This window comes from Rhineura floridana, chromosome 2, assembly GCF_030035675.1.
Source record: "Rhineura floridana isolate rRhiFlo1 chromosome 2, rRhiFlo1.hap2, whole genome shotgun sequence".
Lineage (NCBI taxonomy): Eukaryota > Metazoa > Chordata > Lepidosauria > Squamata > Rhineuridae > Rhineura > Rhineura floridana.
This window is the reverse complement of record NC_084481.1, coordinates 202,374,111-202,662,468: the sequence shown is the minus strand read 5'-3', so window position 1 is coordinate 202,662,468 and position 288,358 is coordinate 202,374,111. Positions and strand designations below refer to the sequence as shown.

The 288,358-nt window shown below is 43.1% G+C and overlaps 1 protein-coding gene and 1 long non-coding RNA gene across 17 annotated transcripts; one reads left to right on the top strand and one right to left on the bottom strand.

Annotated features, from left to right (window-relative positions):
- Positions 1–75,276: 75,276 nt before the first annotated feature.
- On the bottom strand, positions 75,277–118,562 carry LOC133377581 (uncharacterized). 5 transcript variants are annotated; one of them, XR_009760751.1, is made up of 7 exons: positions 118,519–118,562; positions 112,471–112,572; positions 97,592–97,721; positions 96,996–97,096; positions 92,926–93,090; positions 90,743–90,874; positions 75,277–75,925 (listed from the first exon to the last, which is right to left on the bottom strand). It is a non-coding gene; the product is annotated as an uncharacterized LOC133377581 (long non-coding RNA). The 5 variants fall into 5 exon arrangements; XR_009760749.1 differs by lacking the exon at positions 75,277–75,925 and adding an exon at positions 88,185–88,899; XR_009760752.1 differs by lacking the exon at positions 75,277–75,925 and adding an exon at positions 88,185–88,896.
- LOC133377580 (uncharacterized) lies at positions 117,170–204,905 on the top strand. 12 transcript variants are annotated; one of them, XR_009760740.1, is made up of 5 exons: positions 117,170–117,414; positions 123,080–123,242; positions 124,811–125,008; positions 152,520–152,634; positions 153,478–153,598. XR_009760740.1 is itself a non-coding variant. In XM_061611899.1 (3 exons), the coding sequence occupies exon 3, from the start codon at positions 159,355–159,357 to the stop codon at positions 159,979–159,981; it is 627 nt and encodes a 208-aa protein (XP_061467883.1). In that variant the 5' UTR covers positions 117,170–117,414; positions 124,811–125,008; positions 159,040–159,354; the 3' UTR covers positions 159,982–160,311. The 12 variants fall into 12 exon arrangements, 3 of the variants coding, with proteins under 3 accessions (XP_061467883.1, XP_061467884.1, XP_061467885.1); XR_009760747.1 differs by lacking the exon at positions 117,170–117,414 and adding an exon at positions 122,043–122,118; XR_009760741.1 differs by lacking the exons at positions 152,520–152,634; positions 153,478–153,598 and adding an exon at positions 202,373–204,905.
- Positions 204,906–288,358: the final 83,453 nt, after the last annotated feature.

The following is a 288,358-nucleotide window of genomic DNA, read 5'->3' as shown; positions in this document are numbered from 1 at the left end:
CGTCAGGTCTTGCTGAAGGGCTTTAGTAAATTCACTTGGCGAGCTGATGAATCCTTGGGGCAACACGGACCACGTCAGCTGATTTGCCCTGGGTACTTCTGGATCATCCCATTGAAAGGCAAAGAGATCTTGGCTATCTTCATGTAGAGGAATGGAAAAGAAAGCATCCTTCAGATCCAACACCGTAAAGACTACGGCAACAGCTGGCACATGGGTTAAGAGGGTATGAGGATTGGGTACTACAGGCACATCTTCCAATACCTTTTCATTGATTATTCGCAAGTCCTGCACAAGTCTGTACTGACCTGGACGTCCTTCCTTTGGTACCCCAAACACTGGAGTATTATGGGGACTCGTGGTCTGGTGTAGCCATCCATATTTGAGAAATAACATGATCATTTGATCAAGACTCTGCCGAACCTCCATCCGAAGGGGAAATTGTCTCACTGGAGTGGGTGCCATCCCTGGTTTCAATTTCACTTGTACTGGGGTAGCATTCTTGGCCCTTGCAGGATTGTCCTTGCGGGCCCATACATCCGGATGCACTGAGGACAAATGAGGAAGTTCCAGTCTTGTCACTACTTCAGGAATATTGGCTAGGAGCATTTGAAAGGCACATTCATTTCGCTTGGGTACAGAAACATGTAGCTGATCCCCATGAAATTCAATCCGGACCTGTAATTTACTTAGAAGGTCTCGGCCAAAAATAGGAAGAGGACAATGATCGGATATCAAAAACTGGTGCTTCAAATATTTAATGCCATTTTCTCCTTGAATTCCAATCGTCGTAGGGGCTGAAAGGGGTAAAACTTGCTTCTTGCCTTCGATTCCCATAACAGTTGCAGTATGAGAACTGAGGAGTAGGTTTTGACAGGAACTGGCCCGAGGTAACATAGAGAAAGAGGCTCCGGTGTCTACCAGTCCAACTAAAGTTTGTCCATTCATCTCCAATTTCAATTTTGGTTCCTCTTTTGGGCCCCCCTCATATCCTGTCCACCTTCATTCCGAATCCTCTTCTTGTTCCATTCTGGCAATTCTGACATATGGGGGGCTTGGATCAGAGGGGTGGACGGTCCGGGGTTCTTTTTTTTTTTTTTCAATAATTTTTATTCAGATTTTCATAAAACATACAAGACAAAATCATAAAACATTCAAAGACAAAAAACAAAATCAAAAATAGTTAAACAAAAAGAAAAAAAGAAAAGAAGAAAAATAAAAAAATAAAAAATAAAGAGTAAAATATTGACTTCCCATTTGTCAAAGATCAAATCAGTTATAAGTCTATAATATATAGCAATCCTGTCTCTTAAGTCATATTATAAAATCACTTTCCTCCAGTAGTTATCTTACTTAATCATCAAATCTCATAAACATTACTTTATTCTTTCCACAAAAAGTCAAAGAGAGGTTTCAATTCTTTAAGAAATATATCTATCAATTTTTTTTTTCCAGATAAGCATATCGATTAATCCATCTCATTACTAATTATGATAATCTTATTGTCATAACCATAGTCAAAATAAACATTTCAATTAATCCATCACATCAGAATCTGTTAGGTTCAGTAATTTCAGTAGCCATTGTTCTATTATCTCTATTAGTTCCATTTTCCATCTTCCATCTTCAGTAGTCTTGTTAAGTCCAGTAATTTCAATATCCAATCTTCCATTATCAGTATTCCATAATAATCTTGCTGTCAAAGCCATAGTCATATAATAAGAGTCTGATGGGAATTACCTCTATCCCAAATATTTTCTTGCCATCCATTCTGAATAAGTTGCTGAAATACTGCTGTAAAATCATATCTCTGTTCTTTTTTTCAAAATACACTGGGTCATCTCTTAAAAGTTTTTCCATTGTCACATGGCTGCAGTTAATTCCATAGATTTTCTCTATATTGGGCTCCATCACATCATTCCAGTCCAGAAGATAATCCATGCCATTGATAACTTTATCTCTAGAATCTTCATTAATTTCTTCAGAGATAACATTGAGTTCCAAACAATAGATTTTATTTCTAAAGTCCATAGACTCCAAATCTTGTTCCTGTTCCACGTTTGTTCCAATCTCCGGGATCTCCTCTCTCACAGGGACCCCTATTCCAGTCTCCAGGGTCTCCTCTCTCACAGGGGACGGTCCGGGGTTCTTGACCTTCCTTCCCTCTTGATCGACAGTCCCTAGCCCAATGGCCTCTCTTTAAACATTTGGCACACTGATCTTGCGCTAGGCGGGGTGGGCGACGTTGCTGCGGAGGCCGATCTGGAGTTGGCTTCCGGGGCGGGCCCCTTTGGTACTCCCCCCTCTGTGGCCCTATGCCTTCAGCTATCGCTGCTGCCATCATACTATACTGCTTCTTCATCATTTTACTCTCCTCTCGTTTCCCCGCTTCATCTCTATTCACGTACACCTTGTACGCAATTTCCACAATCTGTCCTAGTCCCATGCCCATCACTCCTTCCACCTTCTGCAGTTTCTTTCTTATATCATTACAACTTTGACCTATAAACAGAGTAATTAAAAGCCTTTGATTGTCCGGTGCCTCAGGATCCAGAGATGTAAATCGCCTCATTGTAGTTGTTAGGCGATCCAAAAATGTCGACGGGGCCTCATCTTTTTCCTGTTGTACCTGATATAATTTTGCCATGTTCATTGGCTTCGGTATGGCGTGGCGGATGCCATAAAGTATTAATCTCTTATAATTAGTTAATTCAGGGTGGGCCACACCAGGAGTCTGAGCCCATCTCGGGGCTACTGAGGGCAAAACAACATCCGGGGCTAGATTAGCTGCATTTGCCCCTGCTCGCTGGTCCCTCAGAGCCTCTGCTCTTGCTTGGGAAAGAACTAAATTTTTCTCTTCCTGGGTTAAAAGTGTATTTAATAGTGTCTGTATATCTGCCCAGGTCGGATGATGATTAGCGATAATCGAATCCCAAAGCTGGTAATGTTTGTCGGGATCTTCCCTTAAGCCCGGTAACTGATTCTTCCAATTAAACAGATCGGAGGTGGAAAATGGGCTATGGACAAATGCAATCTGTCCTTGTGCACTCAAAACTTCCCTCATTGGCCCCATAAAAGAAATATCGGGCAGGGAATTTGATCGGGCTCCCAAACTCTGTCCCATATCTCCTGCTGGTGAAGGGGTGGAAGTAAGTTGTTTTCCATTACGTAATGTCATCGTTCCCTCTCGTGAGAGGTCCTGTTGGCGAATCTCCTCTAACATGTCCCAGCGGGCTCGGGCCGTGGCCTCAGGGAGGGCATTACTTGAATGTCCTATCATTTTGGCATATGTTTCAATGAGAGCCTGGGTCGCCAGGTCTTTCTGTTGTTGTGCCTTTGCAAGTTCCTCTAGAGTCTGATTCAAATCATGATAGGATGGTGCCGGTCCGGACCCCCCTCCACTTCCCTGGGGAGGTGGCTGTGCATATGGTGGAGGCGCTGGAGGTGCAGTAGGGGGCACCGCAACAACTTGAGCCATGGGTAAAGGAGGGTCTGGAGGCACCGCCGGAGGAACTATCATAACTGCCGAAGGTTCCTCGTTTTCTGACTGGGGTAGGACAGAGGGCTTTCCATCCCATTTCTCATTTTTAATTTGACATTGAGCCAGAGCCATTTCCAGCGCACATTCTTCGGGAGGGTCCCTACTAACAGCCTGCCAGCCTTCAGCATACCACCACGAGTCTGCAGTCTCGGGCAGTGTGTCATAAGGTCTGGAGACTAAGATATTAATTTTCCCTTGGTTGAACGTCCCCGCAGGAGGCCATCCAATGCCTAATTCCACCCACTCTATCATACAAAATTGCTTTAACTGGTCTTTGGTTGGGCTGGGCCCTCCCACAGATGCTACTGAAATTTCAAACCGTAGGAAGTTTCCCAGTACACATTCCAAAGGAGTGGACTTCAGACTTCCTTTCATGCTTCCCAATTTCTTCTTTCCCGCCCCTTTTCCTGCCTGTTTCGAAGCACCCTGTCCCATCTTTAGTAATCCCTTTGGTTATCTGGGTGTGTGTGTCTGAGACAAACACAAGGTGAACAGGTGGCGTCCTATCGTCCCTTCTCCTGTCTTGTTTCGAACCCCAGACCTACAGGTGACACACAACAGTAGTCCCTTTCCTATCTGAGACGAACAGAAGACGTACAGGTGACGCACAACAATCGCTTCCCTTGTTTCGCTGCCCTTCTCCTCGCGGAGGTAGGGAAACGCGCTACTCGAGGTCCGCACTCGCTTTGAGGCCAGGCCTCGTCTCAAACTCACACCACACACGCACTTTCACTCCATTTTCTTCAGCCCTCTGGGCAACTTACCCATGAAATCTCAGTGGCACAAGAATTCTTGTTTTCTTGTCTGTATCTTGTTTCGTTTTCTAGGGAGAGGTCGTGGTGACACCTAGGCACGCCGCACAGTGTGGCGCAACCCCAGGACGGACAAACAGGGTCCGGAGCGCGCTCTTCCCAATGGTACGCCTCACAGGCGGAGTGCCCAGGGCACGAAAAGACCTGTCCTGCCGCGGTCGCCAGAAATTGTTACAAGTGCCCCAATATATTGATATATTGATAGGCTCAGATCCGCTCCCAAGTGCCAGATCCCAATTCACTTGAAAACGACGAAACAAGCAAGTTGGAACAAAGCCAAATTTATTTGTACATTTGCACAAATGGAGAAGCGACAACAAGGCCGGTTCTGCCCAAACTGGATGCAGCCAGCCTCTTTATAGACTCTGATATGATAATCACATATGCATCATCAAGCATCATTCTAATACATGCCCATTTCCCCGAAATCAGCCCATTTACAAGAAATCCTGCCCCTTAAGTTTCATTTCTCTTACTTCCTCTGCTCAGCACATTCCTGCTTTCCATATATGGTGTTGTTTTTCTCTTTCAAGACTTCCTGTTCAGGGTGTTGTCAGTAAAGGCCAGCGCCATCTTATTCTCTTTAAGCCATTTAAGCATGCTTACAAAAGCCAAAAGCATATATTATTCTTTCTAATATATTTTATTTTGACTATTTCCCACAAACTCAGAGACTGTTTTCCAAACATTTTCGTAGCTCTATGGATTCTTTTAACTTAGCCAGTTTCCATAGCTAGTGGGGAACGTAGTTTCTCAAAGTTAAGATTGATATAAAAAAAGTCAGCATTCAACAATGGTGCAAGAGAGACTGCTTGGACTTGCCACAATGTCAACAGTATATGAAATTGCTGGAAAAGTGGATCTAAAATAACTAGTGACTGAATTTTCAAAATTTAAAGCAAGGAATGTAATGTTTTAAGAGCACAGAGCATTTTTGCTTCAGAGTATTTTGTAATTACAGGTTAAAGCTCATTGAACAGGTTTCTTCGTTCTTTAAAAATTGGATGTGATGGTAATGGCAGTTAAAGCAGGATAGCATAATGGATGCTTTTGGATTTGTAATAATAAAATTATAATTAACATTTTAATGCATTTTTATTTGAAATCTGACTGATCATCTAGCTGTTGTGTACAAATCTATTCTGAAAATTTCATGTCTATTTTATCTTATCTCAGAAACATTGGTTGAACAGACAGATGGACAGACAAACTGAATAAGCCTCTGTTTAAATAAATATGCTAAAACAAATTAAATGAAATATAGGGGCAAAAAGGATCCCAGATTACCAAAACCCTCAGCCTAGATCTGTCCTTGGGATTTGGGGGTAGGGGGTGCTGATTTCATGATTCGCTTAGGGCCCCAGTTGCTGGCAGCTAGTCTAAGACCACCCCTGATTATGTCATGGATCACCAACCTTTCTAGGCCAGTGGGTAAATTTGAAATTTTGAGAAAGTGCTATCGGCACCAGACACAAAATGGGTGCCATGGAAGCATGGTGTAGCATAAAATGGCTGCTGTTGGGGCATGGAATAAAACAAAGTGGCTGACACATCTCAAACAGAAGAAAAAGAGACAGGACCACAAAATGGTGTGGACATTCTCCACTCCCCAAGGCAGCCCTACACCAGCAACTTCATCAGCAACTGCTGCAATTGCACCCAGAGAGAAGCTCTTTGCCCCTCTCCTCTGTTTAGAACAGAAAGGGCGATGGTGCCCAATCCTGGCATCCAATGAAATGCAGGCAAGTTTAAGGGAGGGGGTGTTCAATGTAGGAAAGGCCAAGCCCGCGTAAACAAGAACTGAACAGGAAGAGCAAACAGTGTGCCGTGAATTTTTGAGGAAATATTTACTGAGATCTTTCGCGGGCACCATAGGAGGTACCGGCAGGCACACTGATGCCTGTGGTGGCCATGGTTAACAACGCCTCCTGCATTATGTCATGATGTAGCACCATTGTAGGACATTACAGATAATTAAACATGGTAGCCAGCCACAGCAAGTAGTGGAGGTGGGGGAGTGCTAGTGAATTTTATGTCTACCCTGAATGTTCACCATCCTCCTGAAAGGCACTGGAGGTTTCAAAAACACACAACATTCCTTTTTTTCTGCAGACCACTGCCAATTAGCCCAGCACTAGTGCATACTGCACTGGGTGATGTTACGATCCATTCAACCATTGCTGTGCTATCATTGGTAGGGTTGCCAGGTTCAGGGCCTGAGACTGATCCTGTATCTTTAGGAGAAGAGCAAGTCAGCCAAGTGCAGGTGTTCTTGCAACCCTATAATGGGGAAAACCACAAGGTGGAATTCTCCCTTCCCCCTGAACAACTTTTAAAGATACAGAAGACCTCTTGGTTGCTAGGCCCGGCCTCCAAGAGGTCTTCTGTATCTTTAAAAGTTGTGCAGGGGGAAGGGAAAATTCCACCTTGTGGTTTTTCTCATTACAGTGTTGCAAGAACACCTGCACTTAGCTGACTTGCTCTTCTCCTAAAGATACAGGATCAGTCTCAGGCCCTGAACCTGGCAACTCTAGGTGTCGTCTAACCTACAATGTCATGATTGGGGGGTTGTGCCAGACTTGGCCAGGATACTCTGGAAGTGTCTATTAGTGGCAATATGTTAGCTTATGTTTCTGAAACAATTATGCTGTTGACTCTGCTGCTGGGTGTTAATACGACTGTGATGATGTTACCCTGCCATTAGCCTGGCATTAGCCATGGTGTCAGACCTGCTGCTGTAGCAGGACTACAGCATCAGCCTTCACCATTTTGTCCCTTTATTTTGGATCCCTAAATATAAACTCCTTTTGTTTCTCCATTTTTCCCCATGCAATATTATTTTCTGTACATATGCATTAGATTAATGTATATCATCCTTTTTAGAATTTTTGCTGGATAAAATAGTTCATATGGGCATCCCCCCCCTTTTCCTTTAAGAAAACTAAAAAATACTCCATAGGAGATTATAACCATGTGAAGTGATACCTGCCTGATTACATTCTCAAAAGCAGGGGAAACTCTCCTGTCATCAGGTACAAGGAAGGCCAAAGCCTTTTCTTGATTATATTATTTGCCTTTCAAGCCTTTTCCAATTTTGTATATGCCAACAGTAACTTAATCTTTGCAAACAATCAATAAAATCGATTTGGTTAATGGTCTCCATGAACAATGGCGTCAGCTAGTTGATAAGTAATCTTTGTCTAGGAGGCTGAGGGCAACTCGTGACCTGTAACGCTGAACATGCTGAAACACCAGCCAGAAGGACTATAAGTGGAGATATCTATTAGAATATATATATAGAGAGAGAGAGGGAGAGAGAGAGAAATTGCACATTTCAGCAAGGAAATATCAACAAGAGAAGAGCATTTACATGAACAGGAATCACTCTGTGGAAAAAGTAGTTTTAAATGCCATCAGCAATGGAAATGCATACTATACCTAGCTTATTATACAGTTATTCCTGGATTTATACTTTAGAGCCTGTGTCTCTCCAGATGCTGTTGGACTCCAACTCCCATCAGCCCCCAGCAAGCCAATGGCCAGGGTCAACAGGAATCCAGCAAAATCTGGAGGGCTACAGGTATATTTTCTGTCTTGCTTGTGGACTTCCCATAGACATCTGTTTGGCCACTATGAGAACAGAATGCTAGTTTAGATTGCCCTTTGGTCTGATCCAGTTCTTAAGCTACATCCAAACATGTGGGAAACCAGCAAAGATGAGGATGAGGCTAAAGGCATGGTTGCGCAGCCCCTTTGTATTTGGATTGCTCCTTCATGTGAGTAATGCCTGAATAAGGCTTGGGGATGTGCTCTACCTAAAGGTAGGTGGGCAATCTGCATTGGGCAAGGTTGTACTCCTTCTGAAGACTCAGGCTCACATGAGCTTAGAGGGTGCTCATCCTAATAGCATTGCACCTGGTTGTGCAGGTGGTCAGGGCTGGCTCCAGGAATGCGGGGGCTCTTGGGCATTAGCCTGCCCCGGGCCCCTCTGCTTCCCTTCCACGATCCCGCAGATCACGAGCTTCCGAGCCGCCCGCCATCCCCAGCTCTTCACCTACCTTTCTCTGCTGTTCGCGCAGGGTTGCCATCAATAAAGATGGCGGCTGAGGTTTCCATAAGGGACTGAAGCCTTTGTTGCCATCTTGGTTGATGGGGCTCCTAGAGCTGCAGGGCCCTCGGGCCAGTGCCCAACCTGGCTGCCCTTTGGAACCGGCCCTGCAGGTGGTACATTTTTACCAGTTATGTTGGTTTTCTGGCTCTGCTTTTTGCTTGAGAGAAATGACCTAGCCACAATGATTCATGCGGCAAATGTGGCTGTTAGGATGCTATCTGGAGCAGCCAATTAGGAACCTGTGGATGCCAAACTGATAACCTCAAGAAATGTAGTTGTTTCCAAGGCCCATTTTACATTACAAAATCTTGACCTTTAAAGCCCTAAATCATAAATGGCTAACCTTTTGTGGACAAAGAGCTGCATTCATCTTTGGCCAACCCTCTAAGGGTCTCATGTGCCTATTTCAGGTATGGCAAAAAGTGGGTATAACTCCAACACACACACACACACATGATGCACTCACATACATGACCCACATCCCCTTTCGTCAAGTGATCAGTGGTGAAGGAGCAGTTTGCAGGGGAGGCGGGCAGTGTTCATCCCCATCAAGGCACTCAATCGATGCCCATTGCCATATCTACTTATTTTTTTATTTTTGCTGCCAGTGCCAAAGTTGATTTTCTCTTGAGGGGGTGGGATTTGCTTGAGGGCCTAGTTCAGGCTATTAGGCTAGAGGCTAGTCTTCCCTGCTCTAAATGGCCTGGGATCAAAATATTATCTTGACGAGGGTTGCGCCCTGGCTTTGGCTGAAGCCCAAATCTTGAACCAAATCGGAGCAATTTTGGGGGATTCAGGCTTTAACCCAGTCAGGTGCAGACAGACCCAAATTGCCTCAGGTTGAGTGGGCCTCTCAGAGTGATCCGGGATTGTCAGGGGTCAGGGCATCAGGTGGGAAGAAAGAGCTTAGGCTGTGCATGCCTGTTCCCAGCAGGTGGATATACACACACATAGTCATGCTGTGCAGGATTCAGGGGGAGCTGTGCACAACCTTAATGATAACCATCTGGTCCCATATCTGGATGTTAAATTCTTCAGAGGTTCTACCATCTGAAGTATAGAAATGAGTATATAAACGATAAGCTGCTGCTTAGTTTTTGAAATTATAGTTAGGCTGCTTTTATGAAATTGTTGTTTGGTTATTGTTTTAAATGATATTTGTATTGCTTACATTCTTGGAAGCCATTTTGTGAAGGCTCGCCCTGAGAAGCAGGAAATAAATATGTAAACAAACACACAGTGAGTGTACCAACTGAGGTAAATAAATAGACACTTATGTGGCAGGTTGATTCCTCTGTGCAGCTTCTCAGATGAGCAAAGGAACCAGACCTCAGACACAATGTACAAGATACAGTTTTTTTGAAAGCTTGTGTATATAGAAAATTAATTTGCAGGGCCCCTAAAAGTTGTGGTGATTAAAGATTCATCATTATATAGTACACATCTAGTAACACCCACAATGCGGTTATCAATACCGAAATGCTAATCCCTTTCAGACTTGGATATAATTATGAAGTATACTGCTATTCCAATATGGATCATGGGACTGCCTAGGGTCCCATAACAGTAGAGCAATGCCAAACCTGCACTCAAGCTCCACTTGATGGGTTGCTTCTATTATGAGTCTGTACTTTCTACAGTTATTTTGTTTTACGATAACATTACTTTCAAGGCAGAATGTGTTTTTGTTAAGTCAACACTCCCTATAACAGTAAAGTGTGAGTGTCCCTAATGGGCCCAGGAGGAAGGAAGAAAGGTTCCCTGCACACTAGGGTTGCCAGGTCTCTGGTTTTCACCTGGAGACTCCGGAGTTTTGAGGTCCTCTCCAGGTCTCTGGAGGAGTCACTTTAATCTCTGGACTCTCAGCTTTTATTTTTAACCCCCCCTAAGTTTCAAAGTCGTCTTCTTCAAGAGATATACATCAAACTTTTGGTCACCCCCACAACTTCTGTTAAATGAGCTTGTAGCTGGCTGCTCTAACCCCGCCCTTTCAGGCTTATAGCCAATAAGTGAAGTCAGGGTTGTGATTGACAAGGCAGGAGCTAGACCCCCCACTGCAAAGCCAGAAAATTGTTGTTTTTTCTTGCTTATCTGAAAATCTCACATATTGAGTAAGTATATAGCTTTCAGTCTTTTTCTGTCTTGTGTGCAGGAGTCAAACAAGTTTAAATTTTCCTGGGCTGTTGGACAATCATGCTTGTATAAGTATTTCTTCATACTATGCCCTGATAAGTATCTGATTTCACAAGATGGTTCTACAGTATTACTTCCTCTACATTTTAAGTGTGCCCTTCTTCCTTGGGGTGGTCATGGTTCCCCTCTGTTGTTTTCATCCTGAGGGGCAGATTAGGCTGAGAGATGGTGAGTAGCCCATGGTCACCCAGTAAACTTTATAGCTCATATCCATTTAAAAAAATTAACTAAAATGATTTACATGCAGCCAACATTTATGAAGTAGGTTCACACGATACATTTAAAGCACATCCAACTGCATTTAAAGTGCATTACTTTCCCTAAAGAATCCTGAGAGGTGAAGTTTCCCTCTCACAGTTATGGGTCCCACCACCCTTCACGAACTACAGTTCCCATGATTCTGTGGTGGGATTCATGTGCTTCAGTTGTGTGTTGAATGTGCTTTAAATGAATGATGTGGATCTGCCTTAGGTATGCTGTGCATTCATTAGTGAATTGAAAAGAACAATTTCAAGAGATGCTTTTTTTAAACAGGAAGGGTTGTAGCTCAGTGGTAGGACATATGTTTTGCATGCAAAAGTCCAAAATTCAATTTCCAGAAAAGACTATTTGTATTTAAAACAATACAAAACAATCACTGAAATAATTGGCTACTCAAAAACATTTTTAAACAGTTGCACAGGCCTGTTGGCACCAAAAAGTCTTCAAGAGATTCCTAAAAGTCAAAAGCAAGGGTGCCCACCAAACCTCTGTGTGGAAGAGTGTTCCACAGCATGGGACCAGCAACAATAAATGCCCAACTTCTAGTTGAGGCCAGTTGGGTCTCGGTAATATGTGGGACAACTGTGCTCCTCTGGATGATCTTGGTGACTGGGCTGGGGTATAAGGGCTCAGGCAGTCTTTATATGTTGTTCAGGGCTTTGTATATCAACACAAGAACCTTGAACCTGGCCCAATAGCATATGGGCAGCCAGAGAGGTGTCACATGCTGCTGGCTGTCTGCCCCCATCTGCAGTATAGCCAACGCATTCTGCACCAGCTGGAGCTTCTGGACCAGTCCCAAAGGCAACCCCACATATAGTGCATGGTAGTAGGCCAGTCTCAAGATTACCAATGCACGGACTACAGTGACCAAGTTAACCTGATCCAGATAAGGCGGTAGCTGATGTACTAGATGCTGCTGATAAATGGCACTCCTAGCTACCGAGGTCACTTGGGCCTCTAATGACAAAGATGCATTCAGGAGTACCTCCAAACTGCATACCTACTGCTTTAGAGGGAGTGCAATCCCATCCAGAACAACTAGCCTATTTTCCAGATATGGGAACCACCTACCTATACAGCCTCTGTCTTCCTAGGATTCATGCTCAGTTTTGTGGCCTTCATCTAGTCCACCACTGCATTAATACACTGGCCCACAGTTTGCACAGCCTCCCCTGATTCAAAAAAGGCACAGTGGTGACAGGTTAATAATTGGAATAAACTTACGGATCCAATGAAGGTTTTTTTAAAAACTGATCACACTACCACCCTCCTTTAAGGTGGTCAGGACCACACCTTCACATAGCAACCTTGGATTCATTCATCCTGTCAAACTAACCCCTGGATTCATTAACCCATATCTAACCCCCAAAGCAAGCTTTAAGTACTCACAGTGGGCAAGGGTCAAGAGAGCATGTTGTCAGTAGGGATGTAAGGAGCCAGTGATACCCATCCTGTTGTTTATCACAGTCATCACTACTTCTGTTCTGCTACAGTTCAGCTTTCATGAAAATCTACATTATTCATCTCGCTATCTGCAAACAGAATATTTTAAGATTCTCAGAGCATATCCAAAAATTCAGCAGAAGATGTGGTATAGTGCTCCAGATTGTGCACTGTGCACAATGCACCATTATATATAACAGGGATGTCAAAGCTGTGGCCCTCTGGATGTTGTTCGACTCCAACTCTCATTAGCCTCAGTCAACATGGTCAATGGTCAGGGATGATGGGAGCTGTAGTCCAGCAACATCTAGAAACTTCCTTTTTCTGTTGTTGCTTTTTTTGAAATAGAAGTGAAAACAGCAGTGTCAGAACACCTGATAAATACATTAGATGCCATGCTTGAGGCCAAAATCACCAATCTGTGCAACAGTTACAACCATGAAATAAAGCAGCATCCCAACCCACAAGTCAACCTCTGCCTTAGTATCAATCTGAAGGTGTTGCTGTTTGTCTGTCTATCAAAAACTTTTTAGCATGTTTATTTGTGATGACAACAGAGGCCTCAAGTGCTCATTTCTCTCTCCCCTACCCCAGACCCCCAGTATATTTTGTACAAATCATTTCAGGAAATCTCTGGGGGTGATTTCATCCTTCAAGGCTTCAGGTTCATAGAATCATAGAGTTGGAAGGGGCCTTGTAGGCCATCGAGTCCAACCCCCAGCACACAGCAGGAAATCCACAGCTAGAGCATCGACCGCAGATAGCTGTCCAGCCTCTGCTTGAAGACATCCAGCGAAGGGGATCCCACCACCTCCCTAGGCAGTCGATTCCATTGCTAACTGCCCTTACTGTCAAGAAGTTCCTTCTAATGTCCAATCTGAATCTACGCTCCTGCAACTTAAAACCATTAGACCTAGTCCTACCCTCTGGGGCAGCAGTGAACAGGCTAGAAGATAGGAGTGGATGCACTCTAGATTAGCAGCTACCCTTTGAATCTTTATCTGGGTCTTTTGAGTTTGACTCATCATCACTTTCCTAAAGGTTTTTGAGTGGCATCCATTGCATCAACTCCCAGTCCCAAATCAATCAATGTCACCTGCCAAGTCTCATTTTATATTCAGTAAATGGGAGAATCTTTTGATTGCTGGCATCGTGTTTGCAATTTTTGATACACATTCAGTTCAAAATCTGTTTTTCTTTAAATTCTACCAGCAATGTGACTAAAATCAGAGGTGGGTGATTTGTAAGTGATGGATAGATTAAGGAAATTTCTTTTATATAATAAAATATAATATGGAATTATTCTGCAAATTCTCTTGCTCACTTATCTTTATCATGATAAATTATTTCATACCTAATTACAAACAGACAGACTGAATCATTTTGTTCATCGAGAGTTGCTTGACATGGTGGATATACTGCCTTGTTTTATAAACCTTTTAACATTCAGCCCATAAATATGCCACAGCTAAGGAGTACTGCATCTTTAAGTATATTAAATGCAGTCTTGTGTAACCAAACATAATAGGATTTTTAAATGAATTATAATTGAAGTACTTAACAAACAACTTTTAAAACTTTCAACATGTGTAAAAGCCCTTTGAAACTGACCAATTCAAATTAAATCTAGATATATAAACTTCTTATTCGGCAGCATGGTCACAAAATTATATTATCAGATGCTTTTAAATTCATGGGGAAAGGAGTGGTGATGGTTTAATTGCTTTTTATTTTTTAAAATCACCTGTACAGTGGATTTCAAAGTGCAGAGAGAGAGAGAGATGAGACAACCATGGATAACCACATTCTGCTTAAATAAATGTCACAGTGACATTGCTTCAACAGCTTTAGAGCTTAATATACGTATGCTTACATTTCACATACAACAGAGAATCTTGGATCCAGAGAAATTATAACCAGGATCTTGTGGCTTGTTATTCTCAAACAGCAACCCCTTATGGCAGACCACTGTGAACCAGATGGGAGTTTGTAAAAGTTTTAATTTTCTGGCAGAGGCTGCTTGTTGTTCAAAGAAGAACAGTTAAGTAATCCCACAAGCTCTTGGACCCACCTAAAGTAGTTTGTTGGATTATGGCCCATCATTTTTGTTCCATGCTGCATTATAATGTTGTATATTTAAGACCAAAATAAGTACATGTTTGTTTGCTGGCCCTTGGAGTTTTTAAAGAGAAAATAAATCTGCTTATAAAAATGGCACAGTCAATGTGGGAGAATTTACTGTGGAGCAGTGGTGGACTTTTATAGCTCCAAGTTGTGGAACAACATCCATGAGCAGACCATCTCAGGACTGTTACTGAACTGTAAAGGATGGGTGACAACAGTGATAATAACAAATCCTTCCTCAATATCTTCATTAGTCAGGTGCTGTAAGAAAGGCTAGCAGGTAGTGTTTGTACTGCAGTCACGACCATGGGGCTGCCCATTAGCTACTGGTCTAAGTTCAAAGTTGTGGTTTTGGTGTACAAAGCCCTAAACAGTTTGGGACCAGGATACCTGAAAGATCATCTTACCCAGCCCATCACTGTACACTGAACTGAGGCGGAAGATGGCTACGGGCGAGGGAGCTATGGTCGACGGAGCTCTTCTACTGATGGCTTTTACGGAGTAATTCTTCCCCCCACTGGAAGCTGCAATGTTTGGGAGTGTATGGGAAAGATGGGGGAGCCCCCCTCCCTTCTTTCCATACTTTCTATACTGCCTCCCTTGTTATTTGACCTGAATTGGACACTAGCTACCGGCATGTCCCAGAGTCTTTACCTACATCAGCCGCTGCCGCCTCTCACGGTGGAGAGCGCCGAGGCGGGCTGGATGCAGAGGCAGGAGGGAGCCGGAGACTGGCGGGTTGGGTGTTGCGGCCTGACCTTGGAAGACGCCGTTGCGGTGATAATCTTTCGGCTTCTGAGGAGTGGGAGGCGCCCCTGCGGCGGCTGTCGTTTTGCCATGTGGCCTCTGTTTGTTTTGCCTGTTATCAGTCGCGTTTACACCCCGGCTCCTCTACCTTGGCTTCCTTGAGAACTGCCCTGTTGGTTTGATTTCGAGGGGCCTGTTGTCCCGCCCCTCTCTTTCTTGGAGTTGCTGGATGTTAAGATCAGGGGAGGATGTTGCTTTACATCTTGCAAATGAACTATTGCCACACTGGTTCGATGCTTACACCAGGAACCTCCATCGGTAGTTACACCTCTGGACTATACAGGAGAGAAGCCCTATTATTATTGGAATTTGTTGCTTTTACGTTATTGTTAGTTTTTATTGTTAGTCTCTTAATGTTTTAATGTTTACATGTTCTGCTTTGTACATCGCTTAGAGTGGCTGACAATTCAGCCAGATAAGCGACTGATAAGTCGAATAAATAAATAAATAAATACTCTACAGGTAAGAGCTCCCTGCAGATACCATATTATCAGGAGGTCTCTTCTGCACAACATAGGAAGTGGACCTTTATTGTTGTGGCACCTACCCTTTGGAATCCCCTCCCCTTAAATATTAGACAGGCTGTTATCTTGTTATCTTGTATCTGTTATCTTTTTGGTGCCTGCTGAAGACCTTCCTCTTTCAACAAGCCTTTTACACAGAAACCTTATCCCAGTCTGTGTCTGTGTTGGAACTTTTGTTTAAGATGTTTTTAAAGCTTTTTTATGTTTTGTTTTAATATATTTTAAAGTCTGATTTTATTATATTTTAGAGTGTTTTCAGTGTTGCTGTTTGCCATCCTGGGCTCCTACTGGGAGGATGGGTGGGATATAAATTTAAAAATAATTAAATTTCTAGTTAATTTTGGAGTAGCAGCAATCAACACAGAAATTATGATAGGGTTCATGGTGCTCATGTGTGGGTATCCTATCCTTAGCTGCACTGAATCAATCTGGATGACACTAGGCTTGCAACTTATATATGCTCTGACTGAACACAATATTAAACTAATGAGCAGAGGGCAGGATTGGAGATGGTCAGTATCCCCTACCCCCCACACACACATGCACAATGTAGGGTTGCCAGGTTTCTGGCCTGAGACTGATCCTGTATCTTTAGGAGAAGAGAAAGTCAGCTAAGTGCAGGTGTTCTTGCAACTCTGTAATGGGAAAAACCGCAAGGAGAAATTCTCCTTTCACCCTGCACAACTTTTAAAGATACAGAAGACCTCTTGGTTGCCAGGCCCGGCCTCCAAGAGGTCTTCTGTATGTTTTAAAACCTTGTGGTTTTTCCCATTACAGAGTTGCAAGAACACCTGCACTTAGCTGACTTTCTCTTCTCCTAAAGATACAGGATCAGTCTCAGGCCATGAACCTGGCAACCCTAGCCCAATGGGTATGAGTTCACAGGTAATCTGAAAAAAACTAATAGGAAAAACACTAGGGAAGTTATCATGGGTGAAACCTCTCTGAGTAGCTGGCATTCTGAGGAGTTTGGTCTTGAGCTAGGTGGAAGGTTAAAACTCACTTTGGTTAATTGGTCTAACCTGATAAGTGGTTGAGAAGATGTCAGTGTCAGACATTGCCTCTCATCAGATGAGCCTTTTGGGCAGCTGCCGTGGCCAAAGACAATGATGTAGTTAGGATTGGGCCTCAGGGCTAAAGTCCAGGGGTCCACACAGACCCCTCCCCCAATTAACACGCAGAGAGTAGCTGATGATGGTGGCAGCAGCAAACAGGCCCTGAATTAACACCTGACTTGTTTGTTTGTTTTTTTACTTTTCATTTTATAGTCAAGGGGTAGCCACCTGGGCGTATACATGGTTACAGATGCTCATTTTATTTATTTTTACTTTTAAAATATATTCTTCAAAATTTTGAATTTTCATCAAAAAAGAAAAGGAGAAATAAGAGACAGATGAAATTCTCATGTGTTTCACCGTTGTTTTAAGCTGTTACTGCAGCCAGTACTGTTATCCTGGTGATACAACTGATCCTCATTTTTATTTAGTGGTAAAAAGTCTACTCACTTGCAATAATACAGTCACAAAAACAGAACAGCTGCAGAATATTTGCAGTGGGAATTTAAAGAGTCACCCTCTTGGGGAATCTGTTCTGTGAAGCACCACAGCATGTTAATCCAATTAATGGTCTCTTTGCATCACCTTGGCCTAGTTATAGCCTGAGAATAGGGAAGGAATATATTCTGCCCAAGTGCAATTTGGTTTTGCTCTTTATGAGCTTCTTAGAAGGTTTCTGGAATATGTACAACCTGATTAAAATGATGTATCTATGGATGTGCGATTCAGGTTGGGCTGCCATGAGAAAATCCAGGCCTGCTTTTGTCTTTATGATGTTGATGTGATGCTAAATTCTTTCGTTCTGGGCAAGGCATAAAGAAAACTTGAGCTGCCTAGTACTTGGTGCCTATTGGCCATTTGCCTGGCTCTTTCCATTGCAGACACAGAAGAAAGATCACACACTAGACTGAAGCGTTGGGTTTCATCTGCCTGGCCTCATGCAGATTTGATAGATTTCATGATTAACCATTGTCCATTGGTGTCTTTTTCTCAACCAACCTGAGCCCTCTTTTGGTGTTCCGCTCACCATATCTGCCCGAGCAGGATAACAGGGGTGGACACACTAAGCTCCAACTCCCATTGGCTTCCAAATCATGGAGGGCAAAGGTCTGAAGCTTGTAACCTCCTTTTCTCATTGAGGTTCTCTGTGCAATTCAGAACCCCAATTATGTAGGGTTCCAAACCACTTGAGAGCCTCCTCACTTCTCATCTTTGCCCTCCATGCATTGGAGGGTGATGGGGATGGTGACAGGGAGACAGAGTTTAGTATGCTTATCCCTACTCTTTCTGCTCATTTGTAGGCTTTACATCTGAGCAGAATACCCACAAAGGGCTTTGATGATTACTTTCTTTGCGTTATGTTTGTATTTATTTTTTAAAACATATGCCCCACTTTTCACCTGTATCTCAAAGTGGCTTACAAAGAAAAATAAACAAAACATGCAATATTCAAAATGTAAAGCGTTGATGGAAATGGAAGCATCAGAAAACAAGAACATTGGAACAGTGTTCATGGTGCAAAAACCTCCTGAGATAAAACCATTTTGATCCGATGTCTGAAACTTTGCAGGGATGGTGCAGCATTGCACACTGTTTGATGCTGAAAATGACTTCTACTGAGGAGGAGGAGAAACTCTTCAGTATTCCCCAATGAAACTCAATCTCATGAGTTTCTATATTCTCTAATACACTGATCAGGGAGGTGCTTTGATCAAATCATGATCCTACAGTTCTGTCTGCAGCAGGTTCATGTAGGGTATTGTTAGAACTGCAGCTGGGAACTGCATCTTGCAACAATGTATCATCAGTTTCTGGACTGTCCCACCTATGTTGGCCATTGGGCCCTGGCCAGGAATTTTCTTGGCTGGGCTGGGCCTTTGCATGAGCAACATGCCTTCTTGGTAGTGATCAGCAGTGTAGTGGCAAATTCAGAAGAATTCCTTCATGTTAGTCACAGCTACACCCCCTCCCCCTTTTTTTTGCTGCTGAGTCGAGAACAAGATCCTTGTTAATGCCTTCTCCTACAACAACAGACATCCCTAGGAGCTAATAAGCATGAAAGGGGAGAGTGTTAGGTACGGAGAAGCTTTTTCTCAATGGCTGACTCACCTTCTGTCACTCTGATTGTCTCCAATCAGCAAGCAAGGACAAAGAAGCATGGTAGAAGACTAATACACTCCCCTTTCATGTTGATTGGCTCACAGGATGGTGGAGACATAGAGACCCTGCTGGGACTCTGCTCCCAAAAAAGTAAAGGGTCTAAGACCGCAGATGACTACACCCCTGGTGGTGATGCATTTCTGTATCCTTTTCATGGATGTTCATCCTTCCACTCCTGGCTCACTTCTGAAACTTATGGCTTAGCCTTGACATGGTGAAACCATAGTATGGCTAATTGTGAATACCCCCATATGCTGTACTTCTTACCCTGGTCTGAGGATACCACAGTTTGCTGTGACACCTGAATCAAGGAAAACTATAGTTTGTGCAAGCCATTGTTTACATCCAAACTAGAATTGGAAAATGAATTCAAAACCTTGGTTTTTGGTACTGGTTTGGAGGAAAAATATAGTTTGTACAAGCCATTATTTGCTTGATATTGGTATCACAACAAAACTGTGGTTTGCGCAGATTAGGAAAGAAGGGGATTTGGGCATGCAATGACAAGAAAGAGGGGGAAAGAAACAACACGAGCCTGGCTTTGTTCACAATAACCAAACCACGGCTTGGGTGTTATAGTACAGCAGGGTCCTGCTTTTCGGTGGCCTGCTTTTCGGCGTTACACTAATACATAGGCTTCCAATTAGAGTAAGACCCCACTCATACGGTGCTTGTTCCACTTTTACAGTGTTTTTCGGGTGTTGGGTGCCATTTTATTGACGGAGTTCTGCTTTTCGACGGATTTCGCTTTTAGGCAGGGGTCTGGAACGTAACCCACCGTATGAGTGGGGCCCTACTGTACATCTTTATCAGGCTGCTATCTGGGAATTAATTTAAATAAATGCTATGAGTATTCCATAAATTTGTGATCTATGCACAACAAATCTGAGAATTCCAAGAATTACAGCTTTCTATCTCTCTTTAAAGCACGTTTCTAGTCTTGTAGTTATGCATGGGCAAAGTTTTGGGAATTTCAAAAAAGTTGGGTGGGGAGCGTAGATGCATGAATATATTTTCCAGCGGTCACATATTGGGACATCAGTGTTCATCTCTCATGATTAGCAGAAATTTAATAAATTGTGTAATAAGCAATACAGGTTACTGAACTGGACTTGAAGATTTTTGGTCAACTTGGTACAGAATTCTGATTCTTGTTGACATAGATGACACAGCCCTGATTATTATGACCTACTTTAAACAGTTGTTACAAGCGTGAATACATGTGGCCCTTAGTGCTGGATATAGAAGGAAAAGACCAATGTACATCTGCATCCCCTTTCCCCACAAGAGCGTATCGCAACAAAAATAAATGTGCTAGCACATTTTAGGTGCAATATTCAAAAAGAAAGAAAAACCCTGCTGTGTGTATAAATCAGCTCTACTGAGTCATGGCTGTAAACACTGCAAACAGTTTAGCTGTTTGTAGCCCACCCTACAAGAACCCCCCCCAACCAGCTTACACGATACAAGTTAAAAATGCTATATAATATATGAGAAGAAAAATAATAAAAATGTATACAATAAAACAGAGCAACAGAATCTAACAATAGCAGATAAGGAAGGAGCACAAAAACTCTCAGCTGACAAAATAACTTGGGAGTGTAAAACATGTAGGCTACATAAAGATAGAGAACTTGCCAACTCAACTGCTTTCCTAGGGTGTAAATTATGGGGCTATGCAGGATAAGGCTATATATAGCTACCAGCCATGGCAGCTATGTACTACTTCCACTGTCGGAGGCAGTATGGCTCTGAATATCAGTTGCTGGGAAGCAGAAGTGAGGAAAGTGTTGTTGCCCTCGGATCCGGCTTGTGGGCTTCCCATAAGCATCTGGTTGGCCACCATGAAAACAGGAAACTGGATGGGCCTTTGGCCTGATCCAGCAGAGGTCTTTTTTTAAATGTTCTTATCCCATGTAAAATAAAAGATGAGACTGGTAGGAATGTCTGCATCCCTAGACCTTTGACCTGCCAAGGAAATATTAGATTTGGAAAAAAGGAGGCCAACACCTCTTTTTCCCTCTAAGCTTGACCCATTCCCATCCAAAGAACTAGCCTGAAAGTGAATTCTAAGAGCCTTTGGCAAGTTTAATGTGGCCTGTGACCCTTGTATTGCAAACTGGTACTGTAACAAAGTTTGCTTATTCAACAGTGCCATAGAAATGATTCAGTAACAGAGTATTATCATTTGTGTCGGAAGACTGGAAATAAACAGGCAAGACACCAAGGTGTGGATTTAAACTAGGGCCAGTTTTTTTAAAATACAAAAGATCTTATAAGCTGCATATGGGAAAACCAAAGTGCAGGAAATACAGACTATTAGGCTCCTATGCCTGTCATCATCGGGTAAGCTTTCCCTGCAGGGAGGAAAGGTGGCTTTAATTCCATGCCTCCCCCCATGCCACACCCCATCAGGCAAGAAGGGAGGCCTTACTGGATCATTCTCCCTTGTAGACCCACAACTCCAAGTGAATGACGCAGGCTAGCCTCAAAAGTGATTCATACCCTGCATGACAGCCCTGTGTTCAAGTCCATAGAAATGCTTCAGTGACAAAGTATTATCACTTGTTATAAAAGGCAAGCTGGAAAAGGCTTGAGGGGATTCTGCTGATCTTGCCATTCTAAATTCAATAGTGCCAACTTCAGGAAGTAGTTTCTTTGTTAATCATTGACCTGGAAGTGATTAACAGATTGGTCACACTAATTGAGAGTAATGAGGCATATGCCCTCAGATTCCTTGCTCCATTGAAGGCATCTGGCGCTCTGCTGACCTCTCTCCCAAGAGTGCCCCCCCACACCTTCTGCCTCATCTATGCATGCATTATGCCTTTATGGCAAGGAGAATGAAGGCTATGTTCTCACTAGAAGGTCCTCAGAAAATCGGAAATAGGAACCTGTCTTGTACCAAGCCATACCAGTAATCAATTAGCTCAGTGTTGTCTATACTGATTGGCAGTGGTTCTTTTGAAACAGAGGAAACAGCCCTACCTGGAGATAGTGGGGACTGAACATGGTCCGTGGACGGATCCGGGCGGATCCAGAACTGAGCGACTTATCTACAAGCCCCGGGCAGAGCCTTTTCCTGGCCTTCCTGGCCTGCACCTTGGCGTCCACCGCTACCGGCTTTAGCTGTGTGTCCCCGGCCCGAGTAGAGCCAGCGCGCTCCTCCTGGGATTTAGGGAGACCTGGCGCACCACGATACTTCCACAGCTCCGTTTCGTCCGAAGGCTCCTCAGTGGGTTCCGACCTATTGCACAGCAAATTTCTCTCCTCTCTGCACTTGGACACCAGCTCAACGGTGGGTGGGCACTCCGGAAAAACGCAATGGTATAACTACACGACCCAGAACCAGTTTCCACCCATCTTTCTGGAGGAGCTGAAGTCTGACACCGAGAGCTCGCTGGAGGATCATTCCTTATTGCGAAGGCAGCAGCAGCAACAATCAGAGAACAGGCACAGTTTAGGGGAGCAGCAGCAGAACTCTCAACAGGAAACGCCCTTTTCAGGGGCACGAGATTCCCCACTGGAGGTACACACGGAGTCAGAAGTGTGGAGTTCAGACAGCCTATTTTTGGGGCAAAGCACCTCAACAGTCTGAAACCATAACCACCACACTACATACAGCCACAAAGGGAGAATGAAGGACAGGGGAAAACCCTAAAAGTCAACAAACCCAACTACCAAACTGTCCATGTCTTGGTTTACTGACAGTTCTTATTGTATTCTTCTTGTTCACCGCCCAGAGAGCTAATGCTAGTGGGGCGGTATAAAAATTTAACAAAATAAAATAAATAAATAAATAAACATGGGACCTTCTGCATGCCAGACAGATTCTCTCCCACTGAGCTATGGCCCTTCTTGAACTGTTTGGGTCTGCTTGATTGCCCCATGCTAAGCCTGCACAATTTGTGGCCCATCAATCCAAATGCAGCCCATGACCAAATGAGGGACGGATGGATCAGTCTATTGTCAGTCCACATCAGTTTCATATGTGGCAATTCATAAGTCTATTCTGTTCCTTTCTGCATCATTCTGCGATTTGTAACTGCATAAAAGTTCACATTTTGATAGGCAACAATAAAATATGCATTTTGTACACCTTTTATGCTAAAATATGCATTTTGTATATATTTTGAAACAATGTTTGATCAGAAACAGGTATCATAACATTCAGAGAAGTGTGAAAACCAAAGGACAACTGCATTCCAATCCTTCTATTAGTCTCTGAAGTACAAATCAGGCCAGTTCACTTAAAAATGCAGAGCGAACAAAAATCTTAAGCATCCTTGCCAAAAGCCGCATATTTCAGCCTTCCAGATACGTGGCAAAGCCTCTGGTTTTGCAGTCCCAGAAAGGGAGCCTCACAAAAAGGCGATTTACTGAGTCCTGAGTGGGCCATCATACATGGCTATGAGACTAGGTTCAGTCTAGCAGATCAGAAGTGGTGCAGGTCTCCCTTGTGCTGTTTCTGTAGCCACTACATGAAGTGGCAGATTTTATAGTCTGCGGAGGCCTTGTATACCAACTCCTTTGGACCCCTATTTGTTCACTTTAATGGGGGGGGAGGAGAAATAAAGGGTAGAAGCAATGCAACAAACTAAAAGACTAGAATTCAACAATGGGAATTCATGTGGTCACATTTCAAAGATATCCCCTCAGTCAACAATGTATTCTAATAACACAGGGGGCCGTCAGCTGTATGGATCCTACCTGATTTTAATATTTTTAGAGCTTGTGTTTAATTTTGTTTTTATCTTATACACCACTCTGGTGGCTTTATGCTGTGAAGCAGTATATAAATTTGTTTATTAATAATAACAATACTTCTGTGCATGCTGCACATGCTATAAATTTGCCTCTGACTACATGCCAAGGCAAGGGTTTTCACTTCTTTTCATCATTGATTTATGACTCACCTTTCCTTCTAAAAGGAAGCCTAAAAAGCAGCTAACACGATCATCCCCAAACAAATACAATAATATGGAAAGATAATGATAATGCTACAATAACATATAAAGAGATGTTCAGATCCATCCCTAAGAAGAAATCCTCAATTAACAAATAATGCAAAATTCATAACAGTAAATCAATTCACTAATAGGCAAAAAACCCTTGAGGTTTAAGAACTTACCTATAGCCCACAAATATTTCTATCAAACTTTAAAAAGCAGGGAAATTGGGCAGCTATAGTGAATGCACCACGGGAGCAGGAGACTTGGCCTGCTCTCTGAGATACTGTACTGCTCTACAAATTTGTAAAAATGTGAACACAATTTGGGTTGTCCAATCCACTTCCTGTGTAACTTGGAAGAATTTGGTAATATGTGCCTCTGAGCATATGATGAGTGGTGGCAACACCTGCCATCAGCCCAAATAACAGAAACAAGATGTGTGCTGTGCTGATCTTGTTTTAGCAGGGAGGAAGCAACAATATTAAGACAGTTGATATAGTTCAGATAGTCACTTTAAATATGTTTGATTTACTTTGCAATTTTAATGAAGTTTCCTATGGTAAATTATTTTCTTTTCCTTCTGTTTCTGTGAATATGTGAAGTACAGCAACACTTTGCATAATTTACACTTTAAAAACTCCAAAAACAATTGTGGAATAGTGCCACTGACTATTCTTGTAATATTGTTTATGGCAACTATGGTTCTGGAATTCCATTTCCAAGTTAAAATTTACCTTTTTTCCCAGGACCTTTGGGGGAAATTAATTGAGTGGTTCAAGCTGTAGATTTTATTCTGTGCGGCTGTTGCTTTTACTGTTTGATGATAAATTGTTTTTATTATTGTGTGTTCTAAGATGAAGGGCAAGCACTACAGCCTCATTGACTCACCAGGCTTGATGGTCCAGACAGGTCTGCTTAAAAGTCAGGTGATTCCTACAGGTGTACTGAGAGGAAAGCAGGTAGGGGTGGGGGGTGAGAAGAGATGACACAAGTTGCTCATCCATTTCTATTGCCAAACTGATTGAACTGTGATGACCCTGTCCAACACCCCCCCTATCCCAGCTGGACACAGAAGGTGAAATAATTCAGCCAGTTTACTGGCAAGTAAATCTCCTCAATGCATTACCAGATTCAGTTCAGCTCATTGTGTATATTTTAGTTGGGTCACCAGCTCTTTTCTGAAACAGAAGCGCCTATGCACTGAACAGACATGACATACAGATGTTGAACTGGTACATCTTGCATGATTGTGGCACCTTCATGCTGGAGAAAGTTGGGCCTGTTGAATTTATCCATGATAGGCAGCTGTTCACAGCACATGAGCCAGTTTCAGAAAAAAAGAAAGCCGACAACCCTTGCTCTTATGCTTGGGGAAGTAGAGTATGAAGAGGTAAGGAGGATGGCAAGACAGCCAGCCTCTTGGGTGGATCGCTTCCTGCCTGCTTCTCACCCAGAGGCTCAACTATTTCTGCCCATTTCCAGATTTACTGCTTTGCAGATCAGGCTGTTCTTGTGTTTCCTGGTCTAATCCAAAACTCTGTCTGATCACATGATGATTTCAGACAGTCACAAAGAATAAATGGAGGAGAAAAAACTCAGAATGTACCGATTACTTCTTAGCCTCAGGAAAGAAACATTTCTCTGTGCTAATTTCTTTTTTAATGGATTAGATATAAAACCGTAACCTGGTAGGCTACCAGGAAAATGTTTACACGTTTGGAATCTTTATTTCAGATTCCCCAAATTTTGGGCTTATGCTGAGAACTCCAGTGGAGGGAGGAGGAGGCCACTCAGGGGCCCTTCTTGTGCTCTCTTAGCAGCCTGACAACTAGGGATAATTTGCACATTCTCTCAGTTTCTTGTTTTTCTAATCCTCAATTCAGTCCTCCACATTTCTGCGGCAATTTGTGATTTTTTTTTTAATCCTCATGAAAATTTGTCAGCATTTTAGCCAGAGCTTGGAAAAGTTACTGTTTTGAACTACAACTCCCATCAGCCCAATCCAGTGGCCATGCTGGCTGGGGCTGATGGGAGTTGTAGTTTAAAAAAGTAACTTTTCCAAGCTCTGATTTTAGTGCAAATTTCTCCTAGTATAACAGTTTTTGTAGCAAGTTTAAACTAATAAAACACATTTTGCAAGCAGTTATCTGGAATGTAAGGATTTCCCCAAAAAACATTTTCCTCCACAGACCACTTGAAAATTGTTGAGGGTCATTGTATTACAATTTGAATTCCGTTGTGTGACAATTTGAATTCTATGGACTACAGTTTGGGAACCCCTGCTCTAGAAACATAATAATGTCATTCATCACATATTCTCCAAAATTCACAACTGATGTGAAAGCTGCCAACTTACCCAAGATTTTATTTTATTTATTTATTTATTTATTTATTATTTGATTTATAGCCCGCCCTTCTTCCCAGAAGGAGCCCAGGGCGGCATCCAAGATGCAGACTGGATTTTTTTTTTGACACAAATTGGTCATTCACTCTTTCATTCCAGGAAAGAACACAGCTTCCATAGTTCTTAATTTATGCTTGCTATGATTGTACTATGGCTGTGCACCAGATTCAGCTGAGTTTCCCCACTACTTGAAGAGACTTGGGCATCAGATGAGTTGGGTTCAGCCAACTACGGGTAGGGTTAGATGTCCCAGAACAATCTGTGGCTGTCAGGGGGTGGGGCATCAGGCAAGAAGGAGAGCCGGGCAGGGCAGGGAAACCCCAGAAAAAGGCCAGGACTTCCAGGAGAAGCTTCCTGCCTGTCTGACGCCTCCCCCTCTTGGCGACTGAGCAAGCTGCGGGTGATCCTCTGAGAGTGGCTTTCCTAAAGGAAAACATCTCCCATGGAGGATCAATTCCTTCATTCAACAACTGTTCAAGGTGCTGGTAATGCTCTGCTGTTTGCAGAGCATCACCAGTGCAGGATCGACCCCTGTTCCACAGCTGTTCAGTAGAGGGGTCGATTCTGCAGGGTGCTGTGATGCCTCTGGTGAGGCATTGATGCTGGGGGGGGGTATTGCAGCACCCTGCAGAACTGACCCCATCTCAGTTGGGAGGTGTCCCCTTCCTCTAAGCAAATTAAGGGTTTAGAATCCTAATTAAACATTAGCCCTGCCCTGGAACTTATTTGAGACCAGATCTGGGGTGGGGCTGAGGGTGGTACCCTGGTCAACCCAGGGTGGCTCCCTGATCAGAGCCATAGATGGATGGGGGGGCTGTGTACAATCCTAGATTGTACCCCTTTGTACTGTTGCCCTTTTAAATATGTTTGTTCATTGCTGTTTGTTTGATATATAGGGACCCTTATTGCATATTGTACTGTATATGTAGAGAAATATTGTCAGACTGGACCTCAGTATGAACATACCAGTTCATGCTTTACTTCTCCCACACAGCTGCAACATTGAGGGCCACTTTGTGGGTGGGTTTTTTTTAACATGAGAACAGCACATAATTTGATTGATTGATTGAGTTTATTTGTTGTTCCATATGTCAGTCAAAGGAGGGACTTCTGCTTTCAAGCTGAACCTGCTCAGTATTCTTGAAGATTGCTATGACTTTAGTGAGGGTTTGTTTACTTGGCAGCCAGGTGTGTACTAAAATAGTGAGCAAAACAAACAAAAAGCAAGTGCATTCAAACATAAAACCAGAATAATAAAAAAATGTGGCAGTCACTCAACTGACTGATAAAATCCAACAGAAATTGTAAAGCAAATGTTGGGAACATTTGGATCTCTAGATGTTGCTGAACTGCAACCCCCATGAGCCATGGCAAGTGTGGCCAATGGCCAGGGATGATGGGAGTTGTCTTCCAACAACATCTGGAGAACCGAAGGTTCCTCACACCTGTTGTAAATGGCAAGGTGTTTTCTGGAATCCTAGCATGCTTATCTGGCTGCCATCTGCCTATATTATTATTATTATTACTTCCCATGAAATGTCTCAAAGTGTTTTCACAATACAATAAAAACACTTTTTAAAAATAATGATCAGAAGATGCACCTCTTTACTTTGGCCTTTGAAACCTGAGATACGTGTTTTCAGGACCCACCCTATTCCAGTGACTGTAATTTGTTTTTAACATTGAATCTAAATTGTTCTAATCAACCCTGGGATATGCTAGTGAAGGGTGGGTAATAAATAAATTTAATCATCATCATCATGTAAAAGCACCTTAAACATTACATAAATAAAAAGAATGTCAAATCCAATACAGATACATTGCCCACAGTGCCCCAGAACAATATTAGAATGAGGGTATTGTGTGAAATGAAAAGGGTGTCTAGATCCAACTGCTCAGCACTGACCAGAGTCCTGGGGCAGAAAAAAAAACATGAGGGGGTTGAGCAGGGGGTGGGCTCTGGCAGCAGTGGGCTCTGAAGAATGAGTAGACAAGGTGACCAAGAAACACCACCGCTCTACAAACTGGTTGGCTGGGAAGATTAACTCATCATACTTGGAGTTTTTTTTATAATAATAATAATAAAATTTTATTTATGAGTCACCTATCTGGCCGAATGAATGGCCACTCTAAGCGACGTACATAACACAGTAAAATACAATATAAAAACAATGAGAACCACAATCAATAATTAATCTAAACACCACCCTTCCAGTTAATAACAGCATTAAAAGCTAATCTACCCCGAAGATCCCGTAGGCCTGCCTGAACAGCCAGGTCTTCAAGGCCCGGCGGAAACCTATCAGGGAGGGGGCATGGCGAAGATCGAAAGGAAGGGAATTCCAGAGGGTGGGGGCCACAATCGAAAATGCCCTCTCTCTGGTCCGCACCAGCCTAGCTATTTTAACTGGTGGGACTGAGAGGAGGTCTTGTATGGCTGATCTCGTCAGGCGGCATAATTGGTGACGCTGGAGGCGCTCCTTCAGATAAACTGGACCAAAACCATATAGGGCTTTAAAGGTCAACACCAACACCTTGAATTGGGCCCGGTAAACAACTGGCAGCCAGTGTAGATCTACCAACACTGGAGTAATATGATCACGGCGATGGCTGTTCTTAATCAAACGCGCCGCTGCATTCTGTATCAGCTGTAATTTCCGGACCGTTTTCAAGGGTAACCCCACATAGAGCGCATTACAGTAGTCTAAGCGGGAGGAGACCAGGGCATGTATCACCCGTGGGATCAGATGGATAGGAAGGTAGGGTTGCAGCCTCCGTATTAGATGTAATTGATACCAAGCTGCCTGGCTCACTGCCGAAATCTGAGCCTCCATGGACAGCTGGGAGTCAAGAATGACCCCAAGGCTGCGGACCTGGTCTTTCAGGGGTAATCTCACCCCATTGAACACCAGGTCTATATCTCCTAACCTTCTTTTGTCTCCCACGAGTAACTCCTCGGTCTTATCGGGGTTTAATTTCAGCCTATTCCCTCCCATCCATCCACTTACGGCTTCCAGGCACTTGGACACGGTGTTCACAGCCAACTCTGGTGAGGATTTAAACGAGAGATAGAGCTGGGTGTCATCCGCATATTGATGACACTGCAGCCCAAATCTCCTGATGATGGCCCCCAGTGGCTTTACATAGATGTTGAATAGCATGGGGGAGAGGATAGAACCCTGTGGGACTTCACAATTAAGAGGCCAAGGGTCTGAAACCTCATCCCCCAATGCCACCCGTTGATGCCTGTCTGAGAGATAGGAACGGAGCCAGCATAAAACAGTGCCCCCTATTCCTAATCCCTCCAGGCGATCTAAAAGGATACCATGGTCAACGGTATCGAAAGCCGCTGAGAGGTCCAGGAGGACGAGGAAGGTATATTCTCCCCTATCCAACGCCCTCCTCATATCATCCACCAGAGCGACCAAGGCTGTTTCAGTTCCATGTCCAGTCCTGAAGCCCGATTGGAATGGATCGAGATAATCTGCTTCATCCAAGTGTGTCTGTAACTGTTTGGCCACCACTCGCTCAATCACCTTGCCCAAGAATGGTAAGTTAGAGACTGGACAGAAGTTATTCAACTCTTGGGGATCCAAGGATGACTTTTTCAAGATAGGCTTTATTACTGCCACCTTGAGGGCTGCTGGCATTGCACCCTCTTCCAAGGATGCATTTACTACTGCCTGGATCCCTTCGCTCAGCTTCTCTTTGCAGCTCATAATGAGCCACGAAGGGCAAGGGTCAAACAGACAGGTGGTTGGCTTCACAGAAGAGAGCACCTTGTCCACTTCCTCAGAGGGAAGAGGCTGAAACCGATCCCACCGTTTAACCGGACTGCAACTGGCCGACTCTGGCTCACTTCCTGTATCCACGGCGTACGGAGTCATGCTCTTCAGGTGCTCGATTTTATCGGCAAAGTGTTTAGCAAATGTGTCACAGGAGGCTTTAGAATGTTCCATGGGTTCCTGAGCAACTGGACCGACCAGGCTTCGGACCACGTGGAACAACCTCCTGGGGCAGCACTCTGCGGACGCAATAGAGGCAGCAAAGAATTCCCTCTTTGTTGCCTTTGTTGCCACCTGGTAGGCAGCTATTGCTGCTCTAACCAGTGTCCGATCGTCTTCAGAGAGAGATTTCCGCCACCGGCGCTCTAGTCGTCTCACCTCCTGTCTCAGACCCCGCAGCCGTGGTGTATACCAGGGTGCTATCTGAGTTCTATTCAGGGGGAGAGGACGTTTCAGAGCCACCTGGTCTACTGCCCTAGTGATCTTCCTATTCCACTCCATCACCAGGGTTTCGACTGGGCGTCCTTCAGCAAGCTCCAAATCTCCCAGCGCATTCAGGAATCCTTTAGGATCCATCAGGCGTCTGGGACGGACCATCCGAATAGGTCCTTGTCCCCTGCGGAGGGTGTGTGGCATTACGGGGTCCATAGTCACCAGGTAGTGATCTGACCATGACACGGGGTTGGAAACGACAGTCCCCATTTCCAGATCATTTCCCTCCCCTCCCGAGACAAACACAAGGTCTCCAATCTCCGCTACAAATCACTCCTCTTCAGCTGGTAGGTCGGAGCAGTAGATGGAAATTCCTGTGTAGCGGGGGCGATGTTTTTGTTTCTGCTTCCAAGAACTTTACTGAAGCTGCCAGGAACAGCTGTATGAGTCACTGACATTATCAATGTCTCGAAGACATCTATATGCCCACACTACTGTTCGAAAGCCATCAGTTCAGCAACTACTTAGAGGGATGTTTTCAAAGAAGGAAACAACTGGGGAAAATTGCTGGTAGCAATTTGATCACTAGGGACATAGATAGCTGGGTTTGAGATGGACATGCATACTACATGGTAACTTGCCTGCCTGGTGTGAAGGTTGTAAATGTCACACACATGTAGATAACCTAGTAGATAATGCTAGGGTGGAGTCAGTGGTCAATGGAGAAATGTATTTGTACAGTCCTGGAAGCAAGCTTTAGGTTGCTAGGTAGGAGATTCAAGGCAGCTTTCTCTGAGATGCTATCTAGTCCACACTCAGGGCCAGCTACACAAGTTGAACTGAGGAACTCTCAATGCATGGATGAGATGGTGGTCTCTGAAGGAGGAATTTGGATTTGTTAGACACTGGGGAACATTTTGGGACAAGCTAAGACTGTACAAAACAGGCGGACTTCAAGTGAACCAGGGTGGACCAGACTGTTGGTGCTTACAGTCAAAAAGCTGAAGCAGCTTTTAAACTTATGACTGGAGGAAAGCTGGCAAGTGCTGAGGAGCATCTGGTTTGGGGAAGATCATCCCTAACCTTGGTCTGCCCTTTGCTAGCTCCCACCTGCCTGCCTGCCTCCTTACAACCAGTCCCAGGGGATGACACTGCCCATCAGCTTCCTCCTCCTTCCTTAGTCTCTGTGTTGCGCTTGTAGAACTCAACAGGGAAGAGGATGGGGACAAAATTAAAATTAGTTGTCTCTGCCTGTCATTGGCTTTGGCTCCACCTACAGTTTGGGATTCCCTGCCTTCCCCCCACCAGTCCCAATGGACATCAGCCACCACTGCAGGCAGTCTGGAGTGCTTGGTTTTAAAGGAGAGCATATAATGGGCATGTTGAAAACCTGGTGGAATGGAGGGAACTAGTGGGAAACAGTTATCTGTCAATACAAACTTTGCAGCTGTGATAGGGAACCTGTGGCCTTCCATATATTTCTAGACTAAATTCCAGAAAGATCATTTGTGACGATTGGCTGTGTTGGCTGGGGTTGATGGAAGCTGAAATCTGATGGCATCTGGAGAACCACAGGTTCCCTATCCAACTGTAGAGGTCCCAAATCATGGAAGATATTGGAGACAAGATGCCATGAATACCAGGTTTAGATATCACTATACAAATTTTCCTTTAAGGCAGTTCATAACTTTTTATTATTTTTTCTGCATGGTATGACCTCATTATCTTATGCTAAATAGTGTAGGACTGATTCCTAATTTTGAAAATGCATTTGCTTTTTACTGCTGTAGGCCTCAGGCAAAATAATATTTCATAAGAGGGAGAAAAATATTTAATAATGATACTCAAGATTACTAACAAATAATGCTAGCCATGTAAAAATGTGCCTTAAGCAATTCTGTTTTTTTTTTAAATAATGAATTGTTCAACTTTCTAATTTAAACTCACTCCCCCCACTCGATCAATCATCTGTGGCATTGTATGGGAAGGAAGTGTTAGGGCCCTGGAGGAAGGCAGCAGTCTCCAAATCCCACTGACAGTGAAATAGTTATTGACATTTTGTCCCTGTCTAGCAATAAAATCTAAACCAAGGAAGCAGTTACAATCTTGTTTGCAAACTAGCCCTTGTGAAAAGAGCTATCAGTTCTATAAAACCAAAGTCTCATGAACAACTGTCAGTCAAACACAAAACACAGCAGTTCAGCTGAGTGTAAATCATCGAGAGATCAATGACAAGTACAGTTTCCATTGATCACTCCTGGGAGTCGATGGCATTCATGTGGAAGAGACTAGTAAAGCCTCCTTCTTTGCAGGCAGGGAACCAATTTATTGGCATTTAACTATCCACCAGGAGAAGTGGCTATTTTAATAGTGGTTTTATTTTGTTGACGGAACTTTCCCTTGGCTGTTCGAAGTTAACCATGCTTTGATTAGAGATCGTAAAGGTTTAAACTGACTTTAAAACTTTGACATTTCTTCAGGGTAGCCATTACAAATAAATTGGAGATGCAACTATCTTTCTCCCTTTGCGCTTTTGGGAGGTAAACACAGGTAATGCATGGAGCATGGTGTGTACAGTATAATATCCACGAACAACAGCTGTGCTTATCACTAGGGGTACAGGTTAATGTTACTGATTTTTAACATACCTGAGACTTTTCCTGTTGTATTATCTAAGAACAAGAGGAAGCTATACCTGCTTCTTAATTTCTGTGTAGTCCTTTTTAGGCGTCCATTTCCAAACAAGTGCAGGGCCAGAAGGAACAAGAGAAGGAGATAGATCCACCCCTTCAATGCTGCTGTTGTCTGGAGGAATGTAAAGCTGTGTGTTCCTGCTCAACAACATGCTAGTAGCCATGTTGTTTAGATTCTAACTCAACTGTTGGAGGTAGTATGCCTCTGAATGCTAGTTGTTGACAATCGCAAGTGGGGAAAGTGCTGCTGTGCTCAGGTCCTGACTTCCCATAGACACCTGGTTGGCCACTGTGAAACAGGATGCTGGACTAGATGGGCCATTGGCCTTATCCAACAGGGTTCTTTGGGAGGCTGTACACAGCCCTCCCTATCCACCCCATGGCCCCAGTCTGCCCTGTCCTGAAGATGGGACCACCCACCCTGCCCCGGATCATCATCATAATCAATCATCATCATCGTTTTTGGTTTGTTTGTAAGCTGCCTTTCCATAATAACCTATGACATTCCCCATTACAAAACAAAATTCAAATAGGCAAACAATAAGTTAAAGAAAACATCTTATTAAGAAATATTAAGAAACTTATTAAGAAATAAATTGAAACAATACCCTTATAATTCATAATTTTAATTCGTAATGGCCCAAACAAAAGCCCCTAAGCAACACCTCACAGTCAAGATAGCCTCTGACATCTCCACGAAGTAGCAGCTGCAGTCAGTCAGGGTCTTGCCTTCCCAGGCCAGGTGGAACGAGGCCAGCAAGCAGGGAGGGGGTCTTTCAGGACTTACACTTGAGGTGATCTCTGGCAAGGTCAAGTCTCTCGCCGAACGCATCCTCAAACTTATTTGAAGGGCAGGGCTAAGGGTTTTTTAACATTAAAAAAATAAGGTCTGGGTGGGGAGACACTCTGTCTTGTTCTCCCTCCCCCTGCCCCACTGAGAGCAGGCAGTACAACCAGCACTTTACAGGATGTAATCGTTCGGTTTACCAGTGAGTAGGAAGATTCCATCTTGCACGTTGCCAGTTGCTGGTCCTTCATGAGCAGCTTCTTTGCATGCAGGGGAGCCACACACACACAAGCAGTGACTGGCACCACACAGAATGAATCCTCCTGCTTATCAGCTGATCAGCAAGAGGATTCCTACTGCGGGGTGCTGCTCCAAATCACTAAGAGGATTTGGTGCACAGAGCTTGGGGAGGCCTGGTGAGGAGGAGAGGTTGGACGAGAAAGGCACCTACCTTCTCCCATGAAGAGGTGCCTCCTTTTCCAAGTTTCTCTTCCTTCCTGAGCACGCCTGCCTGTTATTTCTGTCCTACACTTAGGGTTGCCATATTCCAATTCCAGAAATGTGGGCAGGTTAATTTGTACGTTATGCAAATTATGCAGATTAAGCGTATTAATGGTTTCATTGTCCAGTTGTTTTGTTTGTGTGCCTAATAATTACCATCCAAAACTGGGGGGAGGATGTGAAGAATCTTTTTTTTTTTTAACTTACATTTTCAGCCTTAAATGCCTACTCTAGTTTCCAACACTTTAGAATATGTATCTATTTATTTATTTAGAGGATTGATATCCTGCCCTTAGGGCAGCTTTGTTATTGTTGTTATGTGCCTTCAAGTCGATTACGACTTATGGCGACCCTATGAATCAGTGACCTCCAACAGCATCTGTCATGAACCACCCTGCTCAGATCTTGTAAGTTCAGGTCGGTGGCTTCTAGTGATAGTTCTGGTTTAATTTGTTCCAACACCCAATTATTTGTCTTTTTCGCAGTCCATGGTATGCACAAAGCTCTCCTCCAATACCACACTTCAAATGAGTTGATTTTTCTCTTATCCGCTTTTTTCGCTGTCCAACTTTCACATCCATACATAGAGATGGGAAATACCATGGTCTGAATGATCCTGACTTTAGTGTTCAGTGATATATCTTTGCATTTGAGAACCTTTTCTAGTTCTCTCATAGTTGCCCTCCCCAGTCCTAGCCTTCTTCTGATTTCTTGACTATTGTCTCCATTTTGGTTAATGACTGTGCCAAAGTATTGATAATCCTTGACAAGTTCAATGTCCTCATTGTCAACTTTAAAGTTACATAAATCTTCTGTTGTCATTACTTTAGTCTTCTTGATGTTCACCTGTAGTCCTGCTTTTGTGCTTTCCTCTTTAACTTTCATCAGCATTCTTTTCAAATCATTACTGGTTTCTGCTAGTAGTATGGTATCGTCTGCATATCTTAAATTATTGATATTTCTCCCTCCAATTTTCAAACCTCCTTCATCTTGGTCCAATCCCACTTTAAAAGAAAAGCTTACAAAAACAATAAAAATACACAATCAATCAATTAAAAGCAATACTGTGACTGAGCGATTGTCTTAGCAATAATTAGGAAATGTGAAATGAATGCTACAACTTGAAATACAGATAGAAATCAGGATTTTAATATTATCAGTTCAGTCAATAATCTTAGCTAATTAGCTTCAAAGCAAGCAGTGCTGTCAGAATCCTTTCTAACACCAGACTGTACTTCTGCACAAGTTTGAAGGACCTGAAGACACCCAAGCTTATGTTGGGCAGTTAACCGAAGATCAGCAAGTAAATAGGAACGATGTGTTTATCTTTAGAGTATTTAATATGCCACTAGAAAGAACAGAATCTTGTTGTGCAGCAAGGTTTGCCTGAACTTCAGAGTATTTTGAGCATACAATGTGTATGGAGTCCTGCCAAAATCAGTAGTAGTAATAAAAATATTTATATATTGCTATTCAACAAAAAGTTCCTAGAGTGCTTTACATAGCAAAATATATAATGTTTGAAATTTGGCTGTATAAAAAAAGATAGCTATGAACCAATCATTTTCATTTCAAATTTTAAATTAAGGAAATTCTATCCAGTCCTTGCAAAAACAAGAATTGGGCTTTGAATATGTGAAATAGTAATAAAGAAAATGGATCTTCTAAATACGTGTTGAGTGCATTCTACAACACTAAATTCTAAGCTTGCCTTTATTAATTTGGCATTAGGGATAAGGGATTTCAGCCACTGCCAGGGGGCAGACATGTAGCACCAAGAGCAAAACATGCCGCATACTAAGCAAATAACTTTTCCCAAGCTGGTGAGCGTGGGGTGGATTGTTCCACTCCTATTGGTCCTAAGGGGGGGGGAGGAAGGTTGCATCCCCCACTACACTGAATATATGTAGAGTATGTGTGTGTGTGTATACATACTGTACATACACATACACACACATATCCATCCATCCCTGGGGAGGAAATGAAGTAGGGTGATCTTTGGTGGGGAGATGCCTGCCAGTCATTTTGAAGAAGGATATGTATATATATAAAAAATACTTTTTAACCTTTTCTGAATTGTTGAACAGAGGTTCTTCCAGAAAACAGGATGAGAAAGGCTGCATTCCAACACAACTCTACTTGGAAGTAAGCAGCAATTAACAGGGTGGGGGCAAGGCTGAAAAATGCAAATACTAATACCTCAGCCTTTTCTACAGAGAGGTTTGCTTTTGTATCTTGTATTTGTTCAGGGGGCATTTGGTGGATTCGAACCCCTTTATTTCATCCTCCATGATGGCAGGCAGACCCTCCCATTGCATTCACCACTTAAGACACATATCCTGAGACATAGAGGCAATTGAGATGAAGGCTGCTTCTCCTTGCTGACACAACCAGAAAGTCTATGGATAAGGGGTGGAGCTGCATGTGTTGGTCAAATGAACATGTGGAGTTTTATAAACTGCTAGATTCTGCATATGCAGCAGTCAGGCAAACTAAAATTCTTGATTTTCCCAGGACAGCTGTGGTATCCCTCATTGGCTAAGAACAATGGAAGGTGGGAATAAGCTGATTTCTCACAAAATGGGCAAAAAAGTGCCTCCACATTTTGCCTTGTATCTCTGGATCTACAAGGCCTAGGGCCTCACTTTTTTAAAAAAAATGAAAGGTGGGAATTTGGGCCATCTAATGGGCTAAGCGGGTACTGGGTAGCATGGCTAGAATCCAAGTAAATCCCAGTTAACTGGGTAATATGGCAACCCTACCTACACCCTGCTCCAGATAGACCCGAATCACTTGGGCCACCTTACTCGACCCATAGAGATCTGGGGCTCTCTCAGCCTGACTCAGCCAAAGCCCAAATGCCTCTGAAGAGGCCCAATTTGGCTCAACCAAGTATGGAGCACAGTCCTAGTTCTTTTATGTTCTTGTGTATGATTGAACTCAAATATTACAGACACTCCTTATGTTTCTAAGCATGACTCCCTGCAAAGAAAACCAAGGCAATGCAAGGAGCTTCTCATTCCTCAAGGAACTGGGAAGCACATAAGAAATAGAGATTTATCAAGTCTGAATCCCTATTCTGCCATAAAGCTCACTGGTGACTCTGGGCCAGTCAATCTCTCCCAGCCTAACCTACTTCGCAGCTGTGATGATTTTTTTGGAAGTTAAGATCTGGAAGAACTGTATTCTCCCTTGAATTCCTTGGAGGAAAAGTGGGGTATAAATGTAATAATAAACCACTACATATTTCTCTATATAGCGTGTGCATGTCCATGCCCACTCATGAGTTTGTATTGATCTGAGGGACATTGTTTGTTACTTGGGCTATGTAAGGCATTCTCGAATTGGTTCAGGGCTTGATTTGATTATCCTGATCATACCCTGATCCAACCTGGGCCAGTTGTGGCCTGACCAAACCTGAGTCTGATCCTGGCCCGGAACTGAAATGGGTGCCCTGCACAATCCTAAATTGTTTATTTGACATTTTAAACCCTCATTAAAATGTGGCTGGTGGCAAGGAGGGTGGGGAGAAGGAAACATACAGGCAGAGACCCTCGCCTGACTCCTCTCCTTTCCCTCTTCCTTGCTGTTCAACTGCATGCCCCAGATTATTTTAGGTGGACTTGACCCAGGCTAATCCAGGGCTGCCTTGACCCAGTCCAGACAAATCCCAGATTGGCCCAAATTAGCCCAGTTCGGTTCAGGATCTGGGATTAATGCAGACTGGATGCACAGCTGTACTTATTGCATGAGCGGATGAGCAGGGTGGCACTCAGTGGTTCATTCAGGGCAGGACTTTAAGATGGAGGTCCTGGGCCCCCACTCAGCAGAATGGACAAGAGGGCCCCCACACTCAGCATCCCTGACAGCACATTTTGATGTAAGTCAAGTGATACATGTCAGCATCTAAAGAGTGGTGGAGGAACATAAGACTATTACATGCAGAGTCTTAAATTATCTTAACTCTGCCTTTGTTTGCATTTATTAAACCTTGCTACCAAACCATGGCAGAAGAAGCTGAAAATAAACATTCTAAGCTAGAGAGGATTTTGACATTCTTTTCAGTGCACAGAGACCATATACACCAGATAAATGTAACATGAATGACTTTTAATGGGATTACCCTCCCAGTGCCTCTACTGAGATTCTGACTCACCCGTTCCAGAAGTAGAGGTCTGATGGAGTCCCAGTTTTCTATTAGAAAAAGGGTTTATGCAGATATTTTCACACACTATTCGGCACCCCTTATCTCTCTGTGGCTGCTTCACGCAAGACAACTTACAGAAACACAACTCAGCTTTCATTTCCCACTACATCCCTTAATCCTGCTGAATTCTATTGTGCTTATCACTTCATCAGAAAACCTGAGAGGCTGATTGGGCTGGCAAAATTGTATTTACGATCTTCTCAAGGAAGCATCTCTCCATATATGAATAATAAATCAGCAGGCAAACCTTGTCAGTTTTTACGAAAATGAGAAATTTGTGAGGCATTTAATGTGATCTTAATAGACCAGGCTTTGCTTTTTGTGAAGTGCACTCACTGTGACTCTTCCCAAAAGGCTAGACCTGAATCTTTATTTTATTTTATTTTCATTTTTGTCCTGGTTCATCGAAATCGATTGTGACTCTCAAAGAGCATAAATACTGGAACATACCAGTTTTCACTGCACTATGACAGTGGTTTAAGCTGTCTTTGCTTTGTGGCTGCCTTCACTCCACCTGTAGGTCACCTCAGTGGTGGTGGGGAATGCCCATGCCCAGCTATGGCCATTCCTGGACTGGGATAGCTTAGCCTCAGTTAACCACATTCTAATAACCTCACACTTGGGTTACTCCAGCCTTTCTCAACTAGTGGGCCACTAGATGTTGTTGGACCACAACTCCCATCAGCCTCAGCCAGCATTGCCAATGGCCAGGAAAGATGGGGATTGTGGTCCAACAAGATCTGGTGGTCCACTAGTTGGGAAAGGCTGGGTTACTCCATTGCATTCTAGGTGAGGCTGCCCTTGAAGATGGTCCTTAAGCAGCAGCTGGTTTACTGATCCTTAAAATGCTCCACTGGTTGCCTATAAGCTACGAGGGTGAATATGTCAATTTTGGTTTCTCAAAGCTTATCATTTTTCCAACCTTAAGTTCAGTTCTCCACATTTCTACATCAGTTTACAAGGTTTATTGTTTTTAAGTCTTCATGATAATTTGGCAGCAGTGCAAAGTTGTCCTAATATACACATTTTTGTACACCACTTTGCCTAATACACACATATTTGTATGCAATTTCCGCTAATATACACATTTTTTGCAAAGCAAGTTTCCCTAGAATCATGGGCAGAGTCCATTGGTAGCAGAAAAGATTGTGATAGTGGAATGAAACTTTCCTCTCCACTGCAGCCTCCGGAGTGCCCTCAAAACTGAGTTGAGGGTTGAGGGACCCTCCAGAGAAGATTTAGGGAACACACGGGGGGAGGAAGGAGAGGAAGCAGAAGGGATTGTCGCCCCAGCAGAACTCTGCTTTGGATACAACCCAATGCATTTTTGTATGTTAGTTTCACTAATATATGAATTTATATGCACATTTCCCCCTAGTATAAGCATTTTGGCACACATCTCTTGCCTGGAGAACTGCATTGCAAAATTCAGATAATTGTGAGCTTTGAGGGATGTCTGTGTTTTGATTCACATATGGTTTCGAAAGTGCAAATTTAGATACATTTGCTTTTAAATGTGAACTGAAATGAATTTCTCTCCCCCCCCCATCCCTACCTTCAGCTCCTTGCAGGAAAGGTGAAATAGAAATGTAATGATAAATAGAGAAGGAAGGAAGCCAGCAAGCGGATGGACAGGGCATCAGGAAGAGGGGAAGTGGGGGGAGAGACCACAGCAGCAGGAGAGGAAAATGGTTGGTGTGATGTGCTCCCTCCTCCAGAGGGCACCTTGACCAGAGCCCCCTTCAACCTGGCAGTACTCCCTTGATCACCTCTGCTTTAAGATACATCCAGGAATTAAATGTAAAGTCTACATTTAACAAAAGAAGACATTTCATATATTTTATTCCTTCTTGATCCACTGGGAACAGGCATAATACTGTTGGCACTTAAAGCTGCAAGGAAAGGCCATTGCCTTGTAAATGTTTTTTAAACGTTACTTTCTGATTTTGATTGACTTTTACTTTTCACACAATCATTTTCATCTTTCCGGTGACAATTTAAAAAAAAACCAAAAACTTTTCACTGCTCAATTCATTTCCAGAAAAGTAGGCATAACACTTGCAATTTGCATTGTAATTACTTATGAAAAAAAATCTAATTCATTTTGTTACCATAACTCATTTGTCAGACATAATTAAAATGACCTCAGGTAGGAGGTTAAAGCAGCTCAGTCAGTTTGAATAGAATGAAATCAAAACTTTTCAAGATAGAAACTACTTAATAAATTATTGTTCACGGGCAATACATGTCCATTATTGCTGTTTTCCCATAAATAAGAAAGGAGAGAATGATGCAGAATATTTCTTACCTGAATGATGGTAGTGATGATGATAAGGATGATGATACTGATGATGAAAGAGATTCAGTGAACTGTTGTCTTGGCTGCAAACACATCCTGGGTGTAATTGCATTAGAACTGCACAAGGGGTGCAATGGCACAATTGCATTAGAATTGCACTGAATTTGATTCAGTGGCTGTAGTTCTGGGAAGGGAGAGTAGGAAAAATGATTGCACATTTTTGTTCCCATTTTCCTGAATGGTGTGACCTCTCTTCCCTCACATTGCTTTTAAAGTTTTTAAAAACTTCCCTAAACATTAAGTGATGTGCAGAACACATCCAATCTGCAAGAGTGAGCTCACACTTCACAACCAAGTTGGGTCTTTATGCATTCAAGAGGGTGGTTGGCAAGTTTAAATACACAAATGGCTCAATAGGTAAAGCAGAGCCACTATGCTAATTTCCTGGCAGGTGGGTCATTGTTGGTTACTGGGGGGGGGTGAGGCAGCAGGGAGACTGACATGGTGTAAATGCACTGGCAGGAGTGCTGCTTGCACCAAGCTGACCTCCCTGTTGCCTTGCCCCTAGCCCTCTCCTTCCTGGTAATCAACAGTGTTCTACCTGCTGGGAACCTAGCTTAGTTGCTCCACCCCACACAGCAAGCTGCTTTTGCCTCTCTCCCATTGGTGAAAGGTGACTGCATTGAAATCTATGTGCCTCCTCACATGCATGAGTATGGGTGTGGCCTGCTGTTGTGGTTAAGAATCACAGTAATACATTTAAGAAGAAGGTATTCATTTATGACAAGCAAAATGGCCTTCATAATGATGGGTGGAAAGTGTGCACAGGGAAGGTTTTCATTTCACAGGTACTGCTGATGTGTCACAATGTATATCCTGTGCAATCTGCACACTAAGATCTGGCACAACTCCAGCGGGTGGCCAGGTCGGGCCCTGGCTGAGGGCCCCTGATGCCCAGAAGGGCCCCCCAAAGGGCCCCTCCTTAGGCTGGGAGGCTGGAGCTTCTGCTCCATGATCTGCACCAGTGTGGGGTTGCAGGACCTAGCACTCCAATGCTGCCGTGGATCGCAGAGCAGGAGCTCCCAGGCAACACCCCCATAAGGCAGTGTGGGCTTAAATAAGCCCACCCACCTCACCTACCTCCTGCACTGCTATGTCACCACATTAGTACACTGCATGCACATGTCTGCCATCACCCATGATGGCTGCAGGGGCATCCCTAAGGATTGATACCCTCTCACCAACTTGGGTGATGGCAGCCGGGCATGCACGCGCAGTGTGCTGATGTGGGAGGTAGGTAGGGTGGGCGGGCCTATTGAAGTCCCATGCCACCTGCATTGGGAGGGGGTGTTGGGATCATGCTGGCCCTGACAAAGATATATTGTTATGGTCACCCCACTTCTGCTCACCACACTTTGCAGAGTGGTGCAGTGCTTGCCTGGGCCTTTGGAAAGAGGTTATTGGAGGCTTATGATGTTTTATAATATTTGAGTTTCTTTACAAATATACAGGTTGTGCATAGAAGACAAGGCTTAATATTCCAACAGACAGCTAAAGACCATTGGTCCCACATCAGATCTCCAGAGTGAGAGGCAGCCAGCAACCTCAAAGTGCTAGAAGTTGGCAAAGCCTAAACTGAGCTCTCTGTCTCTGGGTTTCACTTTGTCTCTGGCTCATGCTTCACAACTACAGTCTACAGTATTGTTTTTCCTCATACACAAAACACCTAGGTTACATCGAGAGCTTGGAAAAGTTACTTTTTTGAACTACAACTCCCATCAGCCCAATCCAGTGGCCATGCTGGCTGGGGCTGATGGGAGTTGTAGTTCAAAAAAGTAACTTTTCCAAGCTCTGGACATCTTCCATTTGCCCTGTTTAGAGCACTTAAGGCCACTCTAATAACAAATAATCAGCTAGCAACCTCCCTAAGAAGAGGAAGGTGTGACCAGAACTGATTGGTAGGTTTTACCAACCTTAAGCAGTTCTTCTGGCCCCAGTTCGCCTATTCTGTGAAAACCAGTGAGATATAGTGGCTTGAATGTTAGGGTAGATAGGTCTCAGGAAATGCAGGTTCAAATCCTCACTCAGCCATCAAGCCTACTAGGTAAACTTTGGCCAGTCATGATTAACTTATATCCCTTTGGTTTCAATGGGCCTTCTCCAAGTGTGCCTACATCTGGGTCCAACTCATTATTATTATTAGTTGGATCCAGATGTAGGCATACTTAGCCCCATTGAAATAATTCTTGTTTGATTTAGTATAACTAATTTGAGCCATATAAAAACAGCCTTTTGGATCAGGTCAATGGCTCACCTTGTCCAGCATCCTGTTGTCACAGTGGCCAATCAGATAAATATAGGAAACCCGAAAGGAAGATCTGAGTGCAACAGCAATCTCCCCTCTTGTGATTCCCAGCAAGTGGCATTCAGAGGCATATTGCTTTTGCCATCACTGTGGAGCAATCAGTGACCTGCATACAAGGAAACAAGAGAGCTTTTCCAAGTGGTGAATGGGCTATTGTCATCTGGCCAAGAGCGTTGCTTTGACAAAGCTCTGACAACTTTGCAAGGCACGTTAGGGACAAAAAAATCTCAGATTTGGACAGATTTGGATGCCACAGTTAGAGCAAGGCCAAAGGAGGCATCCAGAGCACTGTCTGTTCCATCTGTGCTGGATCAGTTTAAATTAGTGCAGCCTGCGGATGTGGACAAAAGGCTTGAAGAAGTGCAGGAGACCACCTGCCCCTTTGACCCTTGCCCATCTTGGCTTCTTAGAGCTAGCTGTAGGGTGTTGACTGGGTGGGTCCAGAGAGTGATTAATGCTTCATTGGAGGTGGGAAGAGATACCATCTCCCTTAAAGGATGTGGTGGGGTGGCCCCTCATTAAGATGACCTCCCTGGACCCAGAAGTGTTAAACAACTATCGCCCAGTGGCAAATATCCCCTTTTTGGGCAAGGTGCTCAAGAAGGTGGTGGTGATCCACCTTTAAGCATGCTTACAGGAACCTGATTACTCAGATCCATTCCAGTTGGGCTCAGCCCTGGCCATGGCACTGAAACCCCCTTGGTCACCCTGGTTGATGACATCTGGCGGGAGAAAGATAGGGGGAGTGTGACCCTACTCATTCTACTTATTCTCTTGGCAACTTTTGATACAGTTGACTACAGTATCCTTCTGGAACTTCTCAGGGAGGTGGGAGGTAGGGGCACTGCGTTTCAGTGGTTCAGCTCATATCTTTTTGAGAGCTAGAAAAAGGCACTCCTAGCCACTGATGTCACCTGAGCATCCAGTGACAATGGAGTTCCCATTTGAAAAAAAGGAGTTGCAGTAAGTTATTGTCTGCACCATAGGAGCTGTCCTGTGGTGCTCCACAAGGTTCTATCTTGTCCCCCATGTTATTTAACATCTATATGAAGCCACTGGGAGCTGTCATCAGGAGATTTAGAGGGAGGTGTCATTAATGTGCAGGTGACACCCAAGTCTATCCCTCTGTTCCATCTGAGTCAGGAGAGGTGGTTGAGGTGATGGACCAGTGCTTGGAGGCAGTGATGGGCTGGATGTGGGCCAATAAACTTGAAGATGAATCCTGAAAAAACAGAGGTGTTATGTGGCCAGAGGTCTCATGTCTGGAAGTTGGGGAAACAGCCTGTTCTGGATGGGGTGGCACTCTCCTGGAAGGAGCATGTCCACAGCTTTGGGGTGCTCCTCAATCCAACATTGTCACTGGAGGCTCAGGTGGCCTCAGTGGCTAGGAGTGCCTTTTCCTAGCTCTGTCTATGTTGAGCCGCAACTCCCCCAGGAGCAGCAGGGAGAGGAGTCGGTCGAGCCCCAGCCTCCCCAGATATATCTGGGAGAGGAGCCAGAGGTGGATGAGGTTTTCGAGGGCATTGAGGCAGGGGATGAAGTTGACAGGCCGCCAGTTCCCACAGACAGTCCTCCCGACAATGCAGAACTTGTTCCACCTACAAGCACCCCAACTGAGCTGTTGGGGAACGACCTCGAGGGTGCGCCACCTCCACCTCCCCAGGACTCCCCACCTGGCACTTCAAATGCTTCCCCACCAGTGGGTTCCCCACCCCCTGAAGTCGAGCTGGCACCTAGCGAACCTGCCCTGTCAGATGAGCAGGCGGAGGCTCGCCCCCCCTTGCCCTGTGCGAGACTCCGTGAGAAGCAGGTCAGTCAGAAGGTGAAACTTCGAAGGAGTCAGAGATTATGGGTAAAGACCTTTCCTATTTAAGGTGGTGCCCCCCTGATTTGGGTGCTGAGTCAACTTACTCCACACACTGCAGAGCATGCTTAGGTAGGGACAGTAGTGAGTAGACAGGTCTATGAAGCGCACTGCTTTTGATGTAACCGTTACTCTAATAAAACAAGAATTAATTTCAGTGTCGTCTCCATCTCTCTCTCGGACTCTGGGCAGGACAGTCTAGTTTGCCAGCTTTGGCCCCATTTGGACAGGGATGACTTGGTCATAGTACTCTGGTAACGTCCATATTGAATTATTGCAATATGCTGTGTGTGGGCTGCCTTCACAGACAACTCAAAAACTTCAACTGGTTCCAAATGCCGTGGCCAGATTACTGGCTGGGGTTCCCTTTAGAACTCGTATAACCCCGGTTCTAAAACATCTGCATTGGTTGCCATTTCATTTCTGGTTCTAAATCAAGGTGCTCACACTTGTTTAAAGCCCTGAATGAGCAGAGGGGGCCCTTTTGGTAGTTCCATCACCCTCAGAAGCTCAGGTGGTGGTGGCCTGGGAGAGGGCATTCTCTGTGACAGCCCCAAAGTTGTAGAATTTCCTCCCCACAGAAGTGCGTCTGGCAATTTCACTGTACAGTTTTAGGTGAATGCTGGAGACACACCTCTTTACCCTGGTCTTTGTCACCTGAGACAAATATTTTTAGGACCCACCCCATATGAAGTTGAGATTTTACGTTGTTTTAATTGTTTTTAATGATGTTGTTTAAAACTCTTGTAACCCACCCTAAGACCTCTAGGTGAAGGGAGGGTAACAACAACAACAACAATTTGTGCCTGCAAAAGCTTTAGGGTGGACATGCTGCTTCATTTCCCATTGCTGCTTGTCCTGTAGATTTCTGCTGAAATCCTGTAACTTTTCATACCACAGGCCAATTTTGTTGCAAGAGTGGCCCTCCAGACAGCAATAATTTGGTAACATTGGGAAAGCATAGCAGAACAATTAATAAGAGTGCAAGAATGTGTGGGCGGTCCAGTATAAATTCACCACTAGTGCATTATTCTTTTGACAACATGTTGCAGAATATACCTGCATCATCATCATCATCATTATCATCATCATCATCATCATCATCATCATCATCAATTTAAAAAACCAGACTGGAAGGAGGGCTAGAGATGCATAAATCTGTCTCACCATTGTTTCTGAACATAAGAAGAGCCCTGCCGGATCAGAATAAAGACCATATAGTCCAGCTCACAGGTGGAATCCAATGTAGTGCTAAGTCTCTCGTGTTGTTGGCGCAAGGATTTCTGCTTGCCCAGTGGAATGTTCTTCCTTTCACTTCCCTCCGCAGCCCCCTAACTCTGTTCCAACCCTCTGGAGCAGATTTGGGGAGGACGAGGGATGAGCAAAGAGGGCAGAGAAGTCCCCTTGCACAAGCAGAAATCTTTGCACTGATAGGATGCTGTAGTTGAATACTCCCACAGTGGCCAACCAGATGCCTCTGGGAAGCCCCAAAGCAGGACATGAGCATGATGAAAGAAAGTACTTCTTCGCACAGCACATACTTACACTATGGATTTGGCTCCTGCAGAGGCAGCAATGGCCCCCAATTTGGATGGTTCTAAAAGAGGATTAGGCAGATTCATGGAGGATAAGGCCATCAATGGCTACTAGGGCGTATGGCTATGCTCTCAATACCAGATGCTGGAAACAGCAGGAGGAGAGAGTGCTGCTGTGCTCAGGTTGTGCTTGCAGGCTTCCCATAAGCATCTGGTTGGCCACTGTGAGCACGGGATGCTGGACTAGATGGGCCATTGTCCTGATCCATCAGGTTCTCCTTTTGTTCTTATGCTCCTATAGTACTCCCTGCTCATCAACTGGTATTCAGAGGCATCTCGCTTTTGATACTGGAGGGCGATCATTTCAGAGTACAGGATTTGGAATAATGGGCTCAAGTTACAGGAAGGCAGATTTCGACTGTACATCAGGAAAAACTTCCTAACTGTTACAGTGGTACGACAATGGAACCAATTCCCTAGGGAGGCGGTGGGCTGTCTAAGACTGGAGGCATTCAAGAGGCATCTGGACAGCCACCTGTCAGGTATGCTTTAAGTTGGATTCCTGCATTGAGCAGGGGTTGGACACAATGGCCTTATATGCCCCTTCCAACTCTACTATTAGATGATTCTACCATAGCCACCACAAGTACTAGCCGTTGATCATCATATCCTCCATGAATTTGGCTAAACCAATATCCGTGATGGCTCTCTCCTACCACCTTCAACTCTTGAATCATAAACTATTGTGTCTCTAATGAGAGAGTATGTCTGGAAACCAGCAGGGGATCTTTAGCAAGAGAGCTAATAAAACAGCTATTAAACTTTTCCCAGTGCTGCACTGAGAAATCATTTGTCCTAATTTCCAAGTTCACGTGTGAAGACACCATTTTCAAATATTGATTCTAATCTCCTGGAATGTGGAAACAATTCCTCATTTTTGTATGCATTTGCATGGTAGGTTTGGGGGACGTGGGAGAGGGGGAATAAATGCTCCGAGTATGCTGAGTTAGCATTGAGTGCATTGCAAAAATAAAAGGGGATCAATAAACATAAGCACCCAAAGGAAAGAGATTCCCTCCCCACCTCTCTGTGCCTCTCCAAAGTGATTTGTTCGGAAGCTGCCTGCTCCCTGGCAGCTTTCCTTCAAGCTCACAGTGGGTGTTTCGTCTTAGCAGCTCCACCAGCCCTTTCATTTTCCTCCCCTTGCTGTACTTGCGTTTTGCTTTGTCATCACTTCAGTGTCACTCATTAGCATGGGCATTCTCTCAACTGGCACATTAGTGCCTGAAAAAGAAATGCCATCCTGAATGCAGATAACTCTCTGACAGGACAGGGAGGGGGTAACTAAAAAAAAGGGGGGAGGGATTCTTCTTCTTTCTGTCTCCCTCAATCCTTCCTTCTCAGCGGGTGAGAGAAATTGCACCATCACTCCATTTCATTGCTTATTAGATTGTCGGAGCTTCTGTGCATTATTTATATGTCCCTTTTTTGCCAGCAGGTAAAGACCATCCAGGTTTCTTCAGCTCCTTGACATGAATTCTATGTAGAAGCCGAATTTCATGGAACCATTTTTATGGTCATTTTGCAAGGTCTGTGTTCAGGAATGCCATCTTGCTTTTTTGCATGCTTTCTTTTGGTGTCGGCTAGGGATGGAGAGAGCCAGTGTGGTGTAGTGGTTAAGGTGTTGGACTGTGACCTGGGAGACCAGGATTCAAATCCCCACACAGCCATGAAGCTCACTGGTGTGACCTTGGGCCAGTCACTGCCTCTCAGCCTCAGAGGGAGGCAATGGCACAAACCCCTCTGAATACCGCTTACCATGAGAACCCTACTCATAGGGTCACCAATAGGCAGAATTGACTTGAAGGCAGTCCGTATCCACAGGGATGGAAAGATCTGTCTGTTTTGGTTCTCTCAGTTTCTCACTTTTCCAATGTGAAATTCTGTTCTCTACATTTCTAGTGATCTCCAAGTTTTTTTAAAAAAAGAATCTTCATGAAAATTCTCAACCATTTTAGTGCAATTTTCTCCAAACAAACACATTTTTGTAGGCAGTTTTGACAAAGGCACACATTTTTGCAAGCCATTTAATGCCTTTTTGCATGTTATTTTCACTCATGTATTCATTTTTATGCACACTCCCCTAATATATGCATTTTTTGTGAATGTTGTTTAGTTGGCGAACTGCATCCCAAAATTCTAATAAATGCGAATTTCAAAGGATGGCTGTGTTTCAGTTCTCATATTGTTTTGGAGATTGTGAATTTGATAAATTCTGCTTGAAATGTGAACTGAATCAAAATTCTCACCCATATCTAGTGTCAGCCCTATTAAGAGTGTAATGCGAGGGGCACTGAATGTGTGCCATGAGCTGATCCTTTTTCCTGAAACTATTGAATGTAGCACTGAGTAAGTCATTCTGTTGGGTCAAGGATTTCTGCTTGTGCAACAGAACCTCCCCCCTCTCCTACCCCTGCACCCTCTAAATCTGTTCTAGGGGTTCCCCCAATCCTCTGGAGCAGATGTGGGGAGGGTGCTGGGGAGGAGGGGGGAAATGTCATTGTACTACTAGTAATCCTTGTGCTGACAGAATGGGTTAATTGAATACTATCCTAAATCTTTCTTTGTTTGGCTGGTTCAGCTTAGGCTGCAATATTAACATCACATACCTGGGAGTAAGCACCTTTGAATTCAGTAGGACTTACTAATGAGTAGACGTGGTTGCAGTTAGAGTGGCAGCCTGTCATTTTTCTGTAAGCCATCAAGTAACTACTGGAGAGAGGGTCTTTTCTGTAGTGGCACCCAGCCTTTACATGGAGGCTCACCTGACACCATCTTTGTAGTCTTTTCGGCACAGATGGAGAGCTTTCTGTTCACCCAGGCCTTACCATACATAGTCTGGGCCTCTCCGTTTTAAAATCTGTGTTTTAACTTTGTGGGATACAGTGAGTTTTGTTTATGTTGTATTTGTTGCATGCCTAAGAGAAAGACACGTTGGCACCAGGGGTGTCTTCCAATGGATGGTACAGATGTATATATGCAAGCTATATCTGCTTCCCCATTGGAATGAGTAGTTTCAACAAGAAGGTATGAGGTACAGTGAAAATGATGAAGATGGAAAGATGTTAGTGAAGGTACCAGATGAGCCTCACTAGGGACAATGTTTTGTAAATGGGGAGCCACATCTGAAAAGGGCCTCTCCCTTGTCATCATCTTTCGAGCCTTCCTCAAAGAAGGAATCTAGATAAGTGCTTCAGATGAAGGTCTAAGTAGGAATGAGTGAGAAATGTCATTCCATAAACATTTAAAGACAAACCTACCTAATTCACACTATGCAAACTGATACAGAGTCATCCTTCAAAATTTGCACATTTTAAAGTTTTGCAATGTAGTTCTCTAGTCAAGTTATTTGTACAAAACTGCACATATTAGGGTTAAATGTGCATATAAATGCATATTACTGAAAATAACATACAAAATGCATTGTATTAGGCAAAGTTGATTTGCAAAACATGGTATATTAGGAAAAACCACATACAAATATGTATATATTAGAAGAAATACATGCTAAAATGCTAATTAATTTACAAACCGATGTAGACATGTGGAGAATTAAACTTAAGCTTTGAAAAACAAGAAAATGAGATAAACCAGAACGGACAGATTTGCCCATCCCTAGTTGTTAATAAATTATCTGACCCCATGATCCCACACATGCCTACTCTGATGTAAAATCCATGCCTAGCTGATGGGGAGGTTTGATTATGGTGTGAGCATTGGTAGTGGTACAGCTGATTATCTGATATTTTACATTTTTTATATGTAACTTATTGAAGTTTTTTGCCTGTCTTTATTCTAAGTCAACTTGAGGCTCTGGTATGAGGCAATGAATAAATCAAACTGGTGGTGGTGGTGGTGGTGGTGATGATATGATTTATATGAAGCAGAAATTTTAAATACAGCCATTTGGTGCCTTCTTGCTGCTGAGATATTTATACAGGCACCTTCCAGCATCAGTATTGCTGTCACATACTGGCAGGTTTAAGGCAGCAGCGAGATCAGAGCTTCGCAGAACACTGGTGGAGCCAATCGGGTGTTCTCACCAGAGTGTCTGCACAGCCCTGACCTCACTGCCACCTGGCCCCTCCCCTTCTTTTTCCAGTATGCAGCAGTGACATTGCTGCCAAGAGGCTATCATTGCAGCTCCACCCCACAGGGCAAACTGCTTTGTAGTAACGGATGTATGTGTAAATATAGATATTTATTTATTTATTTATTTATTTATGTAAATAAATTATATATCTATAATCTATATCTATATATATCTATATATACACACACATATGATACACATAAATATATACAGTATATACATATGATAGGATAATACTATAAATTGTGATATCCCAACGTATAAAATACGTATTTTGTACGTCGCCCAGAGTGGCTGGATAGCCAGCCAGATGGGCGACTAAGAAATTCAATAAATAAATAAACAAACTGTGGTGTCTTTTCTGATGTGCGAATTTATGTGTGTATTTACAGTACTGTTTATTTGTATGTTTGTAAAAGATGATGATGATGTTCAGTGGGACTTACTCTCAGTTACAGAATCGCAGCCAAACAGTGCAATATGGTGCATGCTTACTGAGAAGTAACTCTTACTGAGTTCAACGGGGCTTACTCCTAGCTGAGTACATATAGGAGTCTACGCTAAATCTACTCACAGTTTAGCAAGTGGCAGAGAAATAAATTCCTCTCAAGAGAGCCCTGAAAATGGGAGCAGCCAAGAATAAAATGGCACACTCAAAAGACATGGAAACAAGTCTATGAAGTAAATTATATTGGAGCACTTGTGTAAAATAGGTCTCTTGAAAGTTCTATTAAGTGTTTTATCTGCTTCTTTCTGTACTGTTGATGATAACTCACTGCCAGAATTTATTTTTCTAGCATACACAGACTCTGAATTATAATATCAGAAATATCCTCAGTCCAAAGTTTCCATTTGCATTTTCCAACAGGGGATGGACAGGCGGATAATGTTTTTTGCAATAGCAAGTGCCATAAATGGAGTGAAATAAGGAAACACCGGCACCTTGCAAATGCAAGATTGAATATTGTTCCCACAGGTGTTTTTTTGTAGCCTGCTGCAATGTCTCAATAAAAAAGATGTAGAAGAAGAAGAGCATAGGACACCATTTTAAATCGAGCCAGCATCCGAGGTAACCAGCAGCCAGGTCCATCTAGTTCAGCAGCCCTATGCTTTGGGGGAGTTCAAAGCAGGGGATGCACTGCAGGCAACCACCTGTCTTGCTATTCGCCTCCTCACTCCAAGCAAAAAGATATTCAGAGACATCCAGACTCTCAATCCAGAAATGTTACTTTAGAGAATCACTGTTGATTAGGGATGGATGAATTTGTTAGTGTAGGTTCTTCTCAGGGTATCATTTTTATAATCTTTATGTTCAGTTTGCCACATTTTGGCACCAGTTTGCTTTAAAAAAAAAATCCTTGTGAAAATTCATCAGCATTTTGAGTGTGTATTTTTCCTAATATGCACATTTTGGTATGCAATCCCCTATAATGTAACTCATTTATTTTTCCCTTAATACAGTGCCATTTTTTTAAAAAAATATGTACATGAACGTATGGCTTTTTATGCAGTTTTCCCTAATATATGCCTATTTGTACACATTTTGGGGGGTTGGAGAATGGCATAGTGAAATTTAAAAGTATATCTGCATTTTGGTTCACTTCTTGTTTCAGGAAATGCAAATTAGATAGGTTCACAATGTGAATCAAATCAGATTTATTCTCCATCCCCACTATTGATAGGATTAACCTCTGTACATGTGTCTAATCTCTTTTTAAAGCCATCTAAGCTAGTGGCCATTAGTACATCTACTACCATGTTAATTATGTGAAGAACTATCATTTGTCTGTTTAGCCACATTGCCTTTTAGCTTGCATGAATTGATCACTATTTACACTTGCCTGTGTATCTTGCCTGTCTTGCTAAGGCCTGTGACAACGTTTTACTCTTCAGTAGCCTTAACATTCAGCTTTCATGTCTTGGATGACATACAGAAACACAAACTGACATTTGCTTGCCAAGTTCTAAACCCAGCACCGAATCCATTAATGTCTCTTCTGCCATTTTCCTCTATGACTTCAGCCCGTAATGTCAAAGAAAGTATCGGCTAGAGTTCCATTGCTTCTTGTGAATGTAATACTTTACGGGTCATTTGAAAAAGTATCTGTGCAAAGCAAAGTTTTACAGCAGAGGCTGACTGTAGCATCCTTGGATGGCATCTGGCAGATTGTGATACAGAGCAAATCAGGCTGGAGACAGAGATTCCCCAGAGTGTTTATGCAAAGGAGCTCAGCATAAGCAATAGCAACTTGAAGTGCTAGAAGGGCCTGACTTTTAAGTTGTGTTCCTGGAAGGGAGTTTGGAAAGTAGATACTGATGTTTTCAATCAGCGTTTTTTCTGACTCCATTTACTATCAAAAGTTTATGTATTAGAGACTCCAGCAAGGATAATGAGTGGTTTGCATTTGAAGAATGACTGGTGTAGTGAAAGGAGGGGAAAGACGCTGGGCATTGCAAAGGTGGTGATTCATCCTGTGAGCTTAAAGATCACTTCAGTCAGTCAGGAAGAGCCTTGAGTTTCACCATTTTAAATGGGCAAACTATGCATTAATGGAGAGTTGTATCCCACTAAGTTCTATTCAGAGTAGATTCATTTGGGGGGTATTCAACTAAAGAATAGCCCTAGTGCAAGGATTAGTGCTATCCCAACAGGATTCCCCCACCTCCCCCATGCATGTCCTACACTGTTCCCAAATGTGCTACAGAGGGTTGGGGGCACCCTCAAAACAGTTTTAGGGGGTTGCGGGGGAGGAGAAGGAGAAAAGGTCTGCTGCACAAGCAGAAATCCTTGAGCTGATGGAGCGAGTGACTTAGCTCTCTGTTGAATACAGCCCATTGAAATTAATGGACACGACAAACTTAGGCCCATTAATTGCAATGGTTTTGCTCTGAGTAGAATTTAGCTGGATTCAATTGCTATTAGGGATGGGGGCAAAAAGCGGTTGGCAAGGTGGCACTTACCTAGGGTTGCCATATTCCAGTTCCACAAATCCGGGCAGGTTAATTTGCTTATTATGCAAATTATTTGCATATTATTTGCATATTATGCAAATATTTGCATATTAATATTTGGATTGTCCAGTTGTTTTGTTTTTGTGCCTAGGAATTACCACCAAAAACTGGGGAAAGATGTGAGAAATCTTTTTTTTTAAGCAACATTTTCAGCCTTAAATGCCTAGACTCTAGTTTCCAACACTATGGAATATTTATTGATTGATTAAGAGAATTTATATCCTGCCCTTTTGCTGTTAAAAACAGAGCTCAGCACAGCTTACAAATATAATAAAAACAATAAAAATACACAATCAATATAAAAACATAATAAAAACACAAAATAGCAACAAACATAAAGTAAGTCAGGGCAGCAGCACGGTTAACCATAACATATACAATATATTTCAGAGATGTGGTGAGTGGAGAAAAACAAGCCAAAATGTTAGGAAAAGGAATCTTTCACACCACATGCTCAGTTCTAAATACTGTTGCAGCTAGTTTTACAAGTTCCTCCAGTATTCCACTGGTGCAGGCACTCAGACATTCAAAGTATCTGTATGTTTCTTAGGTTTTATAAAAGCAGAGCTTTGCTTAACTCAAAATTTCTCAACCACATCTACACAAGTTCCACCTCCATACTCAAAATGAAACTGGGCCTGGAAGTGTGCAACAACCCCACACATACCTTGCTAATTAGATTATCAATGCCAGGATGTCTGTCTTATCGACTACTCTCCTGCTCCTCATGAAAGACCCAGTCCTGGGCTCAGAAAGAAAATAAATATCTGGTCCTCTTCAAAGTATTGATAAGCCTCTTGTTTTAATTGAAATAATAATTATAAATTCTTGTTCTTATCACTAATGGGAGTTAATTATCTTGCATATGCTGCTGTTGCTTCTATGGCTGTAACGGAGTGAGGTTAAAGATAAGTGAAATGCAAACAGGAAAAAAAAACACAGAAGGCAGTAACACTTTCCTAAATGTAATACCATACCAACCACAACAAGATTCCTATGAGTAAGGCAAAAAACTAAGCATCTCACAACCAGTCAGGATTCCTAACCAAAAACCAAAAATATGATAAATGAAGAAATATGTATAAAAGCATGACTATCAAATATATTTATTATTTACACAAACTGTAAAGATATTTATAGTGCAATCCTAAGTTTATTTATTCAGAAGCAAGTCCCAGCGTATTCAGTGGGGCTTACTCAAACAGGGACAGAACTGCAACCTCAAGTGATAAGCAACTTCATTCACACAACCCAAAATTCCGAATCATGCCACTTTACGCTGTTTTGCAACTGTTTATACTTGTTTTATGGTCATTGGGTTTTAAATGGCTTTATTTCTTGTTGGGAGCTGCATTGGTTTCCAACCCTACCTCACAGGGGTGTTGGAAAGACTCCATACACGCTCACGCACACACAGATGTATAAATACATACAGCCCATATAATAGTTTATTGTCAAACCAGTTGGTCATTGCAGAAAAATCAGTATTAGTTTTAAAAAAATCAGTATTACTTTCCTACAGAATAAAAACTGTAATACCTAAGTAAGCCCTGCGTACTTGCTTTAAAATTGGACTGGAAACAGAAAGAGTTAGAACACAAACATAATTCTTTTTTACATTCACTCCAAAGTCCCATTGATTTTCAGCACATTCATAACATGTCTACTCAAAGTAAGTCCTATTGAATTAAATGGGATTTACTTTGGGCATATGGGATTAGCATTGCTTTTACAAAAAGCAAGTATTGGGAAGGTTTTCAAAACACTGCCCAAGCTCTGACTCCTGCACACAAGAGGGAAAAAAACTGAAATGTATATACTTACCCAATTTATGAGATTTTCAGATAAACGGTGTGTGTGTGTGAAACCACCATTTTGTTTTCTAGACACTGCCTGAGGTCAATGAAACTGAAACACAATCCCTGATTGGCTGCAATGCTGAACGGGCGGGGTTAAAGCTACAAAGTGCTATAGTACACTACTGTTTAAAGAAAGATTTAACAGTTGAGGGGGGTGGCTGACATTTTTATGTATATCTCGAGAACCGGACCACCTAGAAACTTTTTTTTTTAAAATTAAAGCTGAGAATCCGGGCCACGTAAGGAGCTAGCCGGGCGCTGGGTGGCATGCATAGAATCCGGGTAAAACCCGGCTATCTGGGCAATATGGCAACCCTACACTTACCTGACTTCCCAGAGTAGCTTATCAACAGGGGTAAGGTGGTGGCAAGGTTGGCAGAATGCAAAAACACCAGTGGATCCAATCTGGTCCTCTCACTGGTAGTTTGCACCAGTGGATTGAATCCGGGACCTTCTGAATGCGAAGCATGTGGTCTACCACTTCATTAGACTGAAAGTAGAGGGGAAAGGGGATTTTCAGTGAGTTTCTTTTTTTAATATCACCATTTATGCAGATACATAATGAAACAGACTGAAGGAGGAACAAATATGGAAGGAAAATGGAATGGAATTGCACTAAACTCTCCATCTCTGCTTTCAATAAACCCTTTTTATCTCCTAGGAGGCCATTTTGAGCAGCGAAGTGGGAGAGGCAAGGGGATGTTTTACCCTTTTGTAGCTGGGTGATTTTGAACTACAAATTGATTCCCCTTCCTCACACAGGGTTCTAAATGTGCATTCTCAAGTTTTAACATATGTCTGGAACACCATATGCGGAGAAACATATATGTGGGCAGGGTGATTTGGAATGGGCAAATGGGTAGTGGGGACTGGAGAAATGAGTAAACATCCCCTCACCCTGCCACATTTGATTTTGGATGAGATTTTGGAAACAAATATGCTGCATAGATAGAATATGAACCCTACATTTAAGATCTGAACTGGAGGTGAGTTTTGGGGGCTCACCTCAGTTTTAATGAGCTTTAATGAGTTCCCAAGCCTAATTTGGGTGAAATTCACTGATACCCCAAGCTGAAATGGCCCATTCAGGGTCCATAGATCAGTGGCAGAACACATGTTCTGCATTCAGAAGGTGCCAAATTCCATTCCTTCCATCTCCAGTTAAAAGTTGCAGGTAGCACCTCTGCCTAAAACCCTGGAGAACTGCTGCCAGACAATGCCTGGAGATGCCATGGTTTGAACTTGGGACCTTCTGCATGCAAAGCAGATGCTCCACTACTCAGCTGCACCTGCTTCCCTAAAGAAAGGTTATCTCAATCAATGTCTCTCTGTCTGAGGATTCTATGTCAAGGGTGCACTGCCAACAACATAAGGAGAGCTCTGCTGGGTCAAACCAAAGGCCTACTTACTCCAGCATCCTGTTTCCAGCAGCGGCCAACCAGATGCCAATGGGAAGCCAACAAGCAAGATGTGATTGCAATAGCAGTCTCCTGCACATGTTCTCTAGGAGTAATAGCGAGTGACTGCCTTATCCTCCATGAAGTTGTCTGATATTCTTTTAAAGCTGTCCAAATTTGTGGCCATGACTACATCTTTTGGTAGTGAATCCCACAGTTTAACTATGTACTAAGGGGAGATGTATCTCCTTTGGTTTGTCCTAAACCTTTCAGCATCCATCTCCATTGGATGATGCTGGGCTTCTAGTCAGAGCATTCAAACAGGAACTAGTTTTAGCTCAAGTTCAACATGTCCCAAAAGGAACTAATTCCAGGTCATGTTCATCCTTTTACAAAAACTAAGTAGTTTGGTTCACATTCAGTTCACAGTTCAATTAAAGTTCATCCAAATGATCCTGTACAGTTTTAGTCGAATGCTGAAGATGCCCCTCTTTACTCTGGCCTTTGACACCTGAGACATGTATTTTTAGGACCCATCCTATTTTCTAATTTTAGTTTTTTTAAAAATTGTTTTTAATGTCATATTTTTAAGTTGTTGTGGGCCTTTGCGTGAAGGGTGGATAATAAATGATGACGATGATAGTAATAAGTACATGTAAGAGAATGAACTTCAAAGTTAAAAGTTCTACCCCTAAATAAACTTAATTCAAATTCACTTCACACAATTATGGAAACTACTTTCAGTTGTAAATCAGAGATTCTTAAACTAATACAGTGAACTTTGTTAAACTGAACTAGTTCATTCCAAGCACTGGTTCTACTGTTGTGAGAAACAAAGAAAATCCACACTGCGCATAATATAAAGGCTCTCTTATATTGGCGGGGTTTTTTAAATCCCTTTCCTTGTGATTTCTAACACAGAGTTTGCCTTTTTCACAATAAAGGAAAGCCCAACATTATGACTGGGTTGCAAGGAACAAGAGTTGGGAGGAAGGGAGCCCAAGCTAAAAGGTATCATTTTCCTCTATGTAACAGTAATTCCTAATGCTCATTGGGACATTACCTAAGTGGAGTGTGAGCTGAAATGTGTGTGTGTGTGTTGAAACCTTTCTACGATGTGCAGAGCACTGTCCTTTGAGTAAGTTATTAGGACTGGGACTGTGAAAAGCAGTGAAAGTATTTGCCTGCCAGAGTCAGCCCAGAGAGTACTGCCCTCATTCTGAATTTGCTTCCTGACATTGTCATGTAGCCAGATCTGATTGGGTATGTGGAGGGATAATGGCACCGCATTTTCTGTATGATCCCCAATTGGCTATGAATTTGATCCTACCCCATTAGGGAAAATGCAGCTTGAAAAATGGCATCAGCTAGCTGCTGACTGGGCAACAAACAGCCCTCAAATATTTCTTGAGTAAAGGGACCAAGGCAATTTTTTGAGGAAACATCCCTCGCCCCCCAAAACACAAGGTTAAATTCAATGTAGTGCTAAGGTGAACATTCCATCAGCCCAAGAATTTCTCGTTGCGCAATGGAACATTCTCCCCCTCTCCCCTTACGCACAGGGCCGGCTCTAAAGGGCGGCAAGGTTGGGCCCTGGCTGAGGGCCCAATGGCCCAGAGGGGCACCTGAAGGGCCCCACTTTAGGGTGGGGGAGTAGCGCTGCCCTTCCACGATCCACGGCAGAATTGCTGCCGCAGATAGCATCGCCCATCCGTTCTCTCGCTCCGCCTACCTTTCCTGTGTTTTGTGGCTGTGTGTGCAGCGCTGCCCTTAACCAAGATGGCACCCGAGGTTTCCCTAAGAGGCTGAAGCATCCACCACCATCTTGGTTGATGGCAGCCCTCCATGTGCATAGCATGCATGCATGCCATCAACCAAAATGTCAGTAGAGGCTTCAGCCCCTTAGGGAAACCTTGGCCGCCATCTTAGTTAAGAGCAGCATTGTGCGCTCAGCCACAAAACACAAGATAGAAAGATAGGCTGAGCAAGGAACAGGCGGGCAGCCATCCACGGCAGCATGGCTGCCCCGGCATGCCTGGAGCTGCCTGGAGCTGGCCCTGCTTACGCACCTCCTAGATCTGTTCTTGTGGTTCCCCCAGCCCTCTGAAGTTGATTTGGGGATGGTGCAAAGCATGCATAGGGGGGAGAAGAGGGGAAAGTCCCATTGCACTAGTGGTAATTCTTGTGCTCGCACAATTATTTAGTTGAATACCATACACACTGTTCACCCTGACAGTGTTTGATAGCTGCATGTCTTACTGTATTGTCTCTGATAACTCCTTTGGATTATTTGCATACATTTGCTGATATTTGAACATGCAAATTCTGCCCTGGACCATAAAAATGTGTTGACTCTGACAGGGCTGGTTCTAAAGGGCGGTCAGGTGGGGCACTGGCCCGACGGCCCCTGGCGCTACAGGGAGCCCCTCAGCCGCCCCTCTGCTCCCCTTCCGCAATCCACGCTCCCCCACGCCCCCCACCTACCTGTCTGCCGTCTTTTACCATTTCCCTTAATGAAGATGGCGGCCGCGGTTTCCCTAAGGTACTGAAGCGCATGCTGCCATCTTAGTTGATGTCAGAGATGCGCATGCATAGCACGCACGTGTGCCATCAGCAAAGATGGCGGTGGAGGCGTCATCCCCTTAGGGAAACTACGGCCGCCATCTTCGGTAAGGGCAATGGTAAAAGACAGCAGACAGGTAGGTGGGGGGCCATGTGTGCGTGCATGCGTGCACATGTGCGCACGCACGCACACACACTGGGGCCCAGGGCAAGCTGATGCCCAAGGGCCCCGGCATTCCTGGAGCTGGCCCTGGACTCTGAATAGAATCACAAGACAGGATTGCATATAAAGAATGTGTGGAAAGCAGTTCTAAAACTGTTTGCAAAAATGAGCAAGTATATTAAATTGTTCCTTCATTCATCTCACTTGTTCTCTTCCCTGAACCTTGTCTAGGTTACATGACCGTGAGAACGGGAGTGGTGGAGGAGGGGGGGGCTGTTTCTAAATATTACTGTTTAAAGCTGCTTCAGAGCCAGAAGCATAGGCGACTTTGTATGTTACAGTGTGCATATGTGTCCACTTATGTGTGAACCAGCCTTGCTCAACCTAGTGTCCCGCAGATGTTTCAGACAACAGTTCCCATCAGTTCCAGCCAGCATGGCCAATGGTCAGGGACGGTGGGAGTCACAGTCCAAAACATGGAGGAATGCCAGGTTGGAGAAGCCTAGGTATATTTGCACCCAGGAGCCTTGATGAGCTGTGGCTTCCTGTTGTGGTTACACTCATCTTCATCCACTGAAATAGATATATATTATTCCCACTTGGAATGTGATTGAATATACTCAGTTCATAATGTATAGTGCAGAACATAGATCCTGAGGGTCGGGGAGGAGGATAGAATGTGGAAAATGGGGAAAGAGGGAGGGAGAACAAGCACGGCAACATTGGCAGCTGCTTATGTTAAACTTAGAAATGAGTAATAACTAACTGTCACAGCAGAAAGTTAAGGAAAGCTTACTTTATTGTACAACAATGGACTACTTTGCATAAGAAAACATTTTAGTGTGGGTGTACATGAAAAATGAATTGATAAGAGAGCCAACTCCTTTAGGGAAAAAAAGTCCCCCTTTTTTTTTTTCCAAAGAAGCACATCAGCCATCTGTCTATTTATGCTTTGACATCAAGGGGATCATTTCACCTAATTTTTGGAAGGCTGTAGAACTGGAATCTGTCATGCCTATGCTCTATGCTGTCCTTGTCAACTCTTAGGGGTCACTGCATGTTATATGCAAACATGTGCAGCTATAGGGCAGTGGGCTTCTTTTGAAAGCAAACACAATTGAAAGTCAGTTGGGGTGGATGGGTTTGGAAACAGCAGGTGCAGAAAAGATTTGGTACCTGCATGCTTTCTTCTCTGTAGCTCATAGCAGCTCTGAGGGGGTTGTACTGGGACTGTGGTGTGCAACAGAAAGGGTTAAACCCCCTTTTGGCTCCAGGACAAACTGAGTGATCCTGCAGATGCTTTTTGTAGCAGGAGCATGGCTGTAAACCACCCAGAGAGCTTCAGCTATGGGGCGGTATATAAATGTAATAAATAAATAAATAAAAAGATGTTGGAACTGAAGATAAATTCACACATCTCCATCCTCACATCTAGTTTTGTTCCTAGATTATCAGGAAGCTAATCTCTGTGCCTGATGCTACATCCCAAGGTTGTGCAGAATATACAAATGCCCTGGTTTGGCATTGCCATATATAGAGATACATTTACTAGCATGAAGGCAACACACTCTCGCATTTTGCTATATTCCTATCTTGAACACCTTGACAGAAAAAAATAAAAAGATTTTATCTTTAACCCATGTGCCTCCACCCTGATATTGTAAAAATGAAAAGAGCAGCCCATCCTTTTTTCATTTTGAGTAAGAATAATTTGCTTAAAGAATAAATTCCTTGAAGCCCATGGACAAATGGATAATTAGAGCTTTTGCAACCAATTGGATTAAATGCAGATTTGGAAGGCTTGTGGGAAATTTAAATCAAGTTACCTTTATCTTTTAAAATCCATCCAATCTCTAATTAGATACAGGGTATAGAACCTCAAACAATAACTTTTTGTGTGCAGAAATGATTGCTTCAATGCCATTTTTGTGGAGTTGCTGTGTTTCTCCACAGTTATGAGACTAACAGGGCAACTCTGTGCATGTTTCCTCAGAAACCCACACTGTGACTGCATTCAGACATGAGATTTTTTGTGTTACTTTTACTGATTGGACTGGTAGTTTTTCTGTCCCAATTTCTAACATTCCTTTCACACTGCACTACCTATTGCCATGTGGAACTGTGGCTTTTTGACCAATATACTGTCATGTCACACTAAATTTTGTTCACACCAGTGGGTGTGGTGTGACACAACAATAAATGTCACTGGACATGTTGCTACTCCCCCACCCTTTCCACACACATGAACTTCTGTTCCTCCGGGATTCCCCATGAAAACGGCAGGAAAGAACTGTATGTCACTTTATTCCCTCAATTTTCTAATTAATGGGGTTGCAAAAGGATTTCTGGAAGCAACACAGAAATGAGTGCTTAACTTCCACTATATTCCCCTAGATTTCCAGAAGTAGCTTTTTCGTCATGTGAAAGAATGACTAAAATGAGGAAATTATCAGGTAAGGAAGAATAAACTGTTGTCTGAATGCTGTCTGTGTTCAGTGGGGTTTAGATGTGGCCACAGAATGACACTGTTAGGTTACAATGCACTAACTAGGGAATAAGTCCTATAGAAAACAGTGGGACTTACTTTTGAGTTAATATCCGTATGTTTGTACTATTCACCAGCAAGTCTATGCACACTTACTTTGAAATGATAACTCAGGGATAGGAACATCTGAGTCTAAGGATTGCTCTGCACTGGTAACACTGTATAGACACCAAATGCACATCAAATACTTTCCTTAAGAGCTTATGAAATTCTAATATTAAAATCTCATTATCGGTCTGATATGAGATTTTGCTAGTCTTAATGGACTTTACTTTGTTTCACCACAACCCTGAACTTGTAAGAAGATTTTTTTAAAGCTTCCAGAATGTGCCAGACTGCTCCCAATAAGTCAAGTAGACCAACTCAGTATTTGTGTGTGTGTGTGTGTGTGTTTGGCCAATGGAAAGGATGCAATTTCTTGGACTGGCTGTTTTATACGCTGTCGATATTTTAGGAAGTCTTCTGGGGAAGGACTGCAGCTGAGTGGCTGAGTATTTGCTTTGCATGCAAATGGCCTGTTTTACTCCTCAGCATCTCCAGGTCAGCATGGAAAAACCCTCTCTCAGAAACCCTGGAGAACTTCTGCCAGTCAATACTGATCAGGAATGGGAATCTGTGGCCCTCCAGATATTGTTGGCAATAGTGTACAGTAGTGGCAAATCCAGAAGTGCAGGGCCCCTTCATGATAGTCACAGCCACGCTCTCTCCCATCCTTCTTTATTTTTATTTTTTTTGCTGCGGGGTTGAGGTTAATACCTTCTCCAACAACACCACACATCCCTAGGAGCCAATTATCATGAGATGGGAGTGTGTTAGGTATTCAGGAGAGTCTTCTCAGTGGCTGACATCTCCTTTCACTCTGCTTGGCTCCAATCAGCAGGAAAGGACAAGGAAGCATGTTAGAAAACTCTTCTCAGTGGCCAACACACTCCCCTTTCATGCTCATTGGAAGCCGGAGACATAGCGACCCTGCTAAGACCCTGCTCTTAAAAAAGTAACGGGTCTAGGACCCCTGAGACCCGAGGTGACTACACCCCTGATTGGTGGATTCCAAATCTCAGCATGGGCGTTGGCTAGGAATGATGGGAACTGTAGTCCAACAACTCTTGAGGGTTACAGGTTCTAGTGTAGATAATACTGAGCAAGATGAACCAATGGGATGACTTTGCCTAAGGCAATTCCCATGTTCCTGACCCACTGAGTTCCACAAGGGCCTTTACCTAATCTGAACAATTATGATTTTTTTTAAAAAAGATTGAATAAACTGTGATCAGTTCATGCAGTTCTGGCAGGTTCAAGGTTTGAAAATTTTCAGATATGTAAGAAGATTTGTTCCCCACACAGCCATGAAGCTCGCTGGGTGACCTTGGGCCAGTCATTGCCTCTCAGCCTCAGAGGAAGGCAATGGTAAACCACCTCTGAATACTGCTTACCATGAAAACCATATTCATAGGGTTGCCATAAGTCGGAATCGACTTGAAGGCAGTCCATTTAGATTTTAGAAGAAGATTTGTAGTAAGCATATTTAGTGGCAATATTTTTTGAGACTACCCTCCAATTAGAAGGCTGGTACTGTCGGACCTGGGAACCAAACATTCAGTCCTTGTTGCTTGGATGAGGTGTGTGTGTGAATTACATGCCATCTTTTTAAAAAAAGAAAAGCATCCCCGCACACAGAGAACTAGCTTTTCAGGGAAATTCTAGGCATACAGAAAGCTAGCATGTCAGGAAAATGCTAGGACAATTTCCCTAATGTGGACAACTTTTGTATGTGTGAAGGGAGCATTCAAAACTGTGACTCCCCATCTGCACTCTGAACTGCTATAGTCTAGCAAGAGCCACAATACTCCTTATCTTGCAGCTCAGCTTTAGAAATCACAATCCTGAGATAATCTCTGTGTGATGACAATGTAAACCAGTCCTCACTGCTCCTGCTGCTATTTAGTATAGCCATGGGGGGATGGTGAATTACCATAGAAGACTAGGGCAATGCTATCTATGCCTTGTTCCTCCCTCCCACTCCTCTCATGGATGGGTTCCTCGTTGTGCATCTGCTGTGCCCACTGGCCTGTGTGTGTTCTTAATGCCAGATCAGTACACAATAAGACCGTACTCATCCATGATTTGATCGTGGATGAAGGTGCCGATTTGGTGTGCATTACCGAGGCCTGGGTGGGTGAGCTGGGAGGACTTGATATGACCCAGCTTTGCCCAACTGGATACTGGGTACCACACCAGCACAGGCTGCAGGGACAGTGTGGGGAGGAGTTGCTGTGGTCTACAGAACTTCCATCTCTGTTACAAGGAAACCACTCTTTCTTAGAACTGGCTGTGAGGGCCTGCACCTGGTGTCAGGCCAAGGAGACAGTAAACTAGGGTTGCTGCTGGTGCACCATCCACCCTACTGCCCAGCAGCTTCTCTGACTGAGCTAGTGGAGGCCAATTTGACTGTGGTATTGGAGGAGCCTAAAACGATAGTCCTAGGTGATTTCAATGTCCATGCTGAGGCTGCCTCTAGTGTTCTGGCTCGGGACTGTGGAGCCCAGTTTTCACCTTGGTACACCAGTGATCTAAGGACAATGAAACAGGCTTGATGACAGCTACAGCGCAAGTGGCAAAAGACGTGCTGTGAGGCTGATTGGGCATGGGTGAAACAGCATAACCATGCCTGCTATGTAGCAGTGAGGGCGGTGAACAAGACCCACTTCTCTGCCTCCATCGCATCCTCAAGTAGCTGTCCAGTGGAGTTTTTGCATATTGTCAAGGGTCCGTTGACATCAACTCCAGGAAATGGTGACTTAGACCCTTCGGAGGCCAACTGTGAATTGTCTGCAAGGCACTTTGAGGGTAAAGTTGCTCACCTCTGCTCACCTTGATGCCCCATCTACATCTACTGTAGTCTCCAATGAGGTGTCCAGTGCAACGTCTGCTGCAACTTCTTGGGAATGGTTTCAGTTGATGCGCCTCATGACGTAGACAAGGTGCTTGCAATGATGCACCAGCAACGTGTCCTCTCGACCCTTGCCCTTCTTGGCTTATTAAAGCTTGCTGAGGGGGTTTGACAGAGTGGATCCAGGGTGTGGTCAATGCATCATTGTGGGAGGGAGTGGTTCCAGCTGCCTTGAAAGAGGTGGTGATCCGACCGCTCCTGAAAAAGCCCACCCTGGACCCATTGGTCTGCGACAATTATCGACCGGTTGCAAATACCCCCTTTTTAGGGAAGGTGATTGAGAGGGTTGTGGCGCAGCAATTGCAAGTACTCTTGGATGAACTGATTATCTTGATCCATTCCAGTCTGGGTTCAGGCCTGGTTATGGGAATGAATTGGCCTTAGTCACCTTTATCAGGAGAAGGACAGGGGGAGTGCGACCCTGTTACTCTTACTTGATCTCTCATTGGCTTTTCATACCATTGACCATGGTATCCTTCTGGGCTGACTTGGTGAGATGGGTATTGGAGGCACTGTTTTACAGTGGTTCTGATCCTAGCTCCAAGGTCATTTTCAGAGAATAGCATTCGGTGATTGTCTTTTGGCTCCCTGGCAGTTGGGTGCCGCAGGGTACCATCTTGTCCCCCATGCTGTTTAACATTTATATGAAGCCCTTGGGAGCAGTCATCAGGACATTTGGGGCGACCTGACAGCAGTATGCTGATGATACCCAGCTCTTTTTCTCTGTAACATCTGAATCGGGAGAGGCTGTGTAAGCCCTGGACTGTTGCCTGGACTCTGTGATGGGCTGGATGAGGGCCAATAAACTAAATCTGAATCCTAGCAAGACGGAGCCACTGTGAGTTGGTGGTTCCCGAGTTCGGATAATTGGTCAGTTGCGTGCTTTGGATGGGGTCGTACTCCCTCTGAAAGAGCAGGTTCGTAGTCTGGGGGTGCTCCTGGAGCCATCTTTGTTGCTAGAGGCCCAGGTGACCTCAGTGGCTAGGAGTGCCTTTTACCAGCTTCAGCTGGTAAGACAGCTGCGACTGTTTCTGGACCGGGATGGCCTGTCCACGCACTGGTAGCCTCCAGGCTGGATTACTGTAATGCACACTATGTGAGGCTGCCCTTGAAGTTAGTCCGGAAGCTGCAGCTGGTGCAAAATGCGGCGGCGACACTACTCACTGGGGCAGAGTATTGCCAACATATCACCCCACTGCTGAAAGAATTGCACTGGCTGCCCATTTGCTACCGGGGCAAGCCCTATACAACCCTATACAGCTTGGGACCAGGATACCTGAAAGACCGTCTTATTTATTTATTTATTTGTTTATTGCACTTGTATACCGCCCCATATCCGAAGCTCTCTGGGCGGTTTACAGCAGTCTTACCCCTTATATACCCAGTCGATCACTGCACTCTGCAGGTGAGGGCCTCTTGCAGATACCATCTTATCAGGAGGTCCATTCTGCACAACATAGGAAACAGACCTTTAGTGTGGAGGCACCTACCCTGTGGAATTCCCTCCCCTTAGATATTAGGCAGGCACCATCTCTGTTATCTTTTCGGCACCTATTGAAGACCTTCCTCTTTCAACAAGACTTTTAAGGTGAGACCTTATCCCAGTCTGTGTTTGTGTTGGAATTGCTTTTTAATATGTGTTTAAACTTTTTTTAAGAAACAATATATTTTAAAACTTTTTTTAGAAAAAAGGTCTTCAAAGCTTTTAAAAAATGTTTTGAAAGTTGTTTTGTTTTAATGTATTTTAATGTCTGTTTTTATGATGTTTTAAAGTGTTTTTAGTGCTTTTGTTTGCCGCCCTGGGCTCCTGCTGGGAGGAAGCGCAAGATATAAATCAAATAAATAAATAAATAGATTTATTCATTTGTGTGTTCCTTTAAAATGTTTATAACCTGCTTTTTTATGTGCCTAACTCTGCTCACAGGCATGAAAAAGCAATCACTTATTTTTTCAGTCGTAACCATTTCAAACACTAAATCAGACTAAACAAGCAGACAAACACCCCAGCCTAGCAATGCCATTAAGGGCCAAACTAGGGGGATTTCCTCCCAAAGCAAACACCAGCTTCAGAAGAGGGATTTTCCTATGATTCCATTATTATCAGCAAACCTCTCCCCCCCTTTTAAAAAAATCTGCATGCTAAATGCAAAGACACATTTAATCTCTTGCCTAGTTTGGCTCTAAACGGCATCTGTAAGTTAACGACTCAGACCACTCTCGCCACAAAGCCTTGGAGAAAGAATATTGGAAGTCGTCTTGTACTGATTCAGACCCTTGGTCCCTCTAGCCCAGTATTATCTACACTGACTGGCAGCAGTGCTGCCAGGTTTCAGACAGGGATCTCTCCCTGCTCTACCTGGAGATGCTAGGGATGGAACCTGAGACCCTTCTGCATGCAAAGCAGATGTTCTACCATTGAGCTATGCCCCTTCTATTAAGTGAGCCTTACATTCCCAGTCCTCCTAAAAGCCGGGGCAAGGAGAACCTTAAAAAGATGAACGTGCCCTAGGAGATCTTTTGGGAACCTTTCATGTATCAGAATTGCTCCACAATTTCACCTGCCATGAATTTCAAGATAAATGTGCAGGCTTCCACCTACACGAGACATTTGTAGAAATTTTGAGGGGTATTAAAAGAATTTGGGTATGATGAGTAAAATTTCCCATGGGAGTCAGGCTGCGAGGTTGCACATCTCAGTGACAAAGTGCTTTTAATAACTGTTTTTGTAATGCTGCTACAGGCCAACATCAGGGATATGTAAATTTTATATTGGTACAATGACAGCAATCAGGAAGCCACTCAAACCACTTTTTTGTTTGTTTGCCTCCACTACCTGCATTACGTTGGAGCTCGATGAACTGCTGTTAGTGTTTATGTAACCATATGTCTTGTTCATCGTTTTAAATTAATGCTGGTTCATGCTGAAAATTCATAATGCATTGCTCTCCTCAACATAGGGAAAAATCTGGAGCAGAAATTTAATTTGTGTCAAATATAAAATGGATTTGCTAACTTCTGCTGCTTTAAACTCCCGAGACACTGAATCACATGCTCTGATCAGAAATGAACATTTCTGCTGTAAAAAGGTCTTGATGTGCAGGGAAGGAAGCTTTGCTGCACACAGAACTGTCCTCCTTGGCAGCCAGAACACAGCAGTTTGTGTGAGTTATTAAAGCCGTTCATCAAAACGTTGTGCCTCACGCTACAGAGTCGAGCATGTGCAATGTTCCTCCTATGGAAGAACTAAATTTAGATTCATGAGCTAGAGCTATAATAAGTCCATTCCAAAGTCTCAAGGACAAAAGAGGGGCTTGCAGGGGTTTTGTTGAAGGATGAGAATGAATAAACTGTGCCTGAACCTTGGAAAGTCAGAGGCTTTTTGGGTAGGTGATTCCATGTCTAGAAGATAGGCAGGTTACCTGCTCTGGATAGGGTCATGCTCCCTTTGGTTCATGGCTTAGGGAGTTCTCCTGGATTCATCTTTGTCACGAGCACCAAATATTCTCTGTGGCTAGGAGTGCCTTTTACCACCTTTGTCTGGTTCATCAGCTATGGCTGTTGCTGCACAGGGATAGCCTGACTACTGTCAGTCCATGTGTTGGTAATCTCGAGGCGTGTTGGTAATCTCGAGGCTGGATTGCTGCAATGTGCTCTATGTGGGCCTGCCGTTGGCCCTGGTTCTGAAGCTTCAGATGGTGCAAAATGTGGTGGCCAGACTACTGATGGGGGCACATGGCTGACAACATGTGACACCACTCTTAAAACATCTGTACTGGCTGCCCATCCACAATGAGTCAGGTTCAAGGTCCTTGTATTAATTTACAAAGCTATCAACAACTTAGGTCCAGAGTATCCTAAGGACCACCTGAACGATTATATACCAGCTTAATTACTGCAGGAACAGCTTTCGTCATCTCTCAAGTTAGCGAGGTTCATTTAACATCTACATGAAATCGAGCCCTCAGTGTCATTGGCCCAGTTCTCTGGAATGCTCTGCCAACAGAGATTCAGCAAGTGCCTTCTGTTTTAACTGTTGAACTCCTGCAGAAACCCTTTCTGTTCTGCCAGGCTTATGTAGGCAATTAAGAAGATGTCTTTTTGCAATAGTTGACCTTTGTTTTTACTGTATATTTAATGGATTTATTGTACAGGTTGTTTTACTTGTTGTAAATCACTTTGATGTTTCTAAATGAAACAGCGGTATACAAATACATTTATAAATAAAAATAAAATAAATTAATTAATAGGTTTACATTTTCTTATCAAAAGCTGACCTTATGATGTGATGGGACCTTACATCAAAACAGTAGGCAAACTATAGTCATCTCCACTCATTCAAAAGAGTGCATGAGGACCTAACATGGGTAGGGGATGTGCCCACTGCCCCCCACCGCTAAGGTCAACATGCATACCAGCTCCACCTCTCCTGTGTTGACTTTTGTGTGTTGAGTGCAAAGGTCTGAAGGGAGATTCTAACACTGTTCAAATGAACCTGTTCAGAATCCTCTCAACAACTGGAAACCCTAGTAGTCAGGGCTCCCAGTTGAACATAAGAACATAAGAAGAGCCTGCTGGATCAGGCCAGTGGCCCATCTAGTCCAGCATCCTGTTCTCACAGTGGCCAACCAGGTGCCTGGGGGAAGCCCGCAAGCAGGACCCGAGTGCAAGAACACTCTCCCCTCCTGAGGCTTCTGGCAACTGGTTTTCAGAAGCATGCTGCCTCTGACTAGGGTGGCAGAGCACAGCCATCATGGCTAGTAGCCATTGATAGCCCTGTCCTCCATGAATTTGTCTAATCTTCTTTTAAAGCCATCCAAGCTGGTGGCCATTACTGCATCTTGTGGGAGCAAATTCCATAGTTTAACTATGCGCTGAGTAAAGAAGTACTTCCTTTTGTCTGTCCTGAATCTTCCAACATTCAGCTTCTTTGAATGTCCACAAGTTCTAGTATTATGAGAGAGGGAGAAGAACTTTTCTCTATCCACTTTCTCAATGCCATGCATAATTTTATACACTTCTATCATGTCTCCTCTGACCCGCCTTTTCTCTAAACTAAAAAGCCCCAAATGCTGCAACCTTTCCTCGTAAGGGAGTCGCTCCATCCCCTTGATCATTCTGGTTGCCCTCTTCTGAACCTTTTCCAACTCTAGAATATCCTTTTTGAGAGGAGGCGACCAGAACTGTACACAGTATTCCAAATGCGGCCGCATCATAGATTTATACAACGGCATTATGATATCGGCTGTTTTATTTTCAATACCTTTCCTAATTATTGCTAGCATGGAATTTGCCTTTTTCACAGCTGCCGCACACTGGGTCGACATTTTCATCGTGCTGTCCACTACAACCCCGAGGTCTCTCTCCTGGTCGGTCACCGCCAGTTCAGACCCCATGAGCGTATATGTGAAATTCAGATTTTTTGCTCCAATATGCATAATTTTACACTTGTTTATATTGAATTGCATTTGCCATTTTTCCGCCCATTCACTCAGTTTGGAGAGGTCTTTTTGGAGCTCTTCGCAATCCCTTTTTGTTTTAACAACCCTGAACAATTTAGTGTCGTCAGCAAACTTGGCCACTTCACTGCTCACTCCTAATTCTAGGTCATTAATGAACAAGTTGAAAAGTACAGGTCCCAATACCGATCCTTGAGGGACTCCACTTTCTACAGCCCTCCATTGGGAGAACTGTCCGTTTATTCCTACTCTCTGCTTTCTGCTTCTTAACCAATTCCTTATCCACAAGAGGATCTCTCCTCTTATTCCATGACTGCTAAGCTTCCTCAGAAGCCTTTGGTGAGGTACCTTGTCAAGGTGAAGGGAAGATTTTAACCGCATTCTGCAGAATGCGGTTAGAATCCCTGGCAGAGTCAAGAAAGAACTGGATAGGCCCAGCTTGCATACAGATGTTGAAAGGTGCATGGCACTCCCTCAGTACCTAACTGATTTGAGCCGTGGTGCACTCTTTGAGTGCCTGAAGAGAGCTTATGTTTGAAATCTATGCTCTTGGAGTTCTGAGAGGGACAGAGTTCCAGGTCACATCCACACCATTCATTTAAAGCACTATCATACCACTTTATCAGTCATGGAGGATCCTGGGAACTGTAGTTTATTAAGGGTGCTTATAATTCTCCATGACTGTTAAAGTTAATTATGCTTTAAATTATGTTGTAAATGTATGTTGTGGATGTCAGCCCAGCCTTGGATGTAAGCAGTTCTTGGACACTGGGTGAAAGGGAAATATTTAACAGCACAATCCAATGCATGCCCACTATATCTCTTATTTGCACTAAGACCAGGGCCTTTAATGTTGTGGCACCTGCTCTTTGGAATGCACTCCCATTGAACACCAAGCAGGCACCTACAGAATTAACATTTAGATGCCTGCTTAAAACTCACCTGTTCATCAAGGCTTTCCCTGAGTGGTGGTCCAACTGTGCTGATGCATTAGTTTGACCTACTGATTTGTCATTTATTTTGTAATTATCGTACTGAAGTATTATTTCTGTTATTATTTACATTTCTTTCCTGCCCTTCTTCCCAAAGTTGCCCAGGGTAGCAAACCAGCAGTAAAATACTATTACTACTACTATTACTACTACTACTACTAAATTTTAAATTAAAATATGAACACATTTTTTTAAAAAAAACAAAAAAACAAAAAGATCTAAACACAGTTTTTAAAATGGTCACATAACCTCACAGGTAATAATTTTTAAGGTTGCCAAGAACAGTTAGGTGAACAGGAATCTTTTAAACTTCTTTCTGAATGTTAATAATGAAGGAGAAACATGCACCTCAGCAGGAAGGGCGCTCCACAGATGGGAAACTGTTACTGAGAAGACCCTGCCATACAATTATTGAACAGGAGAGTTGGAAGGGATCAATAAGGCCATCAAGTCCAATCCCCTGATCAGTGAGAAATCCAAGTTAAAGTTACTTGACAGATGGCTGTCCAGCTGCATTTTGAATACCTCTAGTGTTGGAGAGCCCACCATGAGTCAATGCCAACTGGGCAGCATTCAGCAGCAGCACCGCTAACAGGGCATGTCTTGCCAAATGTAGGGTTGATCCTGGTGGAGGCATTATCTTAGGTGCTTGTGTTCCAAGATGTTTAGGACTTCATACACTAATACTAGCGTCTTGAATTGGACTCACTGGCAGCACTTTCAGAACCGATGCACACGCTCCCTTGGACTGCCTTAGGCACCAACATACCCACTGTATTCTGCACTAGCTGCAGCTTCTGGACCACCTTCAAGTCCAGATCATCTTCAAGGCCAAAGCTGGTGAACCATCTTAAGATGTGCATATGCACCCTTGGCCAGAGAAGCCACTTGGGACTAGTGACAGATGGGGTGCAGGAGTACTCCCAGACTATATACCCATTTCTTCAGGGGGAGTGCAACCCCTCTCAGAACACATCATCCACCTAATTCCATGAGAGCCACCCAACCACAGCAACTCCATCCCATCAGTATTCAGCCTCAGTTTATTGGCCCCCATCCAGCCCATCACTGCTTGCATCCACTGACCTACCACCTGTACAGCCTCTCTAGATTCAGGTGGAATATAGAGAGAATTGAGTGTCATCAGCATACTGATGACACTGTGCTCCAAATCCCTGAATGATAGTTCCCAATGGTTTCATATAAATGCTGAATAGCATAGTAGGCAGAATGGACCCTTCTGGGACCCAAAAGCCATGAGGCCAAGCATCAGTCCTCTAGTACTGCATTCTGGTAATGCTCTACAGATAGGAGTGGAACCACCACAATAAAGTGTCTCCAACTCCCACCCCCATGAGTTGCTCCAGGAGGCCATAATGGTCAATGGTGTCAAAAGCCACTGAGAGATCAAGCAGAACCAACAGGGCTACACTCTCTCTCAATAGATGTCAACAATCAGAGGGACCAAAGCTGTTTTGCAGCTAAAACTGAGCCTGAAACCAGACTGAACTGGCTCCGTTATTGTTGATTTCATGTTATTCACTGCCATTAGATTTTTCTTAGTGTTCTTGGTGTGGAATTTTTTTGTCAATTAATAAAATATAATCAGTGTCTCCTCAGATGTAAGCTACATGTGAGTGTATACAGAGGCCACATCCACACCAGACATTTATTCCACATTAAACAGTTATGGCTTTCCCCAAAGAATCCTGGGAAGCGTTGTTTGTGAAGGGTTCTGAGAGTTGTTAGGAGACTGTTATTCTCCTTACAGAACTCCAGTTACCAAAATTCTCTGGAAGGAGGAGCTAACTGTTAAACCACTCTGGCTATTAGAGCTTTGTCAGGGGAATAGGTGTCTCCTAATAACACACAGCACCTTTCCCAAACTACATTTCCTAGGATTTGATGGGGGAAGCCATAACTGTTTAAAGTGGAATAAATGTCTGGTGTGGATGCAGCCAGAGTTGCAGCCCAAAGAACAGAATAATTTTATTTATTTATTTATAACATTTGTATGCCTCTCCATAAAATAAAGTTCTCTGGACAGCTTACAATATAGCTGAAAGACTTGTTCAGTCCCCGTGTGTGAGTAATGAACTTAAGCACCACAGAGCCAACTAGAAAAAACTGCATAGCCCCTCCCCCTGCCTGTCCAATCTATAGAAGTATACTAAAAATGTTGCCAAGAAAAATCTATGTAGTTGCTGGGATAACCCATAGAAACCAAGCTTGATGCTTGAAGCTTGATGCTGCCTACACCAAAAAAGGGCAAAAAAATTTGGCATCACTATGAAAAAGTCATATCCACCGCATCCTGTAAATGAAGCTTCTGTTCATAACCCTGCTGCTCAGGTCATCTCTGAGGGAATCTGAGGGCATGGCAAAGGTGACAGAGCAAGACAGCCCTGGAGTGGAGTGGAAGCAAACTTTGGGCAAGAAACTCTGACTTTAAAGCAGGCCTGAATGTTTCTGTTAAGGACAGAAATTCTCTCTCCTTCTCTGCCTGTACTCTCAAATGTGGGAAAGGATGACAAAGTTGGGAATGTAGCATCTCTGTGTTAGAGGGCTGGTAGAGTTCATGTGGGCCAGTCTTGGGTTCAGCAATGGTTAAGTTGTTATTAATTTCAATGGTGGCCCCATATCAATCGGGCAGTGGAATCCACTCTGTATTTTAGCCTGAACTTCCAGGGAGGTTCTTTTCTTCCTTCCTTTGCAGCCTGGCTTTGTTCCAAAGCAAAAAAAGTTCTTTTGTAGCCTGGTTTGAACTCAAGTGTGGCTGGAAAGGAAGATCTGTGCAGCTGATCCCAGGGTCAGTTGGCATATATTGCAACCTCGTTTTCTGCAGGGATCAGTTGCAGACGGGGCTCCCACTTGGAAACTCCAGAGTGTAGCCCATCCCAGCTGGGGTTGCAGGCAATGCCAATCAGTTGATCAGCACTAATTGTAACCCATGGTTTAGACTGGGATTGGTTGCGCTCAGAAGCTCCATTCGGGAATTCCTGAGTGGAACCAGTCCCAGCAGGGCTTGCACTTGCCGTCAGATTTAAAAGGCACTGAATACAAGGACAAGGAACAATCAGGAGCACAATTTAAGGTTCCCGATTGTTCCATTTCAACTGCATCTTTACCTGCCCCACATCTGATGCCACTTGTGAGTCAGATGTGGGGCAGGTGGCCATGGTCTGGGGAAAACAGAACCTCTGCTGGTCTAATTTGACTCACTGCATGGAGGTTCCCCTTGACTACTATAATCCTTGCATGTAATAGCAATGTAATAACAAGATGTCTGAATACAGATTGTTTCACATTTTATTTCCTAGGTAAACACTGTATCCTAATCCCTCCCAAATACATTGTTCTTTATATTTTCCTTCCCCCAAGATATTTATGCACCATGTGCCTTTGATCTTCTTTGTGGATTATGCTCACATTTTCCATAAACTGAAATGCATCCTTCGAACCAATTTCAGTCTTTGGTCATTGCAAATTAAGGACCTCAGTTTCAAACCCTAAAATGTCATTTGCCTTTTTTTTGCTTTTGGGCTTTCCATAGGCATCTGGTTGGCCACTGTGAGAACAGGATGCTGGACTAGATGGGTCACTGGCCTGAACCAGCAGGCTCTTCTTATGTTCTTACATTCTTAACAAGTGCTGTCCTCAGATTTACATAATGATTCATTATAACCTCCATATTAGGTTTTTCTCACTGGTGCTGGTGTTATGCCAGTATCGCCTACCAGGTCAATATCTCCAACAAGATGGCACCAGCTGTGAGATCTTGGCATGGAAAGCCTTGAACCTGGTGCTATATAATTGCCAGTCACAGCCAGAACTGGAGCTCATTGGATGCGATTGTTAGTTTCCGTAACTTTTTTTTCCTAATCAGTAAATACTGTAAGGTTGAAGATTGGCCGCCTTTTGCCTATCTCTGGGCTGTAAAATTTAATTCATTGCTGTTTGTAAATCTTCAGATAGATGACACTATAGAAGGAAGGATATTAATTACTTCAATTAATAAAACAAGAATTAAATGCAGGCTTGCATTTTTAATTACATTGTTTCCTGTTGCCTGAACTCAGTCATCTTAAACTTGTGAAAGCACCTATTTCTTTCAATAGGTGCATGTCTTTCGTTGCTCACTTTCTCATTTTTCATGCAGCGCTATTTATTTTCATATTGAAATCTAAGTTTTCTTTCATTTTGATGGTGCTGAAAACAGCCATATTGCTGTGTGCATAAATTAAGGTAGATGAACATTAATGATGTCAACCCACAGCTGTTCCTAACTTAAATAATTATCACTCCCTCATTATGATCAAGATTCTAAATGGCCAAACTATTCAATTAGGAATTCACAATACTTCCTCTGGTTATATCTATTATCATTGAAATTAGTTGTTATCTGATAAAATACCTGGATAAATCGTAATCTGCAAAACTGCAATGGAGCTGGATGATTTATGAGATGCAGCCATGTTTGAAAGCACTTGGGGAGCTCTGTAACTTTGCAAACTTATTATGTTTTAAAGTCCTGAAATTAATGCTACATTAATTACTGATGCTCTGAATTCAACCACATATGTTGCTATTAACGTTACCAATTATCACAAAATAAACATCTCTTTATAAAAACACATGATGCTTCATCTTAATATTCTTGATTGTGATCTTCCTCCTTCACAGCTGTTGCTTGTTCTGTTTTGGTGCTCTCTTTTTTGTTATAAAGAGCCACCTGTTACAATCAACATTTGGATTGCTTGTATTTTGCACGCAAAATTATCTAAAGCTATATAAATGAGTAAGCAAATAATCTAAACAATTTGCTTAATTTTCATTGTGGGACTTTTTTCATGGATTTAGCTTCATTACATGACCTTTAGTGTTGTGGCACCTATGCTTTGGAATTCCCAACCCTTAAAATTAGACAGGTGCCACCTTTGTTGTCTTTTCGGCACCTACTGAAGACTTTCCTCTTTCAATAAGCCTTTTAAGTAGATACCTTTATCCCATTCTGCATCTGTAATGGAATTGTTTTTAAGATGGTTTGTTTTTAAGATGATTCAGTAGAAAAGACAATAATGGTGGGAAAAACAGAAGGGAGTAGAAAAAGAGGAAGACCAAACAAAAGATGGATTGCCTCCATAAAGGAAGCCACACACCTGAACTTATAAAATCTGAACACAGGGTGGTTTATAACAGATGCTATTGGAGGTTGCTGACTCATAGGTCAACATAAGTCATAATAGACTTGAAGGCACATAACAACAAGATGTTTTGATCATTTGTTGTTTCCTGCCCTGGCCTCCTCCTGGGAGGAAGGGTGGGATAGACATGTAACATATAAATAAATAAATATAACTTTTGCTTTTAAAGACTGTCCCATTTTTCACTGATGTGGGAAACCCGTTTCTGAGATATAACATTGAAGACTTCAGGTGTGGGCTCTCGCCCTTGCACATAGAAGATAATGTCTCCCTAGATTCTGATGCATAGTGCCTTCTCCCTAATATCTATTTTCATAGTGACTGCCTCACTGAGAATTGGGCCACAGTCTTTCTTATCTGCAATGTAGCAAGAATGTTGTAGCCAAACTTAGCAGCAATGCTAAAATGTGCATCCTTGATTTTCACACTAGTCACTAGCCATTGGTTTAGATAAATTGTCAAACTAACTGGCAATCAATTTGAAGAATCTGTTTTGAATATTTTGTGCAGTGAATGATCACCTAGAATCAAACAATGGTCTAAGCTATTATTAAAGGCACTAGTTGTTCTTTCCAGGAATAATGGCTGAGATAGAGACGTGTTCGTCTGACACAGCTTTCAACAAATTCCATCCTGTCTAGAAGAAGATAATTTTTAGCTAGTTCTAGCTTTAATATTTGGCATCATCTGTATAGTAAAGAGTTGACAGATATTGCTGACATGTAGTGGAAAAAAGCACACTCCCTAACCATGGCTACTCAGAAGTAAATTCTATTGAATTCAATGGGACTTCTCTTAGGTAACTGGAGTTAGATTACAGCCAAAATTGCTAGCAAACATTATTATTATTATTATTAATAATAATAATAATAATAATAATAATAATAAATTTTAACAAAAATGTTATATATACATGTTACATAAAGAAGTCTCAAAGCGACTTAACAAGATAAAATACAAACAGATAAAAACAATTAAATCAAACATTGATACCAGTCTGTCCATTCCCTTAAATAGTTAATATTAAATAATTCCAGAATCAAACCAATAATTTTATATGAAGGGTAATAAAGCTACTGAAATTCATAATTATTTCTTCTATATTTCAAATCTGGTCTGTATGTAATCCCTGTAAGTATAATTAGCCCTCATTCACTGACATTGTAATATGTTACATGCACATAATTCAATCTAAAATGTATTACATCTCTTTCTTTCTTTTTTGTACCTCAACAGCCATCCTCCAATGAACAGGTGTTGCTGCTTCTGCTTCTGCTGCTTATTCCTTCCCAGCCACCTGCTTCCACCTGTGGCTCCATTTTGATTCATTCAGGTTGGAAACAAAAGCAGTATGACAAAGGGCAATCAAGTTGCATTTATTTATTTGTTTATTAAATTTATATCCCACCCTTCCTCCCACAGGGAACCCAGGGCGGCAAACAAAAACACTAAAAGCACTCTAAAACATCTTAAAAACAAAAGACTTTAAAATATATTAAAATAAAACAGATTTAAAAACAGATTAAAATAAAACATCTTTAAAAACATCTTGAGAAAAACATCTTTAAAAACAACTTAAAAAGCAATTCCAACACAGATGCAGACTGGGATAAGGTCTCTACTTAAAAGGCTTGTTGAAAGAGGAAGGTCTTCAGTAGGTGCCAAAAAAATACAGATGGTGCCTGTCTAATATTTAAAGGTAGGGAATTCCAAAGTGTTGGTGCTACAACATTAAAGGTCTGCTTCCTATGTTGTGCGGAATGGAAGTCTGGGTAAGAATCATAGAATCATAGAGTTGGAAGGGGCCTTGTAGGCCATCGAGTCCAACCCCCTGCTCACAGCAGGAAATCCACAGCTAGAGCATCTCCTGCAGATAGCTGTCCAGCCTCTGCTTGAAGACATCCAGTGAAGGGGATCCCACCACCTCCCTAGGCAGTCGGTTCCATTGCCGAACTGCCCTTACTGTCAAGAAGTTCCTTCTAATGTCCAATCTGAATCTACGCTCCTGCAACTTAAAACCATTAGACCTAGTCCTACCCTCTGGGGCAGCAGTGAACAAATCTGTACCCTCCTCTATGTGACAGCCCTTCAGGTACTTAAAGAGTGCAATCATGTCACCCCTCAGCCTTCTCTTCACCAGACTGAACATGCCAAGTTCCTTCAACCTTTCCTCATAAGACTTATTCTCCATACCGGCTATCATCCTCGTCGCCCTCGTAAGATGGTGTCTGTAGGAGGCCTTCACCTGCAGAGTGCAGTGATCAGCTGTGTTTATAAGAGGTAAGACAATCTTTCAGGTATCCTGGTCCCAAGTTGCATAGGGCTTTGTACAACCAAACCAGAACCTTGAACTTGTCCTGGTAGCTAATGGGCAGCTAATGGACACATGTAATATATATCGGGGTGGAAAAAGGATGTCACACTAAGGATGCCACATTTCCAAAATGCACTTTGGTGATGTGCATGCACTAACTTTCAGACTTTTTTTTGGAAAACTCTGAATATGGGCCAGCTTTCATCCAGGTTTGTAATGCTTCCCAGTTCTGAATTGCAATGGGGTCAGATCACTGGTCTAGGCATTCTATTCAGCATCCTCTATCAGTCCCCATGGACTCATTGCTTTGCCTTAAAACTATTGTACTGAAAGTTGCCTTTCACTGTGATTTTCTCTATATACCAGTATCACATAGAGAGGACAACTGCTTCCTGTCTAGATAGCAGAGCAGAAGAGACCTCTAGGATGTCATATTTTAACATTTTTATTAAATACGATTTCTCTTGGTTGGAATGCATATATTGGGAAATGTATATATTGGGAAATTTGCATATATTGGGAAATGTACTCTTGTACATATATGCCACAATCCAACACAGAGTAAGGTGTGTTTAAATCCAGTGAAATCAATGGGCTGAAGTATATCCTATGTTACTTTTGTAAGTAATCATTGTAAGCCATCATTAAGTATACCCTATGTCACATTGTAAGTGGTGGGGAACCTCCAGCTAACATGCTCAATTAGGCCTGCCAGGGTTCTGAGTTTGGTCCACAAAGCTATTTTAGGCACACCACACCCACCTGTCAGTCAGAGTCACTTGCTGTCATATGATGTCAGATACAGGGATTTGTTATCCCTTATCTAAGCAGTGAGATCAGCCTCTGCCTGTTCTTCGATGACTGTCATAGATAGCGTTGCCAGGTCAGAAGCATCCCAAAACCTGAGATTTCAGGGGTGGGACCTAGAGAGGTCACAGAGTAGGCCCCGAAGCCAGCTACATCCCATGGGGGGTGGTGAGGAGGAACTTTCTCATCCTTGCCCCCCACCCGATCACATGCTCTGAAGCCGGGGGTGCATCAACAGGCCTAAATCTCTCTGGAGAAGAAGGATTTGTGCCCATTGTCACACGCTCAGCTCAGAACTGGCTGAATTTGATGGGGAGGGCAAGGAGGAAGTTCCTCTTCTTCCCCCACACATCAAAAGCAGTTGGCTCTGAAGCCAGGGGGCATGTCAACAGGCCTAAATCTCCCCAGGGAAGAGAGATTTGGGCCTGTTGTTGAGCCCCTGGCCTACAATCTGGCAGCATTCGATGGCGGGAAGTGAGAAGGAAGTTCCTTTTCACCACCACCCACATCGAAAGCATTTGGCTCCGAAACCAGGGAGTGCTTCAATGTCCAAAATCTCCCTGGGGAAGGAAGATTTGGGCCTGCTGTTGTGCCCTCACTGACTAGAAACTGGAGATTGGAGTGCCTTCCTCGGAGATCTGGAGAGGACCCCAAAAGCCCAGAGTCTCTTCTGGCAATGCTAGTAGAGCAGGTAGCATTTCTCTTGGCTCTAGTCAGTGCTGTGGTATCCCAGCACTAAAATTGGAGATGAGCCTCTCCCTGTTCCCATGGCTCAAATGTTGAATCACTCGATATCATATGACATCAGGTGATTGACAGATGGGCAGCCCTTCCCACCTGTCAAAATGAGCCATGGAAGGTGGGCCAGATCTGAAATCAGATCCTATTCCTCACTACAGCAATAGATTATATATACAATACAGAAGTATGGCACAGCCTCCTGAATACGCCTTAAAGAATTATCTGTGGTTGGGCTATCAGCCTTTCTTCTTGTCAATTGTATCAAGATCTATAGAATTACTAGAGACATTTAAAATTAGTCTCAATAAAGAATTATAAGTTATGATAGTATCTACCTAGGACAAATCATAGATCTAACAGAAACTGGGCCAACTGAATTAAATATGTCTTTCCGCCTCATCTTTCAGTGGATGAGATTCTCTGATTCAATCCCTTTTACACCAACGAATTTAATAAGGAATTGTTATTATATGCTATTGCAAGTATCAAGTCTGGTCTTTTAATTTGGGCCTAATAAGTCACTTCTGTTACATTATTAAATACAAATTGGTTGCTAGGAGAGTTCACAGTAGGATGCATGGAAAACCTGGTTGTTATGTGATTAGCTCCAAAATTACAGCCCAGCAAAATGTATAGGTAATAGTGTTACTCTGCATGCTTAACTGTAATCATTAACCACAGCAAATTAATCAGGTATTAATTAGCTAAGATAATATGTTACTCTAATCTAAGTACATTAATTGACATCTGATTCCAGCCTGTTAGATGTCAATTAAATTGCCCCACATAGCTGGCACAACAAGAATCAATTAATACACAAGTGGGCTCTGAATTAATGTGCTGGTGGCAGATGGTATCTCTCTACATCACCTGTGCAGTTATCACCTTTAAAAATAGTGATTTTCAAAATGATGCCTCTCTGGCATATTATAATCTGGATAATGTAGGACAAGCTTTTAGGTACTGGATAGGAATAAACTGGTCTTCATTAGCTGAGGGTCAGCTGAACTGGATGAAATTCTGTTCTCCATTGGGTCAGTGCAGTTTTCCATTATTTTCTATGGGTTCCATCTATGGATGGAAGGATCTGTCAATATTGATAATCTCAGTTTCCCCGTTTTAAATACAGATCTCCACATTTCTGAAGCAATTTTCAATTTTAAAAAAAATCTCAGGAAAATTCTTCAGCATTTTAGTGTGAATTTATCTTAATGAACACATTTTTGTATGCAGTTTTGACTAATAAACACATTTTGGCTAGCAATTTCTCTTAATATAATACATTTTGTATGTTATTTTTCACTAGTATATTCATTTTAATGTATATGCATTTTTGTAAACATTGTTTGGTTGATGAACGGCATCACAAAACTGGATACTTAGAAATTTTGAAGGATGGCTGAATTTTAGTTCTCGTATTGTTTCAGAAAGTGCAAATGTGATAGATTTGGCTTTCAATGCAAACTGAATCAAATTTCTCCCCCATTCCTAGTTGCATCCAATGGTGGTACTAAATAAGCAGAAGCACTAAAATGCCAATAAATGTTCATGAGTACTTTAAAAAAAAATCAGTGATGCAGAAATATGAAGAACTGAATTTAAGATTGGAAAGAATGAGAAATTAAAAGAAACCAAAACTAACAGATTTTTCCATTCCTACGCCTTAGCCCTTGACTGCAAAACAGAGAAGATAGGCTAACTAGAACCAGAGTGATGTAGTTGATAAGAGTGCTGGACTAAGACTAGGGAGATCTAGGTTCAAATCCATGTCTTAGCCATACAGCTCAGTAGGAAGATTTGGGCATGCCACTCTTTCTCAATCAGTTGTTTAGTTCCCCCATTCACTCTAGAACATATCTAATTCTCCCTCTCTGTAATGTGTAGTACAATTTACCCATGTCATAACATTGTGCATTTCCCTATTCAATAGCATAGTCTAGGGGAATGTCATAATACCTGGACATGGGGAAGTTGTATACATTATGGAGTGGATATAACTAGACATATAGCAGCATTGTGCATAATCAGACCTGTCTCTCAGAGTTATAGATAAAGCCATATCTTTAGAGGAAAACTGTGATACATATGAATGAATGGAGAAATGCAATCTTTTGACTTGAACATTTTTGAGAGCACCAGAAAACTCTGAGGTGAGGATCAGCAATTTTAAACTCTATCATTTGAAATGTGTTGCTGGAGGAGAGCTTTGTGCATACCATGGACTGCGAAAAAGACAAATAATTGGGTGTTAGAACAAATTAAACCAGAACTGTCACTAGAAGCTAAACTGATGAAACTGAGGTTATCATACTTTGGACACATCATGAGAAGACAGGATTCACTAGAAAATACAATAATGCTGGGAAAAACAGGAGAGAGTAGAAAAAGAGGAAGGCCAAACAAGAGATGGATTGATTCCACAAAGGAAGCCACAGACCTGAACTTACAAAATCTGAACAGGGTGGTTCATGACAGATGCTCTTGGAGGTCGTTGATTCATAGGGTTGCCATAAGTCGTAATTGACTTGAAGGCACATAACAACAACAAAATCCTGAAATTATAGAAGGAAGGGTGCCCCTATTTTTGTGATGTCCTCCTTAGATACTGTTATGGGGGGGATGATTTTCCTATAATTGGAGGAGTCCAGATGTGGGCATGAGGATTTCATTCAAGGCTTCCTCACCTCCCCCACTCTCATAATTTGTGCCCTGTTTTAGCATTTCTTGAGGTTACACTCGTGCAGGAGGTTATAAATGATTTAGACAGCTTGATCTAACCAGAGCAATTGTGGCTGCAGGAATAGGAGCTATGCAAGTGTTGGCTTGTGATATCGTAACTCTCACAGCACCCTAAGAGTTCCAAGCAAAGTAGAGCCTTCCAAGATTGCTTCTAGTTACTAAAACCTTTTGTTCACCTCCTTACCATGATGACAGCTGGTTTGCTGCTTTATTTTTCATTCATAGGTGGGTATGTCCTTTGGTAAATGCTGCCTCAACCAAACTGACCCCATGCAAGGGGCTGCAATCTGCATCACTGGCAGACATAGCACCTTGAATTGTGGTATTGTGCCAGTGTACGAACCTTTGTGCTTAAAAGCAGCTCATGTGTGCCACAGACACACAAGAAAGTTATGCCAGTTTTTCATGCAGCAAATGCGTGAAACCTAAGAACATAAGAACATAAGAAGAGCCTGCTGGATCAGGCCAGTGGCCCATCTAGTCCAGCATCCTGTTCTCACAGTGGCCAACCAGGTGCCTGGGGGAAGCCCGCAAGCAGGACCCGAGTGCAAGAACACTCTCCCCTCCTGAGGCTTCCGGCAACTGGTTTTCAGCAGCATGCTGCCTCTGACTAGGGTGGCAGAGCACAGCCATCATGGCTAGTAGCCATTGATAGCCCTGTCCTCCATGAATTTGTCTAATCTTCTTTTAAAGCCATCCAAGCTGGTGGCCATTACTGCATCTTGTGGGAGCAAATTCCATCGTTTAACTGTGCGCTGAGTAAAGAAGTACTTCCTTTTGTCTGTCCTGAATCTTCCAACATTCAGCTTCTTTGAATGTCCACGAGTTCTAGTATTATGAGAGAGGGAGAAGAACTTTTCTCTATCCACTTTCTCAATGCCATGCATAATTTTATACACTTCTATCATGTCTCCTCTGACCCGCCTTTTCTCTAAACTAAAAAGCCCCAAATGCTGCAACCTTTCCTCGTAAGGGAGTCGCTCCATCCCCTTGATCATTCTGGTTGCCCTCTTCTGAACCTTTTCCAACTCTATAATATCCTTTTTGAGAGGAGGCGACCAGAACTGTACACAGTATTCCAAATGCGGCCGCACCATAGATTTATACAACGGCATGATGATATCGGCTGTTTTATTTTCAATACCTTTCCTAATTATCGCTAGCATGGAATTTGCCTTTTTCACAGCTGCCGCACACTGGGTCGACATTTTCATCGTGCTGTCCACTACAACCCCGAGGTCTCTCTCCTGGTCGGTCACCGCCAGTTCAGACCCCATGAGCATATATGTGAAATTCAGATTTTTTGCTCCAATATGCATAATTTTACACTTGTTTATATTGAATTGCATTTGCCATTTTTCCGCCCATTCACTCAGTTTGGAGAGGTCTTTTTGGAGCTCTTCACAATCCCTTTTTGTTTTAACAACCCTGAACAATTTAGTGTCGTCAGCAAACTTGGCCACTTCACTGCTCACTCCTAATTCTAGGTCATTAATGAACAAGTTGAAAAGTACAGGTCCCAATACCGATCCTTGAGGGACTCCACTTTCTACAGCCCTCCATTGGGAGAACTGTCAATTTATTCCTACTCTCTGCTTTCTGCTTCTTAACCAATTCCTTATCCACAAGAGGACCTCTCCTCTTATTCCATGACTGCTAAGCTTCCTCAGAAGCCTTTGGTGAGGTACCTTGTCAAACGCTTTTTGAAAGTCTAAGTACACTATGTCCACTGGATCACCTCTATCTATATGCTTGTTGACACTCTCAAAGAATTCTAATAGGTTACTGATACAGGACTTTCCCTTGCAGAAGCCATGCTGGCTCTGCTTCAGCAAGGCTTGCTCTTCTATGTGCTTAGTTAATCTAGCTTTAATAATACTTTCTACCAGTTTTCCAGGGACAGAAGTTAAGCTAACTGGCCTGTAATTTCCGGGATCCCCTCTGGATCCCTTTTTGAAGATTGGCGTTACATTTGCCACTTTCCAGTCCTCAGGCACGGAGGAGGACCCGAGGGACAAGTTACATATTTTAGTTAGCAGATCAGCAATTTCACATTTGAGTTCTTTGAGAACTCTCGGTTGGATGCCATCTGGGCCCGGTGATTTGTCAGTTTTTATATTGTCCATTAAGCTTAAAACTTCCTCTCTCGTTACCACTATTTGTCTCAGTTCCTCAGAATCCCTTCCTGCAAATGTTAGTTCAGGTTCAGGGATCTGCCCTATATCTTCCACTGTGAAGACAGATGCAAAGAATTCATTTAGCTTCTCTGCAATCTCCTTATCGTTCTTTAGTACACCTTTGACTCCCTTATCATCCAAGGGTCCAATTGTCTCCCTAGATGGTCTCCTGCTTTGAATGTATTGATAGAATTTTTTGTTGTTGGTTTTTATGTTCTTAGCAATGTGCTCCTCAAAATCTTTTTTAGCATCCGTTATTGTCTTCTTGCATTTCTTTTGCCAGAGTTTATGTTCTTTTTTATTTTCTTCATTCGGACAAGACTTCCATTTTCTGAAGGAAGACTTTTTGCCTCTAAGAGCTTCCTTGACTTTGCTCGTTAACCATGCTGGCATCTTCTTGGCCCTGGCGGTACCTTTTCTGATCTGCGGTATGCACTCCAGTTGAGCTTCTAATAGAGTGTTTTTAAACAACTTCCAAGCATTTTCGAGTGATGTGACCCTCTGGACTTTGTTTTTCAGCTTTCTTTTTACCAATCCCCTCATTTTTGTGAAGTTTCCTCTTTTGAAGTCAAATGTGACCGTGTTGGATTTTCTTGGCAATTGGCCAGTTACATGTATGTTTAATTTAATAGCACTGTGGTCACTGCTCCCAATCGGTTCAACAACACTTACATCTCGCACCAGGTCCCGGTCCCCACTGAGGATTAAGTCCAGGGTTGCCGTCCCTCTGGTCGGTTCCATGACCAACTGATCTAGGGAATAGTCATTTAGAATATCTAGAAACTTTGCTTCTTTGTCATGACTGGAACACATATGCAGCCAGTCTATGTCCGGGTAGTTGAAGTCACCCATTACTACCACATTACCTAGTTTGGATGCTTCCTCAATTTCATATCTCATCTCAAGGTCTCCCTGAGCATTTTAATCAGGGGGACGATAGATCGTTCCCAGTATTAAGTCCCTCCTGGGGCACGGTATCACCACCCACAACGATTCTGTGGAGGAGTCTGCCTCTTTTGGGGTTTCGAGCTTGCTGGATTTAATGCCTTCTTTCACGTATAGAGCGACTCCGCCACCAATACGTCCTTCCCTGTCCTTCTGATATAGTTTATATCCAGGGATAACCGTATCCCACTGGTTTTCTCCATTCCACCAGGTCTCGGTTATGCTCACTGTATCAATGCTCTTCTCTAAGACCAAGCACTCCAGTTCTCCCATCTTGGTTCGGAGGCTCCTAGCATTAGCGTACAGGCACTTGTAAGCAGTGTCTCTCTTCAAGTGTCTTTGGCACTTGTGGTTAGGCCTGTGGTAATTTTGCTCTTCTGAATTTATATCCTGTGCCCCTGCTCTCACAATGCCTACTTCTAGGCCTACCCCTTTTAAAATGTCATCATTTCTTTGGTTTTTATCCCAGGGGGGAGGTTTATTCCGAACCGGACCTTTCTCAGCTCCTGTCGGGTTTCCCCCCTCAGTCAGTTTAAAAGCTGCTCTGCTACCTTTTTAATTTTAAGTGCCAGCAGTCTGGTTCCATTCTGGTTCAAGTGGAGCCCGTCCCTTTTGTACAGGCCCGGCTTGTCCCAAAATGTTCCCCAGTGCCTGAACAACTGCTGCACGTCTCTCCACATCTGCATGCATGTTTCAGTTAGTTGCAAACCAGCCACAGATGTGTGGACAGATGTGTGTAAGCACATATCATTTCTATTCAATTGTGGAGCTATTCCAACTATGCACTTTTGGGGATATAGCAGTGCATAGGATCAGGCCATTAGTCCGACTGAAATCAAAGGAAAAAGTCAGCATCGGCAATAATGCTCCAGCTGAACTAGTTTGTGCTGCACAACTAGAAGAATATAAAGTCTGTGTTTTTTTAATGAAACAGCACAAGAGAAATGAAGGATTGCATCTTTCTGACTGCGCCTGCATATTGCACATTATAAGAGAAATGAAGGTTTCATAAAATGTAATGAACTCAACATTGATTTTTTTTGTTTAAATGAAAAATTGTAACTTGTCATCTGAATGAATTTTTTTAAACACTGGCTTTCTGCTTTCATACCTATTCTAAATCTCCATTAATGTCATTGGCAGCACTTTCAGAGCTCCTAAATGAAGTCAAGCATACCCAATCCACTTTACGACTGACCTTTCAATTTTTTGCCATGGAAACAAGAATCCTCCTTTGATAAAAGGGCATCAAACTTCAAAGAACATGTGCAGGTTTAGATTTTCATGATGAAATGAAAGCATTCAAGCTCTTAATTTCTTTTTCCAATACGGAAAAATATTGTCCAAGTCAAATGCAAAAATTAAGAACATCTTGCTTTGAAAGGGGCCATTTTTATTTATTCTTTAGAAGAATGAGAGTTGTTTCATCATAACAAGCCAAAACATTACATGTAAAAGTGATGGAAGGCTTTCCCTTGAATAACACATCTACCACACTTTCACACATCAGACCTTTGAGGTCGTATCCCACACTGCATGAGCAGAGTTCCTCTCATGCCACAGGACTTCCATTTCCTCTCCTCCCTCTGCATGCCCCCCAAATCTGCTCTAGTGGGTCCTCCAAGCCTCCAGAGCTGATTTTAAGGGCATGGGGGCCTGTAGGGGACAAGAAAGCGAAAGGAAGTTCAATTTGTGCATGGAAGTCTGTTGCATGAGTGAAGCTGCAACTCTGGATTCAGCCCTTGGTCTTAAGCTGATCCAGTTTACAGAATTCTGTAAAGAGTAAAATGATTTTTAAAAATAAAAATTGGGAGAAAAGAGCTGAAACCAAGGTCAGTGGAATTCATTTTTGGCATGGTTGAAGCATTGGATTTGGCCAATAGCATCTCCAGTTCTGGAACTGCAGATATCGGGATGGGAAGACATCTTCAGAAGGTTATGGCGAACTTGGTTTGTTAAAATGGACAGCACAAATATTCATGGACCATTGGGTTGGGCTGAGTATAAAGTGGTTCTTCATCAAGTCTGCTGTAGCAAAATCCAAAGCAAATAAAGTCAGTGTATCTAACCTTCCAGTTAGCTTCCTGCAGGTGCTTGTTATTCCAGATTCAAGAAAATCCCTGGTGCGTCATCCTCTTGGATTACCACACTTTTAATCCATGCTTATTAAATTAAACAATTTTCCATGTATTGTACTAGTGTTTTTATAATGACTGCACAATATGATTTACATCAGCTAATCAAGGAGATTATATTTCATTTAATCACATTAAAACTGAAAAGCAGACTAGATAAAAATTTGGATAGTTCACAAGTCCTAGGATCATAAAGTGTTATTCAAGGAAATGCAATCATGCCTGCATCTCTTTGAAGTCAATGAGATTTAAGCAAACAATTAGACACTATTCAGCTTAAAGTTAGTGGTGGCTGGGTCAGATTAAAGCATTAGAACAGGGATGGGGAACCAGTTGTCCTCCAGATATTGCTGGACTACAGCTACCATAATCCTTGGCCATTGGCCAAGCTGGCTGGAGTTCATGGGAGTTGGAGTCCAATAATAGCTGGAGGGCTAGAGGTTCCCCATCCCTGTGTTACAACAATGTATCTTGAACTGTGTTTCTCTCAAACAGTGGGTTATATGCAGTTTTAAGGAGGTCTCCTAAGACTTGGCTATCCAGGGTTAATAAGAAAAAAAAGGGGGGGGGAGAACCCCAGAATGTCAAAAGAGGGAAATTCCAAATTATGTAGATTTTTTTGATTTCTATAAAAGAGAATAAATTTCTTTCAAATCAAATACCCAACGCGTTTCAGCCCTACACAAGGGCTTTCATCAGGGGATTTAAGTTGTTAAAGTGCTTTATTCAATAGAGTTTTCTGTCTCACTTTTGCTATGAATGGCATCAATGTCTTTATGATTATTTTCAATTTATCCAGGGTTAAGCCATTTTAAATATATGTGTGTTACCTTCAAGTTCAGAATAACTTATGCCAAGGATAGCCAATTTAGTGCCCTCCCAGATTTTGTCAGATTTCAACTTCCATAAGACACAGCAGACATAACTAATAGGCAGGGAAGAAGTTGTTGTTCAACATGTGGAGGGCACTACATTGGCTATTCCTGGTTTATACAAAGTTCCCAGTTAGTCTTCCATTTAGGTATACTTAGCTTAGCAATGGCTCAGGGTTGTATTCAGCTAAGTCATACTAAGTGTAGACCCAATGAAATGAGTGAACCTAAATTAGTTACATCTATTAACTTCAGTGGGTCTATTCTGAGTAGGGTTAGCATCAAATACCACCCTCAAAGATTACCATGACAGGTGAAACAGCAGCTCCTTTCCCTAGCAACTTCTGATAACCAAAATCTTCCATCTACAGATCTTAGGCTTCTATCCTAACTTCGTTCCCATAGACACACATGCACACATGCTGCCAGGGCTTTACAGAACATCAGGGCCACTGACACATCTGTAGCCCTGACAATCATGGCAGCTAGAATGGAAGGTGGGAGGGGCAGTAAGATCAGTGGAGACTGGTAGCTCAGATGTCAGTGGTGCAGTGAATCCATTTTCAACATCTTGGAAGTTCCCTGAAAGTTCAGACTAAAACCCAGACCACATTCACTGTCCCACTGACATTGGAGCCACCAGTCTCCACCGAGTAAGATTGCTACAGCTGCCTGGAGCTGGTGCAGCAACAGGGAGCAGATCAGACTCATGCCGTCACACCATGGTAGTGACACTGGCTTGGGATCCATGGGATCCATGGCCAGCTTGGTCCCACCCCCTCTCTGTTCTTGACACACCCCATTTCATGGTTTTTTTTAGTGGCTCTGGCCAAAAGGAATTCTTCTAACAGGCTGCCTGCTTACCTGCCCATTAGGTGGCTGGCAGGAGGCCAGTTTAGCTGGAAGAGCTGAGCGGAGGGATATCTGCCCTCATTCCATCATCACCACTAGCACAACATGGTGGTGGTTTTGGGGGTTCGATTGCTCTGCCAGAATCTGAGTTGAAAAATAAATAAATAAATAAATAAATGACACCAACTGTGAATGAAATATTCATCATAAGTCAAGTATATGTAGAGTTAGGATATTCAGATAACAGAGAGAGCTGGCAACAAGCTAGTTACTTTGTGTGACTTTCATTTGCAAAACTTTATGTTTCTAGGCCATCATCTATATTTATATCAAGCCTCATCCCCCTCTGGCAATGCAAACTTCATTGAGGCTCAGTGCAAGTCGAAGAGAAAGGTACAGAGGTGCTTCACATAACAGCAGCTGTCAGATTTACTGAGGAGTTTCCTAATAAAATTAAACCTGCCAGTTTTTCTTGTTGTCTCCTTTGGGTGTCTGAATGAAAAGATTTTATTGCTGCTGAAAAGAAGATTCATGTTTTTTTTCCCCCTTCAACAATGAGTTCATGATCCCTCAAGAGAGTTTGCTGAGTCAGTCTCTCTTTAGAGCCCTTTGTGGTATCCACTTGTTACAAAAATCATTTGGTGTTCAAGATGAAGACATGAGATAGTGATTGGAACTGAATGAAATGGCCTGATGCTTTACCAAATATTCTAAAAACACAATTATGCTTTAGTTAATTTTCTGTTGACATCTATAATTAATAACAATAGTTGTGATTTAGCAAGCACCTAAAAAGAAATTAGGCTCTGGAAAAATATAAAAACAACTGGATCCCACTCACAGATTTACAACTGAAAACTTAAGAAAACAGGGTAGGGAAGTGTGGAGATGGTTGATCTGCCATGAGAACATGGTCATCCTGTTAGCTTAGATTGCATTATGGTTTTTTATATACTGCTTTTTGGTCCCAAGGCCCCCAGAGTGGAAAACAGCATATTAATACAATAAATCAACAGGTTCAGAGGAGGGCAATGAGGATGATTAAGGGACTGGAAACAAAGCCCTATGAGGAGAGACTGAAAGAACTGGGCAACTCTTTACCCTGACCTTTGATACCTCAGACATGTATTTTTTTAGGATCCACCCTATTTTGGGATTATAAATTGTTTTTAAATTGTTTTTAATGTCATATTTTAAAATAGTTGTAGTCCGCCCTGGGACCTTTGGATGAAGGGCAGGTAATAAATGATGATGATGATGATATGTTGTTTAGCCTTGACAAGAGAAGACTAAAGGGATATAGTACTCTTGAACTACAAGGTTGCCACACAGAGGAGGACCAGGATCTCTTCTCAATCATCCCAGAGTGCAGGACATGGAATAATGGGTTCAAGTTACAGGAAGCCAGATTTTGGCTGAACATCAGGAAAAACTTCCCAACTATTAGAGCAGTACGACAATGGAACCAATGACCTAGGGAGATGGTGGGCTCTCCAACACTGGAGGCATTCAGGAGGAGCTGGTCAGCCACCTATTGGGTATGCTTTAAGCTGGATTCCTGCATCAAGCAGGGGGTTGGGCTTGATGGCCTTATAGGCCCCTTCCAGCTCCAAGATTCTATGATTCTATGAAGCGCATTTAGGAGGAGCTGGGCAGCTATCTGTTGGGTATACTTTAAGTCGGATTCCTGCATTGAGCAGGGGATTGGACTCGATGGCCTTAAAATCTGAATAAAATAAAACAGAAACATTAGCAAATATCCACCAATCACTAGCCAAGATGGCAATATTCTACCTCCATTGTCACAGGCAGTATGCATCTGAATACCAGTTGCTGGGAATCACAAGTAGGAAGAGTACTGCTGCACTGAGGTTCTGCTTGTCATGTTCTGATGGGCACCTGGTTGGCTACTGTGAGAACAGGATGCTGAACTAGATGGGCCTTTGGCCTAATCCAACAGGCTCTTCTTATGTTCACACATCAGAGCTGCATTCGTGCTCTCATCACAGATGCAGTTCTCCAGCATTCCACCTCTCACTTGGAAATCAGGTAATTTGCATTGCCATCCCCTGGCTGCTCCAGTCTCTCAACTAGAAAGAAACCCATCCATACCCAATCACCCATGGGTGATTGCCCTCATCACACCCCAAAGAGGTGACACCCCAACTTAAGTTTGCCATTACTTCTCAGTTTACCTTAGCTCCAGGCAGCAGTAATGTATACAGAGATGTCTACTGTAATACACAAACAGGCACTGGCATGAGCAAATTTATTGGGGGAGGGAGAGTTTTGAGAGATGGGTCATGACACATCCAACGCATACAAAGACAGAGATGGCCCACTGGCATCTTTCATAAAACCTAAAGGTGGAAATAAAAGATGAAAAGTATATCTAGTCTGCTTCTGTGAGGACCATCAGAGACAGGAGTGGCTTGCTATGTGGGGCAGAGCCACAGCAATAGCCTCCTGGCAGAGGCATAGCTGTTACTTATGAGAAGGGGCAAGGCAGTGGTGTGGTTGGTGGCTGTCCTGCTAGTGTACCCACATAGCCTTGACCTCACTGTTGTCTTGCCTCTTCCCCTCACAGTGAGAGGCAGCAATGTCATTGCTGGAAGGCAATTTCTGTGGCTCTGCCACACTGGGTAAGCCTCGCTAGAGAATTCATGTCTGTGTGCATGGAGAAGCTTGTAATATAAGGTAGTTTGCTGTGTAATGGGGAAGGTAGAATATTGTGCCAGGTACATTGGATTTTTAAAAAGGATAGACATTTTGTCTTTAGGCCTTCCTCCACAGGAAGTTACAGAAGCCTGTCTGTCACCTGGTAGCAGGCTCCACCCCACCATAGAGGCAAAATATGCAACCACCAGGGCTGCTAAAATTCCAGAGACATCTGCTTTACATATGCAAAACTCTTGGAGAGTTTTCTAGTGCATGCTCGTGAATAAAAGAGGGATTATATTCTATTTTGGGGCCCAGGAAACCAGGTATGGTATTTAGTTCTTGTTAACTAACGTGGATCACTAATGTGGAACACAATCATATGAAAGTTATGCTTCTAAAATGGAAAATAAGAAAATAGCATCCAGATCAGCTCCTGATCACTGAATGTGTCATTATGCTTTTCAGCATACAATAGGACACGGGGGAAGAAGTGCTTTTAATTTGCCAAGGACAGTTAGAAAAAAACAACAGACCTTTGGCCACCTCTATTTTAGGTTTCACTTCAGATATATATATCTGTATATATGGTGAGGGGGTTTGGGAATGTTGAAGAAGCTGAGAGTAATGCCATCAGGAGTCTAGACCAAGAGGCTAGACTCCTAGTAGGGGCACCCAAGGCGAATAGGCAAAAATCCTTATGGTTTAAGAATGTACCTGTAGCCAACAGATATTTCTATCAAACTTAAAAAGCAGGGAAATTGGGCAGCTATAGTGAATGCACCAGGGAAGCAGGAGACCCGGCTTCCTCTCTGAGATATTGTATTGCCTTACAAATTTGTCAAAATGCAAACACAATTTGGGTTGGTCTTTCACAGTCCAATCCACTTCCTGTGTAGCTTGGAAGAATTTGGTAACATGAAGAAGATGAAGGTCAGAGTATGGGACAAGGTCAGTAATAGGATTACAAGTACTCTGTGAACATAGATGATTTTTAATTAATTTCAACAAATTATGAGAATTCTGACAGAAAAAAAGTCCAAAAGGAGTCTGGTTTTTCTCTCTCTCTTTTTACAGTTCACACTCTTGATTCTCTCTGTTTTGTGTACTGCCATTGAAATTTAAAAGGTTGTTAAAAAAGTGTGTCTGAGTTCAGGACTATATGTTTTGTAATGTTTTGTTTTAAAATGAGCTTATGGGAAGCATCAGAATGGCATGAGGGGGATTTTTCAATTTAATATTCCAGAATGCAAAAAATCCATGCGGGCTGTAGTATACAGCCACTCTTGTGGCTGTATAATAAAAAGACTGAGAAAGCTTGGCATTCCATAAACCAACCTTAATTTGGGCCTACCCATAATGTTAAAGTGATAGAAAATGCAAATAGGGGGACTTCCGGGAAGGGTGACTTAGCCTGTGCCTGCTTTTGAGATGGGCTCCTGCCTCAAAAGAAGCTTATTCAGATATATCAGTCAGTTTTTTTTTTTTTTTTGACTGATTAAACTTCTCCCGGGTAGGGAGAAACGAAGAGATTAACCTCAAAGCCTATTTTTGTTGGGACGACCAGATCTCATTAATTTATGGGACGAGGTCCAGCCGACGAAGGTGGGACGGATTTTCAACAACAAGCTCTATCTGATAAAGCGAACGTTCATCTTATCTTCTAAGAGAGAACGCACTAACAGGCAAGCACCCTTCTTTCTATATTTTTCTTTTACTTGACTTAAATTGTTGCTGTTTAAAAGAGATTTGCCAGATTGATCGGTTTTTGACATCTCACTGGGGAGCCATAACTTCTCTCTGCTACTCACTAATTAATAGCTTATCTCTGTTTTTGTTGCAAAAAGCTGTCCTGGATTTGCATTCTAAAGATATACACAGAAGAGGGATTTCTATTCCAGATTTTTATTTTGAAGAATATTATATTGTCTGAGACTACTCTCTTTTTGGTCTATTTTATTTTGACGAATCTGTTTCCTGACGACCGCCATTAATTGTTTCGATCCTGGGAACTGCATTTTGTTTACTTAAGCATGGAGAGATAAGGCTGTCTGCTCTGTTTATACTGTGATGTCACCAAGTTTGGAGTATTAACCCAATTGTTGCTGAAATAAGAAGTGGTTTTCCTATATTTTTCTTTTAAAATGGCAATTAAGAAAGTGGCTGAGAATCTGGAAATAACTATGTTTCAGAAAATAATGGATGAGATTGAGATAACGAAACAAAACCTGCGACAGGGTTGTAAGGAGCTGAAAATTGAATTGAGTAAAATGAAGCAGGAGATTAAAGATATAGGGGTCCCTGTGAGAGAGGTGACCCTGGAAGGGGTCCCTGTGAGAGAGGAGACCCCGGAGATTGGAACAAACGTGGAACAGGAAAAAGATTTGGAGTCTATGGACTTTAGAAACAAAATCTATTGTTTGGAGACACAGGAGATTAAAGACATAGGGGTCCTTGTGAGAGAGGAGACCCTGGAGACTGGAACAGGGGTCCCTGTGAGAGAGGAGACCCTGGAGACTGGAACAGGGGTCCCTGTGAGAGAGGAGATCCCGGAGATTGGAACAAACGTGGAACAGGAACAAGATTTGGAGTCTATGGACTTTAGAAATAAAATCTATTGTTTGGAACTCAATGTTATCTCTGAAGAAATTAATGAAGATTCTAGAGATAAAGTTATCAATGGCATGGATAATCTTCTGGACTGGAATGATGTGATGGAGCCCAATATAGAGAAAATCTATGGAATTAATTGCAGCCATGTGACAATGGAAAAACTTTCAAGAGATGACCCAGTGTATTTTGAAAAAAAGAACAGAGATATGATTTTACAGCAGTATTTCAGCAACCTATTCAGAATGGATGGCAAGAAAATATTTGGGATAGAGGTAATTCCCATCAGACTCTTACTATATGACTATGGCTTTGACAGCATGATTATTATGGAATACTGATAATGGAAGATTGGATACTGAAATTACTGGACTTAACAAGACTACTGAAGATGGAAGATGGAAAATGGAACTAATAGGGATAATAGAACAATGGCTACTGAAATTACTGAACCTAACAGATTCTGATGTGATGGATTAATTGAAATGTTTATTTTGACTATGGTTATGACAATAAGATTATCATAATTAGTAATGAGATGGATTAATCGATATGCTTATCTGGAAAAAAAAATTGATAGATATATTTCTTAAAGAATTGAAACCTCTCTTTGACTTTTTGTGGAAAGAATAAAGTAATGTTTATGAGATTTGATGATTAAGTAAGATAACTACTGGAGGAAAGTGATTTTATAATATGACTTAAGAGACAGGATTGTTATATATTATAGACTTATAACTGATTTGATCTTTGACAAATGGGAAGTCAATATTTTACTCTTTATTTTTTATTTTTGTTTTTTTTTTCTTTTTTTCTTTTTGTTTAACTATTTTTGATTTTGTTTTTTGTCTTTGAATGTTTTATGATTTCGTCTTGTATGTTTTATGAAAATCTGAATAAAAATTATTGAAAAAAAAAAAAAAGAAAATGCAAATAGGTAGGCATTCTCCTCATACAAGGCTTCTACTGAAATAGTCCATCCCAAGGGTTCTCAAACCTTTTCTCCTCATGGACTACTTGAAAATTGCTGAGGATCTTGGTGGGCCACTTAATGATTTTTCTGCCTGTTGTAGCAGGTGTAATTCCATAGAATTCAAACTGTAATATATTAAAATACAATATACAAAATAAAAGATGTAATAAAACTACAATTCAAAATCAATATAAATATTCAATGTGATAGATATGCCATCTCCCATCTTCAACCACAAATACACAGCCATGCTGCAGACCACTTCAATGACACTTGTGGAGCACTGGATTGGGATGGCTGGTCTACCTGAAGAATACAGAAACCCGTATATTCCTTAGCAAATGTATTGGACTAATATTACTGCATCTTTCCATGAGCCCCCATTTAATGTTTTGTATGTATCTTTTAAGCCTGGAGAAGTCTTCAGGCTGAAACAGACAGGCTCTGATTTGTAACTAGATAACTGGGAAAGGCCAATTATTTTTCCAGAGTACAAAGTGACAAAAGTCACAATTTTATACAGTAGCAAATCAATTATGTTCTCAGTGCTCTTGAAGATACCATAGGTTCCAGACAAACTCCTCTTTGTGTTCTTAAAAATATATATTTTTGCTCCTGACCTTTTGCTTGCCAAATGCGCGCTGCACATGAGAGGGAAAAAAGTGGTCATGGCACGTTCCCTAGTCACAGCCATCTTCCTGCTTACATTTTTCAGTGTATTTACTTCATGCCTCCTTTCAGGAACCGTATCTGTGGATGGTACAGTAAACAATACATTATAAAGTGAATGCCTACAAGAGATTTTGGATGGCAATGAAGAAATGGCACCAGTTGGTGATAGGGATGGAAAAATCTGTCAATTTTGTTTCTCTCAGTTTCTCATTTTTTGAATCTTAAATTCAGTTCACATTTCTGCAGCAATTTCCTTTTTTTAAAAAAAATCCTGAAAATTCTCCAGGATTTTAGTGCTAATTTCTCATAATAAACATTTTTAGAGGCAGTTTTGACTAATGTATATATTTTGCATGTTGTTTTCACTCATATATTCATGGTTATGCTCACTTTCCCCTAATATATGCATTTTTGTAAACATTGGTTGGTGAACTGCATTGCAAAATTCAAATAAGTGTGAATTTCGAAGGATGGCATTGTTTCGGTTCTCACATTATTTCAGAAAGTGCAAATTGAGAGATACAGCTTGAAATGTGAACTGAATTGACATTCTGACCCTAGTCAATGATGTGCAGTCATGTCTACACCTGGCTGGTGGAGCTTCTTGTAACATAAGAAAGGGAACTTGCATGTGGGTTGGTGGTGCCCTCCAAGTATTGTGGAAGTACAACTCCCAACACCCCTGGCCACTGACCATGCTGGCTGGGACTGTTGGGAGTTGGAATTCAGCAACACCTGGAGGACGCCACGTTGATTACTCCTGAATAAAATTATCAGGACTTTGGAGCATCTTTCCTAGGAGGAAACACTAAAGTGTTTTGGCGGGTTTGAAGAGTAAGGAGGACATGGCAGAAGTTTATAAATATTAATAATGTGGTGGACAAAGTGGGCAGAGAGAAGTTTTTCTCTTTCTCTCATAATTTGCCGTCCTGGGCTCCTGCTGAGAGGAAGGGCGGGATATAAATCAAATAACAACAAACAAACAAATAAATAATGGTAGAACTTAGGATCTTTCAATGGAACTGATTGCCAACTGATTCAGGGCAGACAAAAGGAAATACTACTTTGCACAACGCATAATTTGTGGAATTTCCTGCTAGCAGCTGTGGTAATGGCTACTACGTGGTTGGTTTTGAAAAGGAATGCACAGAGAATGAGTCTTTCAATGCCTATTAATTATGATGATGGAGATATGAAACCTCCAAGTTCAGAGGCAACTACCAGTTGCAGGGGAGCAAAAACTGGAGAGTGTTATTGTCTTCATGTTCAGCTTGTGGGTTTCCTAGAGACATCTGCTTGTCAATTGTGGGAAGCTGGATGCTGGACTAGATCAACCTTGGGTAGCCAGATGTCGGTGAACTGCAACTTCCATTATCTCTGACCATTGGCTAAGATGGCTGGGAATGATGGCAGTTGTAGTCCAACAACATCTGGGGACTCAAGATTGAAGAGCTCTGAACTGGAAGGAACTTTGATCTGATATAGCAAGGCTTTTCTTATATTCTTGTGGCTGAGTCTGCACCTACAGTCAGCTGAAAGTGGAATTCAGGTAAGATGTTGGGTAAACAATAGAGTAGCAAATCATATTATCAGTGAAAATAAATCATTTTTGCCACTTCACATAAACTCTCAGACAGCGCAATCTTATACTCTAATTCAGGGGCTGTCAATGTGGTGCACTCCAGATGTTGGTGGACTCAAATTCCCATAATTCCTGATCACGGAACATGCTGCCTGGGGCCAATGGGAGCTAGAGTCCAGCAACATCTAGAGTAGGAATGGAATGATCTGTCAATTTTGGTTATCTTAGTTTCTCAATTTTCTCATCTTAAATTAGGTTCTCCACATTTCTGCAGTTATTTGTGATTTAAAAAAAAATAAAATTCCTTCAGCATTTTGCATGCATTTTTGTGTGTAATTTTTCACCAGTATATTCACTTTGTGCACACTTTCCCCCAATATATGCATTTTTGTAAACATTGGTTGGAGAACTGTAAACATTCTTTGGTTGAATCACAAAATTCAGATCAGTGCAAATTTTGAAGGAAGGCTGTTTTGCTTTGCATATTGTTTTGGAAAGTGCAAATTTGATAAATTAACTTTAAATGCTTGTTGTTATTATGTGCCTTCAAGTCAACTACAACTCATGGCGACTGTACGAATCAGCGACCTCCAAATGCATCTGTCGCGAACCAGCCCATTCAGATCTTGTAAATTCATGACTGTGGCTTCCTTTATGGAATTAATCCATCTCTTGTTTGGTCTTCCTCTTTTTATACTCCAGTTTTCCCCAGCATTATTGTATTTTCTAGTGAATCCTGTCTTCTCATGATGTGTCCAAAGTATGATAACCTCAGTTTCATCATTTTAGCTTCTAGTGACAGTTCTGGTTTAATTTGTTCTAACACCCAACTATTTGTCTTTTTCACAGTCCATGGTATGCGCAAAGCTCTCCTCCAATACCACATTTCAAGAGTTGATTTTTCTCCTATCCGTTTTTTTTCACTGTCCAACTTTCACATCCATACATAGAGATCGGAAATACCATGGTCTGAATGATCCTGACTTTAGTGTTCAGTGATACGTCTTTGCATTTGAGTACCTTATCTAGTTCTCTCATAGCTGCCCTCTCCAGTCGTAGCGTTCTTCTGATTTCTTGACTATTGTCTTTAAATGCTAACTGAATCTAATTTCTCCCCCATCCCTCATCTGGAGGGCACCACATTGACTACCCCTGCTTTAATTATACTGGCCCTGAAGACTGCATCTTCAAAGAGACATGCCCCGAACTAAGGTTTGATTATATAGGCTACTTGTCATCATTAATCAGTGCTAAGAGAAAGGCTGCTGTTATTGTTATGTGCATAATAGAGGGATCTCTCCCAGGCACAAAATCCCCCTGAGAAGGAAGGGTCATGACTCAGTGGTAAAGCATCTGCTTTGCATGCAAAAGGTCCCAGGTTCAATCCCCGGCATGGGACAGCCCCAATCTGAAATCCTGGAGCCCCACTGCCAATCAATGTAGACAATAGTGTGCTAGGTGGATCAATGGCTTGATTCAGTATAAGGCAGCATCTTATGTTTCTATGTTCTACTGAAAATGTTATGTGTGTGTATACACACGCACACATCGGGTATAGTGGAGGATAAAGTCAGTGAACAAGCTGAGATATGAAGCTAATGAAAATACAGCTTGTGTCCAAATGGGAAAGTATCTATGGGTGGATTGACAACCATTTACTATGGTTACTTAAAACAGTATGCATGTAAACCATTTGGTAAACTGCTGGTCTTTTAATAACCTGCCAAGTGATGAGGAGACTCACCACGCATCAAGTGCAGACGTGCTGTGAAAAAATCATCCGTACCTCTTGAACAAGTCTGTGTTGCCTTGTTTTGATGAGGAGCAATAGATCTTTGTTTGAGCCCAAATACTGTTTGCAAAACGCCTGCCTACACCAGGCAGTGCTGATTCTGTAGTCCTCAAGTTGTTATTAGATTCCCAACTTCTCATCGGCCCCAAGAGCTAATGGTCAGGGATAACGACACCTGCAGACCAGCAACATCTGGAGGGCCACAGGTAATCCACACTGTATCTACATTAAGAAATAATGCCACTCTGTTTCACCTTAAATCCTACCTTTGTAGGAAGAAAAAAGAATACTTGAAATGGACCCTATGACTACATCAGGTGATTTGAAGAATAGTCTGCCTTGTTGTTCTTAGCTGGGTGCCCTTAGCTCATGTCAAGCCCAATGCTAGTGGGTGGCCTGGTCAGGCACTGGCTGAGAGCCCCTGGGGCCCCTCCATAGGCTGGGAAGTTAGAGCTCCTGCTCTGTGATCCATGCCAGGGTGGGGTCAGGGCCCAGCGACCTGATGCTGCAGTGGATCATGGAGTGAGAGGTCTACCTTCCCAGGAAACATACCCCAAACAGATGGCATGGGCTTAAATAGGCCCACCTGCCCCACCTACCTCCCACATCACCAAGTGAGTGTGTTAGTACACTGTGCACACATGCCTGCCATCATTCAAGATGGCATCAGGGGTGTTGCTAAGGAGTTGATGCCCCTGCCACCATCTTGGGTGATGGCAGGTGTATGCACGAAGTGCATTAGCTCACAGATGCAGTGATGCAGGAGGTATGTGGGGCAGGTGGGCCTATTTAAGCTCACACTGCCTGCATTGTGAGGGAGTGTTGGGGAGCATGGCAATGTGGGTCCAAGCAATCTGGTGCCCAAGGGCCCAGTCATGTCTGGTATCTGCCCTGCCTCACATTATCAGGGCTGGTGACAGTCATGACTGGGTCCACGGGCACCAGTCTGCCCTGGGCCTGTGGTGCCATAGCACAACAGCCCCCTACAGGTGGTATGGGGCTAATAAGCCCACCCATGTGCCTCACCTACCTCTCATGTGTGAATGACCTGCACATATAGCACACATGCCTATCATCAACCAAGATGGCAGCAGGGGTGGCACCCCCTAAGGGAAGCCCCCACTACCATCTTGGGTGATGGGAAGCATGCACGCACAGCACCCATGACATTTACACTGTTGGGAGAGGTAAGTGGGGCATGTGGGTGGGCTTATTGAAGCCCACACAGTCTATATTGGGAAGATGCCTGGGAGCTCCCTCTCTGCAATCCACGGCAGGGTTGGGTTACAGGAATGGGAGTGCCACCCTCCCACCCTAAAGAGGGCCCCTTCAGGGGCCCCTCTGGGCTGCAGGGGCCCTCAGCCAGGGCCCAATCTGGCCACCCTCTAGCGCCGGCCCTACCCTTTATCTTTCCATGCATAACTAGAAAAAAAATGCAATCCAAATTTTTTTTCTTTCTCCCTGCTTAGGGCAACAGCATTTAGATCCTTTTCTTTATTTCACCATTTACTATAGACTGACAGAGCACATAGAAGATCTAAATTCAGAAACTAAACAAAAGCATGTGGATCCCACTCCCCAGTGTGTTTCTAACTAAACATCAGCAAATGGTTATTAGTTAATAAGAATGTATTTTCAACTGTTTTATGATCTTCTAAGCATTTTTCCTGTTACATATTTATTTGCTTGATGCATTTCAACAGTATTTCCTAAATCAGAGACCCTTCTCACAGCACGTTTTAATGGTCTAGATAATTTTCAGAGGAAAGTTAATTAAAGACCACATTTTCTGGTTGCTATCCATCAAGTACAGGAGCCGACAGCTTATTTAGCAATGATGGCTACATCAGAAATATTTCATGAGCCTGAGGACTGCAGAAAATTTGCATATTTACATGCATGTAATTAATGCAATTTGCATAACATTCAGCTGTAGCAAAAAAAATTGATTATCACAAGATATTTTATATTAAAAAGTCTAATGCAGGGATGGCAAACCTCAGACTTGGGGATCAAATGCAGCTCCTCTGTCTGGCCCTTGCAACTATTCCTAGGCTATGCCCCCTCACTGTCCCTGCTTTGCACCCCAAGTGTTTTTGCCTGGCTGGAATGCGTCCTTGAATTCTGACAATGTCTCTTTCCTGTATGAACTGAGGCTACAGAAGGCTATGCAAGTGTGTAGAAATTAGCTTGCTGCACAAAAGTAATTTACATTCATTGCTCCACCCACTTCTGGCATGTGGCCCTCAGAAGATTGCCCAGAAGAGCATGCAGCTCTCAAGCTGAAAAAGGTTCCCTGCTTCTTGGGAACTCTTAAACGCTTACATGTTTTGAATGATCACTTCCTTGGGTGGAATGATGCATGGAATTGCCATTGCTCTGTGTCTTTCCCACCTCTTCCTGGGTATAAGATGTGTGTTTCTCTACTGCCAACTGCCAACACCAACAGCCACTGAAGTGAGAAGGTTAGGAAACGGCATGGTGTCCCCTCATACATGTGTATTACACAACACATTGGGTTGAGTCTCTAGACCACATGAGTTGCACCAAGATCTTGATAAAATCAGGATAATTTAAGGTAGTCACTTCGAGCTTTCTTTGAATCTAGGAAAAATGGACAAAAACACATGGAACTACAGTTTCTGTAGGGTGCTGGGGTTTGTTAGGAGGCCTCTTTTTCCCTCACAGACCTACAATTCCCAGAGTTCCCTTGGCATAGGAATTAGGGTTGCCAGGTCCATGGCATGAGACTGATCCTGTATCTTTAGGACAGCGTTTCCCAACTAGTGGGCCACCAGATGTTGTTGGACCACAATTCCCATCTTTCCTGACCATTGGCAATGCTGGCTGAGGCTTATGGGAGTTGTGGTACAACAACATCTGGTGGCCCACTAGTTGGGAAAGGCTGCTTTAGGAGAAGAGAAGGTCAGCCAAGTGCAGGTGCTCTTGCAACTCTGTAATGGGAAAAACCACAAGGTGGAATTCCCCCCTCCACAACTTTTAAAGATACAGAAGACCTCTTGGAGGCCGGGCCTGGCAACCAAGAGGTCTTCTGTATCTTTAAAAGTTGTGGAGGGAGGAGGGAGAATTCCACCTTGTGGTTTTTCCCATTACAGAGTTGCAAGAACACCTGCACTTGGCTGACTTTCTCTTTTCCTAAGGATACAGAATCAGTCTCAGGCCAAGAACCTGGCAACCCTAAATTTGTCAATCCACTCTTAGCATTGTAGCTCTATGAGGGGAAGAAGGGTCTTCTAGCAGCTCTCAGCAACCTTAACAAACTATATTTCCCATCATTCTTTGAGGGAAGCCATGACGGTTAAAGTGATATCAGGGTGCTTTAAATATATAGTGCAGATGTGGTCTAAAAGTACTCCTCCAATCAATCCTAGTGATTGAGCTGCTATATAAGGGCTCAGGAGGTGCTTAAGGTAGCATGCCCCTGTCAGCTGTTCATTGGTTTCCTTAAAGTGGTCTTACTATGTTTGAATAAATCACTGTGGATTTTTTTTAAAGGAAAAAGGGTCACACCCACCCTATATATTTAAAGGATTCTTATGCCACTTTACAGTTATGGCTTCACTCCCCGTCAAAAAAAGCCTGGGAACCGTGGTTTGTCAACAGTGTTGTTAGGAGACCCCTCACAGAACCACAATTCCCAGTATCCTGAACAAACTACAGTTCCCAGGATTCTTTTTTGGGTGGGGAAGCTATCACTGTTAAAATAAGAGCACTTGAAATGTATAATGTGGATGTGACCAAGGAAGGACTTCCCTTTAAAAACAAAAGCTGGAGGCACACCAATTCCAGGCATTCACCCAGCCAGCCTCCTTAGCTTGCCATGATTCAAGTACAGCTCAGGTAAAGCATCATGAAGTAAGTTCACCTACGGGGCTTTTACAGATCAAGAAACACAACCAGCGAGTGAGGCTGCAGGGAGTAGAGAAATGTCTAATGGAACATACAGACCTTGCAGCAATAAAGTAAGCTCAATCCTTCACTCACTGACATTCTAAGGTGCCCTTAGAAACAGGCAGAAAAAATGTATTCTAACTACAGTTGTGACTTTGGGTGCTTCCAGACTGTTGCTATTTTGCAGGATGAAGTACTCATCTTGAGTACTACGTCCAATTCTGGACACCAAACTTTCAGAAGGATGCAGACAAACTGGAACGGGTTCAGAGGAGGGCAACAACAATGATCAAGGGACTGGAAAAAAAGCCCTATGAGGAGAGACTGAGCATGTTTAGCCTTGAGAAGAGAAGTCTATGGGAGATACGATCGCATCCTTCAAGTACTTGAAAGGTTGTCACACAGAGGAGGGCCAGGATCTCTTCTCAATCATCCCAGAGTGCAGGACATGGAATAATGGGCTCAAGTTGCAGGAAGCCAAATTTCAGCTGAACATCAGAAAAAACTTCCTATCTGTTAGAGCAGTACGACAATGGAACCAATTACCTAGTGATGGGTGGGCTCTCCAGTGCAGGAGTCATTCAGGAGTTGGACAGCCACCTATCGGGTATGCTTTAAGTTGGATTCCTGCATCAAGCAGGGGGTTGGACTTGATGGTCTTATAGGCCTCTTCCAGCTCCAAGATTCTATGAAGCACATACTGGAAATTTAGGTTGCACATTAAAGTGGATTAAATGGCTCTGTCACCCCAGTGCAACAAATCCACTTTTTAAAAAAATTGTCTTGTCCAGTTAAGAAAGTGGCAAGGAAATGCACTGAAAAGTGTGGGGTGAATTAATGATGAAAGGGAAGTAGGAATGGGGGAAAGTTCAATTCAATTCACATTTAAAGCTGAACCTATCAAATCTGCACTTTCTGAAACAAGTGAACTGAAACACAACTGTCAAAATTCACACTTATCTGAATTTTGCAATGCAGTCCTCCAATCAAACAATGTTTACAAAAACATATAGATTGGGAGAAAGTGTGCATAAAAATTAAGCATGAGTGAAAATAACATACAAAAATGTATTAGGAAAAATTGCTTGAAAAAATGTGTAGATGAGTCAGAACTCCATACAAAAATGGCTTTTAGGAAAAACTTGCACTAAAGTGCTGAAGAATTTTCATGAGGATTTTTATTTCAATTGCAAATTGCTGGATGTAAGAGTGCAAAAATGAGAAACCAAGAGAACCAAAATTTCCAGATCCTTCCAACTCCAAATTGGAAAGTCATTTAAACACCCCACAAGCAAATCAGGATGCTATATAAGCACCCTGCCAACAGATCAGAATGAATGCAGATCAGAAGATCAGATATGGTCTAACCTCCACTTAAGCTTTTTACAAGCAAATTAGGTTGGATGCCCAACAAACAAATTATCTGGAGGCATCCTTCATCACTCTTCCAGTTTTTGAATTGTGCTTTTCCTACATTAGGACTCTATAATCAGAATATTAAATTGTTCCAGGAAATGTATCGGAAGCCAATGTATTCCTTGCCACCTTCAGGGAATGGGGGAGGGGGAAAATAGGGCAAAAATCAGAATCCTCTCAAGAAATCTATTAACCAAAGCTAGGAATGTAACAATTCTAGGTGCTGCTGTTGCATTTTCAAGATGCCTCGGCTTTAATTAAATATGAAGTAGCATTTTACTTCTGCCAGCAAAAACATGCAATGTACTTTACAGCAAATTTTAACGTAATGTTAATGCTGTCCCGGTTGCTTGCTGACTTTGGAGCTGCCTAATGATATATGATGGCTTGCCACACAGTAGCTCCATTGACTGCACCAAGTACAACAGAATTATTGCTTTGCAAATCATCAAATAGATCTTGCGGCTGCATGGACGTTTATTCTGCTTGCTATGGTACAATGCATTTGAAGCTGAAATCCTGTAATATGCGATCACTCTGTAGCTACATGATAGACTGCCACTGAGCCTAACCATGACTATGTGAGGCCCTGGGATATGCATGAAAAGAAAAATCCCACTGGAAAATTTTGCTAGCATTATCATAATTCTTTAAGTTTCCGTTAGATTTCCTCAGATGGTTTGCCTGAGAAAGATTAACCAAATTAACAGTTTTATGTCATTTTGTTCTAGGTGAAATCTGGTGAACATCTGGAAATGTGCAGAATCACTTCCCCCCGCACCCCTACCCAATTTTATAAAAACACTTCAGACACTTTATAAAAACATATTTTTTTAATAAAAACACTGTAATTGAAATGCTGCAGAGGAGCCGGCAAAGTCACTTCAAACTGCATTTTAGGCAAAATGTCACTGGCAACATATCCCTCAAACTGGCACAGAGCTTGGGACTTTGTTGCCTCTACATGTTACTACTGGGATATTGGGAAAGGGATGTTTTAAAATGGAGATCATATAATTTCCTGCTCTGGGTCCTGGTTATTTTAAAACTCCTTGTTCTATGATAGGGATGGGGGAGAAATTTGATTCAGTTTGCGTTTAAAGATGAACGTACGTAAGTCACACTTTCTGAAACAATATACAAACTGAAACACTGCCATCCTTTGAAATTTGCACTTCCCCAAATTTTGCAGTGCAGTTCTCCAGCCAAGGAATGTGAACGTAAAAGTGCATATACTAGGGTAAAGTGTGCACAAAAATGCATATATTAAGTAAAAATAATACACAAAAATGCATCATGTTAGGGAAAATTGCTTTTCCAAAATGTGTATTAGGCAAAATTGCATACTAAAATCGTATGTTAGGAGAAATTTGCACTAAAAATTGCAAACTGCTGTGGAAATGTAGAAAACTGAACTTAAGAAAAATGAGAAATGGGGAGAAACCAAAACTGACAAATTTGCCAATCCCTACTCTAAGACAGCCATTGTTAACCGGATGCCCTAGATCAGCCTTTCCCAAGCAGTGTGCCTCCAGATGTTGTTGGACCACAATTCCCATCTTTCCTGACCATTGGCAATGCTAGCTGAGGCTGATGGGAGTTGTGGTCCAGCAACATCTGGAGGCACACTGGTTGGGAAAGGCTGACCTAGATGCTTCAGACTACAACTCCCACTAGCCCCAGGCCGTGCTCAGGGAAAGAAGATGAGAGTTGTAGTCCAAAACATCTGGAGGGCAGCAGATTGGTGAAGGCTCATCCAAATCAAATCTTTTTTCTTCTCAGTCAATGGTTTGTCACACATTCTGAGGACAGGATACTGGAGTATGTGAAGCACAGAGGTGAACTGTTGCATGTTGTTTTTGAGTATATTCCTATGTGATAAAACACAGGAAGTTGCTATGCTTAGGGAATAAGTAGGGAAGTGCTCAGTGGTCTTTCACCCTTTTTACTAGATCTGAGAACAAATATTCACAAGTAAATGTTTAGCTGAAACCCTGAATACTTTACATGCATCAGCAGCTCTTGATCATTTTGATTCTGGCAAGCTTTATATATCAGCTCTCATGACAGCTGTCAAATACCATTGCATATTATTTATAAAATACTGTCAGATTGTTTTTTTAAAAAAGATACTATTACATGCCAACTATCAACATCACTCAAATATACCAAAGGGATAGCCACCTTCATCTGTTGTGGAAGAAACTACAAACAGCCTGGTAGCATTTGAAAGGCTTATAAATTTATCGTGCCACACAAGCTTTTGGGGGCAGAAAGCCACTCTGCCTGGTGTGTTAAATGTTTAATATTGTAGGCCAACCTTCAAAAACAAATAAATAGGAAAGTTTCAGAGTAGACAATGGATTGAAAAATATAAGAAATTGCCACTCTGGGCTCCTACTGGGAGGAAGGGAGGGATATAAACAAATTAATAAATCAAAATGGAAAACCAATGATAGGTGAAGGGATGGAGGCTTCAGGAAAAATACAAAGCAAAGAGAGAACAAAAGCAAGATGGAATTAAGGAGAGATAGGGGCTGAATCTCATATATTAATTTGAACTAACAGCTAGTTCTTTAGCTGCAACACTATCAAATACGAAATATTACTGTATGTAAACTATCAAATAGGGTCAAATATTACTGTCAAATATCTAAAGTTGAACTCCAGTATTATTAGGTGTCCAGAATAGCTCTCAAACATTTGTGGAGAATATCAAGCAAGTATGTGAGAACTTGAGGAATACCTGGTTAATATTCAGCTTTACAAACTTGAAAAGATAATTTTGAGGATATTTGGGAACAATATACTCAATATTCAGCCTGAGCTTTTACAGTAATCCATGCTAAAAGAAAAAGCCAGCAGCTTTCATTCCATTATTCCTGATGGTATTGACTGTCCTAATTTCTGAAGGTCAGTTAATATTGGATTCCTCTGCCACATTGCTTGACTGAGTTGTACAATATCAGATGCAGAAAAACTAGTTTTTTAAAAATAATAATGGCATTGGTTTGATTCAATAAGTTGGCCTAACTGTTTTCCTTCCCCTCCCATGTTTTCAAATGACATGGGGAAAGAAAAGTAATGCCCCATAGTTCTCCTTTAGTATAGCAGAAGTAGTAAGAGGCTTACATGGCAGCCCAGCTAGCTCTGCAAGCAGAAGGGGAACCCCAGGTAACGAAGCATCAAGGTGAACAGGCAGGCAGCTGAGCCAAGCCCTTATTATTATTAAGTTAATTTAGATACTGATTCATACTTCAAAGAAGTATCTAAGCAGTTTGCAACAATGTAAAACATACCACCAGCAGCGGATAGTGTGGTGGAGATGGTGAGCTGACCTTACCTCCATTCAGCTGAGTAGCTACAACATACTGGGATGGAGAGGAGGAGGGTGTGGCGGCAGCACCAGAGGTGCGGTTGGCAGAGTGCAAATGCATCACTGGATTGGCTCCACTGGCACATTTGCAATGCACCAACCTCGCTGCCCCTTGCCCTTTCCATCTTAGTATGCTACAGCGACTCAGCTGGATGGAGGTCAGGGAAGCGATGCAGCCCCATCACACTGGCTGCAGCATTGATGGGGAATTTTGTAGTTCGTTGGACTAGGGGTCTTTGAGTAAAATTGAAGAACACAGGCTTGCAGCAGAAAGGTAGCCTTTACTGGATGACAAGCGTACTCTTGGCTAGTCTTCCTCTGAGTGAGTGGAGAACTGCCACATGGCACTTGTTACCAGGGGTTTTTATACATTTCAGGACAAAGACTTCAGCATCTACCAATCAGGAGGTTATACATCAGTATGACATAGGCATTACAGTATTGCATAGGCATTGCATAGGTACTGTACTTTCTGCATCATGTTCTGGTGAATTTGGCAATGTTCAGTACTTCACATAAAAGTACATTTTCACTGTGAGCTAAGCATTCCAGCTAATACAATCCTTCCTACGTCTTGGAGAGCACAAGGATGTTCAGTGTTATTTAACAGTGTTCAAGCTGTTCCAACAAACCAGCACTGTCAGGGAAGACAGCTCCAAGAAGAAAAGGGTTCTGGCTGGCTACTAAACTTATTAAATGTTAAACTAAACTATTAAAATGTTATAAACCTTTATAAGCCTTTATAGCTTTATAAAAGAATATATTTTGCTTATTGTTTGTATATAAAGAATTTCCCCAACAGCAGCACAGAACAATTAGATAAGATCTTCTTAAACATCAATGAAAACTTAAAACGACTAACATTAATTACTACTGGCAGACCAAAAGGTAGCAGAGACAACCCATCTCACCTGCAGAATATACAGCTATGCATTTATGGGTAGCAGCAGCCATCTCACCTCTGCCACTATCTCCACAACTTAAGCTAGGGCAAAATTACATACAGCGCTCCTTGCTTTCTCAAAGGAGCACCTACAATCATTCCACATTCATAATACCTTAAAAACAGAAAACCTGTGTGACACTAAGGTAGATGCCTACTATTTACTTAATTGTTTAAATCCTCAACTGAAACAAGGGCAGAACAAAGGCATTACAAGCTAGGATCTAAATCTCAGGGGGCTAATCCAGAAGACATTTACAGCTCAGGATCTGCATGCTAAAAGAGATAATTTGTAAAAACTTACCGTTCTTGCAGTTCTGCTTTAGCAAGGAAGCCCGATTGGGTGTATTAAACCTGAACCAGGAACATAAAGCTGCAATCCAATACACACTTACCTGGGAGTAAGTCCCATTGAATCCAATGGAACTTACTTCTGAGTAGACATATATTATGTATTGGATTGCAGCCTTACCTGGTTTACCTGGGCAGAAGCCCCATTGAATTAAATAGAACTTATTTCTGAGTAGACATGGTTAGAATGGCACTGGAAATCCTTTTTAGGAAAGGTGGTAAAATTAATCTACATTGATAAAGGCCACAGCATACTAACTAGAGTGAAAAAAGAAGCTTATAAAAAGTGTAGACTTTCCATTCAAGGCATCAAGCTCAGTTTAGATTTTAAGTGCAATGTATAATCTAAAGTGTAAGTGTAGGGTTGGCAGGCTCAGGGCCTGAGAATGATTCTGTATCTTTAAGAGAAGAGAAAATTCAGCCAAGTGCAGGTTTTCTTGCAACACTGTAATGGGGAAAACCACAAGGTGAAATTCTCCCTTCCCCCTGCACAACTTTTAAAGATATCTACGCATTTTTAATAGTGTGTGAGAAGGCTAAGGCTAGTCCTTCTCACTCTCTTGATCTTTCCCACAACTTTTCAAGTAAACAGTTCCAATAAATGCAATAAAATAAATATAGTTATGGATGTAGAAACCAGCCAGGGAGTTATTATATTCATATGCAGTGCCAGCAACATGGCTTCTGTTGTTATGGGTAGGTGGATAGAGATAATCTTTCCAAGTTATCTTCTTTCAAGAAATATTATCTAGTTCAGAGTTCAAAACCACCCACTCATTACACCATCATCTCATCCATTCCTTATTGCTGTAAGAGGACTTTGCCAGAGGTTTTTATTCATAAAGATGCCAAATCTTTTATGGAATTGTAGAATGAAAATCTGCTAAGTTTCCAGAAATATTTTTTTGTTTGAAGTATCACCTTTAAAGGTAGACTTCAACTTGGTGAAAAGTTTAGCCTTGGAGCTAAGTTTTTCTGCAAAGTTTATAGACTTCTTTTTTAGCATTTGCTTTGGAACCGTACTTTTCTAAACAGTTTAAGCCAGAGCACAAGTCCTACATATTCAATATTGCTAGTTCCAAAGGCTTGAACAATTTGACCTGTGAGAGGAAGGAAAGAGAAAGATTATATGAAAGTATTTTAAAAGTCTCACAACATTCCAGAAACTTTTGGAACTACCATAAACTGGTTCATTATTATTATTCTTCATTTATATCCTGCCTTTCCCCCAGAACTGGGACATAAAGCAGCTTACAAAAACTAAAAAATATAGTTAAAAACATATAAATAAAACATACAGAAGTTATAATGAAGATGTAATTAAAATAACTATAAAATTAAAACTGTTTAAAACATAGCAAGAAAAAACAAAATACAAATCAGTAAAAACAGCACCCTATTTAATAGCCCTTGCAGTCAGTTCCCAAAAGCCTGTTGGAACAGAAAAGTCTTCACCTGGGGATGGAAGGACAGCAAGGAAGAAGCCAGTCTAACCTCCCTGGGAAGGGAGTTCCAGAGTTGTTGAGCTTTTCCAGTTTCTGTCTTGCTCCTTGATCTCTGTAACAAGAAAGTTATTTTTTTCCAGTTCCACAAACAACTCTTGCATATCGTACATTTTATATTGTGCACATAGACATGTCCAGTTCCCTAAAGTAAGCAGCACATAAACAGATGCATATAACACACATAACTGTCTAAAAATAGTTTTAGCTGCAGAAATGTAATACCACACAGGGCTTGACTCTTTTATAGGTCCAACACATGTATTTAATATATAATTTTGCATATAGTTAGTCAGCTTTTTTTAAAAAAAGAAAAAACAACCTGACAGTGCAAGAGCAGCTCTGATATAAGTAGGCACTCAATGCAAGAGGTGGTCAGAACCACCAAATTCCATGTATTAATCCATTTAAAATCCATTCATCTTCCATTCCTAGCCCTGAGTGTGACCTGGCAGAGCATCCGTTTGCACAATGGCTGTAGAGCAACAGGCAAGAACACCACAGATGCTTTTCTGAGAATGAGTGTTCATTGGTCTGGTCAGGTCTCAGTACAATTTTGTAATCACAAGACAGTCAGAGTCTATTTCTTGGCCCTGTGGCTATTTTATTCCAAGAATAGCCACTGACCCTGGCACAAATATTCCCTACATTCATGGCCAAATTACAGGCAGCTGTCAATGGTATCCCAGGACTTGGGAGCCATGATGCTCCCAGGTTAGAACAGGAAAAAGCAGGAGTCAAGAGGCAAGGAACATGAAGAACCACCCCCAAATGGCATGAAATATTTTGCTGCCTGAAGAGGAGCCCAAACAGAACTGACAGTTTCGCTACATCATTGAGACTCCAATCCCTGTCTTCCTGAATCTACCTGAGCGTGCTTGTCTGATGAGGCTATCAACAGCAGTCATCAAACGTAGGCAGAGGATAGAGGAGACCCAACTCAAGAATTCTTGACTCTTGGGAGGTATCAGAAATTTGGGAGTCAGACTTCAGACAGCAGAATAATCTTTATAATATATGCTATTTATTCATATCTTGCACACTACAACTAATAAAATGCATTCTATGTGGCCTTAGCCTGCAGAAACAGAAAATAGGAATACATATCAGCAAGAAAGAAGTTACTGGAAATTAATTTCACATCAAAATGTCAGACTCTGAAGTAGGGTTGCCAGATCTCTGGTTTTTGCCCAGAGACTCTGGATTTTGGAGGTGCTCTCTGGGTCTCCAGGTAAGTCACCTTAATCTCCAGACTCTCAGCATTCTTTTTTTTTTTAAATAGTTTTTAGGTGATCTGGGTCATGAGATATACACCAAAATGTCAGCCCCCCCACTTCAGTTAAATGAGCTCGTAGCTGGCTGCTCTAATCCCGCCCTTTCAGGTTTGTAGCCAATAAGTAAAGTTAGGATTGTGACTGACAAGGCAGTAACTACAGCCCTTTGCAAGTCAGAAAACGTTTTTGTTTCTGCTTTTCTGAAACTCATAAATTGAGTAAGTATATAGGTTTCTGTCTTTTTCTCTCTTGTGTGCAGGAGTCAAACAAGTTTAAATTTTCCTGGGATGTTGAAGAGGGCACTGTTTTGAAAACCTTCCCAATATGAAGCTTTAATCCAGTAGTTACTTTTCTGGGAGTAAAGCTGCAATACTAATCCCACATACCCAGAGTAAACCCCATTGAATTCAACAGGACTTACTTTTGAGTAGACATGGTTAGGATTGTGCTGTAAATTGATGGGTGAACATAGTAAAGAACTTGATGGGTGAACATGAGTGAACATAGTAAAGAATTGTGTATGTGTTGTAAATCTTTCTTCTACTCCTCCCCAATCCTATTTTTAAAGCAATTAGGCAGAGCTTACTTAGGTATCACTGCTTTTATTTTGTAGGAAACATACTGATTTTATTATTAAATGTTCTGCAGTTACCAACTGGTTTTGACAATAAACTAATATATGGTTTGTATGTAGTTTTACATCCCCAGTGTGTGCATGTATATGGAATCTTTCCAACAACCCTGAGAGGTAGGGTTGCAGTCTGGAAACCAAGGCAGCTCACAATAAGAAATAGATCCCTTTAAAATCCAATGAGTATAAACAGTTGCAAAAGAGCTTAAAGTGACATGATTCTGAATTTTGGGTTGTGTGAGTGAAGTTCCGCAGCACTTGAAGTTGCAGTTTTGTGCATGCTTCCCTGTCTGAGTAAGCCCCACTGAATACATTGGGACTTGCTTCTGAACAAACAAACATAGGATTGCACAGTGAATATCTTTACAGGTTGCATGAATAATAAACATATTTGATGGTCATGCTTATATGAATATTTCTTCATACTATGTCCTGATAAGTATCTGATTTCACAAGATGGTTCTACAGTATTACTTCCTCTACATTTTAAGTGTGCCCTTCTTCCTTGGGGTGGTCATGGTTCTCCTCTGTTGTTTTCCTCCTGAGAGGCTGAGAGATGGTGAGTAGCCCATGGTCACCCAGTAAACTTTATAGCTCATTTCCATTTTAAAAAATTAATTAAAATGATTTACATGCAGGCAAAGTTTATTAAGTAGATCCACACAATAAGTTTAAAGCACATCCAACTTGTATTTAAAGCACATGACTTCCCCTAAAGAATCCTGGGAAATGTAGTTTCCCCCTCACAGCTATTGTTCCCACCACCATTAACAAACTACAGTTCCCAGGATCCTGTAGTGTGATTCATGTGCTTCAAATGGGTGTTGAATGTGCTTTAAATAAATGGTGTGATTCTGTCCTAGGTATGACATGCATTCAAGAGTGAATTGAAAAGAACAATTTTAAAAGATACTTTTTTAAAACAGGGGAAGGGTTGTAGCTCATTGGTAGGGCATATGCTTTGCTTGCAAAGGCCCATAATTCAATTTCTGGAAAAGACTATTGCATGGAATCCTGGAGAGCCAATGCTAGTCCATGTCATCAGTACTGAGCTAGATGGTACCAAATGGCCTGAATAGGTATAAGGCAGGTTCCTTTGTTCCGAAAAATGGAAAGAGACCGAAGGGCCACATTGACTCCAAAATTTATTCATGTATTCTAATTACAAAATTTATATACCACTTTATTGTAAAAAATCTGAAAGCAGTTTACAGAAAGAATTAAAACAATAAAATTATTGGCAAAAACAGTTAAAGACAGGTAAAACCAACAATGAGTTAAAAATAGATAAAACATAATAGCTTCTACATGCCTGGATAGGCTTCCCTAAACAAAAATGTTTTTAACAATTGTCAAAAAGAATATAATGAAGGCACCTATTAATGTCAATAGGCAGGGAGTTCCAAAGTGTTGGTGCTGCCACACTAAAGGACTGATTTGTTACAAGAGCAGAATATGTACTATGTGGCACCAGTAACATGGAAAGCACACCTTGAACTTGCCCTTGTAGCAAATCAGCAACCAGTGCAGATTTCAGAGCAGAGGTATTATGTGCTGATAGGGTCTCACTCATGTCAGTGATTGTGCCATAGCATTCTTCACAAACTGCAGCCCCCAGGTCATGTTGTGCTGCATGAGAGTTTCTGTGACCTTGCCTGACCTAGCTGCCAGGATATTTTTAGTTTTGGTTTTTGGTGAGAAATCCTAACTGGTTGTGGGATGCTGAGTTTTCTGCCTTACTCATTAGAACCTTGTTATCATAGAGTCATAGAATAGTAGAGTTGGAAGGGGCCTGCAAGGCCATCGAGTCCAACCCCCTGCTCAATGCAGGAATCCAAATCAAAGCATTCCCGACAGATGGCTGTCCAGCTGCCTCTTGAATGCCTCCAGTGTCGGAGAGCCCACTACCTGTCTAGGTAATTGGTTCCATTGTCGTATGGCTCTAACAGTTAGGAAGGTTTTCCTGCTGCCCAGTCGAAATCTGTCTTCCTGCAACTTGAGCCCATTATTCCGTGTCCTGCACTCTGGGACGATTGAGAAGAGATCCCGGCCCTCCTCTATGTGACAACCTTTCATGTACTTGAAGAGTGCTATCATATCTCCCCTCAGTCTTCTCTTCTCTAGGCTAAACATGCCCAGTTCTTTCAGTCTCTCCTCATAGGGCTTTGTTTCCAGTCCCCTGATCATCTTTGTTGCCCTCCTCTGAACCTGTTCCAGTTTGTCTGCATCCTTCTTGAAGTGCAGAGACCAGAACTGGACGCAGTATTCAAGATGAGGCCTAACCAGTGCTGAATAGAGGGGAACTAGTACTTCACGCGATTTGGAAACTATACTTCTGTTAATGCAGCCTAATATAGCATTTGCCTTTTTTGCAGCCACATCACAAAAAAGGTTGGTATGATATTGCATTTAGGAAATCATCACTGTCTTTTGTTTTATTTTTTCTATTTGCATTTAATTTTTATCCTCACTCCCTTTCATCCATAGAAGCAACAAAAGTGGTTCAATGTGCTCAGCTCAACTCCCTTAAACCCACTGATGATGCACCTTGTTGTTTCCATGATTGTTTGTTTCTTGCCCAATAGTGGTAAAAGAGAATTCACATGCTGGGAAGTGTGGCTGCAATAGTTGTTGTTCCCAAGCTGCTGTCTGTGAAGGTAGACCAAACCATGTGTGTTTTCACTCTGTCAATTATTATTCACTGGAATTGGGTTGGCTGTCACAGTGAGTTTATAGCAGCCCACAGGGGAGACAGAAACGCGTAGGGAATCTTCTTACTCATTTCTCACATCTCCTTCTAAAGTGAAGGGTCAAATCTGTAAAGAAGTTTGGAGCAGCCATGTTGAAAGATAGGGGCAGGGCACTGCAGCCAGGGGGTTGCCTACCCTGCTTGGATATGGATATTGTTGCAGAGGATCCCTAGTCCAGCTTTACCAACAGCACAATCCAAACCATGTCTACTCAGAAGTCCTATTGAGTTCTATGGGGCTTGGTAAGTGTGTTTAGAATTGCTGCCTTCAGAGGCATTCATCTTTACTTCTGAGTGCTCCTATCTAACATCTCCACAACATTAGGCCCCTTTCTTCCTATGGTGGCCTTCTGGTGACTGGGCTGGTGTGAGGACACTTAAACCCAGTGGTTCTCAACCTTTTTTGCTCCATTCCCCCCTTTCACCATTGTTCACAATATAATTCCCCCCTTCCCAAGGTAGTCTCTCATAGCGTGTTGACGTTTCGCGAGTGACGGTGGTGTTTCTCGTGAGAGAAAAATTTCTTAGTTTATATTATAACAGAATTTCTTGGAGCACTTTCTGGTCTTTAAATAATAATTTAATTTTGCAAATGAAAATAATGCTGCATGTTCAAGAATCGATTTTAATCTGTGACTTTCAATAAACTTTATTGAATGTCGCAGATTAAATTAAAAACAAACTACAATTTTACAGATTGTACATAATCTACAGTACATCACACTTTGCTGAATAGTGGTCCCAATTCCCCCCCTGGAACCCTAAAATTCCCCCCCAGGGGGGAATTCCCCCCTTGTTGAGAACCCATGCTTAAACCCTTCTTGCGAGAAGCAAGTAGGCTAGATTAAATGTTCCCTACCCAGACTATCTTTTAACTAAGATTTATATCTTAATTTCCAATCAGAGAAATGTTTTTGTTTGAATTGTATGCTCCAAACAACTATGGTTGACCCCCTGTGAAATCACTTGGGCATGCCCCATGACATCACTCAGGCACACCCGTATGACATCACTAGGGGCCACCCCCAAAATCTCAGGGCTTGGGATGCTTCTGACCTGGCAACCCTACTTTGAAGGCACATCTTAGTTAAAATAGGTTACAACAGATGAAAGACTTAGTTAAACTCCAAATCAAATTACAGAGCCCAAGAGCCCAAGTTACTAAGTACATGGAAATACATGTCATAATACATCACCCATCAGATGTCATGGATGGAATAGATGGAATGGTTCTCCTGAATTCTCTTTGACCCTCATTCCAGTTGGAATGGAGGGTAATGAGTGCTGTAAAAGCTTAGCTTTTATGTACTTTTGTATCAAAGAAGGAGTGTATTTCGATGGTCTTACCAGCTACTGTCTGTCTGTTGCTCTTCACCATGCCTTCTCTATGACTAGTATCAACAACTAGTTGACCTTACTGTCTGCAAGTGTTAGCCACACCGTATAAGGAGCTTCCTTGTTGATATAGTCAGAGTGTTGACTGACTGCCCAGATTTCCTTATCGCTTCGTACTATGCCTCAGAACAAAACATTGCTTTATTCAGCAGGGGCAGCAAGAAGCTCATTTTTAAAAGGAGAACTTTTTGCTCTTTGCAACTTATGCATCAATAAGCTAAGCAAATATAAGCAAATGGAAGCTATTTCAGCAATATTTTATACATATTTTAAGCCAACATTTGGGCTGGACCATGACAGTCCCAAATAATGGGCTGTTTATAGCCCTCCTTGCAGTAGCAGTTTGGTGGGGCTGCACCGCTCACAGGACCTCTTGTCCAGCTGCATGACTGCAGCTGGGACAGAGAAAGGCACAGTGGGGCAAGGTGCAAATGCACTATCAGGAACACTGGATTGGCTTCACTGGCACATTTGCACCGTGTTAGCCTTGCTGCCACTGTGCCCCTCCCCCTCACAGAGTCAGCAGGCTGCAGTGACTCAGCTGGACAGAGGCCAGGTAGGTGGCACAGCCCCACCATGCTGTCCGCTGCTGCCTCCCTGTCCAGCAATTCAGAGCCTGAGAATACTTCACTGCCAGGAAGATGTTCCAGGCTGTCTTATTATAACTCTTCACCAACGGCAGCCCCATATAGAACGGAAATGTCCTAGTTCTAGCCCTGGAAGATCCCGGCGACCACTCCTAATTAATATATAACCAATGGGGAGGAGTTTCTAGCAGTAATCAGTTTGGATTTTCAGTTGCTTTTTTTTTGCCTTGGTGAATCTTGCACTCCACTTGTATACATCAGTTTAAGAGGTTGCGCAGCAAATAACAAGGATCACATATGAACTGGCAAGCATGATCTATCTCTGTCCCAGGAGAGAGATGGGGGGCTGTTAGAGATCTGGAGAGAGTGCTAGTTCATTCTGTCCTCACAGATATTATGGCCAGCAATTTAAAAAATGCAAATCCATGCACAAATACATATTCAGCTGAGAATATCATTGTGCCTGTTCTAAGAAGCACAGGCAAAATCAGCGATCCATTAATGAGAAAGTTTCATCCTCTCTGCATTTAGTTCAACCCAGAGCATAATGGCAACCTGGTTGACCGATATGGACAATTGTTCATTTTCATCTTGCAGGGGAAGCTTATTCCCATACTGTATTCCACATGGTTGTCCATTGGCTTTATTATGGAAATAATATTGGACCAGTCCCATCCAATTGTTTACACTGTCTAGAACAGGAAAAACGAGGGTGTGCCAGGAACCTAGCAAGCCACCATTCACAACTTGTAGGCTGCACTTAGCTTGTTGGTTCACCAATTGTGCGGACCAGATGTATACTGGCTCCTGATCCAGAATGGTATATAGCATGCAAAGAGCTTCTCCTGTTCAGCTGGAATAGGAAATGCTCTTCTCCTGGTGTTTCCTTTCAGATATGAGAATGGGAAGCCCCACATTTGTTGAGGATGGGGTGGCCAAGGACTACAAGTATTGTCAAGCTTGAAGATGTTAGTTTTGCTGCAATTCACAACCATGTCTCCAAAAATGAGGATAATGCTACTTGTAAAACCCTACTCTGAGGTATTGGCAGCCTGTAATAATAATGGCTGCAAAGTGCTGAGAGGGTGAGGGAAGCCACACTATAAATCATTACAAGAAACTGAGATTATTGGCAGACCCTCCCTATGCAGAGCTCACTCTGTTGCCTCAGCTTTTAGAGTGAAATTGCATTTGCAGAGCTGATGTGCCAGTCTGTTTGGTATTTTGTGACAAAGAAAGCATTTATGAAGCTTTTTATTAAATCTATAATAAATTGACTTTCCATACATATACAATATTTCTTGGGGAATTAGTATCATTTAAGAGCTAATTATAGAAAGTGGAGACTGCACATTTCTCAGCCCACTGCCTTTCATTTGCTGAACAACACGAACCAGTATTTGTATAATCAGCACGCCAAAAAGATTATGAATAGCATTGGTGGAAAAGGCATGAAATGTCAAAGTGTTTCAATATGAGACTTGCAAATCCAGCCTGATTGCTATGTGGGCAGTTTCTTTGAATATTGACATTCCAAGGTCAAGTTCAGTGGATCTCAGTCTCCTTCTGAGAACCTACATTATCACTATGGGATGAGGCTGCAGTTCAGTGGTGGAAGATTTGAAGGGGGCCCACAGTAATGTGGCCACTTCCTCCAGTTGTGGGCCCTGGTGGGTTTGCCTGCTGGCAGGAAACAGCAGCTGTGCTCTGAACTGCACTTGGTGGCTGGGTTTAGCCACCATTTCAATTTCCCACAATGCCTCAGAGTGATGATTTGTCAGAGGCATTGTGGGAAATTAAAATGGCAGCTAACTGAGCTACCTGAGGCCAGTGGTATCACTAGTAGGGAGACTAACAGTAGGTGGAGCTGATGACAGAGGTAGAGTCAACTAATTCTAGTTTTGCCCATATCTTCCTCCCTGCTGAGTTCTACGAGGGCAGCTATACTGAGACTAAAAAGGAGAAAATTGACAGTTAATGCCACCCATTGAACCAGTTGCAAGTAAGAAGGCAGGCGGGGGGGGGTGGAGTCCCAGGGCAGACTGAGGTTGGTGGGGCAGCACCCCTTTCACCCTAATGGACTAGCCACCATAGTCTGGGGCTGCTCAGAGTAACAGACTAGGAAAAAAACTGCAAAGGGCATGCATGGCAGACCTCCTAGAGTTGATGAGGCCCTGACAACTGCCCAAGGTTGCTGGGAACTGATGTTAGTCCTGAGTATTAGAAGTTGCACTCTCTTTGGTCCCAGGTTTACTTCCTACCATTTCCTAGCAAAGCAGAACTTGGCAGTATATTGGAAAGAAAGGCACAGCACATTCTTAAGTCACACTTTTCTGACTTAGAGGGCTGGTTCATACAGAGTTTTAGCACACGTCTGGTGCTACTCACAGCCCCTTTTAATTTGCATGGTTCACATGACGTGACTGGCAATCAGCAGCTAAAATGCAGTTTTCCCCTTTAAATCCATAGTAAAAATATGCTGTTTTAATCCAAAAAGGGAAGGTAAATACATCTCCAGTTTGTATCTCTAGGGGCTTGTAGACGCTTTACTCCGATGCTTCCCTCTCCATGCCCACTCCCTCCTCCTCCCTTTGTTCATGTCATTTCCTGTTTGGCTGCTGGCTCCAGTTCTGCAAGTCTGCTGCAAACAGTGCTTTATTTTTCTTTCCCCCCGATCTGTGCACAAAGGCATAACTGTTCAAGCAAATATTTGCATTCCAGCTGGATTGTAGCAGTGAAAACACAAATAATTGCACTTCGGTGGGGGGGGAGAGTATGAAACTCTGGAACAAACTGAGCATGCTTGGTTGCCAAGGTAACCAGAGGTAGTGAATTCTTGACCTTAAGAGGGCGTGGTCATTATGAAGCTGTGTGATTAATCCTTTCCCTTCAATGTGAATGAAAAGCCCCGGGTTTGCAGCTGGCTTTGAGCCCTCTTTGTGGACTGTGCAAACAGAAAATGGAGGTAAAAGCAGCTTTTTTAATACAATGTTTTGTTCCCATGTGGATAAGCCCATAGTCAGAGAGTTCCCTTATTATTGAAGCACTTGCACTCCTGATAGAAGCATACAGGCAGGGACACTTGGCAGTTCAAATAAAGCTCAGGAGGCTTTATTCAACACAGTTCATCACAGGGGAATACAGTTCACACTGTTAAACTTTCTGAATCTGTGACCATTTTTATTGGGTTGGTTGGAAATTTGGCATTTTTGTAGACCTCATCAGGTAGATCATGTATGCCAAGTTTCAAGTTATTAGCTCAACATATGCCATTTCTATAAGCTATAAAAATGGGAGGTGGATCCTTGTTTTTTTAATCACATTCACAGTAAGAGCACTCCTGTGCTCCTATAATATACTAAAATGATAAAAATCCAAGTCAAAGCTCAGTTTGGGACCCTGGAGAAATTTTTGCTGCTCAGAGTAAATGGCAACAGGTTAGATGGAAAAGAGAGAAAGCATAAATGCAGGAACAAGAGGAGAGGAAAACTCTAGCCTCTGATCAGTACTTTATTCTATGCAAAGGTGTCCTGAGACCTCTTGCTCCAACAGTATGGCTCCGTACCTGTCTCTTATGCAGTTTCCCTTGTTCCAGAGGGCAGGTCTAGAATTTATGGTGGAAACTGCAAGGAAGCAGATTTGGGCTAAACATTAGGAGAAGAATCCCTAATGGTAAGACCTGTTCAGGAGTGGCACAGATGGCCTTGTGGACTCTCTTTTGCTTGATTATGTAAATAGAAGCTGCCTTCAACCACATCAGAGAACTGGTCCATCTCACTCAGTAGTGTCTCGCTAACTGACAATGGGACTCCAGGGTTTCAGACAATGGTCTTTCCCATCCCAATCTGGGGGTGCCAAGGATTAAACGAGGACCTTCTGCATACAAAGCATGTGTGCTACTTCTGACCTATGGTCTGTCCCCACAGCAGTCTTCTTTGGATCAATCTGAGCAGTGGTACACAAAGCTTAGATCCTGCCTGATATCCCCTGGTTCAGTAGTTCAAGACCTTCCATCACGGCAACTCCTTATAAGATGACAAGCAGCAAAATGACATTAACATTTTGAGGAGCTTCTAGAGATGGCCACAGGTATTGCAGAACTCATGGTGTTATGCCATATCAGTCAATGTTTTTTGTGTGTGCATGAAGTCTTGATTCATTATTCCAAAAATAAATTGATAGCAGGATCTTTAACTTGTAATAGGGTTGATTTGTGGTCTGCAGGCCACATTTACAGTTACCTATCCCTTCCCTCTAAGTCCACAAAACTTTGGAATGAAATTTTGATTTACAATTTATTTTCCAGACTCCACTTTATAGCATGAAATGATAAATCCACTGCAAGCTTGTATGTGTGTGTGTGTGTGGTGGGCTGCTGACAATGGTATTTTAAAGAAGGTTTTAACTAGAGCACCGAACACTTTTATGTGTTACAACATACGGCATCTTTCTCCTTTGCTGCTACAAGATGTTTCATTGATCCGTAAAGATATTTCTTTTGCTGCATTCTTAACTGTCTACTTTTATGCAAAGACTTCATTGTTGGGCATCCTCTTTATTGATGCTAAGAAGACTTGCAAGCAATTTGCGCTCCCTTAATGGCTCTGCTGGGGACAATTTGCATGCTTGCAGAGGTATGTATCAAGGCAGTAATACTGAATATAGATATAAGATATCATCCAATGCTTACAGCTGAGCATTCTTTTGGAAAATGGATGCTCTTGTCTCTATCATGCTATGTACTTGAACTAGGTGAGTCATGATTACAGCTGATCTTATACTGAATACCACATATGTTGCCTGTAGTCTATACAAACTAGGCCAAATTAATGAATGAATTATCTGAAAAGTGTAAGGGAGAGCTATACCTGAATAGCAGGAAGGACATATTTTAATGTTTCCTTTTGCAAATAGATACAGGGCTCTTGATCTGGATCAGGATCCAGGTGTGGAGGTATGGGGCTTTAACACTTTGCCCCCTGGTCCCAATCCAAGTTCTGTTTGCACAGGGGAAAGCTCAAGCTTACTTCAGTGGGAGATTCCCTCTATGCAAATAAAAGGTATGAGGAGGCCCTGGAAGAAAAATCCTGAGCAACCATGTGATTAATATTAACATGCCATTTTTGGCCCTTAGAGAGATACTTCCATTGACCCCAAAGCTACTGTTTAAATGCATGAGATGGCTGATCTGACTTCAAATAAGAAGTATCGTTGTATGTAGATCTTATATTGCAAGCCACAACACAACTCTAATCCTATATGATTGGGAGCCATCCTATGCAATAGCCATTAAAAACCTCACATTGTTGAGAGACTTTGGTCTGTAACCTCTGTAGGCACATCATTAAGCCTAGTCAAACTGTCCCGGTGTAGTTGCTGAAAAATGTGAGAAAGCAGAAGGATAGGATCATGCATTGGTAGCCAATGTGGTGCTCTCTGGTTTTGTTGGACTTCCTCCCAGTTTCTCTTTCGTTGGCCATGGCACTGATGGGGGCTGTAGTTCAACGACATCTGGAGAGCACCATGCTGTCTACCCCTGTGTAGTCAAAGGCAACAAGTGGCCACCTCTCTATGCAATACAGGTGCCATACAGTGAACGTTTAAGAGAATTCCATGTTCTGGGTTCCTGAATCCACTCTAATGCTCTCTTTTCAAAGGAAAGAACATTGGGTCATCCCTTGTAATCTTTATACTGCCTAGAAATTCCTATTCGGAGTCTCTGTCATTCTTCAAGTGAAGGTGAAAGCTTGTGAGAGGATGAGAGCAAATAGCAGAATCACATGGTACAACTTAACATCTGCACATGGAACACTACTTGGAGAGAAAGGAGGCTATATAAGAATCTTCTTAATATGGTAAGTAATCATTGGGCAAAGAGATTTGGGGACAATACCACTCTGAAGTGGGACAGTACATCTGCAGCTACGCTGTGTGTGATTTACTGATCATATAGCTTGGCTCTTAGAAAAGGAAACACCATTAAGAGAGACAAGTATGATTGTATAAGACCTGTTCCTATTCATGTGAAAGCACACAGTGCCAATTATGGAAAAATCTGGAGGACATATGCACAGAATTCTGTCTTGGGAAAAGGTTGTAAACTTGAAGATCTTTTGGTCCTTTCAGACTTACAATTTTATGAATAGCTAGCACCCAGAACAAATGAATTCTAGTTCACCCAGCTAAATTAATTATTACTTTTATTATCACCACACATATGGTATATATGGGGCCTTATTATACAGCCACGAGAGTGGCTGTATACTATAGCCAGCATGGATTTTTTGCATTCAGCAATGTTAAATTGAAAATACCGCCACATGCCATTCTGATGCTTCCCATAAGCTCATTTCAAAACAAAACCTTACAAAACCTATAGTCCTGAACTCAGAATCACTTGCTTAACAACCCTCTAAATTTTTATGGCAATACACAAAGCAGTCAGAGAGAATCGAGAGTTAGTGTACAGAGTTAGGTATAGCTGTCAGAGTGTTGGACTAGGACCTGGGAGACCAGGGTTCAAATCCCACTCTGCCATGAAGCTTGCTGGGTGACCTTGGGCCAGTCACAGTCTCTCAGCCTAACGTACCTCACAGGGCTGTTGTGAGGATAAAATGGAGAGGGAGGAGAACCATATGCACCACCCTGAACTCCTTTGATAAAGGGTGGGATATAAATGTAATTAATTAATTAATTGAGACAGACAGAGAGACCCAGGCCCCTGCTGGACTTTTTTCTCTCAGTGGTCTCATAATTTGTTGAAATTGATTAAACATCAGCCATGTTCACAGAGTACCTGTAATCCCATTACTGACTTTGCCTCATACTCCGACCTTCATCTTCTGCAGTTTAAAAGTTAAAAACAATGCCTGGCTGTTTTTTAATAAATTTAAGAAATTTTGCATTGGACTCAATGATAAGGCCGAGCATGCTCAGTAAGAACCAACTGTCAGTGTTCTAAAAGCCAGACTCACAGCTGCTGGGCTTGCCTAATCAGGCGGGCACACCCACACCAAATTTTTGTTTCACTTTAGACAGTCATGGCTTTCCCCAAAGAATCCTGGGAAGTGTAGTTTGTGAAGGGTGCTGAGAGGAGACTCCTATTTCCCTGACAGAGCTCCAGTGGCCAGAGTGGTTTAACAATCAGCTGCTCTGATTGAAGCTGAGTGAGGGGAACAGGACATCAACTAACAACTCTCGGTGCCCTTCACTAACTACACTTCCCAGGATTCTTTGGGAGGAGTCATGACTGTCTAAAGTGAAATAAAGGTCTGGTGTGGATGTGGCCAGGGATAGCTTTGGTTTAAATTTGGGTGGGAGGCTACATGTGCCTGCTGTAGAATAAAAAGGTGGGGGAAACCCTGAAAAAGAATGATGCTGTTCACAATGTTTTCCTTTTGGAAAGGAAAGGGGCTTCCCCTCTGCCCAATGCCCACCCACCCAATCTCCTCCCCCCTTCCTCTCTCCCTTTCCTGTCTTCCTCCTCCCATCCCTCCTTCCCTCTTCCCCTCTCCCTGTATTTCCCCCAGGTCAGTTTCACCTATCCTAAGCACGATTGCACAGGAGTAAATTCTACTGACCTCAAAAAGCATGCAGATTATCAAACCTGCCCTCCTCCCTCCCTCCCATCACCTCCCTTTTGCCCTTTCCCTCCCCCTCCCCTTCCAATCCCTTCCCTCCCCCTCCTCCTTCCACTCCCCTCTCCCCTCCCTCCTTCCCTCTCCCCTGCCCTCCCCCTCCCCTCCCCCTCCCCCCATGGTCAGTTTTACCTATCCTAACCATAATTGCATGGGAGTAAATCCCATTGAACTCAATATGCATGCAAATGATCAGAACTGCCTTTCCCCTCCTTCCCCTCTCCTCTCCCTTTCTCCTCTCTTCTTTCTCCCCTCTGCTCTTCCTTCTTCCTCCTCCCCTGCCCACTCCAGCCCTCCCTACCTCCTCCTTCTCCTTCCCCCCCATGGTCAGTTTTACATGTGCTAAGCATGCCTGCACTGGAGTAAATCCCACTGAACTCAATAAACATGCAAATGATCAAACCTGCCCTTCTCCCTGCTGCCCTTCTTCCCCTCCCCCTCTGCCCTTTCTCCCCTCCCTACTCCTCCCCTACCCCTGCCCTTCCTCCTCCTCCCCTCACCATCCCCTGTGGTTAGTTTCACCTACCCTAAACATAATTGCAGGGGAGTAAATCCCATTGAACTCAGTAAGCATGCAAATGATTAATCCATTCTCAGCAAACTTGCACAGGATCCCATTTCTTATCTCCCGGATTAAAAAGCAGAGACATTTACTAATAGGCAAAAAACCATTGCAGTTTAAGAACGTACCTGAGACAAACCCAAATTGTGTTTGCATATTTGCACATTTGTTGGGCAGTGCGATATCTCAGAGAGGAGGTCAGGTCTCCTGCTCCCCTGGTGCATTCACTATAGCTGCCCAATTTCCCTGCATTTTAAAGTTTGATAGAAATATCTGTTGGGTATAGATACGTTCTTAAACCGCAACTTTTTTTTCTATTAGTGAATAGAGTTACATAGCCAGCTCTTTGTCCAAAGCAGTTTAAAATTTAGTGGGGAAATTACACACAGAGAGATCAAGGCAGTGAGAGAAGAATATAAGTACATAAGTAATGGTGCCTCTAAGTGGGGATTTAGTATTGCAAATGTGTAATTCAGATATGGCAAATTTGGCATTATCAACTTTTTTTTAAAAAAATGTTGGATTTTCCTTCGAAAGGTTAAATCCAGATCAAATGGGGGAAAAATACAGTCTGGCATTTTGGTGCTAATGATGTCATGCACAAGAAGCACTAATCCCCACAATACACAGTCATCTGGAAGCACCCTAAGCACACTGAAAGCTTTGTTACAACTGGAAGTACAGATTAAGCCAGAGGCCATGTAGCAAAATAATTGTTTTTGAGGAGGGAACTGAAGAAAGTGTGTGGGCACCATGTACAAGTTCAATAAGGGAGCTACACACACAGGTGAAACGGGAGAATAGACAAGAAATCTTTTGATGGGTGAGTTTGTTGGAGCTGGAGGACTGCTCCACGAGCTAGAGGGAGCCCCAGCTGACGAAGCGTCAAGGCCCTAGCTGACAAAGCGTCAAGGCGAGTTAAGCAGCAGAGCGAAAAGAGGGTAAGTAGCTCCCATTTATTCCATTATTTAATTGAAGTAAAACAGCTCAGAGCAATAACTCATAAGGGCAGCCCAAGGTCACCCTGAGCTAGGAGCCAAATCCTGAAAGAACCTATATCTTAGGAGACAGATCCTAGGAGAAGGAAGCGTATAGAAAGCTAGTTTTCAACACCACCCTAGCAGGAAAGCTGCAGGGGACACTGTAAACAAGGCTAAATTCCAGTCGGAGAGAAGGGGGAAAAGGAAACTCCACCAATACATACAGGGAGAGAGTCAGCTCAGTCCTTGCTAAAAAGGGCAGCTTCAGCCTTCCTGAAACACAACCACAAGCTCTGTTTCCCTAGGTTAAAGAAAGGTCAGGCTGTTCTAGGTGGGAAAACAACAAACACAAAAGACTTGCCTGGAAGGCGCAGCCCCTTGCTGAGATTAAAAGCAGCCAAAAGCTTAAACAGCCCCGCCCCTCGCTCAGGAAGGAAGGAAGCCTGAGAGAATACTAAAGAGTTAAGGCCCAGCTGATAGCCATCAGCCTCAAGTAACACATCATTGGCTGGCAGCAGTAGCTGGGATGACCAGCCACACATATAAAGTCAGAGCACCCTAGCGAGGGAGCCTGCTCCATGAGCTAGAGGGAGACCTAGCTGACGAAGCAGCAGAGCGAGTTAAGCAGCAGAGCGAGTTAAGCAGCAGAGCGAGTTAAGCAGCAGGGCGAGTTAAGCAGCAGGGCGAGTTAAGCAGCAGGGCGAGTTAAGCAGCAGGGCGAGTTAAGCAGCAGGGCGAGTTAGGCAGCAGGGCGAGTTAGGCAGCAGGGCGAGTTAGGCAGCAGGGCGAGTTAGGCAGCAGGGCGAGTTAGGCAGCAGGGCGAGTTAGGCAGCAGGGCGAGTTAGGCAGCAGGGCGAGTTAGGCAGCAGGGCGAGTTAGGCAGCAGGGCGAGTTAGGCAGCAGGGCGAGTTAGGCAGCAGGGCGAGTTAGGCAGCAGGGCGAGTTAGGCAGCAGGGCGAGTTAGGCAGCAGGGCGAGTTAGGCAGCAGGGCGAGTTAGGCAGCAGGGCGAGTTCGGCAGCAGGGCGAGGAGGCCAGGGCCCCCCACTCTGCCCGTCTCTTCCCTGACCTCAAGTAAACCGCAGTCTCCAACCCATTGACGTAATAAACCTTAAACAAAACTATGCAGGTAAGAAGCCAGCAGGGGTGTGGGGGCTTTCCAGTGTTTTGCACCGCCTGCAGCATGTACGACTATCTGCCTGTTGGGCAGAAGTCGTGGGTGTGCTCTCGGTGCAATGAGCTCCTGGCTCTCCGGGAACGACTTCATTTCCTTGAGGCCAAGGTGGCGGACCTGGAAAAGCTGAGAGAGGCAGAGAGGTGTGTGGAGGAGGCCTTCAGGGACGTTATAGCTGTGTCCCACTCCAACGATGATAGCTCTCCTGCTATCATGGACAACGATGGTCTCGGGGAAGGAGAGCATCCAGCTGAGGAAGAGGGAAATGATCCCTTAGAAGGGACCCATTCCTTGGGGGATGAGCAGCTATCCTCTCGTGCCGAGGATATATCTCCAGGGGCTGGAGGGATCCTTGTAGTGGGTGATTCGATCATTAGGAACATAGACAGTGGGGTGTGTGATGGGCGTGTAGACCGCAAGGCGTTTTGCCTGCCTGGTGCGAAGGTTGCGGATATCGCCCGTCGTTTAGACAGTTTGGTAGACAGTGCTGGGAAGGAGTCAGTGGTCGTGGTGCACGTTGGCACCAACGACATGGGGAAATGCAGCCGTGAGGTCCTGGAAGCAAAATTTAGGTTGCTAGGTAGGATGCTGACAGCCAGGACCTCCAAGGTGGCTTTCTCTGAAATGCTACCGGTTCCACGCGCAGGACCAGCCAGACAGGCCCAGCTTCGCAGTCTCAATGCGTGGATGAGATGATGGTGTCGGATGGAAGGGTTTGGATTTGTTAGGCACTGGGGAACATTTTGGGACAAGCCGGGCCTGTACCAAAGGGACGGGCTCCCCTTGAACCAGAATGGAACCAGACTGCTGGCACTTAAAATTAAAAAGGTGGCAGAGCAGCTTTTAAACTGACTGAGGGGGAAAACCCGACAGGAGCTGAGAAAGGTCCGGTTCGGAATAAACCTCCCCCCTGGGATAAAAACCAAAGAAATGATGAAATTTTAAAAGGGGTAGGCCTAGAAGTAGGCATTGTGAGAGCAGGGGCACAGGATATAAATTCAGAAGAGCAAAATTACCACAGGCCTAACCACAAGTGCCAAAGACACTTGAAGAGAGACACTGCTTACAAGTGCCTGTACGCTAATGCTAGGAGCCTGCGAACCAAGATGGGAGAACTGGAGTGCTTGGTCTTAGAGGAGAGCATTGATATAGTGAGCATAACGGAGACCTGGTGGAATGGAGAAAACCAGTGGCATACAGTTATCCCTGGATATAAACTATATCGGAAGGACAGGGAAGGACGTATTGGTGGCGGAGTCGCTCTATACGTGAAAGAAGGCATTGAATCCAGCAAGCTCAAAACCCCCAAAGAGGCAGACTCCTCCACAGAATCGTTGTGGGTGGTGATACCATGCCCCAGGAGGGACTTAATACTGGGAACGATCTATCGTCCCCCTGATTAAAATGCTCAGGGAGACCTTGAGATGAGATATGAAATTGAGGAAGCATCCAAACTAGGAAATGTGGTAGTAATGGGTGACTTCAACTACCCGGACATAGACTGGCTGCATATGTGTTCCAGTCATGACAAAGAAGCAAAGTTTCTAGATATTCTAAATGACTATTCCCTAGACCAGTTGGTCATGGAACCGACCAGAGGGACGGCAACCCTGGACTTAATCCTCAGTGGGGACCGGACCTGGTGCGAGATGTAAGTGTTGTTGAACCGATTGGGAGCAGTGACCACAGTGCTATTAAATTAAACATACATGTAACTGGCCAATTGCCAAGAAAATCCAACACGGTCACATTTGACTTCAAAAGAGGAAACTTCACAAAAATGAGGGGATTGGTAAAAAGAAAGCTGAAAAACAAAGTCCAGAGGGTCACATCACTCGAAAATGCTTGGAAGTTGTTTAAAAACACTATATTAGAATCTCAACTGGAGTGCATACCGCAGATCAGAAAAGGTACCGCCAGGGCCAAGAAGATGCCAGCATGGTTAACGAGCAAAGTCAAGGAAGCTCTTAGAGGCAAAAAGTCTTCCTTCAAAAAATGGAAGTCTTGTCCAAATGAAGAAAATAAAAAAGAACACAAACTCTGGCAAAAGAAATGCAAGAAGACAATAAGGGATGCTAAAAAAGACTTTGAGGAGCACATTGCTAAGAACATAAAAACCAACAACAAAAAATTCTATAAATACATTCAAAGCAGGAGACCATCTAGGGAGACAATTGGACCCTTGGATGAGAAGGGAGTCAAAGGTGTACTAAAGAACGATAAGGAGATTGCAGAGAAGCTAAATGAATTCTTTGCATCTGTCTTCACAGTGGAAGATATAGGGCAGATCCCTGAACCTGAACTAACATTTGCAGGAAGGGATTCTGAGGAACTGAGACAAATAGTGGTAACGAGAGAGGAAGTTCTAAGCTTAATGGACAATATAAAAACTGACAAATCACCGGGCCCGGATGGCATCCACCCGAGAGTTCTCAAAGAACTCAAATGTGAAATTGCTGATCTGCTAACTAAAATATGTAACTTGTCCCTTGGGTCCTCCTCCGTGCCTGAGGACTGGAAAGTGGCAAATGTAACGCCAATCTTCAAAAAGGGATCCAGAGGGGATCCCGGAAATTACAGGCCAGTTAGCTTAACTTCTGCCCCTGGAAAACTGGTAGAAAGTATGATTAAAGCTAGATTAACTAAGCACATAGAAGAACAAGCCTTGCTGAAGCAGAGCCAGCATGGCTTCTGCAAGGGAGTCCTGTCTCAGTAACCTATTAGAATTCTTTGAGAGTGTCAACAAGCATATAGATAGAGGTGATCCAGTGGACATAGTGTACTTAGACTTTCAAAAAGCGTTTGACAAGGTACCTCACCAAAGGCTTCTGAGGAAGCTTAGCAGTCATGGAATAAGAGAAGAGGTCCTGTTGTGGATAAGAAATTGGTTAAGAAGCAGCAAGCAGAGAGTAGGAATAAACGGACAGTTCTCCCAATGGAGGGCTGTAGAAAGTGGAGTCCCTCAAGGATCGGTATTGGGACCTGTACTTTTCAACTTGTTCATTAATGACCTAGAATTAGGAGTGAGCAGTGAAGTGGCCAAGTTTGCCGACAACACTAAATTGTTCAGGGTTGTTAAAACAAAAAGGGATTGCGAAGAGCTCCAAAAAGACCTCTCCAAACTGAGTGAATGGGCAGAAAAATGGCAAATGCAATTCAATATAAACAAGTGTAAAATTATGCATATTGGCGCAAAAAATCTGAATTTCACATATACGCTCATGGGGTCTGAACTGGAGGTGACCGACCAGGAGAGAGACCTCGGGGTTGTAGTGGACAGCCCGATGAAAATGTCGACCCAGTGTGCGGCAGCTGTGAAAAAGGCAAATTCCATGCTAGCGATAATTAGGAAAGGTATTGAAAATAAAACAGCCGATATCATAATGCCATTGTATAAATCTATGGTGCGGCCGCATTTGGAATACTGTGTACAGTTCTGGTCGCCTCATCTCAAAAAGGATATTATAGAGTTGGAAAAGGTTCAGAAGAGGGCAACCAGAATGATCAAGGGGATGGAGTGACTCCCTTACGAGGAAAGGTTGCAGCATTTGGGGCTTTTTAGTTTAGAGAAAAGGCGGGTCAGAGGTGACATGATAGAAGTGTATAAAATTATGCATGGCATTGAGAAAGTGGATAGAGAAAAGTTCTTCTCCCTCTCTCATAATACTAGAACTCGTGGACATTCAAAGAAGCTGAATGTTGGAAGATTCAGGACAGACAAAAGGAAGTACTTCTTTACTCAGCGCATAGTTAAACTATGGAATTTGCTCCCACAAGATGCAGTAATGGCCACCCGCTTGGACGGCTTTAAAAGAAGATTAGACAAATTCATGGAGGACAGGGCTATCAATGGCTACTAGCCATGATGGCTGTGGTCTGCCACCCTAGTCAGAGGCAGCATGCTTCTGAAAACCAGTTGCCGGAAGCCTCAGGAGGGGAGAGTGCTCTTGCACTCGGGTCCTGCTTGCGGGCTTCCCCCAGGCACCTGGTTGGCCACTGTGAGAACAGGATGCTGGACTAGATGGGCCACTGGCCTGATCCATCAGGCTCTTCTTATGTTCTTATGACTGGAGGAGACGGGTAGGAATATAACAAGAAGCAAGGTGTGAAAGCCACGGAGGGGCAAGGCCATGGACAGGATGGGGCATGACTATATATGGTCACTCTTGACTAGGGATGGGTGAACCTGTTAATTTTGGATTCCCTAAATTTCTCATTTTTCCAGTTGTAAGTTCAGTTCACATTTCCACATTGGTTTGTGATTATTTAAATAACAAAAAATCCTCATGAAAATTCATCAGTATTTTAGTGCTAATTTTCCTAATATACAAAGGTTTTCCGTAACATACACTGTTTTGCAGAACAATTTCCCCTAACATGCTTTTTTGTATGTTATTTTCACTTATGTATGCATTCTAATGCATATTATGGCTGTAGAACTCCACCGCAAAATTTGGAGAATTTGCACCTTTTGATAGATGGCTGCATTTTGGTCCTTGTATTGTTTTGGAAAGTGTGAATTAGGTAGGTTCATGTTTCAATGCCAACTGAATCAAATCCCCTCCCCCCCACTCTTGACTGAACCAAGTACATGGCTTCCATGGAACAGCAATGTGAACCAGAGTGCTGTGTATCCATGCAGTTCCTATGTATAGTGCATTGATCTAGACATTCTCTTTAGTCCAGGATAGTTGGGGAGGTCATCCACCAATCTACAGTTGTCACCTTTAATAAGCAGAAGTTATTGTGAATCCATTATGCAGTGGAGGCTGGTCCATTGGGATCTAGTGGGGCACTTCCCCACCAATCTCAGTCTGCCCTTAGCCAATCCCTGACTCCCTGCCTTCTTACCTACAAGCAGTCTAGCGGGTGGTACAGCCTGTGAGCTTCCTCCTTCTTGGTTTCAGTGTTGTCCTTGTAAATCTCAGCAGGGAGGAGAATGGAGACAAACCTAGAATGAGTTGGCTCTGCCTCTCATTGGCTCTGGCACCAGCTACTGTTGGCCTCTCTGCCTTCTGCTCCACCAATGGACATCAGCCACCACTGCATTTATGAAAACCTACATTCTGGCTATTTATGACCCCCCCCCCGGGTCTTTCTAGGCATATTCTTGATCTGAGAGATAATTTAGCTACACTATCCTTTAATTCAGCCTTTCCCAACCTTTAGGTCCCCAGATGTTGTTGGACTACAGTTCCCATCATTCTTGACCTTTTGCCATGGTGGCTGGGGCTGATGGGAGTTGTAGTCCAACAACATGTGGAGACCCAAAGGTTGGGAAAGGCTGTTCTAATGGAGAGCAGCAGAGGTTTCTGCTACTGAAGAATCCGCAGATGTAGCCTGTAATAAGTATAGCACACAATACAGTTCTATTTATGTTCTTTTCTTACAAATGTCCTTGTCTACTATTGCTGACTAGGAAGACTGCTAGCTCACATTCAGCACCCCCCTCATGTGCATGACAATTGTGCCTCTAGGAACAAGGATATTTAAGGTTGTGTAATGTCTGAGAAGCATTTTGCTCATCTCACAAACCCATCAGGCCTGTAGGAGCATGTCCTTTAAGAGGTTCTGTGGGTATCCAACGGGTATGCTTGCAAACCAATTGGGTTTTTCATCCTTTTCTTCTGCAGCACACATTAAAGGAGAATAACTGACGGAAGGGAGTGAATCCCCATACCTTGCTTCTCCTCTCTCTCAGCAAATGACCACATTTACAGAACTTGGGGAAAGGGAGGGGAGTTCAGTGGTTGGCTGCCCAGAGGCTGATTAATACTTCAAAGAGCGTCTTTTTCCTGCTAAGGAAAAATAGGCTGGATTACAAGTAGGGATGGATTTATCCATTAAAGTCTGGTCCATCCTAGTTCTGTGTGGTGATGAGTCCATCCCAACCTATTTCCAGGTGGAACACCACTAATGGGACACTCCCTCTTCCTCTGTACCCCTGCAGCTCCCTGTAATTTCTAGAAATCTGCTCTGAAGGGTTGAGGAATGCCTCTGGGACAGTGTGGTGGTAGTGTATGAGTTTACAAGAAGAGGGAAATGTCAGAAATTACTTCCCCCAAGTGATGTACATCAGGTGTAGGGAACCTTTGGCCCTCCAGATGTTGCTGAACTACAATTCCCACCATCCCTAACCAATGACCATGTTTGCTAGGGCTGATGGGAGTTGTAGGTCAGCAACATCTAGAGGGCCAAAGGTTCCCCACATGTTATATACATATGTGTAAACCAGATCTCTGTGCCCTGACCTGTTCAGTTCCAGATGTGCAAGTGAACTCCTGGACTAACACAATTGCTTTTTGCAGTTCTACCACTCTCATTTCTCAGTCTCCAATTACTTCCAGTTATGAAACCAAAATAACAATTGCTCTCTTCATAATGTTTAACTTCATCCAAAAACTTTTCCTGAAGCTAAATGCAGAATTTAATCAACAGTGTGTGGGGGGGGATTAATTTTTCCACCTTCAGTAACTGGCACTAAAAACATGTACCTTTTATTGGAGGCAATCAGAGCAAATATCTATCTATATATTTAAAAAATAAAAGTGGCCAGACTCCTTTTACAATGCCATCTGTCATGATAATTTGCTTGCTATCTCATTAATTTTGTTCTCAGCTTATGCTCCCTGCATTTCGTGGATGCAAATGGTAGGTGAAACATATGGTGGCCTTTCATTTTCCTCCTCCTGGTGATGGGTGTTCTGAACTCCTGACTAATTAATCAACATAAACAATCATCTCTTTCTTAAACTATAGGCAAAAATGTATGCCTGCTATGGATTTGTGCCTGCTTGATGTCTCGTCATCTAACCTGATTTTGATAACCATACAAGAAATTTTCCAGGTTCGATCCCTGGCATCTCCAGGTAATCTGAAATCTGGAGAGCTACCTCCAGTCAGTGTAGACAATACTGAGATAGCTGGACCAATGGTCTGATTCGGTATAAAGCTACTTGCCATAACTAACTGTGATACCCAACCCAAAGCAATCAGGAAACAAGGAGCTACAGTATCTTTTACCACACTGATCTCTCCTAGAAATGAAAGACAAATTATCGCTGTGTATGATGCACTTCTGTTGAAAACAGAGAACAGCCTACCAGCACTGGATAGATGGGGAAGTGTGTCTTGTGAACAGACTATTTTTGAAACAATGTTTGTCTTTTCTTAATTATTTAAAGCAGGGGTAGCCAACATGGTGCCCTCCTGATGTTGTTGGACACAAATTCTCATCCCCCTCCCCAGCATGACCAAGGATGATGGGAGCCGTAGACCAACATCTGGAAGACAACATGTTGGCTAACCCTTATTGAAAGGATTGGCAGGTGGCCCTTTTCGTAATGCTGTAGAGAGCCAAAACCCCATTATATATTCCAGTGTTCTTGAATTTGAATTGGCTTCTTCCTGGGCTCTAATTATCCATGAAATTCTGTCCTTTCTTCCTATCTCCTAATCAAGTAGACCCAGTCTAAACAGAGTACTTTTGTCTATGTGAAATCCAAACATTGGATGACACCTAGAACCTTGTAGGTGTCCTGCTGTGCCATGAGGCAAGGCTCAACCAGGGTATACGGCAAGGTGAAATTCAGGCTGGACACAGGACTCTGGCATTGCTCCAGCAGGGATCAAGCTGAACCTGAACCCTTATATAGGAATAATAGCAGGTGCAACCTTATTGTTAGCACTACCTATGCTGCTTGATGCTGCTTGATGTAAAGTTGCCCACTGCCCACCTTTCTCCAGTGATTACTATTTTTTAAATTATTTATTAGATTTATATCCCATCCTTCTTCCCAGTAGGAGCCCAGGGCAGCAAACAAAAGCACTGAAAAAACTCTAAAACATCTAAAACTTTAAAAGCTCTAAAACATCAGAACAACAAACTTTAAAATATATTAAAAACAAAACTTCCTTAAAAACATATTTAAACAAAATGTCTTTAAAAAAATCTTTCTTTTTTTTTTAAAAAAAAGCTTTAAAAACATATTAAAAAGCAATTCCAACAAAGATGCACACTGGGATAAGATCTCTGCTTAAAAGGCTTGTTGAAAGAGGAAGGTCTTCAGTAGGTGCCGAAAAGATAACAGAGATGGTGCCTGTCTAATATTTAAGGGGAGGGAATTCCAAGGGGTAGGTAGGTAGTGACCTATGTTGTACAGAACGGACCTCCTGATGAGATGGTACCTGAAGGAGTGCCCTCACCTGCAGAGAACAGTGATCAACTGGGTATATAAGGGATAAGATGGTTTTTCAGGTATCCTGATCCCAAGGTGCATAGGGCTTTGTACACCAAAACCAGAACCTTGAACTTAGCCGGGTAGCTAATAGGTAGCCAGTGCAATTCTTTCAGCAGCGGGGTGACATGTTGGTGATACATTGCCCCAGTGAGCATTCACGCCACTGCATTTTGCACCAGCTGCAGCTTCCAGACCGACCTCAAGGGCAGCCCCACATAGAGCACATTACAGTAAAACAGCCTGGAGGTTACCAGTGTGTGGACAACAGTGGTCAGCCTATTCCGGTCCAGAAACAGCCACAGCTGTCTTATCAGCTGAAGCTGGTAAAAGGCACTCCTAGCCACTGAGGTCACCTGGGCCTCTAGTGACAAAGATGGATTGAGGAGCATCCCCAGACTACAGACCTGCTCTTTCAGAGGGAGTGTCTCTTTCTTGCTAGGATTCAGACTCAGTTTGTTGGCCTTAATCCAGCCCACAACCAATTTCAGGCAAAGGTCCAGGGCTTGCATGGCCTCCCCCAATTCAGATGTTACAGAGAAATAGAGCTGGGTATCATTAGCATACTGCTGACATCTCACCCCAAATCTCCTGATGACTGCTCCCAAGGGCTTCATATAGATGCTAAACAGCATGGAGGACAATATGGTATCCTGCAGCACCCCACAGCACAAATGCTGGGGGCTGAAAGACAATCATCCAATGCTATTCTTTGAAAATGACCCTGGAGATAGGATCAGAACTGTAAAATAGTGCCTCCGATATCCACCTCACCAAGTCAGCTCAGGAGGATTCATGTTATGTTACTGCTGGTTGTTTATGATTTTGTCTTATTCCTCTCCCCCCTAGGCATCAGTACTGATGAAGGGCAGAATCTATATCTATATCTGGTTGTGCACCACCCAAAGTGTGAGACTTCCAGGGGTTCCTGCACTTGCCCAGGGTTTGGTTTCCTTGCAAAGAAGGTCAGCAGAGACTATGGCGTCTTATAGGATATATGGTTTTTATTTACACACGTTCCAAACTGAGCTTAAGATGGAGGGGTTCTCAGCATTAGCAATCCATCAGATCTTGCTCCCCATTGCCCATAGCTTTGGGGGTACAGAGAGCAAGCCAGCCTCTCAGTCTGTCTCCAGTTCCCATCCTTTCCTCAGTCAAGAAAAATAAGCAAAGCCTCTTCTTGGCTCCAGGAAGGGGGGGGGGCTTCAGCCAGGTGATGGGGGGAGGAGGCCTCTCCCACAAAAAGTTCCAGTAGCTCTCTTTGGATATGCAGATTGACTGTTCAATAAGTCCATTAACTCACAGGCTAGGTTAACAAAGGAAACTAGCCTGACCAGAAGAGCAGATTTCTTGCTTGCATATCCGAACTTCAGATACAACTTTGGAGGGGACACAAAGAAATCCGTCTCATCCTTCAATCCCATAACAATAAAATAGATTATACAGTAGGGCCCCGCTTTACAGCGCTTTGTTTTACAGCGTTCTGCTAATACAGCAGTTGTGAATTGTAGAAAGGCCCCGCTTTACAGCGCTTGTTCCGCTTTTACGGCGGTTTTTTGCCACCGGGCACCATTTTGGTCAATGTAAGTCAATGGGATCCGCTTTACAGTGGTTTTCGCTTTACAGCGGGGGTCCAGAACGTAACCCGCTGTATGAGCGGGGCCCTACTGTAGATAGATAGATATGCTTATGTATATAGCACAATAAATAAAGTACCTAGGCAGAGAACATAACACATCCATAAAAACAGCAAAAAAACCTTAATAAACATCTGGACAGTGATATGCAATAGCTGATAGCTGAACTATACATCAGAAAAGACATGTGTATGCAGAAAGGTGTAAGTCAGCCTTTCCCAACTAGTGGGCCACCAGATGTTGTTTGACCAAAATTCCCATCTTTCCTGACCATTGGCAATGCTGGCTGAGGCTGACGGGAGTTGTGATCCAACAACATCTGGTGGCCCAGTAGTTGGAAAAGGCTGGTCTAAGTAGTCTTTTGAAGCAAAGTACCTTTGGTGCTTGCTTAATATTAGTGGGTAAGGAGTTCCACTCTAAATGCACTATTTCTTTATGGGGCACCCTTAAAAGTGTCTCTCCAGCTGAACATAAAGACTGGGCAGGTATATATGGGGCAAGGTAAGTTAAGTAAGTTGGTGATAAGCTATTCAGGATTTAATATACTAGCAAAGCCTGAACTGAATTGGGCCAATTCGGCAGGTGGGGGGATCACGAGTTGGGTTGCGACAGCCCCAGATTGCATCTGGTTGAGTGGCCCAGAGCAATCTGGGATTGTCAGAGGGAAGGGCATCAAGGAGGACGGAGGGGTAGGCATAGGGCAGGGAAAAGGAGAAAAACTGCAAAAAGATAAGAGAGTAAGAGGGACCTACCTGACTGACTGTGTCTTCCTTGGAGAAGGTAGGAATTCTCACCTGGCCTGCTTCCGATCCAGCCTCTCCTCCTTCCCACGTGATGCCCCATCCCCTGAAGCAGCACCGCACAGGATAGGATCTGCTAAGCAGAGGATTCAGTTTTGCGGGGTGCCCAGGTGCTAATTATTCATGAGAGGCTTCCCTGCAGAAAAGGCACTTGCAAATGAGCAGCCCGGTGCAGAATGGAATCTTCCAATTTCCAGCTGGGAAACAATCCTGTGTGGTACAGTTTGCTGCTCATTTGCAAAGAGTTTCCCTGCAGGGAAGGCACTCATGAATGAGCAGCACCTCACAGAATTGAAGCCTCCTATTCTTGGTTGGTAGAGAGGGGAAAGGCGATGCAGCATTCCCTCCCCCAACCATATGTTTAATTAGGGTTTTAAAACCCTAATTAAACGTTAGTCCCCTCCCTGAATTTATCTGGGGCGGGTGGCACCTGGTCATTATGGGGTGGGTCTGCCTGAATCTGGGGCCTGGATTGGAGTCCCGGGGAGAATCGAGGAATCTGCACTCATCCCTAATGTATATATCATAGATAAATAAAATTAAAATAACAATAGTATATTCTTATTCTTTACACAATCATTATTGTAGTCCCAAAAGGTTCCAATTATCCTAAAAGTTCAGATAAGAGGAAATAACTAAGTACCTTAGAATGACAGCCTGATAAAAGCGCATTTCATTCCACTAAATCAACGAGGCCAAGTTGGCCTTTGTCTGAATATATTAAAACAAAGAGTAATAAAGCAAGCAACACATCTGAAGTAGAAGATTAGCTTTGTGGCTTGCGTTAATCTGTCTATATATGTGTGTGTGTGTGTGTGTCCATTGTCTAACACTGAACTAATTTTGATAGCAGAGTAATGAGTTTCACATATATTTATATATACATACATACACCCACACAGTTCTCTCCCTTTCAACATTTCAGCAACTCACATCAGCCATTCAGTCCCCAGATGAAAGGCTAAGATACCAAATTCAAATAAAGGCCGGGAAGGAGAACTAAGGAGAATAATGATGTGTTAGATACTGTACATGGTATATCTAGGCCATTAACAACTAAATAGTACGTAAACAAATCAATAACAGAAGCCTATATAAAGCATTAAAAAGGCAAAACATTATTTTTAAAAGAAAGCTCTTTCATTGTGTAACAGGAATGGTGGTCCATTATTAGCTCCGGGGAGCTGTCAATGGGCTTTTATTACCTTTTGTTTAAGTTGTCTTCCTTGTGCTAATGATACAAGCCAGTCTCGTGGTCTTTCGCCTCCATTATTTATTTCTTTATTATTTGATTTATATCCCGCCCTTCCTCAGGAGTCCAGGGCAGGAAACAAAAGCACTAAAAACACTTTAAAACATCATAAAAACATTAAAAAAAAAAAAGCTTTCAAAACATTTTTTAAGAAAAAAGGTTAAAAACGTTTTTTTTTTTTTTTAGATTATGCAGCCAAGGGTCTTTTTAGTCAAGGGGCTGGATAAGCATCTGTATGTGTGCAGTGGTGTCTGGTGTCCATTGGGACTGGTGGGGTGGAAGGCAGGCGGTGGAGCAAGAACCAATGATGGGCTGAACCGACTGATTCTAGCTATTTCTCCCTCCTCTCCCTGCTAAACACTGAGACTGAGGAGAAGGAAGCTGACAGCCAGGGCCACCCCCTGAACTGGTTATAAGTAAGAAGGCAGGCAGGTGTGGACTGGCTGAGGGCAGACTGAGGTTGGTGGAGCAGCGCCCCAGTATCCCCAATGGACCACTCTCCACTGTACTGTATGTGCTGACATCGTGTCACTTCATAATTGTCTGTACCCACTACGTTTTGCTGCTGCTGCTGCATTCGTGAACATTAGGGATGCTTCAGGAATCTGATCTTTCTGAATTATTATTGTTGTTGTTGTTGTTGTTGTTTATTTCTACCCCGCCTTTTGGCCAAAAGGCCCTCAAGGCGGCTTACAAAAAAACACAAATATAAAAATACATCAATATAAAAATACATCAATAAGAACAATACAATTTACAATAGGCAAAACATAAATAAATAAATGTGGGTGAGAAGAAGGATGGGCACAGGAGAAGTCCAAAGGAATGGATCTTGAGGGGAAAGACCTGGAGGGGAGATCCTTTCTCCATGACGACCATGGAAAATATCACAAAGCTGAGGGCATCTAGGGGACAAGCTTTTTGCAGCTTCAGTCCAGATCCAAGAGTGTATCTAAATGGTTTCATGACTCCCTCCAGAAAGGGGTTTATATCAAGGAAACCCCAGATCCTCCACTTCAGATCTGGAGGAAAAGCTGCAGGACTCTGAAACTTCTCCTTTGCCAGAGACCTCTGTAAGAAGCTCCCAATCACTGGCTGGTTTCTGATGCTTCTCCTCCATCTCCTGGATGGTGCTTTCGAGAGAGGAGAGTTCTTTGGAGACTCTGGGCAGGTGCTCATCCCTTTTCCTTGCAATCTCCTTCATCACCTCTTCCATCTGGTCCAGTAGATTATGTGATCCGCTCCTGCTGGACGGCTTGGAATTTCTTGAATGTTCCAACACAGTTCAAGGCTCAAAAACTCTCACAATTTTAACAAATTAGAAAAGCCAGCAAAACAAAAATGCAATTTATTTATTTTATTTATTACTTTATTTATTATTTAATTTGTATCCCGCCCTTCCTCCTAGCAGGAGCCCAGGGTGGCAAACAAAGCACTAAAAACACCTTCAAACATCATAAAAACAGATCTTAAAATACATTAAAACAAAACAGCATTAAAAACATTTTTAAAAAAACAAGTTTAAAAAAGGGTTAAAATATTATTAAAAACAATACAATGACCATATTCTGAGAGAAAAGACATGTAGAGAAAGTATGTTTTAAAATATGGATTTAAGTGACATTTTTCAAGCAAATTCAAAATTAAATAAATCACAGGTTAATGCTGAAGTGGGATGGGACTTTATGAACACATGCAAAAGTAACACACACTTGAAACAGACTAATGTGTTCATCACTGCTTAAAATACTGCACTCTCTCTTCCACTTTCATCTGAAGGAGAATCTTAATTGGAAGACTGTGGACTGATTCACAAATGATAGATATTTTATTATTACGGTCAGAAACCAGAATGCAATACAGTACACACATATATACACATGCCCATACACACAGTTTAAAAGCAAATCTCACCTCTGCATCGGTTGTTGGTTTGACAAAGTTTTTCGGTATTTGATGGCCGCAGCACAAAAACTCGCAACCTTAGATAAGACTAGAGATTTTTTATCAGCTAAAAGATATTTAACATAAAAAGCGGCATCTCTGCCTGGAATTTTCTGTAAAATGGGGGCAATATTTAAGCGTTGGAGGTCGCTATAATAAGAGCACTCTAATAAAACATGGCCCACAGACTCTATTACACTGCGTTGCAGGGGCAGACACACTCTGGAAATGGAATTTTTTTATATCTGCCCTCTAAAAGTTCCGATGGTAAAACATTATGCTTAGCCAGCGTGACCTCTTTCCTGTGTCTGGGGTTGTGGAGTGAAGCCAAATACTGCGCAAGGGTAAAAGCCTCTGTGTGAGGATTAAAACTAGGATTAGAACCGACAAGAGACAAATGATTTTGCAATTCGACATCCAGTATTCGCTGCATGATGGCCGCCCTCGCTTGGGGGAAACCTATCGAAATAACAGAGGAAGAAAAGGCTAAACTTGAACATTTAGTAAGCAGAGTTTTCTTCCATTTAGACTGGAAGATGCCAGATAGTACAAGGGGGGCCAGACCAACTGGGAAAAACATCAATTTTAACCAGTACTTAATCTTGGCCATCCATATGTGAGTCTCAGTCGGGGGGAGCCCAACTTCGAGGCATAATATGGTATTGGGGACAGAAGGAGGGGTGTCCAATATATTCCTTAGGAACTTAGTTTGAATGGTTTCAAAGGAAGTGCATTTGCAATAGGCACTTATCTGGGCACCATATAACAGTTGGGAAATAATTTTGGCGGTGAAAACCTGCAACACAGATGGCACATGTTGCCCACCTTTGGTATAAAAAAAGGAGAGTAGCGCCTTTGTGCACCTCTGGGTATTAGCAATGGCATTTTTTGCCTGCAGACGCCATGCTCCAGATCATGAATGTAAGGTTATCCCACCTATATGATGACACTTGTTCTATTGGGTTTCCATTTAGTTGCCATCGATATTTCACCCTCTTCCTGGTAAACACTACAACCTTTGATTTGTTATGGTTGATAACCAGCTGTTCTTTTTCACAATAGCTAGCGAGGGCTCTGAGCAGGCGATGCAGACCAGTGCTTGTAAGGGACAAAAGTACTGCGTTGTCTGCGTAGAGGAAGATAGATAAGGGCCTATTTGACAAAGCAGGATGATGCGAAGGGACCAGCGCCAGACTCTTAATCAGGGAGTTAATGTAAAGGTTAAACAATGTGGGTGCTAAGATACAGCCCTGCTTGACTCCCTTAAAAGTGGCAATGGGCTTAGACAGATTGCCAGCGTTGTTGCATCTTACACAGACTTGGGTGTGCTTATATAAGCAGCGTATGAGTGCTAACAGACATCTATCAATGTTAGTAGACTCAAGTTTTATCCACAGCCTGTCCCTTGGTATAAGATCAAATGCTGACTTGAAGTCTATAAAAGCTGCATAAAGCCCCCCCCCCTGGTTTGGATGTGTATTTTTCCACAAGATGCTGTAGAACAAGGCCGTGATCGTAGAGCGATTCGCTCTGAATCTGGCTTGTTTCTCTTCCAAGATATTTTCCTGTTCCAGCCAGCTTTGTAATTTTATAAGTAAATGGCTCGCATAAAGCTTGCTGATGGTGTTCAGCAAACTTATGGGTCTATAGTTGGTGGGATCTGAACGGCTGACTTTTTTAAAAATTGGTATGATAATGGCAAGTCCTCAGGGATACAGGCAGTTTGATCAATGCTCGTAAATAGAGCTGCCAGGACTGGAGCCCACCACTCTGGGTTGGATTTAAATACTTCAGGGGGGATGTTATCTGACCCTGGAGCTTTACCCAACTTCAATCTTGCGATTAAGGAGGTAAGTTCCTTAACGGAGACCAGGGGCCAGTTAGGGAAATCATTTATGGGGTTCATTAACTGATATGCCCTGTTTTGATCACTTGAATAAATGTTATGGAAGTACAGCTCCCAAGAGTTCACAGGTATATAATAATTCACGTTAGTGGATGTATTTGGCCAACCCCTGGCCACTAGCTTCCAAAAGGCGGACGAGTCCTTGGTCTTTAAGGCAACAATCAGGGCCCACCAGTGCTGAGCCTGTGCTAATCTTTTTTCCCTCTTAATTAGAATTTTATAACTTTTCATCAGATCTAGGCATTCAGGTGGCAGTATGGGAAGATCTTTAGTTCTGTAAACCCTGTATTTCTTAATTAGCAGTTTTTAAAAATCAATACACTCCTGATCAAACCATGGTTTGGAATGGTGATGGCAAGTAGGTGGCCATGCCGAGGGCTTGGGGGTCAGACAGTGTTGTACCTCCGTAGTCAATTCTTGGAAGGCAGCAAGCATAGCCTCTCCGGGGGTCGCTGTTTGCAGGATTTCCCGGTGTCGGAGACAGCTGGCTGAGTATAGTATCCCTTTTAGGTCCTCTCCAGCTTGGTCGACCATCTAATGCGGGAGGCTCTTATTTCTGGTTCTACTATCAGGGTTTGTGGCTGCTCAGCATAGATGTTATGAGTGCTGCAGCATAACGACAAAGTGAGGGGGAGATGGTCACTCTCAGAGCGGTTGTCAACAGTACAGATGGATACGGCATTTAGCAGATCGTAGGAAACTATAAAAAAATCAATTAAGGAAGCTGCTAGACCGGAGAAGTAAGTGTATTCGCCACTTCTGTCACCATCCACAGACCCATTTGCTATAACAAGATTCAGTCTATGTACCATTTGGGCCAGGCAGAAGCCAGCATAGTTGAACCCTAGATCTTTAGATCGACGAACTGGTAAGTTATGGGCCTCGTCAGGAACAGGTGGAATTTCATGGAAGTGGTCATATAAAGCCTCATCATTAGGACCTAATCTGGCGTTAAAGTCACCTGCAATCAACACCACTGCTTCCGGATATAGCGTTGTCATCTTAACTATGTAGTCCTCTAGTTCTTGGCAAGTGGTTTTCACTGACTTTTTTTGTCGAACCGGGGGGAGGTACACATTTATCAGAAGCAGGCAGGCCCAGTTAAACTTAAGGACTAGTGACATGGCTAGCCCAGGCAGAGAATTTGGTCTGGTGATGTTGATTCTGAGATTTGTAGCAATCATCACACTCAGGCCACCTTTGGGGTGGCCACCCTTATCGCTTGGAGTTGCCATCAGCGAGTAGGCAGTGAAGCCATTCAATTCAAGATCCCCTGTAGCCCAAGTCTCCTGAAGAAAAATAATATCATGCTTTCTGACATAGTCCCGAAGGGAAGGATCCGCAGCTTTGGACTTCCATCCTGAGATGTTCCAAGATAAAAATAGCAGCCGAGATGGAGGATAATTCATTTTTAGTCAAAGCATAGCAAGTTGACCGCCTGGGTTTTGTTGAAGGGCTGCTGTTTTTTGAGAATATAGAGCGCTGGTTACTGGGGGCAGTTCCGTCGGCAAAAGATCTATTGCCTCTAGAATTGGGTCCATCCGACTAACATTTGACACTAGCTCCTGCGTAGAGTTGGAAGGGAGGCCCCTATAGGCAAGTGCCTTTTGCGGGGAGCCCTCTTCATTTTTATCTAGATGTCTCATTTCTGTCCAGGTGGAAGTTAAGCTTGTTGCAGCTGTTACACTAGGTGGAATAGATCTCTGATGGTTCCTAGTGAATACTGATTCAGCATTTGGTGCTGTTAGATTAATTTCTGCTGTGGTTGTCGGAAAGGCGTTTGTATTGCTTACAGAAGGTCTTTGGCTTAGTGCCCCAGGCAGCTTAGGGATGGCATCAAGGGTACTAATAGGGTCCACTGGTGTTCGATATTCTTTCAAGGAGCAGTTGTCGGTCATGGAGTTCGATGATCTATTTAGTAAATGTGTTAACAGTCTCTGTAGTCTTGAGACAATGTCAGCTTGGGCTGGTGATGGAAGGACATCGAAAGCATCGAGTAGTCTCATTTCTTAATCGTTAAACGGATCTTTCCTGCCAACACTCCCAAAACTATGGTCGAGGCCATGGTCAAGGGCCTCTGACTCAGGGTGGGGGGCACGTGGCTGGGACCGCAAAGGGAGGGGAGAGTCAGGCTCAGATTCCAGCTCAAGTAGATTTTTTCCTGGCGCATGGTCAAATTTTGCCGGAGGCCCTTTAGTTGATATAAAAGGGCAACTAATTAGACCCTACGGGGGTGCTTTGTTTTCAAAGATTCTTGTTGTTATGCGAGTTGATTGGAAAGCAGTTTTATTTTTAAATAACAGACTGGCTTTTTCAGATGAATTAAAAGACACTACAGCTCGAGCAGTGACTTGATTAAAGTAGAGGTATTTCACATTGAGTATATCTTCGATAGAAAAAAAGCCTGGTAAGGTGCTTTCCAAAATTCCCAAGAGATGGGCTTTACGTTCACTCTGTGCGATGAGACCCAAAGGTTTTGGGTAGTTGGATAGCACAAGCTTTTGGTGATTGAGAACTAAGCATCATTTCGCCTCAGTTACTGACCTCTGGGTTGGTTTGGCATCCAGGAATATGAGTGACCACGGGTCTTGATGGTCTAGGGACTGATGCAGCAAAGAAGTGGTGGTTAGTGGAGGCAGGGGGGGAGGTTGCTGCTTTACAAGTGGGGACGATGTTGTCACCCTCCATACGTTCAGACTGTGTTGGCGTTTTTAGTTTCTGGGTGCTCTTCCGATTAGAAGTGACCTCTAGGAGTTTGAAAAGTTTAGCGAAGTTCATTTTTCTACTGCGCTGGATCTTTGGGTGCTTGATGTTCTTGGTCTTTTTGATAGTATTACACCATCTGTGTGACACTGAAGTCTACTTAAATATAGATATTGCTTGGTTTGGGAATTGTAGCATCCCTCTGACAATTAATTTGCTTGTGTGATAATCTGCTGACAAGTTAATTTATTTGTGTGTGTGTAAAGAGAAATGCTAATCTGCTGACTGGTATTGTTTGTATAAAGCTGTGTTTGCAAAATAGCTATAGCTGGGAAAATCAGGTCTTGTTGCAATATGCAGCTGTTTGTAGGAAAAGGTATCAGATATAAGTGAAACATCCAAGGTTAAAATGAGCAAAACAAGTTGTGAATAACAACTCCAAATATGGGGAAGGTACCAGTGGGCATGGATTACAGTGATGTATGGAAAATGAAAGTGATGTAGTTATGATGATAATGATGCTAATGTAATTAACATAACAAAGCTGATAAAAAGGCCAGCAATGCATAGTTTTGCCAGAACTGGCCTGGCCTCTTCTCCATGTGCACGTGTTAGCAATAAAGATACTCCTTCTCCATCATTGTTTCGTCGTTTCTGAGACTCTATTGGGTGAGTACTGGGAGCGGACTCAAGCCACTAGGACCCCTCAAAGGGGCTAGGGCGTTTTGTTTGCAACATCTGTTCCTAGGGGGTTTCTTAGGCAGTTTAGCACTTTGCCATTTGGGCCTATCCAGACACGTGGTTTGCGCGGAATTTGTGGTCTGAATTCCCAGTGAGACACTTTCGAGCTGAGGGGTGGGCTTACTGTGAGCCTCTACCAATATGGTTAAGAGCTTGTTAGACTTGGTCAGAAAGGCCTTGATGTGGTCTATATCCTTGGCTAACATATAAAGCCAGGACTCAATTGGGAAATTATCGACCATTTTTGATGAATTCTCCTCTTCTAACGAGATGGGAGGACTGCGTGGGTTCGTGTTGAATTGTAAATCATTACAAATTGGATGGGCTGAAGGTTTTAAAGTCTCAGCTTTTGACTCCGATGGATATTTATCTACCAGTGGGGCAGATTTCCCTTTCAAAACCAGATTCTCTGCCACCGCTAGTTCCCAGGCAAGATTAGGTGAGGAGAGGGCAAGAGAATCCGTTTGTAAAGCCCCTTTGAGGTCCAATGACCAATCCAGAGGAGTGTTTACCTGGGGTGGGTTGTCTTCCCCATGCGCTATGGGGTTGCTGGAATAGCTTGCCTCAGCCCTCTTATCATCCTCTGTACCCTTAGAATGCTCCAGTTGCTCTTCAGGGGAGAAAAAATGTGTAATTTTTGCCTGCTTTGATCTTTTGCTAAGAGGAATAGACTCCGAGAGGGCTATACCCAGGTTTTTGTTATCCTTTCTGGTATGGACCATAATTCAGTAATTTCTCTTTAAGTGGATTGAAGTAAGGTGAGGTAATACGATGCAGCAACTAAAATACTGTGGACTGTTTCACACATGCATTTATATTAACTTCCTTTTTTCCTGTACTTGATTACTGTACTTTGTTGACTGGCAGCTGAATGATTCAACTGCCTCCACTGAAAAGCACTGTCCAGGAGGTGATATAAAAGTTCTAATTATAAAGTTATTTTCATGATTGCCCATCCACACATTTATGTCATCGCTGGATGCTGCCATGATCTTGAGCCATCCACAGGTGTGAACTAGACCTTGATGACTGGCAATTTTGTAGTCATCAAGTGTTAAACAGTCATATATGAACCAGCATTAATTTTTTGTGGGATGTTGAAACTCCATTTTAATTCATCCTTCACTCACACAGTAAATGACAATTGTCCAGATTCTGTTCTATCTCTTTGGATGACATTTCAGGTATCTCACATTTCATTGATGTATATAAGAAGAGGAACTCTCCCTTCTGAATAGGGGTGTGCAAAACATTTGGATGAATCCTGAATCAAGAATTGAAGCAGGGCCATTTTGGGACAGATTTAGGGCTCATTTGAGCCAAAGCAGGATCTCTCCAATGCACCCAGTATCAAAGTGAGGAACTTTGGAACATGTCAGGACATTTCAGAGATTTGAATGTGTTTTTTAAAAAAAAAAAAAACAACCCTGCAGAAATTGAAGCAGGGTGCTTTCCGAAACACCAAATTGGGACCCAAACTGAATATTTTGGTTGGTGTATGATCCTACGTCAGAGCCTTATTAATTGGAATCAATTAACCAATGCCCGGGGGGTGGGGTTCTCCCTTGCTAGATTTTTTTCAAGCAAAGACTGGACAGCTATCTGTTGGGGATGCTGTAGCTCTGGATTTCCTACATCATGCAGGGAGTTGAGCTACATGGCCTACAAGACTCCTTCCATGGTCTGTAAGACTTCTTCCAGTTCTATGATTCTGTGATTCTTGTGATGCAGGGGCTGATGGTCAGAGCATTTAGTCCTGCTTGGTCATTATCTTCCCCCACCCCCACATACCAACTTTGACAGATGGGGGGGATCACCCACCTATCAATCTCATGATATCATTATGGCATCAGATGATTGACAGGTGGGTGGTCCTGCCCATCTGTTGAAGTTGGCTTGCTGTGTCGGGGGGGGGGAGATGACGATCTAGGTACTGAGCCAAAAATGTTCTCCACCGCTGTTCTAATGACCTAAATTTCTTTGGCCATGGACAACTGAAGAAGTTCTTTTCACCCACCCACTGCCTTCATCAGTCCACTAAGGACAACTGGAAGAGGCTCTGCTTTATATCCTATGTTGAGATCAGAGCAGGGCCTTCTCTGTGGCTGTGCTGGTGTTGTTGAACTCCGTACCTAGGGGAAACCACCTGGCCTCTTCCTTCTCTTATTTTCAGTAGGAAATGAAGATCTTGCTGCTTCTGGGTTAAGGAAAGAAGTTCTTATAAAAACATACTGTGATTATTTTGCTCTCTGTGTTTTAAATCCTACCTGCTCTGTGGCTCCTATGGGGGGGGAACTCACCCATCCCCAACCCTGCCTAGGATTCACTCCCAAATACGTTTGTGGGCAGGGCTACTGTTTAAGCTCCAGTGAAAAAATCATATGGTTCTTTAAAATGAGATGAAAACAGGCTTCATGAGAGATTCTTCATATAAATCAGAGAGATTCCTCATATATGTAACTCTGAAAGTTCTCTCATATAAACCAGAGGATAACTGATATATTTTTATAATGACATGATATGGAAGATCTTCATTGTCTTCTGAGATGAGCCATATGGTTTATACATGCTTAGCATAAATTTTGAGGTTGTTGCTGCTGTTTTACTTGACAGTTCACAAAAACGACATTGTTGCTTACTTTGCCTCACTGCTGTAGTGGAAGGGGCATATTTATATGGAAACGTAAAGCAACATACGGATAAATACATGCTAGTATGTAAAGAGCCCTTGATAGCTGCAGCACAGGCACCAGAATTCATTCGAATTAAGTGCTATCCAGCAACATGGCAGTCTTTCAGCATATGGTTCCATACTGTGCAGTATTTCACTTCAATAGTAGGCATGTCAAAGCCGACAGCACTAAGTGAAGTGCTGCTCGATGCTACTGAAAGATGTAAAACCTTGACTTCTAAACCTGTTGTTCAAATATATAAATGACAACAGCAAATGGCCTGGCCTTTGCCTTTTGTAAATTAGCGAAGCTACATTGGCAACCTGTTGATGCTCCAGTATGTAATGCATTAGCAATTTTCACTTGTAAAAAAGAATATACAATCTCTCTCTCTCTCTCTCTCTCTCTCTCTCTCTCTCTCTCACACACACACACACACACACACACACACACACACACACACACACACACACTCACACTCACACTCACACACACACTCACACACACACTCACACACACACTCACACACACACAGAGAGAGAGAGAGAGAGAGAGAGAGAGAGAGAGTGTTTGTCAATATGTGTCCGGTGTCGTTTATTTCACTGGGCAGCAGATGATGCAGGTAGACCTTTTTCCTTCCTGACTCTACAATTTCCATCTTTTCGCTTAATTCTATGTTTGGTTTGATGGTGCTGTATATAAATTTTGAAGAGCTTCACTGCTAAAGTTATTTCTGCTGCCACCTGCAAGCTGTTGGCATTGATGGAACTACAGCTGGTGTTGATGGCTTCTAAGAGAATGCTTGTTTACTGCCTGACTGGCTGTTTGCTATTTGTGTTTTCAGCCCTTCTAACATTTTTCTTCTTTCAGGATGATCATAAACAGAGATTGCTGTGAACAGAAGCCAATCAACCTTGGTCTTGTTTGAAATCTGCAGCAAGAGCTACAAGCTGCCTATGGTCAGCACTGTGTGATATGTATGATGGCCAGGTGCAAAGGCAGAAAAGGTCCATCTAGCTTCCCTAGTCGTGTGGATGAGGGAATATTAGCAGATATCATTTGTTATGGTGGAGAAGTTGGGAGAAAGACTGACTGATTTTGCTCATGGCTTGCATTGGGTTAGGTCCCTCATGGATGGTTGGAAGGAGCCTCATGAATACTCAGTGGCCAAAAGATGCATGTGCCTCCAAGACAGTTCTGCAAAGGTCTTCAGTGGAGAGAGACAGAGCAGCATCAAGGTTGTAATGTTTCATTTTAGGATGCATCTATTGGTTTTTAGGTCTGGATGATTTCTTGTATAGTACTTTTTTAAAAAAATCATAATTAAGGGAGCTGTCCAAACTCCCCTCTAGCCTGGTGGGACTTTACAGAACAGTGGGGCTAACAGTGCCTCCACTCTGTCTGTGTCTGTGTAACTATAGGCGTCAGATCAGCCCTGATGCTATCACATGATGAAAGTGGGGGTTGGTGGCCCCATGCCAGTGGTGCAATGGAATCTGCTCTGGGTTTTAGTTCAGAACCTTTGGCAGAGTGGATTGCACTGCTCCACTGACATGGAGCCACCAATCCACCACTGTAGTGGGGCCATCTCAGCCCTGCCACCCCCTGAAAAGCCCCATTGAGCTGCGGGGCTCTGTGCCTGCAGAAACATCACTCCACAGGTGGTGGTTGAAAGGAGGCCTACAGAGGTCAGCAGGGCTGGTACATGGACATCTCTGTCCAATCCAATACCCCCCCCGCCTGGCACAAAGGAAGTTTTGATTCTGTGTAACTCAAGACTTTTGAAATCTGTTTTAACTTGAAATCTGCTATAATCTGTATAACAACACAGGAAAATGATCATTGCATTCACTGATAATAAATTTTAGCAATTACCTCTTCCGAATGAGAGAACTTTCAGATAGTTCCATCAGAAATACTATTGCCATTATGTTTTGCTATGATACTAATACATTATTTTATTGGGCCCAACTACTGATCTCCCATTGGTAATGAAAGGCTTGTTCTGGATAATGAAGGAATTTAAGGATGCCTTTGGACTCTGGTCAATGATATTGACTATTTAATTGTTATTATTTCAGATGATCTATGACTTAACAGCTCCAGAACTGAATATTAACATGGAAGAGCTGCAAAAGCTGTGCACCTAGACTTTGAATTTTCTACCCAAATGCATTCTATATTAGAGGTACCACTGAATTGTTATCCACAATGAATTTGAAGCTAATTTGATGGTCATTCCTCAAGTTAAAATCCCATAGAAAGACAAAATTCATTCAATAAATAGTAAAAATTATAATTTAAAAAATTATGGGTGGTATTCAATGTTAGTCCAAGGCCCACTGAAGTTAATAGACAGGACTAACATAGGTTCATTAATTTCGATAGGTCTACTCTGAGTAGGACTTAGTTGACTACAACCCTGTGTTTACACCCCACTCAAGGTGGTATACATGGTTCTTCCCCTCCTCATTTTATCCCAACAACCCTGTGTCATAGGTTAGGCTGAGAGATGGTGACTGGCCCAAGGTCACCAATGAGCTTCATGGCTGATTAGAGATTTGAATTCTGGTCTTCCAACTCCTAGTTCAACACTCTAACCCAGCCTTTCCCAAGCAGTGTGCCTCCAGATGTTGTTGGACCACAACTCCCATGAGCCTCAGCCAGCATTGCCAATGGTCAGGAAGGTGGGAGTTGTGGTCCAACAACATCTAGAGGCACACTGCTTGGAAAAGGCTGCTCTAACCACTACACCACACTGATGTATTATCACCAATATTTATTACATATTTATTTATTATTCACTAATAGGCAAAAACCTTGCGGTTTAAGAACATACCTATAGTTTGCAGATATTTCTATCAAACTTTAAAAAGCAGGGAAATTGGGCAGCTATATCAATGCACCAGGGGAGCAGGAGACCTGATCTCCTCTTTGAGATATTGTACTGCCCTACACATTTGTCAAAATGCAAACACAATTTGGGTTGGTCTTTCACAGTCCAATCCACTTCCTGTGTAGCTTGGAAGAATTTGGTAACATGTGCTTCTGAGCATATGGTGAATGGTGGCAACACCTGCCATATCCAAAAATGGAGAATTACATTTTTGTATGTTTGTTGGAGTTCTTGTTACTTTGTTTCTTTTCTGTATTACTACTGTTTCTACAGAGGATCTAACCTAGAAAATTATATTTCTCTCATTATTCATCATAGAAATCTGTGTCAAATTTATTTTTATTAATTTCAAAGCCTTTTTGTTGGTTGATGTCCTATGATGGTGAAGATAGCCTTTTTTGTTTCAAACTGGAGGTTATGCTCTATTTCTATTTTTGCACATTAACAGTTGAATCCGAAATTGCAGTTTGATGTAGAATCAGACAGATTACAATATGTTGCTACTTAAGCAATGACTCTAGCTGTTGGAAAAAACAAACTTGGCCTGCCCAAGATGCATGTTTCCAGCCTGCTATGCTTAAACTACTCCACTTAAGGAAAGGTGGGCATGGTCAATTAAAAACATAGAGCACACCTAGAATTTTGCTAGAATATATTTCACCTCCTGCTGTTTTATCTTGTGCAAACTGAGACACTCCTCATGTCCATTGGAGACTATTCTGCAGAATAGTCAGTGCCATTATTCCACAGTTGTTTTTGGAGCTATTTTGTAGTGCTGCAAAGTGTTGCTGTACTTCACATATTTCCAGAAACAGAAGCAAAAGAGAATGATTTCCTATAGGAAAGTTCACTAAAATTGCAAAGTAAATCAAACATATTTAAAGTGATTATCTGAATGATATCAACTGTTTTAATATACTTGCTTCCTCCCTGCTAAAACAAGATCAGCACAGCACATGTCTTATTGCCACCACTCACCATATGCTCAGAGGCACGTTACCAAATTCTTCCAAGCTACATAGGAAGTGGATTGGACTATGAAAGACCAACCCAAATTGTGTTTGCATTTTTACAAATGTGTAGGGGAGTACAGTAGATAGAAATGTCTGTTGGTTTTTTGCCTGTTAGTGAATGTCCCTGCTTTTTGGTCCAAGAGGTAAGAAATGGGATCCTGTGCAAGTTTGCTGAGAATAGGTTGATCATTTGCATGTTTATTGAGTTCGGTGGGATTTACTCCCCTGCAATCAAGCTTAGGATAGGTGAAACTGACCACAGGGGATGGGGGGGAGGACGAGGGTAGGTTTGATCATTTGCATGTTTATTGATTTCACTGGGATTTACTCCTGTGCAATCATGCTGGGAATAGGTAAAACTGACCATGGGGAGGGAGGGCTGGAGTGGGCAGAGGAGGAGGAAGAAGGAAGAGGGGAAGGGAGGGGAGGAGGAAGGGAGAGGAGAGGGAGAGGAGAGGGGGAGGAGGGGAAACACAGGTTTGATCATTTGCATGCTTATTGAATTCAATGGATTTACTCCTGTGCAATCATGCTTGAAGATGAAATGGAGTGCCGTCAAGTTGATTCTGACTTATGGTGACCCTATGAATAAGGTTTTCATGGTAAGCGGTATTCAGAGGTGGTTTGCCATTGCCTTCCTCTGAGGCTGAGAGGAAGTGACTGGCCCAAGGCCACCCAGTGAGCTTCATGGCTGTGCGGGGATTTGAACCCTGGTGTCCCAGGTCGTAGTCCTAGTTTAGGTAAAACTAACCATGGTGAAGGAGGAGGGGGAAGGAGCGGATTGAAAGGGGAGGAGGGAGGGGGAGGTGAAGGAAGGGAGAGGGAAGGGGCAAGAGGAAGGGGATAGGAGGGCAGAGCAGGGGAGGGCAGGTTTGATCATTTGCATGCTTTTCGACTTCAGTGGGATTTACTCCTATGCAATCATGCTTAGGATAGGTGAAACTGACCTGAGGGAGGGGTGGGGGGAGGAGGGCAGGAAGGAGGAGGGGAGGAGTTTGGGTAGGTGGGCACTGGGCAGAGGGGCAGCCCCTTTCCTTTCCAAAGGGGAAACATTGTGAACAATATCACTCTTTTTCAGTGTTTCCCCCACCTTTTTATCTACAGCGGGCACATGTAGCCTCCCACCCATATTTAAAACAAAGCTGTCCCTGGCCACATCCACACTAGACTGTTATTTCACTTTAGACAGTCATGGCTTCTCCCAAAAAATCCTGGGAAGTGTACTTAATGAAGGGTGCTGAGAGTTGCTAGGAAATGCCCTATTCCCCTCACAGAGCTCAATCAGAGCGGCTGACTGTTAAACCGCTCTGGCCACTGGAGTTCTGTCAGGGGAAGAGGAGTCTCCTCTTAGCACCCTTCACAAACTACACTTCCCAGGATTCTCTGGCAGAAGCCATGACTGTCTCATGTGAAATCAAAGTTTGGTGTGGGTGTGGCCCCCTGATTAAGCCCAGTAGTTGGGAGTCTGGCTTTTAGAACACTGACAGTTGGTTCTTACTGAGCATGCCCGACATTATCATTCAGTTCAATGTAAAATTTCTTAAATTAATTAAAAATCAGCCAGACATTTTTTTTTAACTTTTTAAACTGCAGAAGATGAAGGTCAGAGTATGGGGTAAGGTCAGTAATAGTATTACAGGTTCCCTGAACATGGCTGGTTTTAAATTAATTTCAACAGATTATGAGAACTCTGACAGAAAAAAGGCCAAAAGGGGTCTGGTCCCCCCCCCTTTTTAGACTTTGAACTCTCAATTCTCTCTGACTGTTTTGTATATCGCCATGAAAATTGAGAGGGTTGTTAAGGAAGCGTTTGGGAATTCAGGACTATAAGTTTTGTCAGGTTTTGTTTTGAAATGAGCTTATGGGAAACATCAGAATGGCATGGGGGTATTTTCAATTTAACATTGTGGAATGCAAAAAATCCATGCTGACTATAGTCATGGCTATATCATCAATTTATTTGCATTAGTCATTAAATGCCTGCTTTCCATTTTTTAAAAAACAACAACAACCGAGGTTAATGAAATCCAGGGGCTTAGACTGATTCAGGTAAATATAGCAATGCTAAGATGGCTGTGTGGCATTTGTCCCCAAAATCAATCAATATAATTCTATCAATTCAAAAGCCACCGCTCAGTACTAGGACTCTCAAGGAGTTGTAACATTTTAAAACAAATACTATAAAAACAAATATTTCATCTTAAAAAATAAAACCATGGTTACATATATTTATTCATTTGCTTTAGAGATGTATAAGCTGCTTTATAGCCATATTCTCAGGGCAGTTTACAACAAAATATAAAATAAATTTTTAAACATTCATTAAAAATATGTAAGAGCAGCATAAAAAGCCCCTAGCCTTTCTACAATGCATTTAAAACAGGAGCAGATTTAAAGGCCTGTTCCAATAGAAGGGTCTTCAGCCAATGACAAAATTTCACCAAGCCAGGTTCCAGGTGAGCCAATCTAGGGATGGCAATCCATAGCTGGGTTGGCACCCACTGCAAAGGCTCATTCTGCAGTATCCAGCCACCACATTTCACCTGGAGGGGACAGTAGAGAAGGACCTCAGAAGAAGATCTTAAGAGACAACATCCGTTAATTCCAGTAAAGCTGTAAAGCAAACATTTTAAAACCAGCTGTAAAACATACCAAAATGACTGGCCAAATAATGTCTCTGCCTGATGCTGAAAGGATATCAGAGCTGTTGCCAGGTGAGTTTCTTTGCGAAGAGCGTCCAATATTTGAGGAACCACACGTGAGATGTCCCTCCCCAGCTCAACTTCAGATAGTTGGGGGGGCAACGTTTGGAGGATCCTTGGATGCAGAAATTGTTTTGGCAAGTTTACGGGGGGGGATAGTCCTTCAATTAGCCATTGTATTTTATACATTTTATACAATGGTTTATTTGTATTTTATAGTTAGAAACGTAATTCAGAAAATAGAATACAGGAGACAAAGTAATCTAAAAGTACATTACAGAAGAAAGAAGAGATTGCATGGTTGGACCTTGTCAAAGAATTATTTTAGTACATAATACCTAAACCCCATCATTCAATAAATTGATATGCCAAATTTTGTTCTTTTGATCTTCCATAATGTGTAAGCGTATCCATTAAAGTGATAGGTCCAAAGTACAGTAAGTTCTTACATTGTCAATATCTAAAGTATTGTTTGTACCTAAAACTAATTTGCAAAATTAATCTCAATATCAGTTAAGACCTTCTAATAAGAGCACTTGGAAAAGTATGAGATTTGCGACTTCCGGGAAGGATGACTTCGCCTGTGCCTGCTTTTTGAGATGAGCTCTCATCTCAGAAGAAGCTTTTTCACTTCTAAAATCAGTCAGAACGCTCTTTTTGACTGGTAAAGATTTTCTCCCAGGCAGGGAGAAACGTAGAGATTAACCACAAAGCCTGTTTTTGTTGGGAGGACTGGATTTCATAATTAATTTATGAGAGAAGGTTCAGCCAGCAATCCCGGACGGACATTCCAACAAGCTCTAACTGATTTAGCGACACGTTTATCTTTTCTACAAAGAAAAACGGACTTTAACAGGCAAGCATCCTTCTTTCTATTTTTTCTTCACTTGGTTTAAATTGTTACAGCAAAAAGAGATTTGTCAATGAATCAGCTATAAAGAATTTCTGGTGAGTTATAACTCTTCTCTTCTATTTACGAAATTAAGGAGGAAAGAAATTGAAAAAGCTTATCTGTGTTTTTATTGCAAAAAGCTGGCCTGGAAGTGCATTCTAAAGGTACTAACGGAAGAGGGATTTCTATTTCGAGGAGGGAAAAAAAACAAATAAATTTGATTTATGATCTTTGGAGTATTATATGTCCGGGACTATTTTCTTTTTGGTCTATTTCATTTTGACGAATCTGCTTGTTCACGACACCACTAACTGTTTTGATGCTGGGAACTAAACTTGTTTTGTATTCCTGAACATATAAGAGATAAGGCAGGCTGTACAGTTTACACTCTGATGTAAGCCTGGAATATTAACCCAATTGTGGCTGAAATAATTTTTGTTTTCGTGGTTTAAAGAATGGCAACCAGGAAAGTGACTGAGACCATGGAAGAAATTATGTTTCAGAAAATAATGGATGAGATTGTGATAATGAAACAAACCCTGAGACAGGGTAGACAGGAGATGAAAATTGAACTTAGCAAAATGACGCAGGAGCTTAAAGAAATAGGGGATTCTGTGAGAGAGGAGATTGTTGAGATTAGAGATGAGAAAAGAAAAATTAAAGGGAAGATACAAGCCTTGGAGATTGGAACAAATGTGGAACTGGAAAAAGATCTGGAGTTTACGGATATTAGAAATAAAGTTTACTGTTTGGAACTCAACGTTGTCTCTGAAGAAATTAATGAAGATATTAGTGATAAAGTTATCAATGTCTTGGATAGCTTTCTGGACTGGAATGATGTGATGGAGCTTGACATAGAAAAAATCTATGGAATTAACTACAGATATGTGACAATGGAAAAATTCTCAAGAGATGAGCCAGTGCATTTTGTAAAAAAGAAGAACAGAGATATGACTTTACAACAATATTTCAGCAACATATTCAGAATTGATGGCAAGGAAATATTTCTGATAAAGGAAATCCCCATCAGACTCTTATTATATGACTATGGCTATGATAGCAAGATTATCATGGGATACTGATAATGGAAGAATGGATACTGAAACTACTGGACTTAACAGGACTATTGAAGATGGAAGATGGAATTAATATTGATAATGGAAGAATGGCTATTGAAATTATTGGACTTAACAGATTTGATGAGATGGATTAATCGATATGTTTATTTGGACTATGACTATGACAACAAGATTATTATGGGATACTGATAATGGAAGAATGGCTACTGAAATTACTGGACAACAGGATTATTGAAGATGGAAGATGGAATTAATATTGATAATGGAAGAATGGCTATTGAAATTATTGGACCTAACAGATTTGAATGAGATGGATTAATCGACATGTTTATTTGGAGAAAAATTGAAAGATATCTCTCTCAAGGAATTGAAACCTCTCTTTGACTTTTTGTGGAAAGAATAAAGTAATGTTTATGAGATTTGATGATTAATTAAGATAACTACTGGAGGAAAGTGATTTTATAATATAATTTAAGAGACAGGATTGTTATATATTGTAGACCTATAACTGATCTGCGACAAATCGGAAGTCAACATTTTATTTTATTGTTTAATTATTTTTGTTTTGTTTTGTTTTGTTTTTTGTCTTTGAAAAATTTGAATAAAAATTAATGATAAAAAAAGAAAAGTATGAGATTTGCATTTACATATAAATCCAACATAGCGCAATAGGGTGCTTGCTCATGCAACTGGCCTTCTCCTTCCTCTCCTCCACCTGCAGCCTCCCTCACACCTTCAAAATATGCTCTGGAAGCTTGGGGACCCTCTGGAGCATGTTTGGGTGGCACATGGGGGGCTGCAAGAGGGAGAAAACAGAGGTGTTGTGCAAGCAGATTTCCCTTGAGCAAGCAGATGCACACCATTGGATGTTATGCAGATATTTGAATGGAATAATAATCTGCTCAAAGATGATCTGGGCAAAAGTATTCTGCAACAAAAATATTGTTACATTGTGCTGAGCTTTTTCACTAGCATTTTATAAAAGCATGTGCAGACATATCATCAATGGCTCAAGCTGTCTGGCAATGCCCCCCTGAGAGTGCCTGTGGAGCAACAGCAGAGTTTGCAACTCATGCAGAGCTGCCATTTGTACAGGCGGGGGCTGTACACGTGGCTGCTTGGATTTGCAGCAATTATTTTTTGAACTGCTCAGATCACACATGATCACTCCTGTTGCTTTTCAGCCCCCCACCTGAAAGTGTTGGTTTATACAAATGGCGCTCCCCTGTAAGCAGTTTGTGGCAGTGAGCTCAGCTATGGCCACACACATTCCCCATGGGTCCATTAGCTGATGCCAACTAGCCCTCCAAAAATATTATGCTTTCAAAAGCTTTATTTCAAAGCTAATTAGGCAAGAGTCTAGAAAACTTACACTTTGTAAACAATGGTCGAACATGAAAAATAATGATGTATTCTGAACTAATTTGAATTAAATCAAGTTTGTTTCCTGCCTTGACACCCTTTAAACCTTCTTCTAGTCACGGAACTATGAATGTATTGCTAAGGATGGATGAAACTGTCAATTTCAGTTTCTCTCAGTTTCCCCAAATTCAGCTCTGCATATTTCTGCAGCAATTTGTGGTTTTGTTTTAAATCCTTAGAAAATTTGGCAAAAATAGTGTGACTTTCTCCTAATAAACACATTTTGTTCGCAGTTGTTACTAATACATATATTTTTGCAAGCAATATTTGCTAACGTATTGCATTTTAACATTCTCACTAATATATGCATTTTGCACACTTTACCCAAATAAATGCATTCCTCTGCACATTGTTTCATTAGAGAACTGCATCGCAGAATGTGGAGAAGTGCAAATTTGGAAGGATAGCTATGTTTCCATTCACATATTGGTTCGAGAAGCATGAATTAGGTAGTTTCTTATTAAAATGCAAACAAAATATAATTTCTCCCTTGTTATTTTGTTGCTACTTCTGGTTTGGAGGCATGAACGACTCTCTGTTTCCTCCCTTCCCTGGTACAGTGAGAGCTGGGAAATATAAAAAGACTATGGCAGCTTTATTGTTCATAAGGAAATAATAGTCCTCCAAAATTAATTAATTATATTTCCTTACATGAATATGCCACCTTTCACTATGGGACCCAAAGCAGCATGTACGTGCTTCTCAGAAGATTACTCATCCAGGCACTAACCACACCGAGGCTTGCTTAGCTTCAGCAAGGTGGTCACCTCATGTGTCATCAACGTGGTGGCCTCATGTACCTGGGGCAATACAAAAAGCTTGTTTGCTATTTTGTGAGATTTTGATTAGTCCTAATAAACTACAGATCTTGGAAATACAGATTTCTCAGCACTCATGACAACCCTCGACCAGTAACCAACCTGGCCACTCGCTGGTGCTGGGCTTAGTGGCTGGGTGGGAGCAGGAGGTGATATGGAGGTCAACAGGTGCATTCTTGGAACATTAAGAACATAAGAACATAAGAAGAGCCTGCTGGATCAGGCCAGTGGCCCATCCAGTCCAGCATCCTGTTCTCACAGTGGCCAACCAGGTGTCTGGGGGAAGCCCGCAAGCAGGACCCGAGTGCAAGAACACTCTCCCCTCCTGAGGCTTCCGGCAACTGGTTTTCAGAAGCATGCTGCCTCTGACTAGGGTGGCAGAGCACAGCCATCACGGCTAGTAGCCATTGATAGCCCTGTCCTCCATGAATTTGTCTAATCTTCTTTTAAAGCCATCCAAGCTGGTGGCCATTACTGCATCTTGTGGGAGCAAATTCCATCGTTTAACTATGCGCTGAGTAAAGAAGTACTTCCTTTTGTCTGTCCTGAATCTTCCAACATTCAGCTTCTTTGAATGTCCACGAGTTCTAGTATTATGAGAGAGGGAGAAGAACTTTTCTCTATCCACTTTCTCAATGCCATGCATAATTTTATACACTTCTATCATGTCTCCTCTGACCCGCCTTTTCTCTAAACTAAAAAGCCCCAAATGCTGCAACCTTTCCTCGTAAGGGAGTCACTCCATCCCTTTGATCATTCTGGTTGCCCTCTTCTGAACCTTTTCCAACTCTATAATATCCTTTTTGAGATGAGGCGACCAGAACTGTACACAGTATTCCAAATGCGGCTGCACCATAGATTTATACAACGGCATTATGATATCGGCTGTTTTATTTTCAATACCTTTCCTAATTATCGCTAGCATGGAATTTGCCTTTTTCACAGCTGCCGCACACTGGGTCGACATTTTCATCATGCTGTCCACTACAACCCCGAGGTCTCTCTCCTGGTCGGTCACCGCCAGTTCAGACCCCATGAGCGTATATGTGAAATTAAGATTTTTTGCTCCAATATGCATAATTTTACACTTGTTTATATTGAATTGCATTTGCCATTTTTCTGCCCATTCACTCAGTTTGGAGAAGTCTTTTTGGAGCTCTTCACAATCCCTTTTTGTTTTAACAACCCTGAACAATTTAGTGTCGTCAGCAAACTTGGCCACTTCACTGCTCATTCCTAATTCTAGGTCATTAATGAACAAGTTGAAAAGTACAGGTCCCAATACCGATCCTTGAGGGACTCCACTTTCTACAGCCCTCCATTGGGAGAACTGTCTATTTATTCCTACTCTCTGCTTTCTGCTTCTTAACCAATTCCTTATCCACAAGAGGACCTCTCCTCTTATTCCATGACTGCTAAGCTTCCTCAGAAGTCTTCGGTGAGGTACCTTGTCAAACGCTTTTTGAAAGTCTAAGTACACTATGTCCACTGGATCACCTCTATCTGTATGCTTGTTGACACTCTCAAAGAATTCTAATAGGTTACTGAGACAGGACTTTCCCTTGCAGAAGCCATGCTGGCTCTGCTTCAGCAAGGCTTGTTCTTCTATGTGCTTAGTTAATCTAGCTTTAATAATACTTTCTACCAGTTTTCCAGGGACAGAAGTTAAGCTAACTGGCCTGTAATTTCCGGGATCCCCTCTGGATCCCTTTTTGAAGATTGGTGTTACATTTGCCACTTTCCAGTCCTCAGGCACAGAGGAGGACCCGAGGGAGAAGTTACATATTTTAGTTAGCAGATCAGCAATTTCACATTTCAGTTCTTTGAGAACTCTCAGGTGGATGCCATCCGGGCCCGGTGATTTGTCAGTTTTTATATTGTCCATTAAGCTTAGAACTTCCTCTCTCGTTACCACTATTTGTCTCAGTTCCTCAGAATCCCTTCCTGCAAATGTTAGTTCAGGTTCAGGGATCTGCCCTATATCTGCCACTGTGAAGACAGATGCAAAGAATTCATTTAGCTTCTCTGCAATCTCCTTATCGTTCTTTAGTATACCTTTGACTCCCTTATCATCCAAGGGTCCAATCGCCTTCCTAGATGGTCTCCCTAGATGGTCTCCCTAGATGGTCTCCTGCTTTGAATGTATTTATAGAATTTTTTGTTGATTGAAGCATTGAAAGGAAGCTTGTGGATGCTACGGATGGACTGGACCTGGTTTAACTCAAAATAGCTCAGAATAAGCCATAGCATTTTCCTATTCACAAAATAGCTCTGCTTATCGCAGCCTAACTTGAGGAAGCAGCTTGCCCATTGCTACTTCAGTTATAGTTATGGACTTCAAACCAAAGGCAATCTCATAACAACAGCATAACATATCTGGACAATTTTTTAAAAAGGTGTCCAAATAAAGTTCAATTTCAACAAAAGGTGATTCCAAAGAAAGGAAGATATAACACAATGAGAAAGAAGCACTTCACAAAGTTGTCAGCTTAGAGCAGATGGTCATTGTGACACACTACAACAATTGACATTACATGATGAGTTTTTCCACTGTAACAGCAAGCAATTCTGTCTTATAGGTTGCATATTTATGTCTGCTAGTAAGAAGCAAAGCATACCAATGTCTGGAAAACCTGTGAAACTATCTATAAAGCCTGTCAGATCTCTCTCTGCCTCTCTGTATCATACAGAGGACCTCATAGAACAGGCGTAGCCAGTGGGGCACCTCCAGATATTGGGAGCTATAACTCCTATAATTCCTGACCACTGGCCTCACTGGCTGGGGATGATAGGAATTGGACTCCAACGACAACTGGAGGACTATTGGATTATTGGGCCACAATTATATTTTTGCCCTATTTAGAAATTCTCTTCCATGTGTAGGGATGAAAGAGTGGAGAGGGAGGAGAATCATGCCTCCTGATCTTGCCATGATGTTGTTCCCACTCTTGACATCTGCATGATCCGTGGATGCCAGTAAAGGAGAACTTGTGTTTAGTGGAATGTGTGCAGTTGTTCCTTGTGATTGCATCCCTCTATCCTGTGGTGCCTGGTTGCATTCAGTTGAGAGAAGTTGACAGCAGATTTCTGTGCTTAATGTGTGGATGCTGGGAGCAGACCCAGAGGGCATCCTGTGAGGGGACGGGTGTTCTTATTGATAAAAGCATAATGCTGAAAGGACCTTCTCCCCAAGCAGAAATGAATAAGAATAACATCATTTTCTTGAGGGAATGTTTGGACTTCACCTTCTCGCTGAGAAAGGACTCTCCACTGGAGAGCTAGAACATCCACTATCTCTGCCACTGCATCCCCCTTCTCTTGCCCTTGTGAGGTACTTGGAAGGGCAAGAAAAGTGGGAGAGCACCAGAGACATCAGTAGACAGCCACATTGATGAGAGGAGCAGATGACTGTCCACAAAGGGCTCTGCTTGCCTTTGAAATGCACAAGTGCATTCAAATAGGAGCACTCAAATTTTCAAGTGCCCCTTTTTGAATGCTTGGGACATCCTTACCCAGTACTTTCCCATCACTTTCTGGGATCCTACATTTTGTACATTACATAGTACTTACGGACATAAGAGGCCTATTGGAACAGGCCACAGTCCAGCATCCTGTTCTCACAGTGGCCAACTAGATGCTCCTGAGAAGCCTGCTAGCAGGTCCTGAGGGCAACAGTTCGTTCTCTCACACATAATCATTGCAATAACAAAAAGCAGGAGATATCTACACGTCTGTAGACATTACCTCTGGTCTGACTGCTTGAATGTTATTCAGGCAAACTAAAAACTCACTGTCACTGTCCTATTCAGATTACTTGTGGAGTGAAAGGCATTCTGTCATAGAGGACTGATCCCATTATCAAAGTGCCATTAATTAAAGTACAATTTTCCAGCCAAAAGTTGTACCTTTCAAGTCACTGCTATATCATAACAGGGAACAGGACATGTGAACATTCCTCCAACTAAGCATCACTTTTAAATTTGAATGAATTGTTTATGACGCGCTGGCGTCATCTCTGGTAGTCCCTGTCGCCGCTGGGCTGGGTCCTTCGTTGTCGTCGTCGCCGCTTCTGCTGTTGCCGTCGTTGTGCTCCGCGTTGCCGTTTCTGCGGGCTTTCCTTCCCCTGCTGCGGCTGGTCTGGCTGGGACGCGTTGGGGGCTCTTGTTGTTGCTGCGGCTGATTGCGGGGGGTGCGGCTGGCTGCTGGACGGCCTGCTTCTCTCTCCGTTGCCAGGGCTGTGCCCACTGTGGCTGTCCCTGCTCTGTGCCTGACCTGTGGTTGTGGGATGCGGCTTGGGCCGCCGCCGCAATTTACACTTCAAACTGGGGCTTTTGCCCTTACCATCATTATCATGTACCTGGCGGCGTTTGGTGAGAAGAAGGAAGATTTCATCTACTTACATAGTGCTGGACGATGTTGGCTTAGCAGGTTGAATTGTATGGTGTGATTACAATTAAGTGTATGTTGTATGTAGGGTGTAAGTTGTGTATTGTATGTTGTATGTCATATGTTATGTGTTGTATGTTTGTTCTATATATATGTTGTTGTATGTATGTTGTTTGTATATTGTTTTCAAGAAGTGACTGGCAGCCCCCGGGATGTAAGGGGTGGGTTTTTATTTTTATTTGTTTATTGTTTAAGATAGGCCTGTCCAGCAGGCAAATAGGGATAGGGGCATGTGTAAACCAAGGAGGGATGGAACAGAGAAGGAGGGGGGCCAAGCTATACCAAGTTTGGGTGGCAGGTGCCAGATTGATGCTGGGGCAGACCATGTCAATTTAGAGGAACACGGGATAGATGCGTAATACCCATCCCATGTTCCAGGTCTGCCCAAAACCAGAAGTTAACTGGGGGAAGCAGGATTCCTACCGACCTTCGATTGCTGATGTGTAATGCCAGGTCTGTGACACAAAAAACATCTATCATCCATGACATGATATTGGATGAGTGCGCAGACCTGGTGTGTATCACGGAGACCTGGCTGGACGAGGCCTCAGCTCCCATCCTTAAGGCCATGTGTCCGCCAGGTTTCTATTATGCACAGCAACCGAGGGTAGGTAAGTGGGGAGGGGGAGTGGCAGTCATCTACCGGGAGTCCTTGATTTTCACCAGGCCTCCGCTCCCAAGGACCAAGGTTGTTGATTGCATGTACTGGAGGTTGGGCCCGAAGGGCAGTTTGGGGATCTCGGATGTACGAGCATTGACCCCAGAGCTTTTAGTACTGGGGGATTTCAACGTGCACGCTGAGGCCACTCTCATTGGAGCCCCTCGGGATTTCCTGGAAACCATGGCTTCCTGGGAACTGTACCTTAATAACACTGAGCCCACCCATGTAGCCGGTCATGCTCTCGACCTTGTATTTGTCCTGGGAGCGGTAGGAAGTGTTCTGAAGTTGGGAGCTATTTCTTTTACCCCCGTGTCATGGTCAGATCACTATCTGGTGAATTTTGACGTCTCGATGCCACACTCCCTCCGCAGGGGTAAAGGACCTATTAGAATGGTCCGCCCCAGGCGCCTGATGGATCCAGAGGGATTCCTGACTGCGCTGGGGGAATTGGAACCTGCTGAAGGTCGCCCGGTCGAAACCCTGGTGATGGAGTGGAATGAGGGAATCACCAGGGCATTAGACCGGGTGGCTCCGAAACGTCCTCTCCCCCTGAATAGGACTCAGACGGCTCCGTGGTATACACCCCGGTTGCGTAGTCTGAGGCAGGAGGTGAGACGACTAGAGTGCCGGTGGCGGAAATCCCGTTCTGAAGATGCTCGGACACAGGTTAGAGCAGCAATAGCTGCCTACCAGGTGGCAATAAGGGCAACAAAGAAGGATTTCTTTGCTGCCTCTATTGCATCCGCAGAGTGCTGTCCCAGGAAGCTGTTCCAAGTGGTCCAAAGCCTGGTCAGTCCAGCTGCTCAGGAACCCTTGGAACACTCTAAGGCTTCCTGTGACAAATTGGCAAAGCACTTTGCTGATAAAGTCGAACACCTGAAGAACTCGATTCCGTATGCTGTGTATGCAGTGGAGGATCCAGAGTTGACCAATTGCAGTCCAGTTCAGTGGGATCGGTTCCAGCCTCTTCCTTCTGAGGATGTGGACAAGGTGCTTTCAACGGTAAAGCCTACCACCTGTCTGATTGATCCTTGCCCATCATGGTTTCTTATGAAATGTAGGGAGAAATTAGGCGAAGGGATCAGGGCGGTGGTAAATGCATCCTTGAAGGAGGGTGCATTGCCACCAGCCCTCAAGGAGGCAATTATAAAACCTATTTTAAAAAAGGCCTCCTTGGATCCCCAAGTCTTGAACAACTTTCGCCCCGTTTCAAATTTGCCATTTTTGGGGAAGATCATTGAGCGAGTGGTAGCTGGCCAGTTGTCAGCACACTTGGATGAAACGGATTATTTGGATCCATACCAATCGGGTTTCAGGACTGGACATGGTACTGAAACAGCCTTGGTCGCTCTGGTGGATGATATGAGGAGGGCATTAGATAGGGGAGAATCCACCTTTCTTGTCCTCCTGGATCTCTCGGCGGCTTTTGATACCGTCGACCACGGTATCTTGTTAGGTCGCCTGGAAGGATTGGGAATAGGAGGCACTGTTTTGCAGTGGTTCCGTTCCTTTCTCTCTGACAGGCATCAACAGGTAGCATTGGGGGATGAGGTTTCAGACCCTTGGCCCCTCACATGTGGAGTGCCACAGGGCTCTATCCTGTCTCCCATGCTATTTAACATCTATGTAAAACCGCTGGGAGCTATCATCAGGAGTTTTGGGCTGCGATGTCACCAATATGCTGATGACACGCAGCTCTATCTCTCCTTTAAATCTTCACCAGAGATGGCTGTGGAGACCTTGTCCAAGTGCCTGGAATCTGTGAGTGGGTGGATGGGAAGGAACAAACTGAAGCTTAATCCTGATAAGACCAAGGTGCTACTTGTGGGTGACAGGGGAGGTTGGGTGCTGTTGACCTACAGTTTAATGGGGTAAGTTTACCCCTGAAAGATCAGGTCCGCAGCTTCGGGGTGGTTCTTGATTCCAGGCTGTCCATGGAGGCTCAGATTTCGGCAGTGAGCCGGGCAGCTTGGTACCAGTTACATCTCATACGGAGGCTGCAACCCTACCTCCCTATTCATCAGCTCCCACTGGTGGTACACGCCCTGGTCACCTCTCGATTAGACTACTGCAATGCGCTCTATGTGGGGTTACCCTTGAAAACGGTCCGGAAACTACAACTGGTGCAGAATGCGGCGGCTCGGTTGCTTACAAACAGCCGCCGCCGTGATCACATCACACCACTATTATTTCACCTACATTGGCTTCCAGTTGTTTTCCGGGCCCAATTCAAGGTGTTGGTATTAACCTTTAAATCCCTATACGGTCTCGGCCCAGTTTACCTGAAGGAGCGCCTCCAGTACCACAAATTAAGCCGCCCAACTAGATCAGCCACACAGGGCCTTCTCTCAGTCCCACCAACGAAAACAGCTAGGTTGGTAGGGACTAGAGAGAGGGCATTTTCAGTGGTGGCCCCCACTCTCTGGAACTCCCTCCCATTCAATCTTCGCCATGCCCCTTCCCTGGATACATTCCGCCGGGCCTTAAAAACTTGGCTCTTTGGACAGGCCTTTAGGATTTCCGGGGAGGGCTAACTTTTTTGGGATACTTATTATCTATTGATTGCCCTAACTGATCTCATGCTGCTGTGATTAATGACTTCATTGTATTTTATCTGCATTGTATTGTATTTTACTGAATTTTAGTTTGTACGTCGCCTGGAGTGGCTTCGGCCAGATAGGCGACACAAAAATTAAATTTTATTATTATTATTATTATTATTATTATTATTATTATTATTATTATTATTATTTTATATAACTACCCAGGTTAAAACAAGAAATATGTTGCCATTTGTAAGGGAGGGGGATATAATTTTCCTTAGGGGAAAAAGAATAACCCTCGCAACCGAAATTTAACTACACACGGAAGATAGCCTGGAGAAATGAGTCTTATCACCCATGAAATTCAGGAATGCCTTTGCTGTTGATTGAGAAGGCAGAGTTAGCATTATATCAAGATGCACCTGCCATGTGTTTCTCTCTTGGAATGTCTGCCTATAATGTTTGTTCTGCTTCACAGTCTGTTACAAACACACCAGGAAGATGCCTGTACTGTTTGTTTGGGAAGGCAATGAGGGGTGGAAGCTTTTCAATTACATTATTCTCAGTGAAATTAAAACAATGCATGAGGTTTAAGGGGGAAAGGAAGAAAGTGAGACAAAGAAAGCTACTCAGCAGAGAGTCGAATGAGATCACGGTCAGTGATATGCGTGAGAGGAGTAACTAAGGTCAGCAGCATCCACATCTTTATGGTTCCCAGGATAACTTCTGCAGGTATAAGAAATCACTGCCCCATTACCCTGGCAAGCCCCCAAATGTGACTAATTTCATTACAGTTAGCTAAACTTCCTACCACTATGTTAATTGGCTACGGTAGCCTCCTTTGCTTCTTAAATTAGATGCTTTTACATGGGTTCGGTGATCCACTGGACAGATGGCAGGAGGGAGGTCAGAATGGCATTTGTATTATGAGGAGACAATGCAGCACAGCACTATAACTCAAGAAAATCTAGCATTTGTTCCAGGTAGGGAACAATTCTTTGTAAACAGCCAGAAAAAGCACCGAAATGAATGGAAGGTCACAAATGTCATATCCTAGCAAAGTTTCTGTCATTTGCACTCTGGTCACCAAAAGGATAGGCCCAAGTAAGGGTTGGTTGGTTTGTTAAATGTATAAACCAGTTTCTTGAACAAAGGCTGGCATTAGAATAAAAATAGCAACACAATTAGGGATGGGGGAGAAGTTCAGTTTGGTCTACCTTTAATGCAATCCTATGCACCTCCTAAAATAATACTTGAACCAAAATGCAGCCATCCTTCAAAATCTGCACTTCTCTGAATGTCATAATACAGTTCTCTAACCAAATAATGTGCATAACAATGTGTATATTTAGAATAAAACATGCATAAAATACAGATATTAATTAAATGCATTATGTTAGGAGAAATGGCTTGCCAAAATGTCTGAATCAGGCAAAATTTCATGCAAAAATGTTATTAGGAGAAACGCACACTAAAATGCTGATGAATTTTTATGAGGATTTTTTCTTTTAAAAAGGTGCAAATTGATGTGGAAGTATGGAGAACTGAACTTAAGTCTGGAAAAATGAGACACAGAGAGAAACTGGCAGATTTGTCCATCTCTAAATACAATAAAACAGATTTTGCCAACCTGACACCCTCCAGATGGTTTGGACTACAATTCCCATCTGTGCCAGGTTGCTGAAGGCTGCCTTAAAATAATGAAAACACATATCTATAAAACAGAAAAAAGGAGCAGACAAGATCCTAGAATGCAGCAATAAAATAGCCACAGTAGCTTAAACGATCTCCCAAAAGCTTGGGAGAATAAAATGTGTTCCACTCAACATAGGTGCCAGATGAGTTGCCCAAGAAAGAACATTCCAGATGGAGCGTCACAACAGGAAAAAACTCTACAATCACCACCTGCCTTGCCCGGAGGAGAGGTTCAGCTGAAGATCGCAGTGACAGGGTAAAATGTTACAGGAGAAGATGGACAAACATGTACCTGGAACCTAAAGGTGTTAACTCCTCCTTGAGGGCCCTTCGTTCTAGTCTTGTTCCTGAACTTTAGATTTTCCTTCCTGTTGGACAATCAAGGATTGCTATATAAAGGACTAACTGATTGGAAACTAATTGTGGAAAGCAAGTGGAATTTTCTTTTTACTGGTTGCTGAGTTGATTTTTCTGCCTCAAAACCCTGAAAAGGCCTAATTCTGAGCTGTACATATTGGGAAAATCAGAAATTACCCCTGATATAAAGCCTAGGTAGCAGCCAGCCAACTAACTATAGTGTGCACAGCAGTGTTTCTATTCATCTAAGGCTGGTTTCATCCTTTGCCATCTCGTACTCAAGAAAAAGAATGGCCACTATGATTGTGAGTACGATGAGTGCTTTAAAAGAGTAAAGGCTAACTTTGGGTAGATATTTTTTAAGATCACATTAAGTCCAGGCAGCGGTCTAGGGCTTGCACAGCCTCTCCCGATTCAGATGTTACAGAGAAATAGAGATAGGTATCATCAGCTTACTGCTGACACTTTGCCCCAAATCTCCTGATGACCACTCCCAAGGGCATCATATAGATGTTAAACAGCATGGGAGAACAAGATGGTACCCTGCGGCAACCCACAGCACAACTGCCAGGGGGCCAAAAGATAATCACCCAATGCTGTTCTCTGAAAATGACCCTGTAGATAGGATTGGACGGACTGTAAAAGAGTGCATCCAATACCCATCTCACCAAGTCATCCCAAAGGATTCTATGGTCAATGGTATCAAAAGCCGCCAAGAGATTGAGTAAGAATAACACGGTTGCACTCTCCCTGTCCTTCTCCCAATAAAGGTCTTCCATCAGGGTGTCTGACCCATTCAGTCCCATAACCAGGCCTAACACCATAACCCTCTCAATCACCTTCCCTAAGAAGGGGGTATTTGCAACCGGCCGGTAGTTGTTGCAAACCAATGGGTCCAGGTTGGACTTTCTCAGGAGTAGTCGGATCACCACCTCTTTCATGATGGTTGGAACCACTCCCTCCCGCAATGATGCATTGACACACCCTGGATCCTGTTGGTTAACCCCCTCGGCAAGTTTTAATAAGCCAAGAAGGGCAAGAGTCAAGAGGACACGTTGCTGGCTGCATCATTGCAAGCACCTTGTCTACGTCATTAGACCACATCAACTGAAACCGTTCCCAAGAAGTTGCAGCAGATGTTGCACTGGACACCGCACTTGGGACTACAGTAGATGTGGATGGGGCATCAAGATTGCTACGGAGATGAGCAACTTTAACCTCAAAGTGCCTTGCAAACAATTCATAGTGGGCCTCTGAAGGATCTAAAACTCCATTTCCTGGAGTTGATGTCAACAGACCCCTGACAATATAGTAAAGCTCTTCAGGATGCAATGATGGCAGAGAAGTGGGCCTTCTTCGCCGCCCTCACTGCTGCACAGTGGCCATGGTTATGATGTTTTACTTGTGCCCGATCAGCCTCACAGCATGTCTTTCACCTCTTGAGTTCTAGCCATCATCCAGCCTGTTTCATTGCCCTTAGTTCACTGGTGTACGAAGGTGCAAACTGGGCTCCACAATGCTGGAGAGGGTGCTCGGGGGCTACTGTGTCAAGAGCCCGATGCACATTGCTGTTCCACAGCGTGACAAAGGCTTCATCATGGTCAGCAGCTTTATCTATTGGGAAGTCCCCCAGGGCATTCAGGAATCCTGTGAATTCTGTTAGTCTTGGGGGGTGGACCACCTTAATCTGACCACCACCCCTGCAGGGGAGGATTGGAGCCGTAAGTCTAAACCTCACCAGGAAGTGGTCTGACCATGACAATGGGGTTACATCAATCTCCTTATCTCCAAACCATTCCTTCCTCCATCTGGAGCAAAAACCAAGTTGAGGGTGTGCCCTGCCCTATGCATCAGTCTAATGACAGCTTGAGACATCCTCATGCTCATCATGGAGGCCATGAAGTCCCAAGCTGGAACACTAGAGGTAGCCTCAGCATGGACATTGAAATCACCCAGCATTATTGTTCTGGGTTCCTCCAACAGCACAGCTGAGATGGCCTTTGCTAGCTCAGTCAGAGAAGCTGCCGGACAGGAGGATGGATGGTATACCAGCAGCAACCCTAGTTTACTGTCTCCTTGGCCAAACAGCAGGTGCCTCATAGCCAGCTCCAAAACAGAGTGGTTTCCTGGTGACAAAGATGGAAGTTCTGTAGACCACAGCAACTCTTCCCTCCCCCCATTCCTGCAGCCTGTGCTGGTGTTGCACCAAGTATCCAGGTGGGCAAAGCTGGGTCAGATCAACTCCTCCTAGCTCACCCACCCAGGTCTCAGTAATGCACACCAAATCAACACCTTCATCCATGATCAAATCACAGATGAGTGTGGTCTTATTGTGTACCGATCTGGCATTGAACAATACACACAGGCCAGTGGGTACAGCAGATGAGCAACAAGAAACCCATTCATGAGAGGAGTGGGAGCGAGGAACAAGGCATAAATAGCCTTGTCCTGATCTTCTATGGTAGTTCACCACCTCCCCATGGCTATACCTCCCTCTACCCATGATCACTGAAATTGGGGTGGTATCACCCATGCTCCTCCTTACTAAGACTCCTCCTAAACACCTGATGTGGACCCAACAAGAGCCCACCAACAAAACTTATTTGAGCCAGTTATCTCAATAGGCCTCTGCAAGAATTGGGAACAGTCAGACACACTCAATATTTTTCACACAGGGCCCATCTATTCCCCCTCCTGTCTCACACCCAGGGAGGGCCAGCCTTCTGCAAATTGCAGACTCTCACTCTGAAGGCATCTGGCGACTTTCTCCTGTTGTTCAGTTCACTGCACAGGCTCTCACCCTGCGCAGGAACTAGACATGCTCCATATACCCTTCCCACTACCAATCTCCTCTAGATTGATTTTTTTAAAAAATAGGAGGGGGTAGGGCCCTAACCCTCAGGATTCCCTAAGGGTCTCTCCAAATGACAACCCCTTTTGGTGGCAACCCCTCCAGTGGCAGACCTGCCACCCAAGGGCAGCCAGGCTTTTATGCCCCCTGACCGAAGCCAGGAACTGATGCAAGATACTGCAAGATTAACTGCAATCTCTCTATGAAGCCCGGGTCAAGCAGGGTGTCCCAGTCCTTGCAGCACTTACCATATAATTCCGCCATTTGTAGCTCTCCCTTTCCAAATCAGACAATAATGGATTAATATTGGTTATGAAACTGTCAGAGAAATCACTGCCAGCTCTTCTCTGGCACAGAGAAAGAAAAGAAAATGAAAACTGAGCAATAGTCGAGAGAGATCAACAGTACCAACTTCTGGATGGGAACAGGCTGTCTGTGTCTTTCTGGAAGTGATCTGGTGTCTTTAACAGCCCAGAGTTGGCGGATTCAGACTGAGGCGAGGTGATGTTTTTCCCTCTTTTTATTAAGGTTACGGTTACATCCAAAGTGGTGCGCTTTATACACCTGACTACTCTGACTCACTACTTTTCCTAACTATCCTAACTAAGCAGTCTCTGCAGTATTTGGGAAAAGTTGACTCAGCACTTGTGCCTCGGATGACACTGGCTTAAGTAGGGAAAGTTTTCGCACGTAAATGGCAGCGCCACCTGAGTTTCACCTTTTGAAAGTCTCTCTTCTCGCACCTCCTCGCACAGGGTGAGGGGGTGAGTCTCAAATGACACATCAGTAAGGGGGGCTTCACTAGGTGACAGTGTGGGCCCTGGAAGCTGGACGCTGATTGGCTGGGAAGCGCTCGAAGTGTCCGGCGGGGATTCCTGCGCAGGCATGGAGGGCACGACCGGGGAATATCTTCCCAACTTCTCAGACATCAGACTTGCAGAAGGGGCAGGAACTGCATCCACGGACGTGCTGGGTGTGGGAGTCTGGGATCTGTTAGAACCCTCTCCGATATTCTCCCTTCCCCCAACTTCCCAAGGGATCTCGTCCTCATCTGACTCTTCTTCCCGATCTAGCTCTCCCTCAGTCTGGGGCACAACAGTCATGGGAAGGCAACCTGCTTTCAGTAACAAGATCATGTACTATTCACATAGGCTACTGACACTCAAAATGAGAGCAGAACGTTTGGGAGTTTCAAGTTTGCTTATACACAGCGCAGTATCACAAATGTTTTATATAATGTATTTTAATTTTAGAGTTATAATTAAAACAGTTAGAGGAGAGCTTGAACTGCACCATGACAACAGCCTGTACTTCTGAGGGAGGCTGTTTTCATAATATGAGAACAACTGTTCTAAAGGGATGCTGCTTGTATGAATGGTGCCTGCTGAAGTCTCAGAAACCAAAGGAAGTTCAATTGATAAAAGGGTTGGTATTCAGTGTCCTAGACAAGTGGTTAGGAATTAGGACTACTGGTCCTCTGGATTTGGCCTGTGAGGCAGTATTTTTGTGAACCATGTGATATCAGGCACAGGAAAGTTCAGGTATGGCTGTAAAGGGAGAATCCAGTAGCAGCTGCTGGCTCCATATCAGTGAGGATTGAAACTTTCAAACTTGCTGAAGCACCTTGGAGAGCTCCTTGAAAGTTCAGACTAAAATCCAGAGCAGATTCCACTGCCCCACTAACTTGGAGCCACCAGCTGCCACTGTAAGAATCAGGTGTGCACTCTAAGGCTTGGATTGCACTTCTGATTCATGTATGGCAAAAGAAAAAAGGCGTCAACACACTCCCAATTCTTCCTTTGAGCCATGACTTGAATTTGACACCTGTTAATTCAAGGTTCTTCCTTGGCAGCTGTTGCTTGAATTAAAAAACACAACCAATTCAAACTGTGGCTACAAAGGAAGAAATGGCAGTCCACTTAAAGTGCATTTCCAGTTCTTCTTTCGCAGCCATGGCTTGAAGTTTCCTGCGCCTGATATGAAATGCCTGACATCATATGGTGGGCCTGATGTCATATGTCAGATGACTGACAGAGGGGTGACCATGACCACCTGTCAAAATGACCAGTGGATGATTGGTTACTTTTGGATCCAGCCCTCCAGCCCAAAGTGGTTCCCCACCTCTGCCCTAAATTGTCCCATGGCTATGTTGCTGTAACCTTACCCCACTCTATGGCTATAAGGTTACCTAACCTTGAGGATTTGAATTTCATTTTAGTCAGACTGCATTGAAGTTTGTGACACTGCACACTCTGCTGTTCTCAAAATCCAGCTGCTACCATGCGAGCTGGGAAGATGAAATGAGAGAGTTTGCTATGAAAGACTGAAAATATCACAAGAATACAGATAGTTTGGAAAAGTAACTATATTGTGTGAATCTGGATGTGATTAGAATGCTTGTCAGTATAAGAATAATTACAGTGAAAATGCCTTAGTCCTTGACTGAAGTGCAGCAGAGTAATTGAAAATATTACAAATATTTTCAAAGCATGATTTGAGAATGTCAGAGCTATAAGATTTGCTTCAAATCTTGTTTGTTTTCTTTTTAATTAATATTAGTGGCAGGTCTAAACTATTACACTCGAAGTCAGTGCAAAAAGGTGAATAAATATCCCATCCCTAGTTTAACCAGAAGAAGGCCTAGAGTTTTAGGTAAATAATACACCATGGGATATTCATTTAACTTTTACATATGCTTCCAACTTGATGTTTTAATTGAATATTAGTTTTCTTTCTTTTATAGCTTCTGGGGTTCTCGCAGGCCCTTTGTACCTTGTCTTTAATATAAAGAATAAATATATTTACAGATAGGAAAATGGAGTGGTGTGTTGAAGGCTCAGCAATTAAAGGAAGGAAATAATCTTGCAAACGGTGTAAAATTGCGTTGCAAATGACTGAGACATGGTAACAAATAAAGAAGGAACCCCACAGTGCCATTTATTCACTTTTCAGTGGAGAATTGCACTTTAAAACATTTAAGATGATTGGAGTGACACTCATTTCAATGGACCACTAATTATAATCATGACAATTATCCTGCAGAATTGCATTATTATAGCGAACTATTGTAATAGGATTGTGACATATACTAAAGTGTACAACAGCTGACATTAGGGAAAGCTTTCAAACAGATATCTCACATGAAGAGATACAGATTTCAAACTGTGGCATGCATTTAATGGCAAAAAGACGGTCTTTATGATAGGCCCTTCACAATGCCTTCCATTTTCTGCTTGACTTCTTTTATCAAAGGTCAGATACCTAAGGCTGCAACTCTGAAATCATTTCCTCCATGGTAGCCCTGCTGATTTCCAGAGCAAGTCATGGGCTGAACAATCTTAGACAATGCATATACTAAGTGTACCTGGAGGAAAGATATGCTGCTGCTACTACAGCAGTGTGTAATGAGCCAGCCCAAATATTGGCTTAAAATGTTTATAAAATATTGCCGAAATAGCTTCCATTTACTTCCAACCACTTTAGCCTATAGCTTATTGATGCATAAGTTACAAAAGAGTGAAAGAGTAAAAAAGGTTCGTTTTAAAAATGGGCGTTGCCCTCCCCTCCGAATAAAGCAATGTTATACTATGAGGCACAGTACAGTGATAAGGAAGTCTAGGCAGTCAGGCAACACTCTGGCTGTAAGGAAGCCCCTTATATGGTAATGTTAAGCAAACTAGTTGTTGATAAGGACTTGGAGAAGGTGACATGAGGAGGTGCAGTGGAAAGGCGGCAATTGATAAGGCTATGGAAACATGCCCCCACTTTGATACAAAGTGTAAAAGACCAGGTTTTACAGCACTCATTACCCTCCACTCTGCATGGAGTGAAGGTTGAAGAGAATGCAGGAGAACTGTTCTGTCTATTCCATCCATGACATCTGATGGGTGATGTAGCATGACATGTATTTCCATGTACAGTACGGCCCCACTCATACAGCGGGTTAGGTTCCAGACCCCCGCCGAAAAGTGAAAATCATCGCAAAGTGGATCAAACGCAGCGTCAGGCAGGGGCCGCATGGAGGGGGTCTGAAACCTAACCCACCATATGAGTGGGCTGCAGCCAGGCTGTCAGAAGTGGCGATGAAGTCTGTTGGGTGTGGGTTTTTTTGGTGCGGTTTGCCTGTTTGGCTCTTCAGCCAGCTGAGGGGAGTAGCCGTACCACCAGTAGCAGCCTCCATCCCCCTCCCCCACCCTCACCTCTTCCCTGCACATGTGGCAGCCTCCCTTACCCTCCACCTTCACCTGGATAGTCTGTGTCATGGTGGCATCGGGGGCCTCCTCCCTCTCCTCCTCCCCAGTGCCTGTGGTGGGCCTCTTCGAGTACGAGGGCTGCAAGATGGGGAGGGGGACCTATGGGCACATCTACAAGGCAGGTTCTGGTGCCTCCTGGTGCCGCCCCACCTCCTGGCGCTGGCCTCGGCATTGGCTGCGCTGGGCAGCTCACTTCTTCAGCCCGGCCCGCTTCACCCTCACTGCAGGCCGGAGAGAGAGGGGGGAGGGAGGCTGGCGCTGCTTCTTTCTCCTCCCCTCCTCCTCCTGCCAGCTTGGGGTGTCCTGGTCCAGGGCTGAGGCAGAGAGCGCTGCCGCAGCTGGCACCAAGAAGCTTCCCCGCCTCCCACTCTTCCCAGCAAGCCTGACCGCCATATTAGCAGAACTCTGAGAAGCAGGATGCCAAGAAGCGGGGCCCTACTGTACTTTATAACTTTGGCTTTATAATATAACTTAGAGTTAACTCAGTCTTTCATCTATTGTAACCTATTTTAACTAAGATGTGCCTTCAATACTTTGATGTGAAATGGATAACCAGCAACTTCTTTCTTGCTGATATGTATTCTTATTTTTGGGTTTTGCAGTGTTGGCTAAGGCCACCTAAAATACATTTTATTAGTGTGCAATATATGAATAAATAGCATATATTATAAAGATTATACTGCTATCTGAAGTCTGACTCCCAAATAGAAAATTTCTGGTACCTCCCAAGACTCAAGAATCCTTGAGTGGGGTCTCCTCTATCCTCCGCCTACGTTGATGACTCTTGTTGATAACCTGTGACATATAAAGACGCTAAGTAGACACGGAGGAAAGAAGAAAGCAAGGACCATCGACCCTCTGCATTCACAAGAAGGGGGCCGGTCTTGCCGGTATCAAGTGCAATGACTGTTATATCTCCACTGTGGTAGCTTTTAGTTCTGACCCCACCTATGTTTGCTTCAGGCTTTGCAGACTTTTGGGTCTGCCCCCATCAGGTGTAGGTCTGCTCTAATTTTGAGGGTCCAAGGGTACTGAAGACCGGGCCTAGAGAGCTGTAGAATTGAAGAAAGCTTTGTTTCACAACTGTGGCTCATAAGCAACCTGACTATCTGTTTCCTGTTGCAAGGAGGGCAGGTGTTTTTCTCAGCCTGGACCTCTAGATTCTGAAATGAGAGAGAAAACAGTTCAGTGATTGTGATGATGACTAGGCCTTGGCTTATGCCAGAATAGACCATAGCGTGAAGAAGACATGAAGTTGAATACTTTCAATGGCTGTGGGCCAAGAGCGTACCCTGATAAGACTCTAGTATCACTTCAGTTTCCCCAAGAAAAAGGGAAGCTGTTCCTGGACCCTAATGTGATGTGATGAAGATTTTTCTCCTGACACAGCATTTACTAATAAAGAACCTAATTCTAGGCATGAGCAAAAGGGTAATTTAAAGAACCAATCAGAAAAGGGTTTGGGGATGTTGGAGAGCTTCATCTCTTTTTCACAAAGGCACCTCCCATGCCTCTTTGTGCTGTAACGTAGACCCCATCTGCACTAAATATTTAGAACAGTACTATATCACTTTGAACAGTCATGGCTTCCCCCAAAGAATTCTGGGAACTGTATAGTTTGTTAAGGATACTGAGAGTTGTTACCCCTATTGCCCTCACATAGCTGCAATTCCAAATGGTTTAATAACAAATCCTTCTTCCTCTTCTGGAAATTTTAGCTCTGTGAGGGGTCTCCTAACAACTCTTAGCACCCTTAACAAACTACAGTTCCCAGGATACTTCAGGGGAATCTATGGCTTTTTAAAGTGGTACTATACTGCTTTAAATGTATAGTGCAGATGGGCCTTATTTCTTGTCTGAAAAACCAAGCAACCCTTATTTTAGGTTTGCTGCTGTTTTCTTGTGTCCATTGGGTTTTTAATTGTGCATGGACTGTTCTAGTTGCATTTCTGTTGTTGTTTTATGTTATTTTTATTTTATATTTATTATAAACCTCTTTGAAACCACTGCCTTGTAGAGAGTCAGACCACTGCTTGATCTATCTTAATACTGTCTACACTGACTGGCAGAAGCTAAGATATAGCTCTTCTCCTAAAATAAGTTGTGGTGGGAGCAGCACACTGTGCTTCCACCAAGTTTCACCTCAAGTAAAATTTCAAAGCAAACTTGCAAGTCTTGCTGAGGAGAAAACACTGAGGATGTTTTTTGTTGGGTAATGGTGGGGAAGGAGTTTCAATGAAACAAAATTGGCTTAAATGGGTGAGGGTGAAGGGTCAATAGCACATCCTGATTTGCCTCCACATGGGGTCCTGATGTGCTAGAATATGTGCTACAATAAAAATATGCATCCTCTTGGCAGCATGCACTGAAAACAGATAAACAGCACAATCCTGTGTTTGCATGATTGGAAATAAATTCCATAGTGTTCAAAGGAGATTAATTCCAAGAAAGTGTGCATAGGACTGAAGCCTCAGTGCTTTCCAAGATATATCACATTGCTTTGCAGTGCTATGGTTTGCTATTGCCAAGTCCACCAATCCCTTTGGTCCTGTGAATGTTTCTTGGGAGGGAAAGAAAGAAACTAATTTATATTTTTAAAAGGTATTTATTGGCTACACATAAACCCGAGGCATTCTGCTAATAATTGCAGGCCTCAATCAGTTGCTTTCTTTTTCATTTCATCTTTAACAACAACAAAAAAAGCCCATTTCACTTCACCTTTAAACACTTCAGAAAATTGCACATAATTACAACGATTACCAGTGTATTAGGGGCTTTTTTTATACCTCATACAGAAGTATGTGTCAACCTTTTGATATTTTTGAATCTAAGAATAATTTAAAGGTTTTTTTATCCTAGATGGGGTGCATTAAAGAAAAATTATTATAAAGTTACTTTGGAGACTTAAAATCAAATTGGAGGTTATGCATAGTTTCGGACAATAGCCAGTGGCCGTAATTTGAATGACATAATCAGTTTTGTTCTGATTTATTTCCTCCAATTTGGTCATAAGCATTTGATAATAAACTCTAGACACGCAATAGATGAAAGGCTGGGCAACCTGATTCAATCTTTTTTCATTAGTAGAACATTTTGAAAGTCGTATATATATATCGTGTAATATGGGTGTATCTTGTTTTGGCTGCATCTGAGTGGATTCTGGAATATGGCCATTCCGGCTGCATACACACTGTACATTTAAAGCACCTCCTCCCCAAGAATCCTGGGAACTGTAGTTTACACTTCCCAGCACCCTTAACAAAAGTTCCCAGGATTCTTTGGGGGGATTTGCTTTAAATGTATTGTGTGTATGCACCCGTCATCTCATATTTTGCACGCATATGAACGAATCCCAAAATTACCACACTTCTAGCTTTTGGTGATGCAGATACTGAAAGAATGAGAGTAATTCAAAATTGAACATGCCCATGAAGTTAACGTCATGAGGAGGCGGCAGGGTTGTGGGAATTCCCCTTATGTCCCCTCCATAAGTTGGAGAGTGACTGCTTGAGTGGCGATCTACTTGTGTAGCATCCCCCTATGTGTCTTTTTGACCTCTGAAAAACCAGGGTTATACGATGCAAGAGTAGTTTGGGCTCCCCACTGCAGGCAGTCGCCTTTGAATTCATGGAGGCCTATGGGGATCATGATGGAATGGGGCACTCCTCCACAGAACGTTAATTGTGTGAGAACAGAATGCCTGAAGTGAGCATATGTCTCACTAGTTTCAGTGGGTGAATTAAAACCTACAGTCAACCTAAAAGGATACTGTCCAGATGCATTTTTACTTCCTTACCTACTGTTTGTGAGATTTATGTCTTAATGAGATATTTTGATGGTACATAAGGGTCCAATCGGTTAAGTGACATACAGGCCAAAATTCTACCTGTAATACATTTACACATGTGGTTGCACACCTTCCTGTTAACCATGAACCATGGCGGACTCCAAGAGAATAGCGGAAGGATTTCTTTATTAAACAGTCGATAAACAGGACAACCTCTGAGATCAGCTTATGTAGAACTGAATAGGTGGCTGAGCATACATCCCACATACTGAGTCATAGGAGGAGGAATGGTTGCAGTCAAACTCCTCTTAATCCTTTACACACCATATACCACAGTCCCAAGAAGACAATATAAAAGCAGAACTGAACATAGAATACTGGAATTATACCGCAGTGAGAGTGGCTGTATACTATAACCAATATGGATTTTTTTGCATTCCACAACGTTACATTGAAAATACTCCACATGCCATTCTGCTGCTTCCCATAAGCACATTTCAAAACAAAGCCATATAAAACTTATAGTCCTGAACTCAGAAATGCTTGCTTAACAACTCTCTGAGTTTTCATGGTGATACACAAAACGCTCAGAGAGAATCAAGAATTCAAAGTGTAAAACAAGAGGAAAAAAATCCAGACTCCTGTTGGACTTTTTTCTGTCAATGATCTCATAATTTGTTGAAATTAATTAAAAATCAGCCATGTTCGCAAAGTAAGTGTAATCCCATTACTGATCTTGCCCCATGCCCTGACCTTCATCTTGTGTAGTTTAAAAGGTAAAAAAAAAATGCCTGGCTGATTTTTAATTAATTTAAGAAATTTAACATTGAAATCTATTATCCAGTGGCCAGAGGGGTTTAACAGTCAGACCCTCTTCTGGGGATTGTAGCTCTGTGAGGGGAATAGGACGTCTCTTAGCAACTCTCAATACCATTCAAAAACTAAACTTCCCAGGATTCTCTGGGGGAAGCCATGACTAAAGTGAAATAAACGTCTAGTGTGGATGTGGCCAGGGACAGCTTTGGTTTAAATTTGGGTGGGAGACTATATGTTCCTGCTGTAGAATAAAAAGGTGAGGGAAAGTCTGAAAAACAATGATGCTGTTCACAATGTTTTCCTTTTGGAAAGGAAAGGGGCTTTCCCCCTGCTCACCCAATCTCCTCACCTCCCCTTCTTTCCCCCTCCTTCCTCCTCCCTGCCTCTCCCGCAAGTCAACCTATCGTAAGCACGATTGTACAGGAGTAAATCCCACTGAACTCAAAAACCATGGAAATGATCAATCCTGTTTTTCCCTCCTTCTCCTCCCTCCTATCCTCTCCCTTTTGCCCCTTCCCTCCCACTTCCTTCATCCCTCCCTCCTCTCCCTTCCTCCTTCCCTCTCCTATCCCCTCCCCACTCCTGCTCCATGGTCAGTTTTACCTACTAAGTTGACAGCTATCCCTGTCTGTGTCAGAATTGCTTAATATGTTTTTAATAATGTTTTTAACCCTTTTAAAAAGTTTTTTTAAATGCTTTTAACGCTGTCTTGTCTTAATGTATTTTAAGATTTGTTTTTATGATGTTTTAAAGTATTTTTAGTGCCTTGTTTGCCGCCCTGGGCTCCTGCTGGGAGGAAGGGCGGGATACAAATTAGATAAATAAATAATATTCTAAGCATGATTGCACGGGAGTAAATCCCACTGAACTCAATAAACATGCAAATAATCAGACCTGTCCTTCCCCTCTCCCCTCTCCTCTCCTTCCCTCTCTCTCCTTCTCCACACCTTCCCCTCTCCTCTCCCTTCTTCCTCCCTTCTTCCTCCTTCCTTCTCCCCTGTCCACTCCAGCCCTCTGTCCCTCCTCCTCCCCCATGGTCAGTTTCACCTATCCTAAGCATGAATGCAGGGAAGTAAATCCCACTGAACTCAATAAGCATGCAAATGGTCAAACCTGCCCTCCTCCTCTCCTTCCCCTCCTTCTTGCTTCCCTCCCACTGCATAGGATTCCATTTCTTACCTCCTGGATCAAAAAGGAGAGAAATTCACTAATAGACAAAAAAACCCTTGTAGTTTTAGAATGTGCCCATAGCCAACAGATATTTCTATCAAACTTTTAAAAGCAGGGAAATTGGGCAGCTATAGTGACTTCATCAGGGGAGCAGGAGAACTGACCTCCTCTTTGAGATATTGTACTGCCCTGAAAAAAATGAAAATGGAATGCCTTCAAGTTGATTCCGACTTATGGCAACCCTATGAATGGGTTTTCATGGTAAGTGGTGTTCTGAGGTGCTTTACCATTGCCCTACAAATGTGTAAAAATGCAAACAATTTGGGTTGGTCTTTCACAGTCCAATCCACTTCCTATATAGCTTGGAAAAATTTGGTAACGTGTCTCTGAGCATATGGTGAGTGGTGGCAACACCACCACTCAGTCCACGTCAACCCACATAACAGAATCAAGACATGTGCTGTACTGATCTTGTTTTAGTAGGGAGGAAGCAACATTATTAAGACAGTTGATATCAGTCATATAGTGGCAAATTCAGAAATGCAGGGTCCCTTCTTGATAGTCACAGCCACACACCCTCCCCTTTTTTTCTTTTGCAGCTGGGTTGAGAATGAGATCCTTGTTAATGCCTTCCCCACAACAACAGATGTCCCTAGGAGCCAATCAGCATGCAAGCGAAGACTGTTAGCTACTGAAAAGAGTCTTCTCAGTGGCTGACTTATCTCCTTTCTCTCTGATTGCCTGCAATCACCAGGAAAGGACAAGGATGCAAGTTAGAAACTCTTTTCAGTGTCTAATATATTCCCCTTTCATGCTGATTGCCTTGTAAGACTCTGGAGATATTGGGACCTTGCTGGGACCCTGCTCCCAAAAAATTAAAGGGTCAAAGTGTCGTGCTGCGGAATGTTTGCGTTGGCCGGCCCAAGGTACCCAGTCTTGGCTCAGTTATCCAGAGAACAAACAGGCTCAGACAGTTGAAAGTTTTAAGAGTCTTTACTGACACAAGACTATGCACTACACGTAAATCCAGCTCCTTCTGACTTCTACCACAACCCCCACACTGTGCTTTCGGTTTCCCCAGCATTATATACACAAACCGTGCCCTCGCTAGCAACATCTGCTATTTCGGCCTTGGCACTTCTCTGTTGCTGGTTTAACCCTATATTATTTATTTATTTATTTTATTTCATTTATAGACCGCCCATAGCTAGTAGCTCTCTGGGCGGTGTACAAAACGGATTAAAATACAAAATTACAATAAAATCAATAACAAATATCAACACAATTTAAAACTAAAAGCATTAAACCTAAAACATTAACATTAAAATGCCTGGGAGCATAGCCAGGTCTTGACCTGGTGCCTAAACGAAAGTACCGTAGGCGCCAGGCGTATCTCTTCAGGTAAGCTGTTCCACAATTCGGGGGCCACTACAGAAAAGGCCCTAGATCTAGTAGCAATCCTCTGGGCGTCCTGATGCAATGGTACCCGGAGGAGGGCCTTAGATACTGAACGAAGTGAACGGGTAGGTTCATAGCGGGAGAGGCGTTCCACAAGGTATTGTGGTCCCACACCGTGTAAGGCTTTATAGGTCAAAACCAGCACCTTGAATCTGGCTTGGAAACAAATAGGTAGCCAGTGCAAACGGGCCAGGACAGGTGTTATATGTGCGGACCGATTGGTCCTCATCAGTAGCCTGGCTGCCGCATTTTGCACTAGCTGAAGTTTCCGAACTGTCTTCAAGGGCAGCCCTACGTAGAGTGCATTACAGTAATCCAATCTAGAGGTTACCAGAGCGTGAACAACTGAAGCGAGATCGTCACTGTCCAGATAGGGGCGTAGTTGGGCTACTAAACGAAGATGGTAAAATGCATTCCGTGCCACCGAGGCCACTTGAGCCTCAAGCGACAAGGAAGGGTCAAAAACGACCCCCAAACTACGAACCTGTTCCTTCAAGGGGAGTGTAACCCCATCTAGAACAGGATGAACATCCACCGTCTGGGCAGGGAAAGAGCTCACCAACAGTGTCTCAGTCTTGTCTGGATTGAGTTTCAGTTTATTAGCTCTCATCCAGTCCATTATCACGGTCAGGCAACGGTTCAGCACATCAACAGCCTCACCTGAAGAAGGTGAAAAGGAGAAATAGAGCTGCGTGTCATCAGCGTACTGATGGCAACGCACTCCAAAACTCCTGATGACCACTCCCAGAGGCTGCATGTAGATGTTAAAGAGCATGGGGGACAGAACCGACCCCTGAGGGACTCCACAATGGAGAGTCCAGGGTGTCGAGCAATTTTCCCCAAGCACTACCTTCTGGCGATGATCCACTAAGTAGGAGCAGAACCACTGCCAAGCAGTGCCCCCAACTCCCAACTCCACAAGCCTCCCCAGAAGGATACCATGGTCGATGGTATCAAACGCTGCTGAGAGATCAAGGAGAATCAACAGAGTCACACTCCCCCTGTCCCTCTCCCGACAGAGGTCATCATACAGGGCGACCAAGGCTGTTTCAGTGCCAAAACCGGACCTAAAACCAGATTGAAATGGATCCAGATAATCGGTTTCAACCAAAAGCGCCTGGAGCTGGCCGGCGACCACCCGCTCCAAAACCTTGCCTAAAAAAGGGACGTTCGCCACCGGTCTGTAGTTGTTCAAAACATCTGGGTCCAAAGAAGGTTTCTTTAACAGAGGTCTCACTACTGCCTCCTTGAGACTGCCAGGGACTACTCCCTCTCTCAAGGAGGCATTTATCACCTCTTTGGCCCAGCCGGTGGTGTCAGCCCTGCCAGCCTTCACCAGCCAAGATGGGCAGGGGTCCAGAGCAGACGTGGTCGTCCGCACCATTCCAAGCACCTTGTCCACTTCCTTGAGCTGCACCAACTGAAATTCATCCAATAATAAAGGACAAGACCGCGTTCTAGACACCTCAATGGATTCATCTGTCATAACATCAGAGTCTAAGTCCCGACGGATGCATGCAATCTTGTCCTGGAAGTGCTCCGCAAATTCGTTGCAGCGGGCTTCTATAACAGCTGTTTCTTCACTGTCTTTGTGGAAAAACACATTTCATTATTCTCCTGAGTGGTCAACACAAAGACGCCCCCCCTCGAGAGCCTTGATTACTACACCCCAGGTTGATATAGTTCAGATAGTCACTTGAAATATGTTTGATTTACTTTGCAATTTTAGTGAAGTTTCCTATAGTACAGTGGTTCCCAACCTTTATGAGTACGGGACCCCCTTTATAAGCTGAATTTTTTTTGTGACCCCCTCCCCCCAGGGAGGCAGGCTGGCTGCCAGGAAGGAAGGGGGAAAGCAGCCTTTCTTTGCAGGCTTGCTTCTTTTTGCTTCACAAAAAGCCCTCTCCTCTCATTCTAAGTAAGGGTGTTGTCAGTAGTGGCAGTGCAAGGAGACTGGAATCAGTGATAGTAATCCCCTCTTCTTCCTGGTAGCCCCACCCTCAGCCTCCTTTGGCATCTGCTATGTATTTTATAGGCAGATGCCTGCCCTTAGTGCGCCTGAAAGACGCTCTGGCACTTCAGCAAAAGGCCTCCCCTCTCATTTGGAGCAAGGGGGAGATGTCATCTGCAGTGGCAGTGGAAAGCAGACATTGTCGAGGGAGTGAAGACTTTTTCAAAAAAATTAATAAATGATTCATTTCTTTACTGTTCATGGCCCCCTCTGGATTACTTCGTGGCCCCCCTGGGGGTCCCAGCCCCCAGGTTGGGAACCACTGCTATAGTAATTCATTTTCTTTTGCTTCTGTTTCTGGAAACATGTGAAGTGCAGCAATACTTTGTAAAATTTGCATGAAAAAAACCTCCAAAAACAATTGTGGAATAATGGCACTGACTGTTCTGCTGAATAGTCTCCAGCGGACATGAGGAGTGTCTCAGTTTGCACAAGATAAAACAGTGGGAAGTGAAGTATATTCCAGCAAAATTCTAGGTGTGCTCTATGTTTTTAATTGACCATGCCCACCTTTCCTTAAGTGAAGTAGTTTAAGCATAGCAGGCTGAAAGCGTGCATCTTGAGCAGGCCACGTTTGTTTTTTCCAACAACTAGAGTCATTGCTTAAGTAGCAACATATTGTAATCAGTCTGATTTTACACCAAACTGTTAATGCACCCAAAATAGAAATAGAGCATAACCTCCAGTTTGAAACACAAAAGGCTGTCTTCACCATCATATGACATTGACCAATAAAAAGGCTTTGAAATTAACTGTTGGCAACAACAAATTTGATCTATTGCACTTATGGAGAAACTCACCAAACAAATATGGGCCCTAAACAGACAACAACAAAATAAGGACTTTATTGAATACTGGTATGCTTTTATTTCTCGTGTGAATAAGAATAAGCAGTTTGCATCCACCGACCACACATGGCAACCTTTGCCACATATTCTTGGCTAACTGTATATTTGGTACTCTGGACCATGTGGGGTCATTTTGTCTCTGTTATTTTTATTGTTTTTAATCTGTAAAACAAAATTAAATTAAAATACTTATTTCTATAGCTCCCATAAAGAAGTGGGTGTTTTTAAATAACTTTCACCAAGTCTCAATCCAAAACAAAGGTAGCAGAAGTGTTGAAAAGCTTTCCTGGCCCTTATATTACTTGGAAATCCCAAGATCTCAAACATATACGAAGCCACCTCAAAGTTGGGTCTGATTTTTAAAAAAATTCAAAAGTGTCACACCTTATTTAATTTATTTCTACCCCACTTTTTAAAAAAAATCCAAAGTGGCTTACATTAAAACAAAATATAACAGTAACATGCAATATAAAATGTATATAAAAAATTAAAAGCATGCAGCAGCATTAAACATCAGGAAATCACACACACCATTCATTAAAAACAGCAGACTCCGGCCATAAAATTCCTCCTGAAGTAAAAATGTCTTGAATCTTACTCAAAGACACGAAGAGATGAAGCCTGTTGAATGTTCTTTACAGACTTGCTGTCTATTTTAAATGTTTTTATTTTAAAAAACAAAAACAAAAATGGATACTTCACAAACCAGGGCAACTATCACCATATGATTTCCAGCAGCAGATACTGATTTTTTTGTGTGGTGTCAGAAATTCTCCTTTTAAACTCTCAAGCGAGCATCATTACTTGGGTTTGCTCCAACTAGGGCTGGGGGAGAAATTTGATTCAGTTTACATTTAAAGGTGAATTTACCTAATTTGCACTTTCTGAAATGACAAGTGAACCAAAATAGAGCCACCCTACCAAAATGCATTTCTCTCAGTTTTGCGATGGACTTCTCCAGCCAAATAATGTGTGCAAAAATGCATCTACTGGGGTAATGTGTGCATAGAAATGGAGAGATTAGTAAAATGCCTATTAGGGAAAAATGCTTACAAAAACTAGGAGAAATGTGCACTAAAATGCTGGTGGGGTTTTATGAGGCATTCTTTTAAAAATAAAATAAAATTGCAAACTGATGTGGAAATGTGGAGACTAGAAAAAATGAGCAAATGAGAGAAACCATCCCTAGCTCCAATTCATCATTCCACACTTGCAATGAGGTACTGATGTAGTCAGGGCTGGGGGACTTGTGGCCTCCAGATGCTGTTGGCCTCCAGCTCCAGCCAGCATGGCCAGTGGTCAGGGATGCTGACAGCTGGAATCCAGCAACATCCGGAGGGCCCTGGGTTCCCCAACCCTGTTCCATGCAGAGCTTGGAAAAGTTACTTTTTTTGAACTACAACTCCCATCAGCCCCAGCCAGCATGGCCACTGGATTGGGCTGATGGGAGTTGTAGTTCAAAAAAGTAACTTTTCCAAGCTCTGGTTCCATGTAATTCTACAGACTGCAGTAAAACCTGGATTTGGATGAAATTTTATTTCTTACTGATACATCCGGAGGAAGGGGAAGGAAACACTTGTCTCCTTTGCCAGCATTTCCTATTTTACCCCTTTCTGTTCTGACATATGTTCATTGTGATTAATGTTAAACAGGCACCTTTCCTGTCCCTAGCCCATTTCTGACAAGCACAAGCAATCAGGATGAGCCTTCCTGCGAGGCATCAATTTTCTTATCTACTGCTGATCCAGAAATGCCCATGTTTTGTTATTATTATTATTTTGGACATTTCTTGCAGGCACAGAAGCAAACCGGAAATACAAAGTGTAGCATCTAAAAAAATAGGAACTAACAAGAAAAGAAACCACCACCAAGCCACAACACAAAGATGCGAGTTCAGCAATTGTGTTGTGCTTTATTTTGTACAGATGGAATTGAAGAGTGACTTTAGCTACTAAAACCAGTGCTGGTTGCAGATACTTTTTTGGTGGGTGTTTGGCTCAGATGCTCCCAGTGCTCTGACTGTGTGCCAGGACTAAGGATGGGTGAGAGTTTTGATTCAGTTTGCATTTCAAGCCGAATCTATCAAATTTGCACTCTCTGAGACAATACGATAACTGAAACACAGCCATCCTTTGAAATGCGCACTTATTCAAATGTTGCAGTGCAGTTTGCCAACCAAGTAATGCTTACAAAAATTCATATATTAGGGGAAAGTGTGCATAAAACAACATGCCAGAATGGATTATATGATAAGAAATTACTTGCAGAAATGTGTACATTAATTAATCAACACTGCCTACACAAATGTGTTTACTAGGAGACATTTGCGCTAAAACGCTGGAGAATTTTCATGAGGGTTCTTTTTAATATTCACAAATTGCTGCAGAAATGTGGAGAACTGAGTTTAAGATTGGACAAATGAGAAACTGGGAGAACCAAAATTGACAGATCTTTCCATCCTCCTTCCCAGCGTTGCATCTCCCTAGTCATTTGCCTACCCCTCTAAGGTCAGCCCATGCCATCTTCCAAAGAGATAGGCATGCAGGTTGATTGCTCCCTTTCCTTGTTCCCTACACTGCTTGCCTGCATGGAGAATAAAGGTGAGCAGACAGCAGCAGCGTGAAGGAGGGTCAGTAAGGGCAGAAGCCCTCAGGCCACTAGGTCTCCTACTGGGGTTGCAGGACTCGGCAGTGTTGAGAGATGTTGGAGAATTCCAACCAAAATGGAACTGGAACTGGAAATTGCTTATGTTTGCTTATTCATCCCATGTCTGGAAAAGAAATCAATTGCTTTCAGTTGTTGCTTTCAGTCCACAAACAATATGTAATTGATTACATTCCCCCCTTTACACTGTGTTTCCTTTGAAATCAATGGGATAGAATAACATAATAACATTAGCATAATTACAATATTTATGTAATTAATGAAACTAATTATGCAAATTATTAAGTTATATAATTTCACCACAGTGGGCAGTGAGATGATAATGTTGTTGGAAGATGAACTGCAGCAGAATGGAAACAGTGCTGAATGTGATAAATACAGGGTGGAATGGAAAACAATGTCTTCTCACATCCCTACTGATAATCCTGACCCCTGACCCCCTGTCCCATTTCTTAGGACAGACACAGATCACAGCAGTCTGCTCTATTCTTGCAAAGGCTCCACCATTTGGCTTGCACTGGCTGATACCAGTGTAACATAGATTGCCTCTCTTAAATGATTTTTTTCTAGGCTGATTATTACTTCATCTAGACAAGGTGTATAGAATCTGTGGCCCTCCAGATGTTATAATAATAATAATAATAATAATAATAATAATAATAATAATAATAATAATAATAATAATAATAATAATAATAATAATAATATCCTGCCCTTCCTCCCAGTAGGAGCCCAGTGCGGCAAACAAAACCATTAAAATACTCTAAAATATAATAAAAACAGACATTAAAATATATTAAAAACATATTTAAAAATATATAAAAGAAAACATCTTTAAAAACATATTTTTTAAAAAAGTTTTAAAAACATATTTAAAAGCAATTCCAACACAGTCGCAGACTGGAATATTGTCTCTACTTAAAAGGCTTGCTGAAAGAGGAAGGTGTTCAGTAGGACCCAAAAAGATAGCCTATCTAATATTTAAGGCAAGGGAATTCCAAAGGGTAGGTGCCACTACACTAAAGGTCCACTTATGAAATTTATATCCCACCCTTCCTCCTAGATGTTGCTGGACTACAACTCCCATTATCCCAAGCCATTGGCCATGATGGCTGGGACTGATGGGATTTGGCCCCCAACAACATCTGGAGAGCCACAGCTTCCCTGCTTCTGCTATAGACCTACACACTCACCTCACTGGGGATGTAAGTATATAGAATTAGACAAAAATCTCTTTTTTAAACAGAAATGCAGCATCCAGGACCATTCAACCATCTTCTTTGATGTGTGCAGGTGTTTTGTTTAACACAGGACAGCCTTTCCCAACCAGTGTGCCTCCAGATGTTGTTGGACCACAATTCCCATCTTTCCTGACTATTGGCAATGCTGGCTGAGGCTGATGGGAGTTGTGGTCCAACAACATCTGGAGGCACACTGGTTGGGAAAGGCTGACATAGGAGCACGGGAATCAAATTACTGGTCCATCCAGCTCACTGTTGTCTATTCTGATGGGGAACAGCTTCCAGGATGTTAGGCAGGGAACATTCCCAGACCTACCTGGACAATAGCAAGGATTGAAACTGGGACCTTCTACATGCAAGGCAGATGCTTTACCACTGAGCTATGGTCCTTCTAATGTTTAAGATACATGCACAAAATTCCCCATATGCATACTGTTCTACAAAAGGCCTATTCAGGCCTTCATTCGTAAATTAACACACAAGATAGGAAGAGCATGCACGAGTGTGCTCAACTATTGTCCCTATCACCATCTGCTGGTTCAAGGTGGGCTGACAACTCTGTTTATATTAGGGAAGCCTGCTCTACACACGGAGGCTCCCACACATTTTGGGTCCCTGGTTTTATCAGGTTCCAAAACATGCAGTGGGGTGTGTGTGGAGCTGAGGCACTCATGCATGTTCTTAGCCCATACCTTACTTTAATCTGCTGTCTCCCAAACCCTTTTAAACAATATGAATTGAATGTTTAAGCATGGCAGCATATTTATTTTTTAAGAAGTGGGACATTTCTTTCTTTTCTTTCTTTCTTTAACTAAGTTGTTATTTAAAAGTACTACAAACAATTCTCGACAATTGATCACATTGCTGAACCCTGCCATAGGCACTTATGCAATTTTGTTTCAAAACCCAAAGATTTAAAATTTTCAAATATTACCAAGAATTCAGTTAAATGTAATCCATACAAAGCATCTTGACTTACAAATATTATTTGTTTAAACTATTTATACACCAGTGAACCTCACAAAGCAGTTGTTGTAAACATATAACAATAAGCAGCCATTAAAACTATATCATAAACAGCGAAGACTCATAGCAAGGTGGCCCTTAGGTAACCTTGTGGTGGCTTTTGGGAAGTAGGCAGGCAGTCTTCTGAGGAAAAAAAAGTCAACATCTTCCTGGAAAATATGTAGGCAACTTGACAATAGGATAGAGTGGGTCATAATACCACCATACCATCGCTACCTGTCACTAAGCACCACAGTTTCAACAAGCTACTCATTCTCTTTTGGTTTTGTGAGGTTATAGTACTTATTGTAGGCAGCTGATGCCCGTTACCATCTGAAACAGATTGTGTGGATCACTGTGATCACCGAAAAGAATGGAGAGAACAGGAATACAGGGGAAAAAAACATGTCAGCTTGACCCTGTTCTCTCTGCTTCTCAGAGTTTTCTGCAGGTACATTAATCAAAAGCCAACTGTTGGTGAGGAGCACGTCTGTGGACTGTAGTTTTTTGCAGTTTCATTAGTTATTTAGAATAGTGCTAATGGATTTAGCCAGACGTGCTAAAAATTAAGAGTGGTGCTAACAGAGTTGGGATGATGATGATAATGGCGATGATGATGATGATGATGATAAGCAGCAGAGCAAAGTGACTGACATAATCCAGATTACATGAATGCATGAAGCTGCTTTATACTGTTCAGACCATTGGTTCATGCCTACTTCAAATGGCCTTTCAGGCTCTCAGAAGAGTTCTTCCTAGCTCTGCTGCTTGAGAGTGAGTCCTGAGCTAACACTCTCAAATGAGAACTTCAGAGTTAAAGGTTGGGAATGCCGCAATGGTTATGGTCTTCTTCCACTATTGAAGGCACTATATCCCTGAATACATGTTTCTGGGAAGCAAATGTGGGAGAGTCCTGTTGTGCTGAGGTCCTGCATGCTGGTTTCCCATAGGCATCTGTTTGGCCACTGTGGGAACAGAATGCTAGACCTGATCCAACAAGGTTCTTCTTATGCTTTTATGATGCAAAGTTTGGATCCTCAGAAAATGTAGGCAATTTCTGGGGAGCAAGAATTCTTTAAAACATTTTTGTGGGGGGGGTCATCATTTGTGGGGGCAAAGGCAGTAGAGACTTCCTTGGTGGCTACTAGTTGGAGGCTTCTGTCCCCCCCCCACCTGGTTTCCCAGATAGAGGCTGTGGGCACACTAGTCTTTTTAAAAGTAGCTAGAATAGTTTTTCTGGCTGTGTTTTGAAGTGACACTGTCCTCTGCTGGCCACACCTTCCTTCCCTACTGCTGCCTTCAGACCTTTCAGGACTGCCCACAGCCTGTATAGGCCAAGCAAGGACCCCGCTCCCAAAAAGGTACTAGTCATCCCCTAGCGAAGCCCACATTGCTTTAGGATGGGAGGAATGGCATGGAAGAAGGTTGTCTTTGGGGTGGCTTATAGACTCTGATTCCAGCCTTTCTCTGATTGGGTTTTCTAACTCACATGGCTCCCCGTGCCCCCTTCAGGAGTGAATCAAAAGGAAGGGAGGGGGTGGAGGCAAATACAACTTTCTCCTAGGAGTAGGAATGACACTGTCATATTTCCACTTACCACTTTAGAGAAATTTCATAACCTCCCCCCATATTTAAACTAGGCTACATGAATTCAGATAAGCAGGCAGTATAAGATCTCCCATGAAGAAAGCATACCTGTTTAACATTTACCGTGGGTTCTAACAGGTGTTATACTGTCAAAAAATATTTAAGGAGGGGGAAAAAACAATTGAGCGAGAGGTTACAGCATGAATCAAACAGAGTGGATGCATCTGCTGGAATCAAAATGACCTCAACTCATTTTTCCTTTGAAATTTCTAGGAGATAATAGGCAACAATCCAATCATGAAGCAAAGGTACTAAACAGGCTGTTTAGGCAGCAAGAATTTATAAGGCTCATTTAAACTAAGGGAAAAGATGCATTAGACATTCAAGGCAAGGCTTCTGAGATCACAAAATCCGTCTCTTTCCCTCTAATATACATGGCCGTCTGAGTGCCTTTCGTGCCCATGTCTGCCTGTCTTAGACTTTCTCTCTCTTTGTGCCTCTCCCACACTTGGCTTAGGAAAGAATGCATGCATGTGTGGGTGTGAGAAAGGGAGACACGGGAAGCTGTGTGCCCCTGGTTTTTGTACTGCACATGCGTGTATAAAGAAAGAGTGAGGAAGGGGGCTGATGCTGCGGTTTCTAATGCAGGGAACAAAAAAGCAGTAGGCTCTCTTTCCCTCCACCCACTCACATTTTTTTTTAAAAAAATATATTTACCTTTCATTGCTTCGGTGCCTTTCTAACAATAGATTCCCATTTCAAACCTGAATCCAGGCTGCTGCGTGCCTGTCGAAATAGGGAGGGAGGCGGGGGTGGTAAGGAAAGTGGTCATACTATTTACTTGATTTTAGAAACATAGGAAGCTGCCATAGCGAGTCAGACCCATTGGTCCATGTAGATCAGTGTTGTCTATACTGACTGGCAGTGGCTCTCCAGGGTGTCAGGCATGGTTCTCTCCTAGCCCTGCCTGGAGATGCCAGGGATTGAACCTGGGACCTTCTGCATGCAAGGCAGATACTATTCCTCTGAGCTATGGCCCGTACCAATTTTACTCCTTGGAAAAAAACCCTTTTTCTTCAACATCCCCTCCCCTGTAGCCTTTCTCATCTCTCTCTTGTGCATCCCTTCCAGTCCATATGTCCAAAATACCTCCCCTTTGTCCTTCTGTTTGTTCTGCAAATGGGGCTGGTATACATCTCCCCCTCCCCAGCAAGTCTGGTGTAGATTTCTTTTTCTCTGTGCTTCCAAGAACTTCCCTCCCTCCCTCCCTCCCTCCATTCCTCCTCTCACTCCAAAATTTCCCCCTCCACCTCTTCCTCTCTTCTGCAAGTCTGGCATGCAAGTATCTTATTCCAGTGCTATATTCAGCTTAAGATAAGAATTTGGGCTCTGTAGCTTAAGATAAGCTTTGCTAGAGGTTGGCCCCGTTGAAAATGAATTAAAATTTAGAATTTACAAGCAGAATAAGTTTATAAGTCTGGTGTTCTGATAATACCTAAGAATAGTGATTGCACTTGGTGCTTGACTGTATTATTTTGATTAAAGTAGCCCGGCACTACTTGTGATCGACTAAGACAAATGCAAACCAGCAGCCAAACACTGAGGCAGACCACATGCTGGACAACCTCTGCTTGCTTATTTTTTTTTCTTCAGGCTTAGGAAGGAAACAAAATCAAGAGTCCTAGTAGGCTGCAAAAAATACATGGCTAATGGTCTTTGTTTGCCTGTGCAGATATATATAAAAACAAGGGTTGTCCAGGCCTTTATTTGAAAGGCTGTCTGCAGTAGTATAGTGGCAAATTCAGAAGTGCAGGGTCCCTTCATGTTAATCACAGCCATCCCCCCTCCCCAGTAGAGTGGAGCTGAGAATGAGATGCCTAGGAATCAATAAGCATGAAAGAGGAGAGTGTTAGCTACTGAGAAGTGTCTTCTCAGTGTTTGACTCACTTCTTTTCATTGGCTTCTAACCACAGGAAAGGACAAGGAAGCATGTTAGAAGACACTCTTCAATGGCTAACACACTCCCCTTACATGCTGATTGGCTTGTAGGATGCTAGAGACATAGGGGCCCTGCTGTGACCCTGTTTCCAAAAAAGTAAGACCCCCTAAGACACTGCATGACTACACCCCTGGGTGTCTGATCCAAGACCAGTTTGGAGGTGAAATAACCCCAAGAAGCTTTGAAGTGCATCAACAGTTAGCATCTGGACAGCAGACTCAGCAGGCACAAAGGTCAACTAGGCTGCTTCACAATGCATTTTATTCTATTAATCTGACGATTTCTTACCTTGCAATTTGTGCATTTTATTTGATTTTATCAAATTTGCAGATGATATAAAATTGGGAGGGATAGTTAATGGCCTGGAAGACAGAAACAAAATTTAAAGTGATCTTGATAGGCTGGAGCATTGGGCTGAAGACAACAGAATGAAATTTAACAAGCATAAGTGCAAAGTTCTATACCTAGGAAAAAGAAACCAAATGTACAGATATAAGATGGGGGATACTTGGCTCAGCAATACTATATGTGAGGAGGTGAGTATGAGCAACAGTGAGACGTGGCTACAAAAAAGGCAAACGCTGTTTTAGGCTGCATTAACAGAAGTAGCATTTCCAGATCACATAAAGTACTATTTCCCCTCTATTTGACCCTGGTTAGGCCTCATCTTGAGCACTGCATCCAGTTCTAGACACCACATTTTAAGAAGGATGCAGACAAACTGGAACACTTTCAGAGAATGGCAGCAAGGATGATCAGGGGACTAGAAACAAAGCCCAATGAGGACAGACTGAAAGAACTGGGCATGTCTAACATTGAGAAGAGAAGACTGAGGGAAGATATGATCGCACTCTTCAAGTACTTGAAAGGTTGCCACACAGAGGAGGGCCAGGATCTCTTCGTTATCATCCCAGAGTGCAAGGCATGGAATAATGGGCTCAAGTTACAGGAAGCCAGATTTCGATTGAACATAAGGAAAACTGCCTAGCTGTCTGAGCGGTACGACAATGGAACCAATTACCTAGGGAGGTGGTGGGCTCTTCAACGCTGGAGGCCTTCAAGAGGCAGCTGGACAGCCACTTGTTGGGTATGCTTTAAGTTGGATTCCTGCACTGAGCAGGAGGGTGGATTTAATGGCCTTATAGACCCCTTCAAAATCTTCCATTCTATGATCCTATGATCTTTTACATGGCATAAAAGCTACTTCCAGAAATCTAGTGGAATCTAGTGGAAGTTTAGCACTCATTTCCATGATAAAAATTCCCAGAAATAATCCATTTGCAAGCTTAGGAACACCCAGAAAATCATGGGAGTTTTGCACTAGCTGCAGCCACTCATGTGACAGGCATTCAAGCATGCAATGTATTCCTACCCTCTAGGCATGCATATTGTACCAGCTAGTCCAGCGTAGGCACGGGTAGCAGCTTCCCCTTCCTCCATTTCTGCCTCTGCCTCCTCAGGTAGATCAATAAGTTTTGGACGGCTGTTTTTAAAATAACAATCAAAGCCTGAAGATACAGCTGTATGAGGTTTAATAAAACTATAAACTCCATTGTTTTAGAAGCTCAACTGCACTCTGTAGCTGAGGAACTACAGGTATGTGGGCATAAGGGATGAAGTTAGCTGCCTAGTACTGATCCACTTGTATTCCAACAGTCCATCATTCAGTTGTGATCCACCCTTTTTTTGTTCCCAATTGCTTTGGTACTGTGGGCTTTTTTGGTGATTCAATCCACGGTTTTATTTATTTATTTTTTGGGGTGGCAAAAAAATTCATAATTTTTAACATAAATGCTTATGTAAGTGATCACGGTGTTCCACGTGTTTCCCCCCTATTTACATATCAATGAGGTGAGGAAGATAATCGCCTCTGTGTCTGTCTCTTGCCTCTAGCTGACTAATGTGCTGCTTAGTGATTCCCCTTTCTTTCGCTATTCACTATTCTTGAATTAGTTTGTCAGCAGCCTTGCAGCAGCATCACCCCACCATTATATTCTCTCGCTCTCGCTCGCTCGCTCTCGCTCTCGCTCACACACACACACACACACACACAATTTAGCACACACAGAGAGAGAGAGAGAGAGACCTTGATAAGCTGAGGACAGCAGCAATGAAAGTGGGGCGGGGATGGGGTGGGTAACATGGGTCAGTCTGTCTCATCATCACCATGTTTCCTGCGCAAGAGGATGGAGATTCAGAATGCTCTGAGCTGTCTTGTTTGAAAAACATGAAATTGCAGGATGATTTGACAATTAACATTAATGACATATATAGGCTAGGGCAGGCCAGACAGCCAATATTTTTTGCATTGTATGGCGGATAATACAATTTTTTTCATAATATAAAATGGACCAATGGCAATTGTTATCATATCTACACTGTTACGAATGCAGGAACTCTGAGGAAATTACAAACATCATTACGTAAAATAGGAGGGGAAATGTGAAAAAAATCCTGTGCTGATTGCAGCTGCAGCTGCAAAATCCCTGCCGATTACACCTGCGACTGGCCACAAGAAATCGCTGCCGGTCCTAAAAGATAGCGGACTGTTGAATTCAGTCAGAATTTGGTACTAAGTCCAATTTAGCAGATATTCTGCCCCATCCCTAGAGGGCATACACCAGCAGAAATGAAGGGGGGGAAGCCCTCTCTCTCTGCAGTGAATTATGAGGGAACTACAGTCTGCATGTGTATAATGGGTGAGGGACGAAAACAAGTTGTAAACTGCCCAGAGAGCTTTGGCTGTGAGGCGGTATATAAATGCAATAAATAATAATAGATAATTATAATAATAACAAGACATTCATTGCATTAGTGTGAAAGACATTTGGGCGAAATGCCAATATACTGGCCAAAAAAGTTGCAGTCCCTTAATACAGCAGGTACTGCAATGTGATAGGAATTTTAGAAATCAGGACAATAGCAAAACTGACACAATAAGTCCCATGTGTGAAAGCAGCCCTAGGCACAGTCTTCCCCACTATGGTATTATGGTACTGAATTACAAATTTAAATCTATACATATACATTAGCATACGCAAATTTTATGCAAGTCTGTGCCACCTTTTTTTGGTGATGCATATCCTCTTTTCCGTGAAGTCTTCCTAAAAAAATAACCCTGCCTCCCCTTCCCTCCCCTTCTTCTGTTTTCTCTGTATTCGGTTTTTTATTGTAAAATTACAAGCACCTCAGGGCAGGGACCTGTCCTCCTGTAGTACTATACAAAGTACTATACACGGTCATGAAGACTTATTATTATTAAACAAGGAACATCTAGCAACTCTCACACTGACCTCTTATTTTCAACTGTGCAGGGCTGAGATGATTTTTCAAATGCAATCAAATATCACAATTTATTTGGATTTACGTGCACATTTGGAATTAGGAATCAATCTTTTCTGGGAATAAAAAATAATAGTCTAGAAAGAGGGCTCCTGTTTATGTGTAGGGTAGGTTGTCAGGGAGAAAAATATTTTATATATTGTCAACATTTTTGGATCAACATTTGATATTCATTAATTCACTATTTTTATAACTTGTGACTCATTGATTTTAATACATTTATCACTTCCACAGAAGAATACTTCTGTGAAGTAGAAACTCATGTTTAAACAGTTTGTTTAGCTGTTTAATGGATTGATCAAGGAATCAAACTAATTGAATTTGAACTTTGACTTTGTTTGAAATCAAAGTAACTAACAATCATAACATGAATTTCTTGTATATATTCACTAATAGGCAAAAAACCTTGCGGTTTAAGAACATACCTACAGCCAACAGATATTTCTATCAAACTTTAAAAAGCAGAGAAATTGGGCAGCTATAGTAGGTAGGAGACCTGACCTCCTCTCTGAGATATTGTACTGCCCTACAAATTTGTCAAAATGCAAACACAATTTGGGTTGGTCTTTCACAATCCAATCCACTTCCTGTGTAGTTTGGAAGAATTTGGTAACATGTGCCTCTGAGCATATGGTGAGTGGTGGCAACACCAGCCATGTCCAAAGATGGAGAATTACATTTTTGTATGTTTGTTGGTGTTCTTCTTACTTTCTTTTCTGTGTTACTAGTGTTTCTACAGAGAATCTAAACTAGAAAATTATTATACAGCCACAAGAGTGGCTGTATACTATAGTCAGCATGGACTTTTCACATTCTGCAATGTTACCCCCCCCCCATGATGGGAAGCATCAGAATAGCATGGGGGGTATTTTCAATTTAACATTGCAGAATGCAAAAAATCCATGCTGACTATAGTATTCTTGTGGCTGTATAATTCCCAGACTGTTAAATGTGTCCAAAGACTTGTTCATGGAGGTAGTAGTGTTTCATCAGCACTTCTTCCTCTTCCTCTGCTGCTGTATTTTGCTATAAAGAACCCAGGATATGTATATGTCATAATAGGTCAATACAAGAGACTAGCATTGTAATGGCATTTGGATGGGGCTTGGGGAAGAGTACCCTGGATAAGAAGCATAGCTCAAAAGGCATCTGGGAGCAGAGACAGGGACACTCTTTTGAGATCCAGCCCAGCAGTTTGGGGCATGGAATTGAACTGAACCTAAATGCACATCAGTTCCAGAGAATTTTCAGTGAATTAGAACTGAACCCAAACCTCAGAACTCTTGCTTGCCTTGAACTTCAACTACACCCTTAAACCCAAATCTGGTAAGCAGATTCAAAACCAGATTTAATAAAGGTTAAATCACAACTTATATTAACCTTTCTTTTCTTTTCTTTTCTTTTCTTTAAATGTGCTTAGAACTGGTTGCTGTCTTCAGAAATTGCAGCTGTGAGAAAGCCTGGTCCAGACTGGGACCACAGCATGACCCTCATGAGGAGGGCAGAAGAAGGGCAACATCTGATACTAGTGCCAAGATCAACTGAAGGCAATATATAATTTAGGGGCAGGAGGCCAAAAAGATACTCTGCAACCCACAGATCACTGACGATCCACATCCCCTTGCTTATTTAAATTCAGTTGCCAATTTGCTGAACGGCTTGTTCCATTATCAACTTGAATATGCCCTTTCCCATAGCAGCCAATTGATGCACTGCGTGCCAATGAAGTGAACTCTTCCTTGCTGAGACAAATTGAGAAGATGAGCATTCTAAATATTCCTGCCAACACACATGCAAAAATAATTTTTACTAATCTGGTAAAGAAAACATTGAACAGTTAAACTATAAACAAATTAAATGCATTACATTCTCTGCTATGGTTCTAAAATCATCTGAGCTTGAAATTAAGATTGGCAATCCATGAATGCATTTGGCAAAGGAATATTAACTATTAATTGTTCAATTTTCCAATAACCAATCAGAAGCTGGCATTGTTAATAACTCTCTTTGCACATTCTCTAAAAGGTGTGTTGCGCAGCTGCTCAGAAAGTTTTTCTAAATTTGAATGGAGTTTTCAAATATACACTCTTCACTGCCTGCTCTTGCTTTGACTTCTTTGTCTTCTTTCAAATTCACCATTCAACCCTGATGCAGCAGTGGGCTGCATGAGGGCCAATAAGCTGAAGATGAATCCCAACAAGATGGAAGTCCTGTGGCTGGATGTTTCTCTGTTCTGGACAAGGTTGCACTCCTCCCACCGCAAAATGCAGGCGCATAATCTGGGGGTGCTCTTTGATCCAGCTTTGTCACTGGAGGCACAAGTGGTCTTTTACAAGCTTTGGCTATGAGCATTGCTGGACAGAGATAGCCTTGACACTGTGTCTCAGGCATTGGCAAACTCAAGACTGGGCAACAGTAATGAACTCTATGTGTGGCTGCCCTTAAGGATGGTTCAGAAGTTGCAGCTAGGGCAGAATATGGTGGTTAGGTTGCTGGGTGGAACATCTTGCTGGATACATATTATACCACTCTTAAAAGAGCTCTACTAGTTTCCAATATGGTACCAGGCCAGGTTTCAGGTTTCAGTTTTGCCTTATAAAACCCTAAATAACTCGGGACTGAGCTGTCTGAGGGAGTGCCTTCTCCATATTGACCTGCCTGATCACTAGGATCATCTGGTGAGGCCCTGATGCTGTGCCACAATGTACAGAGACACATTTGACAGCAAGTAACAGGATGGCCTTTTCAGACATGGTGCCTTCTTTTTGGAACCACTTCCCCTCTGAATTAAGGCAGGCACCAGCATTGATGGTGTTTCAGTATCTGCTACAAAAGTGATTTATTCTTGCAAGCCTTTGCTGAACATTGATACCAGTTGACCATAATAATGGCAGAGCAATCCAAACCCCTGATCCACCATGCTGGAGGGGGTTTGGAAGGGTTGGAGGTGTCCACCCAGCCCTGTCCAGTGCAAATATTCTGACTTAGTATAAGGCAGTACTCCCAAGGAAACTTTCCTGTAATTTGATGTCCATAACTTGCAAATGCATGAGAAAGCAGGGAGCACAAAACACTATTATCAGTGGCTGGGATATGTTTTTGTGTTATATGCCCTGGCTCCTATGGATCAGAAAGGTCCACAGGATTCCATGCAAAGGACAAGTGGAGATCCAGCTCATTTGCCCACCACCTAAGCCACCTTTTCCTGTGGAGGCCCCACACCTCTGGAACGCCTTACCTGTTGACATCCAGAAGTCTACAGCAATTGCTTTGGAAAGCTGTGAAAACCTCTCTGTTTCAGGTGACTTAGGATCATAGAAAGCTATCTGATACTGAGTCAGACCATTGGTCTATCTAGCTCAGAATTGTCTACATTGACTGGGAGTGTTCTCCAGGGTTTCAAGCAAGGGACATTCACATCTCTATCTGGAGATGCCAGGGGTTGAACCTGAGGCCTCGTGCTTCAAAACAGATACTCTACCACTGATCTGTATGTATTAGGTAGACAACATTGTTCAGCTTTTGCTGCTGAATTTTCTGATCTGTATTATTTGAATTTGGGGTTGTGGGGAAGAGTCTATTCTATTACAGTTGATGTACTCTTACTTGAGTTGTTAAGTTGTCTTGGAGGGATTTTTATTTGGATAGGTGGCATATAATTCTTTTTAAAATATCAGTGCATACATATTCACCATACCTGTTGACTAGAATCAGGAATGGGATGGATAAAGGTGAATTAAAAACAACAACTAGATAAAGGCACTTAAAAAGCTAAATGAGAGGGGCATAGTAAGTCCTACACATATTTACTCCTAAGCTCCACTGTGTTCACATGTTCAACTGGAGCCAGCTCTATTCCAAGTATCTTCCATCTGAGTGATAAAGCTCATGTATACAAGGGATGCTGCTCCCACCCTTTAGTGGGGACAAACCTATCACATACACCTTTTTGAGAGAAGACTTGAGTTGGTCTCTCCCAGAGGGAGAGGGCATTGGGGATCCCATGGGATAGAGTGCCAAGGCAGAAACCAGGCTGCGATTTAAGCCTGCTCTGCCTCCTCTACTTCCTTTCTCCACCCTCCCTCCTTCGACAGTCTGGGCTTTTTACTAGTTGCCCTTTTCCAGGAGCTGGGGAGGATTTTTTGGGGGGGGGGAGGGAGCCCCTTATTGGCCTTTGGGACTCCTCTTCTTTGCCTACTCCACTGTGCAGGGTTCTTTGATTTATTATTGATGTCTGCACTTATTTGGTCTGTTTGGCATTCAGTGGGGGTAAGTAAGAGAATTTAAGCACTTAATTGACAGGCACTCTGAGACATCACTGGGTTCAGGGCATTCTTGACTGACCCTCCACAGCCTTTGTCTTGGGGGGTGTCCTTGGGGCTGCCCTTTAGGCCTGGCACACATACTTTGGTGAACACTGGACAGCAGGGCCCGGATGCGCACATTGGGTCCACATACCCAAGGCTCACTTAGCAGGGAGGAAGACTTTTCTCCCAATACTTGGCTGGGGAGCTCCAGAATTCAGTTGTTTACATGCCCAGGGGAGTGGAGGGAGGCTTCCCTCATAGACGTTAATTCAAACCCACAGGTCCTTACTTGCATCATTTGGCAGATCTTCCATTGTTATATTTGAATAAATATGACCTTTCCACCTTTACTTTCTCACACAAGTCTTCTTCCAGAGTGTATTAGCAATAAGAACATATGAACATAAGAAGAGCCTGCTGGATCAGGCCAGCTGCCCATTCATTCCAGCATCCTGTTCTCACAGTGGCCAACCAGGTGCCCGGGGGAAGCCCGCAAGCAGGACCCGAGTGCAAGAACACTCTCCCCTCCTGAGGCTTCCGGCAACTGGTTTTCAGAAGCATGCTGCCTCTGACTAGGGTGGCAGAGCACAGCCATCATGGCTAGTAGCCATTGATAGCCCTGTCCTCCATGAATTTGTCTAATCTTCTTTTAAAGCCATCCAAGCTGGTGGCCATTACTGCATCTTGTGGGAGCAAATTCCATAGTTTAACTATGTGCTGAGTAAAGAAGTACTTCCTTTTGTCTGTCCTGAATCTTCCAACATTCAGCTTCTTTGAATGTCCACGAGTTCTAGTATTATGAGAGAGGGAGAAGAACTTTTCTCTATCCACTTTCTCAATGCCATGCATAATTTTATACACTTCTATCATGTCTCCTCTGACCCGCCTTTTCTCTAAACTAAAAAGCCCCAAATGCTGCAACCTTTCCTCGTAAGGGAGTCGCTCCATCCCCTTGATCATTCTGGTTGCCCTCTTCTGAACCTTTTCCAACTCTATAATATCCTTTTTGAGATGAGGCGACCAGAACTGTACACAGTATTCCAAATGCGACCGCACCATAGATTTATACAATGGCATTATGATATCAGCTGTTTTATTTTCAATACCTTTCCTAATTATCGCTAGCATGGAATTTGTCTTTTTCACAGCTGCCGCACACTGGGTCGACATTTTCATCATGCTGTCCACTACAACCCCGAGGTCTCTCTCCTGGTCGGTCACTGCCAGTTCAGACCCCATGAGCGTATATGTGAAATTCAGATTTTTTGCTCCAATATGCATAATTTTACACTTGTTTATATTGAATTGCATTTGCCATTTTTCCGCCCATTCACTCAGTTTGGAGAGGTCTTTTTGGAGCTCTTCACAATCCCTTTTTGTTTTAACAACCCTGAACAATTTAGTGTCATCAGCAAACTTGGCCACTTCACTGCTCACTCCTAATTCTAGGTCATTAATGAACAAGTTGAAAAGTACAGGTCCCAATACAGATCCTTGCAGGACTCCACTTTCTACAGCCCTCCTTTCCCCTTCACAATATATTGCCTGTGGTGGAATTACCTGCGGGGTTTTTTCCCTTTTTCTTTTTTTGAAAGAGTTCCAATAATGCCCTTCTTTCAGTCTGGCAAAATTGTTCAGAGTACTGAAGGAGACCTGCAGTTGCATATGGACATACTTGATATTTCACTCTATTTGATATCACATATTTGGTAATTAATGATATTTGCTATTTGACAGGTAATGCTATTTGATACTGATGTATTAGTAGTAGTAGTATTTAATAGTCCACGTATAATCTACAAGTTGCTATTTTTGTCATTTATATTTGCCATTTCAGATATTCATTATATAGTAATCAGAGCCGAGTATCTGAAGGTGGTAGTCTATATTTGATTTTAATATTTAAAATAAACATTGGCTTGATGTAGTCATACATCCCAGGTAATTCTTTGCCTTCTGTGGAGCTTCATTTTTATCTGTGATTGACAAACGTATCACACTGAGATGCATATATTTTACTTTTTCTTTAACTGGATGGTGAACCCTACTATGATTTTTGAGGTGGGCAATCCTGCTAAATTTCACTGGTTCTAGAAATCTTGTTGGCTTGTAAATAAGCATGAACAGAAAAAGATGTGAATGGAAAACATGCCTTGTCAGATGCAAAAGAATCATGTTGTTCAGCCTTTGTCAACCTGGTGCCCTTAGCCCCAGCCAGTGTCTGGGACTGACAGGAATTGTAGTCTAAAATGTATGGAGGACAAAAGGTTGGTGAAGACTAAAATTGCTTTTAATTTGGATTCTCATGTACCTCTTTGACCAATACTGTGTCAAAAATATTGTTCACTGGAGAACTCTATTATTGGCATGTTTGCCATAAGATACAATGAGGTATAATACAGCCATGAGAGTGGCTGTATACTATAGCCAGCGTGGATTTTTCACATTCTGCAATGTTAAACTGAAAATACCCCCAATGCCATTCTGATGCTTCCCATAAGCTCATTTCAAACCTTACAAAACTTATAGTCCTGAACTCAGAGATGCTTGCTTAACAACCCTCTCTATTTTCATGGTGATACACAAAACAGAGAGAATAGAGAGTTCAAAGTCTAAAGAGAGAGAGAGAAAAAATACCAGACCCCTCTTGGACTTCTTTCTGTCAGAGTTCTCATAATCTGTTGAAATTCACAGAGGACCTATAATCCTATTACTGACCTTGCTCCATACACTGACCTTCATCTTCTGCAGTTTAAAAGTTTTAAAAATGTCTGACTGATTTTTAATTAATTTAATACATTTTGCATTGAACTGAATGATTGTGACAGGCATGCTCAGTAAGAACCAACTGTCAGAGTTCTAAAAGCCAGACTCACAGCTGCTGGGCTTGCCTAATCAGGGGCCACACCAACACCAGACTTTGATTTCAGTGACACAGTCATGGCTTCCCTCAGAGAATCCTGGGAAGTGTAGTTTGTGAAGGGTGCTGAGAGGAGACTCCTATTCAACTCCAGTGGCCAGACTGGTTTAATAGTCAGCCACTCTGATTGAAGGTCTATGTCAGCTCTACACTGCATCAGCAGTGTCAGGGGGGGGCTGGAAATTCCTGGGTCTTTGGCAGGGAAGGAAAGTCCTTAGCCAGCAGTCGGGTTGTAAATCTGCCAGGCCTATCCAAAGCGTACTTGCTGAGTCAGAAGTCCAGAAGCGAGGTAAGTGGAGGTCCGGGATCAATTGCCAAGGAGGTCAGTCAAAGAGATGCTGCAGGGAAACTAGGTCTACACAAAGCCACGCCTGACGTTGCAGTCAGCAACAAGCTGCAGCCAAGGTGTGCCTTATAAAGAGCAGGATGGACAGCAGGTGTGAGCCCTCAGCGTTTGGGCCTTAAGTGGACAGGCCTGCCTCTCTTCTGCCTGACCTTCTGCTGTCTACGTTCTGTAGGTGAGGGGGGAGTATCCTGTTCACTGGCTGTGTCTGGCTGCAGGGCCTCTGCTGTCCCTGGGGTGCTCTGCAGCTGAGGGGCAGAAGGAGCTGGATTCTCAGGAGGCTCCTCCGTGTCTCCTGCTGCTCCTGGGTCTGCTGCTGTTACTCCCGAGTCGTCCTCATCTGAGGAGTCCTCTGACGGGGCCATGACAGTCTATGAGGGGAACATGATGTATGTCAGCACCCTTCACTAACTATACTTCCCAGGATTCTCTGAGAGAAGCCATGACTGTGCAAAGTCAAATAAAGGCCTGGTGTGGATGTGGCCAGTGACAGCTTTGGTTTAAATTTGTGTGGGAGGCTACATGTGCCTGTTGTAGAATAAAAAGGTGGGAGAAACGCTGAAAAGCAATGATACTATTGACAGTGTTTTCCTTTTGAAAAGGAAAGGGGCTTCCCCTCTGCTCAGTGCCCACCTACCCAATCTCCTACCCTCCCTGCCCCTCCCCCATGTCACTGTTGGACTACCAGTGTTCAAATCCCCACACAGCCATGAAGCTGTCTGGGTGACCTTGGGCCAGTTACTGCCTCTCAGCCTCAGAGGAAAGCAATGTAAAACCACCTCGGAGTACTGTTTACCATGAAAACCCTATTCATAGGGTCAACATAAGTTGGGATTGACTTGAAGGCAGTCCATTTCCATTTTCAAACATGATTGCACAGAAATAAATCCCATTGAACTCAAAAAGCATGCAACTGATCAAACCCACTCTCCCTTCCCCTCCCTCTTGTCCCTTCCCTTCCCCTTCCTTTGTCCCTCCTCCCCATCCCCATCCCCTTCAAATCCCCTCCTTCCCCTTCCTCCTCCTCCCCCTCCCATTCCTCCTCCCCAAGGTCATTTTTACCTATCTTAAGCATGATTGCATGGGAGTAAATACTATTGAACTCTATAAGCATGAAAATGATCAAACCTCCCCTCCCCTGCCCCTTCCTTTGCCCACTCCAATCCACTCCTTACCCCTCTCCATCTGCTGCTCTCCCACGGTCAGTTTTACCTATCCTAACCATGATTGCATAGGAGTAAATCCCACAGAACTCAGTAAGCATGCAAATGATCAGACCTGCCTTTCCCCTCCTTTCCCTCCTCTCCCTTCCTCCTGCCCTCCCCTTTTCCTTCTTCCTCCTCCCTTGCCCACTCCAGCCCTCCCTCCCCCCCGGTCAGTTTTACCTATCCTAAGCATGATTGCACAAGAGTAAATGTCACTGAACTCAATAAACATGCAAATGATCAAACCTGTCCTTCTCCTCCCCTCTCCCTCCTGCCTGCTCCCCTCCCCCTTCTCCCCTCTGCCCTGCCTCCTCTCCCTCCTCCTCCCCTCCCCATCCCCTGTGGACAGTTTCACCTGTCCTAAGCATGCAGGGGAGTAAATCCCACTGAACTCAATGTGCATGCAAATGATCGATCCATTTTCAGCAAAGTTGCACAGGAACCCATTTCTTACTTCCTGGATTAAAAAGCAGAGAAATTCACTAATAGGCAAAAAACCTTGCAGTTTAAGAACGTTCCTATAGCCCACAGATATTTCTATCAAACTTTAAAAAGCAGGGAAATTGGGCAGCTATACTGAACGCATCAGGGGAGCAGGAGACCTGACCTCCACTTTGAGATATTGGACTGCCCTACAAATTTGTCAAAATGCAAACACAATTTGGGTTGGTCTTTCACAGTTCAATCCACTTCCTGTGTAGCTTGGAAGAATTTGGTAATGTGCCTCTGAGCATATGGTGAGTGGTGGCAACACCTGCAATCAGCCCAAATAATAGAAAGAAGGCACGTGCTGTGCTCATCTTGTTTTAGCAGGGAGGAAGCAACATTATTAATTCAGTTGATATAGCTCAGATGGTCACTTTAAATATATCTGATTTACTTTGCAATTTTAGTGAAGTTTCCTATAAGAAATCATTTTCTTTTGTTTCTATTTCTGTGAATATATGAAGTACAGTAACACTTTGCAAAATTTACACTAAGAAAACTCCAAAAATAATTGTGGAATAATGGCACTGACTATTTTGCAGAATAGTCTCCAGTGGACATCAGGAGTGTCTCAGTTTGCACAAGATAAAACTGGGAGGTGAAATATATTCTAGCAAAATTCTAGGTGTGCTCTATGTTTTTAATTGACCGTGCCCACCTTGCCTTAAATGAAGTGGTTTAAACATAGCAGGCTGAAAACATGCATCCTCTTTTTTCCAACAGCTAGAGTCATTGCTTAAGTAGCAACATAGTGTAATCAGTCTGATTTTACATCAAACTGAAGTTTCAGATTCCACTGTTAATGCACCCAAAATAGAAATAGAACATAACCTCCAATTTGAAACACAAAAGGCTGTCTTCACCATCATATGAGATTGACCAATAAGAAGGCTAAATTAATAAAAATAAAATTGACACAGATTTCTAGATGAATAAAGAATTTTGATCATTCTGCCTCCCGTTGCCAAGAACTAGCCACATATTTTAGTACTAAGGTTGCCCAGATTCGTTCTGATCTTGACACTAATAACGTTGTAATAGATGCTATGCCCTCTACTACTGTTACTGTTTGCTCTTCCATTTTAGACTCATTTCAGCTTGTCCATCCTGCTGATATAGATAATCTTTTGGAAGGGATGAGACCCACCACGTGCTTACTGGATCCGTGTCTCTCCTGGATTATAAAACAGTCCAGAAAGGGACTTGCAAACTGGATCAGTGAGGTGATCAACGCTTCCCTTCAGCAAGGCCACCTTCCAGGAAGCCTAAAGGAAGCAATCGTTATTCCCTTATTAAAAAAGCCTTCCTTGAACCCGTCCTGCTTAGACAGTTTTCATCCTGTGTCCAACTTACCTTTTTTAAGTAAAATTATTGAGAAAGTGGTGGCCTCTCAGCTCCAGAGTTTTCTGGAGCTGACAAATTACTATGACTCATCTCAGTCTGGCTTTAGGCCGGGTCATGGAACTGAGACCGTATTGGTGGCCTTAGTGGATGACCTCCGGAGAGAGTTAGATGGGGGAAAGTTTCTCTGTTGGTCCTTCTTGATCTTTCGGCAGCGTTTGACACGATCGACCATGATATTCTCTTGGGCCGCCTCTCCGAGATGGGCTTACGAGGCACTGTTTTTCAGTGGCTCCGCTCTTTCTTGGAGGGCAGATCACAGAGAGTACTATTTGGGGATTTTAGCTCTAATCCCTGGCCGTTGTCATGCGGAGTACCACAGGGCTCGGTGCTTTCACTGATGCTGTTTAATATTTACATGAAGCTGCTGGGAGAGGTTATCCGGAGGTTTGGAATTCGATTTCATCAATATGCTGATGACACCCAGCTTTATTTTTCCTTCCCTCCGGATACGAGAGATGCTATCCTCCCTTTAAATAACTGTCTAACAGCAGTTAAGACCTGGATGACGCAGAACAAGCTGAAATTGAACCCAGATAAAGCAGAGGTGCTGATGGTTGGGAACCGAACCAAGTTGGAAATAGGGAATGTACCGTTATTAGACGGAGTTTCACTCCCTTTAAAGACCCAGGTTCGTAGTCTGGGTGTCCTTCTGGATTTGGCCTTGACTTTGGAGGCCCATGTCTTAGCAACTTCCAGAAGTGCCTTTGCCCGCCTAAAAGTGGTTCGCCAATTGCGCCCTTTCCTGGAACTCTCTGACCTAACCACGGTTACTCATGCCTTGGTTACGTCTAAGTTAGACTACTGTAACTCGCTTTATACTGAACTTCCCCTTAAAATACTTCATCAACTGAAGCTAGTCCAAAGAGCAGCTGCCAGGATGCTAATAGTAGCAGGCTGGCGAGTCCAACCTACCCCGCTCCTAAAACAACTGCACTGGCTTCCAATTCCTTATCGAGTTCAGTTTAAAATTCTAGTCTTAACGTTTAGAGCTTTATCTAGTTCAGGCCCTAGTTATCTTTCAAATCGTCTTTCGTTTTATGAGCCTGCTCGTCCTTTAAGATCTTCATTAGACCCCGGCCTTAATATTCCCTCTTTTTCCCAAATTCATCGGACTGGCATTAGGAATAAATTGTTTTCGGTGGTAGCACCAACTCTTTGGAATTCTCTTCCGCAGGAAATTCGTTCTTCGCCCTCTCTAATTAGTTTTCGTCGCCAAGTTAAGACCTTTTTATTTCGGTTAGCTTTTGAATTGTAGCGAATCCTACCGACCTTCGACTGCTGTTATGTAATGCCAGGTCTGTGGCTCAGAAAACCTCGCTCATCCATGATATGATCTTGGATGGGCGCGCAGACCTGGCATGTATTACGGAGACTTGGCTGGACGAAGCCTCTGCTCCAATTCTTGAGGCCATGTGTCCGCCAGGTTTCCGTTATGCACAGCAGCCAAGGGTGGGAAGGCGGGGAGGGGGTGTGGCAGTCATCTATCGAGAGTCCTTGGTTTTTGCCAGACCTCCCCTCCATAGGACTCAAATTGTTGATTGCATGTACTGGAGGTTGGGCCCGAAGGGCAGTTTAGGGATCTTGCTGGTGTACCGCCCACCCCGCTGCACGGCAGATTCCCTGGCCGAGGTGCTAGAGGTGGTCTCGGCTGTACGGGCATTGTCCCCAGAGCTGGTAGTGCTGGGTGACTTTAACGTGCATGCCGAGGCCGCTCTCATAGGAGCCCTTCGGGATTTCCTGGAAACCATGGCTTCCTGGGAACTGTACCTAAGTAATACTGGGCCCACCCATGTAGCCGGTCATGCTCTCGACCTAGTATTTGTCCTGGGAGAGGAGAGAAGTGGTCTGAAGTTGGGAGTGATTCATGCCTCTCCTGTGTCATGGTCAGACCACTACCTGGTAAATATGGACTTCTCGTTGCCATGCCCCCTCCGCAGGGGTGAAGGACCTACTAAAATGGTCCGCCCCAGACGCCTGATGGATCCGGATGGATTCCTGACTGCGCTTGGGGAATTGGAACCTGCTGAAGGTCGCCCGGTCGAAACCCTGGTGAAGGAGTGGAATGTGGGGATCACCAGGGCATTAGACCAGGTGGCTCCGAAACGTCCTCTCCCCCTGAATAGAACTCAGCTAGCTCCATGGTATACACCGCGGTTGCGTAGCTTGAGACAGGAGGTGAGACGACTAGAGCGCTGGTGGCGGAAATCCCGCTCCGAAGATGTCCGGACACAGGTTAGAGCAGCAGTAGCTGCCTACCAAGTGGCAATAAAGGTAGGAAAGAAGGCTTTCTTTGCTGCCTCTATTGCGTCTGCGGAGTGTTGTCCCAGGAGGCTGTTCCAGGTGGTCCGAAGCCTGGTTGGTCCAGTTGCTCAGGAACCCTTGGAACAGTCAAAGGCCTCCTGTGACCTATTAGCAAAACACTTCACTGATAAAATTGAACACTTACGGAGCTCGATCCCGCGCGCCGTGGACACAGTCGATGAACCAGAGTTGGCCAGTTGCAAGCCGGTAAATTGGGATCGGTTTCGGCTTCTCCCTTCTGAGGAAGTGGACAAGGTGCTTTCATCTGTGAAGCCAACCACTTGTCTTACTGATCCTTGCCCTTCGTGGCTCCTTGTGAGCTGCAGAGAGAAATTGGGCGAGGGGATCAAAGCGGTGGTAAACGCATCCTTGAAAGAGGGTGTGATGCCATCAGCCTTCAAGGAGGCAATTGTAAAGCCCATCTTAAAGAAGCCCTCCTTGGATCCCCAAGTGTTAGATAACTTCCGCCCAATTTCGAATCTACCATTTCTGGGCAAGGTCATTGAGCGAGTGGTGGCCAACCAGTTGTCAGCACACTTGGATGAAACGGATTATTTGGATCCATACCAGTCGGGTTTCAGGACTGGTCACGGAACTGAAACAGCCTTGGTCGCTCTGGTTGATGTTTTGAGGAGGGCATTAGATAGGGGAGAATCCACCTTTCTTGTCCTCCTCGATCTCTCAGCGGCTTTTGATACTGTCGACCACAGTATCCTTCTGCTTCGCCTGGAGGGATTGGGAATTGGAGGCACTGTATTACAGTGGTTCCATTCCTTTCTCTCCGACAGGTACCAACAGGTAGCGTTGGGGGAGGAGGTATCAGACCCTTGGCCTCTCAATTGTGGTGTGCCACAGGGCTCTATCCTCTCTCCCATGCTATTTAACATCTATATGAAGCCGCTGGGAGCAATCATCAGGAGATTTGGGCTGCAGTGTCATCAATATGCGGATGACACTCAGCGCTATCTCTCATTTAAATCTTCACCAGAGTTGGCTGTGGAGACCTTGTCCAACTGCCTGGAATCCGTGAGTGGATGGATGGGAAGGAACAAGCTGAAGTTGAACCCTGATAAAACCGAGGTACTACTTGTGGGGGACAAGAGAAGGTTGGGTGACATTGACCTGAAGTTCAATGGGGTGAGTTTACCACTAAAGGACCAGGTCCGCAGCCTTGGGGTTGTGCTTGATTCCAGGCTGTCCATGGAGGCTCAGATTTCGGCAGTGAGCCGGGCAGCCTGGTACCAACTACACCTCATACGAAGGCTGCAACACTACCTTCCTGTTCATCAGCTCCCACTGGTGGTACACGCCCTGATCACCTCTCATTTGGACTACTGTAATGCGCTCTACGTGGGGTTACCCTTGAAAACGGTCCGGAAATTACAACTGATACAAAATGCGGCGGCTCGACTACTTACGAATAGTCGCCGCCGAGATCACATCACACCAGTGTTGTTCGACCTACACTGGCTTCCAGTTGTTTTCCGAGCCCAATTCAAGGTGTTGGTATTGACCTTTAAATCCCTATACGGTTTCTGCCCAGTTTATCTCACGGAGCGCCTTCAACACCACCAATTATGCCGCCCGACAAGATCGGCCACACAGGGCCTTCTCTCAATCCCGCCAACAAAAACAGCCAGATTGGCGGGTAAAAGAGAGAGGGCATTCTCAGTGGCGGCCCCCACTCTTTGGAACTCCCTCCCACAAGATCTCCGGCATGCCTCTTCCCTAAATGTATTTCGGAAAGCCTTAAAGACCTGGCTTTTTCAGCAGGCCTTCGGGGTATCCGGGGAGGGTTAATCGATATAATTGTAATGCCTCCTACCCAGTTTTAATATTGTTGTTGTAGATCTATTGTTTTTATTGTATTACTGTATTTTATTAATTGTATTTTAATAATTTTGTAAGTCGCCTAGAGTGGCCATTGGCCAGATAGGCGACGAAGAAATTAAATTTATTATTATTATTATTATTATTGTAGCGTGAGAGATAATTTATATTTTTTATATATTGTATATTGTACGATGTGTTTGCACTATGTTATTGTTTTTGGCCGCTTAGAATTCTTTGGAACTGAAGCGAGATATAAACTTTTTAAATAAATAAAATAAATAAATAATGAGGGAAATAAAATTTCTAGATTAGATTCCCTGTAGAAACATTAGTAAAGTAAGAAGAACACCACCAAACATACAAAAATATAATTCTCCATCTTTGGAGATGGCAGGTGTTGCCACCACTCATCATATGATGTAGGACTAGACATGGCTTAATCCAGCTGGCTCTTCCTATGTTCTTAATGCGTTTATTTATTTCACTACATTTATATCCAGCCTTTCTTTGGTCCTGGAACCCAAGGCAGCCAGCATCCATGTGGTTTCCATGAGGTCACCTATGCAGGCTCTGACCAGAGACTAGGGATGGATGGATGCGTCAGTTTCAGTTCTCTTGGTTTCTCCTTTTTCCAATCTTAAATTCAGTTCTCCACATTTCTGCAGCAATTTGCATTTTTTTCAAAAAATCCTCATGAAAATTCTCCAGTATTTTAGTTTGAATTTCTCCTAATAAACACATTTTAGAAGGCAGTTTTGACTAATATGCACAGTTTTGCAAGTCATTTCTCATTATATAATGCATTTTTGCATGTTTTGACTAACATACACATTTTTGCAAATCATTTCTCATATAATGCATTTTTGCATGTTATTTTCACTCATATATTCATTTTAAAGCACACTTTCAGCTAATATATGCGTTTTTGTAAATATTGTTTGGTTGGAGGACGGCACTGCAAAATTTGGGTAAGTGTGAATTTTGAAGGATAGCTGTGTTTCGATTCTCAAATGTGCCTTCAGACCATACCCTGAGATGTGTTATAGCTATGCTTGCTGTCTCAGTGGATTACTGCCTCAGTGGATTCCAGAGGTTAACACACTCTGAGTGAGGAGACATGATTTAGTGGCAGAGAGTGATCCAGAACTCAGCTAAAACTTTGTTGAAAGCCATTCAAACATTTTGAATGTTATTGAAATGGAGGAAGAAAAACTGCTTTCCAACCTCAATCTTTCTATTAAATTGGCACTCAGAGTCTTTTGATGAATGTTGGCTTTCTTCACAAATTGGCTTTAATGGGACAATGGCAGGGATAAAACACCATGCAAAATGTCTGTCTTTCCCCACCATCCCTCCAGCATTATTAACACCTCTGTCCCAAAAGTACTACAGGTAGGATGGCCGCAAAAGGGTAGGTTAAAATCAAGCTAAGTAACCACTTAAAATCCCAACGGTTTGTGTGCTGAGTGACGCGAGGCACTTGCCATTCATACCTGGCTTTGTTTTCCTCTCTGCAGTTCCACTTTGAGCTTGTAGTGGCTGCAAACAGCATTCCAATTAAGGCAAACCTGTCAGGGCTCCTGTGCAGCCAAATGAGCACACGAGTGCTCAGAAGATGGTGATGATTATCCTAATGAATTTGAGCGAGGCTGCAAGGTTAAAACTCTGCGGCTTCGTCTGCATCACACAGCCTCAAAGCGGCGAGGTGATGCAACTGTATTTCTCTGTGGTGACATTTCTCTTGTTCTGATTCTGTTCTCATTACGGTTTATGTTTTGATGTTAAAGTACATTTTTTGGGGGGGCAGGGAAACTACTGTAAACAAGCTGGTGCTGTTCTGATTTTAAGCCCTACCTCCCGTGAGGGAAACACTTGCATGTTGAAAAGAAACTTTTGACAATAAATGCTTCCAGGTTCAGAAGGCTAGAAAAACACATATATAAGTGATCATCAATTTTACTGCCCTGCCATAACCTAGTGATATAATGAAGGCTGCAATCTAGTGCATTCATTATATGGTTAGAAGGCCCCTTCAGCAGAGTAGGCTTGAGCTGCACACTAACGATGGATATATAAGCCAGACAAATCTAAAGTTGTTCATACTATGCACCAAGAAAATCCAAATTCTCCACTCGGTATGGCTTTAGGATTGCTGCCACAGCTGCCCCATCAGTTACCTGGGCCAACATAGCCAGTCCAAGATGAACTGTTCCTCCAACTCATTCAAACATGGTGGGCAAGTGGTTTGCCTTACATAGTTGCCATAGCAGCCTCATCAACTGCACTAAAGCTGGCCCAAGATGAACACAATAGGCATGTTCTACCTCTGCTGTCAGAGGCAGTATGCTTCTGAAAGCCAATTGCTGAGAATCACATGTGAGGAGAGTGCTGTTGTGCTCAGGTCCTGCTTTCAGGCTTCCCAGAGGCATCTGGTTGGGCACTGTGAGAACAGGATGCTGGACTAGATGGGCCATTGGTCTGATCCACTAGGACTTTTCTTCATGTTCTTAATCCACTCACCACTGCTACCAGGTCTCTCATAAGCTGACTGAAGATAGTGACCCCTCTGTTGCCTCTTCCTGTTCTAATCACCCCATTTCAGCTTGTATGCTTGCATGCGCAATGATCCCACTTGTGTGAAACCCACAACAAAAATGAATTAATAAATCAATTGGGAAGGGAGGAAAGGATCAGCAAGAAAAATGTCTCCTTCATTAAAAAGAAAAAAGAAACTTTGTCAGGCAACTGAACCCCCACCCACCTCCAACCAGATACACACATATAGCTGGGCCAATCAAACACTGGTTGGGTTATATTGACATACCCTAATGTAAAGAAGAAATGTGTTTATAGGCATTGTATTCAATCAGTCAAAAACATAACAATAATGCAATAAAAATCCACAGTGGGTGGAATCCAACATAGCATTAAGTGAACATTCGATCAGTGCAAAGATTTCTTCTTGCACAATGGAACATTTCCCCCTCTCCTCCTGCACGCCCCCAATCTACTATAGGGTTCCCCCATGACCCCCAACCCTCTGGAGCACATTTGGGAAGGGCATGGGGGGAGGAGAGAGGAGGAAAGTCCTATTGCACAAGTGGAATCCTTGTAGCGATGGGATGCGGTAGCTGAATACCACCTCAACTACCTTAAAAATTCAACCCAACATCAAAACCAAATTCAATACCAACAGAATAAAAGACAATACAAATCACATGATTTAAAAACCACCAGAAAGTACAGCTGAAAGCACTAACCATACACCAGGGATGAAAATAGGAATATCTCAAAAGGCCCAGGAGAACAGAAAAAGCCTAAAAGAAGATCAGTGTGAGTGCCAAGCAGGTAGGGGATGAAGGAGAAACTTGGTTCAGCTTGCATTTTAACATGAACTTATGTACTTCACTGTTCCTGAAACACAACATGAGCCAAAATGCAGGTATTATTACTGTCATAATCAGTTAGTTGCCTCTTACCCAATGGTCTCTAGGCAACTTACAACACATTTAAAACATACAATATAAAACAGATTTAAAAACATACAATATAACAACTTAATACTCAAACAGGAATAACTAAAAAGCAATAGCTACGACACCATACCTCAAGGGCCAAAGGGCTGAGTGAAAAGGAAGGTTTTTGCCTGGTGCCTTAAAATGGATAAGGCTGGGGGGGCACCACTAAAAGGGTCTGTTCTCATGTTGCCATCCTCCAAGCCTTCCATGGTAGAGGGGGCACACAAAGAAGGGCTCTGATGATGAATGCAGGGTCCAGATTGGTTCATATGGGGAGAGGTGGTCCTTGAGATACTGAGGTCCTGAGCTGCATAAGCCAGAACCAGCTATCCTTCAGAATGTGTAGTTCTCCAAATTTCACAATGCAATTCTCTCCAACTCCCCCATGTGTACAAAAATGTGTATATTAGGAGGAAGTATATAGAGAAATGCATATATTCTTGAAAATTATATATAAAAATGCACTGTGGGAGGGAAAATGGCTTGCCAAAATGTCTATATTAGGAAAAAATGCATTAAAATATTATGCTAGGAAAAAGGCACACTAAAATGCTGATGAATTTTCATGAAGACTTTTAAAAGCATCATAAGCTAATGTGGAAAACTGAACTGAACTTAAGATTGAAAAAATGAGAAACTGAAATTGACAGACCCACCCATTCCTAGTGCTAGGTGAGCTTCCCAAGGGAGAGCATCCCACAGCTGCTGCTGGTGGGGCCACATTATTATATCTCCAGATATGTTGCACAAACAAGGTGCAGCAACCAAACTGTAGGAGAGGTGGGTCCATTAGGGCAAGTGGGGCTGTGGCCCACTAACCTCAGTCTGCCTGCAGCCAGCTGCCTGCCTTCTTTCTTGCAACCAGTCCAGGGAGTGGCACTGCCTGTCAACTTCCTTCTCCTTAGTCTCAGTTTTGCCCTTGTGGAACTCAGCAGGGAGGAGGATGGGGGCAAAATTAGACTTAGCTGTCTCTACCTGTCATTGGTTCTGGCTTTACCTACTGTTGGCCCCTTTGCCTTCCGCCCTACCAGTTCCAATGGACACCAACCACCACTGGCAGTGGGCCTTTAAATCAACTCTTCAGTGAAATCCAATTTGTGTCATCATTAATACTTTTAAATAAATCAATATAAAAATATTTTCGATGCCTGCTAAAAACCTTTTTATTTAGACAAGCTGACCTAGATGTACAAACATTTTTTTAAAAAAACACCGTTGATTTATATTTTGTTCCATAAAAAAATTAACAACAAAGAGCAATGATGACATGCATTTAATATGTAATTTTATTTTATAATATATATATTTTAACTGCTGATTTTATTTATATTTTGAATATTTTGTAGGTTAACTTTTATAGATTGACTTTTATCAATAATTTGAATGTATATTTTATTGTAAACCGCTTAAAGGTTTTTACAATTAAATGGTATACAAATTCTGTATTCTATTAAATTATATTATTGACAGGCAGCTGTGAGTCAAGAAACTGCCTAAGGAGACCAGAGAACATAGATTCCTGAACTGAAGATCTTTGGCTCAAATAGACTTTGGATAAGATACATCTTGTACAATTTTATTTGCATGGGAAGCATAAAGGAAATACTAAGAGTGGCCTCCTTCCCCAACATATGTTACAAAATGCATGGGGTGAATTTTTGCAAATATTGCAAGTTTTGCTGCCTGTTTTTATACAACTCTTTGCCAGATTTTACAGCCGCCACTTCCCCACTATAAAAAATAAAAGTAAGAAAGCATGATGCACACAAAGCTATTTAACACAAATTAAATAAAACAGACGAGTGGTTGACATCCAACATTTAACTCACAGGTTTCCAAGACAGGGCTTGTTTCCAATCCAGTGGACTTTTTACTGATTTCCTCCCTCTTTATCACCTTTACCTGCTCACTTTAGTATCACATCTTTCAACGCGATGGAGCATTTACGACCAGAGAAGACATCTGCAGTCCTGGGCCCCCTTATGTGTTTGTTTGTGCAAAGTTGTTAAGATATCCTTTGAAAACGCTATCACATTCTTTGCATGACATTTGAAATTGTGTTTCGTAGAAGCCTAAGTGACTGGGAGTGAAAGGGGTGGGAAAGGTTTTCGTTTTAAACTCCCACATGCTGCAAAGCATGCTCCCCTTGAAAAAATTCGGGAGGGGGGAAACTATTCACCGATCGAGACACCGTTTATTCCTCCAAAACTTGGAAAACATATTGTTTTGTTTATTTCCAAATCCATCTGGAAATTTGCCTTCACTAGGAATGCAGTGGGGTATAAGTTCCTCCCTCCCCCAAAACTCAGCTTCATAGCTGAGTTCTGAATCCATGGAACTGCATTTTACTGGAATCCTTCTGCCTGGGACATGCCCACAGTAAAACCGAGGAACTAGCCATGAGCATGCTGTGAGGCTTCTTTGTCACCAGTGAAGTTGTGGCATGGCACGTATTAGGAAGAGGAAGCTGCCTTATGCCAAGTCCTGTCTAGCTCATTATTATCAACAATAACTGACATCGGTTCTCCAGGGTTTCAGCAGGAGTCTTTCCCAGCTCTACCTGGAGATATCAGAGGTTGAACCTGTGGCCTTGTCAATGGCAAGCAGATGCTCTTCCTCTGAGCTATGGTATATTTGGATGGGAAAAGGAAGAGGCCAGCAGTAGTGGCAGGGAGGGCAGATCAGGATTTTTATGGGGAAAGTAAGATACATGAAAGTATATGCTTACTCCACCCCCCTCCATTCTGAAATTTAGGGGCATTGCTAAATGTGATAATAAAAGGGCCCCTATACTTTATTAATTTATTTATACAAGTATTTATATACCGCCCTCTCACAAAACATCAGGGCAGGGTACAGCAACATTGAAAAAATCTTTTAGAACAATACAGAACAATCGTTAAAACCACTGGTTAGTCAAGAAAACGTTAAACAACTGCATAGGCTTGTCTGCTAATGGTTGATTACAGTATTGTATTGTTGGCTAAGTACAGTTATGGTTAATTACAGTATTAACCATGACAAAAAAATCACTATCTACTACAGTGCTAAGCATTATTAATCCCATCAGCATCAATGACATTAAATTCATGTAACCTGCAATCCCATGACTCCTGGCTGGGAGTCTCATGGGCCATAGGATGCATCGGAGCTCCCTCTCCGCCAGCAGAGAGAAAGTTCTGTCCTCAGAGATGGCAATCCTATGTTGGATTCGCCCTCCCAACTGCCACAACTTCTGTAGTGCTTCTGCAACAACTTCTGCAACAACCTTTGACACTGGAGCTGTTCAGGGCCAAATAACATTTGTGCCAAAGGCATTTGGAGGTTGGTTTGGGGTGGCTGGCAGGGTGATTCTGCAGAGTCAGCCTCCCAACAGCTGCATCACATGTGCTTACCGGGATGGTGCAGGGTCAGGGCAGTGGGGAGGTTGGGACAGCACAGGCACAATGTCACGAGTGCCGGATTGGCTTTTCTATGCTGATCTGATATTGCTGTTGCCCTACCTCAACCTGGTAAGTGTCATAGGCCCCTCAGAGAACTTGTGGCAAAGTGAGCAGCAGCAGCAAGAGGACTGGGATCCTGGGGAGGACCTAGTGGGCTTCAGAGGGAGGGGGCTGAGACTAAGGAGAACTTAAGTAGTCTGGTCAGTGACAGCCCTGCCCCAGAGGTGCCTGTTGCTGCTGAAGAGATAGAACCAGCCATGGAGCCGGCCTCCACTGTGCCTCCTGCCCCCACTTACTCGTCGAAGCTGCCTCCGTCACAGCTTCCAGAGGAGAGGGAGTTGGTAGCATGGGCAGAGGAGGAGGCTGCAGAGAACTTGCCTGACCTGTCTCCACTCTTGTCACCAAGGACACTCCAGAGGATGCACAGGTGTGAACAGATTGAACCATCTCCCTGGCTCCTGATCATTTGCTTGCCTAGTCCCAATCCGGGAGATACCATAGTTCCCACGCAATTAGAGAGCCCACCCTGAGTCTACTTGAGTGGGCTGAGGGGACATGTTGAGTTGCTGCAACATCTTTTGCTTGAGTAGCCTTGCCTAGCCATGCCTTGTGTAGTCACAGAGACTTTTGTAATCTGTAAACTGTTCTATGAGTTTGCATCAAACATAACAGAGAAAAACACACCAGTGTGTCTGAATCTAATGGGGCTGGCCAGGACAGTAAGTGGCAGAGACAGCATTATTGGGAGGCCAGCTTTGTGGTGCTGCCCCACCCCTCATATTTGGGGTGAACCTGGGGAAGGCACAGATCCTAGGAATCCACAACCTTCCAAGTCCCTTAACATACTCCCCTCTCTCAAACAATCCTATTCATTCATCCTTCAGTTCATAACTAGCCAACCTGTTTGGTTTTCTGCCCTTTCCCATTCTTTGCAATCCAACACGGTCCCTTCAGTTCTTAGGCAGTTAGTCAGGCACTGTCACTTCTTTCTGTCTCTCTCTCATTGTCCCCAATGTTGGCCATAGCATTTTACTAGTTATAGCTGTTTTGAAAAATATTTTTTTCTGAGAAACAGAAAAAAAACCTGGATCAACCAGTCTGAAATTTGGCAGGGTTAATTTCCTTGGGGGTGGTAATATACTGTATCTGCAGGTCTCATGTGAAATGTTGTAGCTATTTTGTTTCCCAATGCAAACCAATGGTTTTCTGAATATCGCTTTGAATTCAGGGTCTGAGGCAAGGGCCGCTGAAGCAAATTGGGCCCCAATCCAAACCACTGATGCAGACCCTGAAGCAAAGTGAGGGGAGAGGCTCACACAGCCCTATTTAAATACTGAGGGAAAATACACATTTTGAGAGAAAATACGTATTTAAATATCTGCATTACAAAATATGCCTTTAAAATATGTTTATAAATACATGCTTTTAAACATGAATTTTGTGGATTTTTTAAAATGTAGATTAATGTGGACATGGAAGGGAATTCTGGGGAGAAAGCATGCTAAAGTGGCATGGATCAGAAACAGGCAGGTTTGCCCATTCCTTAATTCCCTTAATTCCTACTTACTTCATTTCTCCAATACATTGACTCGCACTTTATGCGTACTCTCCTACTTATCTTTTATTTCAGCTACTTCTTCATAGGTTTCACTTCTGAAGTGAAATCCTTTTTTTTTTGTAATGCTGCCTCTTTAAACCCATTTCCAGCCTTGCCACCTGAGCCACGTCGAACAATAACCATGTTATCTCTCTCCTAAAGATCCTTGAAAAACTATTATTTCCAAGGATCTTAAGTCTTGTTATAGAGAGGAAATTGCCTTTTCCATTTTTTATTAATGTACATTGTAGTGTGTGATTTTGATTCCCAAAAAAGAAAAAGTGCTGCTTAACTCAGACTCAGAGAGAACAATAGCAATAAAGAAGAAGCCCTTGCTATAACAGAAACAATAAAAACGTTCATCTGTTTGTTCGCTCCTTTAATCAAGAGGAGCCCCCATTGGCTTCAAGATGTTTTGAGGCAAAATTAAAGATAATAAAATATTTTAGTATATGAATAGAGGCTAAAAGAAGATTGGAAGTTTAATGGAAGCCTAAAAACTGATTTATGACATAAGTGAGATTCCTACTTGATTGGATGAAGGTGCGTGAGTGGAGGCCCTTCTGTTTAGATTAAGGAGGAAATTCTGCTTACTGATTCTCCTCAGGGCCAGTGTCAAAACCCAGCAGCCTCAGGCAGCTGCTGGGGCCCAGGGAGCTTGGTAGGGTCCACGAATGCTGAAGCCAGCAGCTGTTATTTATTGATTTATTATTTGATTTATATCCTGCCCTTCCAGCAGGAGCCCAGGGCGGCAAACAAAAGCACTAAAAACCCTTTAAAACATCATAAAAACAGACTTTAAAATACAGTTTAAACAAAACAACTTTAAAAACATTTTTAAAAAGCTTTGAGGACATCTTAAAAAATGTTAAAAAAACATATTGGTTTTTTTTAAAAAAAATTAAAAACATATTACAAAGCAATTCCAACACAGAAGCAGACTGGGATAAGGTCTCAACTTAAAAGGCCTGTTGAAAGAGGAAAGTCTTCAGTAGGTGCCGAAAAGATAACAGATGGCGCTTGTCTAATATTTAAGGGGAGGGAGTTCCACAGGCCCTCCCACCTTCTTAATTCTTTGCTCTTGGACCTATCCCTGTAGCAGCTGGGAAGCCACCGACCATGTGACATTTCCATTATGACTTGGAGTGCCTGACATAGCAAGGCTACACTGGGCCTTCCTGGGCTTTGTGGGGAATTTCACATGGCAGGCGGCTTTCCTTCCAGATCCAGTCATTGTACTGATGGAGTCACCCACCACCATCACCACCACTGGCAACTCATACTGTATGCTAGTTCAGATCCGCAGCTCATCTTTCTTATTCTCCCCTAGCTTCAGCCCTCAGCATTACATTGAATGTCCTTCCAGAAGGTCCACCAAGACTCAGGAACAGTTTTTCAAATATTGAGAGAGACTGCAGTGAGAAGGGGAATGTGGGAAAGCCCCCTTGCACAAGTGGAATGCCATGTAGGATACCTTCAACACAACTCATATCGGGCAGCCCAGGGGAGGTGGCTGAAATGAGCCAAACTAGTTTCTTCTGCTAAACATGCTAAACACATGGCAACTACATGCTTAGCCCCTCCATCCAGGAAGATTGACACTGTCAGAGTTTGGTATATATTGCAGCGGAGTGCAGAAATGAGCAGTTTTACACGTGTACATCTGAATCCCCCCATGCCTGTGCACCCCACATAAGACTCAAACATATCTCAAGTGCATAGTGGAACTTATTGCACGAATCTAACCCACCCACGTTGGTCTAAATGTATATGTCATGAGTCCTGTGGAATGTCTGTGGAGTGATGATGAAGAGGAGGAGACTGGGATTTCGGGGAGGGCCCTAGTCTCTCACAGTCAGAGGGCATTGAAGCCAAAGGCCACTGTTCCGTTGACACTGACAGCTCCTCTCTCATAGTTCCAGTTCCAGCTGAGGAGACATTGCCCAATCAAGAGACTACCCTTTCATCTCCCTTTCACCCGCCTTCCCTGTCCACTCCACCACCGCCACACACATCTCCTCAAGGAGGAGGACCTCGTAAACATACCTCCGCTGCCCTTGCCTTGGACCCGGAGGCAACTGCACTGGCAGGCTCAAAACGTCCTATAGTCCCATTAAGGAGGAGAGTTTGCATATGTGCACAGTCCCATTCAGTGACACCTTGCTCATGCAAGTAGATGAACCTGTCCACTCTTATGTAAGGGTTGTAGGGGTGTGTGTCTAATTGCTGCAATGTCTTTGCTATGTGTAGTCGTGCCTAGTTATGATGAGTAGAGCTGTAGTGTCATGTGTAAACTAAGCTGATCTATGAAATGTTCTGAACTGAAATTTTCTTTTAAACCTATTAAAGAAAAGCATACCGTCATGGTCGAGTCTTAGTTCAGCAGCCTAGAGCAGGACAGTATATACTTTATCCTTAATACCCCAATAAAAACACACAGAGAAAGATATGAACAAAAGATTGGTTTATTTTGGTTTATTGTAAGGGAAAAGAAAAAAATAGCACCAAATTTACTGTTTAAACAACCGGCAGCATTCTAGATAATAAAACCACACACTAGATCTAGGAGAGTATAGAGGTGCCTTACACACACTCATACCTAAGACAGTGAGCACAGAGAAAGAGAAAGGAAAAGGGATAGTTGAAGAAGATCAGGGCACAAGGTCAGGATAAAGAGTTGTATGCCTGGCGAGAGTAAACTCTCCCCTTCTAGATATCACCAAGTAGCCAGGCACAAAGTCTCACCCTTTCCTCGTCCCAGTGTCCCATGCTGCATATTAGATTATCCTGGGGAGCAATGTGATATAAGGAGGTTTGTTGCAGCCAGACTGTGCTGATTTGATCCTGGCAAAACCTCCAGTTTAAATGTGTTTTGGGGTTTCATTGGATTACATGGAATTGGGGAGCGGAGTGTATATGTGAAAGGAAGGATCATCAAAGGATTCCTTTGGAATGTAGATCTTGAAGTCTGTTTCTACTAGATGAATCCAGAGCTAAGCTTATTGTGTCCGGTGTGGTATGTGATATAAATCCCTGTTTTCAGGAAAACCCTCCGTGGCGCAGAGTGGTAAGTGGCGGGGAAGGAACTGGCAATCCCACCCCATATATATGGTCTGCCCAGTAAATGTCTCAAGACGTCACCCTAAGAGTCGGAAACGACTCGCACTATAAGTGCGGGGACACCTTTACCTTTAGTTCTTACCCTACTGATTCCAGGGGTGTCATAAATTCTACCAGGACGGCACCATTGCTCTGTCTGAAGGAATTGTCCCCTGGCACTGTTTATTTTTAGAGTTCTTAGCATATTAATTTAAGTCAGGAAATCTGTTCTGACAGGTCAAAAGCTAACAGAAGGGGCTGTTTCCCAGAGTTCACTGCAGCTTAGCTACTCCATTAATATGAACCAAAGAATAGGGAACCTCAAAATATGCCTGTCTCCTTTACAGTAGTCTGGTGATTGAAAGAATAAAGAAATGCAAGGTTTACTATTATTTGGAGATAATGTTACTCTCACTACAGGCATATATATGGCAATTAGAGAGTCATGAGGCTAGCACTTGGTCTCTCACACACAATCTATCTAACAAGGTGAAGGAGGAAGGAAGGAAAGCCTGAGAAAAGCAATTCACATATCAACAAGTGGTTGCTAAACAGGGAATCAGCAAAGGATGAATATGTTGCTTCTCTGTCTATCACCCATTACTGATGCAGGTTACTTGTTACAGGTATTGGTGCTTTACTACCAACATTCACAACCTAATGTTTTTTTAAAAAATAAAAATGCACCAGTCATAGGTTTCTTATAAATTCAGGCCATTTTCTGCTTTTGTCTTAAGTTCAGCCTTTTCCCCTCATACATCATCCCTGTAAGTTTGAAACTCTCCTTTTCATTGCTCCGTCTAGCTTTCTTCACTTTCTCTTTACTTAATTCAATAATAAGATGTTCCTCTGGCATTTGGAAAAACGCAGCCCACTAGTCCATATGACTTTGCTTTTCTTCTCCAAGTGTTTTATTACCTATCTCTGCAATAACCCTGTCTACACTTTCTGTGAACACTTCTAGGTGATTTCTTTGAAAAGTAATCCCTTCTGAGTTTAAATATCAGGGATTTCTGAGAGGTTATAGTCCGTTGCAGCCCATATATCTCCTCAGGTCTCAAATTACAATTATAGCACAGAAAGTGACTATGTGAAAATTACATCTTACACATGTCTCTTTCCTGTGTCTCTTTGAGTTCTCTTCAATGTTAAAAATAACTGCTCATTAGCACTGACAGATTCTGAAACTGCTGTACAGCCAAGATGTCTTGTGTTAACAGTTGTGTGATGAAAACACACCATCCTTTTCCCAGGGCCTAATACAGAGAATTGCAAAGGGGGATAGAAGAGAGCTACTATGAAAGAACCTTAAAAAAAGTTAGGTTTGTGATACTAAGAGGTGATTGGCACATGTAACCAATTTAAATAAATAGGAGCACTGTGTAAAGCGGATTAGAAAATATCATCCATCAAGTAGTGGAGAATGGTAGATGCATCACTGTGAAGAAGCCTAATTTGCATATTGGGTGGGACTGCAACATGTGCTTAATTGTAACTTTTATGTTAACCAACAAACTGGTGTTTGAGACTCTTCCTCCCCAGCCACCCTCAATAAGTAAAAGCCTGTGTCGGCCTGAGCAAAGGTGGCACTGGAAGCAGGTTGTAATTGTCTGGGGTCTTAGACCCCTTACCTTTTGGGGGAGTAGGGTTCCTATGTCTCCAGTGTCCTACAAGTCAATGAGCATGAAAAGGAAGTGTGTTAGCCACTGAGAAGAATCTTCTAACATGCTTCCTTGTCCTTTCCTGCTGATTGGAGCCAATCAGAATGAAAGGAGGTGAGTCAGCCACTGAGAAGACTCTTCTCAGGAGCTCCCTTTTCATGCTGATTGGCTACTAGGGATGTCATTGTGGGAAAAGGACTGCGTGGGAAGGTCTGAGGAGTGGGGAGATGGCAACGGAGAGCAAGCAAGTGAGGTGGAGTGGTGTGACTACCATGAAGGAACCCTGCACTTCTGCATTTGCCACTACACTACTGCACAGAGTGCAGCTCTGGTCAAGAAAGAAGATGGGCAGAGCAACTAAATATTCTTTGTACTGAGTGAGGACTTGGTTGGGCAAAGGTAGTCCCCCTCTGGCCACGACCAATGGAGTGATGCAACTGTCACTCTTTCAGTATGAAGCTTCCTTTTTTGCCCACTGAAAGGCCAGGTAGAAGTGTCATCAGCAGAATCTCCATGGAATTCCAAGGCCAGTGGAATGCCCCAGTTCAGAGCCTTCTGGAGTGGGGATGGGTTGAACTGGCCTAGGATCAATTGAATCTCAAGGTAGTTCCACTGCTGTTGTGTGATGGCATCATGCTGAAATCTGCTGCCCTTCCATCTTCTTCCCTGGTCACCATGTGCAGCAGATATGCAGATGTGACAGTGGCCCTACCACTCTGTAAAGCCCTGGGAGTCAGCCACCAGGATTTCAATTGTCCTCTAAGACTGAGAACCCTCTCAGTGGGGTGAAGAATAAAAAGCTGATTAGTTGCTGTTAGGCCTAGTTGTAACTAGGCTTTACAAGAGCTAGTCGATCTCCAATTCCTGTTGGCTGAAATCACTAATAAGTGGGCTCAACCCTTGATGGCTGAAAAACCACTACTAGGAGAGGAGGTCTGTGAGCACACAAGCAGCTGTGCTCTTGTTTGCATTTCCTGTTGGCAGAAGCTGCAGAGACCAAAAGGAACCTGCTGGTAGGAATACAAATTTGCTGCTGCCATCTGTTGGCTGAAGTATTTGCAACACACCGAAATTTGCTGTTGCCACCTGCTGGAACAGGTTATGCTGCAACACTTTCAAATTTTTGCATCTTTGGGGAATATACAAAGGATCCCACTTCACGGACTGCATTCTTGAAGTAATAGTTTTGAACTTACAATATTTTGTGTCACTGGACTCCTGTTGATACAACTCTTGTTTGTTAACATGAATCAATTCTATTATTTGGCCATATCTCAGGTGTGTGAGTGTGTGGAGGAACATTGCTGCTCAGACCTCCAAACTGTGGTGCAGGGTGGGGGCTCAAGCCAGAACAGAATATAAAGAAGAAGAAGTAACCCTAAACACTGAAGCCAGCCTTACATTTGTGAGGACTTGCCCAGGATCTTATTTGCATTGCAGGAGTAGGCCTGTGCAGCATACCCTCACATCACAAATTGTTTGGTTATGTCAAGTACTTCATAGGCCCGATCTGCACTATACATTAAAAGCAGTATCATACCAGATGATCAAAGCAGTAAGGCAAGTGACAATACAAAAAGGCCAAGCCATATAGTGGGTAGCTTACTTCAATGCTTTTTATCGCTTGAGGCCGTTTACTTGTATATACTAGTCGTTTCTTGCTGTGTTGGTTTTCCTCAGCTGAGCTGTAAAATGGGACCAATGTCTTCTAAATGGATACATGTAACTTAGTGGAGATACATGTGTGTGTGTGTGTTACTTTTTGTCATGCATATAGTGCACATGACAAACACATATGCACTATGTTGCATGTGTTCCATTTAGAAAACATTTTATTGCTGCTGTATATTGAGGTGCAACAATAAATTACTAGCCTATGTGAGCCCATCACACACAATTCTCAAGGAGAAATAACAGTAAGGGGATGATGCACAACCCCCTCCAGGTATTGATGTATGCATGGAGAGGATCATGGAGATCCTAGTCCCACCTACTGGGTCCATTATGCACCACCACCATGTTCCGTTGATAAATGACTGTTTGATGTGTAAGTATGGAGTGCTCGTACACTCCAGGAGGTTTCCATGTGTCTATCGGTACATTTGGACACCTCTTTTCAATGAACACCAAAAGGACATTTTTAGAGGAAGGGTAGGTAATGGTAATGGCAGTGGATATAACTCAGTAGAAGAGCATCTGCTTTGTATGAAAGAAGGGTCTCCTGTTTGATTCCTAGCTGCTCCAGGTAGGGAATGGAAGGACTTCTGCCTGAATCTCTGGGGCTGCTGCCAGACAGTGTCATCCATACTGAGCTAGATTGACCAATGGTCTGACTTGTTATAAGGCATCTTCGTATGTTTCCTATGTTTCTAGCCCATGTGGCCTCATAGGCCACTCTGTACATTCATTCAGTACATGGAGGCGGTCATGTGAACTCCACTTTAATCAACACAGACAATATTGCTAAATGACCTACTGGTAAGCTTTATGCTCACTTTCTGAAATATGCCTCCCTGGGTTCCCTTTGGAAGGAATGTATTATTATTATTATTATTATTATTATTATTATTAATAATAATAATAATAATAATAATAATAATAATAATAATAATAATAATTAATAATACATATGAGAATCGCTAATTTTTGAAGTGTTGCATTGCAGTGATATAACTTCTGTGATATATTATGGTTATGCATCGTTAATTGTTATTGTAGACTGCTTGGTTCTTGTGAACTGCTTTGAGCACAGATGTATTTGGAAAAACTAAGATATATATAATTGACAATGACAATTCATTTTTAAAACTAGAAGTTAGGGTGACCTTGACTGTCCTTCCCCATGGTCCCCTGCCCCTCCAAATCACCTGGTCAAATTTCACAGACTGACTAATATCATTTTCCATTCATATTTCACATTTGTAAGAGGAAGGATATTTACTTGTGCAACAGCCTCATCAGATTTGGCTGCGAAAATGGTAACTTTCATTGATTTGAGTGCAGAAAGGTAGTGGCAAATTCAGAAGTGCAGGGTCACCTCATTATAGTCACAGCCTTAGCCCCTCCCCCATTTTTTCTTTGGTTGCTGGGTTGAGAATGAGATCATTGTTAATGTCTTCTCCAGAGCTTGGAAAAGTTACTTTTTTGAACTACAACTCCCATCAGCCCAATCCAGTGGCCATGCTGGCTGGGGCTGTTGGGAGTTGTAGTTCAAAAAAGTAACATTTCCAAGCTCTGGTCTTCTCCCACAACAACAGACATCCCTAGGGGCCAATCAACATGAAAGGGGAGAGGTTAGCTACTGAAAAGGTCTTTTCAGTGGCTGACTCACATCCTTTCACTCTGATTGGCTCCAATCAGCAGGAAAGGACAAGGAAGCATGTTAGAAGACTCTTCTCAGTGACCAATAGACTTCCCTTTTATGCTGATTGGCTTGTAGGATACTGGAGACATAGGAACCCTGCTGGGACCCTGCTCCCAAAAATGTAAGGGGTCTAAGACCCCCCCCCCCAAGACCCTGGATGGCTACATTTCTGTTTGAATGTTTACAAAGAAAAAAACATGCCATGTGTTACAGTGCCGTGAAAAAGTATTTGCCCCCTGTCTGATTTTCTGCATTGTTGCATATTTTTGGCACTGAATGTTGTCAGATCTTGAACCAAAAGGTTCCCTTTTCTCTAATATTAGGTTTTGGTTCAAGATCTGACAACATTCCGTGCCAAAAACATGCAACAATGCAGAAAATCAGACAGGGGGCAAATACTTTTTTATGGCACTGCATATGGCAAGTTTCTACCCGGGCATAACGTCTGCCTCTCCCTGGCAAAGGAGGATTTATACAGAATGGAAGCACAACCTCACCCTGTGCTATTGTACAGTAAATGGCATTGCCATAATCACCCCTGCACTCTTCATCAGCATTGGATGGCTTGCTCCTCAGCAACAGCTGTTTTATTATTGTCTTTAATGTCCATAAAGCAGGAAATATTGCATAATGCAGAGGAAACATTCTGACAGTTCTGGCTGCTGGCAAGCATGGCAGTTTTATAGCACAGTTTGCCTTCTGAGGAATTTCTTGACTAACAGGTGCGGCATTATACACATCAACAATTCACCGCCTAAGTAGAACAATAATGTGGCACGCGTCACAACGCAATAACTGACATAAGGAAATGAACTCGCTAAAGAAGCAGAATGGATTGTCACTTCACTGGCTATGAATGCTGTATGAGCTGCTGACGCTGTCACAAAGGTTTGGAGTTTTACAGTCTGTTACGATGGCTGGTTTGTCTTGACAAGGAGCTTCACACAGGAAAGAGTGGTAACATCTAAACAATAGGACTCAGGTTAGACAAGGGGTGGGGAACTGTTGTCAGCCTGAGGGCCACATTTCCTTGTGGGCAACTTTCCAGGGGCCACATGCCAATGGTGGGTTGTAGACAGAGCTTGGAAAAGTTCCTTTTTTGAACTACAACTCCCATCAGCCCAATCCAGCGGCTATGCTGGCTGGGGCTGATGGGAGTTGTAGTTCAAAAAAGGAATTTTTCCAAGCTCTGGTTGCAGGGGCAGAGGCAAAACTAGGTGGAACAATAGATACGATTCTTACCTTTGTGCAGTAGACTACATCAGAGGCAGCTGATGGCTCCATGTCAGTGGGGCAGTGGAATCTGCTCTGGGTTTTAGTCCAGACTTTCAAGGAGCTGTCCCAGGTGCTTTAGCACACTACACCCAAACCCCATTCAGTAGCTGGATTATTGTCAGTTAAGCCAGCCCAAGCCCGTCAGAAGGAAAACAAACGTTTAAAACAGAATTTGACTTACACCACCCTTTTTGCTGGTCTAAGTTCCCCCGGGCTGCCAGGTCATTTGACTAAGATGAACAGAGTTAGGATCCAGGGTAATTCTGCCCTGCCCAGTCCTGCCACACCATGCCCCTGCCACACCCCTATTTTAGGACTTAATGCCAGCCCAGTTGAGCCAGGATGACGGACTTATATTGGTTGAACCAGAGATCTGCCAGATCCTAATTTGCTCATTCCGGCAGATCTTGGGTTTGGATTGTTCCCATCGTCTCTGCTAGGTGATACTGACAGGGGATTCTGGGAGAAAGAAGCAATGACAGCTTCCCACTTTTGAAAATGTATAAGTCCAGCTGTTAACCAGATCTTTTCCATGCCTTAAGTGAAACACAGTTTCCTGGTTAAGCAGAGAACAGAAGTAAAAAGAAATTTGACTGTTCTGAAGAAACTGAAAGCTTGCTCGCCAAGATTTTGTGACATTTTTGTTGGTCCTAATAAAGGTATTGACCAGCTGTGAATCTGAAATACAGACATGGGTAATTGTGTAAGCCCCAGTGAATGGCATCCCATCTGTTCCAGAACTGTGGGCCTACTAGTCTCCATCTCACTTGCTTCCCTTGACATAATGCATCTGTAGAGGGGTAATGAAAAGGAACTTGACTCATACACATTTGTTAATTGTGGCATTTGTTCATTTTTTTCATTCATTCCAAAATGAATACATGCACACCCCTGTTATGAGTATGATGCTGGTCTGATGAGCTTCAGGACATGTCACAAGTGATTGACAGCAGCCCTATCTCCCTGCCACAAAATTCCTGATTTATTGCACCTAGGGCTGTGCAAGGCACCCCTGATTTAACCCAGACCCCAGTTTGGACCTGGTTTGGGCCTGATCTAGGTCCCAAACTGAACTGGGACCTTGTACAGCCCTAATTAAACCCAAATTAAACATGTGATCAGTAGTGAGGAGAAGGAAGCAAGCAGGCAAAGACTCTCACCTGAAGTGTCTCTTTCTCCCCTCCCTCAACCACACTTTTAGTCAGGGTTGTAAACATGTGGTTGGCAGTGTGTGGGGGCAGGGAGAAGTGGGTGAGGTGAGCAAGAATCTGTGCCTGCATCATTTCTTCTTCCTCCCTTCTTCCACCTAGGGTTGCCAGGTGTCTGGTTTTCACCCAGAGACTCTGGATTTTGGGGGTCCTCTCTGGGTCTCCAGGTGAGTCTCCTTAATCTCTGGACTCCCAGCTTTCATTTTTTTAAAAAATTAAGTTTCTAGGTGGTCTGGTTCATGAGATATACACCAAAACATTAGCTGTCCCTGCAACTTTTCTTAAACCAGCTCATAGCAGGCTTCTCTAACCCCACACTTTCAGGTTTGTAGCCAATGTGTGAAGTCAAGTTTGTGATTTGTTTGACCTCCAGGCACTGCCTAGACCCTGCACTGCCAGAAAATGGTTGTTTTTTCCTTTTTATCTGAAAGTCTCATAAATTGAGTAAGTATCTAGCTTTCAGTTTGTTTTTTCTCTCTTGTGTGCAGGAGTCAAACAAGTTTAAATTTTCCTGGGCTGTTGAAGAGGGGCAGTGTTTTGAAAATCTTCCCAATATGAAGCTTTAATCCAGTAGTTGCTTTTCTGGGAGTAAAGCTGCAGTGTTAATCCCACATACCCAGAGTAAACCCCACTGAATTCAATAGGACTTACGTTTGAGTAGACATGGTTAGGATTGTGCTGTAAATTAATGGGACTTTTGAGTGAACATAGTAAAGAATCGTGTTTGTGTTGTAAATCTTTCTCTCCCCTCCAATCCTATTTTTAAAAGCAATTAGGCAGGGCTTACTTAGGTATCACACTTTTTATTATGTAGGAAACTAATGCTGATGTCTTTAAAACGTTCTGCAATGACCAACTGGTTTGACAATAAACTATTATATGGGGTGTATGTCTTTTTACATCTGCAGTGTGTGTGTGTGTGTGTGTGTGTATGGAGTCTTTCCAACAACCCTGTGAGGTAGGGTTGGTGATTGGAAACCAAGGCAGCTTACAAGAAGAAATAAATCCCTTTAAAATAAGATAACCATAAAAACAAGTATAAACAGTTGAAAAACAGGTTAAAGTAGCATGATTCTGAATTTTGGGTTGGGTGAATGAAGTTTCTTATCGCTTGAGGTTGCAGTTCTCTGCACACTTCCCTGTTTGAGTAAGCCCCATTAAATGCATTGGGACTTGCTTCTGAGTAAACAAACATAGGATTGCACTATAAATATATTTACAGGTTGTGTAAATAATAAACTTCTTTGATAGTCATGCTTATATACATATTTCTTCATACTGTGTCCCAATAAGTATTTGATTTCGCAGTATGGTTGCAGATTATTATTTTCTCTATATTTTAAGTGTGCCCTTCTTCCTTGGGGTGGTCTTCATTCCCCTCTGTTGTTTTCATCCTGAGGGGCAGATAGGCTGAGATATGGTGAGTAGCCCATGTTCACCCACTATACTTTATAGCTCATTTCCATTTTGAAAAATTAATTAAAACAATTTACATGCAGGCAAAGTTTATTAAATAGATCCACACAATACGTTTAAAGCACATCCGATGCACATTTAAAGCTCATGACTTCACCTAAAGAATCCTGGGAAGTGTAGTTTCCCCCTCACAATTATAGTTCTCACCACCCTTAACAAACTACAGTTCCCATGATTCTGTTGTGGGATTCATGTGCTTTCAATGTGTGTTGAATGTGCTTTCAATGAATGGTGTGGATCTGCCCTAGGTATGATGTGCATTCATTAGTGAATTGAAAAGAAAATTTTTAAATGATAATTTTTTTAAGAGGGGAAGGGCATATGCTTTGCATGCAAAAGTCCAAAATTCAATTTCTGGAAAAGACTATTGCCTGGATCCTAGAAAGCCAATGCTAGTCTATGTGATCTGTACTGAGCTAGATGGTACCAAATGCCACACTAAGAGACTGATTTGTTACAAGAGCAGAACAAGTACTATGTAGAACCCATAACATGGAAAGCACACCTTGAACTTGGCCTGGTAGCAAATTGGCAACCAGCACAGTTTTCAGAGCAGAGGTCTTATGTGAATATCTTTGCAGAAGATCCCTAGTCAAGCTTTACCAACAGCACAATCCAAACTATATCTACTGAGAAGTAAGTCCTGTTGAGTTCTATGGGGCTTAGCCCCTTAGTAAGTGTGTTTGGAATTGCAGCCTTCAGGGGCATCCATCATTACTCCAGAGTGCTCCCGTCTAACATCTCTATAACACTAGACTCCTTGCTTCCTACAGTGGCCTTCTGGTGACTGGCCTGGCCTGAGGGTACTTAAACCAGCAAGTAGCGCATCCCTGCCATCAACCAAGATGGCGGTGGAGGCATCAGGCCCTTAGGGAAACCTTGGCCGCCATCTTGGTTGATGGCATACTTGAGCATGCAGCACGATGGCCCCCAGCATGCCTGGCGCTGCTCTGGCGACCAGCATTTACTTCATGAGGTAGGTGGAGCATGTTGCAGGTGGCCGTCACGGGGCTGTACAGCAATGGGGGGGATGCCTCAGAACCCCCTCCCTTGATCTGTGCTGTGGATTGTGGAAGCCACTGCTACCCACCCACCCTAAGGAGGGGCCTTTCAGGAAGACGTAGGTAGGACAGGTGTGTGTGTGTGCCTGGGCCTGGGGCAGGCTGGTGCGCAAAGGCCCCTGCATCCCTGGCACCTACTAAAACATTGGCAAAAACACAGGATCCTGAATGCATTTCTAATGGGCTGAAAGAGGAGAGGAATCATAAACATATAGAACATTAGGCACAGCCCTTTAGTTCTTGGCTTCAAGTTGCAATCATGCAACACGGTCTCATGATGAAGCTTTGAAGATGCATGAATAGTTATAGAGGATTTGTTCCTACTAATTTAATTTTTATCCATACGTTCGCTTCAGAGCACTGAGTGTGTCTGAGTCTCTGGCTACATCTACATATCTTAATCTTTTCAAACCAGCTGCATTATCAGAAGGGCTTCAGGATTATTTCAAGTCATTAATATTTTGTTTCCATTTCACATCTGAAATTTTGAATCTTTTCTCACGATGTATGCCTTGGAACATACAGATGCATTACCCATGCTTGAGCCACCTAAGATATTCCCAAATAGGCAGTTTTACAATGCCCCATTACTACTTTACTACTTATTATTTTGTTTTATGTGTGGGAATAGACAAACTTTATGCAAAAAAGAAAATGTGTTTAGCTTTAGGGAAATTCATAAAATGTGTAGAATATGCACTGAATGCTAAATTACAGAGAGGCTGAAAGTCTGGTGTCTCAGAAAAAAGGCAGCCCTTTTTTTAACAGTCCCTCTCCTCTCCATTTCAAATGTGAAGATTGTAAACTTTGCTTGGATAGATGGCAAGACAGATTAGTTATACATCCTAATTATAAGTAGAAGAGTTAAAGATTATCATTAACATGCTTAAGAGATCTCCTCCTATCTACTATTCTTGCCACAGTCTCCGAATCTGAGTGCAGTTGGAGTACTCTAGTCTTAACAATACCATCTGTGCACTGACGTCAACCAGCAATGACACATAGAAAAATGTTCTTTGTAGATGCTCTGCAGCTCAGGATCTCCCCATTACTCACAGAGGCATGTTTTGGCAGTATTGTAAGATCATACCCATGCTGTTTCTTTTTTCTGGTTTTATGAATGTAATTTCTTGTTTTAGTGATCTTTGGGAACATAGGAAGCTGCTTTATACCGAATCAGACCATAGCTCCATCTAGCTCAGTATCGGCGACATTGTCTGACAGCAGCTCTCCAGAGTTTCAGGCAGGAAGTCTTTTGCCAGGCCCTCCCTGGAGATGCTGGGGATTTCACCTGAGACCCTTTTGTATGCAAAGCAGATACGCTACCACTGAGCTATGGCCCTTCTCCAGTCTTTATGGTTTGTATTGCAAGCTGCCCCAATACCTTTAATTAAACATCCAAACAAAAAAGGTCATTTAGCAAGTATCACCCGTAAACATCAATTGCAGGGGAGCAGTGATGGCTTTTGAGAGTGAGAGTTAAGATGACAGGTGGCAGAGAACGCAGTGATTGACTGGGTATATATAGGATAAGACAGTCTTTCAAGTATCCTGGTCCCAAGCTATATAGGGCTTTGTACACCAAAACCAGAACCTTGAACTTGGCCCAATAGCTAATAGGTAGCCAGTGCAATTCCTGCAGCAGCAGTGTGACATGTTGGCAATACTCTGCCCCAGTGAGCAGTCATGCTGCAGCATTTTGCACCAGCTGCAGCTTCCAGTCCAACCTCAAGGAAAAGCCAATGCTCTGTCACTCTGCTATAGTCAGAAGTGGCTTGCTGGATGAGACCTTACGGATGTTCATATTCCTTTAAGTTATATTCTTGTTGTTTGGGGATTAATGGCAGGACAACCAAAATGGACTTTACAAGTCCTTATGGGTGCTAAGAGATTTATACCTTGGAGCCTGGAAGGATAAATACCCACCATCTAATGGTCTAGAAACCTTAGCACCCTTGCTCTATTTGAATGTACTTTTTATAAACACCAACTTTGCCGGGATACCTATTCGGTCATTTGGATGGCATATATCGATTTCTATAACTAATATATAGTAATATGTTATTATATACAGTATGCATAACATAACATATAACTAAGATTGATGCTTATTGTATTGTTAATGTGAGCTGATGGTTGGTGCTGTTTTTTCACTACCACTAAACTAGAGTCGGAATTGGCTCAGCAGATGGGGCAGAGCCGCAGTGTTAGCTTCCTGGCCAGGTGGGTTGCTGTTGCTTCCTGGGAAGGAGAGTGGGAGGGACAAAGCAGTGGTATGGTGCAAACACACTGGCAGAAGCACCAGATGGTACCACACTGACTTCCCCACCATTTTGCCCCCTCCCTCCTGGTAAGCAACAGTGGTTCACCTGCTGGGAAGTTAGCACAGCAGTCCTGTCCTGCCCATCAAACTGCATCTGACTACAGTTCAGCAAGTTAATGAACTTATATTTGAATGGTAAATGAACTTCTTTTTACATTTCCTTGTATATCTATTGTTGATCCATTTGAATCTTCAAGGTGGGCAGCCTAAAAAGTAAATCTGTTGGTTGAACTTTTGGCAGATTTGTTTGGTGAAGTGCAAGGTTCTAGTTTTGGTGTACAAAACCCTATACAGCTTGGGACCAGGATACCTGAAAGGCCGTCTTATACCTTATATACCTAGTCAATCACTGCTTTCTGCAGGTGAGGGCCTCCTGGAGTTACCATCTTATTAGGAGGTCCGTTCTACACAACATAGGAAATGGACCTTTAGTGTGGCGGTACCTACCAGGTGGAACTCCCTACCCTTAAATATTAGACAGGCACCATCTCTGTTATCTTTTCAGCAATAAAGCTCATCCATCAGGGCGACCAAGGCTGATTCAGTCCCATAGCCAGACCTGAATCCAGACTGGGATGGGTCAAGGTAATCTGTTTCATCCAAGAGTACTTGCAATTGCTGCGCCACAACCCGCTCAATCACCTCCCTTAAAAAGGGGGTATTTGTAACCGGTTGGTAGTTGTCACAAACCAATGGATCCAGGGTGGGCTTTTTCAGGAGTGGTCAGATCACCGCCTCTTTCAAGGTGGCTGGAACCTTCCTCCCACAACAGTGCGTTGACCTCACCCTGGATCCACTCAGTCAAACCCCCTCAGCAAGCTTTAATAAGCCAAGAAGGGCAAGGGTCGAGAGGACATGTTGCTGGCTACATCATCGCAAGCACCTTGTCTATGTCATCAGGCTGCATCAACTGAAACCATTCTCAAGGAGTTGCAGCAGACGTTGCACTGGACACCTCATTGGGGATTACTGTAGATGTGGATGGGGCATCAAGACTGCTATGGAGGCGAGCAACTTTACCCTCAAAGTGCCTTGCAAACAATTCACAGTGGGCCTCCGAAGGGTCTAAACCTCCATTTCCTGGAGTTGATGTCAACAGACCTCTGACAATGTGGAAAAGCTCCACTGTATGGCTACTTGAGGATGCGATGGAGGCAGAGAAGAGGGCCTTCTTTGGTGCCCTCACCTCCACACAGTAGGCACAGTTATGATGTTTTATTTGTGCCCGATCAGCCTCACAGCACATCTTTCGCCATTTGCGCTCTAGCCGTAGTCCTGCCTGTTTCATTGCCCTTAGCTTACTGGTATACCAAGGTGCAAACCAGGCTCCACAATGCCGGAGAGGGCGCTTGGGGGCAACCGTGTCAAGAACACAACGCGCCTCGCTGTTTCACAGTGTGACAAGGGCTTCAGTAGGGTCACTTGCTCTGTCCACTCGGAACTCCCCCAGGGCATTCAGGAATCCTGTGGATTCCATTAGGAATGTTAAAATGTTAGGAATGTTAAAAATGGTTGGAATGTTAACATGTTAGGAATGTTAAAAATGTTTTAAAAGATGTTTTGTTTTAATATGTTTTTATGGTTGTTTTTTTAATATTAGAGTCTGTTTTTATGATGTTTTAAAGTGTTTTTAGTGCTTTTGTTGGCCACCCTGGGCTCCTACTGGGAGAAAGGGTGGAATATAAATCAAATAAATAAATAAATAAATAAATAAATAAATAAATAAATAAATAAATAAATAAATAAATGTCTTGTCCAGCCTCCATAAGTTGAATGTAGTTTGTTCCAGTATTCAGGATACCATCACAGGCGACCAAATTCCAATTACTGAAAGATCCATGCGTATAAGGATGCAACTGGGTTTTAATTAAGAGGGATGTTTGACCCATGCTGGAGGATTACTACTGGTGAAGGTATTTTCTTGACTCCCACCCAGCTCAGGAATGGATTGAGGTAGAAAATCCACTGATGGAAATGAAGTTTCAGTAGTTACATGGGAGTTTTGGTCCTCAATCACTTTTTCGATTGTTCACCCTAATGTGAGTCCCTGAACATTTCATGCATGTCTTTTTCTTCATAGTCACAATGCAACATGGAGCACCATAAACTAACTGGTGAAGAAACTGTGTGGGTCTTGGTGCATAGCATCACATGATCCAGTGAAATTACAGAGGATGCTATGATGCAAAGGGCTGAACATATGAAAATTAAAAATATGAATTCATTGTAAGACTGTATCAATGTCAAGCTTGATGCAAAAGTAAGATTTCATTGGTTCAAAAGCAGTTGAATAGGATGTGGGACTTCCTTGTGAAGGAAATAATTGCTTCAGAAGCAGAAGAATTAATAGAAAAACCTTGAACAGATTAATTCTTGGAAACATGCTTTCCACTCCTATAATTTACTGAAAGTCACTGCTATTGCTGCTGCTACTCTTGGACTGCCTGCAGAGGTTAGGTATTGGGGGCATTGTATTGCAGTGGTTCCATTCCTTCCTCTCTGGGAGGTACCAAAGAGTAGCACTGGAGGAGGAGGTTTCAGATCCCTGGCCCCTCACTTGTGGGGTGCCACAGGGATCTATCCTTTCTCCAATGCTATTTAACATCTATATAAAGCCGCTGGGAGCAATCATCAGGAGATTTGGGCTGCAATGTCATCAGTATGCGGATGACACGCAGCTCTATCTCTCATTTAAAGCTTCACCAAGGTTGGCTGTGGAAACCCTGTTCAAATGTCTGGAGTCGGTGAGTGGCTGGATGGGAAGGAATAAGCTGAAGCTGAATCCTGACAAAACCGAGGTGCTGTTTGTGGGAGACAAGGGAAGGCTGGGAGATATAGACCTGGTGCTTAACGGGGTATGACTGTCCCTGAAAGACCAGGTTCGTAGCCTGGGGGTCATTCTTGACTCCCAGCTGTCCATGGAGGCTCAAGTTTCGGCTGTGAGCTGAGCAGCTCTGTATCAACTCTATCTGATACAGAGGCTACGCCCCTACCTTCCCAATCATCTGCTCCCACCGGTGGTACATGCCCTGATCACCACTCGCCTAGACTACTGTAATGCGCTCTATGTGGGGTTACCCTTGAAAACGGTTCGGAAATTACAGCTGGTACAAAATGCAGCGGCGCGTCTGATTACAGGTGGCCGCCGTAGAGTTCACATCACTCCTGTGTTGAAGGAGCTGCATTGGCTACCGGTTGTGTACCGAGCCCAATTCAAGGTGTTGGTCCTAACCTTTAAAACCCTATACGGTTGTGGCCCAGCTTATCTGAAGGAGCGCCTCCAGCATCGACAGGGATGCCGCTCAACAAGATCAGCCTCAGAAGACCTTCTCTGGATCCCACCAGTCAAAACAGCTAGACTGGTGAGGACTCGAGAGAGGGCCTTCTCAATTGTGGCCCCCACCCTATGGAATTCTCTCCCAAGTGATTTACGCCATGCCCCGTCTATAATGAGCTTCCGCCGGACCCTGAAGACCTGGTTTTTTAGGCAGGCTTTTGGAACGGACTAGTTTTACTGTGTTTAAATTTTTAACTGTTTTATATACTGTTTTAATCTGTACGTCGCCCAGAGTGGCTGGTCTACCAGCCAGATGGGCGACTAACAAATCTCATAATAAATAATAAATAAATAAATAAAATACTATTATCACTGGGTTTTTTTTGGAGGGGGGGTGTAAAAATGAGGTGCAAATACACACATCTTGATAAAAGTGCTGTGGATGCTAGCACAAAATGGTTGCCATGAGTAACAATAAAAGAGGTGATGGTACTGACTATTACTACTATGCTATCACAATGTGTGGTGCTTTACAGAGTACAAGGGGGCAGCTCCTTACCTGAGGAGTTAATAATCTGAAACTTGACACAGGAAGGAAGGGGAGACAATGGTAAAACAGGGAAAGTTTATGCAACTGTTTCAGTTACTCTTAGGCTTGGTTACAAGGTTTGTTTGTTTATTTATTTATTTATAAGCTTATTTGTATACCACAATATCATTAAAAATACCAATAATGGTTTACAACAACCACACATGCATACATTAAAAACCATGTACACATTTAAAACCAGAGATCATCAACTGACTACTACAGAAAGGTGTTTTCTTAACTGCCCGGATAAGCATGGCAACATAGAAGAGTTTGCAGAACAGCATAGGAAGTGGGGCGCTGCATAATAGGCTTCATGGAAAAGGCGGCTTTGGGGAGGGGTTTGGAGGAAGTGAAAGAGGTAGCGACGCATATTGTAGCAGAAAAGCTTCCTTACATGTCACATAGCAACATTGATGGTCATATGCAACAAGAGGGACCTGAGGGACAGAACAGTGTTTGACAGCACTGATCTTTAATGAGTTCCTGGTCCAGGTGGCTGTAGCCAGCCAATGGAATGAGTGTCACATAGCCAGGAAGATGCCCAGGGGCTGACAAACAAAGCCAGCAAGGGTGGCAACAGCCATATGTGTGCATGTGTTGGCTACCACAGTGTCAGCTAGTACCAGTTGCTGGTCGATGGGTGAAATAATACGCAGACAACAGCAGCTATGGTTGAATAAAGGGCCACTTTATTAAATTATAAACAAGAACGTTTAAAGCGACCTGCAGAGGTGTAACCTAAGTGCAGGAACTAACTATAGGCAAGCAGCTTGCCCTACAGCTCTTGGGCGACCAGCCCCTGCTGGGGCCAAGGGCAAGCCCCCTTTTGCTTACCCCTTGCCCTGGCCACACCTTGTAGGTGAGTAGGGAGGCCTTCCCACGTCACCACCCCCCGGGGCCGTAGAACCCTCAGGTGGATGAGGTAAGTTGGCCCCAAAAGCAGCCCATATCCTGCCCTCGGGCCGTAAAACCCTGAGAGACAGGCCTCCGGAACCACCAATCACCTTGAAAGGTGCCTAAGGGGGCCACCTAGCTGTCATTACCTATTTCCCCTCCTGCACTTTACCGCCACAAAAAGGGGACAAATCTCTATTTAGTCCCCTTTTCCCCACTGCGTAGAAGAACTTCCAGCAGACTCCTCTGCAGGTCTTGCAAAAATATGTCGTTCCCTGTGTCCGACAGGTGAATGCCATCGGCCCTATAGAGTTCAACCCTAGAATGCTGTATAAGCGGATGCGGAATGGGCAACCCACCATCCCCAAGAAGAGCCAACCGAATCTGTCGGTTGACCCTCTTACGTGCCCAGTCTATCCTCCTGGGGTCCCAAACTCCATGCCATTCCCTGCGTGGCAGTATGTCTGACCAAAGCAGACAAACTGAAGGCCAACGCTGCCTTATAACGCGCATGTCGCTACATGCTTGAAGAGTAAGGGCCCTGCCCTTAAGTAAACCCAGGTCATTACCTCCCAGGTGAATTACCAAAATGTGCGGAACGTCACGCACTAACCCTTGCTGGAACAGGGTGGGTAGGAGCCCATCCCAGCGCATCCCTCGCTGGCCAAGCCACTGTACAGTAGCTTGTTGACTGAGCCCCAGCTGCGGGCCCATTCGAGACGACGCGGCCCTGCGGCCCGCCCAGAAAATCATGCTGTGGCCGCAGATTAGGATGCGCATCCGCTCCGTCCCCCTCCGGCAACCTGCCAAAACAAGGCAACACCATTAGGCTTCCATATTACCATGCCCAGTCATGGGGCGGACATAACTCCTGTAGGCCCCCGAAGCCCACCTTCCAATAGCTTGCAGCCTGGCTCGTGGAAAACCCAGCCCCGCTGCTGTGGAAGCCGCTCCAATTCTAAAAGAGTGGGTCCTGAAACCTGATGGGTCTATTCCCAATCTGTGTAGGGCCTTCTTCGTAAGTGCCCAAAATTGATATTTAGTGAGGGGATCACCATTCCTGTGAACGAATAAATATCCAGTCACTGCTCCTCTAGCTGTCATAAACATTTGCAGGGCCATCACTGGGCAAATGTGTGGCAAGGGGGAGGGAGCTAAAATAACAGTCCGTCCCCTACCCCTTTGGTCGGTCTTAGACCTACGTAACGTAAGGTAAGCGCTGCTGTCTTTCATATTGATATCTGACATTAAGAGGGCGCATTGTGACTGGTCCATCTTAGACCCAGCCACTACTTCTCCAATCCGAAAAGCCCCCAAAAATAATGTAAGGGACACTGCTTGAAATAGCTGTATTTCATAGGTGGAAGAACATACAGCTGACCATTGGCTCATGAGTTTCTCCAGAAGTGCTGGAGACATAGGGTGATGGTGATCAGGGGCAGCTGGATGCTCCCTAGCCCACCCAGCCAACATGCGCTGGACCCTAAAATCCATGGAATGATCCGAGAAACCTTGTGCCTTAGCTAGAAAGGAAAGTCCAGCTAGCTTACATTGTAAGGCTCGGACAGACAAGCCCTGCCTCTTGCCATCCACCAGAAATTCCAGCAGCTGACTCACCGGAATGGGCCACTGGGGCGTATATCCCTTGTTGGCCCAAAAGTCTTCAATTGCCCTACCTGCTCTCTGGTAACTGGCGAGCGTGCTGGGAGCAACAGATAGGCTTATGGCCCTCTCCGACTCCGGTCTCCAATCTCCCAGATTGTAGGGGGCACGGCATCCGGCTGAGCGCTGGCCAGCTGACAGAAACGGTCCATCTGGTTCCGTGACAGAGCATCAGCAACACTATTGTCAATGCCAGGAACATGCCGTGCCCGAAAGAGAACATTAAAACACAGGCACTGGAGAACAAAAGCCCGGACTAGGCCCATAACCCTGGCGTTCCTGGATGTAAGAGAGTTGATAACATGTACTGTGGCCTCGTTGTCGCACCAAAAATGGACAGTAGAGTTCTGCAGCCTCTCTGCCCATAAATGCACCGCCAGTACAATGGGAAAGAATTCAAGAAAGGTCAGGTCCCTGTCCAGTCCCTCTTGAACCCAACCTTGAGGCCATTGTCCCTTACACCAGGAAGACCCAAATATTACTCCGAAACCATAAGACCCCTATGCATCCGAACAAACTTGCATCTCTGCTTCCAGGAGCCGTTCGTGTCTCCAAAAAGAGATCCCATTGTAGTCCTGCAAAAAGGAGGACCAAACTGCTAGGTCGGCGCGCAGGGCAGCCGTAACCCTGAATCTATGGCAGGGTTTTGAAAGCCCTATCATAGCATCATAGACGCGTCTCAAAAAGGCCCATCCGGGTGCGACAACCCTGCAAGCAAAGTTCAGGTGTCCTGCTAGTTCCTGGAGTGTAGAAAGGAAAACTTTTTTAGCCCCAACTACCTCCCAGATCTTGACGCGCAAAAGATTAATTTTAGCCCTGGGAAGCCGGCAGCACATGGCTACCGTGTCAATTTCAATACCTAAAAATGTCAAGACCTGGGTAGGTCCCTCCGTCTTCTCTAAGGCCAAAGGCACACCAAGTTCCCCAGCCAACTCACTAAATTGGGACATTAAGTGCTGACATTCCCCCGTGTTTGCCCTACCCGCAAATAGGAAGTCATCCAGATAATGCACCACCGTGTGTAAGCCCCCCCATCTCCTGACAGCCCATTCCAGGAAAGAGCTAAAGCGCTCGAAAACAGCGCAAGAAATTGAGCATCCCATGGGTAGGGCCCTATCAATATAGAAATGGCCTGAAAAGGTGAAGCCCAGTAGCTCAAAATCCGCTGGGTGAACTGGCAGGAGACGGAAGGCGGACTTGATATCACACTTCCCCATAAAAGCCTCTTTACCACAGGAGCGCACCATGCGCACTGCCGTGTCCAGGGACGTGTAGTGGACAGAACACAAATCATCTGGAATGAAATCATTAACTGACATCCCTTGCGGGTAGGACAAATGGTGAATGAGCCTAAATTCCCCGGCTGCCTTTTTGGGCACGATGCCCAAGGGAGACACCCTAAGGTTAGAGAAAGGGGGAGACTGGAATGGGCCGAGAACTCGCCCAGCCTGCACTTCTTTATCAATTTTCTGCTGCACTAAGCCCTCCTTTCCCACGGTGGAGCGGAGGTTGCGAGATCTAAAAGCCAAACGTGGGCCGGTGTAGGGAATTCGGAAGCCTAATGAAAAACCATTGAACAAAAAACGTGCGACCCCTTGGTTCGGGTAACTGTCCAAGAGGTGTCTTAAAATGTTTAATTTAACTGGGGAGGGGCCCTTTTCCTTGATTACCTCCTGTAGGGGTCTGTTTCCGGCCTCCCCCGCCCCAAAAGGGTCTGCTCCTGGGGCAATTTGCACTTGAGTGTGTCATCCCACATATGGAGCATTCGTGATGAAAACAGCATGGGTTCCGGGTGCAGGATCCACGGGAATTAAATTCCCAGCAAAACAGCCGTTGTTGAACCCCTTGCCCCGCATTACCGCGGGGCAGGGGAGCCGATTGTTTGCTAAGTAAATGCCCGCTATCTGCTCTGTCCCCAGTCATGGCGCGCGCTGCTGCCATGAATTGCAGCCACAGCTCGGGCTCCTTCTTGTCCCAGGGGAGTGTTTTATTACAGGCCACCCGCATACGGAAGGCCTCGTCGTAGGATAACCAAGCCAGGCCAGAAAACTCAATATAGGCCCTATAAATAATATCTAGGTATTTCATCAACAGGGGCCCCCGCAATGGCTGTTTTTCCATGACTACCCCTGCGTAAATCATATAGGCCGGCAACCAATTATGCCAAGTCCGTTCAACCCTTTTACGTTTAGGCCTCTCTGGCTCCATATCTCCATCCCTATCCTTATCTTTCTTGGGCTGTTCCCTGTAAAGAAGTGTGAACAAATCCACGTACTCCCCACGCCAAATCCTTTCCTTAGTTGCAGGAAGGAGGTGAAATCCCAAGGAGACAGATGCCTCCCCAAAAGGAATGGCCCCTGCAGCAACTGAACTAAAGGGGTCTGAAGCAGCTGCAGCCTCCACAGCAGTGGTCTGTGGCTCCACTGTGGAATTAGCAGGATGTGTCATTGCCATGTCAGGGGGGGGCAGCCTGAGAGACTGAATCCCCTCCAGCATGCTGCCAAACTTGTTGGCAAGCCATTTGTAGAGGAGGTGGTCTGTCTCCCCGGGTAGTAGGAATTCCCTGTCTGCCTTGTGATGGAGCATGGACCGGAGAGGAGGATTGTCCGCCCTGTACTGAGGCCCACAGCCCCCAAGGCAGCCAGCTCCACCCCGGCCACCCCATTGATTGCATAGGTGTAGGTGCATCTGCAATTGTGGGTGCAGGTGACTCACCTGTCCCACTTCTTGGCCTGGGAACCTCTGTATCTCCGCCATCCTCGGCCCGGGACTGTGAGTCAGTGGGGACTTGTGCTGCTGTAGCTGGTTCAGATGATGCCAGTTGGGGGGGAGAAGCCTCTAGCCCCCCAACTGCTGCTGGAGCCGAACTGGGTCCTGCCTCTAGCGCATCCAATCTGGCTAGGATTAATGCAACAAATTAGCACCGTTATTCGCTTGCTGACCATATGTGTGCCTACCCCGTGCCTTGGCCCTTCTGGGTCTGGACATGGCTGCAGTACCTGCAGCCGTCCCTTCTATTGAGGGTAACTCTCCCCCTTCTGCCTGAATGTGACCCTGCCCTGGTGGACCAGCTCTCTGCTTCTCTAGCACGTCTAGCCGTGCTAGAATGGCTGCCCAAGGCTGCGCCTCATCTTCTTCCGAAGACATTGCCACTGGGGGGGGCGCTTGGGTGGAAGCCTGCTGGCCTTCCCCTTCCCTTTGGGACCCCCTATACCTTTCTTGGGGGGCATGATATGCCTCAATAGAATGACTCAACCCACTGCAGGGGAATTAACAATCCCTTTAGAAATATGTTATTATTAAACAATTTAGTGTTAGCAAGCGGTCTTCCTGACAAACTTGGCTTGCTGGAGTGCTTGTGTGACTATAATGAGGGGGGGCAGGCAGGCACCGTGTCAGGCTGCGCTGGTTAGGCCAGGCTGCCTGCCTCAGGGCCAGAGCTGGCAGCACTCAAAGCTTCTAAGGCCTGTTGTGCCAGCTCTACCACTAGGCCTGTGAAGAAGAGCTTCTAAGGCCTCGGCACTCGCGTGCTGTGTGGCTGTGGGAGAAAGACGGGCTCCAAAAGCCCTTGCACAGCCTAAGTGGCTGCAATCCGGGCCCAATCCCGCCTTCCCGCTATCTCCTCTAGCTGAATCAGGCCTACTGAGGCCCCAACAGACCGCACTCGGCACCTCCAAAATGGCACTGGCCACGCGGCCGAAGAAAATGGCCGCCGCAACAAACTAAAACTGTCCCTCGTCGATCCGTCCTCTCCTGTCGTCGCAAGCCAAGAGGAAGTCGGATGGGGCTGAGTGGGCTTAAATAGCCCCTTAGCTCCGCCCCCCGTGCGGAACGTTGCGCGTCATCCCAATGCGATGCGCGACATTCCCTTCTTCAAAATGGCTACTGCGGCTTCACCCTCGGCCGCAATTGTGCTCCCACTCCCCAGAGCTTCGTGCAGGTAAGCGAAGCTGCATATTTTTCCATCTCCCTGCCAGACGGGAGGCATTTCTCACTTTGTGTCTCTGGTAAGACAGAATGGAGAACAAGTGATACTGTGTAAGGGAGACACACATATTTTGGGGGTTCCCTATTCTTTGGTTCATATTAATGGAGTAAGGCATTCTGGGAAACAACCACTTTGATGAACTTTGGGCTTGTTTGTGACTTGGAAGGGTCAGAACAGACTCCCTGACTAAACTGATAATTTAAGAATTTTGAACTTCACAGTGCTAAGAGATAATCCCCTCAAGCAGAACAAATGGTGCCATTCTGGTAGAATTTATAATGCCTTCCGGATTTCACAAGTTTAGTCCCCCCCCCCAAAAAAACCAGGAATTTACATCACATACTACACTGGAGTCAGTGAGCTTATCTCTAGATCTATCAGGTAAACCAAACCCCCAAACCTACATTTCAAAGGAATCCTTTGATACTTATTTTTCGTGTACACATTCCCCTCCCCAATTCCAATGAGACCCCAAAACACATTTAAACTGGAGGTTTTGCCAGGGTCAAATCAACACATGGCTCCAATGAGCCTCCTGACAACACATTGCACTCTAGGAGCACACAGCACAGGACACTGGGCAAGGAAAAGGTGATGTGCTTAGTTATTTCATGATATTAAGAATGGTGGGAGAGCCTAATTTTCAGAAAACATGTGATTATTTTATCCCAATTTTGCACCCTAATCTCTTCAGGAAAGGTATATTCTCCAACTATCCCTTTTTCTTTTTTTCCCTCTGGTGTCAGTCTGTGTGCTCATTATCTTGGGTTTGAGTGTATCCAAGACATCTCAGTGTATCCAAGACATCTCTATACTTGTAGGTCTAGTGTGCGATTGTATTAGCTAGAATGTTGTCCAGTCCAACTGTAAATTTGATGCTATTTTCTTTCTTTTCCTTATAATAAACCAATCTTTGTGCATATATTTCTGTGTGTGTCTTATTGAGGTATTAAGGATAAGGTATATACATTTAGAGCAACATACTGATTTTTAAGACTCCTGTAAAAGGTTCCCCTCTTGGGATACATTCAAGCCTCATGTGGGGAGGACATGAATAGGGGTTCTGATGTGCATGTGTAACAACGGGGCATTCTTAAAGTGACAAAGTGACAAAGGTGGCCATAGGTCAACATATCCATGAAAACCACTGAAATATCATTTTATGTCTTTGTCCTGACCAAGCAACCCTCAACTAAATTTGACAAAAATTATAGTTAGGGTCTTGATGCAAAGAACCGTAGGTTTCAACTCACCATTTCTTTTTGGTACTGGGAAGATGATGATATGAAGCTGTTTTCCTTGCACTCTAGTTGGTTTTCTTTCCTTTAGTTGTTACAGAACTGAGATTTCTGTAAAATTGAAAATGGACTAAAATAGAAAGAACCAGCCTAGAACTACTTAAGTCTCCTCAATACAACAAGTTAGCTACAATTGACTTAAATCAATCTAGTTGATTCCCCATTGATTTCAATGGGACTGACCTACTTTTCTTTGGATTAATGTCAAAGAGTGATTTTATTTTAAGAAGAATGCAGAATTTTCATTGCTGTACTCATAGAAGAAATATAGAGTAATTTCTGGATAGGGGTGCAGTGGACCTGACGAAAGGCATATGGATTTTGGCAAATCTGCCTGTTGGGATCCGGGATGTTGCTGTCCACTGCAGCATAATTAGCTTGGCTGAATGTAAACATGGTACTGGCAGAAATAGGTTTATGGCAGCCTGATGCAATCCCAGAACTCTCCTAAGTCACAATTCCAACAGATGTATGTGTGTGCATGTATGTGGGATGGGGAGATGAAATGGTGGAGGGTTGAGAGTCACAGGCCAGCATTAGCAGGATGGCAGGAGAGTTGTCATATGAGAGTGACCACAACAAAGTCACAGTGCATCCCAGAAGGAGAGTGCCAGCCACGATGTGGTAACTGGAACATCTCTTGCCCTGGGCACACCAGTAAGAAAGCCAATCAGAGATTGGAGAATGGAGCCATGCACCCACCCACCCACCCACCCACCCAAACAAACAAACAAACAAACAAACAAACAAACAAACAAACAAACAAACAAACAAACAAACAAACAAACAAACAAACAATTACATAGATTCATGAATTAGTGAAAGGAGCTCAGCCCAAGCAAGGTCAACCCTATTTGAGCTTGAGGATACTGGAAGCACTCAGATATTCCTTACTTATTTCAAACTAGGCTGGGGCAGTTCCCCCTGTCCTCAGGAAAGCAAGTATGCCACATTACTTATAATTCCAGCCCACTTTGGGTGGAATAACTTCATCCCCAAGTTGTATGCCAACCCACATCAGATTTCCCTATTGGTGTACTTACTCCTTATGCAGCTAGCTTCAGGAAGAGTGCAGGGACCACCCATTGAACTAATTGAGTTGATCTTCTTCCTCATCTCCGTCTTCATCCAAGTTGGATGTTTCTACTGAGATTTAGTAGTGCCAGCATCTTCCATGCTTCTTGCATTAACAAAAGCAATCCACCATCAACTGCTCCATGGGAAGGATCCCAGGGGAGACAGGCAGGTAAAGATTACCTTAGGGCCTGCCCCACCTGAACCTTCTCCTTACCATCCACAACCGCTGAGTGATCTGTCATAAACCATCATGTGGGAAGAATCCTGATGTGTTTTGATGTGTTAATATTTTATCGTATTTTTTAAATATGCAGTTGAATATTACTTATAAGCCACCTTAGTAGGATTTATATAATTAAAGATCAAATGTAAATAATTTTAATAATAATAAATAAAATAAGTTCCACTTTAATGAATGTTAGTGGTAACCTTCCTGGTTGCTATACAATGTTTTCATCTTCAAATGTTCTGGGGAGCAGAAGCATTAAAGAACTCTGATTTTAAAGTCTAAATAAACTAAGTATATAAGACAAACAAGTTTGCTACGAAATCATATGCCTTGGAGGTACGTGAGCCAATTACTTTTATTTATTCTCTGGTCACATGGATCCTGTAAACTTTGCATATGATATAAAATATTAAAGTGGGCTCTGCTTGACTACTAATGCCCATTAATTCTTTGTTAATGTAACTTTTTATCCCCTCCTTTGCTTTTATTATAATGAAGAGTGATTGCATGTTTTAAAGCAACCACTGTAAATCACAACCTGTTTATGGTTCTGCAGTGAACTTTGTTAATTAATATTCTGCTGTTTTTCAGTTCAATTAAAGAAAGATGGATGTGTGTGTGTGTAATATATATATACATATTAAAAAAATTTAAGAAGAATTTTAAAACGCTTGCTTTGCTCTAGAGCAGCATCAGCCAAATTCTTCAGTCTGAAGAGAGGGGAAGAGGCAGGCTTTTCCAACCAAACCATTCAAGGGCCAGAGCAATCCCCTATCCACAATATCATGATCCATTGGCTGGGAGCAATCATCATACCTGATTATGGCAGAGGCCTCCGGGAAACCTGTCATTTCTTGATGGGAGGAGTGTGTGCTGTGGACTACAGTGGAGGTGCCTGAAACAGAAGGAAAGATGGAGCCCTTGAACTACATAGGAAAGAACCATTGCTCCATGTTAGAGCACATGTTTTCCATTCAGAAGCTCCTAGCTTCAAATTCTGGCATCTTTGATTAAATGGTCATCTAGCAGCTGATGGACATTACCTTTGCCAGAGGCCTTCAGGAGCCACTGCCAGTCATAGTAGACAATGAGTTAGGTGGACTAATGGTCTGACTCAGTATAAGGAAACTCCATACATTCAGTAAAGGGTAGGAATAAATGGACAGTTCACCCCATGGAGGGGCATAGGAAGTACAGTCCACCAAGGATAAGTGTTGGGAGTTCTACTTTTTTTGTTCATAAATTACTGGGAGTTAGGGGTAATCCCTGAGCCAAGAGGATACCAAATATTCAGGGATGTTAAAGCAAAAAGGGATTGCAAGGAGCTCCAAAAGGTTCTCTCCAAACTGGACAAATGGGCATTAAAATGGCAAATGTGATACAACATAAGCAAGTGTAAAGTGATTCACAACAGGGCAAAATTTTGAACTTCATGTATATGGATGCCTGATCAGGAACATGACCTGGGTGTCATAGTGGATAGCATGATGAAGTTGTTAACCCAGTATGTGGCAGCTGTGAAAAAGGTGAGTGCCATGTTAGGGATCATTAGGAACGGGATTGTAAAGAAAACTGCCAATATCATAATGCTGTTATATAAATCTAAGGTGCAAACACACTTGATTGCCTCACCTCTGGTCGCCTCATGACCACCTTGATTCCCATGAGGCTGGCAGTTTGCAACAGTGCCACTGCCACTGTGGTTGCTGTGACAGCCACAGATACCCCACCCAAGGAAAAGTGTCTGTTTATGTGATCTCAGCCAAACAACAAATTTAATGTTGGTCTTGTTTGATCCTTAGGCAAAGATATGGAAGACAGGCAAAAATTCTCATGAATTGACCCTTGTTTTCATAGAGCATTCCTATTCAGCCTTAGCTACAATTTCAGATTTAGCCACAGAATAACACAGTGTTTGCTAAACTAACTGTGGGTTTTTATGCATCAATGATGGCAAGCATCAGTGTAAGACAGACGTCCTTTGGGAGAAAGGTATCTGATCATCAAGTAAAATGCGACTTTTGCAAGACTTTAGTAATATGGTGAACCTCCAGGGAGCTTTTATAGATTTTTTTTTGTCATTTCATGATCTTCATTGGCTTTTACTGAGTATCTGTCCCTAGAAACAAATGCAAACAGGGTCCATTCATCTACTTGAAGCTTACAGAAGCTAATTTCTGAAAGTGCATTTCACTCATAAAAGCCCAAATGATCCTTCCATATGTACTGAGGGATGCAGCGAAATGATGCTGCAACTGCAGAATGGAGGCTGCAACCTACTGTAGGAAATGAGGATGAAAATGGGAGAAGTGTTCTGCCATTGCTGGCCAAACATTGTTTAGGGTGTATTGTGTGTGAGGTTCATTCAAGAGGTAAAAGCCATAATACTGACCCTTCCTTTGACAGTGAATGCTTCATGTCAATATTAAGAATAAATTATGAGATTGTTAGCAACTTGAGGTCCCTGGACCAAATCTTCCCATAGCAGGTGGTGCTGCCTAACCCTCCAACTGCATACAGAAATGATCACATTTCAGTTACATTTCCATGGGTATAATGCAGGGTTTTTGTTGTGTTCACCTTACTTTCAAAGTGACTGAAGGACTTTGAGGATGTCCTTTCTTTCATTTTATGAACCATCTCTCTGGTTGTCTGTATTCCTGAAAATCCAGTGGCAGCCTGGGCTGGACTTTCTTGTAAGTATAAGAAGTTGGGGAGACTGCCTAATACGTTCTGGGAAACTGTTCACTGAACACTTTTCAGTGCTCAGTAATCTTCTCCCCCCCCCCCCATGTAAACCGCATAGAAGTCTTTACATTCGAGAGGAATATAATTTTTTTTAAATAAATAAATAAATGATGTATTGAGATTTTTTAAAAAGATAAAAGGAAGGACATCCCTTAAAAACAAAATCAGAGATATCAGTTGCTTGGTAGTTTGTCTTCCTGGCTTCCCCCACTTCAGCTAAAACCCAAGAGAAGATGTCATGAGGTTACTCCTCCCATGGAGTATATTCCCATGGAGTATATTCTCATCTATAAAAAGGCTGTAAGATATGACCCTAATAATTATTGCCCCGTAAGTCTCCTCTCTATTACTGGGAAAATGTATGCTTCTTATCTTGCAAAAATGTCAAAAGATTGCATCAAATCTTCTAATATCATTGGTGCAGAACAGATTGGCTTCAAGGAAGGTTCTTCTACACTTGATCATTGTTTGACCCTCTCCCATATTGCCGGAAAATATACCAACTTGCTGGCAGGAATTTTTTTTGTGGCTTTTATTGGTCTCAAGTCAGTATTTGACTCTATTTGTATGGAGGAAATTAAAGTTCTATCTATTGAGCCTTGATTGCTGTATTGAATAAGATATTTATTTATTTATTTATTTATTTATACGCCGCCCCATAGCCAAAGCTCTCTGGGCGGTTTGCAGTAACTAAAAACATTAAAAACAAATACACAAATTTAAAACACGTCTTCTAGAAACAATTTAAAACACAATTTTAAAAATTTAAAACAATTTAAAAACACATGCTAAAATGCCTGGGAGAAGAGGAAAGTCTTGACCTGGCACCAAAAAGATAACAGCGATGGCGGCAGGAGCACCTCATCAAGAAAATCATTCCATAATTTGGGGGCTACCACTGAGAAGGCCCTCTCCCTTGTTGCCACCCTCCGAGCTTCCCTCCGAGTAGGCACCCGGAGGAGGGCCTTAGATGTTGAGCGTAGTGTACGGGTAGGTTCGTATCGGAAGAGGCGTTCCATAACACAACAGCTCAAATTAGATGTGGCTGTGATGGCCATCTCACGAATGCTATTCATTCCTTCAGGGGGATTAAACAAGGTTTTGTGCTAGCCCCTTTGTTATTCAATATTTATCTTGCTTACTTATCACAGGCATTGTGCCTAATAGACTCCCATCTGCCTAAGCTGGCCTTGGTAAAGATTCCTAGTCTCCTGTATGCAGATGATATGGCATTATTGTCCCAGACCATATTAGGCCTAAAGAGAGCAATGGCTGGCTTTGGAGACTATTGTCTAAAGTCTTGACTTTTCTAAGAAATGAACCAGATTTAGCTGGAAAATAGATGGACATGTAATTGAACAGATTCTTACAAGTGCCTGGGTATCCATTTTCATAGATCTAGTAAATGGGTAGCACACAGAAAGACTGTAATTGCAAGAGCCAAATATTGCTCAAAACCAATTTTACATTTCTTTTTCACTAAGGGTGGTAGATTTGTTCCTGTGACAGTGGAGATTTTAAAGGCTAAACTAATTTCACAACTCCTCTATGGAGTTGCAGTGTGGGTCACAGATCTGCATCCCTCCACTGAAAGGGTTCAGTCTTCATTTCTGTGATCTGGTCTAGGTGCCCCAAAATGTGTAGCTGGCTTGGTTCTCAATCTGGACGTGAGCCTATGCACACTAACAAGCCTGGCTTGAGCCATGCTCTATGATATTGGATCTGATTGCTATTCAGGAAAGCTTCATATGTCCATCTGACACTGAAGGACTCATATATCTCTCTATGGAAAAAAACCTCTGTCAAAATATCTCCTCACTTGGCCTTTCTATTGCAGAGCTGTAAAGGCTTAACAGCTTGCACGCTAAATTTTTGGTCAAGCAGAGAATTCTGGATATTGACAGACAGAGTATGATAGCCCTGTCAAATCACTCCTGCTCCCCTATAGCTCTAGGACTAAATGTTTTCCCTAGCAAAGAATGTGCCCTTTATTTCAGCAAACTGTGCCAAAGTGTAGGAGAGCATTTTTTCCTGGCTAAGGTTAATGCCATGTTATGTTATGTTATGTTACGTTTTATTTCTAGGCCACCTTTCGGCCAAATAGGCCCCCAAGGCGGCTTACACACAAATAAAAATACAAATACAAAATGCAAATAAAAACAATACAATTTACAAAAAAAAAAAATCAAACTAACAAAGTCCTAACATCTCTAAAAAAACAGGAGCAGCAAACCAAAAGCATTAATCTTCCTGGTAAAGGGCAGTCCCCAGAAAAATGTCACTAAGAGCAGGGGTGGGGGGCAAAGCAGGTGGAAAAGTATTCCCCTTGATGGTCCCAGCACAGTCTCACCCCAGCAGCAGCCATACCCTCTGTGATGATGGAAGTATGCTTCCAAGGCACATCTCACCATCAGAGACTGTGTCTATGTGGGTCTGATGCTATGGAGTCTATAGTACACATGCTTTTGTATTATTATAATTTCTAGAAGGGTGTGAAGGGCAGGCTGCTGCATCCCATTTTGGAATGATTTCCTGGTCAAGCTGATGGAGTTCTTTTGAAACTCTAGCCGAGGTGCTGGGGGTGGTCTCGGATGTACGGGTGCAGTCCCCAAACCTTTTGGTACTGGGGGACTTCAACGTGCATTCGGAGGCCAGTCTCATTGGAGCACCTTGGGACTTCTTGGAAACCATGGCTTCCTGGGAGTTGCACCTTATTTCAATGGGTGCCACCCATGTAGCCGGTCATGCACTCGACCTTGTGTTTGTCACGGGAGAAGAGGGGAGTGGTCTGAAAATTGGGGATACATCCATCATCCCCTTGTCATGGTCAGATCACTACCTGGTGAGGATGGACCTTTCATTGCCGCAAACCCTCTGTGGGGTTGAAGGACCCATTAAGATGGTCCGCCCCAGGCGTCTGATGGATCCTGATGGATTCCTGAATGCGCTTGGGGATACTTTGGAGCAAGCACACAGCCACTCGGCTGAAGCCCTGGTGGAGGGCTGGAATGCAGCGATCACCGGGGCACTAAACCGAGTGGCTCCAAAACGCCCTCTCCCCCTGAATAGAACTCAGACGGCACCGTGGTTTACCCCACGGTTATGAACTCTGAGGCGGGAGGTGAGACGGCTAGAGCGTCGGTGGTGAAAGTCTCGCTCTGAGGACGATCGAACACTGGTTAGAGCTGCTGCTGCAGCCTATCATGTGGCAATAAAGGCAACAAAAAAGGATTTTTATGCTGCCTCTATTGCATCTGCAGAGTGCTGTCCCAGGAGACTATTCCAAGTGGTCCGGAGCCTGGTTGGTCCAGTTGCTCCGGAAGCGATGGAACATGATAAGGTCTCCTGTGACGAGTTTGCTAAACACTTTGCGGATAAAATCGATCGTATTAAAAGCGATATTCCATACACTGTGGATACAGGGAGTGAGCCAGAGGTGATCAGTGTTGCGTCGGTGGCGTGGGATTGGTTCCAGCTTCTTCCTTCTGATGAAGTAGACAAGGTGCTTTCAACTCTAAAGCCGACCACCTGCCTACTTGACCCTTGCCCTTCGTGGCTCATTATGAGCTGCAAAGATAGACTGGGAGAGAGGATCAAGCTGATGGTAAATGCATCGCTTGAAGAGGGAGTAATGCCATCAGCGCTCAAGGAGGCGACAATAAAACCAATCTTAAAAAAGCCTTCCTTGAACCCTCAAGATTTGAACAACTTTCGCCCAGTCTCAAATGTGCCATTCTTAGGCAAGGCTAAACAGCTGCAAGCACACTTGGAAGAAGCGGATTATCTGGATCTATTTCAGTCGGGCTTCAGACCAGGACATGGGACTGAAACAGCCTTGGTCGCCTTGGTAGATGATATGAGAAGGGCATGGGATAGAGGCGAATGCACCTTCCTTGTCCTCCTCGATCTCTCAGCGGCTTTTGATACCGTTGACCACGCTATCCTCTTGGACCGCCTGCAGAGGTTAGGTATTGGGGGCACTGTATTGCAGTGGTTCCATTCCTTCCTCTCTGGGAGATACCAAAGAGTAGCACTGGAGGAGGAGGTTTCAGATCCCTGGCCCCTCACTTGTGGGGTGCCACAGGGTTCTATCCTTTCTCCAATGCTTTTTAACATCTATATAAAGCCGCTGGGAGCAATCATCAGGAGATTTGGGCTGTAGTGTCATCAGTATGCGGATGACACGCAGCTCTATCTCTCATTTAAAGCTTCACCAAGGTTGGCTGTGGAAACCTTGTCTAAGTGTCTGGAGTCGGTGAGTGGCTGGATGGGAAGGAATAAGCTGAAGCTGAATCCTGACAAAACCGAAGTGCTGTTTGTGGGAGACAAGGGAAGGCTGGGAGATATAGACCTGGTGCTTAACGGGGTACGACTGCCCCTGAAAGACCAGGTCCGTAGCCTGGGGGTCATCCATGGAGGCTCAAGTTTCGGCTGTGAGCCGGGCAGCTCTGTATCAACTTCATTTGATACGGAGGCTACGCCCCTACCTTCCCAATCATCTGCTCCCACCGGTGGTGTATGCCCTGATCACCACTCGCCTAGACTACTGTAATGCGCTCTATGTGGGGTTACCCTTGAAAACGGTTCGGAAGTTACAGCTGGTACAGAATGCAGCAGCACGTCTGATTGCAGGCAGCCACCATAGAGATCACATCACTCCTGTGCTGAAGGAGTTGCATTGGTTACCGGTTGTGTACCGAGCCCAATTCAAGGTGTTGGTCTTAACCTTTAAAATCCTATACGGTTGTGGCCCAGCTTATCTGAAGGAGCACCTCCAGCATCGACAGGGATGCCGCTCAACAAGATCAGCCTCAGAAGACCTTCTCTGGATCCCACCAGTCAAAACAGCTAGACTGGTGAGGACTTGAGAGAGGGTCTTCTCAATAATAGCCCCCACCCTATGGAATTTTCTCCCAAATGATCTACGCCATGCCCCGTCTATAATGAGCTTCCGCCGGACTCTGAAGACCTGGTTTTTTAGGCAGGCTTTTGGGACGGATTAGTTTTACTGTTTTTTAAAATTTTAACTGTTTATGTTTTATCTTGTACGTCGCCCAGAGTGGCTGGACAACCAGCCAGATGGGCGACTAACAAATTTAACAATAAAATAAAATAAATAAAATAAAACTGTAACAGTCCCTATGTCATTTTAAATGTTCACATTTTTAAGCATTGTTATTGACACTGGGGCTAAAATGCTTGCCTATTAGTAGTTTATAGAGCATTTTGTTTGTTCAATTTTTTGTAGAGGTGGGGGAAAATATCTGCTAAATCACACTTAGTACTGGATTTTGACTGCATCCAACAGTCCGCTGTCTGTTCGGACCAACACTGATTTCTCAGGGTGGGCCACGGCTATAATCGGCATGGCTTCCCCCCCAAATCTCCCCCAATTTTAAGTAATTATCATCTTAATTACAATCGCTATTATCCATTAACTTCCATGGATTTACATAAGCATTTATGTTAAAAATTATGAATTTTTTTTGCCACCAAAACCAAAACAAAACACACAACGGATCGAATTGGCAAGTGCAAAAGCAAGTGGGAACAAAAAAAAAGGTGGATCGGGATTGAACGATGGACTATCGGAATAAAAGCAGATTGGAACTAGGCAGTCAACCCCATCCCTAACTATTTGTAATTGTTGTTGGATCAATCAACACATTCAATGAGATCAGGAAGCACAAGCAGCCAGGGAGGCTGCAGAGTGCTAAAGAAACATTTGATGTAAAGAAAACACGCAGGCTATCCTTGGTCATCTCACCATAATAAGGTATCCTCAGTCCTGCACCCACCAAAATTCTAAAGAGATGCTGAAGTGCCCTGTGAATGAGGCATAAGAATCTAAGAAGAGCCTGCTGGATCAGGCCAGTGGCCAACCTAGTCCAGCATCCTGTTCTCACAGTAACCAACCTAGGGGAAGCCCACAAGAAAGAACTCAGTGCAAGAGCACTCTCCCTTCCTGTGATTTCCAGCAATTGGTATCCAGAAGCATGCTGATTCTGATCATGGAGGCAGAGCATAGCCATCATGGCTAGCAGCCATTGAGACAGAGGAATGGAAGCCTTTTTCTTAGGGGAGAAAACTTTCAAGAAATTGGAGGGCAGGAATCAGCACGGCACTACGTCTCATAGTAGTTTGGACTAAAAGTTGCTAACTCTACTCTTTTTACTACAAACTCAGAATTAAGACTAGGGAAAGCGAAAAAAAGAATCTGACAAAGAAAAGCATTTTCTGCCTTAGGGCTTGCACTCATTGTCTCTTTGAAATGATTTCAGGAAGGTGCCTCCCTTGCTCTGCAGATTTTATTCTTTCCTTCTTCATTCCCAAATGCCCCAAAGCATCATTTCTCTAGCATTCCCAGTGTGATACACTCCTTCAAATTCTCTTTCATCCTTTACTCATCCAGACGAATACAATATTATTTCAACTGACTGATATGGGTACATTTTTCAATATTGCACATCACAAAAGTTAACAGAACTTACTTACATGGATAAAATATTGAAGATTTTGGGATGGATATTCTCTGTAAGCTCTGTGACACAAAGAGATGGATTTAATTCCCCCCCCGACACACTGATCCCAAACAGTTTTTTTTTTAACCCAGGAGTACTTATTTCTCCTTGAGCATGCTTAGGATTGCAGGGTTCCTCAATTAGTTGTTAATATGTTACCCTCCCTTACTAGCCAAACAATCTCCTTCCAATTGCCATTATTTCCATTGCCTTAGAGATAATCTAAGACACTTTGAGGATGAAATCGCCCACCTCCATATAGACCTGAGTGTCACCATTGATATAATGCTTACTGAGGTCTAGGGATATAAAGAGGCAGTGATTTTCATTCCATTCTAGCTATGTCACAATCAGCACTGTTTCTGTTCCTCTACAATTCGACCGTCACTAAAACTACATTATTCATCTGACTATCCGCTGTGGCAGAATAGTAATTACATAATTAATTTCAATGCAGTTCAATGGAAGGGAAACATCAAAAGCAATGCAGAAAATAACATAATTATATATAAGATGTTTGCAGGCTAAAAACAAAACAATGATAGGGAATTACAGCTTGCATTTGCTTGTGTAATTTCTATTCCTGATGTTGGCTGAACATGCAAATTGCACAAATTTCCACTCCCATTTCAATTTTTGACAAAATTCTCCAACATCCCCAATGAGGGATGATTTTGTCTGATTTTGTGGGATCAGTTTTAGTTGTTGGTGCCTAGGGATATAAACAAGACAAGAAGCTGAGCAGCCTTCTACTTGCTCTCTTCATCTGTACCCATCCTGATTGGTTCATGCAAGCTGTGGAGGGCTGACTGGATCCAGGGCATAGTGAATGCTTTGTTGCATGATGGGATGGTCCCTGTTGCCTTGAAGGTGTGAGCACTCCTGAAAAAAAATTGGCTGGTCATTCCATAACCAGCAAATTGTCGCTTAGTAAGTGGGCTCCTGCTGGGAGGAAGGACGGGATATAAATCAAATAATAAATAAATAAAAATAAATAAGAACACAGAAGGAGCCTTCTCGGTGATAGCACCCACCCTTTGGAATGCCCTCCCTTGAGTAATTTGTCAGGCAAAAGCAGTAATGACTGTTAAATGCTTCTTAACAACATATATGTTTACCCAAGCTTCCCTGGACTCTTGACTCTTTTTAAAAATTCTTGTATATGTTCTGTACACTGCTTAGTTTTATTTGTGATACACAGTTTTGCTTTTAATTTAGTTTTTTTAAATCTAGTTTTTAAGGAAATCTTATTGAATGTTGTGTGTATTTTTGTTTTTATGTAAACTACTTAGAGATTTTTCCTATATTTTATCTAAACCACTTAAAGACTTTTAGTATATTAAGCAGTATAAATATATTAAACCAAATCATTGCTGGCATGGAGACCATCAACTGACAGCATCAGAGAGGCCAAAGCCAGCCATCATGTTTTCTGTCAGACTAACAGATGAATAATATTTAACTTTTTAATCTTATTACATTTCTATCCTGCCCTTCCTCCAGGCAGCACAAGGTCATGCACTTGGTTCTTTCCCCCAGCCCCAATTATATCCTCACATTATATCCTGTGAGGTAGCTTGGACTGAGAGTGTGTGACTGGCCCAAGGTCACCCAGTGAAGCCCCATCTGTACTATCTATTTAAAGCACTGTGATAACCCTTTAAACAGTCACAGTTTCCCACTAAGAATCCTGGGAACTGCAGTTGGTGAAGGGTGCTGATAGTTAGCAGGGCCAGATTAAGCTGAGAAGGGCCCCTAGGCTGATTGGTGTTTGGGGTCCCTTTCTCCCTACCTTTCCGCTTTTTTTCATGCAGGTTTGCCATCAATCAAGAGGGCGGCCGAGGTTTCCCTAAGGGGCTGAAGCCTCTGCCGCCTTCTTGGTTGATGGCAGCAATGCACGCGTGTAGCACGCATGCGTGCCATCAACCAAGATGGCGGCAGAGGCTTCAGCCCCTTAGGGAAACCTCAGCCGCCCTCTTGATTGATGGCAAACTGCAAAAAACAGCGGAGAAAAAGTAAGTGAAGTGGGGGGATGGCGGGCGGTTCAGAAGCTCTTGTCCCGCAATAATTTTTTTTAGCTTATGCACGGGCCCCCAAGAGCTCCGGGCCCCTAGGCTCCAGCCTACTAAGCCTAATGGATAATCCGGCCCTGGTTGTTAGGAGACCTGTATTCTGCCCACAGAGCTACAATTCTCAGAGTGCTTTAGCAGTCAATCCCATTTCCCAGGAAACCCAAAGAATTGTAGCTGGGTACACATTGATTCTCCTCCTCTGCAAAGAAATGGAAACAATGCATCTCATACCTGAAAGTAATAAAGCCATGTGGAGATGTACCAAGTCTACACAACTAGATTAACCCAGTGTAACCTCTTTCTAAATATTGTGTTATCTAACAAAGCAACCCTAGTTGCTAATGTGAATGGGCTTCAATGGAGAAACTTCAGTCACCATTGCTAAACTACAGCTCCTAGGATTCTTCCCAGGATTCCCAGGAGATGGGCACTATGGAAAGAAAAACAGGTAGAAAAGATTGGTAGAGAAGAGAGCAGAAAAAGGTATAGCCCCAACCACTGTTGGTTCTGACCCTGCCCACTTTTGACTCCAGTCCTTTCCACAGCTAGCATGCGGCCCACCAACAGATTACCCCTTAGGGGATGGGGGTCCTCATCATTAAAAATAAAAAAGCACACCTCTGCCTTAAGGGAAGCCATGATCATGAGCCCACTTTAGTGGCTCTGATTCTACATGAAGCATCAGTAGCTATATAAAGGTAATCAAAATAGATTATATTTGCTAGTATCAAGGCACCAGCATGAGAATATATAGGATTTTCCCCCTGTTATAAACATTGTTCATGGCTTGGCTGCTCAAACAAGTATTACTCTTTTGCTCTCAGGCCAGTAAGAGCATTCTCATAAGGTCAAACCCACTGCAAATGGAAATCTTTATCCTGGAGCTCTGAAACAAGGTGTTTCATTTCTTTGTATTTTCAACTTCTCGTTTTATTTTTCCCCACAGCCCTCTCTGCTCTTTATTAGAAGGCCTCACACTGTTGGTGTTATTATCCTGGCTGAAGACCACAAAGTCGCCACAGGCGCCCTGTTCTTCCCGAACCCTGCTGTGTGGTTGTTTAGTTGTGAATACAAGTTCAGTAAGTTGCCCTTTCCTTTAGCTAGATGATTTCTCCATGAGGGCAAGTATTCTGGTAATAACTTAACCTCTTTTTCCTTTAGAAACATCTTGGAATGGAAAGCTCTTTTGTGTCTTGGCCTTAAAACATAATGGATACTCTTACTCACGGGCTTTCTCTCTCTCCCATCTCCATCCCAGACTATGCATTCTTTGAAGCAAGGCACACGCACGCATAAAAACGTCCCCAAAACAGATTGTATCACAGAATACTAGCAGTCATAAGAGAGATCTTTAGAGGACATAAAGTGGAAGAATGTCAGCAACAGTAAAGATAGTGCTGTTGTTAGTGTATCTCTTTCTTGGGTCCTATGGGGCTCGTTGAAACGAATACTGCAAACACAATTACAATGTTTGTTTTATATATATATATATATATTTAAACAATAACTGAAAGGAACATAACACCATGTATGCCAACAGAATATATCATATATCTTCTTAACATAATAATCTACAAAGTCCAATGCATTCAGCAAGACATAAATGAAGAAGTTGCTTGCAGAAAGTCCAGTAGAGAAAATTCGGAAATTTCCAAATTGCAAACTAATTCAAGGTGACAAGGGCCTAGTCCTTACTCCCTGGCATTAACAGCTCCTTTTCTCTTCAGCTTCCTCACGGTTTGTACTCAACTCCTTAATACAATCCTTCCATAAGGTTTCTCCACCCGCTGGACCAAACCAATATAACCCATAGGGGTTACATTAGCACAAACCTACTTGTTTCAAGTAAGACGGAACCACATTTCAGTAGCTCATGAGGACTGTTTTGTACTTGCTTATAATGGGACTCTGGTCTCAAAGCTGCTAGTTTTATTATGGCAGACCTTTATCAACGAATCAGCTATGTAGACTGGCATATCACAGTGGTTATGACACCACGATACTTGAGGAATTCTGGAAACCAAATACTTGGGAGGAGGATAAATCTGCTCCCCTCCTCCAAAATAGAGTTTTCAGAAATGCCACTTGTTAAATGGGCAGAGCTCTGGGCTGCCAATGTATGAATGAGATGGTGATACTGGAGGGAAGCATTTCAATTTGCTAGACACAAGGGAGCCTTGCAGATGTTGTTAGACAAGGGGAGATGGGTGGGATGTACATAACAGATAGGGGACAGACGTGGTCTGGAAGCTCCAGTTGGTGTAGAATGCAGTGGCTAGATAGCTGATGGGAGCAGACAGTCGATGGGATGTGATACCTCTGCTAACACATCTCCAGTAGCTGCCCATATGCTACCAGGGCAGGTTCAAGGTTCTTGTATTGATATACAAAGCATCCTTGCTTTTGACTTTCAGGCATCTCTTGAAGATGTTTTCTGCCGACAGGCCTATGCAGCTGTTTAATCCTCCCCCCCATGTTTTTATGTTGTTAATCATCCTGATGTTTTGGGAAGGGGTAATATAAAAATACGTTTATAAATGAAAATAAATCTAAATTTGAACCATGATAGAACCAAACTGCTGACCTTTAATTTATGAAAATAGCCTTTCTTCATGTGTTACTCATGTGAAGAGTTTCTCATGTGATGAAGAGAGTAGACCACACTCCTGGCCCTTCTTTCAAATATTAACTCTCAGCTCACCAACTGCACTAATTACGTTTTCTTCACCACAAAGAACAAATCACAAAAACTTAATATCATATGGGATATTATACACAGTAAAGGTATTGGTGAACTCACTTCAGTAAAAGTAAAATATCCAATTAGTGTGCTTAATTTCATACTTGGGACAAGGGCCAGAGAACAAAAACCTTTTCGTGTCTGTTTTTCTATGTTTTACACAGTCCTGTAGCTAGGGTGAGGCAAATGTGTGCACCACATGCCCCTTGAGGTGTGCTTCACACACACACACACACACACACCAGATTTTTGGGGGCAAATTGTCCTTTTAATTTGTGACATGACAGACAATGACAGCCTCCATTTAAAGAATGACAGTTTGTTTTAGGAACAGCAATTTAATAATAGCACCCTCTGAAAAATCCAGTGAATGAGGCAGAGCAAGTGCACAAAAGCCTAATCTAAAAGAGCCCCCAAAGGTCTGCTCATTCAAGACTTTCCCTGACTGCCAGTGGATTTTTCATGATCACAGTCACACTGTAATTAAGTGATTCTGGGGAAAAGCAGCTTGTATAGTAACATGATGCTTGAAGTGTTGAATAGTACAGTAATACCCCAGTTAACGAATCCTCCAGGAACAAAGCTCCTTTTAATAAAGGCTTTTTTAAAGGTGAAACTGACCAGCTTGTATCTTTGCTTTGCATTAAAGAGATCTCTTGCTTTCTGGGGAAGGAAGGATCCAATATTATCCAGAGTAGAAGGAGGGGAGGGGGAAGGAGGGGGAGGGGTGGGTGCTGGGTAGACAACCTTTAAAGCCCCTGTTGAAGCTGTCCCCATCATCTATGAGCAGGTGTAGGAACCTATCTCTGTTCTTTCCATGTTATCCCTACCTCTGGTATCAACCTTTCTGTTAAAGAAGTAATGTCCAGGAATGCATCTAGTTTGTTAACTAAGTTATTACGGTATGGTCTTATGGGCCAGAATTAGATTCCACCCCTTGGACTTTCCTTTGCTCTGCTTTTCAGTTTCAGTTTCAGATGCAGTTGTGTTGTCTGCCCAGCCATCAATAAAGACGTATGTTGTTTGTCTGCGGTAAGAAGTAAGAGTTCATTTATTCTGCAGTTATGAGGGTGAGCAGAACAGGATTATATGCTTATTGTTAGAGGATGAAATAAAGAGATAACTTAAAGTTATCTGAAAAAAATATATTCCCTAAGTTACCCTTTACTCATTTAAAGCACTCACTATACTCACAATCATAGTGGCTATTTCTTCTTTTTCTTGAGTACTTCTTGACAAAGGATGAAAATAGCCTAGAGGAATAGAAACATTGGTCTGCATGCTACAGTTAACTGACTAGCTGGCCATCTAGGCTGTAACTCAGGCTTAATTTCTGATTTTCCCAACGTGTGCAGCTCAGCATGAGACATTTTCATGGTTTCTGGGAAGAAAAATAAACCCAGCAACCATTAAAAAAAATCAAATTGCTTTCCAAAATTGCTTAGCTAGTGTTTTATATAGAAGCCAGTTAAAGAGTTTTCCCTTTATCGTCAAACAGGAAGGAAAATATAAAGGTCAGGAACAAAACTAGAAGGAGGAACACTCAACGTAAAATTACCAAACACATTCTAAAGTATTTTCTTTCTGACCTTGCTTAAACTTGTAATATGGACAAGTTTGTTTTTGAGGTGGAATCTAAAAGTGACAAACCGAATGCTGCATCAAAGCCGAGCTCAGGAGATCATTGTCATTACCATAGTAGAATCATAGAATAGTAGAGTTGGAAGGGGCCTATAAGGCCATCAAGTCCAACCCCTGCTCAATGCAGGAATCCAAATCAAAGCATTCCTGACAGATGGCTGTCCAGCTGCCTCTTGAATGCCTCCAGTGTCGGAGAGCCCACTACCTCCCTAGATAATTGATTCCATTGTCGTAAGGCTCTAACAGTTAGGAAGTTTTTCCTGGTGTCCAGTCGAAATCTGGCTTCCTGCAACTTGAGCCCATTATTCCCTGTCCTGCACTTTGGGATGATCAAGAAGAGATCCCGGCCCTCCTCTATGTGACAACCTTTCATGTACTTGAAGAGTGCTATCATCTCTCCCCTCAGTCTTCTCTTCTCCAGGCTAAATATGCCCAGTTCTTTCAGTCTCTCCTCATAGGGCTTTGTTTCCAGTCCCCCGATCATCCTTGTTGCCCTTGTCTGAACCTGTTCCAGTTTGTCTGCATCCTTCTTGAAGTGCGGTGACCAGAACTGGATGCAATATTCCAGATGCGGCCTAACCAGTGCTGAGTAGAGGGGAACTAATACTTCACGCAATTTGGAAACTATACTTCTGTTAATGCAGCCTCATATAGCACTTGCCTTTTTTGCAGCCACATTACACTGTTGGCTCATATTCATCTTGTGTTCAACGACAATTCCAAGATCCTTCTCACATTGCTGAGCGAAGTATCCCCCATCTTATAACTGTGTGTTTGGTTTCTTTTTCCGTAACTGCCACTTCATCCACCAAATCATCTCTATTGGTTAGAATCAAGTCCAGGACAGCTGATCCTCTGGTTGCTTTCTCCACTTTCTGTATGAGAAAGTTATCTCCAACACAAGTGAGAAATTTCTTGGAGGGGCCGTGTTTGGCAGAATTTGTCTCCCAACAGATATCGGGTTAATTGAAATCCCCCATTACTACTACATCATGCCTCCTCAAAACATTGGCTTTTCAAACGTTACATTCTTGTCTTCTCCTTGATTGGGTGGTTGGTAATTGACTCCAAGCACCACATTCCTTTTATTACTTGCCCCATTAATTTTAATTCAGATACTCTCGATGGAACTACCAAGCTCATCTTCCTGTATTTCTGTGCAGGGATATATATTTTTAACATATAGTGCGCCTCCACCTCCCTTTTTATTCCTTCTGTTCTTTTTGAACAAGTTATATCCTTCAATTGCTGTATTCCAGTCATGGGAGTCATCCCACCAGGTTTCAGTTATACCTATCAAGTTGTAATTGCCCTCCTATATTAAGTGTTTAAGTTCATCCTGCTTGTTTCCCATGCTCTGTGCATTAGTATACAGGCCTCGAAGACCATGTGATTTATGGCTTGGCTTCCTTACTACATTTTTCTGAGGACTGTCACTGGTTCCTATTATAGCCGATCTCTCTGTTCCCGTTACTGTGCACAAGCCTTCATCAGTCGTTACCACCAAGTTTACGTCTCCCTCCCCCTTAGGATTCAGTTTAAAGCCCTCCTGATGAACTTCTCCATGCTGTGGCCAAACACATTCTTCCCAGTCCTTGTGAGATGCATCCCATCACTTGCCAGCAATCCATCTTCCAGGAGGCATAGCCCATGGTCCCAGAATCCAAATCTCTCACGTCGGCACCACTTTTGTAGCCATTCATTCACACAGAGTATTTTTCTTTTTCCTTTCTACTCCTCTTCTAAGTACTGGAAGGATGGATGAAAAAACTATCTGGGCCCCAAAGTCCTTGAGTTTCCTTCCCAGAGCTTCAAAGTCTGATGTGATTCTTCATAGCTCCGTTTGGCAGTATCATTTGTTCCCACATGGAAGAGGAGAAAGGGATACCTGTCAGTGGGCTTGATGAGTGATGGAAACCCTTCTGTCACATCTCTAATCCATCCTCCTGGTTGACAGCATACCTGGTGAGTCCACGGATCTTCTCTGCATACTAGGGTTTCGATCCCACACAGTAGGGTGTATCCCACTACTAGTACTCTTCTCTTCTTGTTGTTGTGGGGTGAGGTTTCATTGGCCCTGCTTGATTGAGCTTCAGCCTCTTGCTCGTTGTTTCACAGGGTTTCCTGTAATTCTTCAACCAGAGGCTGTTCTCCAGTCTCATTCTTGAGTGGTTGAAAGCTGTTCCATAGTTCCACTGGTGAAGGCTGTCTTCTAGCTTTTCTGCTCCTAACTGTCACCCTTTCCCACGGAGTTTCTTCCACTTCGCTGTTCCACTCCAAAGCAGTCTCCTCTTCTGCTACCACATGCTGTTGCTCTTCCACCTCCACTTCTCTTTGCTGCTGTTGTCCCAGCATTCTGTCTAAGAACTCTTCATCTTCTGTTATAGTCCTCAGTGTGGCCACCCGCCGTTCCAGGCCTCTCACTTTTTCTTCCAACAGTGCCACGAACTTGCACTTGTTGCACGTGTATGCCATGTTGTTCTCAGGCAAGAAAACAAACATGGCACACACCTTGCAGGTCAAAACCACTGGAGTATCATTCCCATTTATACTGTCTTCTATCTTTTGTTTCTTTCTAACTACATGTTTTGGAGTGGCCTGTTTTTTTTCCTGTCCTGCTACAAGGTAAACTTGAGAGTCCTGGTGCGCTGTACAAGGAGAATTAGTAATTTGGTTTTTGTGTGCGTGTTTTTTTTTTTTTTTTTTAGGGACCTCCCTTTGACCTCCCCTGTGGAACTCCTTTGTCAAACTCCTTTGTCAAACTCCTTTGTCAAACTCCTTTGTCAAACTCCTTTGTCAAACTCCTTTGTCAAACTCCTGTTTGCTCTCCCTGTTTGCTCTCCCTGTTTGCTCTCCCTGTTTGCTCTCCCTGTTTGCTCTCCCTGTTTGCTCTCCCTGTTCGCTCACTCTGTTTGCTCACTCTCTGAAAGCTGGCTTGCTTATATGTCCTCACCTGTAGACCAACTGAGACAGCTCCCTCTGCTCTGCTCTGTTAGGAGTCAGGAAACAGAATGAAGGTCCCAGCACACACAGCTGCTGCTTGTTTCCCTCAGCAGTTCTCAGGCCACACCCTTAAGCCAATAGCTAAGCCACACCCCTTCCAATCAAGCTGCTATGGAGCCCTTCAGAGCACATGGCTTCAGAGCCCTCTTGCCTTTTTCCTTTCCTCACTACAGCTCCTTTGTCAAACTCCTGTTTGCCCTCCCTGTTTGCTCACTCCGTTTGCTCGCTCTCTGAAAGCTGGCTTGCTTATATATCCTCACCTGTAGGCCAACTGAGACAGCTACCTCTTGCTCTGCTCTGCTCGTAGTTCAGTTCATGAAGAATCACAACACAGGGACTGACAACAGGTGAAAGAGGGATATAGCTATAGGCAAAGTCAAGCTTTTGAGTCTGGTATTCCTGGGAATCTCTTAAAAAAGGATGAGACAATTCAACAGATTAAACTTCATGCATACCCGAAGAACAGTGAGTAATTTCCCACATGAATGATTCCAGAAATATGAATGGATAGATTATTCTTCATTGGCTCAGGCGGCTTTCTGCTATGCTCATTGAAATTTCCATTTCCCCTTGTTTATTGTATCCTTAACATCCTTTCTCTTATGAAACACAAAAATATGCCAGTCATTTAATTCCTGGTGTTCATACTAAATTTTCTCTTAACTTGACCTTTAATTATCTCATTATGTAAGGTAACTCACTTTCTGGATGGAGGAGGAATGATGAGGAAGGTCACTGCCTTTCTCTTCTCCTGGCCTGGCCCTTATATTCTCTCCACCATAGAATGGGGAGGGGGATTGGCTTCTGCTGTACACCCTCCCCAAATACCCCACCTAGAAATGTGGCTGCCCCACCTAACAGGGAAGGCTGGCTATAGGGCTGTTCTTACATCAGGGATGGGGAAATTGTAGCCCTCCATATCTTCTTGGACTGTAACTCTCATCAGCCCTAGCTAGCAGGGATGATAGGAGTTGTATTCAGGTAACATCTGAGAGCTACATTCCTATCTTACACCCAACAGTGGATTTGATACACAACCACCTCTGCTGATTATACATTCCAGATGAAAGGGTGGTCCCTTACCTGTATGTCACTTGCAAAGAGTCCCCAGAACAAATGATACAAACATTTTTTTTGCCTTTGTGGATTTATCCCACCTCCCGCTCTCCTAAGGTATATATAGTATATAGTGGTTAAAATGGAAGACCGTTGTCCAAATCCCCAATCAGCGATGAAGCTGACTGGGTGACCTTAGAGCAGTCACCACCTCACAGCCTAATCAAACTCACAGGGTTGTCATGAGGATAAAATGGGAAGGGGAAGTACCATGAATTCCATCTTAGAATAGCAGGATAGAAATGTAATAATAAATAAATAAATGTGTATAACTGCTCCTTGACTATGATATAACATGAGGTGCAAATATAAATAATAATTTACTCTGGACTTATGTCAGAAGTTACAACATGGAGGTTGCACTTCAGATGGTGCTGTGAAGATTCCACAGTGTGAAAGAAGCACACCTACTTTGATTTACTGAGATCCATATGTACTGTCATGCAGCTTTTCTGCGTCACAATGACTTTTTTTGTTCTCTGTCACAGAATCATGGAAAAGAGGGATTTCCTATGGAATTCCTATGATGGAGTCACAATTAACCTATGTACGTGTGTGTGTAAACTGTTTGCAGTTCCTTTATTTTGTCTTTTCAGAAGTTTACAGCAAGTCATCATCTCCAACAAACTGTGCTGGACTACCACATTATTAATTGTTTGGATACAGACAGCAATTAAATATAATTAGCTGGCTGATTATTATTTGCTAGTAGATTTTTGCTAAGAATGCATATGCTGCTTTGGGGAGTTACTTTCTATTTCCTGCACCACTGATCTGATGCTGTTTAGAGAGAGCTCTTTTTTCCCTATTTACTGCTCCAGTGATCTGGGGCAGGAAGAAAGTAAGTGTATGAAAATATGCATGCACTCGCCTGTGAATAACTCTATCACAGAGTGTGAAAGGCTGAAGCTTCAAATTGGCTTTGTTGCCAAGCAAAGATGCACAAACACCAAAGTGCTCATTAGGGGGGTACATGAAAGGAAGGTCATGAATGGGAGAGGGGGGAAAAGATGCAAATATTTTCATTGCCGGGATGCCTGCAGATATCAATCAGAGAGATTTTAGAAAATATATTACTTTGTTCTTCATTTGTTTTGTTGGACATATTTGGACAAGTAAATGTCCAAAATAGTTGGGTGGTTTATATATTGATGCTCTCCAAAGTCTTGTATTGAACTGACCTGTTGATGGGGTTTTGTCTTTCTAAACTAACCAGTTGGTCCTGTGGAAGGCAGACTCTCCAATCATTTGATTGTGCTCCAAAGGACATTTCCTAATTTAGAGAGCATGTCAACACTGCACAGTTAAAGCACTGTGATACCACTTTAAATAGTCATGACTTCCCCCAAAGAATCCTGGGAACTGTAGTTTGTTAAGGACACTGAGAGACCACTTTTCCCCTCACAAACCTACAGTTCCCAGAGTTCCAACAGGAAAAGGGAATGATTGTTACATTACTCTGGCCACGATGATTAAGAACATAAGAACATAAGAAGAGCCTGCTGGATCAGGCCAGTGGCCCATCTAGTCCAGCATCCTGTTCTCACAGTGGCCAACCAGGTGCCTGGGGGAAGCCCGCAAGCAGGACCCGAGTGCAAGAACACTCTCCCCTCCTGAGGCTTCCGGCAACTGGTTTTCAGAAGCATGCTGCCTCTGACTAGGGTGGCACAGCACAGCCATCATGGCTAGTAGCCATTGATAGCCCTGTCCTCCATGAATTTGTCTAATCTTCTTTTAAAGCCGTCCAAGCTGGTGGCCATTACTGCATCTTGTGGGAGCAAATTCCATAGTTCAACTATGCGCTGAGTAAAGAAATACTTCCTTTTGTCTGTCCTGAATCTTCCAACATTCAGCTTCTTTGAATGTCCACGAGTTCTAGTATTATGAGAGAGGGAGAAGAACTTTTCTCTATCCACTTTCTCAATGCCATGCATAATTTTATACACTTCTATCATGTCTCCTCTGACCCGCCTTTTCTCTAAACTAAAAAGCCCCAAATGCTGCAACCTTTCCTCGTAAGGGAGTCACTCCATCCCCTTGATCATTCTGGTTGCCCTCTTCTGAACCTTTTCCAACTCTATAATATCCTTTTTGAGATGAGGCGACCAGAACTGTACACAGTATTCCAAATGCGTCCGCACCATAGATTTATACAACGGCATGATGATATCGGCTGTTTTATTTTCAATACCTTTCCTAATTATCGCTAGCATGGAATTTGCCTTTTTCACAGCTGCCGCACACCGGGTCGACATTTTCATCGTGCTGTCCACTACAACCCCGAGGTCTCTCTCCTGGTCGATCACCGCCAGTTCAGACCCCATGAGCGTATATGTGAAATTCAGATTTTTTGCTCCAATATGCATAATTTTACACTTGTTTATATTGAATTGCATTTGCCATTTTTCTGCCCATTCACTCAGTTTGGAGAGGTCTTTTTGGAGCTCTTCGCAATCCCTTTTTGTTTTAACAACCCTGAACAATTTAGTGTCATCAGCAAACTTGGCCACTTCACTGCTCATTCCTAATTCTAGGTCATTAATGAACAAGTTGAAAAGTACAGGTCCCAATACCGATCCTTGAGGGACTCCACTTTCTAAAGCCCTCCATTGGGAGAACTGTCCGTTTATTCCTACTCTCTGCTTTCTGCTTCTTAACCAATTTCTTATCCACAAGAGGACCTCTCCTCTTATTCCATGACTGCTAAGCTTCCTCAGAAGCCTTTGGTGAGGTACCTTGTCAAACGCTTTTTGAAAGTCTAAGTACACTATGTCCACTGGATCACCTCTATCTATATGCTTGTTGACACTCTCAAAGAATTCTAATAGGTTACTGAGACAGGACTTTCCCTTGCAGAAGCCATGCTGGCTCTGCTTCAGCAAGGCTTGTTCTTCTATGTGCTTAGTTAATCTAGCTTTAATCATACTTTCTACCAGTTTTCCAGGGACAGAAGTTAAGCTAACTGGCCTGTAATTTCCGGGATCCCCTCTGGATCCCTTTTTGAAGATTGGCGTTACATTTGCCACTTTCCAGTCCTCAGGCACGGAGGAGGACCCAAGGGACAAGTTACATATTTTAGTTAGCAGATCAGCAATTTCACCTTTGAGTTCTTTGAGAACTCTCGGGTGGATGCCATCCGGGCCCGGTGATTTGTCAGTTTTTATATTGTCCATTAAGCTTAGAACTTCCTCTCTCGTTACCACTATTTGTCTCAGTTCCTCAGAATCCCTTCCTGCAAATGTTAGTTCAGGTTCAGGGATCTGCCCTATATCTTCCACTGTGAAGACAGATGCAAAGAATTCATTTAGCTTCTCTGCAATCTCCTTATCGTTCTTTAGGACACCTTTGACTCCCTTATCATCCAAGGGTCCAATTGTCTCCCTAGATGGTCTCCTGCTTTGAATGTATTTATAGAATTTTTTGTTGTTGGTTTTTATGTTCTTAGCAATGTGCTCCTCAAAGTCTTTTTTAGCATTCCTTATTGTCTTCTTGCATTTCTTTTGCCAGAGTTTGTGTTCTTTTTTATTTTCTTCATTCGGACAAGACTTCCATTTTCTGAAGGAAGACTTTTTGCCTCTTAGAGCTTCCTTGACTTTGCTCGTTAACCATGCTGGCATCTTCTTGGCCCTGGCGGTACCTTATCTGATCTGCGGTATGCACTCCAGTTGAGCTTCTAATAGAGTGTTTTTAAACAACTTCCAAGCATTTTCGAGTGATGTGACCCTCTGGACTTTGTTTTTCAGCTTTCTTTTTACCAATCCCCTCATTTTTGTGAAGTTTCCTCTTTTGAAGTCAAATGTGACCGTGTTGGATTTTCTTGGCAATTGGCCAGTTACATGTATGTTTAATTTAATAGCACTGTGGTCACTGCTCCCAATCGGTTCAGCAACACTTACATCATGCACCAGGTCCCGGTCCCCACTGAGGATTAAGTCCAGGGTTGCCGTCCCTCTGGTCAGTTCCATGACCAACTGGTCTAGGGAATAGTCATTTAGAATATCTAGAAACTTTGCTTCTTTGTCATGACTGGAACACATATGCAGCCAGTCTATGTCCGGGTAGTTGAAGTCACCCATTACTACCACTATTACTACCACTATTAAAGTGGTATCATAGTGCTTAAATGAATAGTTCAAATCTTTCAACAAGCCTTCTAAGTTGAGACCTATCCCAGTCTGCGTCTGTGTTAGAATTGCTTTTAATGTTTTCTTTAATAATATGTTTTAACCCTTTTTAAAAGATGTTCTTAAAGCCTTTTTAAAAGTGTTTAAAAGCCTTTTTAAAAATGTTTTTAACCTTGTTTTATTTTAGTGTATTTTAATGTATTTTTATGATGTTTTGGAGTGTTTTTAGCGTTTCTGTTTGCTGCCCTGGGCTCCTGCTGGGAGGAAGGGCGGGATATAAATAAATAAATGAATAAATAAACGTGGCCTCTAGAGTTCCTTTAAATTCTTCTGGACTTTGCTGAAGTGTTACAGGACAAAGCTGCAGCCAAGAAGGTACAGTGAACCTATTGGAAGGGTGGCAGGATTTGGAGTAGAAGCTGAACCAGGGAGAAGAAGATGGAGCACCAGAATGTTGCCTTCTAATAATACCTAACATTTGCATTGTGCTTTCAAGTGTTCAAAACTCTTCACGTGCATTATCTAGTTGTAACCCTTAACAGCATCCCTGTAAGGTAAATCACTTTTATTATCCTCCCATGTTGCAGATGAGGGCACTGTGGCTGAAAGACAGTAGTTTTCCTAGAGCCAAATGGTGAGTTCATGTCAGAGGTGGGATTTGATCTAGGGACTTTTTGAGGCATAGTTCAATCTCTTAGCCGCTGCAAGATTGGGAAGCTGGGTTTCTTCCTCCTTTATTATCGAGCAGGAGAGATGGGGGAAATATTTTAAAATATTTTCAGTGATGACTATCTCATTGGAAGAAAAAGCCCAGTGGAAGGGGAAAGCCTGGTAGATTTTTGTTGTTGTTATGTGCCTTTAAGTCGATTACAACTTATGGTGACCCTATGAATCAGCAACCTCCAATACCATCTGTTGTGATCCACCCTGTTCAGATCTTGTAAGTTCAGGTCTGTGGCTTCCTTGATGGAATCAATCCATCTTTTGTTTGGCCTTCCTCTTTTTCTATTCCTTTCTGTTTTTCCCAGCATTGTTGTCTTTTCTAGTGAATAATGTCTTCTCATGATGTGTCTAAAGTATGATTCACTAATAGGCAAAAAACCTTGTGGTTTAAGAACATACCTATAGCTAAGAGATATTTCTATCAAACTTTAAAAAGCAGGGAAATTGCACAGCTATAGTGAATGTACCAGGGTAGCAGGAGACCTGACCTCCTCTCTGAGATATTGGACTGCCCTACAAATTTGTCAAAATGCAAACACAATTTGGGTTGGTCTTTCACAGTCCAATCCACTTGCTATGTAGCTTGGAAGAATTTGGTAACATGTGCCTCTGAGCATATGGTGAGTGGTGGCAACACCTGCAACCAGCCCAAATAATAGAAAGAAGATATGTGCTGTGCTGATCTTGTTTTAGCAGGGAGGAAGCAACATTATTAATTCAGTTGATATAGCTCAGATGGTCACTTTAAATATGTCTGATTTACCTTGCAATTTTAGCGAAGTTTCCTATAATAAATCATTCTCTTGCTTTTGTTTCTGTGAATATGTGAAGTACAGCAACACTTTGCAACACACAAAGGGGAAGAAGGGGATTGGGATGGGGAGGAAGGGGGAGGGAAGGGGCAAGAGGGAGGGGATAGGAAGGAGGAGAAGGGAGGGTGAGTTTGATCATTGGTATACTTTTTGAGTTCAATGGCATTTATTGCTGTGCAATCATGTTTGAAAGTGGAAATGGACTGCGTTCAAGTCGATCCTGACTTATGGCGACCCTATGAATAGGGTTTTCATGGTAAATGGTGTTCAGAGGGGATTTACTATTGCCTTCCTCTGAGGCTGAGAGGCAGTGACTGGCCCAGTGAGCTTCATGGCTGTGTGGGGATTCGAACCCTGGTCTCTCAGGTCCTAGTCCAACACTGACCCGGGGGAGGGGCAGGGAGGGGAGGAGATTGGGTGGGTGAGCACTGGGCAGAGGGGAAGCCCCTTTCCTTTCCAAAAGGAAAACATTGTGAACAATATCATTGCTTTTCAGTGTTTCCCCCAACTTTTTATTCCACAGCAGGCACATGTAGCCTTCCATTCAAATTTAAACCAAAGCTATCCCTGGCCACAGCCACACCAGGCTTTTGTTTCTCTTTAGACAGTCATGGCTTCTCTCAAAGAATCCTGGGAAGTGTAGTTAGTGAAGGGTGCTAAGAGGAGACTGCTGCTCTCCTAACAGAGGTCCAGTGGCCAGAGTGGTTTAGTGGACAGTAAGGTGGAAGATGATCTGCTGTGGAATGGAAACACTGCTACATGTGATGAATACAGGGTGTGTGTGTGTGTGTGTGTGTGTGTGTGTGTGTGCCTGCTCTCACCTTTCATGGTTTTACTTGCCCCCCCCAAATCTATTTCTGTGAATACCTACACAAGCACATAATTGCTGAGCAGATAGCTTCCCTGCCATGGACACAGGCTGCTCACCTCAGCAAGGTGACTATACATTCAGAAAGCATGCTGGTTGTGGTGTTCTCTCTGCCATCTTCCAGTGCTGAAAATTAAGGGGTTGTGAATGTCCTCACCCCATCACCACACAGCAGCCGCATGACAGTTTCACCAGCAAATTGCCTCACCCTGGCAACCACTATTAAAATGTATGTGAATTGGTTAATGCAGCACAGCCAAGTGACAGGTAATTGTTCTTAAGTTTGTTTGTTTTAAAAAATAGCCAATTAGAACATGCTGATAAATTCTCCATGCAGTCCATCCATTTGTATGTGTAGAACCATTTGACATCACTGAAGATGCTGCTCATTCTGTTTTGTGGGGTCTTTTTTGAAAAGAAAAGAAAATCATCTAAGGTAAGATTTCATCCAATGACAATGCAGCTAACAACTGCATACAATTTTCTAGAGTAAAGCTTCGTTTACATTACATATTCTTTGTTCTGTTTTTTTGCAGTATATTTATTAGCAACATTCTCTTTAGTCACAACCCGTTCAACACTGCATTGCTGTCTTTTTGGGGGGGTGATGGTGGGATATGTTGTAAATATGTTGCGTTTCTGATGTCCTTGAGATTGATTATACTATTAAATTCTCTCTCACTCTCTCTCCCCCTAGATATGCTGTAAGGACAGTACATACTCATACTTAGCACTAAGAAAGCATTTTGCTTCTAAGGCCAGCTCTGAATATTGTTAGCAGCTATGGGCCCTCACTAGTTAGACATGCTTCACATATATTGCTCCAGTAATCATTGCAATGACCCTTTGAGGTAGGCCAGTAATATTTCTTTCATATTTCTGATGACCAGCAGGTGAGGGTGAGAACTAAGCCAGTAGTTTGTTTACTCATCAGTACTGAAAAGGCTTAACCTGTGTGAAAAATTGCAGTTTCTGCTTCTATTTTTATTTTATTACATTTTATATCTCATCGTTATCCCATCATGGAATCCAAGGGTGGCATACATGTGGTTCACAGATGGTCATTCGTCAAGGCTGTCATCAGCGGATCATTGGTGTTTGCAGAGAGCACTGCATGGCACTTTGAACCCCCAATGATCAGCTGATTGTCAGAGCTCAAAATGCCGTGAAGGACTCTACGCACGTTCCAATGATAAACTGATTGTTGGGGCTTCAAAGTGCCATGCACAATGTTCTTGCACCCATCACGCAAATGAAAATGTGTTATCTGACATCATTGTGATGTAAGGTGATTGACAGATGTCAGCTGAATCTTGTCTTCCATCCCTCCACATATAAATACCTTGTACTCGACAGCACAATAGCCCATTTTTGCTACAGTGCTGCTGCTTTTCACTGATTTGGATTTTGCATGGGTCAGTCAGAGCCCACCTGTTTGATGAATGATGGAGCATCCTCTTTATACAGCTCCCACAGTGCTGTGTATTTAAGGCTGGCTGAAGACACTTTGCTGCCTGAGGCAAAGGGCAAGATGGTGCTTCCTCCCATTCTGCAGACGCAAGCTGACAGAGTGGCTGTTGAATCTTACTTCACCATGGATGATGGGACAGCATCTTTCACTGCACCTGAAAGCAGATGACTAGCAGAAGGCAGGCAATGTGGCACACACACTCTGTCCTCCAACTTGCTGCCATTCCCTGCCCTGCTGTATGTCTGCCTGAGGTAGATGCCTCACTTTACTTAATAGTAGGGCTGGCTCTGTGTGTGCTGTGCTGTGACTCACTCACCTACAACAGCTGCATCTGGTTTAAAGAGGATGTTTCAACAGAATGCATAAAAGCACACTCAGATTTCCATGCTCAAGGGATCATCACATAAATCATAGGAGTTACAGCAGAAAGAACATAACCTTTTCCCAACTGTCTAGCAAGCAGACTCTGAATGCATTATCATTCATTTGTTATTTTTCTCCTGGTAGTTACTTCCTTCTTTCAATATTAGCCTTGGGACATATGTTCATACCTTATAATTCAGAAAGCCCTTTCAGACTCTGGACGTGAGAGGGGCAGCTAGCACATAGTACACCAGGGAATTAATTAAATGAGAGTTTGGCTATCAGAATTGGACACATTTTGCTAGACATATTTGTAAGATTAACTTGGCAGAACAGCTGTGAGTTTCCCCCACGCACACACCTCAAACTACAAATAAGTTTAAAAAACAAATGAAGGATGCTCTCATAAACTGTTTTAGACTCAAAGCTGTGAACAAATCTGATTCAACAGCAGACTGGTAGAGCAATCCTAAGGGGTCAAGGAGGAATGAAATAAAGGATCAATGCCCACATCCCAAGCCCTGGTGGCTCATACCAGTCTGGGCAGAATGCAGAGGGGTAGCAGGTTATTTTCTTATTTGTTACACCACCCCCAGGCTGGTGTAGCTGATGTGCCTGAAGACTGGACCTCTCAGGTGATACCTCCCCCCGACACCCCATGAAATTGCCTGTTTTGGAGCAGTTTTCTACCTGCTAAGATAAAGCTGGGGCCTCTGCCATGGTGGCGAGCCCAGCCATTGCAGAGGCAACTTTGTGCCATCCTACTGCTCCCAAGGAATCAACATTGGGTGGTGTGTGCGCGCGCGTGTATGTGTGTGTGGAGACAGGATTGTGCTCTTAGTCCATGTTAAGATTTTACCAGATCTAATTACTATTAGGGATGGGTGAGAATTTCAATTCAGTTCGCATTTCAAGCAGAATTTATCAAATTTGCAATCTCCAAAACAATATGAGAACTGAAACACAGCCATCCTTTGAAATTCACATTTATTAGAATTTTGGGATGCAGGTCGCCAACTAAATAACATTTACAAAAATGCATATATTAGGGGAAACTGTGCATAAAAATGAATACATGAGTGAAAATAACACGCAAAAAGGCATGAAGTGATGAGAAATGACTTGCAAAACTGTGTCCCTTTGTCAAAACTGCCTACAAAAAGGTGTTTGTAGAAATTTGCACTAAAATGGTGGAGAATTTTCTTGAGGATTTTTTTAAAAAAATCCACCGATCGCTGTAGAAATGTAGAGAACTGAATTTAAGATTGGAAAAATGAGACACTGAGAGAACCGAAACAGACAGCATTTCTATGGTCCTTTAGCACGTTTGCTCCATTTGTCACTAGAACTCGTGAATGTTCAGTGAAGCTCAATGTTGGAAGATTCAGGACAGACAAAAAAAGTACTTCTTGCCGTGCATAGTTAAACTTATGGAATTTGCTCCCACAAGAGGCAGTGATGGCCACCAACTTGGATGGCTTTAAAAGAAGATCAGATAAATTCATGGAGGATAAAGCTATCAATGGCTACTAGCCATGATGGCTGTGCTCTACCACCATAGTCAGAGGCAGTATGCTTCTGAAAACCAGTTGCCGGAAGCTGCAGGAGGGGAGAGTGCTCTCGTGCTCAGGTCCTGCTTGTGGGCTTCTCACAGGCATCTGGATGGCCACTGTGAGAACAAGGATGCTGGACTAGATGGGCCACTGGCTTGATCAAATAGGCTCTTACGTTCTTATGTCACATTCGTGCCCTAAGACTGGCCACATTATTCCCATTTTATAGATGGGGAAGGGCAGCTGGAAGATCTTCCAGTGAATTCATCACCATACCAGGCCCAGGAAATTCTGCTGGCATCTCTGCATAGAAGTGAAACATTAGTCATTTTTTCTGAAACACATATGCACCTCAATGCTCTATGCCTTCCAGTGTAATTTCCCAAATACGCCATTTTCACACAAAGCAATATAATGGGAGAAAACAGCACTAAGGCCTATACTAAACTACTCTGTGTCCCTCAGGGACTTGGCTTCTGCATATGGTAAGTAGCTCCTGCACATTCCCAAACCTAATAGGCTGGTTTTTAATTCACTGAGCAACATCATTTTCAGCATTACAGAACGTCAAAGCCCCTTAAAAGATCCAGAGCAGGGGCTGTTGCCTGAAAACATGACTGACATATGTGGCTGGCCAGATGCATCAGTATTTTTCTTCTCATTTCCACTGGTAATAGGCAAAGTCATAAAAATACATAATGGTTAGAATTCACTTTAGGGAGGTTTCCAGACAGCAAAACACCACATACTTACGAACACACATCTGCCAGTTTATTTAAGTTCATGATGCTGAAATGTGCACAGGGAGCTTGTGTGAAAAGTGGAGGAGAAAATGTCAAGATAAACCTTATATTCCTCATTTTATGTTGCTCACATCATCTCCGCTGGCCTATATAAGTTTCATGACTGAGAATCAGACTTGTAAAGTGGGGCTGGCATGTGGGAAAGCCATGTTTAGATCCCTGCTCAGCTATGGAAGATACTGGGCAGCCTTGAGTAAGTCACTAGATGGCATCAGATGAAATGCAGAAGCAGGTATGGAATGAAATGGGCAGGGACAGGAAGTATAACTCATTATGGGAGGCATAGGCTTGTATCCAAGGATGCACTAAATAACTTGTTCACCTATGTGTGCCCCATGCCCTCTCCAAATCTGCTCTGGAGGATTGGGGGAAAACCCAGAGAAGATTTAGAGGCACACAGGGAGAAACAAGGGGGGAGGTTCCATTCTGCAAGCACAAATCCTTGCACAGTGGAACAAATTATTTAGCACTACATTGGATACAAGCCTATGCCTCCTCGTTTCATACTTCTGGGTCAAATGCAAAGGTAGAGAGATGCATGCATATATCCCCTATGGTGTGATGTGCATTCTCTCTTGTGTGCACAGTAGACATGTCTTGCTCTGGGTGATATAGACATCACTCCCACTTCATGTGTGATCTGGAAGTATGAGGGAAGAAGCTCCTTCCCACTGCTGCTTCTACATCATACATGAAGCCACCTTTTTTAGCCTTCTCTGTCTTATAGAGTTGTTGTGAAGATAAAATGTTGCTATGAGATCCTTTGAGAAAACGTGGGGGAATATATGTAACAAATAAATAAAAATAGGACTTTGGGGAGCTATATAATTTCTAAACCAACCATGGACACATACATGGATATATAAGAAGATGAAGCCACTGGGTAGGCTTTGGAAGACTGCTGTGCCAAAATTCATCCTCCAGTTTCCTGAAAGCTTTCTTCCCCTCCATTACTCTGCCTCAATTGCAGGGTGCTTAAGGTTTTCTTTAGAATTTTGGAGGCTGCAGGTAGGCATGTCAGAAAATTCTGACAAAAACAGAAATGTGAGCAGAAATGGCTGAAGTTTGGTTATTTCTCCCAAGCCCAGAATGGAAAAAAATCCAGCAGATATTATTGGTATTCACTGTTGTTGCTTGCAGTCTGCAAACAATATGGAATTGATTACACACACACACTCCTTTGCATTGCATTGCCACCCTGGGCTCCTTTAGGGAGGAAGGGTGGGATATAAATTTAAAAGATAAAATGGTAAGTAAATTCCTTTGCATTGAAATGAATGGGGTGGAATAACATAAAGACAACGTAATTTATGTAATTAATTAATTATGTAAGTTATCCAGTTTCACCACAGTGGACAGCAGGACAAATAACATAGTTTTGTGTGGAAGACAAACTGCAGTGGAAAAGGAACAGTGCTGCATGCAGCAGATACAGGGTGTGGTGAAAAATGATGCCTTCTTACATCCCTACTGCAAGGTTGAGCTTACCTTATTGTTGCAAGGTGATTGTGGGTGGTATGTGTGTTTTTTCTGTTCATTAAACATTTTTTCAGCACTCAGAAGCCTCCTTGATTGCCTGCAGTTCCTGACCAGAAATAGCCCAAGAGGAGAAGTTGCACTATGATAGCTTCTCTTGAGCTTCAGTTGAAGCACAGGAAGTTTGGGAGGTTAGCTATCAAATGCCTGAGATTTGTGCACTCACTGGCTTTGCTTTTAAGGAAAGAACTTCCTTTTATCTTATAAGTTTCACAAAAAGTCAAATTTCTAAGAGATTTGAAATGCAGTTTTGGAACTCTTCATTGTGTAAAACCTACAATGAGAAGAAGTGGGAAAGCACAATGCAACTCAGAGCAGAAACTTCTGCAATTCAATGGTTGTTAACTTGGAACCCCAGCAGAACAGAGACACTCATTATCTTCAGCCTTATATGAGCATATGAAATGAAACACTGTATAATATGTCTAACAACTGAACATCAGAAATGAAAATGTATGTAAAGAAAAATGCATACTTTTTGAGTATGAGGGACAGGGTTGCAACCTATTCTGGATGGGGTTGCACTCCCCTTGAAGGAGCAGGCCCGCAGTTTGGGAGTCCTCCTGGATCCTGCCCTGCTGCTTGAATATCAGGTGGCTGCGGTAGCCAGGAGTGCTTTTGGCCAACTCAAACTGGTCTACCAGCTGCGTCCATTCCTGGAGGCAGTCGACTTGGCCACAGTGACACATGCATTGGTGACATTGAGGCTTGATTACTGTAACGCACTCTATGTGGGGCTGCCTTTGAAAATGGTTTGGAAATTGCAGTTGGTTCAAAATGCAACAGCCAGAATGTTAACTGGAGCACGGCACAGGGAGCATATCACCCCTGTGCTTTATCGACTCCACTGGCTCCCAAATTATTTCTGGGCCCAATTCAAAGTGCTGGTTCTGACCTTTAAAGCCCTAAATGGCCTTGGACCAATATACCTGAGGGACCGCTTACGCCCATATATACCTGCCCAGGATTTAAGATCATCTACCTCTGGTCTCTCTGTGTGCCTGGAATAAAACTGGTGGATAGTGTTGTTAAAGATAAAATAACCAAAAGGCCCTCTCCATACTGAGTGAATGGGCGCTAAAATGGTAAATGAAATTCAGTGTAAATGTATACATAAATTTATGTATATGTATAAATACATATACACTCATGGGGTCTGAACTGGTGGTGACTCACCAGGAATGAGACCTTGGAGTCATAGTGGATAGCTTGAGGAAATGTCAACCCTGAGTGCAGCACCTGTGAAAAAGACAAACTCCATGCTAGGATCATTAGGAAAGGTACTGAAAATAAAACTGCCAATATCATAATGCTGTTACACAAATCTATGGTGTGGCCACATTTGGAATACTGTGTACAGTTCTGGATGCCTCATCTCAAGAAGGAAATTGTAGAGCTGGAAAAGCTTCAGAGAAGGGCAACCAAGATGATCAAGGTGGTGGAGTGACTCCCCTATGAAGAAAAGTTAGTTAAGAGAAAAGGAGAGTCAGAGGTAACATGGTAGAAGTGTATAAAATTATGCATGGCATGGAGAAAGTGGAAAGAGAAAAACTTTTCTTCCTCTCTCATAACACTAGAACTCATGGACATTCAATGAAGCTGAATGTTGGAAGATGCAGGACAGACAAAAGAAAGTACTTCTTTACACAGTGCATAGTTAAACTATGGAATTCGCTCCCACAAGAGGCAGTGATGGCCACCAACTTGGATGGCTTTAAAAGAGTATTAGACATATTCATTAGGAAGAAGGCTATCAATGGCTCTCAGCCATTATGTTTATGCTCTGCCTTCATAGCTGGAGGCAGGGTGCTTCTGAATTAGGGATGGGAGAGAATATTCGCTAAATTAGATTTATTACTAGAATTTGACATAATCCAACAATCCACATTGTTTTTGGACTGTCATTGATTTCTTGCAGCAGGTTGCAGCTGTCATTGGCACACTTTTGAAAATAAATAAATAAATAAACTCCCCTCCAAATTTTACGTTATTGTTTTCATAAGCTTTCGTCTAAGCTGATGCATTCGTAACTTCTGTCTAGGTGATAACAATCACCATTAACAATAAAAAGTGCTGCAAAACAACAAGAATAGCAAAAGGGGGGCAGTCCTTGTTAAGCAGCACTGCAGTTAGCCTGAAGCAAGAGACAGAAATTAATGGGCAATTAGCTGCTGAATTATGTTTAAATAGAAAGAAAATAGATGGAACAAGTTCTTACAGCATAAGCATTTTCATTAGAATTCCGTTAGCAATTTTGGAATTTTTTTGCTAGAAAAAAACTTTGAAGCAGCAATTGCGAAAACAATCAGGAACAAACAAACAAAAATGGCAGATCAGTACTGAAAGCCAGACAGCTGGAATTCAAATGAATAGGAACCAGCTACCAAGCTCCATCCCTATTCTGAATTCCAGTTGCTGGAAACGCAGGAGGGGAGACTGCTGTTGTGCTCAGATCCTACTTTCAGGCTTCTGATGGACATCTGGTTGGCCACTGTGACAACAGGATGTTGGACTTGCTGCCTCTATTGCATCAGCAGAGTGCTGTCCCAGGAGGTTGTTCCAGGTGGTCCGAAGCCTGGTCGGTCCAGTTGCTCAGGAACCCTTGGAACAGTCGAAGGCCTCCTGTGACAAATTGGCAAAGCACTTTGCTGATAAAATCGAGCACCTGAGGAGCTCGATTCCGTGCGCCGTGGATACAGTGAGTGAGCTAGAGTTGGCCAGTTGCAAACCGGTCAATTGGGAGCGATTTCGGCCTCTTCCATCTGAGGATGTGGACAAGGTGCTCTCATCTGTAAGGCCTACCACTTGTCTACTTGATCCTTGCCCGTCGTGGCTCCTTATGAGCTGCAAAGAGAGATTGGGCGAGGGGATCAAGGCAATGGTTAATACATCCTTGCAAGAGGGTGTTATGCCACTAGCCCTCAAGGAGGCTATTATAAAACCCATCTTAAAGAAGTCCTCCTTGGATCCCCAAATTTTAAACAACTTTCGCCCAATTTCGAATTTACCATTCTTGGGCAAGGTCATTGAGCGAGTGGTGGCAAATCAGTTGCAGACACACTTGGATGAAACGGATTATCTAGATCCATACCAATCGGGTTTCAGGACTGGACATGGAACTGAAACAGCCTTGGTCGCTCTGGTAGATGATATGAGGAGGGCATTGGATAGGGGAGAATTCACCTTCCTTGTCCTCCTGGATCTCTCAGCGGCTTTTGATACCGTTGACCACGGTATCCTTTTAGATCGCCTGGAGAGTTTGGGATTGGGAGGCACGGTTTTACGGTGGTTCCATTCCTTTCTCTCCGATAGGTGTCAACAGGTAGCATTGGGTGATGAGGTTTCAGACCCTTGGCCTCTCAATTGTGGTGTGCCACAGGGTTCTATCCTCTCTCCCATGCTATTTAACATCTATGTAAAGCCGCTGGGAGCGATCATCAGGAGATTTGGGCTGCAGTGCCACCAATATGC

Coding starts and splice junctions, on each gene's coding strand:
- LOC133377580 (XM_061611899.1), top strand. CDS start 159,355: ATGGCAACCAGGAAAGTGACTGAGACCATGGAAGAAATTATGTTTCAG.